At 45.9% G+C, this 220,776-nt stretch overlaps 62 protein-coding genes and 1 non-coding gene across 63 annotated transcripts; 28 read left to right on the forward strand and 35 right to left on the reverse strand.

The window, feature by feature from the left end:
* Nucleotides 1-1,265: 1,265 nt before the first annotated feature.
* Nucleotides 1,266-1,639, forward strand: KY384_001160 (uncharacterized protein; the record flags this gene model as incomplete). The annotated part of the gene is made up of 2 exons (XM_044809692.1): nucleotides 1,266-1,278; nucleotides 1,365-1,639. 2 exons carry the CDS (start codon nucleotides 1,266-1,268, stop codon nucleotides 1,637-1,639), a joined length of 288 nt encoding a protein of 95 aa, XP_044673599.1.
* A 1,770-nt stretch (nucleotides 1,640-3,409) lies between these two features.
* Nucleotides 3,410-5,074, forward strand: KY384_001161 (uncharacterized protein; the record flags this gene model as incomplete). Its single annotated transcript, XM_044809693.1, has 1 exon — nucleotides 3,410-5,074. One exon carries the CDS (start codon nucleotides 3,410-3,412, stop codon nucleotides 5,072-5,074), a length of 1,665 nt encoding a protein of 554 aa, XP_044673600.1.
* Nucleotides 5,075-5,185: 111 nt separating this feature from the next.
* Nucleotides 5,186-6,809, reverse strand: FAH12 (Oleate hydroxylase fah12; the record flags this gene model as incomplete). Its single annotated transcript, XM_044809694.1, has 3 exons — nucleotides 5,186-5,601; nucleotides 5,658-6,500; nucleotides 6,767-6,809. 3 exons carry the CDS (start codon nucleotides 6,807-6,809, stop codon nucleotides 5,186-5,188), a joined length of 1,302 nt encoding a protein of 433 aa, XP_044673601.1.
* Nucleotides 6,810-7,082: 273 nt separating this feature from the next.
* KY384_001163 (uncharacterized protein) lies at nucleotides 7,083-8,309 on the reverse strand (the record flags this gene model as incomplete). Its single annotated transcript, XM_044809695.1, has 1 exon — nucleotides 7,083-8,309. One exon carries the CDS (start codon nucleotides 8,307-8,309, stop codon nucleotides 7,083-7,085), a length of 1,227 nt encoding a protein of 408 aa, XP_044673602.1.
* A 212-nt stretch (nucleotides 8,310-8,521) lies between these two features.
* Nucleotides 8,522-11,040, forward strand: KY384_001164 (uncharacterized protein; the record flags this gene model as incomplete). The annotated part of the gene is made up of 2 exons (XM_044809696.1): nucleotides 8,522-9,404; nucleotides 9,449-11,040. The coding sequence occupies 2 exons, from the start codon at nucleotides 8,522-8,524 to the stop codon at nucleotides 11,038-11,040; spliced, it is 2,475 nt and encodes an 824-aa protein (XP_044673603.1).
* Nucleotides 11,041-12,101: 1,061 nt separating this feature from the next.
* Nucleotides 12,102-12,997, forward strand: KY384_001165 (uncharacterized protein; the record flags this gene model as incomplete). The annotated part of the gene is made up of 2 exons (XM_044809697.1): nucleotides 12,102-12,247; nucleotides 12,709-12,997. 2 exons carry the CDS (start codon nucleotides 12,102-12,104, stop codon nucleotides 12,995-12,997), a joined length of 435 nt encoding a protein of 144 aa, XP_044673604.1.
* A 3,584-nt stretch (nucleotides 12,998-16,581) lies between these two features.
* On the forward strand, nucleotides 16,582-18,958 carry KY384_001166 (uncharacterized protein; the record flags this gene model as incomplete). Its single annotated transcript, XM_044809698.1, has 2 exons — nucleotides 16,582-17,949; nucleotides 18,035-18,958. 2 exons carry the CDS (start codon nucleotides 16,582-16,584, stop codon nucleotides 18,956-18,958), a joined length of 2,292 nt encoding a protein of 763 aa, XP_044673605.1.
* A 5,463-nt stretch (nucleotides 18,959-24,421) lies between these two features.
* KY384_001167 (uncharacterized protein) lies at nucleotides 24,422-24,883 on the reverse strand (the record flags this gene model as incomplete). The annotated part of the gene is made up of 1 exon (XM_044809699.1): nucleotides 24,422-24,883. One exon carries the CDS (start codon nucleotides 24,881-24,883, stop codon nucleotides 24,422-24,424), a length of 462 nt encoding a protein of 153 aa, XP_044673606.1.
* Nucleotides 24,884-25,318: 435 nt separating this feature from the next.
* KY384_001168 (uncharacterized protein) lies at nucleotides 25,319-31,846 on the reverse strand (the record flags this gene model as incomplete). Its single annotated transcript, XM_044809700.1, has 8 exons — nucleotides 25,319-25,585; nucleotides 25,678-25,932; nucleotides 26,131-26,577; nucleotides 26,633-28,191; nucleotides 28,250-29,785; nucleotides 30,068-30,470; nucleotides 30,645-31,734; nucleotides 31,842-31,846. The coding sequence occupies 8 exons, from the start codon at nucleotides 31,844-31,846 to the stop codon at nucleotides 25,319-25,321; spliced, it is 5,562 nt and encodes a 1,853-aa protein (XP_044673607.1).
* Nucleotides 31,847-34,782: 2,936 nt separating this feature from the next.
* On the reverse strand, nucleotides 34,783-35,571 carry KY384_001169 (uncharacterized protein; the record flags this gene model as incomplete). Its single annotated transcript, XM_044809701.1, has 2 exons — nucleotides 34,783-35,316; nucleotides 35,371-35,571. The coding sequence occupies 2 exons, from the start codon at nucleotides 35,569-35,571 to the stop codon at nucleotides 34,783-34,785; spliced, it is 735 nt and encodes a 244-aa protein (XP_044673608.1).
* Nucleotides 35,572-35,766: 195 nt separating this feature from the next.
* KY384_001170 (uncharacterized protein) lies at nucleotides 35,767-37,628 on the forward strand (the record flags this gene model as incomplete). Its single annotated transcript, XM_044809702.1, has 3 exons — nucleotides 35,767-35,865; nucleotides 35,933-36,868; nucleotides 36,921-37,628. The coding sequence occupies 3 exons, from the start codon at nucleotides 35,767-35,769 to the stop codon at nucleotides 37,626-37,628; spliced, it is 1,743 nt and encodes a 580-aa protein (XP_044673609.1).
* Nucleotides 37,629-38,233: 605 nt separating this feature from the next.
* Nucleotides 38,234-39,010, forward strand: KY384_001171 (uncharacterized protein; the record flags this gene model as incomplete). The annotated part of the gene is made up of 2 exons (XM_044809703.1): nucleotides 38,234-38,257; nucleotides 38,306-39,010. 2 exons carry the CDS (start codon nucleotides 38,234-38,236, stop codon nucleotides 39,008-39,010), a joined length of 729 nt encoding a protein of 242 aa, XP_044673610.1.
* Nucleotides 39,011-39,019: 9 nt separating this feature from the next.
* KY384_001172 (uncharacterized protein) lies at nucleotides 39,020-39,601 on the reverse strand (the record flags this gene model as incomplete). The annotated part of the gene is made up of 1 exon (XM_044809704.1): nucleotides 39,020-39,601. One exon carries the CDS (start codon nucleotides 39,599-39,601, stop codon nucleotides 39,020-39,022), a length of 582 nt encoding a protein of 193 aa, XP_044673611.1.
* A 507-nt stretch (nucleotides 39,602-40,108) lies between these two features.
* KY384_001173 (uncharacterized protein) lies at nucleotides 40,109-41,590 on the forward strand (the record flags this gene model as incomplete). Its single annotated transcript, XM_044809705.1, has 7 exons — nucleotides 40,109-40,248; nucleotides 40,302-40,311; nucleotides 40,367-40,524; nucleotides 40,578-40,624; nucleotides 40,675-40,770; nucleotides 40,820-41,096; nucleotides 41,161-41,590. 7 exons carry the CDS (start codon nucleotides 40,109-40,111, stop codon nucleotides 41,588-41,590), a joined length of 1,158 nt encoding a protein of 385 aa, XP_044673612.1.
* Nucleotides 41,591-44,140: 2,550 nt separating this feature from the next.
* On the forward strand, nucleotides 44,141-45,264 carry KY384_001174 (uncharacterized protein; the record flags this gene model as incomplete). Its single annotated transcript, XM_044809706.1, has 3 exons — nucleotides 44,141-44,387; nucleotides 44,466-44,684; nucleotides 44,732-45,264. The coding sequence occupies 3 exons, from the start codon at nucleotides 44,141-44,143 to the stop codon at nucleotides 45,262-45,264; spliced, it is 999 nt and encodes a 332-aa protein (XP_044673613.1).
* Nucleotides 45,265-46,241: 977 nt separating this feature from the next.
* KY384_001175 (uncharacterized protein) lies at nucleotides 46,242-46,621 on the reverse strand (the record flags this gene model as incomplete). Its single annotated transcript, XM_044809707.1, has 2 exons — nucleotides 46,242-46,451; nucleotides 46,553-46,621. 2 exons carry the CDS (start codon nucleotides 46,619-46,621, stop codon nucleotides 46,242-46,244), a joined length of 279 nt encoding a protein of 92 aa, XP_044673614.1.
* A 40-nt stretch (nucleotides 46,622-46,661) lies between these two features.
* Nucleotides 46,662-48,300, reverse strand: KY384_001176 (uncharacterized protein; the record flags this gene model as incomplete). The annotated part of the gene is made up of 2 exons (XM_044809708.1): nucleotides 46,662-47,809; nucleotides 48,120-48,300. The coding sequence occupies 2 exons, from the start codon at nucleotides 48,298-48,300 to the stop codon at nucleotides 46,662-46,664; spliced, it is 1,329 nt and encodes a 442-aa protein (XP_044673615.1).
* A 1,757-nt stretch (nucleotides 48,301-50,057) lies between these two features.
* On the forward strand, nucleotides 50,058-53,209 carry KY384_001177 (uncharacterized protein; the record flags this gene model as incomplete). Its single annotated transcript, XM_044809709.1, has 7 exons — nucleotides 50,058-50,648; nucleotides 50,701-51,050; nucleotides 51,106-51,275; nucleotides 51,341-52,029; nucleotides 52,074-52,621; nucleotides 52,694-52,858; nucleotides 53,056-53,209. The coding sequence occupies 7 exons, from the start codon at nucleotides 50,058-50,060 to the stop codon at nucleotides 53,207-53,209; spliced, it is 2,667 nt and encodes an 888-aa protein (XP_044673616.1).
* A 464-nt stretch (nucleotides 53,210-53,673) lies between these two features.
* KY384_001178 (uncharacterized protein) lies at nucleotides 53,674-55,065 on the reverse strand (the record flags this gene model as incomplete). The annotated part of the gene is made up of 1 exon (XM_044809710.1): nucleotides 53,674-55,065. The coding sequence occupies one exon, from the start codon at nucleotides 55,063-55,065 to the stop codon at nucleotides 53,674-53,676; it is 1,392 nt and encodes a 463-aa protein (XP_044673617.1).
* Nucleotides 55,066-56,308: 1,243 nt separating this feature from the next.
* On the forward strand, nucleotides 56,309-58,642 carry KY384_001179 (uncharacterized protein; the record flags this gene model as incomplete). The annotated part of the gene is made up of 1 exon (XM_044809711.1): nucleotides 56,309-58,642. One exon carries the CDS (start codon nucleotides 56,309-56,311, stop codon nucleotides 58,640-58,642), a length of 2,334 nt encoding a protein of 777 aa, XP_044673618.1.
* A 2,799-nt stretch (nucleotides 58,643-61,441) lies between these two features.
* Nucleotides 61,442-62,565, reverse strand: KY384_001180 (uncharacterized protein; the record flags this gene model as incomplete). The annotated part of the gene is made up of 2 exons (XM_044809712.1): nucleotides 61,442-62,206; nucleotides 62,317-62,565. 2 exons carry the CDS (start codon nucleotides 62,563-62,565, stop codon nucleotides 61,442-61,444), a joined length of 1,014 nt encoding a protein of 337 aa, XP_044673619.1.
* A 2,817-nt stretch (nucleotides 62,566-65,382) lies between these two features.
* Nucleotides 65,383-67,066, reverse strand: KY384_001181 (uncharacterized protein; the record flags this gene model as incomplete). Its single annotated transcript, XM_044809713.1, has 5 exons — nucleotides 65,383-65,979; nucleotides 66,042-66,530; nucleotides 66,580-66,816; nucleotides 66,869-66,925; nucleotides 66,980-67,066. The coding sequence occupies 5 exons, from the start codon at nucleotides 67,064-67,066 to the stop codon at nucleotides 65,383-65,385; spliced, it is 1,467 nt and encodes a 488-aa protein (XP_044673620.1).
* A 4,203-nt stretch (nucleotides 67,067-71,269) lies between these two features.
* On the reverse strand, nucleotides 71,270-73,763 carry KY384_001182 (uncharacterized protein; the record flags this gene model as incomplete). The annotated part of the gene is made up of 5 exons (XM_044809714.1): nucleotides 71,270-71,943; nucleotides 72,843-73,093; nucleotides 73,156-73,338; nucleotides 73,397-73,688; nucleotides 73,751-73,763. The coding sequence occupies 5 exons, from the start codon at nucleotides 73,761-73,763 to the stop codon at nucleotides 71,270-71,272; spliced, it is 1,413 nt and encodes a 470-aa protein (XP_044673621.1).
* Nucleotides 73,764-74,490: 727 nt separating this feature from the next.
* Nucleotides 74,491-75,454, forward strand: KY384_001183 (uncharacterized protein; the record flags this gene model as incomplete). Its single annotated transcript, XM_044809715.1, has 2 exons — nucleotides 74,491-74,556; nucleotides 74,609-75,454. The coding sequence occupies 2 exons, from the start codon at nucleotides 74,491-74,493 to the stop codon at nucleotides 75,452-75,454; spliced, it is 912 nt and encodes a 303-aa protein (XP_044673622.1).
* A 287-nt stretch (nucleotides 75,455-75,741) lies between these two features.
* Nucleotides 75,742-77,090, forward strand: KY384_001184 (uncharacterized protein; the record flags this gene model as incomplete). The annotated part of the gene is made up of 2 exons (XM_044809716.1): nucleotides 75,742-75,948; nucleotides 76,014-77,090. 2 exons carry the CDS (start codon nucleotides 75,742-75,744, stop codon nucleotides 77,088-77,090), a joined length of 1,284 nt encoding a protein of 427 aa, XP_044673623.1.
* Nucleotides 77,091-77,716: 626 nt separating this feature from the next.
* KY384_001185 (uncharacterized protein) lies at nucleotides 77,717-78,921 on the forward strand (the record flags this gene model as incomplete). The annotated part of the gene is made up of 2 exons (XM_044809717.1): nucleotides 77,717-78,058; nucleotides 78,109-78,921. The coding sequence occupies 2 exons, from the start codon at nucleotides 77,717-77,719 to the stop codon at nucleotides 78,919-78,921; spliced, it is 1,155 nt and encodes a 384-aa protein (XP_044673624.1).
* Nucleotides 78,922-80,531: 1,610 nt separating this feature from the next.
* KY384_001186 (uncharacterized protein) lies at nucleotides 80,532-84,296 on the forward strand (the record flags this gene model as incomplete). The annotated part of the gene is made up of 3 exons (XM_044809718.1): nucleotides 80,532-80,900; nucleotides 80,977-81,483; nucleotides 82,206-84,296. The coding sequence occupies 3 exons, from the start codon at nucleotides 80,532-80,534 to the stop codon at nucleotides 84,294-84,296; spliced, it is 2,967 nt and encodes a 988-aa protein (XP_044673625.1).
* Nucleotides 84,297-85,354: 1,058 nt separating this feature from the next.
* KY384_001187 (uncharacterized protein) lies at nucleotides 85,355-88,264 on the forward strand (the record flags this gene model as incomplete). Its single annotated transcript, XM_044809719.1, has 2 exons — nucleotides 85,355-86,599; nucleotides 87,254-88,264. 2 exons carry the CDS (start codon nucleotides 85,355-85,357, stop codon nucleotides 88,262-88,264), a joined length of 2,256 nt encoding a protein of 751 aa, XP_044673626.1.
* Nucleotides 88,265-88,776: 512 nt separating this feature from the next.
* KY384_001188 (uncharacterized protein) lies at nucleotides 88,777-90,257 on the reverse strand (the record flags this gene model as incomplete). Its single annotated transcript, XM_044809720.1, has 2 exons — nucleotides 88,777-89,935; nucleotides 89,989-90,257. The coding sequence occupies 2 exons, from the start codon at nucleotides 90,255-90,257 to the stop codon at nucleotides 88,777-88,779; spliced, it is 1,428 nt and encodes a 475-aa protein (XP_044673627.1).
* Nucleotides 90,258-90,502: 245 nt separating this feature from the next.
* On the reverse strand, nucleotides 90,503-90,895 carry KY384_001189 (uncharacterized protein; the record flags this gene model as incomplete). The annotated part of the gene is made up of 1 exon (XM_044809721.1): nucleotides 90,503-90,895. One exon carries the CDS (start codon nucleotides 90,893-90,895, stop codon nucleotides 90,503-90,505), a length of 393 nt encoding a protein of 130 aa, XP_044673628.1.
* A 3,382-nt stretch (nucleotides 90,896-94,277) lies between these two features.
* KY384_001190 (uncharacterized protein) lies at nucleotides 94,278-95,461 on the reverse strand (the record flags this gene model as incomplete). Its single annotated transcript, XM_044809722.1, has 2 exons — nucleotides 94,278-95,036; nucleotides 95,093-95,461. 2 exons carry the CDS (start codon nucleotides 95,459-95,461, stop codon nucleotides 94,278-94,280), a joined length of 1,128 nt encoding a protein of 375 aa, XP_044673629.1.
* Nucleotides 95,462-95,805: 344 nt separating this feature from the next.
* Nucleotides 95,806-96,807, reverse strand: KY384_001191 (uncharacterized protein; the record flags this gene model as incomplete). The annotated part of the gene is made up of 1 exon (XM_044809723.1): nucleotides 95,806-96,807. One exon carries the CDS (start codon nucleotides 96,805-96,807, stop codon nucleotides 95,806-95,808), a length of 1,002 nt encoding a protein of 333 aa, XP_044673630.1.
* Nucleotides 96,808-98,017: 1,210 nt separating this feature from the next.
* On the forward strand, nucleotides 98,018-99,196 carry KY384_001192 (uncharacterized protein; the record flags this gene model as incomplete). Its single annotated transcript, XM_044809724.1, has 1 exon — nucleotides 98,018-99,196. The coding sequence occupies one exon, from the start codon at nucleotides 98,018-98,020 to the stop codon at nucleotides 99,194-99,196; it is 1,179 nt and encodes a 392-aa protein (XP_044673631.1).
* Nucleotides 99,197-100,337: 1,141 nt separating this feature from the next.
* On the reverse strand, nucleotides 100,338-101,931 carry KY384_001193 (uncharacterized protein; the record flags this gene model as incomplete). Its single annotated transcript, XM_044809725.1, has 4 exons — nucleotides 100,338-100,652; nucleotides 100,714-101,438; nucleotides 101,488-101,497; nucleotides 101,545-101,931. 4 exons carry the CDS (start codon nucleotides 101,929-101,931, stop codon nucleotides 100,338-100,340), a joined length of 1,437 nt encoding a protein of 478 aa, XP_044673632.1.
* Nucleotides 101,932-103,473: 1,542 nt separating this feature from the next.
* On the reverse strand, nucleotides 103,474-105,483 carry KY384_001194 (uncharacterized protein; the record flags this gene model as incomplete). Its single annotated transcript, XM_044809726.1, has 2 exons — nucleotides 103,474-104,244; nucleotides 104,695-105,483. The coding sequence occupies 2 exons, from the start codon at nucleotides 105,481-105,483 to the stop codon at nucleotides 103,474-103,476; spliced, it is 1,560 nt and encodes a 519-aa protein (XP_044673633.1).
* Nucleotides 105,484-106,162: 679 nt separating this feature from the next.
* Nucleotides 106,163-108,805, forward strand: KY384_001195 (uncharacterized protein; the record flags this gene model as incomplete). The annotated part of the gene is made up of 1 exon (XM_044809727.1): nucleotides 106,163-108,805. The coding sequence occupies one exon, from the start codon at nucleotides 106,163-106,165 to the stop codon at nucleotides 108,803-108,805; it is 2,643 nt and encodes an 880-aa protein (XP_044673634.1).
* Nucleotides 108,806-112,733: 3,928 nt separating this feature from the next.
* On the reverse strand, nucleotides 112,734-113,724 carry KY384_001196 (uncharacterized protein; the record flags this gene model as incomplete). The annotated part of the gene is made up of 2 exons (XM_044809728.1): nucleotides 112,734-113,302; nucleotides 113,361-113,724. 2 exons carry the CDS (start codon nucleotides 113,722-113,724, stop codon nucleotides 112,734-112,736), a joined length of 933 nt encoding a protein of 310 aa, XP_044673635.1.
* Nucleotides 113,725-115,287: 1,563 nt separating this feature from the next.
* On the forward strand, nucleotides 115,288-117,043 carry KY384_001197 (uncharacterized protein; the record flags this gene model as incomplete). The annotated part of the gene is made up of 4 exons (XM_044809729.1): nucleotides 115,288-115,704; nucleotides 115,764-116,299; nucleotides 116,356-116,878; nucleotides 117,011-117,043. 4 exons carry the CDS (start codon nucleotides 115,288-115,290, stop codon nucleotides 117,041-117,043), a joined length of 1,509 nt encoding a protein of 502 aa, XP_044673636.1.
* A 5,246-nt stretch (nucleotides 117,044-122,289) lies between these two features.
* Nucleotides 122,290-126,813, reverse strand: KY384_001198 (uncharacterized protein; the record flags this gene model as incomplete). Its single annotated transcript, XM_044809730.1, has 3 exons — nucleotides 122,290-122,500; nucleotides 122,624-126,312; nucleotides 126,364-126,813. The coding sequence occupies 3 exons, from the start codon at nucleotides 126,811-126,813 to the stop codon at nucleotides 122,290-122,292; spliced, it is 4,350 nt and encodes a 1,449-aa protein (XP_044673637.1).
* A 733-nt stretch (nucleotides 126,814-127,546) lies between these two features.
* On the reverse strand, nucleotides 127,547-130,834 carry KY384_001199 (uncharacterized protein; the record flags this gene model as incomplete). Its single annotated transcript, XM_044809731.1, has 1 exon — nucleotides 127,547-130,834. The coding sequence occupies one exon, from the start codon at nucleotides 130,832-130,834 to the stop codon at nucleotides 127,547-127,549; it is 3,288 nt and encodes a 1,095-aa protein (XP_044673638.1).
* Nucleotides 130,835-130,926: 92 nt separating this feature from the next.
* On the reverse strand, nucleotides 130,927-132,540 carry KY384_001200 (uncharacterized protein; the record flags this gene model as incomplete). Its single annotated transcript, XM_044809732.1, has 4 exons — nucleotides 130,927-131,425; nucleotides 131,473-131,755; nucleotides 131,805-132,204; nucleotides 132,292-132,540. 4 exons carry the CDS (start codon nucleotides 132,538-132,540, stop codon nucleotides 130,927-130,929), a joined length of 1,431 nt encoding a protein of 476 aa, XP_044673639.1.
* Nucleotides 132,541-133,764: 1,224 nt separating this feature from the next.
* Nucleotides 133,765-136,569, reverse strand: KY384_001201 (uncharacterized protein; the record flags this gene model as incomplete). Its single annotated transcript, XM_044809733.1, has 3 exons — nucleotides 133,765-135,063; nucleotides 135,121-136,341; nucleotides 136,531-136,569. The coding sequence occupies 3 exons, from the start codon at nucleotides 136,567-136,569 to the stop codon at nucleotides 133,765-133,767; spliced, it is 2,559 nt and encodes an 852-aa protein (XP_044673640.1).
* Nucleotides 136,570-137,035: 466 nt separating this feature from the next.
* KY384_001202 (uncharacterized protein) lies at nucleotides 137,036-139,057 on the reverse strand (the record flags this gene model as incomplete). The annotated part of the gene is made up of 7 exons (XM_044809734.1): nucleotides 137,036-137,287; nucleotides 137,343-137,516; nucleotides 137,571-137,894; nucleotides 137,946-138,235; nucleotides 138,282-138,499; nucleotides 138,553-138,578; nucleotides 138,641-139,057. 7 exons carry the CDS (start codon nucleotides 139,055-139,057, stop codon nucleotides 137,036-137,038), a joined length of 1,701 nt encoding a protein of 566 aa, XP_044673641.1.
* Nucleotides 139,058-140,205: 1,148 nt separating this feature from the next.
* Nucleotides 140,206-142,948, reverse strand: KY384_001203 (uncharacterized protein; the record flags this gene model as incomplete). Its single annotated transcript, XM_044809735.1, has 2 exons — nucleotides 140,206-141,637; nucleotides 141,687-142,948. 2 exons carry the CDS (start codon nucleotides 142,946-142,948, stop codon nucleotides 140,206-140,208), a joined length of 2,694 nt encoding a protein of 897 aa, XP_044673642.1.
* Nucleotides 142,949-143,144: 196 nt separating this feature from the next.
* On the reverse strand, nucleotides 143,145-143,705 carry KY384_001204 (uncharacterized protein; the record flags this gene model as incomplete). Its single annotated transcript, XM_044809736.1, has 1 exon — nucleotides 143,145-143,705. One exon carries the CDS (start codon nucleotides 143,703-143,705, stop codon nucleotides 143,145-143,147), a length of 561 nt encoding a protein of 186 aa, XP_044673643.1.
* A 1,422-nt stretch (nucleotides 143,706-145,127) lies between these two features.
* KY384_001205 (uncharacterized protein) lies at nucleotides 145,128-146,608 on the reverse strand (the record flags this gene model as incomplete). The annotated part of the gene is made up of 3 exons (XM_044809737.1): nucleotides 145,128-145,283; nucleotides 145,349-146,261; nucleotides 146,400-146,608. The coding sequence occupies 3 exons, from the start codon at nucleotides 146,606-146,608 to the stop codon at nucleotides 145,128-145,130; spliced, it is 1,278 nt and encodes a 425-aa protein (XP_044673644.1).
* Nucleotides 146,609-146,757: 149 nt separating this feature from the next.
* Nucleotides 146,758-146,842, reverse strand: KY384_001206. Its single transcript has one exon. It is a non-coding gene; the product is annotated as a tRNA-Gln (tRNA).
* A 400-nt stretch (nucleotides 146,843-147,242) lies between these two features.
* On the reverse strand, nucleotides 147,243-150,253 carry KY384_001207 (uncharacterized protein; the record flags this gene model as incomplete). Its single annotated transcript, XM_044809738.1, has 6 exons — nucleotides 147,243-147,475; nucleotides 147,530-148,354; nucleotides 148,398-148,745; nucleotides 148,790-149,762; nucleotides 149,809-150,119; nucleotides 150,178-150,253. The coding sequence occupies 6 exons, from the start codon at nucleotides 150,251-150,253 to the stop codon at nucleotides 147,243-147,245; spliced, it is 2,766 nt and encodes a 921-aa protein (XP_044673645.1).
* Nucleotides 150,254-150,843: 590 nt separating this feature from the next.
* KY384_001208 (uncharacterized protein) lies at nucleotides 150,844-151,503 on the reverse strand (the record flags this gene model as incomplete). The annotated part of the gene is made up of 2 exons (XM_044809739.1): nucleotides 150,844-151,321; nucleotides 151,376-151,503. The coding sequence occupies 2 exons, from the start codon at nucleotides 151,501-151,503 to the stop codon at nucleotides 150,844-150,846; spliced, it is 606 nt and encodes a 201-aa protein (XP_044673646.1).
* Nucleotides 151,504-153,317: 1,814 nt separating this feature from the next.
* KY384_001209 (uncharacterized protein) lies at nucleotides 153,318-154,226 on the forward strand (the record flags this gene model as incomplete). The annotated part of the gene is made up of 4 exons (XM_044809740.1): nucleotides 153,318-153,370; nucleotides 153,415-153,597; nucleotides 153,652-154,010; nucleotides 154,063-154,226. The coding sequence occupies 4 exons, from the start codon at nucleotides 153,318-153,320 to the stop codon at nucleotides 154,224-154,226; spliced, it is 759 nt and encodes a 252-aa protein (XP_044673647.1).
* Nucleotides 154,227-155,380: 1,154 nt separating this feature from the next.
* On the forward strand, nucleotides 155,381-156,486 carry KY384_001210 (uncharacterized protein; the record flags this gene model as incomplete). Its single annotated transcript, XM_044809741.1, has 3 exons — nucleotides 155,381-155,491; nucleotides 155,562-155,866; nucleotides 155,919-156,486. 3 exons carry the CDS (start codon nucleotides 155,381-155,383, stop codon nucleotides 156,484-156,486), a joined length of 984 nt encoding a protein of 327 aa, XP_044673648.1.
* Nucleotides 156,487-157,408: 922 nt separating this feature from the next.
* KY384_001211 (uncharacterized protein) lies at nucleotides 157,409-159,079 on the forward strand (the record flags this gene model as incomplete). The annotated part of the gene is made up of 1 exon (XM_044809742.1): nucleotides 157,409-159,079. The coding sequence occupies one exon, from the start codon at nucleotides 157,409-157,411 to the stop codon at nucleotides 159,077-159,079; it is 1,671 nt and encodes a 556-aa protein (XP_044673649.1).
* Nucleotides 159,080-162,079: 3,000 nt separating this feature from the next.
* On the reverse strand, nucleotides 162,080-164,754 carry KY384_001212 (uncharacterized protein; the record flags this gene model as incomplete). The annotated part of the gene is made up of 5 exons (XM_044809743.1): nucleotides 162,080-162,553; nucleotides 162,603-162,970; nucleotides 163,030-164,205; nucleotides 164,259-164,525; nucleotides 164,583-164,754. 5 exons carry the CDS (start codon nucleotides 164,752-164,754, stop codon nucleotides 162,080-162,082), a joined length of 2,457 nt encoding a protein of 818 aa, XP_044673650.1.
* Nucleotides 164,755-165,466: 712 nt separating this feature from the next.
* KY384_001213 (uncharacterized protein) lies at nucleotides 165,467-166,154 on the reverse strand (the record flags this gene model as incomplete). Its single annotated transcript, XM_044809744.1, has 3 exons — nucleotides 165,467-165,638; nucleotides 165,703-165,810; nucleotides 165,877-166,154. 3 exons carry the CDS (start codon nucleotides 166,152-166,154, stop codon nucleotides 165,467-165,469), a joined length of 558 nt encoding a protein of 185 aa, XP_044673651.1.
* Nucleotides 166,155-166,825: 671 nt separating this feature from the next.
* KY384_001214 (uncharacterized protein) lies at nucleotides 166,826-169,429 on the reverse strand (the record flags this gene model as incomplete). The annotated part of the gene is made up of 2 exons (XM_044809745.1): nucleotides 166,826-167,192; nucleotides 167,244-169,429. The coding sequence occupies 2 exons, from the start codon at nucleotides 169,427-169,429 to the stop codon at nucleotides 166,826-166,828; spliced, it is 2,553 nt and encodes an 850-aa protein (XP_044673652.1).
* Nucleotides 169,430-170,299: 870 nt separating this feature from the next.
* KY384_001215 (uncharacterized protein) lies at nucleotides 170,300-172,879 on the forward strand (the record flags this gene model as incomplete). The annotated part of the gene is made up of 4 exons (XM_044809746.1): nucleotides 170,300-170,981; nucleotides 171,031-171,116; nucleotides 171,175-171,320; nucleotides 172,384-172,879. The coding sequence occupies 4 exons, from the start codon at nucleotides 170,300-170,302 to the stop codon at nucleotides 172,877-172,879; spliced, it is 1,410 nt and encodes a 469-aa protein (XP_044673653.1).
* Nucleotides 172,880-172,944: 65 nt separating this feature from the next.
* On the reverse strand, nucleotides 172,945-174,225 carry KY384_001216 (uncharacterized protein; the record flags this gene model as incomplete). Its single annotated transcript, XM_044809747.1, has 1 exon — nucleotides 172,945-174,225. The coding sequence occupies one exon, from the start codon at nucleotides 174,223-174,225 to the stop codon at nucleotides 172,945-172,947; it is 1,281 nt and encodes a 426-aa protein (XP_044673654.1).
* Nucleotides 174,226-175,116: 891 nt separating this feature from the next.
* On the forward strand, nucleotides 175,117-176,493 carry KY384_001217 (uncharacterized protein; the record flags this gene model as incomplete). Its single annotated transcript, XM_044809748.1, has 2 exons — nucleotides 175,117-175,983; nucleotides 176,404-176,493. 2 exons carry the CDS (start codon nucleotides 175,117-175,119, stop codon nucleotides 176,491-176,493), a joined length of 957 nt encoding a protein of 318 aa, XP_044673655.1.
* Nucleotides 176,494-177,295: 802 nt separating this feature from the next.
* HHP1 (casein kinase I) lies at nucleotides 177,296-178,672 on the forward strand (the record flags this gene model as incomplete). The annotated part of the gene is made up of 4 exons (XM_044809749.1): nucleotides 177,296-177,307; nucleotides 177,560-177,632; nucleotides 177,682-178,170; nucleotides 178,224-178,672. The coding sequence occupies 4 exons, from the start codon at nucleotides 177,296-177,298 to the stop codon at nucleotides 178,670-178,672; spliced, it is 1,023 nt and encodes a 340-aa protein (XP_044673656.1).
* Nucleotides 178,673-181,690: 3,018 nt separating this feature from the next.
* Nucleotides 181,691-184,616, forward strand: KY384_001219 (uncharacterized protein; the record flags this gene model as incomplete). Its single annotated transcript, XM_044809750.1, has 2 exons — nucleotides 181,691-183,469; nucleotides 183,723-184,616. 2 exons carry the CDS (start codon nucleotides 181,691-181,693, stop codon nucleotides 184,614-184,616), a joined length of 2,673 nt encoding a protein of 890 aa, XP_044673657.1.
* A 902-nt stretch (nucleotides 184,617-185,518) lies between these two features.
* On the forward strand, nucleotides 185,519-187,241 carry KY384_001220 (uncharacterized protein; the record flags this gene model as incomplete). The annotated part of the gene is made up of 2 exons (XM_044809751.1): nucleotides 185,519-185,775; nucleotides 185,822-187,241. 2 exons carry the CDS (start codon nucleotides 185,519-185,521, stop codon nucleotides 187,239-187,241), a joined length of 1,677 nt encoding a protein of 558 aa, XP_044673658.1.
* A 5,034-nt stretch (nucleotides 187,242-192,275) lies between these two features.
* Nucleotides 192,276-193,112, forward strand: KY384_001221 (uncharacterized protein; the record flags this gene model as incomplete). Its single annotated transcript, XM_044809752.1, has 1 exon — nucleotides 192,276-193,112. The coding sequence occupies one exon, from the start codon at nucleotides 192,276-192,278 to the stop codon at nucleotides 193,110-193,112; it is 837 nt and encodes a 278-aa protein (XP_044673659.1).
* A 455-nt stretch (nucleotides 193,113-193,567) lies between these two features.
* KY384_001222 (uncharacterized protein) lies at nucleotides 193,568-194,755 on the reverse strand (the record flags this gene model as incomplete). Its single annotated transcript, XM_044809753.1, has 1 exon — nucleotides 193,568-194,755. One exon carries the CDS (start codon nucleotides 194,753-194,755, stop codon nucleotides 193,568-193,570), a length of 1,188 nt encoding a protein of 395 aa, XP_044673660.1.
* Nucleotides 194,756-220,776: the final 26,021 nt, after the last annotated feature.

Raw genomic sequence — 220,776 nt, forward strand, 5'->3', positions numbered from 1 at the left:
CTATGACTAAGACACCATGAGGGACCACCATGATAGAGGCAATAGACAGGGGCGCTCAAAGTAAAAACACTATGATGGAGCAAAAATTAACGTAGTGGTGGACCATGATGGTGCACCATGATAGTGCTTCATTTTTGGTCTGAGAATCCCTACTACTATAATGATTTGGAATGTTGTACGATGTCGATTAGCTAATATGCTTCTGTCTGCATGGCCCTATGAGGGTCAGAGACGCTTAAGGGTTGATAAGGTAATGTGAGAAGAGATGCGTGGGTTACTGTGCTATCATGGTGTCTCTAGAAACTGATCATTAACGAGTCGAGGCACAGTGTACTCGGAGGCGAGTGAACAAAGGAGTGACAACGTCACGTGCCTTCTACGCTAAAACCCAAGGAGATACGACATCAAACGGCTCCCTTCTCGGCCTTACAGGCCCGACCTAAACCGAATGCTGAAGTATAATAGAAAAGCTAGTAAGAACGCCAACTTTGCATTCTAGATCTTCGGGCGTGACCTATTGTACTGATTTGGAATATATTCCGATGTCGATCAGCTAATATGCTTTTGTCTGCATGGCCCGACCTGAACCGAATGCTGAAGTATAATAAAAAGGCTAATGACAACGCTAAATTTGCATTCCGGCCCTTCGGCGGTGACCTATACGCATAAGATCGCTAATTAGAACTAAAAGTATAGCAAGAGAACAAGTAGATATCTATGTTGAGGCTTAATGGGGATTTTTCCACGCACATTATTAGTGCTATGAGACTCGCAGGGAAAACACATAAATAGGGGACCATGGGCACAGGACGAATACTTCAAAGTACAGAACGGACAGCAGAACTCTTCTACATTCCAGTCTCCCAAATCTTGGAAATTACCACTCCTTCCTCCTCTTCACTTTTTAGACACCATGAAGATCACGATACTCATCCTAAGCAGCCTTTGTCTACTGGTTCAGTCAGACAACATCGATTGCCTCACAAGAATTGGAGATACCACGAATTGTCGGGCAACTATTCACGCCGATGAACTTGGCTTTTGTCCGGGCGGATATCAAAGCGACACCCAGGAGGTAAATGGACAACCACCAGGCACATTTTGCACTCGACTTTGCACCGCTGAAGAAAATTCTGACTGCAACCAAGCCAATTGTCAAGACTATACGAGCGCGTGTCGAGAGGGAACACCCATATCTTGCACCTTAGCAGTTCAACACTGTGACGGTGTTGTATCGGATCACGTGTGCAGCCTCGCTCCCAAGTATGGAAAATGCCTGTACACCAACAAATGTCAAGACAAATCTGAGACCACCTGTTGTCCATCCAATGAGAAGATGGAAACCTTTGCTATTCTAATCATAGGTGTCTTAGGAGTCCAAGGCCAAAAACCAGAGGCTCTATACTTTAGTCTCTGTGGCGTTGATAATATCGTATCTATTGATGCCTTGAGGACGGAATATGCTGCCCATGGTACAACAATTAAAAAAAGTAATGTACCTATCTGTCCTAAGGCCACAGAGTACAGAGCCATAAACGAGACACTCTCGGCCCCTCGCGATCTGGATGCTATAGTTGCTCAAAATGAGGCCATCTGCAAATCCAACGGAGGAGTATTCAATACAGAGATCGAGAAGTGAGATGAGACTTGGAAACACACCGACAAAGGATGATATCTTCCAAATATTAGATAATGTCATGATTGAACCAACATTCAATCTGGATATTACGTGATATGGTCATGTGATAAGGCAGGATGAACGGAATTGCCGGAACAAAGCAATCGTATTGGAACATTGACTCGAGATGTCGTGATATGGATCATAGGATGATGGAACACTAGCTTGTGTACTTGAGGAGTTTTTCTTGCTCCTTTTCTTTCTTTCCTCCTTAGTTCGTTGTCCTATTCTGTAACTACCTATATTGAATCCTCCGGTACACGGTTTATCATTAATAACCCTAATTAAATTATCAATTGAAGCTATACCGATCGCTAAGAGATGATGACTAAGGAAGAAGTAACATTGGTAATGACGGACTAGCAGAAGTTCTGTCCCCGCTGTCGGACAGCACTTCCTTAGTCATCAATGGAGAGACGGAAGCCCTAAAATTAGACCTTCCCTGACCGCAGACCATCAAAGAGTAAAACATTTGCTATGCCGCGAATAGAATGCCCTCTTCGAGTTATAAAGCAATTTTCCTTTGAAGAGGGAAGAGGGAAGAGCGAACGAGAAATGAATGACACGTCGTATCTTTATAGATACGGTAACCATTGACTGCGCCATAATCCGCAGATACTTGAAACAAGGATGTGGCATGTATGGCAGCAGAGTCGCCTCATTATATCCTTCATGGTTATAGTTTTTGCATATCGGCGGAGTAACGTTAGATCTTTGCAAACCAAGCTTCGACATCGTGCAATATACAATGTCTTTACGCGAAATGGAAGGCATTAATGAATTTAAAACGTAGGATTGCATATATAAACGCCGTTGTCTGTGCCAAACCACAAATGGTGCTTGAAAGTGCCTTTATTGGGGCTACGATGTCTGATGAAGCGAGAAGTAAGTGGGTAAGAGAAGGGTTCTCGGCATATATCAGCCTTGTACTCCTGACTGCATATAAAGCCCGGCGGTTACCTGAGACTTACCCCTGTACTCTGGGAACTCGGAAACATCCATGTGTTGTATCTAGATAGCCTAGACCTGAACAACTTAATGGGGGTGTGATGTAATGAATCCTGATACATTCGCTTCTTAGCCATGCCCACAGCCTCATGAAGTCACTTGTATGAATTGCTATCGTGCACTGAGCCCCCAACTCTTCTGGACTAGGTCGGTAAATAAATAGAGGCACGTTTCAAAACTCCGAGATCTATTTGTCTGGGCTCAACTAAAGGTTTTACTCAGACATTCATGCACGTAACGTGGAGAGGACAAGGATGCACCGTTTTGACTGAATATTGACCTTGCCAAGACATCAAAGCAAGAAGTCGTCCGACACGTGTGAGCCTTGCAGGATCTCAGGTACTCATAGTGAGCTCTGCTGCTGCCCAATTATTATACTTATCCCACTCACCTTTGGCGCTCGGTGGGGCCTAGGCGAGTTCTTGGTGAATGGCTAGTCTGGGGGTACAATTTCGATGTCTTGTGCCGCCAAGACTAGGTTGGCCGGAGAAACGGGATCTTCCGCGCAGCATTTCTCCTTTGCCATCGACAACCTTATCCATAACTCAACGTCTGCTAGGTATTGGATATACTTCATATCGCCACAATGTATTCCCTTCAAGTCCGGATTTCATTCACTTCAGCGCTTTACACCTCGCCAGCGCTGGTCTACGACTTCAAGGTCCCTTGACCGTATCGTGCTGATCGCCTAGACTTTGACAGGGCCAGATCTTGATATCAATAATGGCGCCTCCTCTACTCACGGCACAAGATTGCGAAGGAGCGGTACATCTCATTGTTGGATCAAACCCTTTGGCAAGTGCCAGATGCGGTAAAAGCATCGAAGCTGGCGCCAAGCCGAAGATTGTTGCTCCCACAAATTCAGAGGTCCATTACGTCCTAGCAAAATTGATCGAGGATGGTCAGGTCCAATGGATCAAGAAGAGCTTTGAGGATGGAGATCTTACATCCCAGGGCAGAGAAGAGGTGGACTATGTGGTTGATGCTGTTTTGGTGACATCAAGCAGCAACACCGCACGGAATACGCATATATCCCAACTGTGTAGGAGGAAGCGCATCCCGGTCAATGTGATTGATGCACCCAATCTTTGCACGTTTACCCTCCTCTCGACACACTCAGATGGACCGCTACAAATTGGCATTACAACGTCTGGAAAAGGATGTAAGCTTGCTTCACGTATTCGCCGAGAAGTAGCGGCTTTGTTACCGCCCAGGCTCGGTGAGGCTGTGGAACGGCTCGGAGTGATGAGGAGGAGGATATGGGAGGAAGATCACAAGACGTATCAATATGGAGGCATCGCACAAGAAGCGGAAGATGATGACGCACCATCTCAGAGGCCAGCGTTCAATCGTCTGGTCTCAGAAGACGATGTGGGAGCGGCGAAGACAAGAAGATTGCGGTGGCTTTCACAAATCTGTGAATATTGGCCGCTTAGACGCTTAGCCTCCATTACAGATGATGACATAGAGGCCGTCCTACAATCCTACTCTTCCTCGACTCAGCAATTGCAGCAGCCCTTCGACGGCGCAAGCCTAAACAATGGCATCCGCGCAAAACCTCAAATCATACTTGCGGGATCTGGACCTGGCTCGCCTGCACTACTCACCATGGCGACCCATCGGTCGATTCAAAATGCCTCATTGATCCTAGCCGACAAGCTTGTACCGGCACCCGTGCTCGACCTAATACCTCGGCGAACACCTGTCCATATCGCCCGTAAATTCCCCGGCAACGCGGACGCCGCCCAAGAAGAGTTCCTGCAATTAGGACTAGAAGCCTTAAAGAAGGGCCATACCGTACTCCGCCTCAAACAAGGCGATCCCTATGTCTATGGGCGGGGCGCAGAGGAATTTGCATTCTTCAGATCGCACGGCTTTACCCCTGTCGTGCTTCCTGGAATCACGAGCTCTCTCTCAGCACCATTGTTCGCAGCGATACCTCCAACACATCGAAGTGTTGCCGATCAAGTCTTGATATGTACTGGTACAGGCAGAAAAGGCGCTGCGCCAGAACCCCCACCTTACATCCCAACGCAGACTGTGGTATTCCTGATGGCCTTACACAGACTGACCTCGCTTATTGATGCCTTGACGGGAGCTGTGTCGACTTCTGATCCGAGCGAAAAGACAAGAGAGCCGAAACATTGGCCTCAAGAAGTACCATGTGCGGTGATTGAGAGAGCATCTTGCCCCGATCAACGAGTCATCAGGAGCACCTTGCAACATGTGTGTGCTGCAATCGAGGAAGAGGGAAGTCGGCCACCGGGTCTTCTAGTCGTTGGTTGGAGCTGCCAGGTACTTATGGACTTGAATGGGAAGGGGCGATGGATCACCGAAGAAGGTTTTGCTGGCCTTGACGATATTGGAGGTCATCCAGACCTTGTTTAGCAAATCACAAATCAAGTCCTTCGTTAAGGGCAGGGTCTTAAGGGCTATCGCCAAATGGATCAAGTATTGGACCGTCTAACATTTCACGTGGACATATCATCGCTCTCTGTCTTAATTTACCTTCTTCTCTATCTTCAATGGTTTGACGCCCAGCCCATTCCGATTTCGATAGAAATAAATATCTTTCCCCAGCTTCTCGGCGCCCTCGCTCGGCTCGACCCACTGACACCACCTCACGCTAAGCCACAAGCTCTTCAAAAATCCCACCGATCCTTCCTGAGTATTTGACCGGTAATGCTCCCCCATGACAGGCTTGATGGCCTCCGTCGCCTCGTCAGCGTGATAAAACGGAATTGTCGAGACGTAGTGGTGGAGAACGTGGGTTTCGATGATGCCGTGGAAAAGGGAGCGGCCGATGAAGCCAAACTCGCGATCGATGGTTGCGGCGGCACCGCGAGTGAAATTCCAAGTTTGCGCGCCGTAGTGGGCCAGCGTGGGATCGGTGTGTTGGAGATAAGTAATGGCGACTACTCAACGCATATTAGTTGCAGAGTCCAAAGGCAAAGGGGTGTGGTGGACTGACCAAGCCAGTGGTTCACCCACAGATACGGCAGGAAGTAGTGCAGGGCAACATTTCCCCAGCCATAACACTGCGCCATCTCGTACAGGAAAATTGCCGTCAGGCCCAGCCCGAGATCGCTGAGCGCGATATACTTCGCATCTTTGGCATCGTACAACGGACTCGAGGGACTGAAATGATTCACGCCGCCTCCAAGCCCATTCCGTTTCCCCTTGCCTCTTCCCTCCGTCTGTCGCGAGTGGAAATTATGGCCGGTGTTGTTCTGCAGAAGATACAGCGGCCACCCGATCAGCTGGCGAGCGAATAGCACCAAGGCAGTAACGATCGGCGCCTCCTCCGTCAACTCGTGCAGTTCGTGGACTCCCCTCCTGATCCGAGACGCATAGATCTCGCGTGTTTTCGGCAGGAAGACCATGTCGCGCTCCATGTGCCCCGTGGATTTATGGTGTTTCCCGTGCGAGATCTTCCAGGAGAAGTAGGGGACCAGCAGGGCGGAGTGCAGGATCCAGCCCGTGGTGTCGTTCAGCGTTTTGGAGGGGGAGAAGGATTGGTGGCCGCATTCGTGGGCGAGGACCCACAGGCCGGTGCCGAAGAGACCTTGGATGAAGCCGTAGAGTGCCCAGAGGAAGAAACGTATGGAGATGGAGGGAATGTGGACTGGGGTGTTGTAGGTTGTGAAGAGGTAGAAGGTTGTGGCTAGGAGGGCGATGTCGCGCAAGATGTAGGCGAAACCGCGGAGAGGGGAGCGCTCGAAGCAGTGGGAGGGGATTGCATCGCGGATTTGTTTGATGGTGAAATCTGGGATCTTGAATTCTGTACCGTAGGTGTTGAGGAGCTGGCCGTAGTCTGATGAGGGGGAGCAGATGGCTCAATTCTGGTTGTGTTGCTCATGATGGTGATTTGACTGCGGAGAAGAGAAAGAGAATAAGTCAATTTAGATTTTATGATTCTTTAAAGAAAAAGATGGTTGTGATGTGGTACACCACGCTAGCGAAGCGAGGTAGAAATTTCCACATTTTTTGTTGGGGATCTTCAGCCTTGGCTATCGATATTGGCGTCAGTTTAATGATCGATAAGACTTATGCAAGGGGCCCGTCGGCGATCTGTCTCACCGCTTGCAGCTCTAGCAGCTTTAGTAGATCTTAGTGGCTCCATTTTGAGCAGACTAGGCTTGTTGCAGTTTTGGGGCTAAGTTCAAGCCTATCAAAGAGTAATTGTGAGGCTCAAAGAATGATTGTGGTGGAATCTACTCTAGCCAGTCTTGTTTTCAGCCAGTAACATATCTAACAGTCAGTAAACTCATATATATAGATATCAAGTCGAACGAACCCCATAGAATAGGGGCTACATGATGTTATCGACCGTTGCAGACAAACAAAGTAATTGAGGCAAGCGGACTGGCTATGCGATGCCAATGATTTTGTTTTGCTACGTGAACAGATCTGTGGCTTTACTGTCAGGCCCAGCCAGTACGGTCTGCTGTTGAGTAGCCCTCTTCTTCAGCACATTCTCAATAAATGCCTCTCCCGCCTTGTACGAGCTCCTTACCAAAGGTCCACTCGCACAATACAAGAATCCCATCTCCAGCGCCCTGATCCTCCACAATTCAAACACCTCCGGCGTCACATACTCCGTCACAGGCATATGCCTCTTCGTAGGCTGCATGTACTGCCCAAACGTAACCACATCAACATCCACCTTCCTCAACTCCCTCAACATCTCCCAAAGCTGGTCCTCCGTCTCCCCCAACCCGAGCATCACACTCGTCTTTGTGATAACCCCCGGCTTACTAACCTTCGCATGCCTCAACACCTCCAGACTCTGCCGAAACTTCGCCCGCCGATCCCTCGCCATCGGCGTCAACGCCTCCACAGTCTCCACATTGTGCGCATACACATCCAATCCACTCTTCGCCACCATCTCCACCATAGCCAGATCTCCCGCATAATCCCCCGTCAGCGCCTCCACCAGCATTCCCGGCGCTTTCGCCTTAATCTTCCGCACCGTCTCGGCGAAATGCGCTGCCCCGCCATCCGCGAGATCGTCCCGGTCTACGGACGTGAGAACCACGTAGCCCAGCCCCCACCGCTTCAAAGCCTCCGCCGTGTGTTCCGGCTCATGCGGATCCAGCGGCGGAGGCGCTTTGGCCGTTTTCACGCTGCAGAATCTGCAGCCCCGCGTACACGTGTCGCCCATCAGCATGATAGTGGCCGTGGCGGCAGACTTGTCCGATCCGCCCCAGCATTCTGAAATATTCGGACACCGGGCTTCTTCACAGACAGTGTGAAGATTCAGCCCCCGCAGATCTTTCTTGATTTGTTTGTAGTTCGAGTTGTTGGGGATGGAGGTCTGCAGCCAGGAGGGCAGTCGGGTTATTTCTTTTTGTTTCCCGCCGGGCTTGCCGACTGTGGCTTTGCGAATTTGCGTGCCGCCTTGGAGGTTGGGGTGTGTGCCGGAGACGAAGTCGAAGAGCGAGGGGCCGGCGTTGAGGCGGTCGGTGAATTTGGTTTCGCGCCGGGGTGGAGGGGTCGAAGAAGGGGATGGCTCGGTGGGTTCTGAGACGGCGGTGGCGAGGGTGCGGTGGAAGGGAAGGATTGTCGGAGATGAAGAGATGGAGGCGTTCGAGTATCGTAGTCTAGGGATTTTAGGCGCCATGTCTGAGGCTGTATATATAGCGAAATATGACTGATATGAACAATAAGAGAAGAAATACTCTGAGCCAACGGGAATTTTGATGATGACCCAATGATGCAAGATTAGATAAGAAAGATCACGCCAGGCTAGCTACGGGTATCTGAAAGCTTAAATATGGGCTTGCATCTAGATGGCAAATCTGTAGAGAAGCCATTGTTCTTGTTGATATTGTGATGATTCGCTCCAAGGCAGCTGGGAGACTCTGTGCCTCTTGTTCAAATCAGCTGCTACATCTGTACACCTACGGACTCACAGCACCTCCCGTTATTGCTCGTCATGGACCACGTCGCTGGGCAAAACAGGCTCTGCCACAACTACCATACCAAGGATCGCGACGATTCACGCAGCGAACGCAGATTCGCGACGCTGCTGATGTCGCCAATTCCAGTGTACAGCAAAACGCCGTTAAAGAGGCGAAAACACCGGAAGAGATAGAGGCTATAGCGCGTCAAGCTCGCCAGATGTTTGGAGAGACCCTTCCAAAAAATTTCTTGTCAACACAAGAATACAATTTATATGAACGTTTATATGGTCCACCTGTGGCCGCAACTAGCTATGCAGAGTTAAAGGCTCTGTCACCGGATATGGATGAAGACGCTGAGACATTAGATGAGTCGGTCCAAAGTGTGTCCCAGATACAGCTGGCCGACGGTAATTGGGAGGACATTGTCTCTAGCGAAGAAAGCAGACTGAGAGAAGAAGAAGAAGAAGAAGAAGAAGATCTTGAGGAGGATGATTTGAAGATCGAAACCGAAGATGCTACGGAAGTTGTAGAGGAAAATCATGACGAAATTGATGGTACGCATCCGGAAGAGGAACAAAAATCTTCAATTGTTCAAGCACAAGAGGAATTCAATGCTCGGGTTGAAACTGCACGAGCGAATGCCGCAATAGAATTCGAAGAGCAGGAAGCCCAAGTAGTGGCAGAAGAGCAGGAGGCCGAGTCAGAGGAAGAAGTGCTAGATCATGAGGCTCCTCTGGAAGATTCAGCAGACGAGCCGCTTAGATTGGTGAAACAGAAGTCTTTCGAGGAAGAGCAATATGATGAGGTAGAAGGTTATCCTGGGGGGGCGACTCTGCACGGACTCATCCTGTAACAGCTGCGGGTCGGTCTGGCACATCGCCTAGCACAATTCAACTTCCTGTAGACACTCTCGTCAACCCAACGTCAGATATACTTGCAAGCGCCTCAAACAAGCATCTTTCAGAAGTTGCACACAAAGTTTTTGGAGGTGCTGGATTTCCGAACTCCACTGTTACAATGAAGAGACCAAACCTCAAACAAGAGCCAATTGGACTAGAAGCCAATCAGCACTTCATGAGTGAGATGGAGGGCAATGCCTTCCTGACAGCCATCATGCCAGGTGCTTATGCGTCAATTTTGAGCATCTTGGTTGAGGTAAGGAAGCGACTTGGCAGTGAGTGGCTCCAAAATCTCATGCGTAGACCAGAAGGTCCGCGTGTGCTGGATGCTGGTGCAGGTGGCGCAGGCGTGCTCGCCTGGCGTGAGGTTCTCAGAGCCGAATGGGAAAGTGGCTATCCTGAGGGTACCTCAAAAGAAGAACACCCGCCACATGGCAAATCGACCGTCGTGACTGGATCTGACGTTCTACGGCATAAAGCGAGTAGGTTGCTTGACAACACCACATTCATACCTCGTCTACCAGATTATGATCCATCACAGCATCATCCATCTTTAGAATCGAATAACCCGCAACCCAGAAAGCAATATGATGTCATCATAGCGCCATACACACTATGGACCTTACGTGAGGATTACATGCGCAAATACCAAATTCAAAACTTCTGGTCACTCTTGGATCCCAAAGGAGGCGTTTTGATTCTTCTGGAGAAGGGGGTAGCCAGAGGATTTGAGTTGATTGCAGGTGCTCGAGAAAACTTACTAAGGTACCACATATCATCTCCTGAATCTGCAGAAATCGATGATTCTGTTCAAGCTACCTCTGAAAATCAATTTGGCCCAAGAGACAAAGGCATGATCATTGCTCCATGCACTAACCACGTCAAGTGCCCAATGTTTATCACAGCGGGACGTAGAGGTCGAAAAGACTTTTGTCACTTCTCACAGCGATTCATCAGACCCCCATACCTTCAAACACTGTTTGGCGGCGGAAGTGCAAATCATGAAGATGTCAATTTCAGCTATATCGCTCTTCAACGAGGGGTAGACCAGCGTCAAGATCTTGAATTCGAGCAAGGCGGAAAGGCAGCGGAAGCGGCTTTCAAAGGCTATGGATTTGAAGATGATGAGCAAGAGGATGTTGATGAATCTTCCGACAAAGCCATTGAGCCTCTGACATTTCCGAGAAGTATTCGACCTCCACTAAAGCGACACGGGCATGTCATCATTGATGTCTGCACTCCCGCGGGTAAGATTGAGCGATGGACGGTTCCAAGATCATTCAGCAAGCAGGCATACAGAGATGCTCGAAAGTCGAAATGGGGTGATCTCTGGGGACTCGGCGCAAAATCTAGGGTGCTGGCCAACATTCGAGTTGGACGAGACGAAACAAGAACACCAGATGAAATGTTTCCCGAATCAGGCGATAGGAAGGGCGAGAAGAGTAGGAAGCCTAGTGCAGATTCGCCACCGAAGGCTCGCTCACGACCAAATATAAGGACGAAGAAGCCTTCGAAAATGAAGCATAAGAAGTTGGTGGTTGAGGAGTGAGCTTGGAGGAACAGATCTTGCCCATTATTAATGAAGCTGGCACCATGACCTTGAATGGTGAAAGTCATTCAACCGGAGTCTCACTAGTACACATCACATGTACGTCGCCGACCTTCAGAGCGCAGCTGTTCATGGACAGAGCAAGCAACTCCTCACGAACGAGATGGCACAGCCGACCAGCGTTCTCACCGACCAGGATTTCTCCGAGCTCAATGTCCTGCTGGTGGGCCCGATGGGTTGATGATAACCATCATTCAGAAGGGCTTTCTCATTTTAGCGAAAAGGGTTTGACCAACTGATCGCATTCAGGACGTTGAACTATACCATGGAGACAGCCGTCTGTACAAAGACTCTTCACTCCGTTGTCGTCCCCACGTCTTTGAGGAGCAGGAATTCCTATTTTACACAGATAGAGTGCCCATCTCTCTGTATATATCACTTAAGGCTAATGCTAATGGCTTTACTCTAAAAATATATAATTCCTCATCTCTTCATGCTAAGTAGACGTCGCATCTCCCTCTGATCTCTTCCGACGCATACCAAAGGCCGAAGGTGTTGTGGATGACGACAATGACAAGCCACGACCAGCTTGACAAAGGTCCTTGTCTATGTTCTTGTTACTGTGAGATACGCTTTTGTTCCTGGGATCAAGCCATTGTCTTCACGAGTATCAATGAATTTCCTCCTTCATCATCATTGTTGCTTGACGACAGGGTTATTGTTCAAAAAAAGCCGTTTGTTCTTTGAGGTCCTGTGTCACCGCCTTTGCTCCCTGTTCATAAAAAGCTCGAAGCCGCCGACTCATTTCTGTTCTGCATCAATTCTCATCTCGTCCTCATCATACCAACTCATCATCAACTCTTACCACACTCACATCGCAAGCTTCAGATTCGATCTCCAATTTCCAAGACATCAATCACAAATTACAATGGATCGTCTTATGAAGCTTAATGGTGTGTCGAAGAAGCTGGCATCTGGAACTCATACAAGCTCGAGCCGACATGAATCGAAGCCTTCAAGCAGTAGCCATCATGGCTCACATCACGGCTTGAGCTCACACCATGGCTCGAGCTCACACCACGGGTCTAGCTCCCACCACGGGTCTAGCTCCCATCATGGGTCTAGCTCCCATCATGGGCCTAGCTCCCATCACGGTTCAAGCTCCCACCATGGTTCGTCACATACATCTCGCCCTCGATCGCACACGGTCGGCACCACGTCGCACCACGACTCCCATCATTTAACGAGCTCGCACAAATCAGGAACTTCGTCTTCTTCCGGTCGCTCGCGTGAGCTTGTGGCCATCAATGAGAGCCCGTCGGAGAAGGAGATGAGGGAGAAGAAGTCGCATTCTTCTTCACATCATGGCTCCTCTCACCACGGATCATCGCGATCCCGCGCGAGTTCAGTGGACAGCTATGCGAGCCAAGAATCAGGAGTCACATCGAGAATGAGCGGCATGTCCCTCTCGCGTAACGGCAGTACAAGCCACCGAAGTGGTGCTAGCAGCCACCATAGTGGTAGCAGCAGTCATCGAAGCGGAACTAGCAGCAGCCGTAGCGGCGCTGTGACAAAGTATGATAACAGCACCAGCCGTAGCGGAGCCGTGACTAAGTATGACGCCGGTAGCAGCCGGACCGGAGCGCTGACGAAGTACGGTGGAAGCAGCCTACGCAATGTAGAGAGCGCCGGCGACTCGAAGCGTCCGGTAATCGTGAACAATTACATTGTCAAGAACACGAATATCAACGTTGACTTTGGCCATTCTCCGGGTGTTCCAAAGTCAGTGGAGATCGACACCGGGGATGGCTACCTGGATCAAATGTACAAAGGCCCAGCTAGCATGGACCCTTTCGACAATAGGCTGGGCGATTGCCACATTTGTAGCTGGTCTGCCGATACGATGGTTGGTGGGCTACCTATGTGCAGGACTTGCAAGAAAAATAGCCAGTGGTGAGGTAGCCATGATTGATTGATGGCGTACGAGTGGAAAATGAGAGAATTGGTCAACAAAAAAAGAAAAGAGGGAAAGGCTTGTTTGGCATTCGGTTGTACAGGCAGGCGTTTTTCTAGGATGGGGAGTTGGAGTTCATAGGCAGCAGACCTCCTTTTGCTGATTGTGCTATGGAAGCATGCTTGATTTTCCTTGAATATTATAATAACACAAAACGGTCATCTACCTCTACATCCTGATACTTTCCCTGACAGTGCCTTGCATCTTGCTTATCTCAAGGCTTTTTACTCTTTTCGATTTGTGCTTATGCTTCGAAACGAACTTTGGTCTCTTTTGACGTAAATGTTCCTGATGTCATGACATTCAGAAAAGCTATCCTTTTCTCATACTTACTCGCATTTGCCAGGCTGGCATATGAAGGAGTTGAAATCTTACATAGCAGATCGAGTTAGAAAAGAGAGAGGCAATCATGCGCGTGGAATGATAGAGGCATTTAAAGTGGCAATATAGATGTATGAATGAAGGAACATCTATCACAAAAGCCGTGCAGGCAAGCACAACGATAGAAAAATCTTGCCCACGAATTCTTGCCAACTTCCCATCCTCCTCCACCTACAAGCCCAATAACATCCGAGTACAGCACATCCAAAGCCGTCAGCCTAACCATCCATCACCTATTCCTCATCGTAACAATCTCAGTCAGAAGACTAGACGCAAATGCACTTATCCGTGTTGCAAGCGCCATTAGTGCAAGTATTGATGATATGCCAAGTGGGTCCGTCGCCTTTGCATTCAATCTATCCCCAGCCCAAACCCAAAAAGAGTCAGCCTATCTATTGCATCCAAAACGAACGACATCTTGATAGCTGAAGGATCTATGGAGGTACTTACGACCCTGCTCAAATCTGCAGAGCAGCTGGTGGCCATTTTGTTTTCAGGAGCACAGCCGGATCCGACCTTGTGGATGCCGCCGATGCAGTGGAGGGCGCGGTTTTCGAGTTCGGGGATCGCGTTGGGTATGGCGCTCACTGTCATTGTAAGGCCGGCGATGGCGGTGAAGAGGCGTTGGAGTTGCATGATTGGGCTGAGGTGAGCTTTGTGGATAATAGCTTAATTTGAGAGTCTTGGTGTGAAATAGAATGCTAGAGCTGCGATATTCAGGATCTAAGGGCTTGGTGAGATGGAAAAAGATTGATGTCTGCTGAGAATCATTTTGCCCGTTTTTATATCAGATGCGAGAGCTGATTTGGAACTTTGCGAGATTACTGTTGCAGTGGGTCGAATACATTGCACTCTCCGCTCTCGCAAGAATGATGAAAACGTTGCAGTGGCAGCACAAAGGACGATATCCACAGGACGTACGCTGACGCGTAAACATGACCGAGAAAGATCGCTGATGGTCGGTGGAGGTCACTAAAACGAATGCAAGGCGGCCATTGTTTCTTTGTTTTAACGGCTGTCATGTCATGGCTAAGCTTCCCATCATGGTCAAGCTTTTCGAACCTTGGTCCTCGCAAGACCACAGGCGCGACTTTCGGAATGTATGATCTTGCGAGCTCGATCCGATTGGTTGGGTGTTTCCACTGCGGAGCGAATTGAGGCCCACTTGGAATATCATCCTAGGTCATAGAGGATTCGCTGAATGCCTATACGTCGGTTTCTAGGATCACCAATGCAGTATGGTGGAAGTGGCTTCCAATCATCCCAAATATTTACCCACGTGGTTTAGCAGCACTTGCATTGGGCCCTGCATTGGAATTTCTCCTCTAATTTAGCTAATCCTCTTCAGCTCAAGTGGCCAGTCATTTGCAGTATCAAGCATCGGACCCAAGCATCAGGACGGCCTTGGACCTTGCCATCCGCGCGTCAACAATTTTGCGAGATGTGGGTCCATTTTCTCGGCGATATCTCTGCCCTCATTTTAGCAATCCGAGATGCTGCTCTTACTCCTTCATCGTATTTTCTTTCGCAATAGATGTTCATAATCCATTGTCTCCATACCTGACCAGTCATGGTAGCTTGGGTGGGTCACTTCGCTCGTGTAGATTGGGCATTCTACGACAGACGTCAGGTGACAGAATCTACTTCTCTGCAGAAAGGCTCTCCCGTTCGCTCGTGCTAGATGCTTGCGGTTCGGGGAGACTGACAACGCTTGGGGGATGGTGGTAAGACTAAATCAACTTACGAGAGGCGCTTACACTGGGTTTTCCCCACTTCGATGTTTAGGTGCTGTCATTCCACGAGAACCGCTGGCGCTGGTGAAACATATGGCGTGGATAATCGTGCTGTCTTTCTGAGACTCGGTGTGATGTGTTAGCCTCAAAGGTGCTACATGCGAGGGGAACATACCTTTGCTGTCCCAGTATCGCATATCTTTGGTTTTGTTGGTCAGCATACATTCTAGCTCAAAGTCCGCGCCTCTGGAGGAGACACTGGTAATGATGCTCCTGCACAGACTTCGCGATTCTGTACGAAGCCTTGACCCTAGACGCTCATGAGGTGAATCTCGCGAGATTATCTACACCACAGGCCTTGCCTTCTAGATTATTTTGCGAGCACTTCTCTACTCTGATAGGGCAATTGAAAAGTGTGGTGGCCAGTCGGCTGGACGCGTCACAGGGTATACGATTTTGGGCGAAATATTCGAGTAAAAGCCGAAAACCGTCCACAATTCATCCAGTGGTGTGGTCACATGCCTGACGCCTTCATTCTGATACGAAGGGTCAGAAAAACTTCTTTTCAAGGATGACGGCTTCGGTAGCTTCGGAACTGGCATTTGCTGACTACACCCTGATTCCCACTGATGCTAATATTGGAGGGTACTTCAAACAAATTCGGCCAGGGAAATCTTTCCGTCGAAGGGTACACATGAGGTTCTCGACATTTTATCCTATACTGTCTACGCGCTAAGTAAACTCCCTCCAAAGGCAATGAGAGTAGTTCGTTGGAATGTTTGAAGTGGCTGCGCGGGCGATCCAACGATAGCTTTACCACGCCTGGAAGACTTAGATTCGTGGCAAAGGCGTCTACGCCCATCCAAATGGTGGATCGACTCGAAGCACTTTGTGAGGGTAGACACCAGTACCACATAACGTGCACATAACATTGATTGTTTGAGAGAGGGTGATATCCCGGAGAGCAAAGTGAAGGAGAGCAGCACAGCTTTCATCACGTAGCCATAAATCTCAGACCCCGTGTGCCCTAGGGCAGTTAGCTCTCATCTGAAATAGGGGACTGTCTCGGGCCGCGATCTGCCGTGCCGTTTGACTCAGGGCAAGATTTCATCCCATCGCCGTATTGTTTGCCGTTCTGCCATTGCCCCTCCATCTTTAGATTGTAAGATGAGGATCAAGCCTTACTGGTGTACAGTACTTTATTCACCGACTTACTATGTATAGAAGAACTTGAGCCAACCAACTAGCTACGAAGCAATCAGCCCCCAATATCGTTTCGAGCGATGGATCGGCGCGAGCTCCTTCGTGGCTGGATTCAGCCTTGTGAAGCTGACCAGCAGAGATTAGACCTCGTCTCCCCCTTGGCTGTCCTATGCTCACGTTGCACGTTCAACCAGTCTACAGGAACGTGCAATGTTCCAGAACTCCACGCATCTACCAGCCCTCCAACAGCAAACATACCAACCCCTCAGTTCGCATTCTGCAGATCATGAGCTGAATTACCTCGATCGATCTCAGTCGCCTTCCCACTCAAGCTACTCTGCTTGGGACACCTACGACGCCGCTAGTATCCGCTCGCAAGCATCTCTCCTCTCAAGACATGACGCCGACGTTCCCTTCAATTCCAACGTTCAGAGGGCCAGGAAGCCCAGGCTCCCCGGCCTCAAGGCGTTTCGCTTCACTGGGTGGCGCGTAGGAGTCACATGGTGTGCCAGCATCACGACATTAGTCCTGCTCATCAATACCGTGTGGACCATTGCCGCATCTGCAAAATATGGAATCAAAAAAGGTCTGGGTACAATGCAACAGGGCAGCTGTGACGAGGCCAAAAATTTGAGTCTTTGGCTTCATTTTGGGATCAACGCGTTAAGCACAACCCTTCTCGCAGCGAGCAATTATTGCATGCAGTGTCTTGCGTCTCCAACACGCGACGAGGTAGATGCGGCTCATAGGAGAAGGAAGTGGCTTGATATTGGCGTCCCGAGCGTGCGCAATCTCTTCTACATCGCTCGAAGGCGTAGGGTATTGTGGTTGCTACTAGCGATTTCTGGTGTCCCACTTCATTTATTATACAACAGCGCAGTCTTCTCATCGCTGACTGCACAGGATTACCGAGTCTGGGCTGCCTCCCAGGAGGTGATAGACGCACCCAATCTTGAGGAAATTCTCCAGAATTCAAAGAACCCTTTCGGAAAGGTTGCTTATGGTACGCTAGAAGGAGCAAAATCATGGGGAAAAATGGACATCGTCGTGTGCACAAGCACTTACGCAAAACAGTTTGTCACAAGTCATGGTGACTTGGTCCTGATAACGCCAGATGTGAATATCACGGAGGCTGCCGCTCCAATTGTTGGGGAGGGTACTGAGACCTTCTCCACGGGAGGGACTGGATATGACTGGATGTGTCGAGGCTGGTGTTCGAGTAGTAACGAACCAATACAGGCTGCCAAACGCGGGTCGCTGGAGATTCCTTATCTTTATGATGGGGGTTCTTCTTTGTCTATCAAGAGCTGCCTAAGCAAACCAGCCGAAGAGCACTGTTCGGTACAATTCAGCGTGGTGATAATGTCTATCGTCATCGTCGCAAATGCTGTGAAAGCTTTCTGCATGTTTCTAATTCTACAACAACAACGGAAGGCTCCTCTAGTGACCATTGGTGACGCCGTGCAATCTTTCCTCAGAACCAACGATCCTGAAACTATCAACAAATGCCTTGCAGAGAGGAAAGATTTTCGGAGTTCGAATTGGCATGCCATGATCGAGCCCCGGTCCTTTCAAAACGTACGCCACTTCTGGTTCGCTGGTGCGAGTATAACTCGATGGCTGTCATGCAATATTCTGTAAGTCACAAGAAATGTCTACACAGCTCAAATATAATTATTTCGACCCATTTCATCCAATCACTCTCACAATTGTTGCAGGCTTTGCTCACACCTCGCTAACTTTTCTTAGCTGTATAATAACGTTGGTAGTAACCGGTTTCTTGTTGTCCATGGGCATGTCAAATCTCAACGATCGTTCTTTATCACATATTGCGCATCTAGGGTTCGGTGCTATCACTTCGGAGTCTTTGGCCTCATTTATAAACTCTAGGAGGATGTCACGTGAGACTGCGCTCTTTGTGAACATCATCATTGCCAACGCCCCACAGCCTCTTCTCTCCTTCCTCTTCCTGACCTACAACAGTCTCTACACCTGCATGTTAATGGTTGAGGAATGGTATGACTACGCGCATGAAGGCAAGCAACTACGAGTGACCGATCCCACGGGGCAGCAGCGATCGACTTACAGGCTTCAATTACCATACAAGTACGGCATACCCCTCGTAGTGCTGTCAGGAATACTGCACTGGCTAGTCTCGCAGACCATCTTCCTGGTTGATGTTGAAATGTATCGAGGCAACGAAATTGAAGCAGATAATCGTGTTATCACAATTGGATATAGTTGTATAGCCATCATCACGACCATCATCCTTGGATCATTCACAATTCTTGCCGGAATTCTCATGGGGTTCAGGAAATACAGAGGAGGCATGCCTCTGGCTGGGAGTTGTAGCGCGGCCATCAGTGCTGCTTGTCACCAACCCAGCTCGGACGCTGATGCTGCCGGGAAGACCTTATTGTGGGGCGTTCCAGAGGATGCCGCGAAGGACATGGCCAGTAACGGTAGCATGACGAACACAGGCGTGGGGCACTGCTGCTTTACGAGTCTCCCTGCGTTGCCGCCAGTTGAGGGTCAACTATACGCAGGCAAGACATTACAGGGAACGGCGCACAGTAAAAATGACTGACGAGGTTACTTCCTTCTCGACGCTTTTGACGCATAGGAAGTTGACAAACAATTTAGTGCCTGATGCCTGATGCGTTGCGCCCTCTTCTGGCTATTGCATCACGATGTAGTCTTCAGCGCGTCGGAAACGGACAAGAAAAGATGACCATCAAGACAACTGGGCGAAGGATCCTTTGAATTTGGCTAATTGTACATGGCCCGATCAACGTGGTCGATGATTGTTCAATGAAATATGACCAATCGATCGGTTCCCCCATTGGCTTCAGAGATCTGAGAAAGTATCATTTCATCATGTGACCTGGTTGTGCTGGTCTGACAGGAGCTGAACTGAAAGAGCAATGCTGAACGTCTCCGTTTTCGCTAACGACACCCCACATGACGGGCCGTGTCGTAATGTCGTCCTCTTCACCCAAAATATGGCATGCGGCGCTCAAAACGGCACTGCAATGGCCTGCTAAAGGCATTCCAGGACGATATTGCCGGCATCCTGTGAAAGTTATTGAGCAGAGCATGACACAACTAAGGATGAAGACGAGGAAGATACTCATGCAAGAGAATTCGCAGCCTATGGCCGTTTGGTTTTGCTGTTCTTTGCCATTTTGGTCATAAGCGATGATTTGGGCGAGAAATATGGATTGTGAGATGAGCCAATGCATCAAACCTGAGAAGATCATGAGCGATATGCTGTATAAATAAGGAAGTGAGAGAAAGTAGGTAGGTCTTTGCCCTTTTGTTGGTGCGGAGACTCGCAGTGGTTTGCGCTCGTAAGCAAAATCATTCCACTCTTTTTCCATGAGCATACAAGTGAATATACTGTTGTAGTTGAGATGTAAGATGCTAACTAGTAATTGAGGTAAGTTGGCGATTATTGAGAAAAGAAGAGGATCCGGTCGTGTTTTCGATATCTGTCCGGTAAAGGCAATCAGAGCAAGAGGGTCGATACGTCCAAGACCGAGGTTCCAGAGTGAAGTCATTGAGAATGAAATGAAATGATTTCGTAAGGTATGGAGACCAGAAGACAGTGATATCATAATCAATAAAAGGCTGCACACTGCCATGACGTAGAAGACGACCCATCTCCTGTGGCTGGCCGCTCGGAACCAATAAGTTGCATGAAGTTGATACGCGAGTGGGTCAATTGGACTGTCTCTCACTTCATGTGGCATCCAATAGTGTCTGAGAACGTCTGCCTTGTTCATCAAACAGAATTGGTAGGTGTGTGGATCAGGGCGGAGTAGATAAGATTGAAGCAGATCGCTTGGTCAGTTAACAAGAATGTCTCTATCCTGGGAGTGATATTACGTACCCTTGCGTACACAGCCTGTCTTCTCCCAGCTTCAGCGCCGCATAAAGCATACAGCAGAGCTTTACAGTGTTACAGAGGATGACCGTAATCCCAACCGTCGAACTGAATTGCAACCTGCACCGTTGCTCGACGATTTCGCTTAAACAATATCCGATACTGAATCCTTGGATCACCCACTGATTTGCATCAGCTTGATCTGGGCCATAAATGCCTTTTTCATATATCCAGTAATATGGAGATTCCATAGTGGATATATGCGATGCGACCAGATTCATCCCCACCTTTCCCATGAAGAATATGCTACTTCCCTCCCTCAAAGGTCTCGGAACAGAGTTTGATGAGGCCGCGACGGCTAGCAAGTTCCTGAAGCCCGTGACAGTTTTAGTCGAGTATCTTTTGATACACTCCTCATTTGTTAGATTTTGAAACGAAGTCTGGGGGCTTTGTAGATGCGCAATCTCTTCCAAAGAGTGCGTCAAATCCTCAGTTTTATTATCATACTTAAAGGCAGTGGCGTCCTGACCATCCAAGACATAATGCTTCATCTTCGACTCCCATCCTGCACCATCTCGAAAAGTTTCGTTCACAACGAGGACATCATAGTCATTATTATCAATTGCCTGAAATATGGCCGCGTTGTACCTTGGGCTCTTGTCAGCTGGGTCGTTCAAGCACAGAGTAACTCGACGCCTACAGCAGAGCCAGTGGTACCGAACTGAGCCCTAGAAGGAGCCAAAGCAGGGCTCGTCGTCGATCTATACCCCCAAGATTTCTTGCCGTTGGAACGCCTATATCTAGCCACCGGCCTTTCGCATGTGCTTTGTCTAGCTCTGAACGTGTCGGCGAACTTAGACACTGCATGGTGTAATTTGAAGCACCCAAAAGGACAATGCTAAAGAGATTGATGACCGCGTGTAGACCTGTGTCCGCGGTCGATATTCGTGAACATTTACCTTCCAACAGAATGCTCACGCCCGATTGCTTGGCAGCAGGAAAAGCAGTGCTCCCCCAAATTGTTAAAATGAGGTTGATGATCAGGATCAAGCTGGTGACAGTCAACCAAAGGTATATACTGCTTTGCCAGGTCGTACGGAGGCGGCGTGCCTTCAGTCTAAGAGACGAACCCATGTTCACAGGCTGCCAAAGTAAGGAGTCGTCTCTTGGTCTCTTAGAAGCACTTTCGTGAAGATAGCTGATGTGTCCCTAGTTCTATACAATTGTGAAGGTTGGATGAAGATTCAAGAACGCTCTCGCTCTATAACATGCAAATGCTTGAGCACAGCCCAAACAGCATAGCCTTCTTTCCAGGGACTTGCCTCGGCATTACTGAAGGTAGCACCAGATAAAATGGTTGCACAGCGCGCCCCACATTTAGAAGGATTCAGCCTGCTCCTTGCTTTCTTACCAAGTCGAGAAATGCGAAGCAGATCAGTAGCATAGGCTTTGACTGCATTTGCTCGGACATATAGTGGGAATGCGCCTTTCTTGTTTGCAACAATTAGGGCACGCAGCTCCACTCATGTACCTGACGTTGGCTCAGACTTTGTTCGCTAACGATGTGAAGATTCTTGTCTTTACTGAACACCATGGGCGCATGAGTCACCTAAAAGGCTGGACACTACTTCGACTGTGGCATAGCCATGTTACGTAGCTATGTCACCGGCATGCGTCACCGGAATCCATCAGCAAATCTACAAAGCGCCCCCACTGAGTTTACTCTCACGCATGTTTCGGCTTCCTGAAGCCGAAACGAGCTCTGTAGCATAGGGAAATGGTAGGCTCGCATAACGTATGCTGCAGCATCTACGCGATTTGTGCGTTCAAAGGTCTGGAAAGGAGGTCTACAGCCGAACATTCTTTGCATCTTCCCACAAAAGGTGCCCGGCACTGACGGCAATAACATCAAAGCACGACATACCGCCATGGCTACCAATTGCTCGGCGGGCTGGCATCTATTCCTCTTCCAGAAATTGTACCGATGCCAATTGAGACCGCAGACCATCTAAGCTTGCACATCTTCAAAATCGGTCCAGCATACAACTTCATCATTGATCTATACACGTATCCCGGCGCTTGGATCAATACCTTCGTAGCTGCGGAACTCGTCTGGCTGCAGTACAGGAAGTCCGAGGACTGGACTAGTCCACGGCATACATTCTTACCCATCACGGTGCTCTACTTCCTAGCGAACGCATTTTTGGCTCTAGTGCCTTTCATACCTCCAACGGGAAAGAACGACCCAGATGGCTATCCGTTCTACGTGTTCCCTATTGTGGGAGTGGGTGTCCTGCTATTTAGAGGAGTTTATTAGATCCTCTGGACAAAAGTTTAGCCGAAGATAGGTGGGTATAGGATTGTTTCGGAGCGTTTTTTCTCTGAAATGGAGGGGCACGAGAGGGTGAGATATAATAAGGTCAGTGCCAGAGATGCGAAAGATATTTAATAATCAAACTTTTCTAAAATCGGAGCCGCTTATTCAAAGTCTCGAAAGTTCCTGGCAAAAGACGAACCTGGGCAGCAAGAATGTATTTCGTGCTGAGCAATGAATGACTGGACGAATTTGCACGGGGTCAGGACTGCTGGATAATTGTTCCACACTAAGCCAGCACTGCGAAGATCGCTTGTGTTAATTTATTGGTGCTTGACAGAAGATAGGTCGCGCCAGTTTCACGTATGTTTGGGCTTTAGCGACTCCCCAAGGCTTTCTGATCGCATTCTGGGTTCCGACGCGCCTCGCTTGCTCTGAGCCGCGTTTCCACGTACGCATCATAATCTTTCCTATAAGAACGTGCGACATCGTAGGGCGAATCCAAACCCCGTTGGCGCTAACCCAGAAGAAGTCACGTCTCGATGTGCGATATTGCCGGTTTGGTGGGTATTGCAAGGCTGAATCATGGCCTCTAGAGCCTCACACTGTCTTGAATATCCTGATTCAACACGAATACAAGACAGAGAAAGCGTACAAACAAGCAACATGAAAAGATCGCCTCCTCGTCGTTCCCATTCCTCAGCATATTTCAGAACTATCCACTACTTTACTTTTTCAGACTCATTCAAGCCATGCACACTGTTCCCCTACATCACACTTTCTCCGGGTTCCTCTTCCCCCTCTCACTTACATTGCTCTCATTCACCAAACCAACCCTCTCCGACGCTGTCTCCATATCCTCCGGTGCCCAACCCAGCCTCAGCCCCTCCATAACCGTCCACCTCCCGGACTCAGCACTCCTCCTGGCCATCACCCCCGACGAGTCAAAGCCACTTATCAACACCACCGCATTCCACAATTCGATGGAATATTGGCTAAGGAATGTAAAGGGGTGGGCAGTATGTATTCCCCATCTCCCTCCCTCTCCTCCCGCCCCATTCCACCATAACCCAGCCCAGCTTGCCCTTACCCCTTACCCCCTCGGCTCCCCTCCCCTGTCTCACACCCACCCACCATCTTCCCACGCTAACACCTTCCTTCCACAGAGCGCCAACGCAACATACACCCTCCCCACCTCAGGCCAGATAAACGTAGCGGGCGGCGCATGCTGCGACACCTCCCCATCACTGGAAAGCTGCTTCAATGTCCCTGGCCCCGGCTGCGTCGAGGTCAAGATGTATAATACGCATCCTGAGATACAGCCGTTCACGACGGGGGGAATCGTGGATGTGGTTGAGGCGCTGGCGGGGTGGTATGGGTGGAGTGAGGGAGGGGCTGGGGGAAGTGGTGGGGGGAGTGGTGGGAGTGGGAATGCGACAAGTGGAGATGGGAGTGGAAATGGGACAAGCGTAGATGGAGGTGGGAATGCGACAACTGTAGATAGTGTTGGAATGAGTTGGGCAGCTGGGAGAGTGGTTTACCCGGCGAGTTGGCTCTTGGTGAATACTTTAAAGGGGAACGCTGTTTTTGGTGAGGGAGGGGTGGCGATGGGTGGGGGATAGATAGGGTGGAGGGGAAGGGGGATGGGTAGAGTAGGGGGGAGGCGAAAGCTTTTGGATGAGACGTTTGAGCAATAGGTGATATTCGGGTACGATTAGCGAGATAGATGGCAACATGGAAGAGAGGATAGGGAACGTGCTGGGTCTTGAAGCTTGTATTTGGGATGAGCCGACTATGTTCGCTCTTTCTCCAAATATCCAATGTGTTATGTATACATTATCGACTCAGCCTCACTGATTGGTATGAAGAACGCCACCTAGACTCATGACTGTACTCATCGAATCAGGCTTTAGCTCCTCCCAATAGTCCTGATCCAACCCGCGGCAATACCCCGATTCACTGACACCACAATACTTCACCCCGTTATTATTCGCATGTGGAACTTTCGCCTCCACAACCGAGTTATCATGACATCCATCCGCAGCCCCAACATCACAAATTGTATACGCGGTATTCAGCAAGACGCAAATCTCACCATCACCTTCCTCTCCTTGACAGCCGTACTCCTCGCCGCTGGTCTTTTCATCTGTAATGCTAGCAATCATGCCGGCGATGCTACCGGCCTGGGGGACGCTGGCCTCGATGCCAAGTGCATGCTGATACAAGTTAGCGATGATACAGACGCCATTGTTGCAGTCGTTCTTCTCTGTTACTTGGGGCTGATGATGTGTGGTTTCCCTTGCGGTCGACATTTTTGCCGAGGGGGTTATCAAATTTTCGTTTTACCCCGAAATCTAGCAAGCACCTTGTCTCAGTCGGGAGCAAAGGCAATTACCTCCGTCTCGATACGCACCCTAGACTCCTTGAAGGTATCGGGCATCAGGCTCTTCATATTTATCGCCAACGATAATGAAGGCGGGCGTAAGTAACTTCATCCAAGGCGAGGGTAATCTTTGCATTTCTCTTGCCCTAAGTCGGCTGACTTATCTGTTCACTCTTTTGAGTCAGTCCGATAGCTCAGCAATGCCTGAGGAGGTGCCAAAGTCCTCGCGAATTTACCCTCGCAAGAGGTTATTTGGGGGTTCAAACGAACCCGCAGTGACACGGCGATGAGACTGTCGTTTATTTCGGGTCAATCGCCGAGGGCTCGAAGGTGGATTACGGCTGAATTAGAGACTTTCTGTTGTCTAGGGCTTGCTTTTGAAAGTCAGGCCAAGCGATGCAAGCTCTCCGTGGTATGCAACGACCCAAGCTGCGCCCAATACAAAGAGTGTCAGGGGCAAGCCAGTGGCCCAAAACAACCCTTGGCTAGAATTTATGTTGCGCATGTCGACTGTGTTCATGCCGAAAAAGCTCGTCACGAAGGAGAGAGGCAGGAAAATGATGGTGACAGTAGTGAAGACTAAAATGGCTTTGTTATTGGATTCGGCCTTAAGCGAGATAGATTGAGCGGCCTGAAAGCCAGGTCAGTCACATAATCTGAGGCCGTGGTTGGAGTACAAATGAGGCTGATGAGTCTCGAAACATGTGTAGCATTTTCACGTACCCTGTGTCTCGCAAGCTCAGCTTGGCGAGATAGTTCCTTGAAATCTTCACCTTGCATCCTCAGCTGCGTGAGCATGCGGTCGAGAACAACATCTACCAGCTCCGAAGTGCCTTCATAGCTTTGGAGAGCGTATTTGAAATCACTTAGCGTTGCAGTCTGCTGGCTTAGAATACTCTTGATTGCGTCAAGTTCTTCGGTCAGTAGCTCTATATCTGTGTATACACTGACACTTGCTGAGTGACGGACGAGTGATTGCTATAAAATGAAATTAGTCTGCCTTAGTTGTGATGGGAGTAAAGAAAGGATTTTTGGCTCTCAGTACATTGATTTAGTAGACAAAGATACAATGAAGAAAGACGGGCAGCAGCCTCGCTAGATAGGTTGGAGTAAAGTTCCGAGGAATACTTTGGAGGCATACGCGCGGAAGAAGGCACTAGGAAGCAGAGCACTTACAATTTTTGTCGTGTACTCGCTGTAAAGCTCCGTTATATGCAATTTATCTTTCGTGAGGGATCTCTCCATCAAGTTACGCATCATGGTGCTCAGCAATGCCGTAGAGTCGATCGCTTCGTATCCAGCACGCTCACGATAGTCGTCTGTATGTACCATAAGAATGAGTTGATTCCTACCTTCCAGTAGGCATTGTCCGCACTCTGCCAAAGACTTCTCGAACATTTGGCAGTGCATGATATTTTCCGGTCTACCTCTTGACTTCAGTCTAGCCTGGGCTGTTACAAAGACCATGACTAGATGTCGGAAGGCAGTTGGAAGGGCTCTTGGCATCTGGTAATGTACTTTATGCTGACGATCAACAGTCCGGACCCCGAGCAGCATGCTCTGGATGAGCTTGAGGAAACTCCAAAGACGGGCTTCTAGGTCATTGAGATCGTTTGCTGCCTCCTGCAAAGTGTCAGATATCATAAAGAGATCTTATTGGACTGAAGGGCAACCTTACTGCGATGATCAGGACTTTCCATACAGCTCCCCAATACTTCTTCAGGATTTCAACTTCATATCCTTGAGGGACAAAAGCCCGCAACAACCTGGTAGCAAGTACGAAAATGCCCTCTTTCTGACGTAGCAGCTTAAATTCTGCCGCGTCGTCAAACGACTTGGGTTGTTCCTTGCCCTCGCTCTCGTCAGCCGTTTCTTTTACAAGGCCTGCAAGTTCAGTAACATTGCCTTCATCTTTCTCAGCTACGGCTTTATAGACCGATGACTCTTCCCCGAGTTTGGAATTTTGAAGACGCTCATGGCATTCATCAAGAACGATTCTGAGGGTCTTTTCGTTCTTGCTCCACTGGCCGGACCTTCGTCCGGTTGAAGGACGGTCTTGGGAGTCACGATAAATCAGAGAGTATGGATCGAACTCATTTTCATCAGACAAGTCTGCATCATCTTGAGACACTGCGTCAAGGGATGATTGACCAGTGGGCCATAAGAAAATCGCGTTTCCCGGATCTTTCTGGGCATTAGAGGTCTCGGCAAAGTCTGATAATACGCTCCCAATTCGGGTAAAGGGGCTCCCAGTAGGCGAATACTCGGACCGCCGTTCGTGAGATTCTAGGTTCCCCTCCTGGGAAGGGGTTTCACTATGGACTGAGTCTTTTGCTCGAGATTCGCCGGGACCAATGGTGTCAAAGTTGTGTCTGCGCTTGTACTTGGGAGATTTCTTGCTCAAGTGAGTGGGCTGAGCTTCCTTGGATTTCTTGTGCCTCGGGCCTAGTTCCTCATCGTCCGATGCATCTTCAACAGTGGCTTGCAAATCCGATTTGATATTTAACACAGACTCTTGGAAGCTGCTTGTTGCTGAGCTGCGTTGAACGTCGTCAGGTAGAGTATTGACAGACTCGATGATGCGATCCGACTCATTCATACTGAGTTGCCGAGGTTGTCCGGCAGCGCCTACTTTATTAGTCAGGATTTCAAGGGAGGGGTCACCTGACAGAAGCCGGTCGTCACTCTCATTTTGAACTTCTCGTTCGCTCGTTGGAAGGCCGCCATTGCCTACAATCTCTGTATCCTTTATGCTTGGGTCAGTCTCTGTCTTCCAGCTGTCGTCAAGATACCGTAGAACGTTCCATTTGCGAAAATCAGATTCTTCAGAATTAACTTCCCATGTGTCAAGGTGAGAATTGATATCCCATGTATCAGGCTCAGAATCTGTTTTCCAGCTGTCGTCGAGGTACTGAAACACATCGAAACTTTGTTCATCTGTCCCAGTGTTTTGATTGTCTTTTACAGTAAGCAGAGACTCAGATGTGCTCCTCAAAGCTGACTGGTCTTCCTTAATGAGATCAACAGACAATGAAGGTTGATGTACTAAAGCACCCGTCGGCTGTTCGCTCAGTATAGTCCCAGAAACCGAAGACATGGGACTGTCAACCTTGACAGGACGATTCATAACGGCATCATTTGTGTCTTTTGATATTGTATTAGACGTTTCAGGTAGCGCGATGGTTTTCACTCGGTCTGGAGTTGTAATCGCTTGTGGCTCTTGAATATTCGGAATAACTATGTCGATATCTGGTCAACATTGCCCGAAAATGCCTTGAAACTGGGGTCTACTGACTTATTTCGAGCTCCTTGTATAGTTCCTCTGCTTTTCTCTGGAACTCGATGGGAAATCGGTCTGGATGCCAACGGATACGTTCATGTCTCAACGTGTTTGGTTGGTAGCCTAGAATTTCATACACTTCTCTGAGGTTGCATACACAAGCTTTAAGGGCCCGGCCTTTTTTGTACTTGTCATGTAAGCGGCAGGGCCAGTCCGGCGGCTCCGGAAACTCGACCATCTCACGGCGACTGGCTAAGACTTGATCACAAATCCTTTTCCATTTTTGACATCTTGCCTTGTTGCTTTCTGAAGAAGTATGCTTTGATTGTGAGTTGCGATGATCTAGAAATGTACTTGATATTTGACTTCGATTATTAGCTTTTGCATCGGATTCTCTGTGAGACTCGTTTCGATTAGGCAAAGAGGCGGATACAGACTTTCGCGAGGGTATGTAAGCTAAATCCGTCATTTTTGGCGTCGGTAGCTGATATCTTCGGAAAGGATAATGACCGCTTGCTGGGACAATGCTAGAATATGGCGGCGACAAACTTTGACCAAATCCAGGGCTTAAGTACGCAGAACCTGGAGCAAAGGCTTGCGCCTCATATTGCCATGGATACAGAGGAGGAGGTGAGTATTGAGGCATTTGGTACTGCGCTGATGGCTGATACATTCGCATGGCTAGTTGCTGGGTCTGCTGTGTTTGAACATGGGAATATGCATCCGGCGGCCGTCGAATAGGAGGCATTTCTTGTGTTCGAACATCGGGGTTTTTATTGGGCGATCGTAGGATGGGTGGCATTCGCTGTGCTGGATCAGAAGAATGATCACTAAGCTGCCGTTGAGTATTTGGCCGCGCATTCTCCGATTCCCCTTGTCCAGCTAAGGCAAATGATACGGACTTAGGCTCTCTCTGCAATTTTTGTTTGCCTTTTGAACTAGAGCTCTGCAGAGGAGCGACCGGTTGTTGCGCTTGAATTTCTTCATTTTCGGCATTTTTTTTGAGAGCTGATACTGAAGGGCGTCCATATAAGCTCGGAGTGCTAATTTGAGGCTCCTGACCCACAATTCCATTTGGAGGAAGTTGCTGAGGCACTTCTTGGAGTCGATTCTCAAAGGGTTGATGCTGTAGCAAGGGGCCTACCGAATATGGGTGTAAGGAAGCTGGTCGGAATGGTGACGGTTCATGCGCCCGGAAAACGACAGGTGGATAGTTTGTATGTGGCGACTTCATCGCGCTAGGTACCACAGAGATAGTCATCAGCGACTCGCTGTCTTCTGTCAAATCCTCATCTTCCGACATCGAACCTGTTGAACGAATCGAAGGCGCAAATGGGGCACTCATCCTTGGCTTCTCTTGCAGAGCCAGACAAAGAGACTGACTCTTCTTGCTGCGCAGCATATCTGGCCAAGATTCCTCATACGCAATTTCGCCATCAGATCTGTCTACAAGCTTGTACAGTGCCCCGTTATTCAACAGCTGTTCCTTGATGAGGATGGCACTCCAAGGGGAGGAACGAATTGTGGTCCAGTAACTTGTTCCACAAGGTTCTGGTCGAATTATGTTAGCCTTAGACTTCAGTCATAAGACAATAAAGGAAGTCTTACAAACCAGGTTCGGCACTTGCGAACCGGTATGAAATATTGATGGCCCGATAAGCTTTGGTATTCAATCGAGAATGCCTCATCATCCAGTTTCACTTTTGATAGGAAAGCTGTTCGAATAGACTCTCCACGAAGAGTCGAAGCCTGACATGGTCCACAAGTCACCAACAGATCTGTTTTGAGGTCAATCACACGAAACGTTGTAGACTTGGGAGGTCAGGTGCATACTTTGATTTATGATCAGTGCCCAGATCTGTGGTAAGTGAATGCCATTCAAGCTGCTTTTGCTCTTCAACTTCTTCAGTACTTGATCTTCATCGCGCTGCGAGGTAGACTCCAGACGCGATTGTGTCTGCAGCAGAGATCGAACGCGATGAGCATGGTGATCATGAAACCCATCATCAGGCTTCAGCAAGTCGTCAGAGTCGAAGAAAGGAAAGCAAATGAAAGTGACGGTGCCGATTAACGGTTCGACTGCATGGGAGGGATCTTCACCGTCATAGATCAGTGTCATTGGCTCAAGAAATCTACCATGTATGTAACGCTGTTCATATCGCCTCACTCGGTTAAGGAGACGACTCGCAAGGGCGATTTCGGTACTCTTCAGACCAGGTATCTTGATCACTTGATCCTGTCAACATGTAAGCGCTGATACTCAATTCCGTGTAAGTTGTTACAATGACTACCTTAAATTGACGGAAAGTGGGGGCTGCAGATCTCATGTGTCTAGAAGGATATGGTCAGTCCTGCTGGAAATAAGGGAAGCTCGTGAAGGGCCCTACATCCAACGCATATGATTAGAGACGTTTGCTTCTTCTTCTCTCGGAGCATCGTCCTTGAGGGTAAGCGTAACATCTTCTTGGCCGTCATCATTCGGGGTCCAGCGAGTTTGGACAATCTCAAAAAGATCTTGATGCAAATGCACTCTTGAATTGTAATTGGTCGATCTTGAGGGTGAATAGCCTAGATCGCCAATTCCCTTCTCCTCATCGATCAAAGGTAAGCTTTGCAATCGCAATAATACCTTGAAGCGAACGCGCTTTCCACTGCCGTAAGAGCGGCCCAGCTCTCCCGTACCCTGTCGAGGTAGTATCTTATTGTGCGGGTGAACTTGATCTCCGTCAAGCTGCTCGGGAAGTTCTTCGTCGTCAAATTGATCATCTAGAACGTTTCTGCCAGAGCGACTATCGATTGCGGTCGAATTTGAACGAAGCCGATGTGGTTGGGAATGACCAGAAAAATGAGGGGAAGGATTTGTGGCCAAGGTATTCCTTCTCTGGCCAGGAGGATGAATTAGGGAATAGGTATCAGGGTAATGGTTAGGGAATGGTATGTTTGAATTTGGTAAAGAATACACGAATTGATGTTGTGGCGGATAGATAGGAGGGGCATAATAAGGGTCATGCATCAAATTATTAGGATAATACTGATTTGGCGGTGGCAGTGGTGGGTAATATGGCGCGTAATGTGGCGAATATCCAGCTTGGGGCGGTGATCCATATCCTCCATAAGGTCTCAAGTCCTCGAAGGAATCTATACTTTCATTTCCAGGCTCTCCACGATGACTTGGTGCTCGGCTCGCAGAGTCATCAGGATGCACAGTCGTGGGAGGGATCTCGCCGTCGCTAAGGATCTCCCAGGAATTTCCTGAAGTTTGGCTATTTTGTGAAGACGCAGAAGGTTCCTCAACCTCCCCTACTTCTCCTTCATCCTCTGATGCACTCTCAACGTGTACTCGTGTATAATTCGGAAGGTTGCCGTTCTCCTCTACATCCTCATTTATTGATGCACTATGAAGGCTTGTTGCCCCTTCATTCGAAACATTTTCATCCTCGCTCTCCGCTTTCTCAATACGTATATTTGAAGCAGTCGGTGATTGCGAATCATCCGAATTACTATCGATAACAATATTAAATCTGACTAATTAGTACTGAGCTTTGTTGTTGTACTACCCACCTCTTTAGGAAATGTGAGAATATGGGGGCCGATGCTGGTGACTTACGGCATTCTCCCGGCCAGTCCCCTCAAGACCGATTACCAGACTCAACCCTTCATTCAATGACTTCATATATATTGAGCCGAGAAATTATCAATGCCCCGTAATAAGAATTTATGGTTGAGGCAGTTAAGGTTTACAGGGAAACCAATATTATGACAAGCATGAAAATGCAGGTAAATAAGCTCCTTGTTCAACGCCACTCTCTGTAGGGAGAGGTTTGACCGTATGTAATAATGAACCGAGCTCTTGATCGCTGCAGTCTTTTGCCATCAGCCTTGCTTACTCACCATTCATGCAGCTAATACATTGGCGTAACGATAAGCCGCAAGATATTGACCAATCAAAGCACCCCTCAAGATCCATCTCAGAGGGCAGGGCTAGACAGAGCAGGACTATAGCAGGGCCGTGCAAGTATGGCCATGCTCTAACCCCATTCAAAGTAGCAATTGCACAAAGCGAGACAACAGCAACTTTACACTCAATAGATCAATTAAGTCCTAATTACAACTCCTTATCGCTCACGCCATCGCTCACGACTGCTTTGCATTGCACGTCACATGGATTCATATCTCAATAACAAGAATCGAATCTTCAGTTCAAGCGAGTGACAGACAGCAGCAAGTGCCCCTAGCACGCTCAACGGCTAAATGAATTATCAAAAGAAGTATTCCTCCAAGCTTTCCTTTCCCCTGATGATAATAAAAGACAAGACAATTCGGGATATCACAGTCGAATCGAATTGACAAAATGCAAATGAAGGCGGCCGGTCTGCGCCTCGCTGAAAATACGGAGTGGTATGTACCGTCCAACGGTTTAGCTCTTTCTCTGTGTGTCTTTCGTAGAGCCCGGACCACAGGGGTCATCAACACATACCCCAAATTCCTGCGACCACTGCCACCACCCCAGCCATCGACAGGTTCACGATTCTTCCTTCCGCGCTAGATGTAGGCCCTGGGAAACTTGTAGGGGGGCTGACTGGTGCGCCGGTTGCCAACGTGCCGGTTTCCGTGGCGGTGCCTGTCTCTGTTGGGAATGGCGCCGAAGAACTGGGAATGACGACTTGCGTAGCGATCGAGGCCGAAGCGACACCAGAGCTGTAGATAATCGACTTCGTGGTAGGGTACGGTGCGCTGGATGAGGATGGAGATGTTGCGATAAGGGACGAGGAGGAAGGTGAGGCTTCAACGGAAGTGTGAACAGATTTGATCACCGAGGTCTCGATTGAGGTCGAAGAGGATATTGTGTGGAAGATTGTTGTGGTGGAGACCTGGTCGGTTATTGTTGTAGTGATTGTGCGTGTGGCCAGGATGGTGGAAGGGGAGAGGGCGAGGAGGAGGAGAAGGGAGAATGGCGTGCGCATTTTGCGGGTGGTGAATGTTATCGATGATGAGAAGGGTGAGTGGGTCTATAGAATCTTTGACTATGGTAGGTGGCGGTTTGCGCAAGCCTTGTTGTGGGTGCGAAAGCAATTTTGATCAGTGTCGGATAGGGAATGCTTCCTCGACACGAATATGACACTCCTAGCAGTTCCCTATTGAATGTACAGTCTTTTCCCGTAGATCATCCGAATGATGGAATGTCAGGCGTCGCTATTTCTGCCCTTTGCTCCTGCGACAATCTTTTCTTTGAGCTAAATTTGGAAGCTGGATGAATGAATGTGTTGTTCGACTGATAAGCCAAGTGAGGACTTCAAAGTTTTTAAGTGTTGAATGAATGAGCGTTACAGTGACTTCGTAATGATCGTGAGCGCAATGAATGAATGGACGACCGCAAGATGCGAGTCAAGACGTTGGGTATATGTGAGATGAAGGAGGAGGCAGGAGGCGCAAGGATGACAAAGGGCAGCGACTTCTCATACATAAATGAAACTAATGCGCAGGCAATCTTGCAGGGGCCGGGGTCGAGAGTATGGCCCTACCCTACGACTCTTGGAGTGACTTCTGCGCAATTATCGTTGTCACGCACCAACGGGCGACGGTGCCATACAGCAATTTCTCGCGGTGACCCGTCGGACTCGCACCGACTTTCCAGTTGGTGGGATTGATCCTGGTTGCCGCAGTGAAATTATCTGCAATTTCCTGTGCCGCCCACTCAGGGTAGAAGAGGGAGGTCCGGACAGGGATATGATTGGCCTCTCGACTCAGTCTGAAGCGAAGCTGCAACGGATTTCGTGCGCGGTCCCTGACTAGCAGATGCTCTAATCCTTAGTTCTTCTTCGCCGCTTCGATTCTCGTGCGCCTTACCTGGAAGGGTAAAAAGATTCTTTGTCGAGCGAATCAAACAGCGCGCTGCGAAGGCTATTTGATTTTAGCGAAATTGCACCTGCATGCTGCGTGACTGCGTGGTGTGGATCTGGGGAAAGTGGATATCGATCGGTATTCCCATACAAAGGTGACGTTGAGTATCGTGAGATCCATCTCTTCCACCAGAACACCACAACATTGTTAAAGACCATGTTGGCGAGCTGTAGGGGTGAGGCTCTCGGATCTGTTCCAGACGCCTGCTGCGGAACACAGTGGTGTTCGATATTCTGGGGGTCAGCGGTTAAAGTTATGAAACCGCATCGGATCTCTAACGACCATGCGAAAGGCTTGCAGCTTTTCGGATGTTTAGAAATCGAAAATCTTAGCCTTTGGTGGAGCAAGTACAGCTTGAGAGTTCGCACTTCCTTGACTTTCCTCATGCGGGCCCTATTGTCAGCGACCTCGTCCGGATGGTGATACGCGAGCATGGGCATCCACACGAGACTGCTGAACCAACAGCTATGCACTCATGCACGTACTTCTGGATCCAGCAGTGACCTGCTTTATCACTCTTTTCTTTTCGCAGGAACGACAGACTGGGCCATGATCATAGCTTCTTCAGAAGAGGCCTGGGGAGCAAGTTTCGGAGGAGTATTGACGATGTTGCGATATCATCAATGACGGTCCGACCAGTCGTCATTTCATACTGATTTCAGGAGCTTCTTCACAAGTTTCCTCTGATCATCAATTCCCAGACCCTTCTCGTCCATTTGCCGAAGAGCATTTCCCACGATTAAAGTCTCTTTGACGGTGCTGCTCTTTATCCAGACTTTCCCGTTCCTTCCAATGGCGACTTCGAAGGCGACTCTTTCAGCTAACTCGTCCAGCAAGACTATTCCTCCTTGTTGTTCTTGCTTTGCTACCAGAAGCCTCTTGGCTAAGCCTAAGCTTACGCTGAACACCATGCCATCTTTGAGCTCCCCTAAGCCTTCACTCTTGCCAGTGGCAGGATTGTAGCATACGAGGTCAGGATCAATGAATTTCGACGCAGAGTTAACTCGCGCATAGATCAGACTGCCATGAACTAAATGAGGGCGAGTCTTCTTAGTAGCTCCTTCAAACGCCAGTTGAGGCAGTTGGGCGAATGTGGTGTGGGGCGTGATTGCACACTGGTAGATCTCGGCAGCAGAGCTGTGGACTGTCGCAATAATCAAGTCTCCAGATTGTGGAATGTACTATTATTTCTAATTAGTAAAACCGCATGATAATTTGAGAGGGAAACACGCTACCCTTCCGCCATCGTTGTTCACCCAAACGGCATTCTTTCGAGTATCAATACCAAGGTTGCCAGCTACTGTGGAGGTCACTCTATCTGGCGGGATGTGCTGTAGACCAGCGCCAATTTTTAGAGCATGCTTCTTCTTCGAGGGAATGGGGAGAATATCTCGGGGTATGTCCTCGCCAGGAAACACTACTTGTTGGAGAGCCATCAGTAGGCATGGAATGCTATGTGGAAGGAATGATCTTGAAATTGATAATGGGACCCTTTTCTCGGATCTACCCGGAGCTAAAGGGAAAAGTTGTGCATTTTGAATCTCGAGGTCAGGCTCCGTTGTGCGATCTATTCATCCATACATGATGAGTAACAATATACCCTAGAAAGTCCAGTTGCAGAGCTCTAGATCATGTCGTCCGCCGATATAGCCGTCGAAGAACTGCCCGAAATCATAGCCATTGGCATTTCCTTCGGCAATTCTTACAGCTCCATCGCGTATACCTCAGGTGTAAGTACTTTTCAATCACAAGGACTTGACGGTGCTCTACTTATGCCCATATCTGACAATGTAATAGGAGGGTAAAGCTGAAGTCATAGCAAATGAGGAAGGAGACCGGAACATTCCCTCTGTATTATCGTACACGGAGGGGGAGGAATACCACGGCACCCAAGCAAAGAATCAACTTGTTCGCAACAGCAAAAACACGGTCGCTTACTTCAGAGATTACCTCGGACGAGACTTTTCAGACATAGATCCCACCGCATGTCATGCTTCTGCCCGGCCTCAGAAGCAGGATTCCGCTGTCGCATTTTCCATTCGAGATACCCAATCTGAAGACACCAGTACTGTCGCTGTATCCGAAATAACAACTCGTCATATCCGAAGACTCGCTTCATCTGCCTCTGACTTCTTGGGGAAGAAGGTCGATGCGGCTGTAATCGCCATACCTACCGATTGGAAGGACAATCAAAAAGAGGCCTTGACGAAGGCATCGCAAGATGCAGGGTTGAAGGTTTTACAGATAATACAAGAGCCTACAGCTGCGGTGCTGGCTTACGATGCCAGATCAGAGGCGGAGATTAAAGATAGGAATATTGTTGTTGCAGATTTCGGAGGCACAAGATCCGACATTGCTGTCATTGCTTCTAGAGGAGGAATTTACAGTATATTAGCGACGAGACATGACTATGAGACAGCCGGTGCTCAGCTTGACCAAGTTCTGATTGACCACTTTGCAAAGGAGTTTATAAAAAAGAACAAGACGGACCCACGAGAAAACGACCGAAGTTTGGCAAAATTGAAGCTAGAAGCTGAGGCAGTCAAGAAGGCGCTTAGTTTAAGTGGCAATGCTACCTTGAGTATCGAAAGTCTCGCCGATGGTGTAGATTATACGTCCACCATAAATAGAACACGATATGAATTATTAGCGGGCAAGATCTTTACAAGCCTAGGGAATCTGATCAAGGATACTGTACGAGCTGCAGAGCTTGACGTGTTGGATATCGATGAGGTTTGATCATTTGCCTATTCTCTTTATGACAGCAGAACCTAACAGGCTCCAGATCATCTTATCTGGTGGAACTTCTCACACTCCACGAATATCAACCCTCCTTCAATCGATATTTTCGCAAGCTACAAGAATAATATCGCCATCAACACTCCCTACTGCCATGGATCCATCCTCTCTCAACGCAAGAGGTGCCGCCATTCAAGCTTCGCTGATAGCCGAATTTGACCCCGAAGACATTGAGCAGTCGACTCACCCCGCACTGACGGTGACACCTCATCTCCTCAATGCCATCGGCATCATGGCTGTCAGTGAAGATCCCCAAAAGGGCGTTTTCACACAATTAGTAGCAAAGGATACCGCTGTACCTTGCCGGAGAGCCACCATCATCAATGCACCGAAAGCCGGGGGTGACGTACTCATCAAAATCTGTGAAGCTGTACGGGACATCAAGATTACGAAAACCGACTCAAAACCTAAAACGAACGGCATATCCAAGGCAGACAAAAGCGACGAGGATGATTCTGATCTAGACAGTGACGAAGAAGATGAGCCTGAAGAAGTAAGAGAGAAGATTTGGAAAGTGGAGAGCACATTGGCCGAAGCGTCGGTCAAGGAAGTAAAACCAAAAGGGAAAGTAGAAGTGACGGTGAACATTTCTGCGGACATGACGGTACAGGTTACAGCGAGAGAAGTAGGTGGGAAAGGCGGTGTCAGAGGTACGATAGGGAAGTCGAAAGAGGCGGAAAATGGCAGTGCGTGATAGATCAGCATGAGTAAATATGGCAAGACATTTTTAGGATTATGAGGCTAGGAATATAAACCATTTTGCCTAAGGAAAGCATGGACCCGGTGTACCAGCGATATAGATTTCAAAAAAAGTCATTTGATACTTACATCGTATCCGATTGCTGGCTATAGCATCCCGTCGCGAATGAGACGCTAGATCGGCCCGCTCTCCACTCTCCGCTCCGCCCCGCCGCACCGTCTCCACCCAAATGACGTCCTAAGCCTCCGCCACTAGAATTTCCAGTTTCCTTCATTACCCAGCCCATCCTATCTTTATATCCACAAACATGCCCACCACACCCAACCCCAACTCCACCCCCTCAAATATGAAATCTCCCCTCCGCATCCTCTTTCTCCACGGGTACACCCAAACGCCGACGCTCTTCCGCGCCAAAACACGCGCGCTGGAAAAACACCTGTCGAAGCATCTCCCGAATTACGCGCTCCAGCTTTGTTATCCCGCTGGGCCGTGGAGGTTGGATGCTGTAGGTCCTTCCCCTTCCCTTCTTACTTCTCTGATCTTTCTTTCATTGGTGTATTTTTTTTGGTGTGAGCGGGGACGGAGAAAAGGGGAGAAGAATGGGGAAAAAGGGGGCGAAAGGGGTCTAAGTGGGATTGGGTTGGGAGTGCTGACTCAAGATGGGGCTATAGGCAGATATTCCCGGCTCCCGCGCCGATGAACTAGAAGCTGCGGGCGAGGAAGACGCGAGGGCGTGGTGGAGGCGGAAAGACCATCCTGTTAAAGGTGGGAAGGAAGGAGAGGTGGAGATAGTGTATGAGGGGCTAGAAGAGGGTATGGCAGCGATCGCGGAGGCTATCAGAACAGAAGGGCCATTTAATGGAGTGATAGGCTTCTCACAGGGCGCGTGTGCGGCGGGAATGGTGGCGAGTTTGCTTGAAGGAAGGGAGAGGAGGGAGGCGTTTGAGGAGCGGGAGAGGGCTGGAAGGGGCGGGGTGAGGTTTCCGCCGTCTTTCTTGGAAGGGGATAGGGTGGGAGAGGGGAAAGGAGAGGGGTTTGTGCAAGGGCCGTTGAAGTTCGCGGTGGCTTATTGTGGATTCAAAGCTCCAGGGGAACGGTATCAGGCGTTCTACGAGCCGAAGATTAAGACGCCGGTGTTGCATGTGCTAGGAGCTGTGGATGTGGTGGTGGAGGAGGAACGGAGTAGAGGGTTAGTGGGGGCTTGTGAGGGAGGGGAAGGAAGGGTGGTCACGCATCCAGGGGGGCATTTCGTCCCAAGTCAGAAGGCTTGGCTGGATGCTGTTGCGGGGTTTGTGGCAGAGTGTATGGAGGGGAAGAGTGGGAAGGATGGAGAAGGCAAAGACGAGAAGGTGGAGGATATGGATGTGCCATTTTGAAAACTGGACTTATCGAATGCCGTTTGTCAGAGGTTCTCTGCCTCGGGAATTCGCGGGGCTGGGAGGGGAAGAGAGACTCCAGTCTTTGACCCCGCCTTTCCAGTCTGCTATTCGACCTTCCCTGACGCCTACGAGAACTACGCGTACTTCTTCGCCTTCGATGAAGCAACTTGTTCCACCGTCACTGGGAGCGTGTGGCGTTGAGCCGAACAGACCCTGTTCTTCCCTTGCTTGGTCGCCGAAATTATTGTTCTCGAGGTGTTTCTCTTTGCACCATCTTTCCTCCTCGGTACCTGGCTGAACAAGTATTGCCTCGCCGTTGATGGTAGCACTGATACTGCTCAGCTCACTGGTGTTGATGTTGAGCAACATGGTGGCAAGACTTGAGCGTGTGGCTTGAGGTGGTGGGGAGCCTTCTCTTGTGGGATCGGGAGTGCGGGTTGGTGGTCGATGCGATATCCAGTCGTGGACTAGGAGACTCACGCGGGGGTTGTTGATAAGGTTGAGGGTTTTCTTGGAGGAGGGATTGGTGGTCATTATAATGACCGGACTTGGGTGGAATGGTGTCGAGGAGAGGTAGGTATAGTTCATGAGAGAGACGTGAGGGAAAAAAGCATCGCAAGTGGCAAGATGGAGCTATCCAAGATCAGCCTTGAAGACCCACAGGTCATTCAGAGCGCTCATACAAATCTAGCGTTCTTCAAACATGTTTCTACCTCTGGAGGTAATGTAGATGAGATCTGTGGATGAGTGGCTGTAGCCGAAGCCTCCCAATTGAGAGGTTGCTGTGACCTGTCTTCCATCTGTGGAGGTTATAACATTGAAGATGATGATAGCTCGTGTCACAGCATTTGAAGCTGGAGTGGTAGTAGTAGTATGACCTCTCTGTTATCAAAATGGTAGATTTAAGCTTAATTGACGGAGGGAGCTCCCTAGTTCTAGCCTCCACGTGCGTCATTCTGGGTCCACCGTTTGCAGATCTTCTAGACCCCTTTAGCGCGCCCCAAATCTTGAAATTGCAATTAACGTCGCGACATTTGCTCACTTTCCGCTGGTCTTGTCTACACCAAGCTTGATTCCTCAACCGAATACGCCGCTATGGTCTACATCAGAGCAAAGAAGTTGCCAGGCCTTAAGGAGTACAAATATGCTGGAGTCGACAAGTCCTTAACGTCGCGCTATATTTTGAAGCCCTTCTACAACAATGTTGCGATCAAGTGTTTTCCAATGTCCATGGCGTAAGTGACGAATACTCCCTGTGCCCATTGAGAGCTTGCTGACGGGATTCAAGGCCAAATGCGGTACGTAAACCAATATATCCTCCAAAGCACCTCACTGATCAGACTGCTTCAATAGATCACCCTTTCTGGCTTTAGCTTCGTGATTATCAACTTCCTTACACTACTATGGTACAACCCTACGCTCGATCAGGATATGCCTCCCTGGGTCTACGCGTCGTGGGCAGTTGGGCTATTCCTATACCAGACGTTCGACGCAGTAGATGGCACGCAAGCGTACGTCAATTGCAAGAGGAGAGGTTGATTGACCATGTTGATCATAAGAACAGGCGGAGAACGCATCAGAGCGGTCCTCTCGGAGAGCTCTTTGATCACGGTAAGCTTCCTTGTTGCTGAAGGATTATGAGGACTGAATATTGGTATCAGGTGTCGATGCTTGCAATACCGTCCTCGAAGTTCTTCTCTTCGCCGGAGCCTTGAACGTCGGACAGAGCTGGTACACAGTGTTGACCCTCTTTGGATGTATGAGCCTCAGGTCGAGAGTGTTCTGGTCAAACGCTGATCAGCATAGCGACATTCACATTTTACATCCAAACATGGGACGAGTACTACACCCAAGAACTCGTATTGGGAGTCGTATCCGGTCCGGTCGAGGGCATACTTACCCTCTGCATAGTCTACGCAACTACAGCTTTTATAGGAAGGGGGAGCTTCTGGCAAGAGTCTGCACTAAGCAGTTTGGGCGTCGAAAAGCACGCTGCACTTCCGGACATCATCTACAACTTATCTTGGATTGAATGGTGGATATTCTACGGAGGTCTAGTGTTGGTAGGCAACACTCTTTCAAGGTATGATCCTTGGGGGGCGAAGGCCGTCTTGATGTTGTGCCATCACTGATTGTCGATACATTAGTATCAAGCATGTCCTCGACGTCCGCCGTGAGCAGAAGAAGTCGCTAGACGCACCACTATACGGTCTCATTCCGTATCTGACAGCTTGGTTCTTCGTTCCTATCTATCTCTACCTCCAACCAATCATACTCGAGCATCACTTGATACCTTTCGTCTTCTACGTTGGTCTCATCAACGCCTATTCCGTCGGCCAGATCATCATCAAACATCTCACGAAGGACACTAAATTCCCAATGTACAATGTTCTCACGATGCCTCTAGGTCTAGCTGTGGTAGATTCACTCGGGCCAGCACTGGGCCTTTGGCCAAGCGCCTTGGGTGGCGGGACCTATCAGATCGCCTTTCTCTTCTGCTGTGTAGGACTCGGTGTGGGTGTATACGGGAGCTTTGTGGTACGTCGTACACGCACTTCGTTGAGCCGTGCCTACTGACATCTTTTAGTATGACATCATCACCACCATCTGTGACTATCTTGACATCTATTGTTTGACGATCAAACATCCATACAACCCAAATGAAGAACAGAAGAAAGTCAAATGAGCGGGTGAACCAATCTCAAGTCTTGACATAGACTTGCTTATAAAGTATTTGCTTCAAGCGCTCAATCAGTCTTGCTCACAAATCCCTCGGAAGACCGTACATAGTTTTTGATTTGGGCATCAGCTACCTTATGTTTGGACCGGAGACGTCTAGTGACTGCTCCTATAACTCGAATTCTCCTGGTCGACTCGCACTAGCATAAATACAGACTCGGACACGTCGAATGATGAATCCAGCGGGCTCTTTATGCGCAGTCTCATTCGACTCAAAGACTATTACTCTCCTCGGCGAGTGGGACTTTCTCCTTGTCATTAAGGTGGCTATCAAATATACATCATGTTCTACCAGAAGGACTACTTGATTACAAGAGAGGCTTTTCTTCCAGTAATGATTTCATTGTTCAAAACGTTCCTCGATTATACAAATCGTCAGCTTTTCTGAGCTCATCCAGAGCAATTCTTGCCCATCAATCATTCAGTCCTTGGTTTTCTAGGGGTTTTCGTTGTATTTTGAAAAAATAAAATTCCGATGATTATCTGCATTTCCCTCCGTCCAACCCTCCATCGCTATCTGTCAACCTTACTCGCCAAACTTCCCTCTCCATATCTCCAGGTTATGGATACGATAGTCTTGTGTCATAATCAGCGAGTGCTTGGGAGGAGGCACGTCGTCAGTGTAGCGGCCTTATGCTTCTGCATCGGAGCTTTTCTCAACTGTCTAGGTGGCAACGTCATCTTGAAGGCGGTAATACGCGTTAATGCCCTCGCCACGCTTTTCAACCGCGTCACCGCGAGGATACGCGTTGGTGGCCTCGCCACGCTTGTCAACCGCGTCATCGCGAGGATACGCGTTGGTGGCCTCGCTACGCTTGGCAACGGCATCATCAAGTCGGCCATATGCGTGGATTACTTCGTCACGCTTTAGGAGAGTGCCAACGTCTAGATGAATGTAAGTCAGTAGCTTCGCGGATCGTGATCAATTATGCACAATAAAAAAGGTGGAACACTGACTGCCGGTCCAGGGTAGCGCTGTAGCGAATGTACTGAGCGCTACTGTGGTACTTAGGACTCTGGTAAAATGCATGGTGAGGTGAGAAGGAGTCGATTTGTTGCTACTTGATAGAAGCTGGCTGGCTTTTACTTGAATTATCGATGGAACCCCAAGCAAACAGTCTATCTATATCCCGACGATATCGCTACTGTAGTGATGCAATTTCATTTCTTCATGCTTATTCGACCGGATGTCACTCGATTGCCTGAAAACTCTCATGCAGGGCAAGTAGACCGTCTGTGCCACATTCTCAATGTACCGAGCCGTGGCCTTATTTATGATTTGAGATGGTACGTAAAGATGCCCATGTTGGAAGCACGACAACTACTGACCGTGCAGTACTGGGACTATTACTATCGGCCCAAATTCGGCGATGCAGAATACGCCAACTACCTACATGTCCGTCACAAGCGACACTGCCTTCGGACGCTCATTATAACGCTGATTTTGACATCGTCACGCATTACTGGCGCGACGGTACCATTCCGCCTATGGCAGATTTCGACAATCCTCGGAAATGCCGCAACTTTGAGGGGCTGCTTCATTGGAGTGAAGCAAATGCGGTTGAAGACGACATGGAGAAGGGGCGCACAATCGAACGGCCAACAGTTGCAAACATCTTGTCTCGGCCAACGCCCAATCTCTATGTGTCAGAACAGCAATGAATGGGTTTATGAAATTCAAATTGATACAATCGCTTGGGCCTTTTCCAAATGTCATGTCAAATCTGTCATGTCAGATGTTATTCCCCTTACTAGCTGCATAATGCACGTTTGTTCCGAATATATGCGACCTTCCGGGTTAATTTTCTAGGACGAAAAGCTTTCGCATGGGCCTTGACCTGTAATGGGGAAGACTCTATATAATCCGGTTAGCCCATGGCAATAATTGATGCTCACATATCTCGATCCAACGTAAAGATGTCTGCATGATTAAGCACATTGCAGATCGATTGGTAAGTACTGGCTTCTTATCTGATGCTTGACGAAAGCTCCGCCTAATGGAAAGCATTGAGAGAAAGAAGGCAGCAAGCACGAGAATATCAAGCATTAAACCCAAGCTCTTATTGCAGGAAAGGCGTGACTAGGTCAGAGGGCCAATGCGGAATCTTATGCATATGTATCTGCAGACTTCCGGGGTTGGTCTGGAATAACGTGACTACCACCTCCGTGCACATGTGAGGTCTTCATGCGATTTCTCAAGCAAGTGGTTACTTCTAGCGCTTGATCTGACGATTAGGCACAGATGAAGACTACATCTTCCTCTGGAGTCTCTACTCCTTGGTCTGCGACCCAATTGGCACTCGTGCAGTCTTCTATCATTGGCAGGAAATGTCTCACTAGACCACACATCTGTTATATCAATACCGCATTATTGTCCACAGAAGCGTAATGAAGACAGATTGTGCTTCAGAGGTCTACGAACCTTTGATGGGCAACCATGTCAACATGTTTCCAGATGCAACTAGTCAGGTCCAAGAGCCAACCGCAAAGAATTGTGGAGCACCTCAGAAATGGTGGATGTCACTCTCACTCGGTCTCAATCTCAGCCTTTTCGCGTTCGCTCTAGTCCTGCTCGCGACGGACAAGGCCCACAGTCACACCACAAATTGGTATCTGCAGCAGCTCTCGTTCTACTGTACGTCACCTTCTACCAAATCCAAAATGAATGAAGTTCTCTTCTACGTTACAAGGAGGAGCTAATGGAAACCCAAAGCTCCAGTGTTTGAACGTCTCAACTTCGGCACAGTCGACAAAACAGTAGATGGATCTCTATTCAACGAGCACAGCCTACTCCTCCGCCGGGCGCCGTCTGCGGAAGTTGATGCTGCTTGGGAAGCGCTTGCAGACATCGGCATCGTCACCATCACCACCAACGAGGTCCTTCGCTTAGGCAAGAACCCAAACAATACAGTGAAAGCGCCACCTGAATGGGGTACGTCCGCCCGTTTCGTTTCACTTCCAGAACTAACAGCCGCACAGGATACGGTACCGACGCGCACCTCGCCCAGCTAGACGGCCAGCACGCCCTCCACTGCCTCAACGCAGTCCGCAAATACGCCTATCGCGAGCACTATTACCCTGGCTTCTACATTCCCGATCCCAATTCCAACCTTAGCCTCAACTCTAGACCCAACCAAAACAAGCCCCAAACCACGTATCCCGGCCAAAAGGAGTTTCCAGCCATCCATCAAGCGCACCTCTCCCACTGCCTACACCTCCTCCTCCAAACCCTGACTTGCAACCCCAGCACGGATATGATAACGCACAATTGGGTGCGCACGCAGGAGTATCCGTTCCCGGACTTTGGGATCAGGAAGAAGTGTAGGGATCATGAGGGGATACTGAAGTGGCAGGGAAGGAATAAGTTGAGTGAGGAGCAGTGGGTGGAGATGGCGAAACGGGGGCCGGGCGAGGGTGTGGGAGAGCAAGTGGTGGATATGGAAGGCATGTTAGGGGCGTGGGTTGAGGAGCAGAAGAAGGGGGAGGGAGGGAAGGGGCAGGCGCATGGGTAATTGGGATCTTGTGGGTGAGGGTTTGTTGGGAAGAGATTGCTATTCTTTGATATGAAACCTGTGTCGATGCGTATTCTACTCAAGAGTTGCAAAGCGGCATTGGGAATCGTGAAGCTCATTTGCTTCTTCTGGCTTTTAATCGTGGAAGACATTTCATTGATTATTGCCGGCATCAAACCTGCTAAATGTACGCACGCACTTACTAATTTAAGCCGAAACATTTGCCATTACTCCGAAGATATGTGCCCAATGCGATGTATCTGAGTCGTTTCTACCACAAACCATGACTTGTTGACATCTCCATATTTGCAGCCATTTCTAGCTCTAGGGAATAGCCTTTCGAAGTAGACGATGGTATTCAAGCTTCTTGTGAGCTACCTTTTTATGTAATGCAATTTTTATTGAATGGATCTTGCTGCAATCACCTCTCAAAGAGCTTCCTAGTCTGCTTATCGCGGTTTTTAGTTCGTGAATGTCCAACATCGCGCTTACTTAGGAAGCTTGACTTATGCTCATGTGTCCCATGATCTGGCAAGTTCTAATTTTCGTTCAGAAGCACTGGACCATGCTTGTGACTGAGTCCCCCCGAAGTTCCTCTGGAAGCACGTCGAGAATTTTTGTTGATGTAGCGCTGGCAGGAGATAAGATATTCTTGATATGTGGAGATTCGTGCCAACAGCTTGGTATATTTTCGAGGTTAAGCATTGGTCAGTATCCCGGTACCAAGACCCGTCAGAGTGTGCGCGATGTGTTGGAATGTTCCATCCCTAAAATCACTCTCCGTCGATTTGTAACCAGGTCGTCATGATGGTATCATGACGACCACCAAAGCAAATTTTACCTATGATTCCTTTGGGCAGGATGTTGCAACCATTCTGCGATATCTGTCCGGCCTCGTGGAGAACATCGTCGCTTAGCAATGATGCGCAGGCGCTCATGGTTTGGAAGACATTAGACATCCACATCGACATAGTACGTCATGCCATTTTCGAAGCTATGAACTTTCCTTCTTCCATTTGTGCTCGACGAATCTCAAATTGGTAGAGACATGCCCATACTAGCAGGGTCAATACCGTCAGTGGGACGCTCAGCGTAAAGTAGAATTGGAGTGGGTTCAGGTTGTTGTATGGACTACCAGCACTAGAACCGGATTCGTGATCTTGAAATACGTCTGTGCTCATGAGGGTCTGGTAATTTATCATGTGTCAGTTGATTAATGTCAGCGATACCAATTACTTACTGAGATGAAAGTTCCAGGTAGAAAGAAAAGAGTCACAAGAGTTATCACTTTCATTGAAACGGTTTCTGTCCTCGTCTTACGAGCGATGTGATTCATTTCGTCAGCCATCCGTTCCATGTTGAGTGTTGAGAAACTGGATTGTTTAGCCAGAAGTTTGTTACTTTGCGTATTCTGGTGGTCCAAGATGCCAGACAGCTATGTTGATCAGCTTTGTGACAGAGATACGACGCGAGAAACAGACCAGAGTTTTGCATTCCACAATATAGCCGGCAAGTGTATTCAGTCTCAGAATATGTGTCTCAAGATCGTATTGAACTTCCTGCAGCGTAGACTTGAAATGGGCAAAATCATCTCTAGAGTTGGAAAGTATCGATTCTGGAAAATATGGGGATTGCAGCGTGTTCCGATAGAAATCTACTAGTGACGACATCATCTTGATGTTCAGCTGCAAGACCAGAACCGACTCATTGGTCCTTTCATGTAGGGTATGCAGTATCTGTAAGTCGCTGACAGATATAAATTGTTGGCCACGCGTTTCAAACTCCACCTTTCTCGTCTTAGCGCTGATCGATGGAGGACGTGGTTGACGTAGACCGGATTTCATGTGGCTCATCGGCTGCGACTTCGAGTTTTTCTCCCCATGACCGGTTGAAGAAGATGACGAAGTATCAAAGACGTTGAGAAAAGTGCGAGAAAAGAGTGACATGATCGATTTTGAGCTTCTACCGGTATCTGTTCGCGCATATCTGGGAACAGAATCGCCTGCATTTTCTTCTACAATTGTTGGGGAACCGGATATATCGATCTCGTTCGTTATAGCCCGACACGAGACCTCGTGAAAACGAGCTTCGACGAAAGTGATGTAAATGTCCCAGTTCTCCGCAGCCCAATTTGCAATGATAGAATGAGTTGCCAGAGTAGATGCAAAGGATCTGTCCGTTGACTGAAATGAAGAAAGCTCCGATGGACTCTGATATTTAGTTGCGGTCCGAATGCGATCCTGTATTAAAGCATTGCCCTTGATCACGATCCAGGTACATCTGACCTTCTCTAGATCGAAAGAATGGTTGATAACGCAATCGCGAACTGACCAAGGCCAACCTCCTTGGGAAGAAGTCTCCATCGACTTCAAATTGTAACACAGTTGTAGATCACGGCCTGACCAGCCAATACTCGGGATCTTAAGACCGTAGGCAGAGAAGTCTTCTTTACAAGAAGCAAGTCTGGTACGTTGCTTGAAGGCGCAAAAGTGAAAATGCTGGGCCCGCGTTTGTCTTCCAAATATCAAGAGAAAGTCGATGAACTCTGGCATCACCTGAAGATATGTGAAACATAGCATAAGCATGGAATAGGTAACATTGAGTCTGTCCCTTGAATTCGGTGCGGATACGAAACTACCGAGTTGCGATGGTCAGCTGCTGGTGATCAAACAAGTGAGATTAGCCGCAGCTCACAGGTATCTACAACAAGGATCGTGGGATTCGGCCAGATCATCTATTGCTAGATGTTGCCTTAACTCGATGGTATCATATATTGGAAAGTTCCAGAAACCTGTCATGATCCAGATGTTAGCGTTGGTAGGTAGTCAGTCACTGGCCCGAAGATGCACACAAACCTTTTCCCCCTTCACTAAATTCGAGAAACTCAAGGAACCCTTTATCTGCTTTGAATAGACGATTTGCATCGTCTCTGAGTCTCCTATGTCTGAGATCGACTGTATACTTTGGTTGCCCAGCCAAAGACATATTCAAGGGATACTTATCGGCATCCTTGCATTGGGCTTGAAGGGCATCCATGTTGCGGAAAACCGGCAGCAAACTAGCGGAGAACGTTATCAGACCGCACAAGGTTTTAAAGATGTGCAAAGAGGACAATTCTGAGGCGAAGTATAGCTATTATATCTAGAAGCAGGCTCTAAGCATGGACCGAGCGGCAGTCCTGACCCCGCTACCGCAAGGCTGCGGTGGGCCGGAAAACAGAATTATTTGGAAGACCCAGGGTTTGCCTTACTCTGTCGTCAAAGTAATGAACTCCTACTAAGGACCCCTCTAAATACATAGCGTTCTCTCGGAGTCTTCTGGTCTCCACACAGGAGCATAGCCTCAGTGCCTTCCAAAGCAATCTAAGCATGAGGCAACGCCACCTCCCATACCTATCAGGCGGTGTTGTGAGCCTTTGGCAAGCGCCTATTCTCAAGCTCCTGTTGCTCCTCCTGCAGCGCCACGTCAGCAGCTGACCTCGATACTTTGCGCAGTAAAGGACGGTACACACCGTGGTCAGTTTTCGGGGTACGAATATTCTGTAGTATTCGCCGGAGTGCTACGCCCGGATGAGCACCACAATCAATGGCTCGGCGCCCCAGATGAGGGTCCAATTTCGGTGCTAGGCAGCCTACCTTTACTCTGAAATCCCCCACGCAGAATATGCTTGTCAGGTAATCGGCAATAATCTGTTCATTCAATCGATAATGGTACACCCTGTCATACACCCATGCCGAATTGTTGGGGGCTTGCTGCGGCATGGTGATTCCGGCTTGGTAAGGGTTGCAGGACTCTGACGGAAGCTCAATGTCAGAGCCTTTGAAATCGGCGGGAAGTGATCTAATTCCCACTACAGAGAGAGTGCCGATGCTGACACCTTTTCACGATGGACAGTGTTTGCGAATGATGGCAAGGCTTAATTTGTGACGCAGCATTAAGTATTCAGGAGCTGAGAAGCATTTGAGCCTCAAGCATGTATCATTGGCTAGGATTGATGGCAGGTGATCACCGTGAACTCTCTGGAAACGCAGCGTCATTGCATGTGAAACTGCGTTGCATATCACCTCTGCATTTATCATTCGTAGACTTTCTGCTTCATGCAAGAGAATCCATAGGTGATGGTTAGGTGAGGGTCATTGAGCTGCGGGGCACCGGCATTGATGCACGCAGACCTCAAGCTGATAAGCACAAGTAGCAAGCTAGATTCGCCAATCTTTTAGTTTATTGGCAAAGCAGAATGATTCGACTGATTAGCGTTGCCCCGCAAGGGTGTGGAGGGGTGAATTTTCAATCGGGTTGCACATCAGAGATCTTACACCATGTCTCTGTCGTCATATCAAGATTGGCTATGGAGGGACCAACTTCAGCGCCCCACTCGAATTAATCTCGTGTCAAACTTGCGAAGAAGATGTTGCTACTCACAGAGAGTGACTTACTTCGAGGCTCAGCCTGGATGAGGCCATAACATAAATGTTACTTGATCGCTATGTGAGCGGACTCTTCGCTGTCAGGCTGGGACTAATGGCTCACCGAGCCACCACTAGGCGTCGGCATTGAAGAATGAGGTCGATGCTCGCTAGTGATCATTTAGTCTTTGCAAACAAGGCTATGGAAAGCGTGCCGCTACCGGTAGAGTTGACCTTGTAATCTCAATTCTGCATTGCCGCTTGACTACTCAATGCATCGCCGGCGCCCTTATGGCGCGGTCGGAACTGCTGTACTACACACAGCCTCGTGGCTTACCGCTCCAATAAATACTTGCATACAGCTTTGTATTTCCAGTACGAGTGGTAATGGTTACGAGCCAGCGTGATGAAAGTGTTTCAATCCAGGCCTTCTTGAAGTGGCAGGAAGACCAAGGCCTATGGTGTCATGGTACAAAACAGCCAAAGCAGAAGATGCAGTCACCCAGATACATGCTCAAGTCAACACTACAGGATTATCTACAACGCGATGGCAGAGTCGAAATTTTACTTCAGGAACTTTTCCGACATGATGACCCACATGATAACCCGCCTGATGCCGACATCATCCGGAAACATTACCTCCGGCCCTTCGTCATCCTTTTGCGTCTCCATCAAGGGAGTATGATCAAGCTCTTTACAAAATATGAGAACTTGCAGGATCACAAATTGCCAATTTTATCTAAGCCTCCTAATTTCCCAATTTCCGCTGAGATTGATCTTTGGGAAGCCTTCAAAAAAAATCAGTGGCTTTTCTGCCCCGTTAGGCTCCAATACGGCATGAGTAGAGATGTATTACCGGAAGAGATTTTGCCGTTCCAATTCGAGGAACTTCTCGGTCGAGGAGGGGAATCCTCCGTCTACAAGGTCAAAATCCACCCGGAATGCCACAGTCTTCTACCCACTCCAAAGGCTCGAACGGTAGGATACTTGTCGCATTATCGCTGTCGAGCTTGAAATGACCTCTCCTTAGATTGCTAATGCACAAATATCACACGATTTTGTGGTGAAAACATATCGTGGCCAGGATGCAAAGACCTTTTATGACGCAGAGACGAGGGCTTTTTACAAGCTCAGGGTAGATAATCGTCCTCCGCCAAACATTATCACTTATTACGGTAGCTTTATCCAGAACAATACTTACAATATCATTCTGGAGTATGCGAACAAGGGAACTCTGGAAGAAGTCATGGAGCACAACAATGCTCCAAGGTCCGGCGGGGATGTCATTCGTTTCTGGGAGCAAATTTTTCAGTTGTTCAAAGGTCTTGGACAAATTCACGGAGTCGAGAAAGAAGGTCAGGGTCACCATCAAATGCTAGGGTAATGATTAATCCTCTCTTTCCTCTATAGCTTTTTCGTCTTACAGGAGATATAGATGGCACCAGGACATTAAACCTGCTAATATACTTGTCAAGAGACCTCATGATACGTTGACCCACAGTTATGAGTTTTTCGTGGCAGATATGGGTCTCAGTCATTTCAAACCTTCGACTGGTCGACAAAAGGACGCTTCGGACAAGGATGGTGGTGGTACATATACTTATGGTTCGTATGAATGTCTACTTGTTGTTCTTTACCTAGGTAACATGCTCTGAACTGATTACGGAAAGGCGCTCCCGAGCTCTTTCACAAGAATGATGATGAGATAACCGTTCGGGTCGGTCGACACGTGGATCTTTGGTCCCTTGGCTGTATCTTTAGTGAGATTGGTGTATGGATCGACGGCGGCTGGCCTGGGGTTCAAGAGTACCGCCGCTTGCGGGAGATCGAAGTAACCAAGAAAGTGGGGCCTGGCGAAGGAGAATTATTCCATGATGGGTCCAAGGTTCTCAGCCTTGTCACTAAGACTAATCGTGCTGTCGTTGGCCGTAGAGACGATTTCGTTACACGACAAGCTCTTCGGGATCTAGTAGAGCCTATTCTCATGGCAAAAGCCGATGAACAAGAGAATGCTGGACAATATTTTACTCGAAGCACACAGATTATCCGCAGAGCCAAGGTAGACATGCTGGAATACACCGAGATGGAAAGAGCAAAAGAGACCCAGGGTGACAACACAGCACCAGAGTCACAATTTCTGACCGATATTACTCATGTCAAGGTACAAGAGCCCATGGGGTCTAACAGACCCCCTACAGTCATTCTGAATGATCCTGACAAGACCATTGGAGATCCCGCGCTGCCTCCACCTCACTTGTCTTGTAACCAGGCACTTGAAATCATTGGACGCAAGCGATGGCCGAGAAAAGTTGCATTCCCCAACAAAGATCTTCTTCAAGACCTAAAGACTATGGACCACGTAAGTCAAAGAGTCACGATATGTTGTAAATCTAACCTTCATAGGTCTTCCTCATAGACACCTCAGACGCTATGGGAAACTACAGCTTTGAGGTGAAGGGCGTCTTTAAAGTGCTGGCCGCTATAGTAAAGAACTTGAGCCCAGAAGGTGTAGATATCTTCTTCACGACTGCAGGGGATCCTATCAGGGGCTGGAAGCATTCGTACCAGCTGTCATCGTCTCTAAAAAAGGTCAAATTTAGCGGCACCTCGGATATGGCAGCTAGGCTGGGCGACTTGCTGGACGAATACAAGGAAGAGCTTAATTTTCCTAAGGCGACTCGTCGAAGCATGTTCCATAGGCCAAAATCAACTGATCTCCATCGGAGACGAAATATCTACGTTTTGACGGACGGCATTTGGCAACCAGGATGCGCTAAGGACGTCCTTCCCGCCATTCAATCTATGACAAAGAGATTGCAAGCGCATGGCAATGCTGCTAAAAATCGTATGGGTATTCAATTCATACAATTTGGAAATGACGATAGGGCGAGAAACTTTTTGAAGTCCTTGAAGTCTCCACCGCCCCCAGACGACGACCCTAGTCTCAGAGTGTAAGTACTAGCGAAACAGAACATTGTCGCCCGTGGCAAACCATACCCAATACAGATTCTGACTAAACATAGGGACATGGTAGATACCACATCCTCACAGGGTAACGTTTGGAAAATGCTGCTTGGCGCCACTAAACGGTGGTTTGACCATGACGAGGGTCATCAACGAAAGGAAGTCAACCAAACACAGACAGGCCCTACTCATGGCTTACCGCAGGCATATTTCACACAAGATATGTCAGCTTCAATAAGCTGATGTCACTAATTCATACTAAGCATCTGACTGATCCATTTTAACTACCATCCTTCTCGGAATCCCACTCCGCCACTTTGCTTGCGCAATATTGGATAAGCTAGAGACCGGCTGTTCCAATTTCTACCTATGACCATGTATACGAACGAATAAATCTGTATTGACCTTAACACCGACTCAGTGTCGATACTCTCGGAAGCAAACGAGTTTGTCGCATTCGATTAGACGAATTGAGCGACTTGAACGTCGGGCCAAACCAAGACAACGCTCGCGAACATCACTTTAGTTGCTACAAAATATTCTCCTTAGACTCCAATGCATGGGTTACTAACTAGAAAGGGAGTTCAATTCAACACGACCGGTGAGGCGACGACTAAAGGCATTGACTAGGACGATAGCCATAGGATAGGAAGAGTGCGGTTTTAAAGGCAGACGCAAGTTGGTGCAGCATATCGCATTTCAAAGCAATGCATTGCACTGGCGACATTCTGCACAGACTGGAATAGAACAATGACATATAGACTAGACCGGGCAGGTTTGCATGACTCATGGCTGTTTTCAAGAAGGCAAAGTGGACTGTTACAAAATATGTTCATCTAGTGGAGTAAATATGGAAGAATGTTCTTTGACAAAGAGGATTCCCATAAATGGCACTTGAAAACAAAATTCATATGTCACATCACTTCGAACGATACGCAGCTTATGTGAATTATCGCATACAGTTGGGCAGCTTTGTCCGATCACGCTTCCAATTGCCTTGAGCCAACTTGATCATGTCCTTGACCTCACCTTTCTTCACTCAAGTCATCTGGAACGGTTGTGGGCTCGAGGGAACGAGCGTCGCTACACTGACATGTGGCCAGGTCAAGATGTTTCCAGGCAGACCAAAGTTCAGGTTTACGGTCTGTGAGTATTGAATCTGGATTGAGGGAATCGTGATTGTTATGTCTTTCGGCACACCACCGCGTGGTGTCGTGATCAGGAATTCAGGAGTAGGTGCATCGGGACTCTTCGACATATCAGGAAACAAGCGTTGTGTGCTTTGGACAGAGGATTTTGTGATGTGGACCTGGTATTGCACCCTTTCGATCCAAAATGTAGACGTCATAAAGGCTGCATGGGCGACCGGATCAGAAGGGGCATTGTTATCTCCGAGATTTTGTTTGCCCATCAGGAACGAGATATTCGAAATTCCACCGCCGTTGATAGTGGCTGTTGGTAATCCAGTGGAGACTTCAATGGTGATGGTTTCTGTAATCACCTGGTTTTTAATGGCCTTCAGAAGGACCTGGTGCGGGTTCTTGATAATTTCACTTGTAATCGTATTTTCTCGGACGAAATTTTTGAGATCCTGAGGAATCCTGAAAGTGTTCGGGTTGGCAGCATCCATGCTTGGAAAAGCTCCGTTGAGCCTATTATTAGGGTTCCCGAGCTTGAACGGTGTGGTGTCAATCATCTGGATATTTGGGGGACGAGCGTCCCCCCCTATTACAGACTTGGAGGTCGTGGCACGGGGTGGAACCAGACCCTGTGCGTTGATTGTAGTGCCATGGGGTATGCACGCCATGCGTGTTACGCTATCTGCGGGTTTCTCGTGGACTTTTGACTTCGGAACGTTGAGCCATACGCCAGGTTCAAAGTGAATGCTTGTAGCAATAGGATTGTCGCCTTTTCCAGTGGTAGGGAATGTAACGTCTTGAACAGTCTGCAAATACGGCAATCCAGCAAGATTGATGTCTGGTTGGTTTAAAAACCCGCGATTTGGTATTTTGCCTATATTTTCTCCGAAAGTCAATTGCTCTCTTGTGAGATTCAACTCTAGAATGTTGTCATTAGGTCCCACAGGTGTCTTAGCAGACGCGTTTGACGTAGTAGGGAACGTAGCATCGTCATTGGCCCGTGGACGCCATATCAAATTGAACCCGTTGCCCGCATAAGTACCGTGGAATTGTTCCAGCGGGAACGAAGGCAAGAATGAGTCTTTAGGTTTTTCTAGCTGTTTCTCCAATTGTGGGGGCAGTGCTGCTACTTGCTGCTTTGGTGCCGGTGGAGCATCTTCGCGGTGGTGTGTGCCTTGGATCTTTTCGTCCACAGTATCCCATTTAAATCCTCTGAGGTCGAGCATGGGGGCGGGTGCTGAAATATTCAGAGGAGCGATCACGTTCCCTTCCGGGGTGATTTGGCTGGCCATGATCGAGAACTTGCGATGGGCTGAATTGACAGGGCTGAAAAATGGATTTGAAGTAGAGCTGTAGAAATGTGTTTTGAATGATTTTTTTTTTTTTGCAAGTGTCGAGGAAAGTCGCAACCTTTATTGCCGGACCATGGCCATTGACCACCTACTTTCGAGGCATATCGGGGCCAAGATCAGTCTGGGCCCGGCCAGAGCAAATGCATAAGGCTCTGGTGAAGATACCAGATAGTGATGGCAGTCAGCCACCAAATGCAAGAGCTTTTAGCTGCTGTACCATACCGATGAAGTGCATGTACATGGAGTTGAAGAGGGTGATAGTGCGGGGCAAGATAATCTCATCCTTCAGATGAGAAGGTCCGCCTTGTACGGGCAAGCCACGGTTGTCGGAAGAGGTGACAAGTCTGCAGGTGGGTTGGTATGGCGTTTGAAGGGAATTGTCGAGAATGTGATGAGGCCCACGTAGCTGCAGGTGGCTGGAAATGAATTGACGAGGACCAAAGCTAGAGTGGGCGAAAAGTCTGGACCACTTTGGAATACAGAAGTGGCGCTCTCAGTCTCAGCTGGAAGAAGTGTTGATCCATATGTTTAGTGGCTCGGCATTTCAATACTTTCACATTATTGGATGCCACCATCCCTCCTCTTTTTATCTTAATCACATGGCGCCTCTCAGAGTCTCAATGAGCCCAATGATCAGCCCATTGACACCACGTTTCCTGTATGAGTGAAGCTGTCAACTACCGCCACCGCGTCTGTGCGTTTGAGCTGCTAACTAAAAATGTGGCCATTTCGACCATTTGGGACAAGGACTTCAGGCCTCTCGGCGACAGATCAAGTCTACTGCAGTACACGTCAATTCCCACTGCAGTAGGTTCCTGTCGCATGCGGAATGTTCACTTCGTCACTTCCATCGACCTATGGCTGTTGGCTTGTGATGAGAGACTCGTTTGGTGGCTGGCTGAGAAAAAGAATCTAGAACTAACAGGTAAGCGAGTTTGTCGAAAGGCGGTAGATACGATCACAGGATATGGAGTCGACAGAGCTGCACATCTGCAAAGAAACGCGCCGAGAAGCCTGAAAGGAGTAGGTTGAAATGGGGGGTGACAAATGTGACTGAAAACTATCGCTACCTCCACCATTGTCATTAGGAGACATTATCATTCTTTCTGATCTGGCTTTCTTTCTCTCCACCTTGATCGAAAGAGCTCAAATCAAAGTACCATTACAAGAGGCCCAAGCGAAGATGGCAAGAGAAGAAAAAGGGCGTTGGACAAATGTGTTCAGCCCAGAATTCGATTGCGTGCTCGTTCATGCTAGCCTGCTGCCTGATGGCACGATCCTCTATTGGGGCCGGCGTCAACACCCCAAGGCCAAAAACTCAAAGGACCTCGACGAACACTTTACCACAGCCTTCGTCTGGACTCCTCCCTCTTGGGTTGCTCCCCCTTGGAATCCTTCTACGCAGAAATTCGGCGAGAGCAAGTCCACCCCAATTAGCGGTAAGAGCACGCCCGCCAAGGTGGGTCGTGCCTGGGATCTATCGACAAACACCCTCAAGCCCGTTCCGAATCCGCCGAATGGTCCGCTCAACAGGCTTGGCAATGGCACAGTCAATCTATTCTGCGGTGGCCACTGTTTTCTACCGGACGGCAACCTGCTCGTTGTTGGCGGGCATATCAAAGACAACGAGGGTCTCCGCCAGACTTCTGTTTACAACTACAAAACCAAAGAATTCTGGTCCATGACGGAGATGAATAATGGCCGATGGTACCCTTCGGCTCTGCCCCTTCCCGATGGCCGCGTGCTCGTTCTCTCCGGCAGCTACAAGGATGGAGATAAGGACCCCATAAACAATAGCGTTCCACAGATCTGGTCTCCCAATGACCCCAATGCGTGGAAAGAGGTCGCAGCACCAATTCCCGACCAATTTGTGTTCCCTTTGTATCCGCGAGTGCATCTTGATCCGAACGGTCGTCGAGTCCTCATGGCCGGCCCGCTGGAGCAGTCATGGTTTCTTGAGCTCAAGGACAAGAATAACAAGGAAATCGTGACTCAAGTCAAGACTGACAACAACAAAAGTGTCTCAATCTATGGGAGATGGAAATCTGCAGAAATAAAGCGTAAGGCTGGGGCAAGAGACTATTGCCCGTCGGTCATGTACGACAGCGGTAAGATTCTGTACATTGGTGGAGGGGACGGTAACGGGGGTCCCACTACGCAGGCCGAGTACATCGATTTGAAAGCCGAACCGCCAGAATGGAAGATGACGAATATGAATACGCAGCGTAGGCAATTCAACGCCACGGTGTTGCCTGATGGCACTGTGTTTGTGACCGGAGGCACTCGTGCTAGCGGATTCAACAATTTAGATACAAACAATCCCGTGCATGAAGCTGAGCTCTGGAATCCTGTCAATCAAAAATGGACCACAATGGCATCGGAAAACTCCAATCGCTGCTACCACGCCATCGCACTACTGCTGCCCGATGGCCGGGTCCTTTCAGCTGGGGGTGGTGAATATGGCGATGCTGACAAGCTCGACAATCAAAACCTTACGGACGGGCAATTCTTTGAGCCACCTTATCTGTTCAAGGGACCCCGACCAACCATTCAGAGTGCGCCGAAGGAGATCAATTGCGGCGCCAACTTGACATTCCCAGTCACTGTCGGTACTGACGACTCGATCGACAGAGTGAGCTTGGTACGGCTTGGTTCCGTGACACATTGTCGCAACATGAACCAGTCACTTATGTTCTTGGGACCCATCAAGCAGACGGGCACGAAGATTACAGTACCAGCTCCTGCCGACGAAAATCATGCACCGCCGGGTCATTATATGCTCTTTGTGTTGAATCAGCTGGGAGTACCGTCCGAGGCCCCGATTGTCCGCGTTGTACCAGCACCAACATCAGCCAACGCGTTTACAGCATCCATGCGTGTAGCAGATATTTCGCAGCCCACAATCGCAGCAAAACAGGTTCAACCCACCCTTTTGGCGCACAATGAAAGGATTATTAACGAGCAGGCCCGACCTCCCGTTGTGGTAGGCCTTACGCCTGTTTGTCCCTACGGCCTCGGAGGCTGCTGGGGTGTGGCTCATGATGCACTGCAGCGACTGAGTGGTATCGAGACTGTCCGCCCGGTACCGGACCACACTGACTCCCTCGCTTTCGTCTACCTGCAACAAGAAGACATCCTCCCTGACATTGACGAATGGCGGGACGAACTTGAGAAGGCCACGAACAAGGGATACCATATGCGTGGTATCGAGGTAACAGTCACCGGTGTGTGTAGCAAGACACAGCATGGCGCCAACGAGCAGCTGACGCTGGCCGCCACATCGACTCGACCAACATTAATCCTCGCGCCGTTCCAGGCAAGCAGCCAACTAAAATTCGACATGGCAGCGCAGAGTCCGAGACCAATTGACGACGCAGAAGCTGGGGCATACAAGCGGCTCTCGGCGACACTGGCAGATCATCCAGTAGGACTGGCAGTGCAGGTGACCGGGACGCTCCAGAAACAAGGCGCCAATGAGTATTCTCTCAACGTCAGAGAATTTGAGGTAAACGCTTGACAACAAGATGCCAATAGCTTATGACAGGTATGAACAATGAAGCTTTCCTTAACTTGAAAACGTTTTAGGTCAAGTTCCAGAGCTTTTCACCCCCGACATAGTGTGAATACATTCGTTTTACATCCTTGCTGTAGATGACATGTGACCTGGTAATGACCGAGGGTCGGTCAGTCTGAGCGTGGCCACGCCAAAGAGAACTTAAGCGCGGGGATTTAGGGCCATATGCCCCAATGAAATTGCAACAGGCGGGCTATCGTAGGCCACTACCCTCCGCTTTGCCCCTACAAATTTGGCGCGGTCACGTTCAGATTGACTGACCCTCGGTCGTGAGAAATTTCTGACCCCGAGATTTAGCGTGTGCAGTTTACCATTAAAGTCTTGGCATGATCTCGGCTGGTGCGGCATATGCCGGCGTTACCAAAATTAATGGCATTGAGGTAGAATTCATTACACTTGCACTCTGTACTAGTCATGACCCTAGCTGCAACGCCTCTGGCGGGTCGTCTCGGCCTCTCCTTCAGGCCATGCGCAGACTGCTTGGCTTAACTTGGATGCTAATCCACACCTATATGTTTTGCTGGCAGCAAACTGCGCCCCCACTCGTCAGGCTGAATCTGGACTCGAGCTCCTACCACACTCGAACGCAATGTCTACCAATAGCCACAGCTTCACTGCGTTGCAATACCTCGACCCTCCATAGTCATTGCGGATGGCGGAAGCGATTGCGACAGTGGGACTAGTTGCCTCTATTGTTCCCCTCCTCGATTCGACTGTGAAGATCGTCTCTCGCATTAATGAATTTGTAGACAAAGCCTTGGAGCAAGCTGTGAGCAACGTCAACAACGACATCCATGTGCTTGGGTTGTATCAGACGATCGACATCGGCGCTGTCTGCGTCTACCCTTGTTCAATTAGTTCGGGCCAGCATCTGTCACATCTAAGTGACCGATTGCTTAGTTGAGCCAAGTGATCATCTCATTGATCAATCAGTCAGCTTGTTGAAGTGCACAGCTATTTGGCCATTTAGCTATCTTGTTCGTCAAATCAACGCTGTGTTTGGCGGAGTAAGGGTATGGTTGGGGAAAGAGCGATGAGTTGATTGTCGATTCTCATCCGCACGCGGGAATTTGTCATACATAATGTGAATTTATTGTCACCAGCTCACATCCGAAGACTTATCATTGTGAATTTTGGCTCTTCATCACATTGTGGTGATGGCAATCACGGCTTTGATTCCGCTTTGTTGTGGTGTCAAAAGTTCTGATGATCGAGAGCTTCTTCTTCTTCTTCAGCCGTTTTTCAAGTCGATCACGTTCATCGTAGTTGACTGGAAAGCAAGCTCATCAGCCGCTATCAATAGTCGTGTCTGTGGAACCATTTCGAGCTACTCATATCTGGGTGGTCTCACCAACTCCTGATTTCGAGACGTCTGATCACAGACGTTTCTTTTCCTTTGCATTCTGCTTTTCGACCTCTCCGTCCCTTCTTTCGATCTTTCAATAAGACATAAAATAGGTACGTGGATTATGTAGACCTGAAGTCAAATTAGCTGACGAACTCAAAACTTTCCCTACACAATGACGTCTTCCGCACCGATGATCAAGCAGTCAAGCACCACCGTCCGCAGCGACCCTCGCGTCATCGAGGCTACTAAGTCAGTTGTCTGGTCTCGCGAAGACGGTTTCGAGGATTGAGACAAGTTATCGGCGGTGAAGAGAGGCGTTGCTGCGATCGAACGCGTCTCTTTCGAAGGTGGAAACGTCATGCTTAGGCGAAAAGGCCGAGGCGCGTGGTGTGAGGTCGTGTGGGGAAAGTATGATTGAAATCGCTTATGCATGTCCATGTATTTCAAAAAGATCTGATAACCATTTCTAGGGGACGACTTGCATGGAAGACGGCAGAAGTCAGGGGAGTACAAGGCTATTTCTCCCTTTTCTTCAGTGTCGTGAAAGATCCAAATATCACGTTTGGAACCGAAACGAATCAGAACGAAGCCATCGCTGAGGCTAGGGAGTTTTAAAAGGCAGTTTCTAAATATCAGAGGTAAAAGCGCGACTTGGACTCGTTGAGTGCTTGGATACAAACGCTAAAGATTTGAAGATTTTTCGAGGAAATAGGCTGCCACATCGTGAAGAAGGTTGCAGCGTGTCTTTAGCATTTCAGAAGTAAGCCTGTCACACCTCGCATTTCATCATTGTATTCTAAAATCGGTAGGCCTTGAGAACGCAGACGGAAGAGAAGGTCTTAAGCTCTAAGCTCCTTAGGTTACTAGTGTCTGCAGGCTTCATATGACACGTCGAATCAAGCTACGGGCGTCATACAAACGCACAATTAAAGCCTTGCGTTCTTCCTGATATGGCCAAGGAAACCAAATTGATAAGACCACTCACTCTGCGACAGGTATGGACAGTCCACGGGCTTGGAAATCAAGACTGATAAAGTGTTTAATTAAAGGGCGGATGCAAAGTACTAGTCTTACATACAGAACAGCTCCGCCAGCTATCCAGCGAATATCGAAATGACTTATAAATACATGCTTCTGCTCTCATATCATACTTCGCCCAAGTCTCCATAGACTTGCCACTCATGTGGTTTCCCGAGCATTTCTAAGTGCGCTGCCTATGCCTGAAGGTCCTTTTCGTAAGTCGATAAATTCTCGAGTTGAACGTTTACGAAGGACCCTTTTCGAAAGCCAAAAACGGATTGGATGTTGCCAGGATTTGAGTAATAAACCTTGCCCGTCATGTGCGCGCTAGAGTGGGCACCAGATTCTCTTTCAAATCTTGCACTTATCCGATTTCAATGACGACGACCGCCTGGATTGTGCATGTCTCTCAGCCTCTGCACACTTTCGTCAACAAACTTGATCCATGATTCGTATTTCGAATTCGAGAATCCTGCAGCGGTGTCTACTCCTCGTTTTGCTATGTGTTCAGCAAGATCAATGCCGTCCGTGATAGCCATGTTTGCGCCTTCTCCGCCAAGGAGAGGTGCGCCATGCGCTGCGTCGCCGATGATAAATGCGCCTCTGTCGGCCAATTGCTTGGAATGATCTATCTGCGGCCTACGACTCCGCAAGAGCCAATGCAACAGACGATCATTACGCATGCTTTCAGCGTGGAAAATGGTGTTGAACGGCTGGGGTAGATTCCCTAGCGCTTCTATCTCGTCGTATAATGCTGGAGGGGTCAACTTTGCGCCGGGTGATGGTCGAAGTGGCGTATGTAATGGGTCCTTGGTTGATCCTTGGCTCCGAGTTTGGCGGGAATAGATGTAGCCAAGAATCACGTATTCGCTGGTCATATCACTGATGGTTATCTCCAGACGAGCTGCCCCATTGTGATGCACAATCATGACATTTTCCGCCATAGATTGCCCAAACACCTTGACAAACACGTCGGTAGGCACGCGGCGTCTACCACTGAAAGCAACAAAAGGATGGACATCCGCGTCCACCTTATGCATCAGTGACCGCGACACGGATGAGTTGATTCCATCGCATCCGGCAAGACATCTTGTCTTAAAGCCGAGGCCGCGCTCGAATTTGACCAGATGGGTTCGGTCCTGCTCATGTCGGATAAAACTTACCCTTTGACCCGATCGTATCGATAGACCGGATTTTAGTATAGCCTCAAGTCGACTACGGTTGCATCGAAACGTGCCAGCTTCTGTACCTTCCAGATGACCGGTTCCCCCCGTGCCCCGTCGACAGCGGTCTCCTTCCGAAAGGTAGCTTCATCCATCTTGAGAAGACCCAGGAGTGGACGATAGGTAGAGGCATGTAGCGTAATTCCGTAATTGAATCGCGGGATACCAGGTGCAAGGTCATAGATCTTGCCTGAAATGCCTTTACTTTTCAGACTCAATCCGAGGGCCAGTCCGCTGAGCCCAGCTCCGATGGTAGAGACCGCAGGGGCAATCATTTTATTTATTAAAACACGCCCAGATCAATTATGCCGAGAGTCCAGAAACAAAGAATTAGTACTGTCCAAGGTTCGTCTAAGTCCTTTGATTGGAAGGATCCAACAGCAATTTGGAAAAAACTCCACTACCTAAAGATTCCCCCTGTTTTGCAATCACTTAATAGAAGGACACCTTCTGGTTGCTCTTACTCCCGTCAGAGGTTAGTCATGAGGATGCCAAGCTAATCCGGAACTGCTTCCACAAATCTGCGCAATTATAGGTAGCAAGGAAAGCTGAGCCTGAATGCGTTGAATCGGCGGCTCAGAAAGCTCGAAAATTTTCATGTGGTCCCCGCGCCAACCATTCTAACTTTCAGGTCACGGCCCGAGACGGCCGAGGTGGCTTAGAATAAGATACCAAAGATCCAGGTATTGAAATTAACAGCTGTAATTTACAGCTATCAATCCCATCAGGCTATCAGATCTCTAATCATCCACTACATACCTTCGGCTACAGACTGCGGAACATCTTCATGCAAGCGTTTCGAGTTAAAAGCAGACTTCTCCCGCATCCCGGGGCTTTCACTGCCTGATACGAATCATGGCTAATTTTAGACGTATTGAAATATACCGTCTACCGAAACAAACAACCTCGTATCCTCAGACACTGCCCTTCTTCCCACCACCAATGACCTCTATCTTCAAGAAGTCATCACTATGATACTATGCTCGTGTCGCTCTAGATCGATTGCTCGGATCTGGTTCCCTTAATTACCTGAAACAGTCTGCAGCACCAATGATGACGTTGCCGGCCACTTCCCAGGCCTTTGCCTCGTTCGAGCATACAGGCTCCATCAGCAATCCTACATGCCTATTTGGTCGTCTACACGGGGCTATGCCTCCGCTATAAAAAGTGTCAACTTTAGACGGTTGTTCTTAATTTCGTATCGCCTCTGCCGCGCAGTGTGTGCATGGGCTTAGCTATCTTGACGCCTATTATGGTAAACCGTGAGTACAAGGTGAGTTCTTGGCTGTTCCCATATAGCCAGAGTCAGCTTTCGTGCGATGCACTATGTATTCACTCAGGAAAACCCGTTGCCTCCTCGCTGCTATTCAAGCTTGTTCGCCTTTTACTCAATGTTGATCCATCAAGTCATTCGACATGTCGTTCGTAGAAGACCCCATGAACGCAGATCCACCTCCTCAGATAGAAGAGATCCTCCAAATAATCACTCTTCCAATTCGCCGTGACAGTGGGCTCGACAGTCCCTGGACAAGAGAGTCATTCAGATTGCACTCAGCGTTCCGGACCATCTCAAAACAACCTGGCTGGATCCGCACACTCTGGGATCGAGATCTCGAGCACCTAGACAGATTCCACATTTTCATAAGTCAGTGACCTCAATCTCTTCCCACTACCACCCACGCAGCCTAAATCATCTATCACAACAGAATGGTCAACCCACTCCTCCGCCCACTCCTTCTCCATCAGCCGCAACTTCCACAAAGCCTTCTCGCCTCTGACAAACGCGCCCATCGCCTCCATCCAGCCTACGACCTTCCTCCTCCGTAGCAGCCCCTCCCACCACCAACAGTACTCCCTCTCATCGGCCCTCCACGCCTCCCACCCAACCAAAACTTACACCTTCTCTTTCCCCCAGCCTCTCCCTCCACCCTACCCTTTCCCCTCCCCACCCCAGCAACCCCACCAAACCCTCTTTCCCCCCAACCCCACCTCTCTCCCCTCAACCTTTTCACCAGCCGCCATCCGCGCCATAGCCTCCGCCCCCGCCTCGTCCGCCGACCAATTTCACCACGAGTCTTTAGATACAGCGCTAGCGACCACTCTCACCACCCTCTTCGACCCCACCAGCTTCCCATCCTCCCACACCCCTGGCATCTCGAACACAGCTACATACATCCCGCCCGATCTCTCGTCAAACGCGTCCTCCACTAACCTCGACGATTTGGGGGACGTGAGGTGTCCGCTGGTATCTGTGGCGCACGGACCGTCCATCAGCACCACCTCCCCATCTCCTTCCAGCCCACGGCTCTTTTCTATGAACCGCGACGGTGGAGGTAACGGAGAATGGGCTGGGCCTAAGGCAAGGGACGGGGGCGAAGCAAGTCACGCATACATGATCATCGTAACCTGGCGCACACTAGAGGACATGAGCGCCTCGAGGAGCGATGTCGATATGGTGCTTTCTGCCGTTCTGTCGCAGCTGCCGCAGCGCCCACCCTTACCCCCGTCCTTATCCCTGGCACAAAATTCTTATCAGATGGTCGAGGCAGGGGGACTTCCGGCGCCGTTTCCCTCCGGTGCATGGGATTCTGCGGGAGAAGATGCTGGTGGGGATGAGGACGGAGGAGGTGGAGATGAGATTGGGCTGGGGCTTGGGGGAAGGGCAGGGGGTTGGGGCGGGCGTGGAGGCGGAGGGAATGAGGTGTGAAGGGCGGGTGTGTTTGGGGTTGAAACAGTGGGGACGGACGCCGAGGAAAGTGAAGGCGGAGAAGGGACTGAAAAGGGAGGTAGGGGAGAAAGGAGGGGAGGGGATTAGAGGGGTCGGGATGGGGGCTGTGAAGGCGGTGAGGGAGCGGGGGGGAGGAAACCTAAGCTTAGGGCTGCGTGTGTCATTATGTGAGATGCTGTCCATACATCAGGATGTAGAGGGTGGAGCTTGAGGGGGTACGATTGACGACTGATGAATGATGAAACTCCTTTGCCAGGAATTATATGAACTTGAGGCAATGTCGATTGCCGGCTCTATGCAATTAGTGTACAGACCCATCTATCTAATGCCTCCTCTCTCTCTCCTCTGCCCGAAATTGACGACCTCAATGCGCTTCAACGACACTCCCCTTCGGCTGTATCCTCGCCATCATCTCCTCCTTCGTAATCAAATGATCAATCCTCTCCAACAACCCAAGCAAGCTCTTCATACTCCCACTCCACTCATTCAACACCTCATCTGCATCCCTCGTCTTCTGAAAACTGACCACCCTTGCCGGACGATCGATCTTCGCATACACCGTCTTCGCCGTCACCAACTCGCTAATATACTTCTCCGTCTCCTCTTCCCCAAGATCCAGTAACTGACAAAGCCTGTCCATCTTTATGCGCGTGTAGTATTTCGCGATCACGCGCACGTTGTGCTCGATGACGCGTTTTCGCAGGTCTTCCCATCGTGTGTGCGCTTTGGGGTCGTGGGAACTGGGAGTTGCGGAGAAGACGTCTGTGGAGCAGAGGTGCGGGCCGAATTGCTCGGCGACATTGGGCCAGCGCATGAGTTCGGGGATTGTGAAGAGCTTGAGGAGGCGGGCTTCGACGGGAACTTGGGGGTTGCGGGTGTCGGTGTTGATGCGGTGGAGGAGATCGGATTGTTCGTTGTCGTAGGGGGAGAGGAGGATGTAGTAGATTATTCTTTGGAGGGCCTGTGGATGATGTTAGATTCACGAAGGGGAGGGGAAGATGTGGCCAGGAGGACACTGCTTACAGCATGTAGTTGGTCCTGGTTTTCTTCGACAGATTCGGTATCAAGAACTTGTCGGTAGTGTTTGCATACGTCGAGATACTTATCCTCGTGCTTGGCCAGCACGATTTGCTGATCGTAGTATCGGAGCTTGAGATCAGTCACGTCCTGCTCTTTCTCTAGAGGAGGGTCATCTGCACTTCGTTTCTTCTCTTTCTCCTCTCGCTCTTTCTGCTCTTTCTCGAGCTCTTCCGGTGATTTTTTTGGCTTCCGGGCAAAGTACCGTGTGCTTATCTTTCGACTTAGTATACCAGCTTGTACCCAGTCGCCTTTTTCTATGCAAAGTGCTACTTGCTCCAAGATGAACTCTGTCTTTTCGCGCCGCTCCATCGACCCAAAGGTCTCCACTTGAAGTTCGCATAGAATATCCGCAGCTGCATTGAGATCACCCTGGGCCTTCTTCATGTCCGAGAGAATTCGAGTGACACGTGCTCTTTCGACCTCGACGAATATCTAGCCATTGTAAGCCTAATTTCCATCAAGTTTGATATGAAGATCTGACCTTGCCCTCTGTGACCGTTCGCAAGGTCTCAATGAGTGATAGCTTTTTTTCATCATCTGGAGTCTCGCTGATGAACGACATGGCGACCTGAACCATCTTCGTGGTTGCTTGCTTGAGCTGACCATGCTTCTTTGACAATAATAAGATCTGTTCGTTAAGTAGTGGCCAGTCTCCCGAGTCTTTCGATATGGTTATGATGGCGACAAGAAGTCTCGATGTGGATGCGAGGTCCGATGCCTGGGGCGAAAGGTAAATAAATGTACAGGGTGAGCGCGCGGGCATGTCTGACCTGTCTGGTCTGTTTCTCCAGCGCTGACAGCTTTTCTATTGCTGACGCAACATTGCTCTTTCATGAATAGTCAGTACTTGCTTCCAATCCTAAAGGCTTTCCATTCTATACCTTTGCAAGCTCTTCGGCTTCCGGTATTTGCTTGTCAACCTCTTTTGTGAAGTCTTTCTCTGGCTTGAATAGCTGACCGTCCGCCATCTTGAGATCTCTGGGACACAGAGCGGTATTTGAGATAATTTGAATGATTACTCTGTCGCTAAGAGAGGGTTGATGGATCAGATTTCTGGAACCAAAAATCGCGGTTACGCATGCCTTAGAGACGGAGATTCAGCTAGTCTAGTTCTAATGTCCGAGGGCTTGGCGGTACAGAATACAAGCAAGGTCCATTCTATGAGCACCAAAAGCATGAGCACATCATGTAATGGTGTTTTCATCGAAATAACCGCGGTCTCGAAGACATCCGGATCTTTTGTGGTCATGATGGTAGCGACTCGATGATGAACGACATGCAGGCAATAGCACTATTGAGCCTCATGCAAAGTGGATTGTGACCTAATCTGCCCTGCATTGTTCATCTCAAGACATCCTTCGAGTAAGACACATGTAAGCAGGCGCTTTCTCGTGCCAAAGATGTAAAATAGTGTTCGATGAATCCTAAATTCTAGACTGAGCGCTCTACAATTTCATTCCGGCCACGGTAAGGACGGTATGTCAGGCTCGTTTCGCATGTATGACAAGGCTACGATCTCCAATCGTGAGATCATCGAGGACACAACCACTGGAGGACCAGCACTCCCGACCATCATCGAGCTGAATCCTATAATTAACACCAAGGCGAGATGGGTCTGGGAAAACCGACGCAGTGCAATTTTCCTCCCAAACGGCGAGTTCATGATAGACGTCAGAATGCACAGACACTTGCATCCATTTCTTGCAGATCCTTCTCCGACGGCAAGTGACATCTATCTCGTGACTCGGGCAGCAAGCTTCGGGCCAATGCCATTTGGCTCGCTGAATCACTGGTCCTTTTACACACAAGGAGTATTCTATCACCTGTCCGCTCCAGAATTGCCGCGTGAGGCAAGTGGAAAGACTCAACATTCAAAGAAGTCCAGGAACGCTTCTTGTATGCTCAAATGCGAAGATCTCAGTGATCCCAGTACCGATGACTATATCAGAATCGAAAATCGAAAAACACGAAAGACTCTGATAGCATTTAAGGTCGGGCAAACTGATTACAGGCGTGATCAGATTCTGCCCATAGCAGAGTGGGTCGTCAGTCAGCTCTCGGAATATGGGTTGGTTACCGCCAACTGTCAGCACTTTGCAATAAGAATGGTCCAACGGACTGTAATGAGAGTTTGCGATCGCTTAGTGTTTTGTGGCACTGCTACAATGATTGCAGATTGGAATTTTGGCAGAAATCATCATCCCAATGGAAACGTCTTTGATCGGGGGGTTGTTGTTGCACCAGCTTTACCTGGTAAGTAAAGTGTGCAGACTTGCCGCTTGACTTTGTGTGTGCAGTACTGAAAGATTTGTGCGCGTAGTGAACCAAACTTGGCTGCAAGAACAGCTCAGAAAAGTTTATTGGTTATTCAAGAGTATATTTCCAGCCCTTTTACTCGACAATATACGTACTAAGGCGTGATAGTTCGAGGCTATCACAATGACCGGCAAGTGAGAGCGTATTACGAGCAGGGTCCTGATAGTTTTAGAGCCTGGCATCCTCCCGGGTATTGGAGGGAATATTGGAGGAAGTATGGCGGAGATAGCTTGAATGCTTTTGTCTGGTTTAAGGTGTGTTGCTCTTCATACAGCCACAGGTGGCAAACGTAGCCTTAGGAGCCGTCTACTAAAGGATCTAGGACGATATTAAGAATGGACGTCTCAAGGACGCTTTCCTCGGCAGGTATCAAGTCTTTCCTGATGGCACGAGAAAGCGACCTCTACAGAGAATGTCGAAAAGACGACCAATTGATGATATCGAGCTGCCTCAAGTGGGAAATCTTGCACAATCAAATCCGGCTGAAACCGTCGACATTTGAGTGCAAACTAAAGCCTGGCCCGGTCCAATCTCTTGGACTTAGCTACGTACATGAGAACTTACCGCTTCCTACGGATTGCACTTTCTTCGGACAGGCATTAATGCAAAGCCAAGCCAAGTACCTACATCAGCTTCCGAAACGTGGTGTGAAAGGAAATTAAATATGCTATTCGGAACTGGAAAGGTCACGAGGCTTCATAGACCGCCTTCTCCTTAATGCTTTGGCCAGATTGTGCAACAGCAGTGTCCAAAAGAAGAGCACGACAGCGATACACATGCCTACTATCACCATCACCACAGCAACACTAGCGTCAAAAAATGCAGTCTCAATGGCAGCATTCTGCCTTCGCGTACCCAGTATCACCTGCATAGCATTAAGAATCGTGGTCATGTATGCAAACGTCACCAGAGGCCAAGTAAAGTTGCTCCCAAAGAAGGAGTTGAAATTCGTATGCAGCAACTGATACCCACCAATCCAATGTCCGAAAATAAACCGGTATATCAGATTCAATCTGAACAGCCGTAGCTCGCCATATCGGTAGCGCTCCGATGCACAGCTTTCATCAATAGGCATTAGTCTCGCCACAAAAGCGGTCCACCGCTCCCATGTGATCGTCTCTGGAAGCAAGCCGAGCTGGAGCGCCAACCTGAAGTCACTCTCGTGTTGTATCAGCTGTTTGTATGACTGTAACAAGCCGTACGCATCAAGATAGAGTGCCGTCGATTGGCAGATGTGGCTGGAGAAGAAGTCGTAATTCAGTAAAAAACGAGGAAGCGATTTGATATATATCTGTTGATTAAACTAGACTAGATGTAGGTCTGCCTGTTCCGTGACAACAATGGACCGTTGAACCAGCTTCTGACGATGCAGAGGTCGTATATAACCTTGACGGCCGGCAAACCAGAGGAAAGAAGATATCGCGTTGAGGCGAGAAACGGAAATCTCGGTATCAAGAAAATCTGAAAGGTGGCAGGGCCGGATGTAGTAGTGACCTGGTACATGCAGGTGGTCATCGACGATTGGAGTTTGCTCGATATTAGCATTTGGGACGAGGCTGGCATTGGGAGGATAGGGTGGCGCTTGTGCATTTCGTGGGCAGCCTATGTGCGCCTTCAGCTCTGCCATCGCGTATCCAAAACGGTTAAGGAATCCTTCGTTTGAAGGATTCGAGGGACAGTTCAACAAAAAAGGGCGCTGCTACATCGTTTTTCTTCGACAGAACAATAGTGAAGCGAGCTGCGAAGCCTCACTTTGCAGCCAATAGACTTTGCGCGGCTTCATGCGGGCTCGCTGTCGTACTGTTATACTCAATTGACCAATTCTCAGGATTGACCAACTGCCTATCTCATTGAACAATTAGGGGTGACATATGTAAATTTATATAAGTGCTTTAATGCATACCAAAAGGCTGTATATTTCGGGAGGGGGAAGGGAGAAGGGGGATGGCAGGAAGTGCTTCTCAAGCCTCAAGACAAGATCAAACTGTATGGGGAGGGTAAGGTTGCCTCTGATTGGGCATGCCTTCAATTCAGGCGGGGAGGTTTTTGCCAGGCCAGCATACTCTGGCCAGTCGATACTTAAACATAAAGTTTCTGGATTAGTAGTGAGGTGATGGATGTGCTTTGCTTGTTTGATCGATTGAAGACTCGTGGAGAGTCAAGACAGCCATGTATCTCAGGATTGATGGCCTGGGCACCCTCTGCTGCACAATTCTCTGGGCTGTCTTTGCACAATCCCCTTCACTCGACCTCCTCGCTTATCATCCGGATAATCTACACACCTTCAACGAAGCAGTAAATCTCTGAGCGAGTCGCGCCTCACACTACCAACACCGTACTTCAAATCACCTAGCCCACCGGACTCCACGGCATAGCAACCATCACCTTACTCTTCATGCTCTGAATCAGCGGCACAGTCCTATGCACAGTATCCGCCCACCCCTCGACCCCCCAGCTCATCTCCCTCCGCGCTTTCCGCTCCTCCAGATCCGCAAACTGCCAGAGATGATGCACCGTGTTCAGGTCGCCGATCTGCACGAACCACGCACCCACACCCTCCATCACTTCTTTTCGAGCCTTCAGCCCCTTCCGCCAGTGCGTTTCCCATTCGAGGAGGTTACCGGGATTTAAAGTGTAGGAGCGTAATTCGAAGAGGCCGCCGAGCTGGCGGGGGGGGTGGTGGGCCAGAAAGAAAACTCTTGCATTAGGCTAGAGTTCTTGGCGGTGATGAGGGATTTGAGCTTTTTGTCGAAGGAGGGGAATTCAGGGTGGGAGGCGATGCTGTGGAGGGAGGCGTGGTAGCCTTGGTAGCGCTGATATTCCCATATGTGCACTGCGGACGTGCGTTAGTCATTTTATTCCTTACAGAAGTTACTTTCTGTACCGAATGTATCACAATCGCCCACTTCTGTTCTCCAGCTGCCTACAAGATTGACGTGGTTGTTCTCGATCCCCGCCATCTTCGGGTACCATTTCCCGACTAAGTCCACATATTCGTCCACTTTGTCTGGCTTTACGCTGTGGAACACAATGCTGTGTACATATTTTCCCCTCGCTAATACCTGACTGAAGCTCTTCTCGATATCCTGATCCATCTGCTGCCCTTCTTGGGTGCCATAAATGAGATTACTGAGGGAAGACTGCCGCTTGGAGGATTCTTGCTGATACGACGAGTCGCGTTCCTTTCCTGTTGCGTGAGTGGACAGTGAGCCCAAAGTCTCTGCATTCAATGGACTAGAATACGAAGAAGAGGAAGGGGAAGTCGCGCTGCCCCTGCCATTGCTCAGACTTTGCTGAGCGTTGGAAGCGGAGCTCGTGACAGACTGACTATCTTGTTCCTGTTTCTGCTTCGCTGCTCTCCGGGACTGCTCGCGGAATTCTGTTTGTCTTTTGTCAAATGCTGGGGCGTTGTTGGGCGTGACGTCGGCAAGGGCGGGGGTGCGCTGGTATGAAGGGGTGGTAGAGAGGGCGCGGATGGAGGAGGAGAGGGTGTTGGATGAGGGTACGAGTCGTCGAGTGAGCATCTTAGCTAAATAGTCGGCGTTTATGGGGAAAGCAGCAGAAGCAGAGCTGGCGAAGCAGCTTCACGAGGCTGCTGTATGGTGTCAGAGGTCAGTAGAACAGGGTCAGCAAGACAATGGCTTTAGGGGTCCTCCGCCAACGACAATGCGGGGATTGGCTTCAAGCTTGGGTCTGGCGGGGTCAACGGGTCTTCGAGACAGCTGTATGGTAGTGTGGGGTAAGCAAGCGCATATAGCTCATAGGCCAATTGAATAAGCCTACTGTTAGGCTGAGGCACACGATGGGGTTTGGGTCGGCTGGAGATGCAAAAGTGCCCACCAAAGCCCCAACGTTTGTCCGCTTCCGTACTCAGCCACTAGCGTATCGTATTTGTGTGTATCATCGAGCTCTTTCGTACACGCGAGTAGTGTACAACTCGGCCTTGCTTTCTTGGGCATACGCTGTAACGAGAAGCCAGGAATCCTACGCGTATTTTGCTTGAAAGACAGTGTAGAGGTAAATATCTTTCATAAACTACAGCTAGATGGATTTACCCAGATTTGATACTTAGCATTATCTCCTCCATTATCAATTACTCTCGACCCCATAACATATCAGTACGCTCAATCAGATGCTGTGTTTCGTTGCAAGGTTCAAATCAATCGTAATAAAACACGACAAAGAGTTGAAGCAGCGAGTGTGGGTATCATAGATCCTATCCCCTCCAAATTGGTTCAAGTTTTGGCCAAGACGGCAGGGCTTTTGCGAGTTAGTGCTTGAGATGGTGTTCCGCACTGATACTGATCACGCTCCATTCACCAAGGGTAATGGTCGCTCCGATTCTAGGAAAAGCCATTAGTCTCGTTGTTCCCGTCAAGTCGAGTCACGATGGATGATATCGAAGGCTTCCGTGTGAAGTCGACTTACTCTCAAAGCTGCTCCTGTCTAGAAAGCTGCCTCTGTTCTTGTTCGCCCTCTTTGAGCTCTTCTTTTTCCCGAAGCGGCTGCCTCCACTACTGGATGAGCTACCTCCAGCTGCACCGCCGGCGCAGAGGAAGAAGACAGTAGCAAGGAAGAGACATGCTGCCGCTGCCCACATAAAGCCAAAGTTGTATTTGCCCAAAGAGGCGGTTCGGTTGTTCGATCTGAAGAGATTTCGTCCCTTGACAAATGCCGTCCTATTGGAAGTCACACGATAAGCCATTCGATCTCGGTTGTTGACGGAAATGTTTGAACTTACGTCATGAGTGCTGCAGCTATCGACTGGAAGAACAAGGCGACGGACACGATTGCGCTGTCGAGGTAGCTACCGAACTTGGTGCATAATGCAAGGAGACCGAGGAACAACGCGACAACGGCGAAGAAAAGGGCGATAAGGATGAATGAGAACATGAATCGCGTCATGTAATAGTAGTAATGTGTTCTATAACCCAGCTGTCAGGAAGATGTTCTCTTGAGGGCGCGACAATTCATGTGCTCACCCAACAAACTGTGGTGGTATGCCGTCTTCCGAACCCTTGAAGTTGCCGGGTGGGTTGAACGGATAGGCAGCATGTACTTTGGGGCACGAGTTCTTCCCATTAAGGACTGAGCAGGCGTTCCATAAGGTCCATCGAGTCTGATCAGCAGCACCAGCAATGCCCGAGGTGTCGGCTTGCAAGAAGTAGTAACGATTGGTTGGGTTGTGGTCGATTGCGCCTCCCAGGAGGGTTAAGAGAAGGAGCAGGCAAGCACCAGCTATGAGAATGAGGGATAGGAAACCGAGTATCGGCCCTAGACGAGCAATGTTAGACAGCGTCTCTCTTCGCGTGGACAAGCCGGAGCTGCGGACTTACTTGCGATGATCATTTTGGCGGGTTGAGACTCTGAAGAGCTGCTCAATGGTTAATGAGTTATCAGCTTAAGCCAATGAGTGTGCGCAAACCGTCCGAGTGGCCAGGGGTGCACTTCTGAAGCGAGCGAAGGCTTAGAGGTGAAGTTGGAAGGTCGAAAGAGTAGGCGACAGCGAGGATTGTTGTTTGGGGTGGCACTTGGCGGTTGCTGTGGCTTGACGTCTTTTAGGCCGGTCGGGGAGAAAGTCTTTTCGGGGTCAGCTGCAATTCCATCGCAACTTGGACGAGAAATCGCGGCGGTCTAGGCTCTGAAAGGCGGCCCAACTGGACCTAGAGGCGAGTAAATGGTCCCCCAAAGCGACCAGTGGAGCGTCAGTGGATCATCTTTCCTTGATTTGGGGGCGTCCCAAGGGCCGATTTCTGCAATTTTAAACAGTTCCCGTGCCTATCCGAAGCGTTCATTCTGCATTAGCGGTCTGAAGCTCGACGTCATGCGAATGCTTGGCGGGAGTATCATTACTCTCATTTTCTTCACCCAATGACAGTGTGTTGAATCATGATGATGCTGAACGCGAGTGGCTGAAGCGTTCTCACACTATCCATAGCGACCAATTCTTGTACCAAAATCGCGCGGTCCTCGCAAGAACTGACAATGACGGCTCTTCTAACCGCCATGCATTCAAGCTGCAACCTTATTGAACGCTAGAAAGCTCCTACAGCGGGCCATAAGTATCTTCACAACCATGTCCGCACAGATATGGCCACCCATATCCCAAGACGAATTGAATGAGAAGGTTGAGGAGACTCTGGTGACAATTGCTCTCCCCCATCGAAATCAACCACAACTTACATCTCCTACAGACAGCGGAGCTCACCTGGCTTCTCTCCATCGTCCAAGAAACCCTTCCATCCCTCAAGGCAGGCCTACAGGAATGTCTCTCCCTTCTTTCTTTGGATAATCCGGCGTCCACCCTCCCCCTGACCTCTCATCGATCCGAGAGCGTCAAAGGCATCGTCACCCGCGTAGGGACGCGCATTACAAAGGGTGACATTGCCCTGCGGCTTCCCACGCTTCCTCCGCCTCGAGGCTCTCCTTCTTTCCCACTTCACATATCATATCCGCTTGTCTTGCCGCAGCTTGCCCACTTGCTGGCCCTTCTCAACACGACTCTCGATATAATTGACATAGCTCTTTACACCGGTGATCCCAATAATGGTCCCTTCGTCTCTTCTCAGCTGAAGCTGCTGTCCGATACCATTGATGAAGCGCGCCAGGCCTTGAAAGGTGGAGAAGATATTCCAGGTTGCCAATGGAATGCGGTAGACCCCTCTGCTTCTGAGATCCAAGAAACATTCGGCCCTGATTTACCACCAACACTTGCCCCTCATCTATCTATTTCCGACTCATCCCTTGCCCTCACCATTCGAACCCTCGTGCCTGCAGGAAGTGGTCAGGATGCTCTGTCACTTACAGGCTTATCTCTGAGGACTAGATTGGGGCTCGCGCAAAGACCCCAGGTTCATGATGAGTTGGATCAGGTGTTCGAATGGAGAGGAGAGAAGGTCAACGTGAAGGAGAAAGTCAAAGTAGAAAGTCAAGATCCTAGTCTGATGGCTGTAGGGGCCAAATTGAGTGCGCTAGGACATAGCGTGAAGAGTTGGAGGTTGAAGGTCGCAGTTGTGATGGGGGAGGACGTCGACTTGTAGTGTCTGCTACCGGTGTAGCTGTCTTCATATTCGAATGCATCACCCAGGATTCGGAACAGGACCGTTCAAGAGGATGCTCCTCATTTGCACGACCTCACGTAGGTCTGCTTCGGCTTGGCCTAAACCATGGAAGCCCGCACGTGGCTAGGCGAAGCTGCTGCACATAATAAGGCGAACACTGACTCATCTGAAAGGTGCTTAAGACTAATTGATCAAGTTGTATCTGTGAGACTTGAGTATCCATTCTCATTTCCATCTTGCAACATTCCTTCCCTTCGAAGTCAAGCATGGCAGATTCATATTATCATTTGGCACAGTTACGTACTACACGAGACACCTCAAGCTATGACCCATTACCAGCGGTCTCTTTGGAGCATATTGCGTCACAATTCGACGAGTCCAGCACCTTCACACAGAATTTGTACGCTACTGAGATGCAAATAGAAGACTCCGCGGCCATCTCATCTCCAGTGATAGGAGATGAAGCTGGCGTGGTATAGTATCCCCTGGACTTTAGTTAGACAGACAACTCGGGATGCCCGAGTCTGACGATCTCTAGTACTCACTCGAAGAGAGCGTCAGCAGTGCATACGTAGTCAGCTCTCCCTCAGACCTGGAAGCTCATTTCCGGCAAGTACGTATCGATGATGCTCCTATGTCCATCGAGGAAGAAGAAGAAGCTTCTCGAACACAAGCAACGCTGAACTTTGATTCTTCCTCATGCCGCAGTTTCTTCAACAGACCTCGCATTCAGCCCTCGGCCTATCAGCGCCCTGCAAGGCGATCTGTATCTCCTGATGGTAGGCCACAGAAGTCTACTACGTCATGGTATCTTAAACTAAATTCATCTTTTGAAACAGCAGTCCCTGCATTCGACGAGCACTCACAGTTGCCGTCCCAGACCTCGCTTGAAAATGGGACTATGCATTACGGTTCGGCAACAGCGCAGACACCGCTGCAAGACTTCCTTGAACAACGACATGCGAGGGATCTTGGCGTTGGCTTCTGGATGACTGAGGCGCTAAATGATGATTTGTTGCCTGAACTACAAGGCGATCAAAATGGAAGTGATAACGCACTCTGGCTCCAATCTGCGCTTGGATTGAACGAACATCTTGGTCACCATTTGCCAAATCTGCGAGACTTGGGGCGGACTCCGCTTTTTCAAGGCCAGCTTCAGATGGAGTATCGACATAGTCTTCCTCAGCAGTTCGACGTGGAGCGCGAAAATGACGCCTTCCCTCGAAACTCAGTGCACAAGACCGCTTCGCGTGGATGTAATGCAGATGGTCGCACTCAAATGGCTGGCAAAAGTATGAAGCCCTCACGCGGTCTTAGATTCAGATCTGTGGCTGTGAAAGATCATATCCGTCGGCACGAGTTGACAAATGTTGCTGGTGGCCGTAGGACTCGCTCCACCCTTCAGGACAGTGGCATTTCCAAGCCGACCAAGAATCGGAAAGCAAGACTCAAAAGGCCCTCCGAATTGAGACATCTGAAACCAAAAAGACCGCGAGGGCTCTATGGTGAAAGGATGGACTCTGCAGAGCTTGGAAATCAGGAGGCACATGGAAGGCACAGGGAAATGACCATGGGAAAAGGGTCTGCGGCCAGAGATCTGGGCATTGGGCTATGAAATGTGCTACCTATTATTTAGGTACACCAATTTGAGTACGAATGGTTGGACAGTCTGGAATCACCTGTGCGGCTAGCGATGGTATTGACAACCTGTAATGAAAATAAAACATCTCCCTCTGAAGCAGGGGAATGTTTCGGAATTCTTTGCCTCTTCCGATAGTAGGGATCTTACTGCCTGACCCAAATCGATCAGATATCACGAGGATCAAACTCAAAGAGCATTACAGTTTCAGGGGAAGGCCCGCTTGCCCCGAATTGGACTAGCTGTTGGAAGAATTATCTACACATCTCGAAGTTCTGGTTTCCATGCGGCCTTCCTGATCATCCTAATCCTACTTGGGTAGGTGCAACCTCCACGTGATGGCATTCTCTAAGTCACCGCTTGGGGAGTCAAAATCTGATTTTGCAAGTGAAGTATTTTGTGTTGGCCAATCTGGGGTCAAATTGTTGCGGGTGACGTTGTACGACTGAAAGTGTTCGTACTTGGTCTCTCTCTCTGTCTATGGTTTCCATTTTCATCTTCTCATACAAACTCGTACTCAAAGCCATTGATTGATTCTTCATCGCAACTGCAGGGACATAGTATTCCACTTACGCGAAAGACGTCCCTTCCCGACTATCGATATGCGGATGGAAAGTGCTAAGCAGGTCGAAACAATTTCACTGCCGCTTGTTAATCTGAAGACACTCTATGACTGTGACGAGTCAGAATGTCAGAAACTCCTTGACGCATGTCGCAATGAAGGAATTTTCTACCTCAACATCGCCAGCGCTGACCGACGGATCCGTGCAATCGTCAAAGACATTGACACGCTGAACCACGAGATCTTCAAGTTACCCATTCATGAGTTGATGCGTTACGATGTCGATAAGCTGTCCCCAGAATGGAAGCTCAACGGATATAAGCCTGTGGGTCGCAATCGAGGAGGACTTTCTGATGGAAAGGATGGCTTCGAATCCTACAATGTGAGCGTATGCCTTTACACCACGTCGGAACCGTGGTCTTACAATTTCAGATACCCAAAGATGGCATCCTGTCGCTTGACGACCTCGAGTGGAAGAGACCAGCATTAGTCGACAAATATTTATATGCCCTCCGTATTTACTGCGGCGCCATCTCAGACGCGGCATACACGATTCTCAGCACGCTTTCCAGACTTCTGGAAATCCCGATGGACGCTCCGTCGCTGCAAGATCTGCATCGTAGCTGCGAGGTCGCCACTCCGGATCCACTACGATTGCTGCGATACCACGCTCTCTCACCGTCGGAGAAACGAGTATCGCACATTGAACATACAGATCTCGGATCACTCACCTTCCTATGGTCAAAGCAAAGGGGCTTGCAAATCCAACGAGACAAGGAATGGCACTTTGTTCAGCCTCCACCTATGGGCATTGTCATAGTGAATGTTGGAGATTGCCTAAGCATGCTGACTAACGGGTACTTCAAGTCTTGCTCTCACCGTGTTGTTCCAGATCCCGGGCTCGAACATGTAGAGAGGTACAGTTTTGCATATTTAATGAGACCGGAGGGAAAGACGCCGATGAAGCCGATACGAAGCCTCTTGTTGGGCACAGAGGCTCCAGAGGATCAAACCATGATGAAGCCAAGGCAAAGCCTCTTACTGGGTACTGTAGGTCCAAAGGGTAATATTAGCATGAAGCCGGTACACTTACTGGGCACAAGACATCCAGAGGATGATAAGGGCAAAGTCATGACAAGTGAAGAGTGGCTGCAAATGAAGTTCAGTATGCTGAGGGGTGATACGTGGAATAGCGAGAAGGACTGGATTTTGACTGGTGTGAAGGAGGTGCAAACGACACGGTAGCGTGTGAAATGGCGCAACGACCCCAGCGCAGGATGAAGGGTCAACTATCATCACCAAACAGGACTTATTCAAGATTGCAAAGGCATTCGCCGTCTGCATCGCCGACTTCGCTTTTCTGAAATGTTCGAACCAAGGAGTTGGAAGCGACATTTGTCTTTCCGCGAACCTCCTCGCCTACCTATCAACCATCAAGCAAGGAGTCGTCCAAACCCCCGAATAAAAACTTACTTGGAACTTGAAAGAAGAAGCAGAGATCAATGATCTTCAAGCCGAGCATCTCCGACCCTCATCCTTACTCATCCAAATCCAGCCACTCAGCGCATGCATATTCTAAATCTAAACACATAATGACATAATACACTTTCCACCCCCATGCCTTCTTACCTTCCATGTGATTTAAACTCAACCCTAACCCAACTGTCAAGGCAAGCTATGAAGCATGCGAAATCTAATAGAAACATTGGATGCAGGACTTGGCGAGCGGCAGCCTCTTCTCCACCCAGGCTACGGGGACGGGGACGGGGAGGAGGAGGAAGAGGAAGGGTATGCAGCTAATGTGACAGCTGCATTCACATCCGAACTGCATGATGATGGCCCTGATTCCCACCAAACCGACCTTTCGTACCCGCAACTGAAGTTTTGGATTGCGTGGCTAGGTATGTGTTGTGTTGGGGGCGCTCTCTGTTTGATGAAGGGATGGAGGGATGGAGGAGAGGGCTGATCATACTGTGGATTTTTATAGGGGTTTTCCTTGCAAGTGCCGACTCGGGACTCGTGTTGGCTACGTATAGCGAAATTGCGTCGGATCTGCAGGAATTGCAGAATGGAGCTTGGTTGATTACGGGGTATACGTTGGGGTATGGTGTTGCTTTGCCTGTGGTGAGTTGGAGTTGAGATCTTTGATGCTGTTTGGGGTTGGGGCTGTGATGTGTTCTTTTTTTCGAGAAGGGATGTTTTGAGAAATTTGAAATGGAGGTTGGCTGTTCTTGTACTTTGTCTCGTGATTCGGAGCTTTCTGATGGGTCTTGAGGATGGCAATGCGGTTATAGGGTATGAACTGATAGTTCTCAGTATGGTGCCGCTTGTGACGTTTTTGGACGAAAGCCACCGCTGTTGATGTGCTATGCTCTTTTTGGCGTTGGAGCTGTGATATCGTAAGTATCTCTCCAATTCCCACCGCAATACTGGATTTCAAGATTGACTTCTCGTTGCAGAGGGGCTGGCCCCACTCTATCAACGGTCATTGTTGGCCGCGTCATACAAGGCATTGGGGGTGCGGGAACGACAGCAGTGGTCTCGATCATCATTACAGGTACGTGTTTCTTTTGGCCTCATGACTTGTTACGGCCTGCTTTACGGGCTAGCACGCTTTTGTTGACGATCATTCATGTCAAGATGTAGCGCCTATATCAAGAGTAGCGGTTCTTCGAAGTTACATCAACCTCGCTGCAATTCTGGGAAGGGGCATTGGTGGCCCTATTGGAGGCTTGTTGGTTGATACCATTGGATGGCGATGGTAAGTTTCGTTTTCATTGCAAAGCCACAGTGTCTTCTCGAACAATAGGGCACGAGTAAGAAAGGCATACTCATAAATTTCTAGGTCATTTATCATGGAAGCACCATTTATCGCCCTCTGCCTCATCGCAGCTGAGACCCAAGCACTTTCACAGCCCGGAACAATATCCAAATTAGGCCACGCTTTTAAATGGAAGCACCGCCTTGATATCCCCGGGCTCCTCACCTTCGCCGCCGCCATGACATCGTTCCTCCTCCTCGTAGACTCGCTGACCAAAGGGATAAGCGTAAAGGCTCCGATCACACTAACGCCATTGATTGTCTTCCCTTTCTCCATCATCCTACTAATACTAATCGAGACTCGCTGGTCCTCTCATCCCCTTCTCGCACCCTCCCTCTTCAAAAATAAAGGCGTCTCCCTCCAGTATCTTGTGCAAATCCTCCTGCTAGCCGCTCAATTCGCCGTAAGCCCCCTTTTCCCATTATGCCCTCCCCCCTTCTTCTTTCCTTCATATTGATAATCTCCCGCATCACTCACAGGTCCTCTCCAACATACCCAACTATTTCATCCGCACCCTTAACGTCTCTTCTACCCTCGCCTCTCTCACGATCCTCCCTGCACCCTTAGGCAACGCACTAGGCTCCTACATCGCCGGCCTCTGGATCCAGCGCTCAAAGACCTTTCTCCCGCCTCTCTACCTCACCTGCATTCTTTCCCCTCTAGCCTTCGCTATTATGTTGGTGCGTTGGTCACCATTACCTGTTCCACAGGATGAGCATGGAAAAGGTGGCGGGCTGACCGCGCACATCCCTATTTCGCTATGGGAGTGTCTGGTGCTTTTACCGGCGGCATTCAGTCTTGGCTTGACTTCCTCGGCGGGCTTCGTGGGGATCAGTACGAGTGTTGACGATGGGTTGACGGCTATGGGGATCAGTGTGTTCTACCTGAGTCAGCAGGTGGGGACCATTGTTGGGGCGGCTGGTGGGACGGGGGTCGCGAGGATGGCGTTTGAGAAGATTCTAAGGGGACGCTTGGTGAATCAAGAGGTGAGAACATCCGGTAATCTTGGAATCGGAAGGCAGAAAATGATTTGCTAACGGCTACCTGCTGGCAGTGTGTCAAGATGGCTTTGTGCGATGCACGCTGGGCGTGGAAGTACTTCACACCTGAGAGGCAGAGGGTGGTTAGCGAGAGCTATGCGCAGGGGTATTTTTTCGTGTCAAGTAAGTTCATACCCAGTCGCTCTATAGGTTTCGTCTGCTTATCGTGGCCGAATAGCATTCTCACTTGTCTGTGCCTGCCTTGCGATTCCACTGGTGCTTTTGATGCCGAAACGAAGGGTTGAGTGAGGTTGTACATAAGCCCCTTTTCCAGGTGTCCACGGCCATAGAATGACCTCGATGGGCGGCGACCTCAAGCACTAAGCAATGAAAGGCCGAGAAGAGACTTTAGTGGCCCCATCTGAACAAGACGTTGGGTGTGCATTTGACTACAAAGCCTGATCCAAATAAGAATACAACCATAAAATGTTTCATCATGACTCCTTCCTAAAATTTTCTCTAATCCAACTCGTCCTACTTGCCTGATTGGCTTCAAATTGGACTTATGAAAATTCACGAAGGAGCGCTTCAGAATCGAAACAAGACAAGTTTGGGCTTCCTTATGCAATACAGGAGGCAAAGCCAGTCCTGAGAACACTATTAATCGCTGCTGCACATTGACACGCTTTACTTTTTCTTTCACTACTCTGCTGCCAGCGAACTTCTAGATGGCTGAATTCAAAAGCGTGCAACGGCATTTCAGAGGCGTCTCAAAGCTCATCCACAATCGCCTAGCACACAAACAAGACGAGGACCCTCTCGAGAGTTTTCTCAACGGCAAGCACAAGGAGAATTTCATCGACTTCCTCGGTCTGTATGGCGATGATGGCGTCATTCTGAGGGAGTTGGTGATGCTAGTGTCGACACGGTATCTGCTGAGCTCAGAACCGACCCACATGCATCCTTGGGGGTTCAAAGATCGTCCACTTAATAAAAATGTTTTTAGGGATCATAGCTTTTTACGTGCCTTCGCGTTGTGTGTGCAGTCAGGTCAGCTCGAAGAATTAAAGAACGCTCTCTTACAGCAAAGCTCGATCGATGTCGTGGCTGCCCCTTCCGATGGATCTGGGACAGAGTACTGGCAAGTTGATTGTCAGGTCTGGAAGGCTCGATCGCGGGACCTGCAGAATTTGGATCTGACCCCTCTTCACAAAGATCTTATCGGCCTTCTCACGGTGCTACCAGAAGAGGATTCATACTGTATCAGTGAGCGTCGGGCACAATGCTACTCTTTCCATTGGGAACGGATGCGCGGCCACATTGATCTTGAACACTTCTCACCTTCTAGGAGAAAGATTTTCCCTATGCTCTTATTCAACCTTACACTCGATATGTTCCTTGAGGGAATAGAAAGACGGACTAATGAATCCAATAAGAAGCTTTACGATGCGATAGTCAAAGATGCGCCGTCACTCAACCACAAGAAATTTCTACATACCTTCATTAAACACAAATGGGCAATACTGGTCGGGTCATATGTACTGCGTGACCAGAAGCAAGCCCAGCACGAGAACTCCACAACGATCGAGGAGGTCATGAAGATGAAAAGCCTCCTACTGGGCAAGGGTACCTCGAATTGTGCCTGGGCTGCCGGAACCGTAGGTTTCATGCTGGCAGATCTAATAACGTACGTCAAAGATGCAAAAGACACCGCTGTCTTGAACAGCCTAGTTGAGGTGAGTTCGCAATGGTGTGAAATGGTGTCTTGGTCAGCCGTCCCACTCGCAAGGGCGGCGTTGTCGAGACTACTTCCGCTTCTGGAGCGCTCAGACATACTTTTGGCTATGCCTACCAAATACAATCTGGACTGTGGATTCACTTGCTCCCGTGCAGGTCACCTCTTACTCGCGGAACATTTTTTCCAAAGATCATTGCCTTATGGGCACACAGTAGAAGACCACCTTAGACCATGGAGGTTCCGCGTAGAATATATCACAGTGATGATGCGACAGGGAATGTGGAAAGAGGCAGAGAGCAGACTTAAGAGCCTGGAGGGTTTCTACCAACATGCGCAGAGCCCTGCGGTGGTCCACGATATCAGTATCCCCCTGTGGAGATGCACCGGCGAACTTGGCGAGTTCAGACTATGGACTGCCCATTTGCGGGCTGAAATGCTGCTCCTGAATGACTTATGCGACGAAGCAGCGAGGCTCCTCAAACAATGTCTTTTAGAAGTCCAAGGAATGCAAAATCACTTGGTCACGACTAGTCGTATCGCAGTCCGATCCAGGCTGATTCAGTTTAAAACTCGCATCTCAGATACGAACTTGGACTTCATGACCAGAGTTCAGCAACAATTGGACGACATTCTGACGACTCTAAATTCGGAGCGAAATGCTAGCAGTTTTGTTTGGGCTCTTAGAGAAGTGATAGCCACGGCGGAGGAGCTTGCAAGCGGTGGAGACAGGGCAATTGCGCTCAAAGCTTTTGCTTACATGTTTGAAACTGTATTCCGAGTAAAACGACCCTGTCTTGCTGATCTCGAAAGACATGTGAGGAAGAGAAAGGGGTTTTTGGAGGATTCGCTCCTTACCACGGGACTTCCTCTGGCGTCGACTGCGCAAAGAAGGTCGATTGAGGAAATACGGATGGTGGAGAACACACACGACGAATTACCAGGGAAGATGCTGGAGGAAATGTCTATTCTGGCGGGAGAAGATCGAGTGAAGGCGCCAGGAGAAAGGGCTAATTCGGCATGGGGTTTTGAGAAGGCTGAATCAAGTCAATCTCACGCCACAGAAGAGGCTGCGGAGATCTGACCTGACATCGGCAATAATGGACAGCTCGCAAGGCTGAAGATCAACCAAAGGCGACCTGCAATGGTGCTGAGCAAAGCTGTAGACCTCAGATCTTCGTGGGGATCTCTTCTATTGAATTGAGGATTCCTGCAATAGTCTGGATCGCCGAGCTATAGCGACCAGTAGAATATAATGTCCCAATTAAGTTGTCATGTCATGTTGCCTGGAGCAAGCAATGTGTAGTCACATGTGAAGTATTATGGCGCTAAACATTACTCGATATACCTAGTCAACCAATAGTAACAGAAGTCTAACTTTGAAAGCTCTATCAGGAATTCTCTGAATTGAATCTGTCAAATTCTTTAGTAATCATTGAGAGCACACTACACCGTACCCAGATTCTGAGAATGGTTTTCGTGTATTTCAAGTAGTCAAGCCTGTTGTTCAAGCAGAAGGGATAGCAAAGGAGACGAGGAGGTAGATAATTGAATCATGACATAAGCGATTTTAGTGCCCGCGAGGACGGGCAGGACAGTCTCAAAGTTACGCAGAAGAAGGACAAGCTATGCGCATTGTTAAGGGGCAAAACGGATCAACCCAGCCCTGATTTCTAGAAATTCACCAAAAGATTGGGATTTGTGAAATCGAGGTAAGAGAGCATGATCTACGATGCATGGAATAATTGATACCTGAAGCTCACTTATAAAGAGGGCCAGGGCAGCGTTTATGAATGCCAAGCTTAGCCGAGAATGGGTGCATGATTAGCGCCGCACTATGAGGTTCCGTGCTGAGAACCACCGAGAAGGCTGCGCCATTTCTACAACCTACTTCACATTACACCAGCCAGCGGAACCGCTTTCTACATCTGAGGATAGGCAGCAAGCTGAACGAAAGGCTTCATGCTTAAAGGATAGCCCATCGAGTTCCAATGATTGGTAATACAAGCGTAGAGCTCCATGGCTCATCAAATAATGTCCCGACGACGCCGTAGACTGAACAACCGCAACAATCGGCAGATTCTGGTGCTTGGTGATACAAGACTGGCTTAGTGGCCGGAAATTGCAGATTCTTCATACAATATGCCTTCACACAGGGATACAATCATAATTGGTGTCTCCGTTGGGGTTGGGTTTCTGGTGTTCTGGGCCTTAAGCGCATGCATTTTCGTTTTTCGCAGGAGGAGGATGAAGAAGAGAGAAATGGTGATCGACCAACCTATCATAATAGGCCCCGAGCGACGGACTGTAGCGCAGCTGTTGCGACCTCCGTCGCCCAATCCTTACGACAACGTGGGGCATGCCTCTCTTCCTCCAACATCTCTTGGGCTTCCTTCCTACCGAACAGATACGCCTGTCCGTTCAAGTAGAATCTTAGAAATCTACGGGTCAACCCCCACAGCCGATCAGAGGCATCAATTAGCGTCGCCGTTGCAAGCTTCTCTGTCGCCCGAGTCTTACAACATCGTCGTCCCAGATATCCCTGAGTCAGCATTTGGCAACAGGCCAAAACCCACAGATGCTAGTGAGCTGATGCTAGATCTAGAAGTCTCTGAGTCAGAAATTCGCTACATGGCAGACCCTACAAATGTCAGTGAGCTGATAGCGTTTCTTGCTTTGTATGGAAAGGAGGGGCTCGCTCTTCGTGAGCTTTTGATGCTCGCTTCGATTCGATACTCCAGAAACCTAGATGTATCTTCAATAAAGCAGTGGTCTTTCGAAATAAGTCCCGGTAAAGGAGACGAAATGTTTGACTTTCTAATGCAGAGGAATTTTCTACGGTCACTAACGCTTTGTGCACGTCGAGAGCAAGACATCATGCGACTACGCGACGCACTCGTACTAAAAAACCTCATCAAAGTGAGCTACAGGTCAGAGGCCAGGTCAAGTTCATCCCGTCATTTCGAGACAACCTGGGCTGTTGATGGCCAAATATGGATCGCTACTCAAGGAGATTCTCTTCTTCGAGAGCACGGTCGTGAATATGTGGAAATGATCTACAACAACCTCTGTCAACATTTGCTACAAACGTTCACCCTGATTCCTGGTAAGACAGACTTCTGCACTTCACAGCGGCAGATCGGAAGCTACAAGTACCATGCGAAATTTTTCAAATCTTTCATTTGGGAACGTATGAACCACGGAGAGAAATGGGGTTTTGGAAGGTCGGGGGGTTCACCGCAGATGTTCGCCTACGTCAATCTGATGCTTCAACTCATCATTCATCAAGCTTTACCGGATGAAGATCCGATGACTATAATTCTCACCTCTTTGATGAATTCCGCCTCTTTGATGAATACCACCTCTTTAATGAATACCACCTCTTTGGTGAATACCACCTCTTTGGTGAATACCACCTCTTTGATGAATACCACTTCTTTAGTGAAGGCCACCTCTTTGAGGAATACTGAGCTTCGACTGGTTGTTCTCTGCCCTATTATTCATATTCAACTCTACTGGGCTCAATTGGTGGTCTTTCTGAACAGTTGTACTTCAGCCGAAGCTAACAACGGCTCTCACGTCTATCAAAGACTTTTAAATGATTTCAAGAGACTAAGATCGGACTTGTCAGCGTCCAAGTACCTAGGCTTGCGTGACTGGTCACAAAGTCTCGTAGGGTTCATGTTACTTGATCTTATTGAAAGACTTCAATCTTTGCGAACCTCTACAACCCTGAGGATGGTTTGTGAAGTTGCAGAAGATTGGTGTGCTTTAGGCCTTCATTCAACGGAGCCAAGGAAGATGCTTGCGATCTGCAAAATCTTCACATTGCTAAACTCTTGGAACAGGCTTGCAAGTCTTCCTTGTGAGTCTCATTTGGACACTGGCTTTCATCTTTCACGCCTTGGTTTCCTGCAACTTGCGGAGCAATATATCAGATCCGGCCTTTTGTGTCGGCAGCTTTGTAATGACAGTGTGGACTTCTGGAGATACCGTGTGGAGCTTATAACAATATTAATTAATCTCGGACGCTTATCAGAGGCCAGAAATGAGCTTGCAAGTCTTGCAAAATCGCATATGAAAAGCTTCAGGGATTCCAAAGTTTCATCACTATCAATCCCACCACAAGTCCTCACGGGCGATGCTGGAGAGCGAGAATTAGCATTGATCGGCCTCCATTGCGACCTTTTTCTTTGCGAAGGAAAGGAGCGCAAGGCTGGGGTTTTGTTAGAAAGGGGGCTCTACGACATTCAGACTATGCGTGATGATTACATCAGCTCAATTCGCGTAGTTATGCGATCTCGGCTCCTAAAGATCAAAATGCAGCTGACGGACTTTTCGAGCGTGAAGAACCTCTGTCTCGATCAACTGAGAGATGCTAGTACTTCGTATACACATGCACAGGAACACTTTCAGTGGATCATCGAAGAGGCAGTCGAATGCGCGGACGCGCTCGCCGACATGGGATATTGTTCCGAATCCTCAATTATATTCTCGACGCTTTCGAAGCTAGTCGATGCCAAAAATCATCCATTACCATCTAGTCTGCTCAAATACTCCAAAGATAGGTGCAAAATGGTGTTAGATGTGCTACGCTCACATCCAGAAAGTGGCACGTACCGCGCACGGGAACACAAGACTCTAAGTGCAGATGATGAAATTGTTCCACATTATAATAGAAGTCCTCTCACAGCACAGGTGCCTGCCTCTGATGCCATAAAGTCAGAATCACGTTTGAATCCTTCGACCCACGATCTGATTCGAGATATGTTCTCAGCCGAGCTGAATGTTTCGGATCCTGGCTCAGGCAAAATTCAAAAATCTGAGACCGCTCCACCGCATCAAATAGCGCGAACGCCTGTTGCTCCGTTAGGCCAGCGGATCGCCATGCGTCAAAAGGCAGCATTGCTTAGATCATTTCGGCTCCGATCTGCCTCAAGAAAGGATGTAGAAGCCAACCTAGCCAACCTTGAGCTACCAGACGTCCCAACAAACGAGCCGAGAGCCATGAAGGACCCAAAAAAGAAAAGACGTGAAGTAGAGATGGCTTAAGCACGATCCGCTTCTCATAATGACAGGTACCCGAATTGATTCAAATCATAGCTTAGGTCACTATTCGAAGCGTCGTGCCATGACTTGGAGTCTCGCGAACGATTCTCTGGAGGCACACTCCAAGTGTGCTCCTTTCCGATTGCCCCTTCGTCAAAAGGAATAATTCGGCAGCAAACGAATTGTCTGGTAGTCCTCAAGAATCGACTACGGTAATTCTAGACATTCCTTGACTAGTGCTATAATCAGGCCATTCGATCCTCTTAAGTTTTGACATGTACGTCTGTCATATTCCTCAGCGTGATGGGAGCCTCCACTCATCTTGAAATCGAAAATGTCATTTCAGGAAATGCGTTATATCCTATTCGCCGCTCAACAAGCCTTGACTAGTATTGAACTGGCTTAAAGATTATTGGCTGCTAACATCACTCCTTGTAGTCCGCCTTCTGGCACTGGAGGACCCCTCAAGGCTATCGGGAGACCTCGGATGCCACTTTCAATGACCAGTGAGGTCACTATTCCGGCAACTCTTGGGCCACCTCATGTATTTGACGCCTGCTGACCGTGCTTAGGGCCTCTAGGAGCCCCTCGAGAGCTGTCTCGTTATCCTGCGCAAGTTTGACCATTAGGGAATAGTTCACAGACCAAGACATTGTGATATCATTGAGCAAAATGGAGTCTCCGGAATCCTCCGTCAGTAAAGACACTTGGATCAGCTGTGCAATGCAATCTGCGGCTTGTTCTAAGTCGTCTCCCAAGATTTGGATGTCAATCTCGAAATCGTGAGTCATATTGGTTAGGCAATGATTCCATAAAGTTCGACACAAGCCTTCCACATCTTCTCGGTGAAACGATGACCATTTCAATCGACTCAGCATCCATAGAAGGAACAAAGAAAGTTTGTAAGTATTACGTGAGATTTCGTCTCTTTCTGAGATGCGCTGTAGACGGGCGCGAGATACTTCAAGGGAGCCATATACCGAGAAGGGATATTGAGGCGTCTCTCGGACGAATGTCATGATACGTTTTTCAGGCCACCTATTGAGGAGTTGATTATTTGCATTCACACTTCGTGAGCCATATTGATGCGTCGCATATTGAGATGCAACGATGATCGCAGCGGGGACACAGTCAAGTCGCCGAACGATCTGTGAAACAGCGCCTTCCGTATCGGGAATCCGCGTTTGAACCTCGTCTACTTCTTCAACATTTAGACTATGCAATAATTGAATTGCTTGAAGCGGCTCCAGTGGAGATACTTTGATGTGGTTTGCTGGCCAAAAGTTGGCTCTGCGCGCAAACATCGGATTCCTTGTTGTATAAATTAGATCAACCGTGTCGGAAGATAATTCTCGATGGACCTTCTGCCGACCGGCGGCGTCTATTCCATCTAAATCGTCCAGAACCACAAGCACTCTAGATGAAGGATCGTGCTGCGACTTAATCCAGCCTGTAAGAGCTATATCGAGAGGAATTGAGTGCAGCTCGGGGAAATACAGGCGCGTTCGTTGCGGGTCCGCAATGTCATCGACGGAGCGCTGAATTTCACCTTTGAGACTGAAAGCACAGTGCAAAAGATCTCTTTGAAATGCAGCTTCATCAGTCGCTGAGAGCCACAATATGTGCTTGTAAGAAGACACTTTTCGGCAGAATTGTACAATGAGCTCGGTTTTGCTGCCCGCCAGCGTCAGTGAAAAGACCGAAATATGTCTAGGGATCGCTCTCACCCTACTCCACCAACTCCTGAGAGCGCAACATTTCGCGATATGTCGTCTTGATCATCGCGTACTAACTGGCGCTCGATCGTTTCAATCATTGTGGCTCTACCGATGAAGTTGTGGCAGCCTGGCAAAGGCACGTTGACATTTGGGTTTCGACGTCGCAAGACTACATTTGTAGGTATTGCGCCCCCATAATTGTTGGCATACGACACTCGCTGTGGCACTTCGACCTCTGCTGAGACATGGCCATTAGTTCCGTACGCCTGATTGTCCATATCTGTTTGACCAGACCGATGGAGCCCTGAAGTTTATGAGACTTACAAAGTCCATTTGCGCCGTGGGGGCAATCAACGGGGTACTCGCGAGCTTCGACTGCCAACGACTTTAGTTTTGGGCCCACTCTCTGAAAGGCACGGTCCTCCAGCCCAGAAAATTTACATATTTCGGAGTGATTGCGATCAAGATTCAAGGCCGTTTCTCTGGCGATAGACATCTTGGCGGAGTCCTTGTCAACGATATACTACATGATCTCAGCATTATCTTTGAAAGTAACCTTCGGGAAAATTACCATGCTGACGGCTTTGGGCATCACTCTTCTTCCTTTGATCTTCACTTTTGTCATCTTTGTCTCATAATAGCTGATGATCTCATAGTCGCTTGTCTGGTGGCTGAATTGGTCCAACGCAATCTCATTGAGCAGTGACTTGCCCTTGAGCTGCTGGAGAAGGGAGTTCTTTGGACTTCCACTGACACTGCCACAGATGTTTGCGGCAAAGTCAGCTAAGCCGGCCCAATTGCCACCTCGATGAGGAGTCGCGAAAAACATCAGACCATACGTAGACCGACGTATACATTCGTGTCTTGGGTTCAATTTGGATGTGATAAGAGCTTGCTTAACGAGGAGACCACCCATCGAATGTGAAACGAATATCAATGGTCTATGCCGCGTCTCATTTCCGCGGCAGCGATGCAATTCATCAAGAAGATCATTGGCATGCTCGTTCAAACTCGCGTTAGAGGAATCACCCAAGACTGCCGAATCCCAACCAAAGATCATGACCCTTTCCTCATTCGAAACAACGCTCTCGGGCCAAAAAAACACTTCATGAGTCCAGGTTTGCCTAGCATGTTCCGCCACAGGGGAGCCCAGAGGGTTCAATCCATGAACGAACACGATACTGGGGCAGTCAGAACCGGCTGATATGATCATAGCGCCCTGAAACACCAGATGTGCCTGGACTAGAGAGCAGCAACTTACTCAACCTGGGCATTCTCCGCGCCAGGATTAAGAACTTCCAACAGCGCAGTTGTCTACCACACGACGTCTATCAGCGGGATGAGGTTTTCTAGCAAATTAGTGACGGAGGGAGGGGGCAGCTTTTACCATGGTCTCTTCTCAATAGCACCAGTTTCTAACAATCTGCTTATCCAAATCTGCCTACGCAGTATTCCACAGTCTGGCGAAGGTGGTGTCACTTTTCTTTAGAAGGCTTGCAGCGCCCTTCGAGACTCAATTTCATTTGCCAGGAGCCTTTATTGGGTGTCTTTGGGGGGATTTTCGGGCTGTTGGTTCGGAGCTTGAAGAATCAGACACCACACCAGACTACAGCATTCGCAGCTATCAACCGCACGTGCAGATTGAGAGGGAAAGATTGAACGGGAATGCGAAAGCTCAAGGACATAACAGCCTGACGAAGTGATCATTCCCCCGCTTTCACGGCTGAAAAGTCTAGAACAGAGTCGCTCACTACCAATTTCAGCTCTCCTGTCATTGCGCAGATTGACATGGGCGCTGAGCAATCCCATTCGCCAGCCTTTCGAGGGCCGGTGATAAGACACCTGCCTAATATAGCCAATAGCAGAATATGTGACGAGCTGGCCCAAGCCATAATATGCAGGGGCTCTCTTAGCGGAACAAACCCATCTCGCCTGGGGCGAAGATCTGCTTGGAAGAACTTCAGCTTCACACCATTTGGATTTGGGCTCGTACAACACAGACGTCAATAATTGAAAGGTATACCATATCGGCAACTCGCTACTGAGAACATGAGCGGGCAATTATTAGGTCTGTGGCGACATCGCCTGGCCAGCCGACTTCTTTGGCTATTAAAGGTGGATTCGCGGCGCTTAAAGGCTCGGTGGACTTTCTCTGACAAGCCAAATGCCGTAGGAAAACGCTTCCTGAGTCTCAATGAGCTATCTCTTAACAGAAATGTAATAGTAGGATGTGGAGGAGCTGGATTCGAGGTTAACCCCGCTCCGAGTGTTCTTATCCCAGTATCCCTTGTGAATACGATGAAGCCGAACGGAAACGTTGTCACATCAGATCGTGGAAATGAGAGGCTTCAAATGATCTTGCCCTCGAGCATAAATGACGCTGGAAAGTCAGGTTGCTTGGCCCAAGTTTCAATATGAGATAGTCGCACCTTCCATGACTACCTCTCTGTTCTTATGAGCATTTCTTCGTGACCATGATTCAAACATTGTTAATATTCCACGTTTTTTAACCCCTATCCCGCCGAAAGCTCTCTTATTTATTCAAGAAGCGGCAATATCAAACCGGGTCTGGAGATTGAAACGTCTGCTCTACTTCCATGCTCCTCTCTAGCAACGAATTGCACGACTGCCTTCAAGCTAACCCCTCTCTACAACACCGCCAACGCCCACGTCGCAACCGCCTGGGACTGGTCCACCAATCTCACCACATACGCACTCCGTTCGATACATATATCGAAGCAGATTTTACCCACGGTCCCCTTTAAGTCCTCGGTATTGGCGACGTCAAGCTGACCACCATACTATATCTCAGCGCATTCTTCAGGCGATCCATCTTCATCTGTCTGAAAGACACCCTCCACGTCCTCCACGCGCCCCGCAACATCATCACAAGATCTTATCTGGACAGATACGTAATGCGCCAGGAAATATTGCAGGACGCATTTAGCATCAAGCTCAAGAGCTCTGGGACTCGTATTTGATTCTTCGAGATGTAGATGGGAGTAGGGGGTGTGATGCGCCTGCGCTTACAAAGACAGCTCACGACTCAATCAAGTCTCGTCGACGACAGAACACGATCTGTGCATCTCAAGTGGTCTTGGTTGGAGAGGACGTCTTGGCGGGTATTCCAGGATGAGAAGGCATTTGCATCGGAAATGCCGGATAGAATAGTCTATAATGGCGGGGTATAGATTGATATCAGCCCATATAGCCAGGTATACACTAGTCTATTGTCATTGAATCATTTCTGACAACGCTGGAGATGCCCTTTTCGCAGAATCTACATTTGCTTTCCAACCCAACCACAAAGCCCATATGCTACATACTAACCATGCCCCACGCTTCGCTCCTACCTTCTCTAGATGTCTACAACGAGCAGCCTAATCCGCTACCGCAGTCACTTATCCCCTTCATGCGCCTTAGCACGACCCTTCACCCCCTTCACCCCCTCTCGCTGCCTCATAGAAAGCCTGCAACCTCCGACCCCATATCTCCCAACGCCTATAACTAAAACCCCCAACCTCCGCTCTAGCCAGCAATTCCCTTACAATTCCCCGTACAACCCCCTTCCCCTTCCCGCTCTTCTTCCCTGAGAAAACTCACAGCATCCCCTCCCAGCCTCCCCCTACCTCTCCCCACCCCCCACACTATTGCACCACTACACCCGCCTTGCACCCCCCCCCTCCTCCACAGCATAATCCCGTCTCTCTGTCATCCATACCCATCCCTACCTATCCTCCAAGGTCATATAACCCGCTACCGCCCCCTCAAGTACAATTTTTATCCATAAATTGCAGCAGATTTAGTGGGCGAAATTTGTAATAGGCGTATCCGTTTCTCGGATTCACGGACAGGAAGGGGAATGGGAAGTGTTCAAGGACGGTGGAAAAGTAGGGAGGGAGGAGTGGGGAGGAGTGGAGATGTAGGAGGTAGGACGAGGGGATGGAAAGGCAGGGCGAGGGTTAAGACGGGGTAGGTGTTAGACGCAGAGGGGCGGACGCAGATAGGGAAGGAGAGGGGGAGGTCAGGGCATGGTTGGGGAGGGGACTTGTGGTGTGTTGGAAAGGGCGAGGGGGCAGGGAAGGCTGAGATATTAGTCTTCCTATTCTTTATGGCTGCTTCGAGATCGGCAAGTGAATGCAGGAGCCCCTCGATATCACGGTGCATTTCCATCATCTTAGTACATGATTCTCATCTGAGCAAGCATACATGGCAGCCAAGTTCTCTGCGTTATCGTGTGCCCTCCCGATGTCCCCCGCTCGGCTCCGCTACCTCTCGGATTCAGGCTTCCTATACTTTTAGTCCATCTTATCATCTTTATTGACCACTTCCCACTCGTCATCCACCGCATCCTCCTTTTTCACATCTACTTCATTCCCTCCTGGGTTTCCGGAATGAATGACGTCCCAGTCTTCATTATCGAGTCCTTTTTGTGTATCGATGTCAGCACGCCAATCCCCATTTTTCCTTTGCTCTGTCACGTCCTGGAAAAGTTGGGTGGGTGAAGTGCGGCAGGAAGCTTGCTCTGAATTGCTTTTCGCCTCTTCCGAGAACCCCATCCTTTTCATCGTCTCTTCGCTGTATTTCTTCCTTAAAGTCTCGAGGGGCTTTGCATCCGTGCTCAAGGCTTTCATTGCATCATTCACAAAGTCGCGAGGATAGGTTTCCGACTTTGGAGTCGCGGAATGGACAGCAGTGGTCTGGGGAAGGATCTGTGGTGTGGGCTGAGCGTTGAAGATGTCGTTTCGGGTCTTAGGACCTGATGTGGGGGGAGGGTAATGCGCGAGGTAACTGCGACGGCTCTGGTTGTCGACGCTCTGGTTCGAAGATGCTTTAGGCTGCAGGCTAGCTATTGGAGAGGGTTGTGCAGCGGGCGACGCTGCAGGAGGGCAAATGCCAGAGTTCTCGGCGCGGTAACGAGTAAAGTTGGGCATTGGCATTTGCTCGACGTGCTCTAGATTAGGTTTAGGGTGTACAACATGTTCCTTCGACGCACTCTGTATGGCAGAGGAGAATTTGGCCAAAGCTCTCGTCTGTTCGTCTCTGGTGTCGATGCGCTGCATGTGGTGTGAGCTACCTAACAGGAATAGGGGAGAGACGGTTGAAGGAGTACCTTGCAAGCCTCGAGTGCTTCTTCGAGCTCACGATCCGTTACTAATCCTCGTGTGGCTGGATCACGTCGTGTAGCACAAAGATTTGCATATTCCGCGAATACTGCCGCTCTGTTCAGCTTGTTGATGGATGGCATGCTGGCAGTGGAATCTGAAGACATAGGCTGTCCGATCTCAGTGTCGGAGATGGTAGACCCGCATTCTACGTCCAGAGAGCTTCGGCACGATTTATCTTCCATGTTTTGCTTTGAGCCTAGCGAAGTGGGTGGCTTCAAAGGTCCACATTTCTGACTTTTCGACTTGACAAGACTCAGCACGCTCTTGGCCTCCGCCAGCTCGGCGTGAAATGACCGGAGTCTGTCAAGAGACATTTCGCGTGCGGATATTGACAAAATAGATGTATAGAAGTTCGCCAAGAGGGAAACGAAGGCGGGGGACAACAAGATTCGACGTAGCGCTAGCGTGAGTGAATGAAGTGTTACAACACCGTATGGGATACAAAGGGCAATGAACCCTAATCATTTATTTTTTTTGAAATCCTGCAATTCATGCACTGATTGCGCACTCGGCTGCGGCGTCATTTGGTAGTCACTTTTGCGCCACTCACATACGCTTCATACACAGTCACATCAGCCCCTGCTAGATACAACAGAGAGCATCGAAAGCTGGGTATTGGGAATGGGATCTAATCAAATTGTAGCAGTCAGAGTATCTTTCAAAGACCATAGAGACCATACTGTGAAATCTCTTCGAAGTCTTTTGCAATCCACACAGTCTTGGTCAACCGTTCTTCAGCCCAATCAGCTGATCTGTCAACCTTTCTGTCTTTGGTCGCCATCCTTCGCTGGCTGATTGGGCGTAAAGCTACACCAAGCCTATGCAACGTTTGCGCTAGCTGTTCTTGGTCTCTCGTCGGAGGCTCGTCTTGAATGCAAATGCTCAGATCTGCTTCCATCAGGCATTCTAAATCTGTCATGGAATCACCCACGTAAATGGTCTTGATACGCTGAAACTTTGCCGCCGACAGACTGTTCTCCGTAAAATCACCAGCCAACTTCCTCATAACTTCCAACTTGTCGGTGGAGGTAAGTATTCGCCTTCCCGTCAGAATCTTGGAGCCTATGATCAGGCCACTACCGTCCTCAGCAATGTCATTTGCATTGACTGCAATCCTCTCAGCATCGAAAGTCGCGGCATTGCGGCTTACTTGCATGTCTGGGTCAGAGGCTCGAAGTATGTGCTCAATAAATCTCTTGGACCACGCAACAGAGATGACGTATGCCACACCGGTCGCTTGTGCAGCACCAATGAGTGATTGCCAGCCTTTTCTCAAGCTCACGTGCTTCTGACGCAGGCTTGCTTGAGCGACTTCTTCGACCATTTGGGGCGTTACACCCTTAAATAGACCTTGACCCACGACACGGTCGAGACTTGCGGCTTCTACATGCTTTAACGAATCCAGATACGCAGCCTCATGAGCAAGTGTTCGTCGTTGTTCTTTTTTGAAATTGTAGGCTTCATTATGCCTCGCAAGATCACTCTTGTAACACTGCGATATCCGAGTCAATTTCGGATGAAGAGCAGGCTGCTTATCACCAATTAATTTAGCAGTGGTCGCAATAGAAGCTATGTACTCGAGTGTGGATGCAGTAGTAAGCGTATTGTCGAAGTCAAGGAAGAGGAGAATATGTGCAGCTTCTAAGCTACTTTCGCTCATTTCAAAGAAGCGAAGAGGCTTTGACGACCTACTGATCACGAAGTGACGGCTCTATCCCCATCAAGAAATTCTTTTCCTGACGAAAGTGCCGCCAAGAAGTAGGCAAGAAAGAAGGGAAGGGTTCGTCGTTCCATCGTCGTTGACAATCCCAGATTCAAGGGAAGCCTAGCGAACCCTGGGCCTAAGTTTATTAGACCCAAAGTTTCGGGCAACGCTCTAGGCATAAGCTCCCTAACGACTTCCTCTCTCTTCAACCTCAGATCATGGGCAGATTTCGTTCACTTGACTTTGGCCTCGATACAAAAGGCGCATCGTACAACACGCTATTTAAGGCACCAAAGACGCCAAGTGGTGCCTGCATTGGCGTGTCATGACAACCATCGTTCAATTGCATATGGTAGCCTCCAATAACGTCTGTGTAAGTACTTATGAGATGATACACATCATTTTGCCAACAGCAGCACCTCCTGAGCGGACTGCTGCTTTATAAAAGCCTGCATCAATCAACTTTCATCAGCATCAGTGGATTGCTCAACTCTATTATCCTTATCACGGTCGGGTTGCCAGCAATCTCCTTAGGCGAGCCGAACAGGGATGCTGCCCCTGACAGAACTCACGCGCGGGCCCGAGGGAAGTCAAATCCATGTTCAAAGAAGGGGCCGCCCGTTGATCTGCGCATCCATGGAAGCTTTCAACAAGCAACACAGTGCTTTTCTTTCACTTGGAATAATAATGTTGCAAGAGCTTATAAGTTATCTCGAATGCGTGCGTCATTCTTGCCTGCTCTTGGCCATTCCCTAAGCCAGCAGATGAAGTACCAATATGCCTGTAGTGAGGAAAAACAACGCCACCAAATTGCAAGTCTGCAAAAAATGCCAGGTCCAGGCCGTCATGGCCCATCACCAAAAATCCGAATTGGGAACTTGGCATGCAGTCATCATGCTCTAATATCCCCATTGGGGCCAAGATCTATGGACGATCTAGGAACCCACAAACCTAATCTTCACAAGCTTCTGCACAGGCACTTTTCCTTTTTTCTCTCTTCTCTCCTGTCCCAAACTGCTCCTCTTGCTTCCTTCCTCATCCACACTTTCTGCCTTCTTTTCCATTCGAATGATTGCCCAAGCCGTCAAGCAAGCCAGTCAGGCAAACGATGCATAGCCCTTCAACCTCCAAAACCCTCACTTCTGGACCCCAAGCTCTCGACACCATGACCACCACCACCCCCTACACCAATGCCCGAATTCTCCACTACCTCCTCGCCGCCTTCGGGCTCACAGTTCTCATCCTCACCTTCGTTCCAACGCCTCTGCACGACTCGCCCTTCTCCGCCTCCCTCACCGCCCCCCTCACCACCTCCCCCGAATCAGAAACCGCTCTAAACCCTCTCACCACCACCCCTATCTTCACTAACCCTAACCGCAACCCTACCATCTCGAACTCCCAACCCCCAATCGGCTCCAACGACCTCCCCACCTGGCTAATCTGGACCAACTCCGCCGCGCCCCTCCGCCAACGCCGCGAAATCATCCGCTCAACCTGGCAACGCACCTTCGCCTCCATCCCCTTCACGCCGCTCTTCGTAATCGGCGAACCCACCGCGGAATGGCTTCCCCTATTGGCGCAAGAAAACGCCACATACGGCGACCTGATAATGATAGGCGGGCACGGCGACGGCGCCGAATTCGCAAACACGATCAAACCATTCGAAGTCCTTTTACACCTGCGCGACCAGGCCCGCGAAGGAGGAACGAACTACACATTCGTGACGAAAACAGACGATGACACATACCTGAATGTAGCCCGGCTGTGGGACAGCTACATCCTCCCGAACGCGGAGGCGGAGAGGACGATCATCAGCCGTCCCATCTGCTTCGATCGCCCGCACGAATACCCCTCCGGCCCTATGTACACGCTCACATGGGACCTGGTCGAAATCCTCGCCGACCAGTACGAAGCCACGACCGAAACCGAACGTTTCGAATTCACCGGCACCGAGCCCACGACCAAAAAGGGACAAACAGGCTACCGCCGTCGCGCGGGCGAAGATTTCCTCGTCGGCCACTTCTTGGTGGAAGCAAACGAGGAGTTCGGCTACCTGGGCCTGGATTTCGAGGAGAGCTGCGATGTCATTGAGGCGGAGGGACAGTTTAATGGGGTGACGGAGAGGAGTGTGGCTGTGCATCGGATGAAAGCCGATGAGGAGTTCCTGTGGGTGAGCGCTATGTTTGGGGAAGGGGGGTTTAAGGGCGGGAAGGTGGAGGGGGTGGATTATTTGGCGTTGTTGAGGGGACGGGCGGAAGAGGTGAAGGAGAAGGCAGAAAAAGAAGCAGAGAGGAAGAAGAAGAAGAAGGAGCAGGGGAAGAAGGGGAAGGGTCATAATTCATGACGGGTTATTAGCGCAAAGAAATTTTGGGAACCGCTGGATCGTGTGTGCCTGAGTGTCTTGATGAGGTGTTGGTGCGGGTTGACGTTGCAAAACAGCCACTCTTGAAGCTCGGTACCACTGCTGAGCTATCCCGCCACAGTAGTTGGGATTAGCAAAAACACAACAAGCCCAGATATTGTGATATGACGAGTAAGATGCACCTGCGCCGAATGAAAGGAGGCGCGACGAAGGGGACGAGAACGAGTGAAATGGTCGGCTCATATTAATCAACATGAGGATTGATACTAGAGTGGCGTCAAATGCGACCATAACGTGGTTTGAAGCATCGAGCTGGCAGAACAGACGACGGTTCTGGTTACTTCATGGCTTCGGTTGAAGCTGCCGGGCTCTTGGTGGTTGAAACAGTGGTATGCCGTCGAGGTGTGGAAGAATGATAGAGAACAACTTTCCAGACCTAATTTGTTGTAAGGACAACAAAATACTTGAAAGTGAAGGACGAGATCGAGTTGGTTCGATCTGTCAATTAGTGCTGCCACATAAGATGATACCAAATGAGTGTTCCCTACCGACCGTTACGAAGGAAATTCGTTTCAGCGTTTCACCCATCATGTTTCGTCTTTGTACTCTTCTGCCGTCTCTGATATCGAAACGAGCATAAATTGTCACTCTTTTCTGCGGTGTCAGACTTCGTTTGGCTAAGCTTGTTGCTTTCAATGCAAGGTACCTCATCTTTGCTGAGATCAGTGAGAAACCTGGACGAGTTGCCTTTCATCCATGATATCCCATCTCTGTTGAGATCAATGAGAAATCTGGATAGCTGGCTCAATAGTTCTTATCAAATGAAGCCACCACAGGAACCTGCTTCCACAGATATCGCCAAGCCTGCCTTGTGGGTGTATGGTCGTGATCCAATGAAGGTACACTTTCTATAATTTTCAAGGTCGGTGGTACTTTGACGTCAAGCGGGCCTCGTAGGCCATTCGTGGGCACACTTCCTTCGTGCAGTGTAGTGGTGATATATGTAGACGTAGAGGAAGTGTTTAGTGCGGAGTCGGCCGAAGAGCTCACGTTGATGCCTAGAAATAGCGCTTAGCCACTGCAGCCATACCATTGATTCGAGCACTGGGGTGGGAGAAGTGGCTCATGCAGATCCGGTGGGGTTCCTACCAGTGATGCGCCAACTGTACTCGCAATCGAATATCTGGCCACTTCCAGATGCTATCGAGAAAGGGGTGGAGTAATTCTGCCCTTCTACAAATTCCGAGACCGCGGTCCATTTGAGCGCCTTCAGGAATCCATCCTGAAGGATTGCGACTCTGTTTCTTAAGTCTCCAAATGTGATTTTAGGGACGAGTCCTGCCCGGTGACCGACAAGATATAGATGATGGTAGAGTATGCGAAGCAAATCAGCCTTCGTGGTGGTCATTTCTTGAGTGTCGACAAGGATAAGATTACACTGTGATCGTGGTTGGTATCGTGTTAGTGACTCTGAGTACAAATGTTTTGGGCTTACTCACTTCTGCCAAGTAGTCTGCCGACATATCCTCAATTGCTAATACTGTGCCTAACAGGACAAGAAATAAAGCCTTGAGCTTCTGTTGTGTATAAGTAGCCCGCTGGTCTGAGCGAAGAGTCTTGTCAAGCTCCTGCAGTAGATCCCTGCCTATGCAAACACCTAGATCGCGAAAACTCTGGCCCATCAAAGTAGAACCAGGAGCAACATTTTCGGCCTGGCGGTAGCTCATCCACATGGAAGATGGAGTCATTTGTGGGCCAATGCTGTACACCAAGGAGGAAGCCAGCATGAATTGCTGAAAAAGCTGACAAAGTTTGGGGTCCAATAGGTCTCTGGTCATCTCAATAAAGCCAATGTTTGCCTTTAGCGCGGATAAGTAAAAGGGTGTCGAAAATGGGTGATCTGGACTGAAGCAAGCGCCAAGCCCCGAGACAAAGACATCTATATCCCATGCGATCGAGTCTTCTGTGAAGTGTTGAGTTGTGGTAGGGGGAAGAGCACGTTGCCGGGCTTGTGAAGACAAGAGGTCGAACATTGGATTCGAGACAAGACCTGGCAGTATCAGTGGTGTGTCTGCCTTGAAGAGCATGTAGGCCAACTTTTTGCATAGATGTTGACATCCTTGAACGAAAAGGGTACGCATTCCATGCCCTTGTACAGAGGTGCCTTCCATCGACGTGCAGCCTTTGACTTGAAGCACGATTGGCATGGTAAGTCTCCTGAGCACTACCGTCTGTCAGCATAGTCTCTCGGAAAACCTAGTTCCTAGACCTACGCTCACACGTCTAGCACGGCACAAGAAGCATGCGCCCCTCTCGCGAGTAAGGTTGACCTTTTGGCGATGTTCGTCGTTGTACCTTCTCCGCCTTCGCTTAGACTTCGTATCACCTTCAAATACAGCACGTTGGCGCTTCCGCGTCGCTGCCTGAGGTAGGCCAAAATCTGCAATTAATTGTACACTGTTGCTGATTGGAGGTGCAACATCAAGATGTATCCAAGTTGAAGCTGTAGACTCAGGCTCTTGAGTCACTTGATTGTGAATAGCATTCTGCACGTCCGAGGGCTCAAATAGGCCTTCAAGCGATGTTTCCAGGTCAAAAGTGACATTTTCAAAGTCTTTGGGGTCAAATTGAATCGAGTCAAATAAGTACGGGTCAAACTGAGCAAGATCAAAAGGGCATGGGTCAAATTGATCAGCTTCGAAGAACGTGTTGTCCATACTTTGACGTCTGCATTCAAAGAAAAGGTTCTGTAAGAAAACAATCAAGCAAGAGTTTAGAAGAAGAACAGGGCATGATGGGGATTGAATGACAAGATGAATAAAGCTCGGTGTGATTGTCTAGCGTCGTCGACCTCACACCGAGTTACCGAAATAGGTTTGGCCAGACGGTGGCGTTCTTAGTGCCATGTTCTCGGCGACGACATGCACACCGATCATCGCTTCAGACGTGCCTTCTTATACTAATGGGGCGCAAGAGGTTCGATGTAGAGATTGTTATGGTATGATGAAGTGGAGGTGTCACGCCTGTGCATTGAAGGTCGAAGACGACTTGCGTCATGAGGACTGTAGCGCAGAGCTATATTTTGTCACGAGTGCGTATCTCTCAGACTGGATTTTCGCGCCCGTTCTGGGGCTTTTCTAGATGATGCATAAAACCGATTATTCCGGTGAAAAGCAGTACAATCAGTCTATAGCTACGAGGCCTATAGTTGATATGTTGAAATTTACAAGACTTATCGTTCTCATAAAGAACAAATAGCTACAAGATTAAAAGGCAATCAGGTGTGTTCTCGTGGTTGAGCACTGAAGTGAAATTAAAGGAGACTACCTCGAAAAGGCTTAGTTTTATGCATCATCTAGAAAAGCTCTGAATGTCTTCCGTTGACCGACTTTATTGCGCCTATTTAGACCCCCCTTTTCCAACATCTGGGTACAATTGCACATCGATGCGTGAGCTTGTAAATTTAAATCGAACCGCGAAATTCAACGTCCAACGATTACTCTTCCGAAGACATAGAGTCTAATCGATCGATTCGTTGTCAGTGTGATTGGCCGGCTCATCTGCCGTCTTTGCCAGTCCCTTTCCATTCTTATTCACGAAGAGCCCCTCTGAAGGGTCGATTCTCTTGTAAATACATGGATGACTATGCAGTGCAGCTGCGTGCGCGGGACAGTCCATCACCATCTCAAGTTTCTTCGCTGATATGAACGGATGCTCATTGCCTAAATTCATTTGTCTTTCGTCTTTTCGAAGCTTTTCGGAGCCGTAAATTCTGGTCCTCGCTCGATCTAGGAAATCCTCGATGTCCTTGTGTTCTCGTACTAGCAGAGTTCGCTGCTTCCTAGATTGAGGTGAGTCGTTAGCACCTTGAGAGTTTCAAAAACTATGAAACGCTCACCTGTCAGAAGCACTTCTTGATGTTAGACGGAAAAGGCTATACATCTGCTTATCAGACTGTCAATTAGACGTGAAGCTGATGCTTTCAATGAAGATATCATGTTGAAGAGCAATCATGATATTGGCAAACTAGCATGGACTGTACGACATGAACGTAACAACAACCGCAGGTGATCAACAATGAAGTCTGACCAATACCACTTCATTTGATTGTACAACATCAAACACACTGCTGACTGGTCAAATAGTCTCACAGATAAAGACAAGACAGCCAAACGGCATACACAGCCGCAAAAGAGGCTAGAAAGACTGACAAGACAAAGGATGCCTTCGGTTTGACTACAACTTACTGCAACAGCCTCTCATTCGACACTCCCCGGCGCCGGCCTCAACACCAACCTCTCCTTCATCACATACTTCTCATATTCATCCCTCGTCGACCCAACCCCCCAAAACACCACCGCAATACTATGTTTCTTCCCCGCCGGTTTCCACCCCGCCAGCCCTTCCTGCCCCGCATGTTCCACCGTGCCCCCACCCCCCTCAACCACACAATCCCAATACACATTATCCGCCTCCAGGACCAACTGCTTATAGCTCGTCTCATCCACCGGCTCTAAGCCCTGCGGTAATGCATGCAGTATTTCCCATTCCGCAAAATACCTCGATCTCATGAAGATGTAGAGGACGCATTGGTTGGAGGCGCCCGGGTAGCGTTTTGGAAGTTTCTCGCCCGGGGCGCCGGGGACGTGGATGTCGGAGAAGGCGAGGTTGCGGTAGCCGTATTGGGCCGGTTCGAGGGATTTGAAAGAGAGGAGGGCCGAGAGGCAGTCGGTTTTGTTGAGGAGGGCGGTGTTGGCGGGGTACCATTTTGGTGAGCTGGAGGAGGGGTGGCAGTAGGAGTCTATTGTGTCGGAGCCGCGGGGTATGAGGAGCGGTGGGGTGGGAGCTGCGTGGGTCTGGGCTATGCAGGTGGAGAAGAGGAGGAGGAGGAGCCATGGTGAGGATATGTGGCTGGGAAATTGCATCGTTGTGTTTGCTCTTGACGTGCCTGCACTCCAAAAGTCGTCGTCTTCATTGTTGCAGGGGAATGTCGGTAGTTCTGGAATCCCATCAAGAGAAGGGGTGGGGACCTGCGCATATAGAGTTCGTCATGTTTCACGCGCGAAAGGTATTTTAGGATTTGATAGCCCATCTGTGTTTCGAATGGGGAATGATCTTCTGATGATGAGGAATCGCAGATCCAATCATTGTTCTCCCAGCGTGTCAGAGATTAGAAGGCTCGATTGCACGAGAGTATGAAAATCCACCAGACAACAAGGATATGCCTAAGCTTGGCTCAATTGTGGGCCAAATATAAATACACTCAACATTCAACTATGAAATTACCTACTTTACAGACTCTTTGTTCATTGACAATTATAATCCTGACGATAATGGTCCGTCTTCAGCTGCCTAATAGACATTCTTTGGGAGATTTCGGCAGTAGCTTGTACGTTTGCTTTCAATTTCGTAGGTCCAGAAACCCCGCATATCCAACACTCGGTATCTCTTCAGACCTTTTAGGGATGAGGCATACTTACAACAGACGCGGACTCAAGCGTTTTCGGTGTGTAGGAGTCGGATGCTTTGTCCAGACACGACGCGAGGTGCTTCTTGAGTGCGGTGGATTCGGCTACCTTGCTGTAATCGAAGTCGACATCGCAGAGATCGAAAGTATGCTCCGCTTTCGCTCGCTCCTTTTCTTCAGTTTTAGCTTTCCACTGAGCTAGACGCCATGCCTTGGAATCTTTGATTGGGTCTGTCTGGTCCTCTTGGATATTAAATTTGACTTGTTTGCACCCGACACGTTTCGGATGGCTTTTGAAACATCTTTCGAAAGAAGCTAAGTCGCCCTCATAGTACGCGTGCCACCGACGAATGAGCTCCTTATTCCACTTCGACCTTGCATATCTGCCGTTCACAACGACATGACTCTTTTTGACTGCGAAGAAACCGCGCTTGGGAAATTCGCTCTGCGTCCTCTTTATGAAGTCCGTAGGTATGCCCATGTTGTCCCTGGAGTTGAAAATCGTCTGTTTTGACAAGACTGACATTGTTACTTCTCTTGTCTGCTGCGGGTCGGCTCGATCGACGGCGAGCATCTTGAAATCATTCTCTGAACTTGGAGCGCCGGTGGGATGATAGGATGAGTTCCTTCTGGGTTGTTCCGGCTTTGTTCGTGGTGACTGCTTCATGCAAGACTTGATCGCCTTATGTTTGTTCCTTGTGCTGCGGGGATTTGGATGTATCTCTTCGCGGTGTCCTGACCTGTACCCTTTCAGATTGCTCAAAATCCGTTCGTACATCAAGGTTGGGCCGATGTTCTCCATGACACCAATAGCCAGTAGCAGTTCAGATGGTGGCGACCGACTTATTCTCGATGGCTTTTCGGACAACGAAAACGGAATCTTTTACAAAATCGCTCGTTGTTCTGCACTCTAATGATGTTAAATAGCGATGCGGAGGACGGTGAAAAGGGTCGAGGACAGGACCATCTCTTTTAATGTGTTGATTGCCTTTATTGTTCGCGGCAAAAACATAGACCAATGAGAACAAATAAAGACACGAGCGCGTCACCTTACCGCTTCGAATACACTCGATTGACCTCATAATCCTTGTGCGACAGTACAGGAGAGTCTGCAAGGCCCAACGCATACGGAGAAAACAAGGTTAGGAGTATCAGAAGACCGGGAATGAATCACAGCCCCATCGCCTTCATCAAGTCTTGGGCCATAGGCAGCCATTGTTCATCGCAGTCGACAGCTTCACTATACCTCTGACTTGTTTCGATTCGAGTAGACCAGTCTGTGGGAGGTGTCTTGAAACTTATGGTGCGTTTCCGCAGGGGGTGATAGTGAATGATGGAGTTGCCAAATTCAGTCAACGCCTCGTGATGGCGACCCTGGTCAAAGTCATGACACTCAACACACTTCCCCGCTTCATGTCGTCCTTCTCCGCCGATTTTGAAATCTTTCACCATGGTCATAATTGTGAGACTTTGTCCTCCAAATGCCTCGATTCAAGCTACTCCCTCCGCGCGAGCCGCGAGAGGAAGATGTTTTGACTCAACGACGTAAGGCGTTTCGCAACGCCAAAATCAAATTAGAGGGAGGATCACCTTCTGTTGGACGACGCAACCCACCCAGGATTCGTAGGAAACCTGTGAAGTATGACTCTCAGATCAAGATTGAAGACGAAATATCGTGTTTACTGAAGCACGAGGAGGGGACTGAGAGGGTCGATCCACCAAGGACAATGCTCCGCTTGCGCCTGCATACAAACCCCATTCAATCAAAACCAAAGAGACTTGGACGACCAAAACTAAGCACGACAATAGCGAGTAAGACATTCAAAGCTTTCCCTGCTTCTAGATTATCTCAACCCCAAAGCATTAAACAATCTCGGTCTAGATCATTGGCCAAAAAGGGGGACACAGAAATAAGCATGTTGTCCATAACTCTCGCGCTGCGACAATTGTATGTCGCCGCGCAGCACGATGATGCCTTGTTGGTGGCCGTCGATGAAGCCCTGTCAAATTCGCAGCCTCATGAGACTTCATTTGAGACGTGTTTCAAGGAAGCCTGCGAGCTGGTCAGAAAAGACCAGCAGAGGGCTAGAGCTCAAACCCTTGAAAATTCACAAGCCCATCATAGTCTCACAGAGCCGGCAAATGATGCGTCGACAAAACCAACGACCGAGCACTTCACTTTTCCCCGTCACGCACCGCCATTCGCAGACTCATCAATGTCAACCGAAGGAAGTCCGGGCCAGAACAAATCTCCACAAGGTTCATCTTGGTTAGCAAGGGGCGAGAAAGCTTCGTTTAAAGCAACTTCCAAGAGACAAAGCAAATATATCCCACTGGCCTTCCAATCTACGCCCCCGCTTGTACCACCACAGCAGACATCTGTTCCACATCAGCCAGCCTCGATATCAAGCTCTCGGTTGCACGACTCTCCTTCTGATCATCCTCTATTGTCGACTGACCGCAATCACTTCTCTTTCATCCCCTGTCATACTCATCGTGATATCGCTAGCAGCCCCAGAAGTATTGTCTCTGATACACTTGAAAACAGTCCACCCAAAGAGATCGAGGAAATCTCACGTGAACCTTTCCTTCTCGCTGGTGGGAAAATGAAGGGTCTACGGCCATTGCGACCCAAGCCCGCCGTTCCGCAGCAAGCTGTGACGTCCACTGGATCACCTAGACCGCCTGCAATCTCACGCGAAACTTCTCGCTCAGATAGTCGACCATCTTCAGTAAATACTTCCGCTACGCGAGTGGCCATGGCGTCGACTGCAGTGACTGCATCGCCCAGACTTGTGGAGACTAACATTCCGCCTTCACCAGATCTTTCGATAGTCATGTGTCGACGGGTCCGCTTCGCTTCGCCTTACGATCCAACGTCAGCTGCACAAAATCAATGCAGCGACGCCAGAAAGAAAAGAAAGCGTCTCGAGGACGGCGACGGAACAAGGCAGATTGCAGAAGGAGGAGGCCTCAAGAGGATAGCCAAGATAGAGGAGCCGGAGACTACATTGAACAACGTCAGTGTACAGCTTCAAAGCTTCGATGAAGAAGACGACGAAGACCCACGTGCTAGTCTGCAAGAAATCCCTTGCATCGGACACACGGTCAGACAGGAAGTGAAAGAGGAGGATAACCAACCCGATATATCTTCAGGCGCCATAGAGGGCGAACAAGCAGCAGCATATAATCGACGTATGGCGATTGGACCAAGAACTCCCTCAATTAGCTCTGATGATTCTAATCAGGACTATGAATCGAGTCTAGAGTCGAGGTCACTAAGGAGCAGTCCTGCTTGGTCTCTTCCAGGTCAAGATCTAGATGAGGGACCCATCGAACCACAAGTGAGGCGTGAACAAACAACACCATCGAGCAGTCAAATTCGCTTTCACAGTAACCTTCCGAGCGAGCCGCTCGAACAGAGCTCCCTAAATGGCGATACTGAGGATTTTTTAGCTTTCCAAGGACGTGGATCACTACCCACGAGAAGGCACCAAGTGCAGCCTCAAAGTCCGCAAGCTTGTACACACCCTTGTCCCATATGTGACGACAGCGCAATTCACAAGCTGATCACAACGATGGGAGCCGAGTTCCTCGTAAATCGGGCCGATGTCGGCCTTTCGCACAAAGATGCCTTTGCTTTTTGCGACAAATTTCCCTTTCATAAAGTGAACAAGGAAATGCTAGACGACTTGGAGAAGAAGCGTGGCAGACGATGGGCCAAGACCATTGAAAAATGGACAAAGAAGATAGAGAATCTCCGGGGCGAAATTCGAAAGAATGGGATTGGAAGACCCCGAGAATGCAGACATCGGTGCTTGCGATGCGAGAGGCAGGCGATTCGTAGAGAGATAACCGGATTACAAGAAGAATTTGTGGCAATGTATGAGGATCTAGGAATCACTGTTGAGGATGCTTTGATTTTGTGGAACGGTCTTTTGTTGGGAGTAATTGGGACTAGCGAATTTCAGCCTTTGTTCAACAAGATTCTCGTCAAAGGGGGACAGCAGCTTGTGGACCACATGGACCCTATCTTCTCGAGTGCTAAGCACTTGATCAAAAGACTCCGTGCCGCTGGCGACAAGAAAGAAATCAAAGGCACATTGACGGTGGAAATCGATTAGGAGAGGCATCCGCAGCGAGGGCTGGCTATTATGCTGCCAGAGTGAGTGGCTTGTGGCGTGTCTTCGATAGTTTGCTCGCCTGTTCGAATACTTGCTCGCATATCAGCTGTATTTCTGTAAATCACTCTGCCTCACATATGTTGAAAAGGTAATGTATAATAATTACTATCAGGGTCTCATGATCATTATCAGCCTGAGTGCGTTGCTAAAAATATCAATATCACGGTGAAGGCTCGCCCATTAGTTGGCTTCATAATTGACATAGGGAAGGAACACTTGGGCGAATACTTCCACGCTCGCTGATTTGAATCCTTTCCTCAAACGGCATCTTTTGCCACAGCATGAAGGTTCCAAGTCCGCCCCCAAATCTGCAAAAGGGCATCAACACTTTGAGCAGTCGAATAGCTGAGCCCATACACCGCCACATTCTAGAATGACCAAAACACGCTCATCCATTACTCCATACTGTTCACTTTCCATCCTTTTGTTCAACCAAAAGAAAATCATTTCCTCACGAGAGCGTTGTTTCCTACTCAAACGATTTGTGCTCACTGAAAGCCAAAATGCAGTACGTTTTATTCAACAACCTGCCTTGCTTCCACGACGCCACGCGTCCCTTCCACATCACCAACTCTCAAGCCATCCACGAATCAATCCTCGAGAGCCACAATATCGCCTGGGCTTACAACGAGACGATGGTACCTCACCACCCTCATCTCCATCCCTTACATATCCCACCCCTTCCACGTTCTCCGTTCATAAGATCAGACTTCTCTAGCAAGTGTAAGAACATTTGCTGACACTCACCAGACATTTAAAATCCTCGACAACGTCTCCCCCTCGAAATCGCCCTCATGGAATCAGAAACCCACATCCTCAACTCCGTGCCCGTCCCTCCTACATCACTAACTACAAAATCAAAGCCCCAGTGGCAAAAACCCCGCCGTCGAGTCTCTTTCAACGACGACATCGACATCTCCTTTATCGACCAGGTCGATCTGAATTTTGCACGGTACTCCCCCAACCATTTGCCCAACCAACACCAATCCTTCCAAACGGACAATTACCTCAGCGACTCCACGAACTGGGCAACGTTCAGCTGCGGCCATGTCTCGCCTGTCCTGCCATACGTGATACCTGGGCATCTGATCCCAGATTTACCAGTCTACGTGCACCAGTGCTTTGAGTGCGAAGAGGAAGATATCGATGTCTGTCATGAAGCATTACTGCAGGCGCAGGCAGAGGATTGTGTGGTTTTGGGCATGAGAAGTGGTGAGCAGCTCTTTTCCTGCCCCCTCCCCCTCTCCTTCCCAACCCTCATATCTCTCCTTACGCCCCTTTTGCCCCTTTCCTTCCCTTCACCGCCCCCCGCATTTTCAAATGGAAAACCTCTAACACTATACCTCCCCCCCAAAAGGTGAAACAATCACCGTCCTCAATGCGCTCAAATCCGGCAAGTCCCACCCTTTCAACTACGAGCAACTCAAAGCTAAATATGGCGGCCCGGAAAAACTTCGAGATGGGAAGGTGGTCGGTGTGCTCACGTTCGGGAATCCGTTTAAGCGGCGCATGAGGGAGGTGAGGGGGCTGTGGATGAGGTTTAATGTTCGGTGGTGGGGGGAGGGTATGAAATTTGGGAGAGGAGGTGGCAAGGGGAAGGGTGATGAGGGGTGGGGTAAGGGTGAGGGTAAGGGTGAGAAGAGCGATGGGTGGGAGCGGGTAGGGAGGTGCGGACGGGGAGGGAAAGAGAAGTATAGGAAGGGGGAGGATGGGGAGTGGATTGTTGAGGTTGATGGGAGGGAATTTAGAGAGGTATGAAGGGGAGTGGGGTGGTAAGATCATTGTGATTTAATTGATGTGACAAGCATAAGCCAGGGGTGCTGGATGGAGATAGATATGCAGAAGTTTGCCATGTCAGTGTCACCTGCCTTGTGAGTATATGGCAACCCGATTGAGAGCTCACAGAGGTTCAAATATGCCTCTCTTCTTTTGTTGTCGTCTTGGTGCGACCTTAAGAGGTGAATGATGCTGTTGAAGTTGACACATCGGGATCTTCTAGGCGTCTTTTGGTGAGACTTTTGTGAAGGCTCGTATGATATCTCAAGATGTAGGAGTAAGAACCTAGAGGAATCCAAGCATAAGAATTACAGAATGTTCAGGTTGGCGTGAAGAAGTCATACAGCTACCATTCACTCTACGACTCATGTGGCAAATCGGGGGATATGATCGGGCTGCCCACGATCCGACTCGGCGGCAGCGACTTGTCCAGATCTAGAGATATTCGACTTTAGAAAGTGTAGATTTCTTCCAGTACCCTCGAGGTAGCCCTAGACGTGGTCAATGACACTAATTCTATCGCAGCAGCTTCGCGCTGTGCAAATGTCTTAATTCCAGCGACGTTCCTCCTAATGGGCCTCTGTAGTGATTCCAAAGAGCTGCGTCGAGCTCCGAGTTCGAAGAGCGTCGAGTATCCCAGCTCCAGAACGCGGTTTGTTGGACCAGATGGCACACTTTCGTTAAAGAGCTCTTGTCTGCTGTTATCATGGCCTAATTCCCGATATGCACCGACAAGGCTATTCTGATCGATCTCGAGCATGGAAGGTATGATTAGTCTTACAACTAACGGTGAAGGCCACAAGTCTATTTCGGTAGACGTGTTGGTGCCCGGGGTCGTGTGTGCATTCACGTTGGAACTTCATAGCACTTACCACTCCAATCATACATCTTCTTGTCCACTATATTGATAGCACGATGTACTGCATTAGCCTTGGTCCGCAAAGCGTGTCTGTTCCAGCGTTAGTACAGGCAACAACTACAACAGTCCCTTTCCAAGCTATCACGAGTCGAACGGTATCAACTCGAACGGCTCCGATAGCGAACATTCGCCCCGCCAAAGCTGTTTCCTTAGCTCAAACCGGAGCTCCTACTAACCCCATTCCCAGCATGACGATCAACTCTCACCAGGAAGGGTCTTCCATTCTTCCGGAGCACTGTGACCCCGCTAAATGTTACTTTGCTGCGACTGTCAGTATGCTCTTTGGCCCCAAGCTTCTTCCTGACGTAACGAAGACAGTCTATCTCTATTTCTACCCCTCAGATGAGTTGGTATCAGCATGTGCATGGTCTGCAGGCAACATGGAAGTGATAGCTCGACCTCCGAAGGCACTAAATCATGATTGAAGTCATTGCCGCATACTGAACACATGTAGACAGACTGACGAAGTTTTCGTCACTTTACCTGAACTTACCATTTACCATTGTGTCAGCTCCATGACCATAAGGTGGACCATCAATTCAGCTTCATACATGCCCTCAACTCAGCTGTCAACCATTGGTCCCGATGGCTCTGCTAGACGATTTGATTTTCCGGATATTACATGTTCATCCAGAGGTGGGACTGCTTCATATCAAAAATTGCGGAACCCGACTCTGGTGATGGCCTTGGGATTTTCTTACACTGGGGAAGAACAAGAACGCCATTTCTGTACTGGGACAGCTCTAATTGTCGATCCTCCACGAGCATGCGCGAGGGTCGGCTCTATCAATCATCCTCCGCCAAAGAACCGCCCTTATTAGCGATGAACTTCGAAATACACGTAATTTCAGGTACCCTGTCCTCTCTCGATCAAGAGTGTGTTGGGTGAATGATTACTGCATGAATTGCTTTTCTGGAAAATTTGTGTAAATAGAATCTTGGCTATACCTAGCATGATAGAGCAAGTCTATGTAGCCAATTAGAATGTCTGATTGGCAATGACGGATGTTCAGATCAGAGAAAAGCTTCAGACAGTGAGTGGAGGCCTATGAGCTTGATACTATACCAACGACAATTTGTATCATGATTGTGTGTGCCGGTAGGAAAGCGGGCGAGAAACAAACGTAAAACTCACATGCTGCCCCCTATACTCCTGCGCGTCCGGCTCCTCTATCATCCAGTCTCCACCGATGTCCCATAATCATCGTTCCAAAGATAACGCTTCACAGCCTCTGTATTAGGTCTCTCCTTAATCCTCGACAAATGCAAGACAGCATCCTTCAAAGAAATTTGCCAGTGGTCCCAGATTACTACAAACCCCATAAAACCCTCATGTTTAGCGTAGATGTCAGCATGTATGGCTTTCTCGCCGAAGATGCGCTGAGAAATGTGATCAATTTGATGCCAGACTGCGTATTCGAGAATTTCTCTTTCTCCTGATCTCCCGCTGTCTATCGCGTGAACAGAGTCGGGCGGCTGGTCTGGGAACAGGGGTGCCGGGACACTCTCTCCTCCACCGATGTTTTGCGTCAACTTGGTCATCTCATGCAGGTAGTAGAGCTCTTGGGATGTCATGACTTCGAGTCTTGGCGTCCATCTGGAAGTATCGAAAATCATCAACCCCCACAACGTGTAGTAACTCTGAACAAAGCGTCCGCGCTCAGTGGGAGTCATGGTAGGGGGATGTCCGCGTGCTCCTACGCCATAGCACTGTTCGAGCTCATCGGCTGATATCCCGTCGGCTTTTTTTGAGACTATCAGCGGCATGATCAAGAAGCAGCTAGCTTGTGCGAGACTCACTCTTGACTCGACTCACAATCTCTCTTTCGAACTGAACGATGGCTTTCTCAACAATCCGAGCATTCCTCATCATGCGAGCAACTCCCGTGGTAGACATTGCATCATCCACGGCCAATCCTTCTTGATCAGCATAGAAGCTACGGGCATGCTGAAGACAAGGAATGCTTTTTGATGCAAGGCAGTCGTAGATTTGAGTGACATTCGACGACCAGATATCTCGGAGATGCTTACACGTTGCTGAAAGAGCGAGGACGTCGGCCAATCTGGGCAGTCGACAGATGACTTGAATGGTGATCTCGCTCGGTAAGGATATCAGAGTAGGCCTCGCACCGATGGGAGTGTTGGAGTCAGACGTAGAGGCCATATCTGCGGATCTTGGTTAAGAATGAGAAATAATCTTGAGACTGCAATCACTGCTATCGGCACTGCAAGTGCAGGCTTGATGGATCGAGTCCAGTAGAAAGAGAGTGAAAGATGACCTGATTGAGATGTACGACAGTGTTGCTTCGAGGTATGACGTAACTTGCAGGATAGTGAGGGACCCCTCGGACAGATGCCTATGCAGCCGCTCAAAGTGCTTGTTCCTTGTAGGTACCGGAGTCTGCGTTTGAAAGATGAGGGTGTGAAGTGTCAGGATAGAATGACTGCGCCGGTTTCGTATTTAATCATCCGCAAATTATCGTTAAGGTTGCGTCACGCCCCTCGCCACGCACCTTACCTTTGCGAACCATCATACAAGTCAGGGCAATCATATCGTCGGACCCCTCCGCAGATGAAACCCCATATCCCATAGGTGATGACATGGAGAGATACTAATGATAGCGCTTGATTACAGGTGGGGGCAGGACATTATTTGTTGGTTCGAATCAGGAATGAAAGCCACTCACGGCCATACATCGCAAGAGATGTCTTTTGACGCATTCTCCATAATGTTGGAATGATAGTATACTGTCGATGCTTCTACAGTCTGTGCGGCGCAGCGCAAAGAGGGGTGGATAACATCTACAGAAGCAACCGCCTACAGGACCTCAATTCCACGGCTGAACTACGTTCAAGGTAGCGGATACGCTCTTGCACAGCCATATGGTAGGACGTAATCTCCGAAGCTTTCCTTTGCTCGATCATACCGTTGAGACTGCACAAGTCTCAGACCTTCAAGCCACAAGCGATTCCCACACTGCCGTCGTGAATAGTAACTTGTCTGAATACAATATTCGGCGAGGCTCCGGATAATAAAACCCTACAGCCTTCATGGAGATTGCATTACTGATCTAGAAGTCACAGCATCTACTCGGTGAGTCTTTCCATAGGCCGTCTCTGGCCGTTTAAGGACGAAGGATGAAAATGAGACAATCTCGCATAAACCGCGATGAACTATATCAATTTCTTGAGGCTGTGAGTCGTCCATAGCAGCTTTTCATGGACACGCAAAGGCTAACAACATAGCCTCGCTAATGCATATGAGACCGTCAATTACTCAGAGAAGGTCCTAGCCAACCGGATACTCCGCTCACACTCCACGATAAAGGTCCAATCAAGTGTACCAAGTTTGATATCCGTGTTCCCCTTTGGCTTTATTTACAGCTTTCAAAACTGTCACCTGGTTTTGCGAACGTGCAGCGGGCCCCCGTTGAGGCAACGCGCGTCGCTGTACTCCTGTGGCAAAGCAATGAACAACAAGAAGCGCCTCAAATCATGAGCAGCAGTAACAACATGAGACTCGTTCTTTGGTCTCTGTGGTGCAAAGAAGCAATCTCTGTGATGGAGGGCACCAATGCGAGGAGATTGTGGTGAAGAGTCGCGCACAGCCCCGTTCTCTCGTATATATCAAGAGGTGGTAAAGTCGCCTTCTGCAGCATTCCGAAGAGACAATCCTGCCATAAAGTAACGAGGCTGGTTCCAAATTAGTCCATATATGCACATCGAAATGCTTTTTGTCCATTTTGCCCTACCGTTCTTCCTTCTTCTGCCATTTATCACGGCCTTGCCATCAAATATCAACCCGCGTGCAGATTCTGCCGATGCCGACTCCTGCGAGATTGACGAGGCATCCACCTTGGATGGCCCAACTTCCGATAAAACAGCTGGTCTAGGAATCGAATTTGAATCCCTGGGAGTAGAACTACGTTCAGAATGTGACTCATCCAAAACAAATCAAGCAAAGGGAAAGGGTATAGGAAGCCAGGGCAAAGATCCACGTCAAGGAGACAAATGGAAACTTACAGCAGACACGACAGCAGAGATCGCTGGGCGACTAACTGCTGAATATATCCTAGATGGCACCAAGGTCAAGATTGGAGACGATACGGCCACCGCAGCAGCTGCTGCAGTCTCAGGTGACCTAGTAAGGAAATCCAATTCCATCACCAGCTTTATACATGGACTGATAGCCTTCTGAAATAGAAAGACTGGAACCCATACGCAGACATGGACAACAATAAGTGGGACATCGAAGAAAACGAGTGCAATCCTTGGCAAGTGTCAAAACCCTCAAGCAGTGGCAATCAGAACAACCTGATTTGGTTGGTTCAGGCCACTGCACCCCTCCCTTTTGAAGCCATCAGTGATCTCAAGGCCGAAGCACTTGGCACCACTACGTCTCCTTTGCTACCACAAACTGGCCCCGGCAGGAGGAGGGGTGTAGTCTCCGTGACCAAAGACTTCTTTCAATCCTCACCCAACGGCATTTCTAGCGATGACGTGAAGGCGGACGTCCTCGGGTTCTTCGGCGTTGTGCTTTCATACGCAAAAGGTGCCACGGACATCAGTGACAATCCGACATATGGTACTTCAAGCCCAAAAAGTATCACCTCCATCATGCCTCGAACAGAGTTCATTACCCAGTATGCCCAGGTGTCGTCGTCACTCCCAGGGTCAGGCACCCTTTATGAGCTGGTCAAGGTCCTCGCCTGTTATAAAAATCAGGGAGATGACGTTGAGTAAGGTCATCCATGAACAGTCTTTGATGCATGTATATGACTGACATACTACCCAGCATTGACTCAAAATTCTGCGACGGCACTCCATCAAACCCCCAGCCAAACAAAGAACTAGACAAATACGGCTGGTGTCTCAAGAACGACGACACGAACGACAAAAAATGTTTGAAAGTCGAAGACTGGATCACCAGCATCACAGGCGACACTCGACCAGACAAGCTGACCGATCTCGACAAACTCATCGACGGCCAGATCGGCGGCCTCGATAATGCGCTGGAGAAAGTCATCGGCACAACTCGCGCAGTCCCCCTCTTCGAGTTCCGAAATCTCGACGGCATCTCCGCCCCCGACTTCTCATCCAACGTCGACAGTATCGAGAAAGCCATCAAAACCTTCCACGAAAAGTACAAGTCCGCCCCGTCCCGGAAGTTCAAGCGACAAGCAGCGAGCGACTGCGCCACCGATGTGGGCACAGCTACCGCGACGGACACGGCAACGGGTACCCATACCACGGCGAAACCGACCACGGCCAAAACGACGACTGCGAAAACGACCGCTGCGAAAGCATCGCCGTCACCGGTGTGCAAAGCGGCATTTTACGGGACAGACACCTCGTGCGGGGGCAAGTGTAATGGCCCGGATGCTAATTGCTCGTGTGCTCCGGCGGGGTATTACCTGACAACAGAAGCGTGCACGTGCACATGTGGATAGTTTGAAGAAGTCAGTCATGTAGACGTGAAGTAGGCGTTGAGGGTTTATTTGGGTTATTGTGCTAAGGAATCCCAACGAATTGCGGCAGCCTTTTCGTTTCGCCTGATTTGGAGCTGGTTTGGCTGGGTAGTTACTGTGTACATACCGTACGATATTTTTCTGGTTTGCGGTGAAGTTTCAGGTAACGATTATGGAGTTGTAGAATACAGTCGAAGGTCGGTCGATAGGGATATCGCAATGCTGGATTGAGTGGTAAAGCCACTTCTAGCACTGGTGGACTTTAGGGAATGTCCCGGTAGCTGGGCTTCCAAGGCTACACCTTACCCCCATTTCGCCCCTATAAACTCGGCGTTGCCAATTTCTGATAGACCAACGTGTGAGGGATATGGACCTCATCTTCTGCCACTTTTGTATCGATAGCGGCGATCGCTAGAATAACGCTTTTGTCAGAAATGAGTACATTTCCAAGTCCTTGAAGGTGGACCTCATCTGGCGATGTCTCAGTGCTGTCCATTTACAGAGTTGGTTCCACTCTCACGAGAGAATCCGTATTCCAGCTCCTCGCGCACTCGACCCAATCCGCATGATTATGTGAAACTTCGAAGTGGGAGTGGCATTTTGCAAATGGGCAACAAGAAGACCATCGACACTGCAAATCGGCTGTAGGACCGTCTACTTCTGCGGCTGAGCACGTCAAGTCTCGAGCTCCTCTCTTCGCCATTGTGGTGCCATGCGCGGAAAGTCTGCAAACTGCATTCTCCGCTCCGCTTGATTGGCGAGCTCAGGGATCACTTGAGGCATGGCTTCAAGCTCTGTAGACTGCTCGTCATATTGAGAAGTCTCTCCGGCCAATTCGGTCAACTGCCAAGTTCGGTGTCGTGAATCTGCGTTAGCGAGCATATAGACTGCTGAGAGAAATTCACCACCCTTCTTTGCAGAAGTAAACCGGTCCCACCAGAGTGTAAGCTTCCTTTTGAGGAATTTACGTCCAACTACAGAATCTCCGAGACAAGCTCCAGGGTCGTTAGATCATGGTCTTAGCTGGAAAATGGACAGAAAACTGACTAACTATTATATGAGCATTGGTCTCGATATTGACTGACAGCACCAGCAACATCCTAGACTGAAATATGACACTAAAGGTACGACACAGCGTAATGAGCTGCATGCTATGACTCATGTGAGCAATACAATCCTAAGACCATGGAGAGCTCAGCTTACAATGCACCTGAACTCATTGCCATAATGAACGTCTTGCGGGAAGCAGGGAGATTGATTTTGCTGATCGCGCGATATTTGATCCTCGTCATGTTGAACGTGATCAAATGCCGGGCAATACTGATGGATAGCAAAATCGCCTGTTCTTGCCAGCTCATTAGAGGGCCGCCAGTGCTGCCGGGCTTCTGATCGGGTGGGCCCGGAAGAATCGTAAGACTCATAATCTAGATGTCTCTTTGAGTGACTGGTGCATCAGTGGAGGAAGTGATGACTCTACCGTGCTAGAACACCAGATGAATGCGACGAGTAGGTGACACCCATCCAGCCCTAGATCTCGCCATTTCAACGCAAAGGTACGAACAATCAAAGAAAAATTGGAGTATGTGTGTAGGGTGGTCGCGGTAGCCCATAGGCCAATGATGGCTCGAAAACGGGCTTTGTTACTGTTCTTGGCCCAAAGACAGTCATCCGAATAAGTAGAAATTGCAGCTGCGACTCTAGATCAATATTTGACTTCCAACCGAAATATGGAATTTAGAATACTAACATAGTGTATAGTAACACATCGTAGAGACAACCAACTTCAACAAATTACTCCACGACATCATATTAAACGAAGTCCAGACTCACAAACGTGACAAGCATTAGAATATCGTCCCACCAAATTCCCACGGCGCCGATCTTGCGGCCGAAGAAACGCAGGCCCACTAGACTGGCTGCCAGTATATGAATAATTAGACATAGCACCAAAAGCGCTAGAAGATTTTGACCACAATGCTTCTCCATGATTTTGAAGTAGCTGCCAACTTGTCAAGATTGAACAGATGGGTGAGATGTGCTCCGCCGCACCGTAAAGTGGCTATGTCATGCGTCTGCAGCCAAAGGGCTGCAGGCGCAACGAATCAGTATTTCCCGTGAGCTGAGATCTGCAGCGTCCAATTCGAATATGGACAAGTCTCTCTTTCGTAACATTGCGTATAGATTGACAAGGCAGCATTCGGCCCTATCATACTTTCGCTGTCCCTTGGAGTGGTCATGATTGGAGCGGGCGAGACTAGGAGACTGCCAATTTACTATGTTTAGAGAGTCTATACTCTCTTCCTACAGTATGAGGTCGGAGTGTTCCCGAGTCAATCTGTACAGAAGAACACTTAATCAACGTTATGCATACAGCTTCATTTCCTGCAGCAAGACCCCCTGAAGATTCATGATGCCGCTAAGCCTAGGCTCCCGCCTTGAGCCCCGAAGTCAACCCTAAACTTTGATCTTCAGCCCTACCGTATTTCAAAATCTTCTCCGCAGAGACTCTCACGAGCGTAGTACTCCAGACCTATCATCAAGTACACCTACTTCCTCAACAGTATCAATTCTTGGGCCAAATTCTAGCCCTCTACGTTTTCCCCTCCCAGCCCCGGTCCCGAGTCCCTAGTCACCTCCACAACCCCCAATTCAACGACAATCATGTTCATATTCCCCTCATCCAACTCCTCGACACCTAAATACACAAACCTCTCCACCTTTCCTGACGATGTCGAAGAGCGCCCCTCCCCTGATACACGAAATAGTCCCATGACCTTGCATCACCGGCCTGGATTCCTCCCCAAAGCCCTCCTTTTCAGTGTTGCTCTGAACGCGATTTTGATCATTAGTCTGGCTGGGGTGTGGCTGAGAGCTATACGGTACGTACGCTTTCGTTCTCCTGATGGGAGGGCGGGGGGGATGGGAAAGCAGCTGACACTGGCGACTGATAGGGCGCAGAAAATCTGTGATTTGCAGAACACAGGAACAACAGGATGAGAGGATGAGGACTGTGGGAAAGAGTGCGGACAAAATGACACCACGTTCAGCAATGGACCCATAGGCTATGAAATACCTGGCTCAATACATGACACCACATCTCTTCATAGAATTATGACTTCAAGAAGGCGCGCCCACGGGAACTAGGGGCCATTCTGATGGCAGCTGGAGACGTAGGGGAGGAGAGGGAGTAGAACAAGAAGGGCAGGGCAATGAATCAGGAAAAATCAGGCAACAACTCAATCGATTTCACCCCAGGAACAGGACCGTCTTGGTTTAGCGCCCAAAGTCAAACACGTCTCCACCCACAGATCCACAAAATCTACCTCGCAATATAAAAGCCGGCTCTGCTCCACTACGCGGCTTCGACTTAAAGCATCACACATCTCACAGCCTTACATCTACCTAACATGGTGCTCGTAAGGTGGAGGCCAGCGTATATCAAGCTAAGCCTAAGCGTTTGTCCCGCCTCCCTACGACGGCAAAACGCAGCCTATCTCCAGCCAAGCCCAAGCGTTCGTGCCACCACCCTGTGACGACGAGAGAGCTGAGCGCTCATCTCCCAACGCCAGCGATAATACAACAATCCCTCACCGCCAAGCCAGGGACTTCAATGGAGATTCTCACTGAAGGCCTAATTCAATGTTGTTGTGATCAAATCATTTTTGTTATTCTTGACCGTTCGTGACTCACATCTAATCTATCCGCTGCTGTTCAGGCTGACATGAGTGAAGGTCTAATGACAAGGTACTGGGAGGGTGCAACTCGCGAAGACAAGGATGAAGTTGGCACGGAAATGAAAGGTTCTGGAGAAGGTGATCCGTTAACAGGTAAAGATCAGTCATGATATAATCAAAAGAACTGTGGCCAAAGAAAGAGAAGGAGCATATATTTGGACACTTCAAAAAAGACTAGACCTCCCTGTCCCTCCTACTCCACTGCCTCCATTCATCGCCCCCGTCTACCTCAACACCGAACTCACCTTCCCTACGGCTCCCCACAAGCCTATATCTGTTTTCCCATCGCTTTCCCTTCCCTTTAAGATCACAAACGAGCGACATTCCAACAGAACAGTATCCCAAGAGAACAGTATCCCAAGAGAATAGTATCCCAAGAGAACAGTATCCCAAGAGAACAGTATCCCAAGAAAATAACATCCTAGTAGAGCCACAACTCCTTCACACCCCCTTCCTTCCTGTCCCCTCTCTTACTCTTCCTCTATCCCCTTCCTTTCCCCCTCCCTTCCATCCCTCTCTCTTCCTATCCCTCCTCCCCTCATCCCCCAACCACCTCACTTTCACTTAATACAACAACATCCCACCATCCCACCATTCCCCTCCCCTCTTTCATCCCGCCCCTCCAAATATATCTCCCATAAAGTGAACACAACCATCCATACCGCTCGCCTCCTCATCTCCCACCTCCGCACCTCCCACCTCCTCAGCATCCAACGATGGCGATGGCGATGGCGATGGCGATTGGCACAAGCGACTGCCCACGCTAGCAACACAGATTCGAAACGTAAGGGAACGGTTGGGGGAAGGTAGGAAGGTGGGAAAGACCTGTCTACTAGCGAACGCCGAGCTGATAGAAAGATAGAGCTAGTAAGGGGATGAGAAGGAGCTGGTAATAACACAAGTGGGTGTGTTATGGGAGCAGCGAAGTCGATTCCTCCTCTCCCTCTTGCTCTTTCTCTTATAAGGGCAGGGGGCGGGGCAAGGATATTTCCACTGATCAAATTAAATCAACTAAGTAGCTAGCTAGCTAAGACCAGCCATCGATCACCATCTTCGACATCTCTCATTACCATCATCCTAATCCATCCCCCGTTCCATGCCACCGAGAAGATTCACCACCCACCAACCCAGCCGAAAAGAATCTCACGCACGCGACTGTGCAGACGTGCCGATGCAAAAGTGACAGACGTACGCGAACGCGTAAATGATGTATGTGTAGGGGGAAGAAAAATGTATGTGGGGTATCACATCGCCGACGAACGGAACGGAACGAAACGCCCTCGCTGATGCCGAGCCATGCCATGCCATGCCGTGTCTGCCACTGTGCCTGCGCGCACTCCGTAGGTATGCATGCGTACCGAAAAGCCATGATTTCGAAGACGAAGAAAGAAAGAAAGCATCACCATCACCGCCATGGTTACCCTTGCCATTACCCCATCCCCAAGCTCTCTCTCGTGTGGGGTGCAGAGACATCAATCCCGCCCTCAACTCCACCATCACCATCGATTGAAACAACCCAGGTCAAGCTCAAATAGCCACCTTCCCCTCCCCACAAGTATAGATATTGATCCAGGTCGAGCCGACGCAGCCGGCAGAGAGCAGCATCTGGTGCGGGTGAAAAGCGGTGGTAGTGATAGGCGAGGATCGCGCTGCGCTGAGGAAGGGGGAGTATGGGTGGAGGGTATTGAGAAGGCCGCCGTTCATGTTGAAGAGGGTTAGGGCGTGGTGGTCGGAGCCACTATATGGTGTATTAGTATCAGTGATTCAAATGACACCAAACAATGATAGAAAACAGGAAAGAAACGTAACGTCGGATGGAGGGAGGGATGAGGGAATGGGCCGGTGGGGACGGTGAACTCACGTAGCAAAAACAGGCGCATGCTCATGCACGCTCAGCGTCCTCAGCACCCCTGGCGCCCTCACAGTCTGAATACTCTTCTCCATCCTGACATCCCACAACTTGACCTCTCCATTCCGACTCCCCGACACCAGCTCCCTCTGCCCTCCACGCTGCATATGCACATTAGTAATCCACTGTTTCTGCTCCCTCCAGACCTTAACCTGCGCAAGCGCGGGTTTCAAGCGCTGATCGAACACGCGGACCGCGCCGTCCCCATAGCCCGCAGCGAAGACCTCACCGACGACTTGATCGGAGGTGAGGGACGTGATGCAGGAGCCCGAGCGCGCGGGGATGTCTTTGATGCAGAGCTCTGTCTGGGCGTTCCAGACTCGGATGACTTTGGCGTCTCCAGCGACGAGGAGCTTGCCTTGACTTTGCTGCCATTCAAATACGAGACCCGCGTTACGTGTGCTGGGCACCATTTCGTTAAGGGCGCGGTAGGCGGTCACGAGTTCAGGGTCTCGGTCGTAGTTGCGGAAGATCTTGACTACGCCGTCTGAAGAGCCCACTATGAGGAGGGCCTGGTCATCCTCGTTGATGAAGCGCGCTTCGTTGATCTTGGAGCCCTTGGGGTTGCCGACTGAGAAGCGAGAAAGCCGCGTTCTATCTCGCCAATTCCAGATACAGATACTATCTCTATCATCGGCAACAACCAGGTGGTCTTCGAATTGATGAAAAGCCATTTTGGAAGGTTGAGAGCCGTTATTGAAGAAGCCTGCATCTTTGTCCCATGGATTCGTGCTCGCAAAGCTTTTCAGAGGCTGGGTCTTGGCTAGGATCTTGTCATTGCGTTCACGTCGCCACAGACGTTGATTGTAGTCATCGCTTCCTGGCTCATCAGGCTCATAGGGCTTCATCTGTGGCTCAAGGAAGTATTCAAGCGAATAGTCTAAGAAATCGCTTCGAAGCGGAAGCTCGACCACTTCCCTGCCTTGTCGTTCTTGAAATTGTTTTGGTCTAGGTGTTTTAGCTTTGATGTACTTGCCTGAAGTATGAGGGCTGTCACGTTGGTCCGGGGGAGTACTCCACTCTGTAGGTATACCTGCGCGCCCTGGTCCTGATAAACGTTTCTGCTGAACAGGGATTGGCACGTTGCCATTCGTAGCTGCAAGATTGTCCATTGACGGGCCACCAGCAACTAATTTTGCCAGCGCGGCCGCGACGCTCGCCGTCCGCTTGAAGCCCAAAGAAATATACCCTTCAGGCTTTAGCTCTGCTTGTCCTCTTGGAGCAGGCGATGATTCTGGTCGAGCAGAAGGTGCCGCCGAAGGTGCTCGCGAACCGGGCAGGGGCCTTTGTGAAGTCAGGTCGAGGATTTTATCAATCGACTCCTGAGTATGTGAACCCAGCGGTGAATCGAGTAGAGCATTGTGGATATAGTCAACGATCATGCCAGCTGTCTGTGCTACATCTGGATGTGGATCTACCGATAGAGTGATGAGCTGGTACCACATGGCACCTTGCAAAGTATCCTCCGAGACCTTACTGTCGGAGCTGTGATGAGATCCTGCGGCAAGGGTTCCATTCACCTTGGGCTGTCGGTCGTTCTCCACTCCAGCACTTACTTCGAGCAAATGCTCAAGCTCCTCTGTCAGTGTCTCAAATGCCGCGACCATGAACTTGTTTCGATACCTCCTCACAAAAGCAGAGTAAAAGACTAAGAGCTCTCTCCTGACAGTAATATTCGCGTCTGTAGTCATGATCATGAGCGTTGACGCCACCATCTTCTCGTTCTGGGCAACAGCCTCTGTAAGATCTGGGATACCCAGGAAATTCGTTAGAGCATGTATAGCAGCAGCCCGCACGTCAGGGACTGGGTCGACAATCAAAGCACACAGCCGGTGATGAGCCAGACTTCGAATTCCCACCCATTTTGCCTCGGGATAGTTCTTCCATAACTCACTAATGCAAAGACAGGCCCACTGGCGAAGAAGAGTACTACCAGCATCCCCGTCACCAGCTTGCAGGAAATTCAAACAGCAATCCATCAGACTTGGCCTTGATGATAGACATACTTGTTGCGCCTGTCCAAAGCCTCGACAGAACATCGTCATGACGAAAGCGCACATCGCGCGGTGTGAGGCATGATGAAATTCACCGTGTCCAAGAGGCAACACAGAGCCAGAGACTAGAACACTGATGAAGTAACTGAAATTGTTATCCCTCAAGAGCTCACTATGAACATAAAAAGAGTCCTTGGCTGCAACAGCCATGATACGAGTCCAGATGAATATCATGATCGGCTTCAGCTCGACAGCAGGTGACTGGAGGAGCTTGACCACATATGGAAAGATACCAATAGTAAGGGCGTAATTAACTGCCCAAGGTCCTTGATCGACAAATTTGCTCAGTAGCATCAAAGCTCTGAAGCGATGGACCTGGCTGAGTAGTACTTGAAGCACGATGGGAAGCTGCGTCGGTGGATCTTTTCTTGGAGCGCCTTGCTCAAGATAGTGTTCGAAGGCTTGCAGCTGCTCGGAGAAGAAATTCGATTGCTGATATTCGTATGGCTGCGCGCCTTCTTGTCTACTTGCTATTAGATCAGGTAGCTGGGATACCACCAATTCCACGGCGAGATCCCACGCTTCCCATAGGGGATGGTCATGTGTTGGTGGTATTTTGGGGTGAGTGGTAGGGTGGCAGCCATATGCGGTCATGATCCTCTCTGCTACTATGAAGTTCCGAAATAGAGCGGCTACCATCAAGTCTTGACGGAAAAGCTTGCGGAAGAGGTCAGTGGGTAGACAATTCCACGCAATGGTGTCCGTAATTGCAGTCAAAATCCAATTGAGCTCTCCCATGGGTGACCTTCGTTCTTGAGCCTTGCCAGGCACCTGCTTCAAATCCTCGGCTGTGATGTTGCGGTGAATGGGATTCTGAAGGGTATGAAAGAGCAATGAGATCTCAATCGGCGTTGACAGACAGCAGGTGAATAGATCTGCAGGAAGTTCAGGATCAGTAGGCAATGTTTCTGATTTTCCACAGGCCGCCAGATGGAGATTGCCGCCGTAATTCTGGATTGCTACATCTGGTCTGGTCATACGCAACTCTTGATTTTCATCCTCGTGTTTCTGGACATATCTTTCGTAATTGCCGATGACGTTGCCTGCATGGGAACAGTCATATATGCACAATGACGGACCACCGAGCCAACTTTGCAGATCATAAAGTGCGACAGGTATGTATTGGGTGTAGTCACGATTGAAGACCCATATCTCGCCAGACGGTGTTGGCAAAGGTACACCATGTCCGTTGTAGTGAAACAGGACTCTTTCCTCCTTCGCGTTGCGCCGTGCAGCCGTAGTAAACCTCTTGGTCTCATCTAGTGAAGGGTCAAGATGCTGTCTGTACCGAGTTTTGATGCTAAGATTCTCGTATTGTCCTTGTAGAGCTTTCCCTATCTGTTCAAGAATCTTGGGGTTTTGCTGGGTTGATTTTGTAGGATCAATCCAGCATTCCATGGTAGCAGAAGGGTTTGGTCTGATGACGTCGGGAGGATCAACACCTAGATTCAAACATAGTACGAGAGAGCCTTGCACTGTCTTCGTCTTGTCTTTCTGGTTCCAATCTTTGGGTGGGGGTGTATGCATGCTGACTGTTGGTCTACCATCGGTCTCATGCCCTTTATTGGTGTAATACGTGAAGTATGACTGAAGCACACAACAGCATGATCAGCCTAGGGTCCCTCAAAAAGCAAGCACATTGTAAGGATAGGCTACCTTGTTGAGGATCGTGAAGACCTCCTTCGAATAGTACTGTTGACCCCAGCCATGCCGTACTTCCCACTCTTGGCCAGGCTCATCTTCACGACTCTCTCTTGGTCCCCGTGTTATAAGGTCGATCTCCGTCTTGGACCTGGGGAGCTTTTTCGCGCGGTCTTTCTGCGCCCCATTTGCTTGTGTCGACAACACCTCGCTCTCAGTACCTGAAGCTCTTCTTGCGATATCACCGCCAGTGCTCTCGGAGCGATGACCATTGCCTATGTAGAGATGCCTACTAGCTCCAGAAGTGCTAGCTTTGCCGCTCGTTGTACTTTTGCTCGATCGTGTAGACTCGGGAGAGGTGGAAATCGGGGTTGATGTATTGCTGTCGGGATGGCGGCCGTTGTTTCCATTTGGTATGGCTGGCTCAGGAATGCCAGGCGGAGCCATTGTGAGGAGTGCCATCCTACCTAAAGACGAGTCAGAAGGTGCGAAAAGCAAAGATAGAGTGGCAATGGTGCCGCTTACAGCCTTCACTTCACTTCACCGCTTGTGACATCCTATTTGGTCACCGATGTTGCCACTGTGTTGGCGTCAGAAGGGAGATGAGTATTTTCATGAAAACGCTGATGTCAACACTGAAGTGCATAATGAGCAGCTGACCGAGCTCTTTAGGTTCATCACCGGTGGTCGGTGATGACGGGCTGAGCTTCGTGCCTCATGGCGTCTGCCCCGCGATGGATCCAAATCAGGCAAAGCTCCCATTTAAATCAGCTGGTAAACATCGAAGGATACAACTATGTAGACCTCACCGAAACCATTGTGGACATACAAAGGATCCTCAGAGGATGAATGAACGGTATGAAAATGTCATTGCTTCCAAATATCTATTTTACATTACTGCATGTTACGCTGCTCTGTAGTACGGCAGCAATGCAGAAAGCTTGACTGATATACACAAACCCCCACCCCACCCCAGCACTCCCACCATCGCACTCCCACCCACTCAAAACATACCCTGTCACAGACGGCTCACGAGCTCGCTCCTTCTCGCAGATAACGAACGAGAAAAGCTCTCGGTATCCAAAGGCCCCAAACACCTGTCCAGCAGTACACATAGTAAGGGAAAATGCTTGGACGATCGCGACGTCCGTTGTTAAATCAGCCCAACTCAGGCGCCTTTTCATATCACATAACTCCTCTGCGGTCTCCTCTCGTCCTCACTCTCTTCACTGGTATCGCTCAGCCCTCCTAGACCGCCAGGCATCTTTTCACTCGGGCGAATGACTCCGCTGTCTCGATCTTTTTCAGTACCCCGTTCACTACCTTCTTCGTTTGCGTGCTTGCTGCCGCCTTTAGCTGCCTCTTCAGCATCTAGTCGCTTTCTCCAACTAGCAAGAGAGTCACTCATGTTGCCTGGGCCAGTTGCAGAGGTGGGAGCTGAGTCAAATTGGTTGGACAATCGGTACGTTCGGTGAGTGTCAGCCCATTGTGACCGAAGAGTCTCAAGCTCTGAAGCCAGGGAGTCCAGCGCGACAGAATTCCGATTATTCTCATCATTCGATTCTGGCACAGCGGGGAAGGCGGGCTCAATTTCTGTGCTTTTGGTGTGAGAATGGCCGTGGCCGTGACCGTGGTTTCCCCCGTAATTGAGGGGTGCAGGGTTGGCAGACGATGCGTTACTGATCGCGCTGATATTCCGGGAGTGACCGTTGGCACGATCCCCGTGCATGTTCTGTGACTGTCGGCGATAATTGCCAACGGTGTTGCCGACCTGATCAAGGAGAAGCGAGACCTTTTGCTCCGCGTCCAATGCACGCTTCTCGAGCGCGTCGTTCTGTGACCGGAGCTGTTCAAGGTCATGCCGTGCTTGTCGAGCTTGGCTCAGTTGCTGTTGTGTCTGCTCTACAGTATCACGGTGAACATCGCGTTCTTGTATGGTCGTATCGAGATCTCTCTGCACTTGACCTAATTGATCTTCAAGCTGACCGACTGTGTGATGCATGTCATCCAGCTCGCGGCGTAGCAACTCTTCGGAACCCAGTGAAGATTTTGAGCGTTGAGCTGTGTCCAAGTCAACCTGTAGGTGTTCATTTTGCTTCTTGTACTTTGTAAGCTCATCCTTCATGCGTTTCAGCATCTTTTCGGTGCCCTTGACATAATGCACTGCTGATTGATAGTCACTTTCGAGAAGCTCAAGTTTTTCACTATACATCCTCTCGCTTTCAGCTTGGGCTTGCTTTGTTTCTTCCTGAGATCGACTGCTAGCTTCGAGCTGCTGCTCAAGTTCCTTAAGCCGGCTATTGTCAGGCGCATCGAAGCGTGATCCTGGGCTGTCAAGGTTACGCGACCTGTTCATTTCGGCTAGGCCTCGCTCGTCCAGGAGCTCTTTCAGTGCATTGTGCTTGACATTGAGGGCGCTTGCATCGCGTTGGTGAGACTCAAGCTGCTGGGAGACAGTGCTATGCTTCGCTTGCAGCGCTTGCGTATCCTTGACCGCTTCTTGCAATTGCTTGCGGACCACCAAGCTTTCTCGGCTGGATTGCTCCTGGAATGCCTCTAAGCCAGCAATGCGCTCCTCGGCCTTCCGAAGCTTGTCCGCAGCATTGTCCGCATCTCCTTGGTGTTTTCGGACCAGAGCATGAGCGCTCTCCACTTGTTCCTTCAAAAGTGGAACTCGTTCATCCTCAGTGGGGTTGATATCCCTGTTTGTTCCACGAGCATGAAGCTTATCAAGGCCTGCCAGAACAGCCTGCCTGTGCGTCCTCGCTTCAGCTGCATGCGTGTTCACCATTTCGTCCGCATCACGTAATTTCCGTGTAGTCTCATCGAGTTCTGCCGTCCTCTCCTCATGCTCTCCGCGGAGCTGCATCAACTTCCTATCCACAAGCTCACGTTGTTGTCTTTCTTCGTCAAGTTTCCTTTCCAAAAGGGAGGCTTTGTCGGATGAGGAAGTCACAGCTTCTCGCAATGAGGCAAGCGAAATGCTATGCTGGTTAGTGTTTTCAAGCGCGTCATCGAGTTGTCTTGATAAGTTCTCTTTATCCACCCTCAAAATCTGAAGCTGCGAGTGCGCTTCAGCCTTTGCGGCAGCCTCTTCTCTAGCGGTCTTGCCTGTATGATGAAGTTCGTTACGTAGCGTCTCGAGTTCACCGGGGTTTCGTGAGCCTTCGAATTCAGCGGCCCGTTTTTGGGCAGCTTCGGAGGTACTCTCCGCCAACTCCCTAGCACGTCTTTCGTTATGAGCATCATTAGTAATAGCAGCAATCTTAGCACGAAGCTCTTCCTGCGTCGCTAGGGCAATTGCCAACTTTCGGGCAATGTCGTGTGAACGTTCTTCGTCACCAAGGTCTCTTGTCTCTGATTGAGGAGTTCCCGCGTGGCTACCGCCGTGTGCAGCCAATTTAGTTTTGGCATAGACAGCCTCTCTGATAGCGTTGTCTCGCTGTGTCTCGATCTCAGCCACCTGTTGAGCCGCAATGTTCTCTCGCTCCACGACGGTCTGTTGCACTTCGGCAAGCTGGGCGCGCATTACAACCAGTGCCTCTATCAATGGTTTGTCATCATCACCGAATGATTGCGCAGCTTTCTCGTCCAGAGTTGGGCTTTGAGACGAATGAGGCTGATAGCCCGCTTTCCGGGCCAGCGCCATCTCAGAAGCGTACCAAGCATTGCGGCTCTTAGCAGCTTCGAGTTCTTGATGGAGCTTCTGCTGCTGATTTTCGAGACCATTATATTCGCCTCGAAGGCCTTGATGCTCTTTCTGCAGGCCTTCGTGTTCATTTCGCAGCCCATCGTGCTGGTTTTGTAGCCCTTCATGCTGATTCTGTAGCCCTTCATGCTGATTCTGTAGCCCTTCATGCTGGTTTTGCAAGCCCTCGTGTTGGGTTTGCAAACCTTGATGTTGACTCTGCAGCTGCTGAAAATGATGTAGAGGAGCCGTCGGTTCACTTCGTTGGGAGCTGATATCATTCGAGACACCTGTTGGATTGGAAAATGAACGCTGCTGATGCTGGACTAAATCTTCTGGCGCCGAGCCTTGCGTCCCCTGTCTTGACCTCGATCTTCCTTGAAGATCGTACTTCTGTTGGTCTATGTCGTCTCCAGGTGGACTTTGAAGCCTTGGACCTTGTTGGGGCGTACGTCGGCCGTTCACGACAGGACTCATGGCACGAGCATTGGGATCTTGGCGCGGAGCTGGAGCTCCTACGACCATGGCCTCATTCTGGTCAAAGGACTGCCCACCATATCCGCGTGATGCATCTCTGGTTGGTGTACGCGCTCTTGGGCCTTGACCAATTGGTGCTGCACCATTGGTTCGTGGAGGAGGCGCCTGCTGCTGTGGAGGAGGGCCCGAGGGTGGCTGACCTACGGGGCCAACAGATGCTCGAGGAAGCCTGGAAGCACCAGGCGGAGAAGGGCCATTGGCCATATGAGGCTCTTGACCTCGAGGGCTAGGTCCCTGCCCCATAGCTGGTGACTGCCCGCGGGTCGGACCTACAGCACCTTCTTGTGATCCACTGATTTTTCTGCCGAGAAAGTCTGGGCCATTATGAAGAGGACTTATGCCTTGTTGCTGCATACCTGCCTGTTGGACTCCACGTTCCTGGCTTGGTCTTCGGTTGCCTGCGACTCTTTCCCCCCAGGTGCTTGCTGTGCCTGTTGATCATTCGGATATCGAATCTTTGCCGTATCAAGAATATATATGAGACTTAGCTCTTCTGGATTTCGAGGGGCCGTACTCGGTTCTCCAGCTAGAACGACGATCTGTTTACCGAAAGCGGTCATGCTATGCCCAGATCGAGGAGAAGGTGAAGGTCCCATGTTTTGAAATGTATACCATCGTCGTGAGGTAATCCTGAAAGCTGCTAGATCCCCTAGATCGGTGCCCTCTTGTGTCCTGCCTCCAAAGATGTACATCACGTCGCCTACAAGCGCAGCCGAATGTCCTTCTCGTGCGACCGGAATGTAGCCAATGCAGTCCAGCTGACTCCAGCCGACCGTTTTCGGATCATAGCACCAGACATCGCTGAACCAAGTTGTGCCATTCGTGCCTCCAAATCTGAGCAGCAAATTAGTCTCGTTCCCAAACCCCGACGCGAAACTTACAGGAATAGCTTGTCACCCCACATAATCATTGAATGATTTGTTCTGGCTGGGGGTATGACGCCTTCAGGAGGCCCACCTTCTCCACTAGACGGGATCATAAGCTCCCATTTGCTGTTCGATTGTTGCAATGCATTGAGATCGAATGCCACTAAGTCATTGAAGAAATAGCCTTCTACTTGACCACCAAACACGTAGATTTTTGATCCGATGATGTTCAAAGTATGCCCATATCGGCCGGTGGGCTTAAACCCAGCAGGCATTGATCGCGACCAGTGACGGGTTGCTACAAGACTTAGTGGCCGAATGCGCGTAGAGGAATCCGCTCGACTTACAGGTGTTGAGTAGATATAAAGTATCGTCAAGTTTATCTCGCTCATCCATTTTTGTGTCTCCGCCAAAAACGATAAAGGCATTTCCAACGAGTAAACTTGCGTGCCCCACTCGAGGTCCAGGTCCCTCAAATGTGGTCCCTACCGGATAACAGGCCAGGTTCGATCCACCAGACTCTACCATCCACAAGTCTCCTTTGACGGTGGATCCATGAATCAAGCCACCCATCATGTATATTTCCCCTTCTTTCGAGGAGACTGAATTGACTGCGGCGCCATATCGGGGGAAAGGATTCGGCTGTGAGGATGTGAAGGTCAGACGCCTCTGGGACCACGGATAAAGCGCAGCTGGATTGACACCTGGAGGAGGTCCGGTTGGGCCTTGGGGTCGGGGAGGGGCATGCTGTTACGCAGTCAGTACCAAATTGAGCTGAAGCAGTGAATCTGGCCGTCTGGTGGGAATATTCTTTTCAGGTCTGCGACAACGTACCTGAGGTTCATGTTCCATGCCAGGTCTCTGGTCATGACCTGGCTCTGGGGTTGGGGTGCTGTTGCCCTCCGTAATCTTCGCACCCGCCCCTGGCACTGGGCTAGAGACCCCGCTGAGTCCTCTCGCCCTGGCACCATTGATGGTGGGTGGTATAGATGTGCCCGACGCTGCTGATGGCGCTCCATCTCTGGTGGGAGGCGCCCCTCGATCCTTCTCTCCCTTGTTTTTTTTGCCAAAGAGGAAGGACATGGTTGCGCTCGTGGCCTTTCAGCTCTTGCCTGCCCTTCAAGTCCAAGGACTACGGTTCAGATGGTGTGCTTCGATGCAGTTTCTTGAAAGATGTCATGTATAGATACAATGGGTACCCTGCCCGTTCGGATGAGTGCAGTTTATGGTTGGAGAATTATTGCGGCGGATTAGGGTCGCAGATCCTTAGATGCGCAGCACCGATGCTCCATGGACGTGCGAGTCGCAGAAAATGAATAGAAAGCGAGCGACGGAGACTGCGATAGGAGAGAGCTTGAACACAAAGGGGGGAACAGTGGGCGCAAATGCTCCTGGATGTTCGAGTAGGGGTCGGATTGTGGTGGATGAAATTTCCAGGGAACTTGAACGGCGGGTCTCGGCCTCTGATTGGCTGCAAGTCTTCTTTTGCGCCTTTCCAGCCTCCCCCCGCGAAATAGAACGACTACTGCAATCCAAGACCCTTGATTTCTCCTTTTGATCATTGAATGTCTATGCTACGTACTACAGCACGTCATGATCGCCGAGGATCTACCTCTACTGCAGCACCTACAGCAGGATATAGCAATGGCCTCGTAATAATAAATCTTGGAGCCAAGCACAACCATACAATCAGGGTGGGCTCGAGAGGGGCACTGCCCCTTGTTTCAAGTTCTCTTGGCATCAATTGCCACTAGCAGAGTCGCCGTAACAGGAGCTTTTTTATATTCACTCTTTCTTAATATCACTGTCACTTCAGAGGGGAAATGCTTCTATCTGTCAAGACCAACACATTATCATCATGTGATTCGTCTATACCCGAGTCAGTCATATGTCCCTTCCCAAACGCAATTCCAACATAAATATCCAGATGCGAGTTGCTTTCCTGTGATCGTTGAGAAGTTGTCGACGGTCATATTGAGAAGAATGGCGCGACGTTGAGATCGCAGTCAGTGCTACTTTAGAGGACCTATATGTTCGTTGTCTATGCTCATCGTTGATTTGACAAACCCTGTTGTGTGTAGCGCCACCAGAGTCAGATGTCTCTCGCGGAGGATCACGTATGTATGACCATCTTTTCGAATTTGGTTCTGCAAAGCGATTCGATCCCTTGAAATCAACCTTGCCGTTTGAACCAAAGGCATTGAAATTTATTGATGATCAATGGCCGTATATAGCAACAAGCTCTCGATTAGAGCATTCTCCCATGCGGCTAGGTCCTTTCAATGCAGGCTTTCTCGAATCCTCTTGTTAGTTCTTTGAGCTGGGACCTGATCTCGGGCTGTGTGGTAAAAGCGTGCCCCGGGAGCCTGAACCCCCACCCCTTCGGACGGAGGGTCTGGAGGTAGCTGTGCCAATTCCGGCACGCACCGGGGTGGGTGCGTATTCATCCGAGTTGCTGCTCTGTCGACTTTGTATACGAGTGCCTGGTTGCGCGTAGGCTTCCGTAGGCGAGGACGTCAGGTGCTCCGCACCACTCACGAGTGTCGTGTGCTTCAAAGGCCTTGGGCTCGTGTCGAGCGGCATGTCCAGCGATAGTCGATCGGAGCCGTCGCTTTCGTTGGAGAAGGATACAATCGGGTTAGCAAAATCTGCACCTGTGAGGTCAGAAATGTTGAGACTTTGCTCTAACTCGAGCTTCTTCCTGTTATAGATGTCATCAATACGGTGATATACATCTCTTGCAGTCAATCGCCTTTCTCGATTAAGATTGAGCATTGCAAGAATAACGTTTGGGAGTTCTTTGAAGGGTTGCTGTGGCTCATTGGCAATAGCCACTTTGAGTTTCTCGATCCAATCTTTGACCGCCGGACGCAGCTCTACCTTCCCGTCTCTCATCTCCCAGTAGCCATTGTCCGTCAGTAGTTGGTCCGGGACACGCTTCTTGATTCGCTTCTCTTCAAACTCTTTGAGCGAATTGAAGCCGAGGACAGCCCAAACCAAGAGCTCCAAAAACACACAGCCAAGGGACCAGACATCATGCGGTCGAGAAGTAGAGCCTTCCTCCTCCAGTTCCGGTGGCTCGTATGTGGGTGTTCCCGCTACTGTGCGCGTCGGATGGCTACGTGAGCGGATAATATGAATCTTGCTAGACCCGAAGTCAGCAATCTGAAGTACCAGATCTTCATTCACCTCAAAACAGAGGATGTTTTGACCCTTCAAATCGTGGTGCCAGCCAGCTTTTCTTTCTTGCCCGTGTAGTGGACCTGGACTAAGATTCGGGTCACCGGCAAGCGGGTTGTTGAATGTCAAATCATGGATCCGACGAAGGGCTCCGGCGAGACCAAGGATTTGTTTCAGCAGCCAAATCTTCTCATCTTTGGTGCTGCGGAACGTATGAATGCTCATATACTCTTGCAGGTTGCATTTTGCAAGCGGAAACAGCATGTAATACTTCTCCCCTTGTGTCCAAGACACGATGTGAGTTGTGAGGTGAGGTTCCGCAAATTTTCGCAATGATTGCAGCATATCGGACTCCTTTGCAAAATTGACATCGAGGCCTTTTGGTTTGGGCTTGAATTCTTTGAGGGCAAACTCGGCATAAGGATCCTGTGCCCAAGTCAAATCGAGCCGGAAAGGACGATCAAGAATTCACATTAGACTTACATCTGACAGATTGTGATGAGAAGGCTCCAGGCGAACTCGATACACGAAACCATGCGCACCTTCCCCAATCAAAGCTCGACCCTTTGCTGACTTCCGTGCTTGGATAAAATTTTCCATTTCTGGCTCGGAAGCAAGGGATGTCTGTCGGTCGCTTGGAGTAGCCCTCTCGGCATCTACCGGTATGAGTGGTATTGTGATGTACGATGGTATGTCATTATACTCTCTTGGCTCGTTGAAACTTGCAGTTTGAAATATCCCATGATAACGTGCCAAGGGTTTTCGACGTTTAGAGTGGGACTTGCAGCAAGTTTCGACAAGCTGAGGTAAGTTGTGATCATGGTAGCCTTTGTCGACAAGCTTTTCAAGACACTTGGTGCTCACATCTGTGTAGATACACATAGCTAGGAATCTCCTCGCATTCTTCTTTACGATTTTATCCGCTAATGATTCGATCTCTTGTGACGACAACCTTGGTTCCCAACAAGGATCATGGCCTATGATTCCTTTGATCATCCGATTTGATGTGTAGGCCTGTAGATCGGCTTCAGAAATGTAGTCTCGATCATCGATATTCTTCTTGATCATTTCATCGAGTTCCCATTTCTTGGTCTTCAGGAATGGGTCTTCGTCAGCTAGGAGTTGAAGATCTTGGTACTCTCTATAAATGTTAATGGTTAATTTCTGCTGCCCGTCACTTTCGAGGTCCTTCAACAGGTTGCTATTGTTTAACACGTTACTCCAATGGCCACTGCATGTTAGCCGAAACCGTGCCATAGACGTCCCGTCTGGTTTCGCAACGGTGCAATAACCAGAGCGAAGAATTGTCGTCTTGGCTTCATCTGGCCCATCTTGTGCCTTTTCTGCTAGTCTCATTGCTCTCTTCTCAATCTCTTGGTAGCTACTCGCATCATTTGGGTGGAACTCGTTGGATTCCTGCAATTCGCTGGAGTGTCTACAGTGTACGTGCATGGTGTAGAGAATGCTGTTCGGGAATAGTAATCCAGCTTGTGGGTTTCTTATTTGGCTATCTGGACTGTGTTGCCCAATATGCTTCACCAGGACTTCATGCGCACCCAAATCTCGAGTCTCATTTATGCCATCGTGACTCTCAGACAGCTGCGAATGCTGCGACGACGATGAAGCCTCTTGCACGATGATTTTCGGGCCAGGCGCTAGGCCACGGCGTGCGACTGCCGCAGGTCTGCTTTCGGTTTTTGCGCGCTGCAATTGAGAAAAAGGAACATCGCTTGCTGGGGATGTCTCTGTGTCTGGCGAGGTGTGGGCCTTTCTCTCTTCACGAAGATCAGCATGTATCCATTATTATGATCTGGTATGTTACTTGAATTCATCATCTTGTCGCTAGGTAAGGTCGCCACTATTTGTTCAGATTTGGCGTGTATCAAGAGCGACGGTTGTCGGACAAGCGTTACTCTTATGCTGCTCAAGCATTTAAGCAGATATTCTACAGGGTGTAGAATTAGCTACAATATCCAGTAGAAAGGCGAAATGGCTCCTGAATCTAAAGCCACTGGGGTGAGCGGGCTTTGGTTTGTATAGATTGACGGTCGGGAAAGGACATTATATGTGTTTTCGACGCTGAGAATACTCGCATCAGCCGTTTATTCATGGTAGTTGACTCAATTGACCGACATACACAGCCCAACATCGAGATAGAGCAACCTGGTGATGTGATTGGTCAATGTTAAACGAGGCAACTTAGTGAAGTTGCCTTGTTTTTCACCGAGCGTTAGTGCCCTACCTATAGCCCGCTCGGTCAGGGCTGAGACGACACAAACGACCTAGAATTGCGACAATCATGACCTGAGCGTTTTCGTGCTCTCATACCGATCTTAGCGTCTGTCGTCACTCGTTTTCGCTGCCTACTCAGCCTCTCTTCCGCTTCACCGAGGGGGGCTCAAGTAATCTTGGTCTCAAGCGTATCAAGCTTCGGCTGGGGTGTCCAAATTTTACTAAGGGGTGTGATTCGCTGATTTGTCCACTTCATACTCGATCTTCCTTGTAGCTTGATCCATGCCCACCAGATGAAGAGAGTCACAAGGGTCAGAGGTACGGATATTGCTGCGAAAAGCCATGCGTTAGATGTCAGCACAACAGTGTTGACGTCCTTACGGGAATTTGTTGTAACAAATTCGCTTGAGAAGAAGTTCTGAATGGTAAGCTCGTTAGCCTAAGGAGGATCACTGAGAAAAGGAAAGGCTCACAGAGACGACCGTCGCGGGAAGAAAAATCAGCGTAATGACTGTAAGTACTTTTACAGCCGCAGCATCTTGCGTACTCTTTTCGACTAGACGGCGCATAGCTATATTTTCGCTCGTTGCTTCTGCAGCAAGCATTTTCAGCGAGGACCCATTGCCGAGATCAAGAATGCTAGATAACTAGCAATTGTCAGCCTCGTCTACCAACATTTCAAAGCGAGATCGCTCGCTTACAAGGCTGATCATCCCCTTGACTTTCTCGTATAAGTTCTGGATCTTTCTTCGGTGTATATTGACTGTTGCACGTCTTTCTTGAAAGGCCTGGGCTACTATTTGGTTGTCAAACCCGTCTATAACCTGGCCAGTAAGTTCAGCATTCAGGTGGCGATACTGATCAAACTTGTTCGATAGGGCGTCAATGGTTTCAAATAGTGAGTCTAAAGCTAGAATAATATCGAGGACCTCGTCTTCGAGGTCTTTTAAGGATTGACGATCGTCAATGTCTACTAAGCTAAGTGGCTGTCTTTCATCGGTCGAGGCGACGAGTATCTTGTCTGACTGCAGTCCAAGATTAGCCTAAAGCTTTGCTCGAACGAACCCACTGTTTACCTGCTGGTTGATCCTCTCTGTCAAGTTTATCATGAAAGGCCGCCAGCCTACGAGTGCGGTATCAAGAAGCATGGCATGGGCTCCAAACGAGGTAGTCGCGTCGCAACGCTGAAATGCCTCGGCGAATTGGTCCAAGCAAGTCTCTACTTGTTCTGATGCCGCAACACAACACCAAGTAGATGTCTGCACCTGCGCATCATATCGATGGTAGACAGCTGTCTGCCGCAATGACCAGGGTTTGTCGTCTCTCCGCTTATTGAGATCTACATATCTGATCGCATAGGCACATTCTGTGCTAATCAGACTTGGACCACAGGATTCAAGGCGAATACATACCGAATCCACTATTAGTTGGGGCTACATCTGTTGTGCGAGGCGGGAACAATGTTCGAAATTTAAGAGGAGGGTGGGCCACTTCAGTCTCCGTCTCCTTGAAGCCGAAAGAGAGAGCGAATTCCCTGAACCTTGGCAAGATCTGGAAAGCTGAGAGTAGGGCCTCGAAAAGATCTTTATGAATACGCAAGCGACCGAAAGAATGATACTGCCTGACGAAACTACATTCCGCCGTCATTGGCCTGAGTCTTCACCGGACGACGGTAAAACTCACCATAAACGTGTACGCGTATTGGTCTCCTATTGATATCTCAGAATCATCGGAATTTTGACAGTAATGGCGAAATCCATGAAGGACTTACAGAGGAGACTCTCCTGAGCTCGTCGGGACTCCTGATCCTCCTCGACATGACTACCGACCCTTCAGCCTCCTCTGAAAGAGGACACCGAATAACCTGGTTGTCATCTTCGAGAGTCGAATCATACGCCGGGGGTGGATGTATTGAATTATCCGATGCGGACTCTTCGATTGGTGTTTCAGCACCCGGCCTTGGGTACTCATGATATCGTCCGTACTTTTCAGCGCTGAGTCGAGTCTTGTGAATTTGATGAGACTCTAAAAGATGCAGATCAATCCAAGATTTGGAACTGTCTGATTCAAACAGTCTCTCAGAATCTTGGGAGTACCATTGTTCCTCTGCGGCACACTGCTCATAACCTAGGATCTGTTGGAGGGTCTCCAAAGCTGGTGTCGCTGATCTGCCCATGCCAACATACATCCTACAGATCTAGCTCGCAGGTCATACTTGAGGTCGCTGGCATGTGTTATGGTATGGGCATTTAAAGAAAACCTTGGAGGCTGGCTTATGCCCGAATGTTTGGGCCCAGCGTCGATTGGCGCCATGAGACTTTACAATCCTACGTCACCAATGTTTATTGGATCGAGTAAGGACAATCTTGCCCCGCCACGAGGCGTTGCATGATGCCGCGAAAAACCCTCGCAACTAGAGCAATTATTGCTTGGGAGGCGATTTGCATTTGGAGGGTGCATCAAAGCGCCCTACGGCGCCTTATTATATCCACGCTAATGTTCTGACTGGCGGCTAGTGAGGCACGAACAACGCATGTCTTTTCGTCTCGTTAATATTCGGCAAGATCGGGGCGTAAGGTAATTTGCATCCTATGAAGCCCGTGGAGGCAATTTATGGGGTATAAAGAGCTTCGCCCCTTTTTGAACGCCACCAGCGTTACCACGAGCCGACGTTTTCGAAGAATGATACAGCAAATTATCTCAGACCGATATCTCGACCCTAAAAAGCTTGAGAGGGTTCTTGCCAAAGAATTTCGCTCGGAGTCATACTCAGTCACTGTGCGTGGAGCCCCATTACCCCGTACCCTCAGCGGAACTAGGCTGACTTCCTGCTATATACAACAGTATAAGAACAATCGATGGATCCTCAATTTGCCTCGTCGATTGACTTCTGTATAACTCCGCAGCCCTAGCAGGGCGATGCTTCGCCCGCTTCAACGACATACATCTGACATCGTACAGGCTGAACTCGAGGCGGTCACTCGATGACGCGGTCAATTTCTAGCGTGAGAAGACTTTACCGTGTCAGAGTTTTGTAAGAAGTGGCAAACCATGCAAGGAAGGATTTGCAGTGGACCTTTTGACATCTTGATGACATGCGGTGAGGGTGATAGCTGCTCTCCTGCCGGCTGCACCCGAAGGCTGGGTGTCCGTTACTTTGGCTAGACTCTCAACTATTCACAATGTTTGTCCCCGACCCGTCACTCTCATGTGAATCCTCAAGAGGAAGACTTCTATAATCGCTTTCATCTGGATTTCTCAAAAAGGTTGAAGGCTTTCTGAGATAGCAAAGACTGCAGTTGATTGTACAATCGATCTTTAATCCAAAAAAACCCTTTAAAACGAGAATTTCTCACGATTCTCGGGGTCTTTTGAAAGGTCACTGCGGCGATCAGCGACCTTGCCGGAGCTAGCTTTTCCCCTTTCTAGAAGCTTTTCATAGATTTCCCGTTGGCCTTGATCCATTGTGACATCATGGTCTACCAATGCTCGTACAATATCGATATTGTCATTATCAAGCGCCGTTTGAAGAGCAGATTTCCCATTGTAGTCGGAGGCACCTCCCCCGTCTTTGTCAAATTGCGTGAGTATAATCTCAATTTGACCTGCCTGTTCCGCACGTAGGAGTACCCTACCACCGCTTTGAGAATAGTGTGATTGGACGTTGGGAAGGGCACCTGCATCCAAGAGCATTTTTACGATAACCAGGTTATCGTTGACAGCGGCTTTGTACAGCGCCGTCTCTGCAGATGAGTTGCCCTTGTTGCAGTCAACTTGCGATCTGAGCAGCAATCGCACTGTCTTCTCGTTGTTCGATGCTGTTGCAAGGATGATCGGGGTATCGCCATACTTTGTCTCGAACAGGCTACCATCAGCCCGAGCGTCGAGCAGCATTTCCACAATACTATCGAGCTCGTTTCTTACCGCCCACCATAATGCCGTCTCTCCACGACTGTTCCGAGCGTTCACGTCAATGCTTTCCTGCAGAATATGAACGGCCAGAGCATCAAGGCCCCAGCGGGACGCAACGTGAAGGCCAGTCTGCCGCCTCCGGGTTTCTTCGTACCATCTCTCCCAGTCGGCACCATATCTTCTTGGCTGAGACGGGTCTCTGTACCAGAATTTAGCCTGGAAAGCCTGCTCGGCGGAAAAAAGATTTAGCTCCAGGTTCGTGAAGCGCATTATCTGGCTCAGTAAAGTGTTGCAAGGAGAAAGTTTTGCATGCACACCCCAATTTTGCGCTGCATACATAAGAAATGGATATGTTCGAATCCTCGTGTCGAATAATGTCAATCTATTGCATTGATCATCGAAGTCTTTGAAGCTAAGAAAAGTCAAGCATGTCTCCGCAATCGATTTTTCGGCATCGGGGAAGATTTCAGCTTTGTGTTCTTGCAGATATTCTTGGACCGAGTAATGAACCAGTCTGATCGATGAACTCTCCTCGTCGATGGTAACCAATCCCAGACAGCACTCTACAATATGCCTGACGGAGGCATAGTTCTCAGTGTCTAGCGATGTGTCCTCATCGTCGATTGCCAATGCTTGCTGCAACTCATCAACACGGAGCGGTCTCTTCGCATGTGATATCCACATCAATGTATCGAGGCCAAGCTGAGAACGGCCTCTTGATTGCCGCTGAAGTCGTTTCAAGGTCTCTCCAAAAGTGGCGTCCAGGCTCTTAGGCATCTTTCTGAGAGCCTTGCGCATGCCTTTTCTTGTTGTCTCATCTAGTATAGTTTGAATTTGCAAAGCTGGAAGCAGAAACCTATGGTCTTGTTCAGACCACCGCATAACAGTAGGAGTGAGAGACTTACATGCCATTAGCGCCTTCGGAAATGACTGAGAAAATCTCTGCCTGAAGACGTCTTTCCATAATGTCCTCGGCAGCAGCATTGTTACTGATGCGATCTTGCAGATACCTTCTAATGTCTGTTTGTTGTGCGCTTATCGAGATTTGAGGCCCTTGACCGAAACTTTTCCGAATATCATCAGCGAAGGGCCTGCTAGTGATGAAAAGCTTCGCGGATCGTTTCTCCAGTAAAGCAAGAATCTTGAGCAAAGAAGGTCGATATCTCGCGGCGTCACACTCATCTAGTGCGTCGATAACAATGAAAACTTGACGGAAAGATTTACAGACTTCAAGGATGACCTCTTCCAACTCATCCACATCTGGTATCCTCTGTCCCCTATCACAGTCATTAAACAATTGTGTGAGACATATGGGAAGGCTTTCAAGATGATGCGCTAGCTGCTTGGTGAGGCTCGCAATGATGTTTGCGGTCGTATGGTTGTCAATATCTCGGTAGTCACAGTAGAAGAAGGCGAGGCCTACGTCAAGTCCTTTGTTGCGCCTAAGTCTATCAATTACGAGAGACGAGATGATCGTCTTTCCTGCTCCTGGAATGCCTGGACACCAAAGTGTGCTCGTTTCAGCTGCGTCACTGAACCATCTTTTATAGTGCTCGTGATCAAATACCCATTCTCCAGTCCCTTTCAGACGCCTCTCGGACACGTCGCTGTGCTTTTTGTGTGGCTGAAGTTGCGACAACCAATTAAGGATTTTGGTTCTAGTCTCCGCAGCTGCCTGATTGATATCCCTATGTCGAAGGTCTTTCATTTGTACAGTCAGTTCAGTGATTTTGGTGTCTAGCCGGTTGGACAGCTCCACGTGGTCCAACTCCAAAGCGAGAACAAACATGGTTTTCTGACGCTCGATTGTTGCCAGCATATCCTTCACCTCTTCCCTCCTGAACGGCCAAGCAATAGCTTTACCAGCTCTTCGCAATCCAGTGGCGGGCTTCAACTTCGAAATTAGTCTTTCTACAAGTGCTCCAAACTCCTTGAGTGGACCTTGGGGTTTGGCGAGAGATTTGGCAGTTGCAAGCCAGGAGCTTTCCGAGTCACTCTCAAGCAGATTTTTCAGACTATCCAAAATTCCAGCTGTCATGCTCAGCTCTACAAGCAACTTTGAGCATTCATGGGAAGAATCCTTGACTTCTCCGATGAATTTGATGGCATAGCTGGTAGCTTGCACTACAGTAATTATGCTGGCAGCAAGGCTGAAGGGGTCTGCCATTATGAACTAATACTCTTGCAAGCTCAATCTATGTTAGCCTCCACTCAGGTGTTCGTGCCCTTTACACGCAGAATTGGCAGCCTCCATGGCCATGGTTGGTGCTTGACCCAAATCGCGCACCTCAAGTGATGATTTCTCCAGACTCCCACAGACGATACCCGGCGCGAATCCCAATTCAAATGTCCATGACGCTGGGTCATACCGGAAATGTCAAGTACGCAGACGTATCGCGGGGCTCACGATGAGCGTCCCCGAGGTAAGGTTTCCATTCACCCTTTTCTCGACGGTACCCCTTCTTATACATGATGTCGTTGAATCGTGATTGAGATATGGGCTTTTTTGTACCATCATCGTAACATGCAGAGCCTTCAACATTTAGTTGTTTGATGATGTCGGAAGTAGGCATTTTGCGTCGCTCTGGCGATCCTATTACCCAATCAAAGATTTTATCCACCTCTTCTTCTGAGAAAAACAGTCGTCGACCAGGCCGTGGTTTTGGCTCGAAGATTTCTGGATGCTCCTGGTAGATTGCAGGACCCCATTCGATTCCTTCTTCCTTCGCTCGCTCTCTTACTCTCTTATTGATCCTTGAAAATGCTGTCTGGTCCATTCCAACAAGTTTTCCACTTTTTTCTTGCGTAATTCCTTCCGCATGCAAAGCCAAAGCAGCCGCAACAGCAGTCGGTTTATACTGACGGCGAGGTGTTTTGAAGGTCTGAGGTTTCTTGGGCTTCTTCCATGTACGTTTAGGTGTCATCCTGTAGTCTCAGCTTAGATCGACGTTGTGTAGCTGTTGTAAACCATGTAAAATTATATTGACTGGAGGGGAGATGATCCGGAATTAACGGTTTTAACAACCCTATGAATCTAAAACGGGAGTAAACAATTCCATGATGAACAGAAGTGACCAATACCCTTGCGCCTACCTACACATAATGGCAGGATTCAACCGTATGAAGAAGGCCCTGTCGTCGCACATCCAAGCTCACCAAAGATGCCGCCTGGATACCAACTATGTCACTCACCTAGCAATTCTGCCAATTCCATTTGATAATATACGTCAAGATTTGCGCACCAACAATTGACCCGCCTTATTTTCAAACGATGATCTATCTGCTTCCTAGGCAGATAATCACCCTCAGGAGATACTCTACAGCGCTCATGGTATGAACCTGAAGAGCCCAAAAAGAGATGCGTCCGTACAACAGAGGCAGGAGACAAGAAAGCACCACAATCGCTATAGAGAGAGCGGCATCGCTACAGATGGGCAAGAAGCTTCTAAAATTGAATATGAGGATCCATGAATAGAAATGGAGAAGGAGACAAGACGATGAGCATACAGGTAGAGAGCCAACACAGCAAAAGGAGCAAACTGGAAATTGAGATTGCAAAATCTGAAGAAGGAAGCCCCAATGAAGTCGCGCCCACCATCAGCACAGGCAAAATATTAGGCTTGCGGCACCTTAGACTTCTCATTAGGACTGAACCCCCCATTCCCCCCAGGCCTATCATGAAGACCAATTCACCCTTACTAGCATTACCAGCCAAAGATCACAAACCCCAACCAAGAATCCTTGCCCCAGGTCCCAGCTTCCACAGAGCAATCAAAAGAGAACTTCGATCTGTCCCGAGGTGGGACCTTGCTGAACCCCACCCCGTCTTTCTGAGAGCTTGTAGGGTGGTCAACACACCACCGCCGTGCACTCCTACGGCACTCCTACTGCACCTCACCTGGCGTGCACACTACAGGGCTCGTCAAGCCGCAGAATGTGTTGGGCGGGCCGCTACATGTTGAGAATGGTGCGGGTCCTAGTCCTGATGGGTAGACATCCATGGTGCGGCTGGTGCTGGCCACGATTATTGCGAAGGAGGCAAATGTGCCGATTCCACTGCTGAGACGGGAATGTAGTTGGTAGTGCTTTGAACGGCATGACGAGGGGGAGTTAGGGGGTGGGGCGTTGCTGCTGGCGAGGAGGAAGAGGGGGCGGATGGTCAGTGAAAGACGGGGACTGGCGTTGAGGGTGGAGAGGGTACAAGGTGGCAGGAACATACCCGATGAAGGGCACGAATGACTTTATGTTCGAAATGTAAACGCAGCAGGGTGTTCGGCATTTGAAAGCCAAGAGTATGTGAGCTTTATGCCGTCTGCTTCTGTACGCATTTATACAGCAATGTAAGGTCACGTAAAGTCAACCTCATCCCACACCACCCTCTCCCCACTTAAATCCCTCTGCCCGAATTTGTCGGCTACGATCATGATCAGCATGTCTAGCATCGCTATCATCTCTGCCTTCGGTGTTTCCTCATTTTCGCCCTCGCTTTTCTCATTGGAAATCTGGTCGGGTGCGAGGCCGTTGGTGACTAGTGCGGAATGGGGTAGAGGTGAAGAGGGGGTGCGACGTCGTCCATAGAGGTGGCTGGTGCTTCGTCCTTGGTTGTAGAGGATGAGGGTGGAGGGGGAGAGCTGAAATTTAAGGAGGCGAGCAGGCGGGATTGCGCTGCTTGTAGCACTTCATCTCCTCCTCCTGCCTCCTCGTCATTCCGCATCACCTCCTCGACGACATCTTCCATTTCATCATCATCATCATCATCATCACCATCCTCCTCTTCTCCCTCTTCTATGCCATCCCCCTCCTCATCCTCCGCCACCAACACCCTCCTCACCCCCCAAGCCGCCCGTTTCCCCACCTCCCTCACAACCCCCACCTCCTCACTCCCCATCTCGCCCAACTCTCTACACCGCGCCAACAGCCCCCAACCCCATACGCCTAGATTTCTCGCTTGTACTTTCTTCCTCAGATTCCCCGGCCTTAAGAGAGTCGCAAGGATCTGGAGAGAGAAGATTGTTGTTTTGTGGGGTAGATGCGAGAGGGTGAGGGGAGTTGGGGGGGATTTGAGGAGGTGGTGCCTGTGGAGAGAGGTTTGGTGTGAGGTGCTCAGGCGAAGGGCTGTGGGGTCTGTTGTGGCATTAGTTTTGAAGCTGGCGGTGCTGGCAGACGGAGGAGGGGAGGCGAGGGCGTGGTGGAGAGAATTAAAGCGGGCGAGGAGGGCGGTAGCGTAGGCGACTTGGGGATGGATGTCTGCATCTTCGTCCTCCGTACGGTCTGCTATTTTGTGTGTAGGGCCATTGGCAAGCGCGAGCCTTGCTTGAGGATTCGGACGTGCAGTGTATGCGCCATCGCTATAGTAGCCTTGGGCGTAATCGGCATAGAGCAGGGTGTCTTCATCCTCTTCGCGGATTTCTCCATCCTCTTCACCAGCGATTTGTGGTTTTGGAGCTACGAAGAGGGTCGGGAGGGCGTCAGCTTCGGATCTGTGAGGCCGTACGTGTCAGCTATTGTTTTTGTTCAGGGATCAAGGGACCGCAGAGACTATTGGGAGGAGGTTGCAAGCTGCAAGGGTAGAAGACTCAGCCAGTGTGCTTGAGATGAGGTTGGGTAGATAGGCTTACCTGACCATGCGGAGGTATGACATTGCATTTGTTCCGTCGTCATCGTCGTCATCGTGGGCCACCTCGATAGAGGCCGTGATGGTATCTAAGCCCGGCAGTGCTGCACGCTGGCCGTACGCAAGATCGATCTTCGATTGGGAAGAGGGTCCATTATCGTTCTGATGGTCGGAAGAGGAAGGTTCTTGCGTTCTCTTGCGTTTCTTGGTCATGGTTGCCGTCTTGATTATTGAAGATGAAATGACGCATAACAACCCTGGCCTCTAGCGTGCCTTGAGCTTCATCGAATCGCAATGAGTGAAGCAATGTTATTAAGACCCAATTCAAGAGCCTATGAGACAAAATGAGCCCAAAAACAAACAGGTCTTGCCCGGATTCGAACCGGGGTCACCGGAAGATTTGTACTGTGCGTCAAAATCCGGCGTGATCACCACTACACTACAAACTATCGGTTGGTTAGACGTGGGAAGGAAATCCGAAGTTGGAGGAACTTACACCAAGTGTTGATGTCAACACTTGGCTTCGGCTCTTATTTGAATTTATATATAGTAGTAAAATTCGCCGGTGGCCCCTTCCTCTTCTCCATTTCTTCGAGCATATTCTTTGGGACAGGTCCTAGAATGATGTGGCATGTGCGAAGGATATTGCTGTAACTTGAACCAGGGAAAAGCACGGTACGACCATCAGGTGCGATTGTCTGTCTCATAATTTTGTCTACCATAACAGACGCCTGATGGCCAAGAGTTGGATTAGAAGCCTCGCCAACCGACTCAATCATACTCTTCATTCATATTTGCGAACCTGAGCAGCTCTTCGTAGTAGCGCTAAAACAAACGCAGGTCCTATCTATGAAACGCTTCCAACAAGCAATGCAGCAACGCCATCCTCTTCGCTCCTCACGGTGATCTTCGTCGTAACTCCACTCTTAGCTGAGTAAGCCATCTTGATCTGCGCAGCCACTTTCCCACCATTCAGTGTTTTGCCATACAATTTGAGCATGTGGGTGCTCGTCGATATCGGCACATCTGTCCCATCCAGTGGTTGCAGTGACAGCGCCTTCGTAAGTTGTTCTGTAGCATCTAGAAGAATATTATAAGTCCGTAGGGTCAGGAAATAAAGAGAGCTGTAAATACCTGCAATGCTCTTCAAACTGCTTAATTGCAACGTCTCAGACGCCTCGTCTCCATTCGCGCCCGTTTGTTCCCAAGCATGATCAAAGCTGCCCGCAAAGGCAGGCGTTACGTAGTCACTGCCTGTAAGCTCTAAATCTTCCACTTGATACTCATCCTCATACCCGGTCTCATCGGGCTCGCCGCTCGACGGATCTATCTCCTTCGAGGTAAATCTGAGAATATTAGTAAAGGAGCTTATTGGATAAGTCACATCTGAATTCTTCTTGAAGCTGACGAAGACAGTGCCTGGTTGCTCCGCCTCGAGCTTCGCTACAGGTATAGAGAATTCTTCTTCAAGAGCCTCCTCCTCGTCGGATGGAGTGGCATTGACAGAGACATCTTCTAGAAGGGTATCCGTCATGGTGTTCTTGATCTCGTATTGTAGCACAACGTGATCTTTGAAAATATGCTTGATCACGCTGACAACATATTCAGTTTCGGATTCTGTAAGTTCGACAGGTTGCGACGATCGTAGGAGCGCGCCATGCGCTCTGAGCTCTGGTATTTGCAGAAGCGCCTCTGAGTGCTTTTGTGCAGCAGCCAGTAGAGATTCCGTCTTGTCGGCAGTCCCGTTGACCTGAGGGCCTTTCTTAGGACCGGTGCTTGGTGCCTTGAGAGTCGGTGTGGCTGAGGTCAACTTCTTCGTTCGCTCTTCAGCCAAGGCCTGTTCATGGCTAACAACTGGTATAGTAGAGATATCGAAAGCAGTCGCAAAAGTCTTCTTATCATTAGCCGTGACATACATGACCAGTTGATGTTCAAATGTTGCCAGCGAATACATCGAGTCTACACATGTTAGATAAATCATGAAAGGCTTGGAAGATAATACCATTTTTGACGAAGCGATTGGCCATGTCATCCTCTTCACTCATGAGTCGCAGATTCAGAGCAGCTCGGTCTCGAACTTCATCGTCTGTATCATCAAGACATCTTGTTAGTAAGACTGTGACGCTCTGCTTGACGTCAGGATCCTTTTGCCCAACGCCAAATTTAGCCAAGGCAGTAACGGCAGCAGCTCTGACGAGCGCATTTTCCAAGACGACACGGTTATAAATGTACCGAATGTACTTCGTCGGATGGGGTGTCTTTGGACCCTCAACACCTATCAAATGTAAGATTCGTATGGCAAGCTTCGTAAATTCGCAATCCTCAATGAATTCGCAGAGGTGTGCCAGAGCTGAGTTCGTCAGCGTGAGCAGCCAGCAAGCATAGAAAGCTTACCATCTTCCTTACTACCTGGGACAAATTTGATCAGGTCAAACATGCTTTCTACAACCGCTTTTTTAAAGTCATAGCCACCTTCATCCCGGAGTATGTTGCTCAGGAAAGCGAGCATAGCAGCTTGTTTATCGGGAAACTTGAGACATAGAGTACGTATAGCTTCTACAATGGTGATTTTGAACTCGTCCGTGATGTCCCCCATGAAGCCCGTTATTTGCTTCATCAGCCGATCCACGCTTCCTTCGTTTCCAGTCTTCAGCAACGTTGTTATAGCGAATGTAGCGATCGATCTATTAGAGTGTGAAATGAGGGTTTCGATGTCAGGATTGCAGGATTGGACGGCATTCGGTTTGAAAGAGGCAACGTTGTGGAGGATTCGTATGGCAGCAAATTTGGTGACAGCTCGAGGTGAAGTTAGGAATAGTTGGAGTGTATGGATAGCTTGGGTCATTTCTGAGTCCACCACATCGGGAAGATTGCAAATGGCCTTTGCAGCTTCGAAATTTACCATCTCAGCTTTATGTCTTAGCCAACCGTCGAGTAGCTGCAGCATTGGTTTTCGGAGGCCTGCATCGTCCTCAATAAGCTTTGCAGCTATCCTTACGAGCATTATAATGCCGGCTGGGCTTTTGACAACACCTGGTGCACCAAACTGCTGTACCATTTTCACCATTGCCATCCGATCGTGGGATCTCATTTGATAGAGAAGACCAATCGCGTGATACTGGTTCATATAATGAGTGCTGGGCTGGAGGGTATGGGATGAGGCCGAAGTGGAGAAGCCGAGAGAGAAGCCGCCGGAAGACTTTGAAGACGAAGCTGCCTCTTGTGTTTCGCTCTGCCATCTTCGAACAATGTCTTTTGCTATGGGTAGTAGGTGGTACGAGGACACAAGAGCAGCGGATGATACTGAGGGATTCTTGTCAACTATAGCGGTCTTGATTGGTCTCTCTATCGCCTGTACTGTGGTAGCCTGTAAGATGTGAGCTAAGTTCTTGAATGTTTGCCTCTATACGTACATCTATGATTCTGCATAAAGCTCGTATCGCATTAGCTTTGTAGAGTTTGTCCGCGGCTGCTCCTGTGTCCTTCATTATACTTTGGGTCATCATAATGACATCTGATGCTGAACTTGCAAGCTCTTTGAAGACGAGGTACATCATCTGCCGTAGGGATTCATCCTTATTTTGGAAGAGCTTTGAGATACCGAAGAAGAGGTCTGTGGCTTCGTTCTGGGGGAATGACTCCCCAGTGAAGAGAAGGAGCGCAATTTTGGTGAGGAGGATGCGACATTTCCGAGGCGATATAGGGGAGTAGTTGAACAATCGTGCTAGCCATTCACCTCAGCTAGACTCTCAGTGGGTGCGGTTGCTAAGGGTTAGGTTTACCTTCCTGGAAGACCGCAGTGCGATCCACCTTGAGGATAGGCCCATCGGCGTCCTCATCTTTCTTGCCGTAGCTCATCGTGCTTTCTACCGCGTCACGACGTCAGGACGCTATGCCCTCAGGCCCCACGCCAAAATGTTGTCTCTTGAGATGCGGAGGGCCGTTGTTCAGGAATAGGCTTCATATCATGCCGTATTGGTCGCACTCGACAGTGTGGCACAGGAATCTGGACAAATCAAGCGGGGTCCGAGTGTGAGATACATACAATGGCTTCGTACAGCTTTGCCAAAGCAAAAGCTAAAGCTATCGTGTTCCTAGCGAACTTCGTGGGCGAAAGCGGTCAGCCCTACGGGGTTTGCCAAGCCTTAGACTCGCCCACAAAAAGTTCACAAACCCCTGAAATCCCTCCTCCACGATCTCCTCAAATCTTTGGGCGTTTCTTGTGCTTCTGCCGAACCCAAGTCTGCACGAGACTTCCAGAGGTCTCAATTGAAAGAAGTTGTCGATTTCTCAGATATCTTCATATCATCGACACAATGTATACGAAATCCTGCCAGGGTGATTCCGTCTTCGATATAAAGACAACGCGGATTTCGAGAAGTTTATTACTTTTAGATATTTGACAGGCGATAGTTGGAACCTTCCCTTCTTCTAATCCTCACTCTAATCTACTCTCCTCGCCCATTGCCCCCTTCGACCCCTTCCTCGGGCCTCTCAAGCTGTAAAAACACACTATCACACCATCCCAAGTGCGTCTTCACAGTGTTCTCTTCGGTCCCAACTTCCACGAATCCAAACTTTTTACACGTCGCTATACTAGCATCGTTCCGGGGATCCACGTCTACCTGCATCATCGTAATGCCTTGCTCCCACACAAGTGGTATCAGGGCCCCCAACGCTTCTTTCATGTATCCTTTACCCCAATAGTCGCGATTGATCATGAAGCCAAGTTCCGGCTTGGGATGCGAAGCGGGAGACCAGACCCCTGCTTTGCCGATTACAGGCCCTTCATTTTCCAATTGTCCTGAATATGGCGTAGTAGGCCGGAGAACAATGACGAAGTCGATGATGCCGTTGTTGGGAGAATTGATCATGATCATGAGATATTCTTTTGTCTGAGAAAGCTCAGTGTGTGGGGGATTGGACCTTTTATGACTCCGTCAGACTGACAATTCTCGTGACAAGAGACGATCGCCTTACCAATAGCGCATAACGTCGTCGTTGCTGAAGATTGCATGGAAGTCGTCAAGGTCGCTTTGGCGAGCTGCGCGTAACAATAATCGGTCCGTGGTTATTATGTCATTGGAATTCGAGGCAGTGGAAGGCATCGTGAGGGAGATTTCGTAGGAATCGCAGAAATTTCAATGACACTATTCGAAAAATTGTAGTATTGAAGGCGCAAGCAATTATCCTGTTTGAAGGAATATTCGGAGATGGAGAAGCCAGCTGCTAGAACACGAATGCAGAGGCGCATGCAGTAACAGCCCTGAAAGCTGATGAAGGCAAAAGAAATGTTTCGAAACCTGGGGAACATTGCTTAAGAGATATATGAAAGATCTCTAAAATATCGCAGATTTATCAACAAGTACAGGCAACCCACACAATCCATGTACACTTACCTGGAAAGGACAGCCACTTCCGCCTCTTTCTGCACTGCGCCACCCCTAGTGAAATGGCTAGCACAAGATGCTGATTCTGTGCTGCATATCATCTCACACCGACCATACTCCAGCGTTATTGATGGTCTTGTTGACCGAAATATGTACAATACGGACGTGATCTTTCCGAGTCGCTCCCCCTGGATTCAGCGGAGGCGTTGAAAAGCACGAAGGTCAGGTCTCGATTTCTCTGTTGTGACTAAAACCACCAGTTTCAATGACCAAGTTTAAGTCTATCTTCGGCTTAAGTTTCCAGATACCAAACATCGCCGGCAAACCGAGCCAGATGTTGCATAGAGTCACGGCGAAACAAGGACTGTGGGCTGTGTATTTCTGTATGCATTGTACTTATCGGCAAGTATAGAATTTGTTGAAGGAGCGGTCAGAAGCTCCTTGGGGGAAAGACGAGGAATGAGCGAAATCATGTACGAAACAGCGGTCTATCGCGAGCAACACAAGAGTCTCGTCGATAGACTTCCGATCGAAGCCACACATCGACATTCACCTACACAACCGTTGTCTTGAGAGCAAGTCCTTCGAGTTGGAGCAAGCGTGTTGAGGCAAGGTTCCAGAGCGGACCATAGAGAGGGTACTCAAGAAGCCAGACTCGCGAGGCCACCGTCGGTGCCGTCGGAAGGACTGCGACAGAGTGACATTATTTTGGCCGCAAGGACGTTGTGCTCCAGTAGTGGACCCTTGGAAGGCAGAAAATCAAACCAGTTCCTCGTTCCAGTTCATGTGCGCATGTCTGGTATTGCTTTAATGCACTCAGCTTCCCTAGTAAAGCAATATCTGTAGGAGACAGGGCACTTCTCAACTTCGGAAGCCGAACCCTTGAATGGTGCGCCTGCAATAACTTTAAGGCCTTCGGTAGGGAGGGGTGGCATATACTTATGCCATCGAGTACTTTTAATGCTGCCATACAGATCAACGCAAGGCCTATTCTCAGTGTCCCCGCTAAGTCATTTGATATGTGGAGCCAGCAGTACACACCCCCATCACGGGTTCAGAAAAATGAATCAACTTGTCAACCTTCCGTGAAGTCTAGTGGAGATTTTCACGAGCTGCATGAAGCGGTGAAAGACGTCGTTTTCTTATCGAAGTTGTAGTGAGTGGTGTCGCACTAAGACTTCCTAGTTGCCCAACATACAGTCGGGCCGGGAAATGTGGCCGAAAACGGCCCGTTGTAGCTATACGCAAATACAACGTTGGGTCTTGATCTCACTGATAGCTCTCAAAATAACGTAGACTTGAAAAGGTGCGTTGTGTGGTGGAGCTGCAAGATATCTCTCCGATAGGATGCATCAGGGATACCGAAATAGAGTTTGAGCTACGGGCTCTCGGCCGAGTTGCCTGATCTGTCGATCTTCACATTTTTAGGAAATCTCCCCCAGCACCCCAGCTTCCAGGCATCCAATTTTAGGCAACCCTTACTAAAAGGCCTTTAATGTATCTCCTTTACGTCCGTATACTCCTCTATCACTATGGACATGCCAGTGAATGTCCCAGTGGACAACCCTAATGCCGACACCGAATGGTCAGTCGATAGCGCCCTCTTCTCCATGAGACTAATTTCTACAGGAACGACATTCTCCGCGAGCGTGGGATTATACCACCAAGACCCTCCTCGCCTACCCCTATCATTCAAGAAGCTTTGCGCGAGGCACGGGAAAAGGCACATGAAAACAGACTAGAGAACAAGGACCTCGATGAATTGGACGAGCTCGAAGATGAAGAAGATGAATCGTTCCTAGATCACTATCGGTGGGTCTCATCTCAACGCAAACATCTCGGAATGAACTTTGACTGAGCCGCCAGCCAACAGCGGCTAGCAGAACTTTCAAGCATATCAAGACATAGCGTCTTCAATCAGGTCTACCATCTCCAGAAGCCTGACTACACCAAAGACGTCACTGAGGCCTCGAGCAATGTGGTCGTGTTGGTACACCTCACATCATCACTGGGTACGAATACAGAGTCTCGGATCTTGACCGAATTATGGAGGGAGACAGCAAAAAAATATGGAGAGGTCAAATTCTGTGAGATGAAAGCGAACATGTGTATTGAGGGCTATCCAGAACGGAATACACCTACGATTCTTGTCTATAAAGATGGGGATATCAAAAGGCAGATAGTTACCCTAAAAGAATTTAAGGGCAAAAGTACCTCATTGAAAGGTAACATTCCATGCTGCGGACAGAATTCTTCCTATGAGCTCACGCAACACAGACCTGGAGGCCTTGTTAGTAGACGTTGGCGCTATCAAGTCTACCGACTCTCGAATCATCCGCCCTAACGAGGTCGAACAGGATACTGAGGATCGACCTGTCCGATCTGGTAAAGTCTTCAGCACGGACGCTGGTGGCACTGCCCATGATGATGACTGGGACTGAGCCAAAGCGGGAGCAACCTACACCATGTACTCTGCTTTGCTAGTAGTCAAGCCTGCCCTGTTGAGGTACTTTATTACTCAGTGGCAAATAGTCCGTGAACACGCACCTATGAAAATCGACGCCTGCGGAAAGTCACAGCTCGAATGCCCTCTAAGCTGTTATCAGTCAATAGCGATATCAGCACATGATCACGGCCCGCTTTCCGCCACAAGCAGAGGGCAAGAAGAGCACCAAGGGATCATCAACTTGCACCCGAGAGATGAGTCGAGTAAGCACGCAGCAGACGTTTGAGGCACAATTTGGGGAACTTCCATACTTTCACCGCTCTCGAAAAGGCTTGTTCCACGGCCGGTAAGCTAAGTCGAGGACGTTGGAGCACCAATCAGCGAGCTCTGATGGGCGGACCAGACATGCGTAATGCACGTGTAGCAGGGGAGGATTGGTAAGGTCGCATTTAGGCTACATGAATTACGGCTCGGAGGCTGTTCGAGAACTTCTCGCTCTTTGTAGTGTCCCAACCTCGGGTTTGCTGCTAAATCATTCGCTCAGCCGCCATGCATTTTGTATCAGTGAATCACACTTCCATTATCCGTGAGGATTCGGCGTGCATGAGGTGTGAGTGGCCGCAATATGTAGCTCATGGCCCCCGAAACCCAAGTACCTGTCAGCACCAGCATTAGGATCGACCTGTTTCTTGTTTCACAGCCAGGCACAGCACGAGACGACGACGATCAGATACACAGATACCCAGATTCACGAGTCAGTAGGTGGATCTTAGACTTCATTAAACGACCTTTTAGGCCCCCCTATCTGCAAGGCTTCCAGTAGTGCTGTACCACTGCACCTCTGTCCCACGCCGCGGCTGAAGCTGCAGCACTGGGGTGAACGTTCACACCGTTCACACGTTTAAACGGAACCCTAAGCTCGCGGCTTAACGGTCACTGGTCAGGGCAAAAGTTTGAACCCCGCGGTGCCGCGACAGGGATTAAGGAACAGACAAGCTCCAACTCACGTACCCTTCGAGCTGCTCCCCCTCCGTAAATACGTGAAAGGGTTCGCTTTGTAAGCTTTTATATACATCTTGTATCTTCGAACACAGTCTTTACAAGTCTTGACAATCGTTGTACATCTTCTTCTTTTCAAGAGCAAAAGCCATGGATTATTCATACTTCGCTCCGCCAACGCAACCATATCAATTCTTTAGCCTGCCGGACAAGGCAGCCTCTTCGTACACACCACAGACTGAAGTCCACCAAGATCCTCTCGTAAGTATTACGTGGGCATTGAACAGCTCGCCTGGCGCCCTCATCAGACCACCACTAATACTGCTGGTAGGACGCCTTCAATGATCCCTCCACTTTCCAATTCTTCGACCAAAATGCAACGTTCGACCCAACGCCTCAATTTGCTCCACCGCCACCGCCTCCGGCCCCATCTCATTCCCCACCCAACCCCTCCATACCAAGAATTGCATCAATACCAAACATGATGAGGTACGACAGTTCAGGATCAATGCCCAACGAAACGAATACAGAGGTCGACTTCGGCGAACAGCAAGGTGGCAGAGCAGGGAGTAGTGATGACGAGAAGGACAATCTCACACCCGCTCAGAGCAGGAGGAAGGCACAGAATAGAGCAGCGTAAGGCGTCCGTGCCATCCCTCAGATGAGTCAAGTACTAAGACGGCCACAGCCAGAGAGCTTTTCGAGAACGAAAAGAGAAGCATGTCAAAGAACTAGAGCTGAAGCTCAAATCAATAGAGTCTCAATATTCGGACAAAGAGATGGACTACGAGCGTTTGAAACGAGAGAACGACCGCCTCAAGACCCAGATGGAGATCTTGCGGGCAACAAGTACACTCAAGAGGTTGCCAGGCCAGCACCAACAGCAACAATCACAGCGACAACGTCAGCCGAGCGAGGACTCGGCAGACTCTGATGCTCTAGAGGCTGGCCCGATGGTCTATTCGCCCAGGACGTTCAACGCTGCCTTTGCAAACAAAGGATCAAATATTGATATCCCCATGTCACATCGGATCGAGGTGTCTTCAACAGGCGAGCGTTTACTTGCTACCGGCGCTGCGTGGGATCTGATACACAATCACCCATTATGCAGACAGGGTAAGGTGGATTTGGGCCAAGTAGTCGATCGATTACGAGGTATTGCCATATGTGACGGCACAGGCCCTTCGTTCCCAGAAAGCGGCGTCATAAAGGTTATAGAAGAAAGCATGGGTGTCCCAGGAGACGAGCTCATTTGAAGCAGCAATATTAGTTACGGCCTTGTTGCTGGCCAGAAACATTTCAAGCAAGGTGTTTTCACGGGCGGCTATGATATTCATGGGATAACGATTTGATTTTTGGTCGTGACATTTGTATGACAATAATTCATGAAGAGAAATTGATCGTTCATCACAGGAGCATAAATGTTGCGGTGATCGTCTCTGCTATAGGCGACGTTATTCCGTAGTCCGGAGAATGACATCACGTAGGCCATATGGAGCTCATCCCAAATTGAGTGGTCACTGCATGAAAGTAGGCAGTACCAGTCAGACTGGCTTATGCATTTCAAAAGATATGTCGCGACAGTAAAGGTATACTTCCTCTCTCACTTGAGTAATGACTCCCCCATCTCATCACCTCCCCTCCATACCAATCGTTTCCCTACCAACCTAGTCCCCGCAATGATATGCAATGCCCACCCATCCACGCCGTGTTGCATATTCGCAAAGGCCCCTTATTGCCCTTTCCCCACCATCCCGCTACTCCAGACAAGAAGACGAGATTTGGCACAGCCCAAGGTTAAACCTTCGATCTCAAGGAAGAATTGACACCACAGTCAAATCCTTGACATGTCAAAAGGCAGATTGTACGCCTTTCTCGCCCTGAACACGGCATTCGTCCTGTCTCTATCATGGTTTCACGGCGTATGACCGCATGAATTTATGTGATACTTCGCCTTTGCTAGCAGTCATGTTGCGGCTTTAAAAAAACTCTAGAGTTAATACATTGCGATGCTTCAAACTCACGATGTATACGCACATGCTTGAAGCAGAAAGAATGTCAGAGATACGTCATTGACTAGCGTACAAATTCAGCCAATCACAATAGATTCACGACCTTCAATTCCACACCCACTATTCTCTGACTCACAAGGCCTTCTCTGTGTGTGCATCCTCCAAAATGTCTGCTCCGAGCGATGAAGGGCTTCCCTCAAGACCTAAAGAGGAAGCTGGAGAAGAGAAAGGGCCAAGCAAAAGTGCCTTGAAGAAAGCACAGAAGGATCGGGAAAAGGCAGAGAAATTGGCAAAGCGACTGGCATTGGAGGAAGAACAAAGAATGAAAGCTGAAGCCAGTGACACTGCGAAACACCTCTACGGGCCTCTTTCCGGACAATCAGCACGACCTGTAAAGAAATTCTGCAAAAGCCTGCAAGACCTCGAGTCAGTCGCTGAGGATGAAGAGGTTACGGTACAAGCAAGAATATACAATGCAAGAGCGCAGGGGGCAAAGCTCGCTTTCCTCGTATTACGGGAGCAAGAACATACGATTCAAGTGGTTGTAGCCGAAGGAGGAGCTCATGGAATCTCTCGGCAGATGATCAAATATTGTGCTGGGGTGAACACTGAATCATTTGTACGTGTCACTGGGCTGGTGAAGGCCCCAAAAGACCCAGTGCACTCGACGTCCTTGTCCAATCAGGAACTACACCTTGAGAGTCTATATGTTGTCTCACCAGCAGAGGAGCAATTGCCATTACAGGTCAAAGACTGCATAAAGCCACCATCGACCAGGGAGGAGGGCGAGGGCGAGGCAGACACCAATGACCCAAACGCAACTCTCAAGACACGCCTCGATAACAAAATTCTTGCTACCCGCGCACCTGCCACGAATGCGATCTTTCAACTTCAATCAGAAATCTGCACAATATACAGTCAATACATGCTCAGCCATGGCTTTACGATGATCCAACCCTCCTATCTCGCCGGAGCCGCCACAGAAGGTGGTTCAGGTGTCTTTGAGGTCACATATTTCGAGCGGAAAGCCTACCTCACGCAATCCCCTCAGTTCTTTAAACAGATGGCCATCGCAGGCGACATCGGGCCTGTCTTCAGTATCGGGCCTGTTTTCCGCGCCGAGAATTCAAATACCAAGCGTCACCTCACGGAATTCACTGGCCTCGACTATGAAATGCCGATTCAAGAGCACTACCACGAAGTCCTCTCTTTCGGTGAAGATCTCATGCTACACCTAATTCGTCAACTCCTCTCTCGACCAAAATCCAAGCACCTCACATCCATCATCCGTGATGCCGGCTATCCTGACGCAGGCAACTTTCAGGTACCTCCAGAAGGGACGAAAGCGACGCGCATTACCTTCCAAGAAGCGAAGACCCTTCTCAAGGACTCGGGCTTTGACATCGGCACTGACCCTCACGCGGACATCGACACTGCACAAGAAAAGGCTTTAGGCGACCTTATCAAGCAAAAGTACAACACCGACTTTTTCACCATCGACCAATACCCGCTCAGCCTCCGCCCTTTCTATACACACCCGTCCCCCTCCAATCCTGAGCTCTCAAATTCTTACGACTTCTTCATGCGCGGACAGGAGATTATGAGTGGCGCACAACGTATTCACGAGTTGCCGATGTTGAAAGAAATGATGAAAGCAAAGGGGGTGAACCCAGTTGATCCAGGGTTCAAAGATTACGAAGAGGCATTCCGCTACGGCTGTCCAATGCATGGTGGAGGCGGCTTAGGACTAAACCGGATCCTTCAATTCTTCCTGGGACTTAATAACATCAGAGAGGCTACACTCTTCCCAAGAGACCCTGTCAGATTGGGACCATGAGATGTGATATTCGCAGAGTAGGGCCAAAATCAACGAAATGAATCATGAGCGACGCGGCGATACGCGGCACGATGATACCCATGCACCTACAGACGAGTAAGGGCTTCAGAGTAGATGCTCTCCATATAAGGCCAATATCGATTTCTCTCAAACTTCTTCGAGCTGCGGTCCATTTTCAGATGTGAGATTCCTTTGCCGCAGGTACGCCCTCTCTATGCGATTTAGTTGTTCCCCAGCGCGTCTAGAAAACAAAAGGATAACGCTTTTATTCTCAAATGGGGCGAGAAATCAAATTCCATCCCAACGACGATTTTCTACGATCAAAACACTGTCATCCCAGGCCTGGCACATAGAGTCCAGCAGCCGCAAAGCTCATTCAATGTTAAAAGCTCCACATCCAGCCTTGGCCTGCGCAAATCCCCAATGCTTAGCTGCTTTCGTCGCTTTATGCGCTTGCCGAACCGTCCTTCTGCGACATTCATACTGATCTTCGATTTGCAGTTTGACCGAGGATTTGGAGGTTTCGAACAGTCGTCAAACAAGCTTGTCTGCTTCCAGTATCTCCGCTGTCTTCGGGAAGGCCCAAGCTTGATCTTTTCTTGCATCTTTGACCTGCTGGAGGGCAGCCTCGGCGTGCGAAGAATCACACGACGATATCGATTATAGTGAAGACTACCAGCCACAGCAGCGATCAAGACGTGATGATTCTCAAGAGTGCGAATTCCAGTCATCACTAGCAAAATACTGCGCACGGATCTAGGTCGCCGCCGATGATGCATATCAATGCCCAGTATCGCTTCCGCCGCGAAGATTCGCGTCCCGTGTTCTAATTGAAGCCTATTTCCACGCATGACAAGCAGGGTAACAGTCAGTCCCGATATAGCAATAGACAAGAATTTTACGCGACAGCTACATCATACCAGAGCTCTCGAACAGGCTCCGAAACAGACAGGACGGCCCACGATTACTCAATCAACCTTCACCACCGGGACGCATCCTGCCTATATCAAGGTGCTTTTCTCCTCCAACGACGTCTTTGAGCACAAATACTCAGAGACATCCATACGAGCTCAACCAACCAACGTCCCACCACCATCCGCCGTCTCCCCAATCAACGCACCCTCTACTAAGGCTCCTCTACAAAATCTCCTCTACAACCTAACCTCTTCTATCCTACAACACCATGAAGTTCTTCTCACCATCCCAACTCCTCTTCTTCACCTTCTCCCACCTCCCCTTCTCTCCGCTCCTCACAACCGCCGCTCCCAACCCGAACGCCCTACCCAACGCCCTCCCCGACGCACCACTCACCCCCTTCCCTCCCCCCTCCCCGAAACCCCCTCACCGACCCCCCCGGCACGAAAGCACACCCAATACCTCCTCTCGCAGGAGGATACCCCGCGAATCCGTCATGTGTGCCGCAGACCTGGGGATGCCCGGTGCAGTCTGGTGTTGAGTGTCCTGGTTGTGAGTACCTCCCTCTTCTCTTCCCATTTCCCCTTCCCCACCCATTCTTCTTTTTTCTCTTTCTCCTTTTTTTGGCTAGGTGGGAGGAAGGGAAGGGAAAGGAAGAATGCTAATTCTGGTATGTGCTACAGGTGCCCCCGATGGGATTGCAACGAATGATGAGGTACCCCAGGTGGGATCGGGGGTTTATGAGTGGCAGTGTCATGTTCCGTGCCCGAAGTGAGAAGAAGAAATTCGAGGATTCGTATTTTTGATGATGAATTTGTTGGGTCAAAGGCTGAAGTCTTGTCTGTTGTGGGAAGTAGGGGTTTAGGGCAATGCTGGGGAGGGGAGAGGGGGGATTGGTGTAGCATTCTGGTCAGCTAAATTACCAAAAGCTTCTCCTACAGTCCAACTGCAACGCATCTCTCATTTCTGCCAAAATCGTCCATATCTATAATATGAATCATCTATCTACTCATTCAAGCACCACACATGTAAAACCCCTTCTCTACAACCACATCCATAATCATGAGTTCCAACCCTTCATCTCACTCCCTCCCCCTTTTGAGGATGGCTTCCCAAATCTGACACCCACCCCCATCCCATCACAATCATGCTCACGAGTGTGCAAAACGAAGACGCCTGCCCTCATTAAAAGCCATCAAAAGAAGATGTGACCTTTAAGAGTTGACGAGAGCAGAGCAGAGCAGAGCTCAAGGGGTACGTTTTATAGCTAGGGAGGAAAGCACAAGTGGGCGGGATGGGCGGGGTGGGTCATATATTCAATAACCTAGCGAGGACAAAGGAGGGCAATAGAAGACTGAGAGCTGGAGAGGCGAGGAGGGAATGGGACTTCTAGCTCGCGGAAGGGGATATAAGAAGCCATTATGCAAGCCCGTTTCCGCCCTCGGTTGAATGATGGGAAGTTCAGGGGGTATGGATGGGGTTCAAGCTGTTTAAACCGCGGAAAGGGAGGAGGGAAGGGATAGGTGGTGTGGCAGGGCAGGGCAGGCGTAATCTTCGTCGGTGTGTCTGTAAAGTGTTTGAGAAGGTGACCGCGCTGTAGATGGGTACCTCTCTACTAAATCATGCAGGCTTGAGTTCTATTGTATCGGAAAGTAAAACAATCCACGCGACAAGGAAAGGCAACGCACAAGCCCTATAACAGTAATTCATATGCATTTTGTACGTGCTATCTGCCAGCAGTAGCTCTCATTCCTCTCTCATCAGCTATGTCTAACTTTAATGTATGTTTTTTAGGCCTGAGCTCTCTTAGCTGATGCCAATATCCATGACCTAAGTAGCGACCACAAGAAAATGCATGCAAAACCTTCTCAGACAGACAGACACAACATGACCACCTTAGGCTGCCAAATCAGTATTTCTTCTTCTGTTCTCTTGACCATGATGCATATCAACCAAAGCTCGGAAAAAGCTGTCGGGTATATCCAGAAGATATGGTGCACGTCTTTTTCTTGACTTTTGTTGAGACTGGCTAAAGATGTGAGGATGCACGATGCCCTATATGCTCTGATGTATGTAGTCCTTTATCTAAGCCCAGTCGACTTCCGCCATGATGATCTCATACTCGCTCTTGACCGCTGCAGGATTCTCTCCAGTAGGTGCAGTCCAGCTGAGGAGCATCTTCGAACCTCCATTGGTGATATCGTCGGAACCGTAATAGCCAACGTGAACAGCGCCACCATATACGTATTTGCCGCTTAGACTTTTTGGTGCTTTGTAAAGCTCCTGCTCTTCAGACCAATCAAACTTGAGAATGTTTTCGACATAATCAGAGTCGGACTTGGCACCAGGTGCAAAAGGTGGCAATATTCCATTGTCGGCCTTGAGATAGCGGAAGTAGAAAATGTTGTCGGCATACTTAGTCATGTAGACGATGATAAATGTGAGATGACGAGGAGAGTAGAATAAGTCGATGTCCATGAAGGCGCCTTCGATGAAAAAGTTCTTGGAGGACGTTGTCGGCATGTCCTTTGTCCATTCCTTGCCATTCCAGAACGTGTACTATATACAGGTCAGCCGTGATTATGTAGTAACGTCAAGGCAGACTTACTGAGTCTCGATCGGCAAGATCAGCAGGAGACGTTCTACCAAGAAGGATGCCACCTTCATTATTACCAAAGACGTAGACGGAGCCGTCTTTACCGCCAATTCCAGAAGTACCCCATGATCGGATGCCGCCTGCGCAACCCCACCCAACCTCGTCTTGGTCCCAGATTTTTGCGACCGGTCGTTCAGCTACTGGGCCGGCCTTGTTGTCGGCGGTGATCGTCAAGAGCGTAGCTCCGGTGTAAGTGAACTTAGCGTCTTTGGTGTTAAGGTCGACCTCGTCATAGACAATTGGAGCGAAAAGAACTCCAGTCGTCGCATCTAGTCCTATTACAGACGACTCGGGCCACACAGCATAGCGCTGTCCTTTACCTTGCATCTTTTGGTTATAAGACTGCTCGCCTTCCGTAAGGGAGCGAATCCTCGCATACGACCAACGTCATCACTCCATTCTCCTATTCCGTCTTGAAGGTTGAGTGCATTCCTATCGAGGCCATTCATACCCTTATCAACGGCAACGGAACTTGAGACGAAGCCTAGAAATTTGCCCTCGGTCGAGCCGGTTGTCGTTGTGTAGCTTCCAGTGTCGCAAAAGATGAAAAGATGCTGGCCATTAACGTAGCCACCCTGTCCACCATCACGCGAGATGTGCGGAGGCCCATCCAGAGTAGCGAGCAATGAATGTGTCGAAGAATTGATGCTGAGGACGCCTGTCTGTAATGATAGATCATATCCTGTGGTCAAGTCACCATTGACACCAACGGTGAGGAGGCTGCTCTTGAGGTCAGGGCTTTTCGGTGCTGTATAGTCAATGTATTGCTTTGTAGGTGTATTTACACTGGGTCCAAGGAAGTGAGACTCCGAAACCTTTGGCTCGATAATGTTATCTCCGGCAGCATAGGTTATACCAGGCTGAGAGCCTTCCGGTGGGCTGGAAGTAGCAGGGTCGGCTGCAGATGAAGTTTGCTTGTCATCGTCCGCCGAGGAGGACCGTATGTCGCCAGGAGACTTGGCTGAAGATGAGGTCGGCTTTGGAGCTACAGAAGTGCTTGAGTCTGCAGCTACGATCGACGAGGACAAAGAGCCCTCAACGTCACTGAGTCGTATAGCACCGTAAATGTCTAGCGTGGATTTGGTCGGGTTCGAAACGGAAGACTTCAAATAGCAATTGTCTGCATCGTCACCACGGCTTGGAACGTAGAGGGCGGCGATGCAGAGGACGTGATGGTTGATAAAATTGTACGCGTCACATTTCTGTACACATCCCTCATAACTCTCGACTTTCTGGAAGGGGTAGTCATTGCCTTCGAAGTCAATATTGCATACAATCTGGTATGGAATACTTGCTTCAGACTCGTATTGCGTGTCGTTGGCGGCTGGACAAAGGCTGCTGGTACCTGCCTTTGCAGCACTGATTGTTGAAGTTGGTCCAGTATTCCCTCCAAGCTCAAAATTCTGGTAGCCTTGGTCCTGTCTTGGTTTGAGTGCTTGTATAGAATTCTTCGGTGAGCGTAGCTCAAGATGACGCATGGCCGGTGGTTCTGGACTCGGCTCGAGTGTGTTCTCTTCTTCTTGGACCGGTTCGTTCTGCGAGCTGTTGGCACTGTCTGAGACAATAATGAGTTGAGAGCCGTCAGTTTTTCGAGTTAATGATACTCACCAAGAAAATCAGCAGGGTTGTCAACCTGATTCTCAATCAATCTCTCGATATTCATCGGATGCTCTTCTAGGGTAGACTCGGTAAGAGGTCGAGGAGCTCGTCGGCGCGTCGGAATTGCGTTCACTTCAGCATAATTGGCAGGGAGCGCAAGGGTTTTGACGATTGTCGGCGTAATTGTTTTAGTTATGTGCACGAATGTCGTCGCCCTAGGCCGACTGCATGATTGGTCGGTACAACTGACCACTCTTGTCGCTGTCTCCGGAGAAGCTAGAGGAACGTTTGAGTGAGCTCGGCTAGTTCGGTATCACAGAGAGGCTATCTTACCATCGATCCAGTCGGTGCCATTGCTGGTAGAGCTACTACTACTACTCACTTTTCGCTTGTGTAAGACGCGTCCAAGGAGATCTCGGTGGTGGGCGTGAGCTGCGGAGACTGATGAAATGATTCCGCAGGCAAGGAGTGATAGGACGGCTACGCCGTCCATGGAGATCTTCATGTCTGGTTCGATTTCTGGTAGCCGGGTCAGCATTCGCTGATTCGAGCTGTCGCTCTCTCGGGCAAAGCGACTCTTCACGTACAAATGTGAGAACAGAGATGGGCAAAATTTGTTGAGGAAATGATGAAAGAAAGTGAAGAAATGAACGGTAGAGAGCGACTGGGTGAAAACGTTCGGGCTGGTACAAAAGAATGTGATGCAGTTGGAGCTGACGAGTCTAGACACAGTGAATTGCTCAAAAGAGGAGGAGCGATGTTGTTGATGGTGGTGGGAAATTAGGTCTAGGCCCTCATCACCGACAGCGAGCGGTGATGACACTGCAAGTACGCGCGCGCAAGCACCAGCACGATAATCGAACCCGAGTATAGGGACTGCACCTGAAGAGATGACACCTGCAGTAGTTCTGCGCCTTTATCTTCCGAGAGCTGTACGACCCACAAGAATAATATGGGGAAAGCTGTTGTCGTGATCCCACAGCTCATGGGACCGGCCTCATTGGTCACAGTTGCTACCCCTTTCTTCACCTTCAGGTCAAAACGCATTGAACGCAAGCTGTTCGGAGGCCGGAGAGTAGGCGCTTCAAGGGCGATTGCAAGCTATTAAACTTGAGTCGTCGGGAGCAGATGTAGATATTCCTTGCCAGTAATCGCGCTCAACACAAACAGACTTAAGAGACGCTTCGCTTACCCTTGATTTTGTATTACCTCCTCCATCACTGAGCTTTCTTATCCCTACTTCTCAATCCCCTTCCGCTTCCACCCTCCTGCTGCGCATGCCCCTTTTCCATATCAGCAGCCCAAAGCGCCGCTCCAACTGTATTCGTGAACGCAAAGATGATATTGACCACCGGTACCATCTCCAACAGCACACTCGCAATGCCCAAGCTATGCACAATTAGCACATACCCTCTTCCCACAAAATCTCCCAACCATAAAGACCACTACATACCTCGTATAGGCCCCCCTCCTACTCTTGACATGCTCCTCCTTCTCCCTAGCCCCCCATCCCTTCAACTGAAAATACCTCCCCAACCCGGCTGGTCCCTCTCCCTTCCCCCTAAGCACCACCCACATCACGGTCCCCACAACCGGAATCAGATTCAGCGGCAAAAACATCACATACCTGACCAACGCAGTAGGCGTCCACCCGGCAAAGGGACGCTTCGCTAGCTTCCCAAGCTTCCAAAACACATCGCCCTTCCCCTTCTTCACCTCCCTGCCCTGTGCCACGAGATTCTCCTGCCCGCGCGCCATGAGCGTGGCGTCGAACGTATCAACGAGGGCGTCGCCAAGGAACCAGGATTTCGCGGCGATGGAGGTCAGAGTGGCGGCTTCAGTGCAGCAGGCCAGGAAGGCGGAGAAGGGCGCGAGCGGGCCGGATGTGAATGCTAAGAGGGCCATTTGCGGGAGGTAGGTGAAGAGGAAGAGGGGGATGGTTATAGAGGCTGCGAGTGAGAGGAGGGGGACGGCATTTGACCAGAGAGGCTGCCAGAGGGAGCGGTGCGTTGCGAAGAAGAAGATGCCCTGGGCGAGGGATTAATGGTCTGATGGTGGTTGGGGGAGGAAGGGGATCTCACGCGTAGAGGGTAGAGATACGCGCCTGAGCGGGCTGCGTCTTTTGTGATGGATTGGATCCTGTTTGTTTCGTCTACCGCGATGGACTTGACTTTGTCTGCCATGATTGCTTCACTGGTTCTATGTAAGGGCTGGTTTGGTGAGGTTGATGGGTCGTGGGTAGGAGCGGAGGAAACAAGGATGTTGCTAGGGCCTGGCTACAACATACGTCATTCTGAACTCAAAGCGAATATCAAATGGAGCGAAGAGATTTTCTACGGCTGGCATGCAGCTGCATGGATTTCGACATATATATATGGGGTAATTGGAGATAAGCGTGTGGTGGATATCAATGAATGTACATATTCAATACTAGTCCGTAGACTTTCGTGATAGGAGTACAACAGGCAGCACCGCAATGCTCTTTGTTTTGAACCCAAATGTTACAGTGACAAGAACCTCCAACGACCCCGCTCCATGCTAGAAATGCAATCGTATTCAGCAAAGCCTTGCTGATCTTATCGATCTCGGTGATCATGATTCTTACGCCCGGCGGCCTCACCACTGAATGCACCCAGGCTGACTGACGTCAATGCCGCCCATCCTGACCTTGATGAGGATTCTGGTTCCTCATCGTTGACTAGTGTGGCTGCAAGATCTTCGCCCTGCTCTAGATCAGTGTCGCAAGGGATGGGAATGGCAGCCGTTGGCGATTCGTTAACAGTCTCTGCTGCTTGAGTCTGGATCTCGCCTTCGTTGTTTGAACTCTGATGCCCACGACTAGCGGGCGATCTCGAAGAGCTCGAGGACGGTTGAGCCATTGACCTCACTACATCGCCCTTGCAGATTGGGCATGTCCTTCGGCGGGTGGTGAGCCACGGGGTTCTATATCCACATTAGCAGCTTAGGTTGAGTTGCTAAGACACTTGCACTTACATGCACTCGGCGTGAAATTCATGCCCGCACGGCAAACTCATCACACGGCTGTGCCCCTCGACATACTCTTCAAGGCAGACTACACATTCAGCTTGTTTTGAACGATACTGTTTTCGCTTCTTTGTAGGCGTATGTAATTTCTCATGTTGCGTAATGGAAGCTTTGGCTGTCGCTTTCTCCAAAGACGCCGATACTGCGTCTCCAACTGCCGTTGTAGTAGCTGATCGAGGCCTTGTCCGGCTTGTGACAGCGCGTGGGCTGCTTTGAAGCAGCGGAGACGTTGGTGATGAGGTCTCAGGGGTAGCATAGCGTGTAGAAGATGCTGTTGACGATGTGGACATGGTTTGATAGGTTCTAATAGGTAGCCGATCGACAACCGACTTGGGCGCTCGCCACCTTCTACGGCGAATACGAGAGCGTAAGAGAAGCAGGGCATACACGACCGTCAACGTGACCAGCGGACTGACCACAAGGACTAGGAGGGTGTCGAAGAATGGGCTCGTAGACATTGTTGTAGGAGTGATTGTAACCCAGAGGCCTTCATGCTCCTCTGTCGGCTCACTCTGACTCTGTTTGTTTGAGTTGGAGTTTGCTCCCCCAGAAGCTGATCCACTGGAGTCTTCGTCGTTTTTCGCTGACTTCCCTGGACTATCCCCTGGCTTTCCATACTCTCCACTACCTGGAGTAATGCTTCCGCCAGACAAAGCAGCATTGACTTGCTCCGATATGGCATCCTTCCCAGTTTTATGCAAAAGCGCCTGGGTGGACAAAGGAGTTGGTGTGGTGGATGTACTGATGCTCTTTGTACTAGAGGCCTTTGGCTTGACAAGGTCAGGATCTCGCCAGTCCTGAACTCCGATCACAAAATCGTCGTTGGGCTTCTGATGAGAGGACTTTTTCTTCTCCTGTTTTACAGAGCTACTCTTGGCACTTGATGATGTGGTACTGCTCGCCTTGGCGCCCTTCGCCTTTTCATTCTTGTGCTTGTCACCATGCCAATCAATTCGACCGCTGCTAGGAGGTCTGCGACTGTCCGAATGCAGTCCTGCGTCTTTCAAATTTTGGCGAAAACCGAAGAAGGTTTTAAATGAGGCGAAGAAGCCTGGCTTGGGCACCTCTTTGACTTGGTGCGCTTTTGTAGTTGAAATCTTGCGCATTTTCGGAGCCTTTCTTACCAAGGTTGACTTTGGACGGCTATCAGAGGTGAAGGTCGGCTTGCTTTCATCGCCAATGTCCGCTGCGTCTGAACTAGGATCTTTGCTTGCAGACAATGCACTAACGTCATCAGTTGCGGTATCGCCATCGTCGTCCAACGGCGGTATGAGGGATGAAAGTAGGTGCGCTGTGGTATGCGACGTGAAAACCGAGGGGATGCTAATGTTTGAAGTGTCGCCGCGTGCATACATTGTTACCAAAGCACCACCACGAGTGTGGTCTCCGACAATGAGCGCGGTGGCTCCTCTTCTTTGCGCCCATTTCACCTTTTCGAGGAAGCCGCAGCCACCACGGCTTAGAAGTGCGACCTTGCCGTGAATCTCTGCTCCCTCCTGCAATGATTGTATATCAGCGTGACCTTTACTGTCTTCGTTACGATGAGCAGGCTCGCCACGTTTGACGGGTTTCGATACAGGTGAGCTCGGGAGCGGGTGATGCAAGTGATCGTCAGTGCCGTCTTCGCCAGATGGTAAAACTTCGCCACCGTCGGTCTTTTGAGCACCCGAGTTACCAGCATGGACTCCGGTGCCACTCTTTGGCGCTTCCGCCTGGTTCTCATCCTGTCTGCTTGTAGTTACGGTCGCAAACTTTTCATCCCATCCAGGCACATCACTGCAACCGAGCTCCCCCTCAGCACCAGCTCCTGCGCCACTCCTTCCTAAATCATCTTCCCCGAATCCGCTTCCGATCCATAGTGGACCGCTCAAGCCATCAGACTGTAAAGATGGTCCGAAATCTGCAGGTCGCGAGAGAAAGAACGTCGAATTATCGTCTGTGAGAGATATGATGGCGGATGGAGGGAAGAGACTTGAAGGTGTGTGAAAGGAGAATAATGCACCGAGGCCAGTTCTAGGTTCATCTTCTGAGGCGTATTTACTTCTTGGATGAGTACGTAGGAGTGAGATGAAGGTAAGTAGGGTGGGAAGGCCAATGGCCACCGTGAGGAAGAATACCAGCCGCGGAGGTGGCATGGTTGTGTGATTTCTGAGGTTGGTGGTTGTGGTTGTAGGGAATTGAACGAGTCACCTGATTATGGCTTTAGATAGTCGCCGCATCATGAGCGAGGACCCATAGACGACTCCCCTTACGGCGTTCTTGACGTGGTCATGGGTCTGGTGGGAGGTGCAATTTCATGCCAAGGCAGTGCTTGGTAGGGCCGAACGACGCTTACCTTCTTTGGGAGACTTACGTACCTCAATTATGGGTAGGACTGTCCTTCATCTAAGAAGCATTGGCCATCTCCTGTTATTTTGCGCTATGCTACTTTCATCAAAGAATCTTCCATTACAAGCGGTTCCATTAGCATGTTGCATCCAGAGTCCCTTTCTTGGGTCTCATGTGAGATCTCTCTCGCTTGCTTTAACCCGATCTCGAATGGTCCAGAGCCGCCAGACTGTTGGCATGCATTAGATTGCATGTGGCTAATTCCAGACCCTCGCCTACCTGTCATACGCTTATTCCAGAAAGCACGGTCATCAACTCTCTTGAAGCGAGTCCAGTTAAATCTGTCCTCACATGTAATGCACTATGGCTTGTCAAGCGTCAGCTGAAATGTTGCATTGCCTGTCAGAACGCAGAATCTTTTGGAAGGCGAGCTACTCCGGAGCGGAGAAGGGTCCACTCCCTAGTTCGTGACTTCCTTACGTGAAGGAATATATAGCTGTTTGACGAGAGCCCAATGACAACCAATTCCTGCAGTCCTTTTTGCTCATCTCTTTGTCTTTGGATGCTCAAAGTCTTGTTTCCCCTATTAATTCTCCTATCATATTATTCTTCCAATCCAACAGCATTCCTTGGAGCACAGGCAACGCCATAAAGTCCATCGGGACACCGTTTCAACCATGGCGGCCAGTCACGACTTTGCAGCTCCCGCTGTCGACCGCGCCCTCACAATGAACATCGACCAACCCGTAGCCGGCGGCTTCGTTCTCCCTGGCACGAGGCAAAAGCGTCGCCAAAACAGCGCCTCGGACGAAGAGCGCCTCAAATTCATCTCTAAGCTTCCCCCTGGGTACCGAGGCCACCTCGTCGCCGTCCTCGGTGAATTCGTTGGCACGTTCCTCTTCCTCTTCTTCGCCCTCTCTGGTACGCAAGTGGCAAATACTTGGAAGGACCCTGGCGACCCAGCGCGGTTGATGTACGTCTCGCTTTGCTTCGGCTTCTCTTTAGCTGTGAATGCTTGGGTGTTCTTTCGCATTTCGGGTGGACTGTTCAATCCCGCTGTCACTTTCGGAATGTGCATTGTTGGCGCTTTGACCTACGTGAGAGGTGCGCTAGTCACCGTCGCCCAAATACTTGGGGCAATTGCATCGGCAGGGGTTGTGGGCGCGCTATTTCCAGGCCCATTACAAGTGGACACACAGCTTGGTGGGGGAACGAGTATCTCACAAGGCTTATTCATCGAAATGTTCTTGACGGCTATGTTGGTATTTGCGATTTTCATGCTGGCAGCCGAGAAGAATCAGGCGACCTTCATTGCACCCGTGGGCATTGGGCTGGCATTGTTTATTGCCGAATTGACGGGTGATTGGGACCTGCCGCTATTATTCACTGTGCTTACTGACGTTTGTAGGTGTCTTTTTCACCGGTGGTTCTCTCAACCCAGCAAGATCTTTTGGACCGGCTGTTGTCAATAGATCATTCGATGGATATCATTGGGTAAGCGTCTCACCTTATACTAGTGTGCATACATGGAGCTGAGCACTAATTGAACTAGATCTATTGGGTTGGTCCATTTCTCGGCGCACTCCTTGCAGCTGCCTTCTATAAATTTATCAAGATGCTCGAGTACGAGACTGCGAATCCGAGTCCAGATCTTGAGCGGCAGAGAATGATAGACTCGGAAGACGAAACAAATGGCAAGTAGCAGCTTTGGCCAGTCCATCTTATGATAATGACTAGTAAAGGGCTTTAATTCTCCTCATCTCAGTGTTGGATGTTCTTTGATTGCCCTGGTGTAAGCTGATGCAGATACCGCTAATCTAATCCGCTCTCAAGTACTATTGTTGATACCTACTAATCCTAACCGCCTGACTTCTTGCGAACGTTGTCGTCAACCGGTGAACTTCTGTGTTTAGCAATCGCGGAACTGCAACGCAAATGAAGGGAGCGGAGTCGACCAGCCTCGTGGCATCGTGATTGAGTCCCTACGTCCGGTTTCTTTAATTGTCCACCTTCGAGCAGACGTTCGTAAATGAACCCTCCGTCCGTCTAGTTCTCAACTATAATGCCAAGCAAATTGGAAGAGTCAAGTCTTCACACCGCAGGGCAACTGCACTTCATCTTGCCGTACTTACTCGCCACGTTGACGCTTTGGCAAGTAGTCTTTTGGAGACGACAAACTTGTTTAGTAGTCCTCAAAAAGCCTGTCTTTGTACCAAAGCAGTGTGACTGTCGTGAATATTTCCATTAGCGTCACCCGCCGTTGTTTGTTCCTGGTCGGTAAATGCGAGAGGCCATTAATGTTGCGAAAACAGATGTTCCAAATATTATCATTAAATGAGCACCTCAACTGATGCTTCATCTCAGACTAGATGCATCAAATTGAGGCCTCGCGGGTTTCCCTCTTGCTTTCTTATTTTGGACTCAGACAGATTAAGCGTTGACGCACATCGAAGCCTACGCGTACGAAGCGCTTGGGACGAGGATCGGGTCTGAGGCTATTAATAATGGATCGTCGCGGCCGCAATGGCGACGAGCAAGAATATCAAACCTTCCTAATGATATAATCCCAGGGTAGCAAGTCTCTGTGATAAAGTGGAAGTACTAGCGCTGCTTTTGCTATCATTGCCGTACGCATTGATTGATAGAAATTTTAGCTCTTCCGGTACATTATGAGGCAGTTGATACTTTCAAACTGTATTCTTTTACTTTTGCTTTGTGAAATCATCTCATCACTGCCCCAAAATACTCAGTGCGTTCGTAGCCAAGATGTTCTTGACCTTCCTGCTGTCTCTGTGAATGTGACTGGCTATCGTGATTCTATGAATGGACCAGAAGATGGTGGTCTGAACAATGTCACTCTGAGCCAGGCACAAGACAAAGATCTGCAAGCCAAATTTGACATTGAAGTTGAAGGAACCAACACCGTACTGAAAGTCAACACCGCAGGAAGGACGACTGTTGATCAAGTGAAGAGGCTGCTACACCAGTGTTATGTCGAGATTTGTGCAAAGCCACACAGAGCGGAAAGCTTTGGATACTATAAATGCAGCGGTGGTGGACTAGAGATGGTTCTTGGGAAAGTATGGAGCAGGGAACCGACATGGCAGCATTTTCTCGACGCGGTTGATGGGCTGTACATTTATTGTGTGATGCAGAAACATCCTTGGACAATGAGTTTGCAAGTTTTGAGCGCGGGAATAAAGGTGGCGAGTGGCGGTGTAACCGACGCTCCGCATGGAGGACAAGATTTGGAGTGATGATGATTGGTGAAGGATAATGGAGACCTTGCTGCTCATCTTTTGCTTTGTGTTTGTGAAAGGCTTTAAGAGCAAAATATGAAGACGCCAGCTTCTTCAGGGCGCACAAAAGTCTGCCCCATTTCGCCATGTTCGTCTAAGTCCGCGTCCTCACTAGCAAGCGCCTCAAGCAAATCATTCAAGTCTTGCTTGTCTTCAGTCATATCTTCTAAGTCTGTGATGCTATTAGAAGTATTCGACCAACCGAGCTTCGAGTCTATGCGCAACTTCCGAAGAGCGGGGAAAATTCCACTATCAATTGCTTTGTACACCTCGTTCGGCTTGAGATTATAGTAGTGAGCGGTAGGAGGTGGGTTATTGGGACCTAGTACCGTGATGGTATGTAATCTTGGCCACGGAGAGCCCATTGTGCCCTCAGCAATAGGTCTGAAATCGCTGTCAGATCTTAGAGCGAATCCATGGACATAAGGCAGCAGTAGAGGAGCCTCGATGGACAGCGACGCTAAGTGATCGAAGGGTGGTAAGACGGCGGTAAAGGAGCTGTGATGATCGAAGAGACCTGTCCCCAGTTGAAGATGTTCTAGGCTCGTATGCGTCTTGAGTCGGTTCAAATACTGACGTACTATTTCTGTTGAGAATCGAGAGCAATGCGATAGGCTCAGACTTGTGAGTGTGGTAGGGGCACGGACAAGATACATTAGAGTAACACTATCAATGCCTCCATGGATACTCAATGCGCGAAGCGCAGGCGGATATCGATAGAAAACCTCTGCCGATAAGTCAATTGCATCCCTTTCGAGCTCGCGAAGGGCGATCTGTGAGCCACGATCGATGTCATGATCTGCCTGGAACGCTCGAGGCAAATGAAGAACATGCAGATGCTTTAGCCTGCAAAGTGAATTGAATAGGGAGCGATATGGTATTGCTTCTGAAACGAAAGACAGATCTAGAGTTTCAAGCTTCTCGCAGTGTGAAAGACTGGCAAGCGAGTTGATGCCAAATGTTGCTTGAGGTGCAATAAAAGCCACCAAGTGATATTTCATTCGTCCCAGAAGCCTCGCGGTCAAGCTTTTACGCCCATTGTGGACAAGCTTGCTCATATCTAGGACACGTACAAGCTCTGCAAGGCCATTGTGTCGTATTCGTGGATTGACAGAAGGACATACTGCCGCGACGAAAGAGTCGAAACCTTTCCCGGTGATAGAGGGTGAGCGGTAAAGGAATGGCACAGCTGCTTCGTACCACGCCCGACTTGTTAGTGTGCAGGCGTGTAGAGTATGTTGAGAAAGCAAGGCGAAAATCTGAGTGAGCACTTCGGTCGGCAATGCAGGTGTCAATGGCTCCATGCTGCTATTTGCTGAGGGTTTACCTGTTCTCCAATACGCAAAAAAGTTATGAGCAAATATCCATGTTCCAATTCCGGAGTCATGAGAATCGGTAGAACGTGGCCCCGCCAAACTGAAGTGTTGGTCCTGCGGCTTCATATAGGGGGCCGGCCCCGGGAACGTCCCCATTACGGGAGTCAGGGCTGACTAAGACAGTCGATAAGATAAGCCGTAGCATCGGGCTGTCTTGTACCTTTGAGCTTGTATGAGTTGCTCCTGAGCAACCAGACGATCTTGTGACTCGATAGTCTCAATGCTTAGGGTGACAACCAATCGTAGCTTCGTGAGCTATTACTTAGGCCTTCGTGCTACTCGAACGCTTATTCGAGCTAATACACGCATCGGAAGCCGCAGGCAATTTCAAACAGCACCAAATGATATCCTCAAATCTATCGCTTTTGCTTTCGAGTAAGTAAATGCTACAGCAAAGAAGTAAGGACGCTGATCATATGTAGCATCGATGGTGTCCTCCTTCGCAGCTCGAAGCCATTATCCGAGGCTCACAAGACCCTTTCTTTCCTCCAGGAGAAACGAATCCCTTTCATTCTCCTCACGAATGGCGGTGGTAGAACAGAACATGATCGGGCTCGACAGCTATCTGAGCTGCTCAATGTACCAATTGATTATCATCAAGTTGTCCAGAGTCACACGCCTTTCAAAGGGTTGTATGGACTAAAAAATAAACGTGTGCTTGTTGTAGGTGGTGACAGAGACAAGTGCCGCCGCATCGCCCATCAGTAAGAGACACACTTCTCTTCGGATGGTTGAAGATCAGTACTGATACACACTTATGTAAGATACGGTTTTCAACACGTGTATACACCTGGAGACTTGCTTGTCGCCTACCCCGATATGTGGCCATTCGCAGATCCTGATCGCTATCGATCGTATACTAGACCACTGGAAGAGATCGGAAAAGGACACCTGCTTTCACCCAGAAACCTTACTGAAGCTCAAAACCGCGCGGAACTTATAAAAATAGATGGGATACTGGTCTTCAACGATCCAAGAGACTGGGCCCTCGATATCCAGATTATTCTGGACTTGCTCCTTTCCGAGGAGGGCTACCTTGGGTCAATTTCACCTAAGAATGGCGATGATTCGCTTGACAACAGAGGTTATCACCAACACGAGCAACCGAAAATTTGGTTTTCTAATCCTGACCTATCCTGGGCAGCGGCCTATCACATTCCAAGACTGGGTCAAGGAAGTTTCAAGCGCGCTCTTTTCGGGCTGTGGACTTCTATCAGTCAAAAAGACGCGCATAAAGTAAAGATTCTACACAAACAATATGGCAAGCCGAGCGATAGAATGTTTCAGTATGGGGAGAACATGCTCTTGTGGTATCGAGCGCAACTCCTACATGCTCCTTCCATCAACCCAGTAGAGGCGAAGCAATCTACCCATAACAAGACGGCCGGACTCGTGGAAGGAGTATTGGGTCAACCCTTGAAACATATTTACATGGTTGGGGACAACCCCGAGTCAGACGTCTTGGGCGCAAACTCCATAAGGTCTAAAAATGGGGTAGGTTGGCATTCTGTTTTGGTTCGCACAGGTGTTTATGAGTCTGGCACGCCAGCTCACACGCCAAACGCCATCGTCGACAACGTATGGGATGCCGTGCAATGGAGTATAGAGGATGTCAAGACGGCTACATCCAGAAATGCTGGATCTGAGGGCGCACTTGGCGAGAAGATAGCAGCGCCAGAGTCAAGGGTCTGAGCTTTAAGAGCGTCTACAGGGATGCACGCCTCAGAATGTCCCTTATGAGAGACCGCTTTCTACCCTGGCGTTGCTCCCTGTCTCCCATGATATAGGGTTCACGTGGCCATTGTCAGACCGACTGGCCTTGTACCATGACGTTCGGTCGTTGTACAACTCTATCTGTCGTCTCGATCATGGTGTGAGGATTATGTAGAGCACCTCGAGCGGCTTATGCAGGCGTACCCAGAGTGCAGCCGACGGCACCTAAGCTTATCCGCTTCTAGCGACCTTTGTGATCTGCAGGTGACGGTCAAGCTCAGGGTGAGGAGGGGCGAGCATCAGCAAAGAGTATGCAGTCTAGCACTCAATGGAAGGAAGCTCATCGAGACTGACGTGGACGAGCCAAATGCTGGAACAAGAGGCCACTGCAAGCTGAGCAGCATCCGCCACGGTGGCAGTGAGCTTGCCGCACACGCACTGGCCTTCCCGGCTAGGGGCGAATGGACGATCGGGATTGATTGAAGGACAATGGAAAGGAGTGATCTCGGCCTAATTGACAGACCCTATACACCACCTTCAATAATAATGTGAGATCTGTAAAGGCTTTCTAAGTGCAATGCATTGATTCTATTTTTGATCCCTTAGTGCCTGAAGTGAGGAGCTGGAGCTGGTCCCCCCGCAGGCGCTCCCAAAGCGGCCTAGCGCTAGGCTTCTGATTGCTCGCTCGCGGTTGACTCTGCCTTTCACTTTGAACCTTCTTTCACCGACTGGCACCTAAAACCTCCTCCTTCAAAGGAAGTCAAATCCTCCTTCTTTCTTCTCACTACCCTCATTGTCAAGCAGGAGGACTTCTTCCTCCAGAACGGGGACCGAGTCTCCCCTGCTTTGTTGTTGGGTCATCTGCCAAGAGGAGGACAACGCGTGATCTGCCGGTCGGCTTTCTACACACAAGGCTACTGTAGCTGCTGTCTCTTGACCACCCACCCACGCCAACTCAACAACCCACTCAAATCCACTAGGTACGTGACTTCCACGTCGTACGACGCTACACTTCAAGCTCTTGCACGTTTGTTTGGAACGCAGATGCTGCGTGGGCAGTGTTGTTTCAATTTTGATTGCAGTCACGGCGCATTAATTCCCTCACCGCTTCAACACTCCAAATAACAAACAACCCAACACTGACACGGAAATCTAGGAATCGCTTCAGCAATTTGACCTCCCTATTTTACCTCGTGATCCACCCGTCTCAATTAAAAAGCAATTTGAAGATCAAGTGACTGCACAAAGAAGGTGGACTGGCCAAGGCAGTCTTGCAACAGCCAATATGACGACCATGGTACGTGGGATATATTCTTTGCTTCAGTCTTTGCCTCCTGTTCAGCTCGAGCCTTGTCACAACTCTCCCATTTCGATGGCCTTGGTATACACACTGCATGAGGTAGCTTCAGCGGGCATGGCAGCTCTGGGCGGACGAATGGGTCATACAAATTTCGAAGAAACCCCAAAGGCACATTATGGCCACATCGATTCATTTTGAATTGTTCAAGGGTCAAATAGTGAGACTATGCTGACCGTTCATTTTGAATAGGATCTCCGCGTGGGGAACAAATATCGTATCGGACGCAAAATTGGCAGCGGCAGCTTTGGTGATATCTATCTTGGTAATGATGTCCCACCTGTCTCCAGGAAGCCTTCACTGACACATTCAAGGTACCAACATCATATCGGGAGAAGAGATTGCAATCAAGCTTGAGAGTGTCAAAGCCAAGCATCCACAGCTCGAATACGAAGCTCGTGTGTACAAATCATTGGCTGGAGGCGTCGGAATCCCTTTCGTCCGCTGGTTTGGGACCGAATGCGACTACAACGCTATGGTTCTTGATCTACTGGGACCCAGTCTGGAGGATTTGTTCAACTTTTGCAACCGCAAATTCTCATTGAAGACCGTGCTGCTTCTTGCAGACCAGCTCATCTCTCGCATTGAGTATATTCATGCAAAATCATTCATCCACCGTGACATCAAGCCAGACAATTTCCTCATGGGCATCGGAAAGCGTGGAAACCAGGTCAATGTCATCGATTTTGGTCTGGCTAAGAAATATCGTGACCCCAAGACGCATTTCCATATCCCTTACCGTGAGAACAAAAACTTGACGGGAACTGCCCGCTATGCCAGTATCAACACTCATCTTGGAGTTGGTACGTATCTTGTCCTGCTTGTGATAATATGACACGGCTGACCAAAATCACAGAGCAGTCTCGCCGTGACGATATGGAATCTCTTGGCTATGTGATGCTGTACTTCTGCCGCGGGTCTCTACCATGGCAAGGATTGAAGGCTGCTACCAAGAAGCAGAAATATGACCGCATCATGGAGAAAAAGATGACAACACCGACAGAGGTGCTATGCCGTGGATTTCCTAACGAATTTGCCATCTACTTGAACTATACGCGCTCTCTCCGCTTCGATGACAAGCCGGACTACTCTTACCTGCGCAAGATCTTCCGTGACCTGTTCGTCCGTGAGGGATTCCAGTACGACTACGTGTTCGATTGGACTGTCTACAAATACCAAAAGAACGCCCAGGCTGTTCAAGCCACTACCCAGCAGGCCGTGGTAGAGGAAGAGGAGAAGCCGGCAAGGCGTCACGCTCAAGGTAGGGCCAACCGCCCTGAAACCGGAAACGTCCGTCAGAATTAAAAGGCAATTAGGTGGTATCTCAAGCCAGCGTCGTAAAGTCGTCGAACGTGGACCTGGAGGAGTCGAAACTCCTGACACTAATCGTGCTATGGGTGGAAGTGACCGGATGTGAGTTTGCCAAAAAGAAAAAGACCTGGTTCCTGGGTAGGAACTCCTCTACTGCCATTGGTGTCTGATCGTTGTATCGCGCTGGGCGTGGAGGTATTCATATTGAGACATCGAATCTAACTAATGCTATAGTCTTCGACGTTAGGCGCTCTCAGAATTCACATGGTGTCGCGAATGGTGGGACTTCCAACACTCGCGCATATCGTGTGAAGAGATGATTGTATCTTTATCAGATGGGATGGATGATCCGGCGGTCTCGTGCTAACTTTTGACGGCGGACTTTGCTTTCGATCAACAATCCCACTCAACACACTCTCTGGTCAAAGGCTATATCACCCATCACTCGAATATATGGATACGCCTCAGTGACTGAATTACCCCTGCTCTCGGTACTCGTGCTTTGCTTACTGGATTATCATGGCTCGACCTTCAACCAGGAGGATCTTCACTTATGTTTCAATCACGACAAGATATATTGAAGCGTACGAAAAAGGATCCCTGGATGGTACGAACGGCGCGCTATTGTCTTGCTGGGCGATCTTCCACGCCAATACCTCTGATCTTGCTAAGCACAGACAAACCAAGGCTTTCGATATGGGTCGGGAAGACCGGTATCGACATACATCTCGATGGTAGACATCTCAACATTACACTAATCATCCTCATCCAACCACACACGCACCTGGTATGCTATTACACTTTTCAACGGACGGAAATCTCGCAGATGAGGCTCTCATCACATGTACAGAGGCGCATGGCAAGGACTACGGAAGATGGAGAAGTGGGACAAAATTACTCGAACGAGAGGCAATTGGCAAATACGTGGGCTACTTGACATCTCATATCGATCGAGACCTGGCCTTCGTCTCCCGAGCGTGGCATATGGAATAAGCGCCGAGTCTGTGGAGGTCAGAATGTACGCATGTGGCTTGCTTTGTAGTTCTCCTAGCTTTAAGTAATATTCTGCTCATGAATTTATTCTATGCATCTCATTATGCGATTCCTGGCTGATGCACTGTCAGACGATTGCTCTACGATAAACACGCTTTCCAGATCGAGAAACTTACATGCCGAAGTCATCATGCAGCGAAAACCATGCCTTGCAGCTGGGCTTTTCACCCGGCGCAAAGGCCTGAGCTGCATGGCGATTATTGCTGCCTGACACTTCCACTTTCTTCCTTACATCCAACGCTTGCCCCCTTGATTCTTCTTCTTCTATCAGAGCTTGTACAGACAAAAGCTGCTTGAGATTCGGGAGCTGTAGCAAGCCGCTGCTTACATACTATTGCCGCCGTCAAAGGATTGACGTGCGCGCTCAAACTCCGACTTTGGCACTAAACCGATGGATAACAAACGCTCATGTGTTCGAATCTCATGAGAAAAGTGGAGGAGTCCTTCCCAAACGCAGAGAGGAATCGCAATATTTGCGTCAGCTCGCTGTGGTTTTTGATGATAATGCCAAGTTTACATCATAAGGTACTAACCTCCGTCCTGAGCTTCAGAGAAGTGCCTGAAATCGAACGCCCGAAATGGAGGTGGCGGCTTTAGCAATTGCGCAACAGTCTATTAGCTTCAACATTCAGAAGACTTTAAACCACATCGATAACATTCTAGGTACACCAGCCGAGCTCCGTAGGCTGTACAGAGAGATCTCTGATTTGCAATTCATTCTACGACAAATACAATTTGTCTCTGACGGAGGTTTGACTTGCTCAGGACCTCAAGGTATTCACTAGCTCTTTGAATTTAAGAAAGATTCTTAACCATACCTGTAGCTGAAGATGATTTCATGACCACGAGCCTCAAGCCAAGCCTTGTTCGACTAGAGCGAACGCTGAACGAAGTGCGTACCATGTTAACGTTCTCGGACAAGATTGACAGAACGGGTCGTAAGTTCTATGCAGTGTCATGGAAAGTCTCCAAGAATAGACTTGAAGATTTGAGGCATGATGTGCGTGGGGAAAGACTCAGAATGCTTGAAGATTTGATTGCACTCCTAAGGACGGTCTCATCAAGCCAAGTTCTGACCTCGTGAGACTTTCGATTATTGACACTAAAAGGAGAAGATCACTGACAAGCCACAGACCGACTTCCCAGATAACACCTTCGCTTGATCATGAGGGCATGCTTCGACAGGTACAGACTGCTCGTGAAGGTGCAGAAGATGAAAGGGTTCAAGGCCTTCTTACCTCACAGCGAGCGTTAGAGAGGATACAGGCTAAGAGTCTGACTCATAGACCAAGATCTGATAATGCTAAAGGTTCAAGCCAGAGAAGATGTATCTGGACTTGCGATTGTCATTGTCATCGAGGATACTTTGCTGCTTCACCTGGCTTCCTGCAAAATGTTCTAGGATCCTTCATGGCCAAGACTACCAGAACACCATTTACGGCATGCACACGAGTAGACTGTCAAGTCTTCGGGCATGTTGAATGGAGCTTATCGTACGTTTCACCATTCTGGCTCTTGGCCAAAGCATTTCGACTTGAAGTCTCCACTACGAGGCTCGCCGGTCGGTCCTGGCACTTGCAGATTCCTCGCATCGTCCCCAAAGACTCAAAAAGCTTTCAATATTGCCTTGAAGGTAATCTCAATGAATTACGGCAGCTTTTCAGCACCGGTGAAGTGGGTCCTTTGGTTGCAGATCGGGATCTGAATACTTTGTTACATGTAAGTGCTGGTCCACTTCAAACTGGAAGATGTTGTTCATAAACTGTTAAGATCGCCGTCAGACAGGATCGTGTCGAGATCTGTGAGTTTCTTATTGGCGAAGGAAGCAACGTCAACTCTGTGAATATTCACAACAGGCATGTGGAGAAATTCGCTTGACTCTAATTTCGCTAAGCAGTACGTAGGTCCGCCGCAGCTCTGGCGTGGGACCGGATAATCTCAGGTATTGCTGATCCTGCTATGAAGCGTCTTTTCTTTGATGATGGGGAGGTTATCCTAGAACGACAATTCACACCCTTGCACTGCGCAATTTTAGGCATTGCTGATCAAGACGTTGAACAAATCCTAACAACAACACGCCATATTATCGACTCATTGGATCGCAATGGAAGAACGCCATTGTATTGGGCCGTTCGAAGAGCAGATTTTCCAAGTCTGAAGTTGCTGCTCGAATATGGAGCCAATCCTAACACAGGTGTCAGCTCAATTGGATGGTCCTGCAGCAATCTTTATTCGACACCCGAGTGTTTGAGATACCTTCTAGATCATGGAACGGATCCTAGTGACCGAGATTTGGATGGTCATACTGCTCTCCAAGCTTGCGGAACTTATGGCAAAAGCGTTGAATTTATCAGACCTCTCATGAAGTCCGGGGCTCAGATTGACGCCATTTATGAAGGTGAAATCGCCCTATTTGATGGCATGACTGCTCTGGGCTTTGCCTGCTATTATGCTCACCCTGAAACCGTTAAAATACTTCTAGATCATGGAGCAGATGTATTGCACCAAGACGCCCGCGGTCAGACTCCCTTACACATAGCTCTCAACAGGACAATTGACAGCACAGCCGATGCGCGTATTCCACAAACGCTGAATATACTCCTTGAATATGGTGGCAATCAAGAGGGCCTTGATCACAACGGATTGAGCCCTGCCAATATAGCCATGCAAAATCAAGATGTCCAAAGCCTCGCGATACTCATGAACAATGGTAGTCACATTGTGTTTCCAGAAGATCGCGAGCTTCCGAACAACGGGTACTGCATATTTCGTCTGCCCCTGGAGAATGGCTGGGACAGCGTGACAATTTTCCTTCTACAGCGCCAGGACGTCTCCATATATGATCGAGACCCTCGTACAAACCAGTCAGTGCTACATCTCTTAGCGCAATACGCCAGCCAGCGGATTTTAGTAATGTTCGAGGAGAAGACAGATCTCGGCAATTTTGACGCTGACGCAACTGACGACGCAGGTCTTACGCCTTCTACTTATTTTGCTAATCGAGCGTCGAATACTGAAAATCTGAGCCACTCATTTTATGGCTTACTTCGCCGGATACGTGAGGTGGCGAAAGCGAAAGCCATGGCCAAAATAGAATGTAGAAGCGTCACGTTGTTTAACGCCAGGAAGAGAATTGCCGACTCGCACATTAATGAAGTCAAGATTCCAGCAGTAGATGCAGACATTCGTGCAGCGATTCATTGGGAAGAAACGGACGATGATGATGGTAGCACTAAGTCTTTTTGGTCGAATTCTTCAGAAGCACAACAAACCGACTTGACTGATTCTATCGAGTCGTTGGGTGTAGACGAAGATTCTGAGCAACAGCTGACTATTGCTGCTTGGCGAAGGCAACGAAGTGAATCATTTTCTAAAAGGGGACATATGAGAGAAGATTCCTTGTATGATTCTGGGTATGAGTCTGCTGCGTCAGACGACGACTTCGCCATGGACAAGAGAGCCTCGAACAAAAGATCATTCACTCGTTCGGCCACCAAAGAAAGCCTGAACTCAGTGTATTATCATATTCAGCGGTCTCAATTTGATTACTCGGCTTTCTTTTATGACTCCGAGTTTCCCATGTATCTCGCTGGCGACAAACAAGGGCCGCAAAACAATCAGATTTTCGCACCGGTTTCGGATTCGAAACTTTTAGGTCCTTCAACCACCAAGCAAGACTTTGAGCGTGCTTTCTGGATTGTACTCATCATTGGGATCATTGGAATAATACAGCCATTGGTGGCCAGAGGAGCACCCATACTCCCCAAGATTACCCCACAAATATCATTTTCCGGTCATATCGCAGCATCGGTGCTCATCATCGCGTTCTGCATCATCTTCTCTGTCCCCTGGTCTTCCAACTTCTACGCTTTCAAGAAATCCTGCTTACGACGTTTACGCCCTCGGATACCGGACAATTGTGAAAGAATTACCTGGACATGTGTTAGTGACTCCGTCCATAGCCGTCATCGAACTTACTAAAAGACTCCAGGAATGCGGCAAAGAATTATTTGGAGACTTTATGATAGATAAGCCAGTCGCGCTTGCTGAGCTGACTGCGGCCTTAACAGGAAACTCGTCAAACGGAAACTTGACTATTGAGGCTCCTGCGACTCCCAATCAAGCTCATATCGCATCTTTTCAGTCTTCGCAAGAGACTGAAAGCTCGAATTCGTCTTCAGCTGATCCTAGAAGCAGCCTTATGGCCAGAAGCTCGTCCACTTCTCTGGCCAGGGCACTAGTGCCCAAGTATTTTGAATTATGTGTCAACACCGGCGAATTTGCAAAAACCCTCGGCGAAATCGATATTACCAGGACGACAGACGACCTGTCCTTTTTCAAACTTATCTACAACCGATATCGCGAGGTGCGAGGCTACCGATTCAAGCAGCATTATCTATTGAAGCCAGTCGCGATGCAATTTGTTCACTTCAGCCTCGAAAATCGCCACCGTGTAGGCATTTGCCAAAAGGACAGCATCCCCTCAAAAGAACATGTTGAGCGCAAAGAATATCACTACGATCCTTGCCCTCCAAAGTACAGTCCACTTATGGATAGTGATACTTTCATACATTTGATGACCTGCCCTCGCGAATGCTCGAAGGCTGTCTGGCTTCATCGGCTACCAAAGAAACTGTTCTCTTCCATTACGAGGTCGAGTGATGACTTGCCTACGGCCTGGGGAGTGCACATCATCGAAGGGCCGGACAATGTCAAAATCATTTTTACGATAATTTGCGTGTTGAGTGTATGCATGGCACTCGTGATCGCATACGGTGTCAAGACGAAGGACGTCTCTGGCGCTTCGGGTATCGGCGGCGTCTTGGTGACGACGATCACCTTGTTATGGATGGCTATGAAGATTCAACAGTGGAAGGCCGAATAGGCAAGTAAATGACAGATCCTCTCGCAATATATGTCCATTCGCATCACAGATCAAATCTGTGCCAAGATGACTCAGACCGCTTGAGAGAAGTCCTTTGCAGGCTGTGCCCGTCCACGCGCACAAGTAAGCACCCGCCTCGCTCTACGCCGCTTCCATACATCAACATACGTGACTTAAAGGAGAATGACTGGCTATATGGTTACTGTGGATCATTGTCAATTACACAGGCCGCCGTATGACTGGCCATTGACTATCTCTGCCGGATTAAGGGTGAGTGGCATATATCTAAAGCCAAATCTTGGAAGCTTTTATGATCTGTATTCAACATGCCGTCGTTCGTCAGTCTACTTCTTCCGCTAACGATACTTGGCTCATGGACATGCATGTTAGCCTCGTTTAGTAAGTTGAATGTCTCCTAAAGAGAATTGATCTAAGCAGAGACAGGCCGAGCAGGGCCTACCAATGGGTCTCTGTGTCTACACAATCGCTCCGATTGCCACAAGTCTGGCTCAAACAACACCGCCATAGTAAACGCTACCTTTCCATTCGAAATACCCTATGGCACTGCCCAATCATGTGACATATTTGGACCTACTTGCCAGCCTGGCTCCATAACTCTGAGCTCAACGGGAAATGATCGTCGACCAACGCTGACTACCGTGCCCTGCTCGTCATACCTCAGCTTGCAGAAGTCTTTCATCAATGGTATACAGCCAGATAGCGCAACGACTACCATTCCGGGCTGGGATACCATATTTGGGCGGAGTCCAGAGTGCTGGTCCTTTGGAAACTCTATCCATAAACTTTTGAATTCATCGAGCTATACGTGGACTTACAGCCAGTGTGAGAATAAAGAGTTTGTTTACACTCCGGATCCCTTAGACTCGACTCGAGGGCTATCAATGCCAGCAGCATTTCCACCGCGCGTTGTACGTGGTAGGGAAGACATCAAGTATCTACCTTGCTGTGGTGGATGCGCTCTCAAGGCTGCTGATATACGACTGTACTATTTCAAGGATCAAAAAGCCATAGATGATTGCAGTGCACGTGGAGGTCAGCTCCCAACATCTCTTGAGGGGCTCAACCTTACAGCCTCTGCAACGCAAGCCATAACCCTACCACCACACGTCAGCGTTGCAGTTGTCAAAGGCCACACTCTGTAAGTGATTTTCTAAGCTCGGGAGTGCTTCCACTGATGCGTCAAGAACATCACCATCCTTCTATCTAGAGTTTCTAGGTACGGTTAGAGTTGTCGATTGGTGTGGTCAGATTGGCGCAGCCAGCACTAGTCCCTTCATTGCCGTCGCTCCACAACATCTCTCTACCGTATATATTGGAAATTATACGATGGGCCAAGAGGTATCTTTCGAGAAAGCTGGTATGTTCCGCGACGGCGGAGGAACCACCAGCCGACGTCTTGATATCGCGGACATCGAGTGTCCAACATTCGGAGTAGGCAGGTCGACCGCCGCAGATGGGAAAATGCACTACATAATAGGCCATCCCTGGTTGCCAATGATCCTCCGACCAGTCGAAGTTTTGTCCTTCGATCTAGTGTCGAGCGCCTCGTGTCAGTGGATACCTGACGGGTGGTGGAACGCCCAAGCCGCTGCGCTTTTCGACCCTCCTCGCTCTCTTGAGCCGGGAGAGGGTCTTGTTCCTGATCCAACGCAACCGACTGTGGCTGACACTACTCCTGTGGATCCCCCAAGCGGCGACCCACCTGCTCAGCCCGCACAGCCTGTGACAACTGAACTGCCTGTACAGACTGGAGGACCTGGTGGACTATCGATAGGTAATCCAGGTCAGTCGCCTGACCCGAAAGGTGTTTCGGAAGCCGATCCAAAAGATGGGCAACAGGACCCGGCCGGAAGCATACAAGATCCTCAGAAGTCAACTAACATTGACGATCCGAATGATAATAACCATGGAGACCCCAGTGGGGAGGAACACAGTTCACACACCGGGCCAGGAGCACATAAAAGACCAGATGATGCCGCAAGTAGTAATGGTAATCCTGAAGTTGGGCCAGAGACTCATGGAGACGAGACAATTGAGACTGCAAACCTCGAGCCTGTCCTCACCGCTGGTGATCAGACCTTCACAGCCAATCCAACTAGATTCTCAATCGCAGGTACAACTATTCGACCAGGCGATCCTCCAGTCACAATATCAGGGACGGAGATAGCTTTAGACCCTTCTGGGGTGCTCGTTGTTGGCAGTCAGACTTTCTCGCTAAGTCCAACATCCCCAACAGTTTCTGGCCACCCTGTAGTCGTTGCTGGACGGACCATCACGCCTGACGCGAGAGGCTTTACGCTACATGGCTTGACTGTGCTACCCAGCGGAAGCGCTGTCGTTGTGGATGGCACAAGCGTTGGTTTGGTGAGTAATGGCGTCGTAGATGTTGGGGGTAGTGTGACCACGCTTCCTAACCCTTATGAGTATGGCTTGAGCTCGACTGGTGTCTTTTCGAGCTCAGCTGGAGGTGCAGCTGAGTCGAGCGGTGGTGTCCCGGCGAAGTATGATACATTCGAAGGGAAGGCGATTGCTTTGGGAACGAATCCCGTGAGGCTGATTGCTATGGTAGGAGCTTGGGTACTCTTCATATTTACAGGTAGCTAAGTCGACGATGTAAGATATTTAAAGTAATTGGTTATGCTTGCCGTTGTGTATTTATCTGCTAATAATAGCCACACTGTCCACGCTTATTACAGGATGAATTTTTTCGCGTCGCGATATGATGATATCTGGCGCGTTTAACATACAGCCGACGCATTCACTTGCATGAAGCTAGTCAAGGAACACACGACCAAAACATTGTGAGGAGACATCTCCGACCCTTTCAAGTCTTGTCAGAACGTAACCGCAACGCTGGACTCTTTGCTTACATGTCAAATAACCTACCACAACCCCCTTCGTCAAACCCTTCAAGAAACACAAATATCAAGCACCAGCCGCAATCACCCTTCTCCTCTCCACAGACACCCCACTCAAGACCTCACCACCATCTAAGGATGTCCCATCAACCACATCCCCGCCACCCCCACCCTCCTCAAGCGTCCCATACCACAACCACGCACGTCCTAGCACCCCTCCCGTCCCTCCCATCCTGCCCACCTCCACCTCAACACTCTTATACCCTTTATCAGGATCACTAAACCGAGGGCCCATAACATCCCTCAGTACGCGTCCCAGGGAATCTAAATCCCCCCACTCCAACCCCCCTTCCCCTCCTCCCCCTCCCCCACCACCTCCTCCTCCTCCACCTCCTCCTCCTCCTCCACCACCACCCTCCAGCACAACTCTAATCCACCACCCCCTCCCCCCAACAACCTCGCTCTTCGCTTGCCACGCGAAACCCCTCCCTCCCCCACCTCCTCCCCCTCCCCCTCCCCCTCCATCAACGAGCGCGTGCGTCCCGTATTTCTGCACCTTCGCGCGCGTCATCCTCGTCCAGAAGGAGAGGAAGATGAAGAGCCCGCCTAGGGGGTTCCAGGTTGGGAAGTGCGCGGAGGGAGGGGAAGGGGGGAGGGGACGACGACGGAGAGGGTGAATGTCGTGTCTGTGCTAGCGGCGGTGGTTTCGTAGGGGGGAAGGCTGAGAGGTCGTTTGGTGGGGTGGAGGGGGAGGAGGGTGTGGAAAGGGAAGGGGAGGAGGAGGAGGAGGATGGGGGGAGCGGGAGCGGGCGGAGGCGATGATGGCCGCGGGGACTTCTTGTGGTTGAGGCTGCGGTCGGGGGTGAGGGGTACGGGCCAAGAGGGGGATTGGGGGGATGGCGGTGTCGACGGGGTGAGGGTGAGGGTGAGGGTTGGGGAGGCGATTAGATAGTAGAAGGACGCTTGCGAGGGAGGGATATAGGTGTTGTTGAAGGAGGAAATAGACGAGCAAGCGTGAGAGACGATGAATCAAGGGAGCCATATCGTGTGCTCTGGTTCAGTGGTTTCCGTCATTTTCGAGACCACCGTGATGTCTTTATGGATGAATGAAAGACTGACTGTGTAGGCCTCGGCACCGTAACGAAAGTCTGATCATGTGGATAGCAATGTCTAACCATAAGACGCGCTCCGCCACACAGTTGACATCCAGCGCATAGAGCATTCCTAGTGGATCTGGAACCATTATTATCTGGTCCGAGGTGTTTTTTCGTATGCGCAAAAGGTTATGGCTGGATGGGAGGCACTGGGGAAGGGTCGCTTGACAGAAGCTTGATGCACTGTCGTCCGGATGTTTTTCCTAATGGAGATCTGGGGGACGAGGCTTGTCTTGTGAGGGACGTGCGGAACTAATTGTCTCAAAGTGTGCGTATGGGAGGAAGCTTGACGATATGCATGGTCGTTAAGTGTCTCACTGCAAGCGCGCTTGGGCGTGGAGACCGGAACTTCGCTTTAGGCGGTTTGGTCTCACTGTTGTAGTGGAGATTTCTGCTGCGATACTTTCTCCAAGGTGTCATGGCTGGTGGGAGGTCACTTTGGGACTCTGAACAAGGACTCGCTCTCATGACGTGTTTGCGCATGGCTTCATGAAGATGTGACACCAGCCTCTGGATGGCCCTTCGATTGTGTCTTGCTATCGACGACATTGTGAATTCGTTAATGGCGTTCAATCAGCCTTCGTGGTATTGATGCACCATACTCCTTCCCTTTTCACCTTCCAAAAAGAGCAAGATGTATATCCAGAACGAAAAATAGACGAAGGCGTTCGATGGGTCAACAACAGTCTTGAACGCCGTCTAGGGGCTTGGAGCGGAGTTTTCGGCTTCATCAAGTTATCAAGCGTACTTTTTGGTGAAGACGAGGAGGGCTGTGTTTTGTGAGAAGCAGTCGATCATCAGTTTAGATTAGCATCGAAGTTGTTCAGTCAGGAACAGGATCAAGTAAAAAATCCGCTGTAGCTTCGCCACCCTGCTGCTCCTTCTCAGCAGCAATTCTTTTCTGATTGAGGCTACAACTGTATATTCTGGAGTTGAATTTAGAGAATATCTTTCAGAAGAAACGATGATGACACCTTATTCAATATTGTAATGTGAGAGACTGGGCCTTCTTAGCGATGTTGTATCTACCATTTTGTCTCTGTCAAATGTCGAAATCCCAGGCTCTCCCGTACCGTCTCTTCAAGGGGGTCTTTGCGTACGTTGGATTCGGCGTAGTCCTTCGAAAAGAGCTCAGTGCCAAGTGAGTCCGGAGCTCAAATTATTCCTGACGTTGGAAATTTTCATTCGGTGAGCAAGGGTTTCATGATATGGTATCCAGCAGGCTCCTGAATTGAGGTGAACTGTCCAACTCATAGCGAGCTAGGCTTGCATTAGGCAATTGTTCAAGAGGCCCTAGAAAGTACGGCACCAGGTCAGATATCCACGGGATGTCAGAATTTAGATAAGGGAGGGCGGTGAGCTGACTGAGCCGGAGAGGTAACAGCATTTCCATAGATACGCAGCCAAGGTGTACGCCTAGCATTGGCAATCATAATGACTGACGATGAAATCAGCTTCTGATGCATATTTATGATGGCATCTGATTACCTTTACCATGAACCCTCATCGTTGGCATGGGTTTCAGAGCAGACATTGTAATGGTCAAGTCTTCGTCTTCGGTTGGGCTAGGTCTTGATAAATTGACCTTCTCAGCAGGTCCTCACCATGTGCATGAGCTTCGAGATGGTATGACTTATTTCATGAGAAAGGCACTTTCAAACAAAAGTGTACATTCTGATACTGGGTCAACTCAAATAGAGCACTGACCGTGGTTTGGTGAGCTATCATTCTTTGCTCTTCTCCCGCCTACCCAAGCTTGAGCCAACACATCTTTACCGTAGCGTCTTTCAAGAATGCTTCTGCTTAAAACTATTCAGAATTAGCTCAGAAGACGATGTCCAGACCCGCACCCCACGCTTCACCTCGATCCGAAGAAGTCCGCGAGGAAGGCGCCGGAGTCGGACCGTTTCGTCTTGTGCCATAAGCCACAACAGTAGGCTTCAGCTGAAAACTACGCGGCCCTGTCAAGCTGGCGTTCTTTAGCACAATATCTTCATGCAATGTTGGTCTCGTTATTGTTGACTGGTCATGTCCAGAAGGAGGCGCTCGGTGTGAGCTCTGATTCGCTTGTCAATTGGCGTGAATAAGATGACAAGGAGCTCGTTGCGGGATTATAGACAAATCGTGAGGTGTCATCCCGCAGCTGAAGGCGGGGTGCAGCTGCACCCTGCAGCTGCATGTAGGGGACTTACCGAGCAGTGAGAGCCAATAGTGGACACGACCGAGAGTCGGTTACCCCCCAAATCAAACGTCTTTTCTTCATTCGAAGAGTAGGAGGGGGACGATTCAGGCGTCGATGACATGTGGTTGATGACTTTGAGTTCTGTCTGTCAAGAAATCTAGGTTCCGCAGTCCGTCACTAGCGAGCCTTCTTCTCCGTTCATCGGCATCCATTCTAGATCACTCATGATCAGCTCTCGAGGCTCTGTCAATAAGCGTGACATACTACACGAGCGTATGACCATTCTCCGTCTCACTCTGGCCGATTATCGGACCTTTCAGTGGTTGGGATATCATGCAGGCATCCAATGCAAGCCACATGTCCTCTGTTCTACCTCAGTAAGCGACATACGAGTCTCAGGTTGCCTTTCTTTGAACGTGACGATCATTCGATTTTCTACTGGTCATGTCAACACACGGTGCAGAACTTCGATGCAAGCCATATGCTCTATGTTCCACCAGTAAGCGAATTCGACCTCTTGTCGTTCACACGTATGGTCGGTATCCAGTGAATCCTCGTGGGTGGTTAACTTTCGACCAGATTAAGCGAAGGCATTGATCTTGAATTGAGCAAGGTTTCGCGAGTACCATATTGGTGGTCACATATCTGAAGATGGAAGACGGTATGATGCTGATCAAGCAACTAAGGGAAGTTTGAAAGTCTGCCTAGCTTCTAGCTTTCGCGATGTAACAACCGTTTGGAAAAAAAGGGACGCTGCTATGTCACTACGACCAGATCGCTTAGTGTTCGCTGCTCTATTGATGCTCACCTGATGCGATTCTCCCAGAAACAGGCCTCAGGCCTCGATCTCGCACGTCAAAAGCGAAACACATGATCCCCGGGTTCTCGTATATCTTGAAGCATATGCAACGGAAAAGACGCGGACTCTCCTCGGTCGTACTTGGAGAGCCACCAAAACGCCTCTTTTGATGGCACAGAACGTCTGTCGCTGTCAAAGATGCTTTGCGCCAATACTAAGTTTGTGATCGCATACAGAAGGACATCCTGGTTTCGACTCGGTGTGAATGACTATAAAGAGAAGTCGCCTGATCATTCAAAGATATCCATTCCATCCTCTAGCAGTCTCAGAGACAAGAAAGAAATCAACTAAACTCAAGTTCATTGCCCTTTGAAGGGAAGAAGCTATCATTTGTAGGTGGTCGTATACGTCATCATGAATCGTTTTTATCTTAGCATCTTGGCTCTCATATCGACTGCGCTCGCTCTTCAAGTCCCCATCGGTCTTGAAGAGAGTCATACCACCCATGTATGCTCGGAATCTCATGCGAACATCCAAGCATCAACTTCGACGAACAATGATGCCGACTTTAATCCTGCTCAATGTGAAGGACTAACATGTAAGTAGTTTGATCTTTCGAGCCTTCTTGACACACTACTACGTCTCATGGCAAGGTTGCTGACGCAGAATACAGATGTTGATCCGAAGAACGGCATGACATCCTGCTGTCCAGCAGACACATTCTGGAGGACCGACGTAGATTACCCCAACGAGGGTCAATGCTGCCCAAGAGGCACAGGCTACTCATTCGACTTCTCCATCCAGAAGGGAAAATGCTGTGGCCCTGGCCAACTCTTCATTGGTTCCGCTTGCCGCTCGGCTCCCATGTCTGTGAAACCTTTAGACACAAGTCAGGGACCATGCCCTTCTTGCGGCAACGGCCCCGTCTGCTCCTACTACGGTAACCTCGGCCTCCGCTACAATCACTGCTACTTGATGAAGGACAGCGGCGGAAACGAGATCCGTCAGAACGGCGGTTTCTACGTCAACCAGGATCTCGTGGTCAACGGCGAAAGAAGCATCCCCTTCCGCATCTGCGCCAATTCAACCAACTGCAGCGTCAACAAGGACAACTACGTTCCTGAAGGAGGATTTTGGTTTCAGCTAGACGAGCAAGGCCCCAGCGGCAACCCAAATGGTCAACCAGGCTGGGTTGTCTTCTCGACCGACTGGCTGAGCGTTGCGACAGTTGTCCCGCCTGCTCCGGGCCTGCCTGGTCCAACTCCAACTAATTTCACAGGCGTAGGTACCTGCACGTTTGGCGAATGTGCTATCTGCATCAAATTTGGAGCACCGGGTGGATACCTTGGGTATCTGGGGTTGGCGAGCCTCGGAGGAGGAGCAGGCACCGGGCCTATTGCTGTTGCGAACAATAGAAGCTGTCGAGCCTGGCATTATGAGGAGACTAATTGTATCGGACCGTCCATTGTGGCTCCTAATTGAGCCACGCAGGTCCACTGGCTTAGACAGAAGCCCGTGTGATGAACCCATGCTTCATGGATCGGAAACCTCTCGTCAAAGACATCAACTCGTGGAATGTTGATCACGTTGCAATCGCATCAGCCCGCACCATCATCTGCCTATCGTTTGTTTAGAGGTAAAAAACTGTATGAACTCGAGTCGACTTTTCAAGCGGGTAAGATCATAATGTCAGTTGCTTGCCTTTTCTGAGAAGCCCCCAAATAAAAGCGAAGGAACCAGGGGCTCATCATCATTTTCATCGAGTATTGTTTTCAATATCTTGTGCACGAATGGTAACATGGCACCGAGATCATTTCCAGCACTGATTTGTTCAACAGGAGCTTTCCTTACCAACTTTTCCTTCAGATATGATAGTCGTACAAAAGTCAATTAAATAGCGGACAATGATGCATTTGAATTCACACATTACGTGCCTTTCAGTCCTCCCATCGTCGTTTGCGCCCAATCCACTTGATCACATACACAAGTGCAAGAAGCACCGGCACCTCAATCAACGGCCCAACAGTCGCTGCAAGCGCTTGATCGCTGTCCGCTCCAAACGTAGCAACAGCGACCGCGATCGCCAACTCAAAGTTATTGCTCGCAGCCGTGAAGCTCTGTGTAGCAGCCAGCTTGTATCCAAACCCAAGCTTGTGAGTAATAAGCAGGGTGAAAAAGAAGACGATACCGAAATACACAATCAACGGCGCTGCAACACGGACCACTGAAACGATCTGATGCACTACCTGGTGGCCCTGCGAGGCGAAGAGGACTAGGATGGTGAATAGCAGACCAATCAAGGACCATGGACTCAGCCATTTAAGGAAGATATCGTCATACCATTTCTGGCCTACCAAATATCGAAGCGAGATCCGCGTGATGATTGCTGCTCCGAGCGGTATCCCGAGGAAGACGGCCACGCTTGTTGCCACGGTGGAGTACGATACACTGACATCCGCGACTGAGCGGCCAATGACGCCGATGAAGAGTATGGCAAGCGGCGCATACAAAATCATCTGCAAAACGGAATTGATAGCCACGAGAATGGCGCAGTACTGACCATCCCCTCCCGCAAGTCCCGTCCAAATCAACACCATTGCAATACACCTCGCCAACCCGACCAGAATCAACCCCTCCCTCAGCCCCGCCTTATCCGGCAGAAACGCCCAAGCCAACCCCAACATCAAGAATGGCGCGACGATCCAGTTCACGAACACGCTGAAGAGGATCTGTGTCCAAATCTCACGCTGGCGAAAAGAAAGGTGGAGCGTTTCGTAGCGCACTTTGCAGAGGATGGGATACATCATTATGAGGAGGCCGATGGCGATGGGGATGGAGACGCCGACGAATTTGCCTTTTTGGAGAGAGGGACCGGTGGAGGGGACGAAGTTGCCGAGGAGGATGCCGGTGAGCATGGCGAGGAAGATCCAGAGGGCCAGGAAGCGGTCGAGGAGGCCGAGGCTTTGGAATGCTGATGTCTTGTTGTGTGGTCTGGAGGTGTCATTGTCTGCTTGTTTTTCGATGTCGAGTGAGTGTGGCTGCGAGTTTTGGGGAGCTGGTAGAGCAGCTGGAATGGTGTCTGGGGTATCGTCGTGGGGGGCTGTCGCTATTTTCGAATGAAGCATGCTGGAAATTCTCATTGCCCTGATTTGGCCTTAAGGCGACAGATTCTCTATCGGTAAGTTCAAAGGGGGACGCGACCGTTGACAGCTCTGGAATCATTGTGCAACCTGCTTCTGAATGGCCCTTTATATCTCCCTAGGTGGAGACTTTGGTGACATTCTCGGCGCTGCTGATTGGTGGAAATGTGCCAAGTCGTTAGAGCGTGGCGGTTGACCAATCACGTCGCGGTAGTGACATCCCATTCTTGTGGCGATTATGATTGAATGGGTCCCAGGAATGTTCGGGCGGGCACAGATATCGACAGACATATTTTGCGTTGCGGCAATCGCGTAGCTGGCTCGTGTACGATGTCGCTTGTACAGGTGACGCGTCCGCGGAGAGTCGTTTTTGAGAGGGCCTTGAGGAGAGCCTGCTGCTGGGCGAGGCTTTTAGAAATTGGAGAATGAGTACCGAGAAATGTGGTATTCAACTTAGGGTATTTCAGTACGTGGAAGCCAAGGTGTTTAGGGGCAGCGATCCTGTATCTCGACGAGAGTGGAACTTGCATCTTGGCGGCCTTCTGCTTTCACTGTCTACGAGATTTAGCCCATTTCCTACTTAAAATCATCAGTATCTTTGTGTGTTCTTATAGCAATGAGATAGCGTGCAGTGTTCATTCTGGCTCCAATGATAATGGGACGATCTCGCAGAGACTGTGTGGCTGAGCATGTCTAAGACGGTGGTGCTGTACTTACTTCATACGTTAAGTAAAAGACCAGGGGACTGGTCAATGTCGAATGACGAGATCATATAAATACATCCGACGACTAAGTGTCTTTGGCGTGATGGAGTGCCCTCGCTCGAATGTAGGATCTAGCTAGACTAGGGGTTAGTAGGCCAAGAGCTTATTTCGCCTAATTTCTTAGGCTTTTATATAGTATTTTAGTAGCCCCTACTCTATTATTCTTATAATTATTTCTATTAATTAAGGGGCTTTTAGAATAATACTTTTAAGTATAGCTAGTTTTTACATTAATATAGTATTATAATACTTTATTTTCAGTTCTACTGCTTAAAGCTTTTCTCTTTTACTATACTATTTTCTTAGAAAAAAAAAACAAATATTTAAAGCTTATAAAATAGTAGATAACCTTATTGCTGCCAATACTAGGGTTAAAAAATCTATAAGTAATAAAAGTTTATAGTTATAATTATTTTCTTTTTAGCTTATAGCTTTATATATTATTATTTTAAAGCTTTTGCCAATAAAATAAAATTAATAAATAATTTAAAGCTTAATTTTTTAAAGCTAACTATAGTTAGCTTTTTTTTTTTAATTATTTTTCAAATACTTCTTATCTATAATTATAATTTATTAATAATATTAAAAGTAAAAAACTTTTAAATAATAATAAAAATCTTTTTAAAAAACTTGCTATAGCTTTTAACTATTATATACCCTTTTTATTAAAACTACTTTATATTCTTTCCTCTTCTTAAATATACTTTTTTTTATATATTTTCTTTACCTAGGTTATAGGGTAAAGGATTTCTATAAATACTTTCTTATATAGTAAGAGCTATATATAAACTTTATCAATATATTAGATAGTAAGTAGTCTTTCTTTTAATATAGTTTTAGAGGCTAAATCTTTAGACTTAATCTTAAATATATTAAAAAGATTTAGAAAAGTATTTTCTAAGTTAAAAATCTTATTAAACTTATTAATAGCCTAATTATATAACTTATAAGAGATTTAACTTCTAAAAAATTTAATATTATATATAATATTATATATAGCTTTTTAGTTTATAAAGAGATTTTAATTTATTTTACTTTTTAAGATAAATATATAGCTTTTTATAAAAAGTTGTTAGATTATAAATACAATTTTTAGTTTCTTTTATTATATTATATAAAAAAATCTATTAAAGTTTTTAATAAGTATTATATTAATAAAATAATAATAATATAATAAAATAATTTAAAATATTTAATAGAAGCTAGAATTAATAAGTAATTTTTAAAAGCTAAAGTTATAACTTTTTTAGCTACTTTATTAATAATTTTAATAAAGCTAAAAAATAAGTAAATCTATTATAACTAAATTAATAAAAGTTTCTATAAATTACCTTATTATTAATAATATATTTATAGAATATATAGAAATAAATATAAAACTATTAAATATAATAATTATAAAAGTAAAAATTATTAAAATTTAAATAAGATTTTAATCCTTTTCTAGGATAAGGTTTTATATTTATAATAATTATTTATAATTCTATTCTTATTAAGTAATATTTTAAAAAAATTATTATACTTTATAGCTAACTTTACTAACCCTTTTTTAAATAGAATATTATTGCTATTATATAATAAATAAGTATACTAGCTATAGAATTATCTAAATAAATATTATATATAATAAATCTTATAAATTATAAAAATAAAAGCCTTAACTAGCTATTATTAAATATATTTTACTTTTCTATAGTAATAGATTTAGAAACCTTTATAAAAATATAGAAAAATAGAATACTTATTACTAGCTTCTAAACATTAGTAAAAAGTTTTAAGCTATATCCTACGCGAAAAGTGTAGGTAGCTAGCTAAAAGCGCAAATAGTATATATCTGCTTTTATACGCAAACTGCGCGCTATTTGCGCATTTATATATTATTATACTATATTGCATATACACTGTAATTAAGTATAAATTAACTTATTAATTTATTATATATAATATATATAATAGAAGTAAAGTATATAATATTAAGTATATATACTTTATTACTTTTTATAGAATTTAGCATTAAATATATATATTATATTAAAAGCTTTTTTTAATTTAAATATACTATAAATATAAATTATTTTACTTATATTAATTATATTAATAACCTTAGATATATTATTTAGATATTTATTAAAAAACGTTCTAAAAATAAGACTTTTACTAATTATTAGTATTATTTGTTTTTACTTACTTAACCTAGAGATATTATAGATAAAATTATATTATAAGATTCTTATAAAATGCTTGCAAGATTATATTGCTTTATCTATTTATCTAGTTCTCTACTTATAGGTTTAAAAACTATTACTATTACCTTTTTCTGCTTTACTACTTTTTTAAACTCTTTATATAATTATAATTTGTCTAAAAGCATTTCTATATTTATTGTATTTAGCTATTAAAGTTTTGCTCTTTTTATTATATTAATCTTTTCTTGCTATAGTTTCTAGTTTATATCTAAAGAAACTATTTTCTTTAATCTATAATAATATTTATTTCTAGGTATTATAAGCTAGTATATTAATATATTAAGCTTATCTAGCAAATTTTAAGTAATTCTAAAGTTTTTAGCTAGTATTTAGACTTTTAATATATATTATTTTATTAATAAGTAATAGTAGATTTATTTATAAAACTTATTATATAGCTAAAATACTCTACTATCAAGTTAGCTATATACTAATTGCTAGCAGTTGCCGCTTTAGGCAGGAAAAGTACTTCTAGTAAATCTAGATTAATAAAAATATTTATTTATAAAGTATTTAAATATACTTTTAAAGCAATTATTTATTTATTTATAAAACTTTTATAAAACTTTAGCGACTTTTTCCGCTTATTACTTATAACTTTAGATAAATATATTAGTAGACTTCTATATATGCTTTTAATATAGATATATTTCTTTTCCTAATAATATTATTATTAATACGTTATTTATTATACCTTAAAATAAGCGCTTATTTTTATAACTTATAGCTAAGTTCTTTTAGTTCTAATAGCTTAAGACTTTATTAAAATTATTATAATACCTGTTCTAGCAATTATTTCTTTTACTCTATTCTACTTTTTTATTAATAGTATTTAATTTATTAATTTTAGATAAAAGTAGGGCTATAAGCTGCTTTACTGTTTTCTCTTCCTATTAAAGTTAGCACTATATCTAAAAAAACTTAATATAAGAGTTTTAAATTATCTATATTAGTATTTATAATATTTTCGTTTATTTAAATATTATTCTTACTATTATATATACTTTTATATTTCAACTTTCGCTTATAAAAGCTCTCTATACTATACTTTAATAAAATAAGTTCTATTATTAAATAAATAAGTATAATAAACTAACTTAGTAATAAACGAAATATCTTTTTTATTTACTTATTTTAACTAATTGCCCCCTTCTAGCTAAAGCTAGTAATAACAATAGCTTTAATTAATAATTTTAATAAAAATGCCTAAGGAAGCTTAGACTTTTTATATAAATTACCCTAATAGTTATATATCTATAAATAGTTCTTTAAATTGCTATTAACTTTTAATTTAATATCTATTCCTACAAAAGAATAATAGTATTCTATTATTAACTTATATAGATTTGCTATTATTTAATAATATGCTTACCTAATTAAATTAAAAATCTATAATTATTTAGTATAGAAAGTTTATATAGTTTGTTTTTTTACTTTTCTAGCCTCCTATATTATTAAGACCGCTATAATAGCATAGCTAAGTTTCTTTAGATAGGTAGAATAAATAACTTTTAGCTAAATATTCTATATAACTTAGTTAAGTTCTAAGTATTCCCTCTAATCTGCTTATAGTAAATAGGCAGTCTAATAGGTACTGCTTATTACAATAGCTTTAATTATTTAGTAGGTTTTCTCTAAAATATACTTATATTCTAGTATTAATTTAAGTATACTTTTTTTGCTTAGCGCATTTTAAGTTTTAGTATTGCCCTAGATATATTTATTACTATTAGTATTTATATAATAAAAGCTACTTTTTTATAAAATTAAAAAAAGGGAATTAGAAGAGGGAAAATTAAAGGAAGTAAGATTAGAAGACAATTAGTATAAAGTTAAGTTATTGCTATTTAGCCTATAGGATAGCTTTAGTTAAATCTAACTAATTAGTATTATAATAGAAAAAAAAATTAAAAAGTATATATATAATATATAAATTTTTATCTTTTATAAGTTAATTTTTAAGTTCAACTTCTATCTTTTTTTAAATAGTTTAAAGTTATTAAATTTTCTATTATTAAATTAACTTTTTATATAGCTTAAGTTAAAGTAATTATCCTACTTTTATTAAAAATATATAAAGCTTTTAGGCCTTTAAAAAGGGCTTAGATAATACTTTATTATAATAGTTAAAGCCTATTATTCTAGCGAAGATAATACTAGTTATTTAAATAAGTAATAATAAGCTAACTAAAAATATAAGTCTTATAGCTTAGTAAGTAATTTTAACCTTTAATAATATTTAAAAAAATTAAAAAAAAAAGAGGGAAAAGCTAATATTTATATGTTAAAGGTTATATTATATATTATTTAAAGCTAAAGATTGCTAAGCCTAAATTTAGGCCTATATAAGATCTTATAAGATCTTAGTATAACTAGAAGGAATCTCGCGAAATATTAATATAGCTAGAGGGAATCTTATAAAATATTAATATAGCTAGAAAGAATTTTATAAGATTTTAATATAGCTAGAAAAAACTTTATAAGATAGCCTAAGATCTAAAAATAGGACTAAATTATATTATATTAATAATTCTATTATTAGCAATATTATAACTTTATTAGCATATTATTAAATAATTATATTAGCTTTAATAGTTATATAAAAATCGCAAGTTTATTATATTATTTACTTTAGTTGTTATACCTATTCTTAAGCTATTTTATTTGCAAGTTCGGTTTTATTAGTTAAAAGGTCTAGATTATAAAGCTTATTAAATTAATCCTAATTAATATAATTATTAAAAAAAGCAATATTAGGCTAGTTGCTTAGTATAATATAAGTGCTTTAAATAACGTTCTAAAGCTTAATAAATTAATAATCGCTAAAGTAAATAGGTTATTAAGCCTAAGATAAAAATACTAGCTTTACTTCTAATATACTATAAACTAAATATATAATTTTTTTGTTTTTAAAATTATAATATTTAATAAGAACTCTAGTATATTATTAGAAGTTTTTTTCGCTATTTTGTTAATTAATATTATATACTGTTACAATTGCTTAGTATAAACTAACAGTATATTTAACTTTATAGTTATTTATATTCTAAAAAGCTTTATATATTTATAAGTAAGTATTAGAGAACTAAAAGAAATTTTTATATTTTTTATTTAAGTTTAACTAATTATTAGAATACTAGATAAGTTCTTTAAAAAAAGCATTTATATTGCTTAGTTCTTTGCTTTTCTAAATCTAATACTTAAGTAATTAATATATTACAACTAGTATTCTATTTATTTATAAGTTGTCCTAGTTTTATAATTGCTATTCTTTTATTATAGTACTATTATTAATATTTATATTATATTTTTTCTAATTTTCCTAGATAAATATAGTAAAGCAATTATAAAAATCCTAATTTTTAAGTACCTAGTTACCCTAAAAGTTACTAGCGAGCTGCTATAAGCTATTAAGATTATATTAAGATAAATTCCTTAAAAGTTTATAAATAAAATCTAAAATTTAATTTATAGCTTAAATTAATCTAGTTAACTAAGTAATATAAGCCTCTATTTTATTTTAAGCTATATAATGCTTTTAAGTATTTTTTAAATTAATAACCTTTTTTATTGCTATAATATTAATATTATATAAATTATAATTAAATATTTATATTTCCTAACTAATATTCTTATTAGTTTACTAGAATTAATTTTTTAGCTAATTTTTATATACTTTTTCGCTATAATTTATTATAAAGTTAGCAGCACTACTAAACTTTTATATTAATAATATATAATATATAAAAGTATATATTTTTAGGAAATTAAAAGCAGCTACTAATCGCTATTTAAAAGTAGATATTTATCCTTTTTTATCCTATTTATTATGCTTATAAAAGTTGTTTAATTCTTTACTATTAATGCTTTTATATTTTATACTTAAAATATTATTAAAACTATTATTTCTTATAAGCTTTTTTAGCTTTTGCACTGCTAGTTAGTATTTTAGAAATATAACTTTAGTTTTATTAAATTAGGAAAGTATATATTCTATATACTCTAATATATTTTTATTATAATAGATATAAAATATAATTAATATAAAATTGAAAATAAACTAGGTATAAACTAATATATTTAGATATCTAGAAAATAATAATAGTATTATTATAGCTATTAGTTATCGAACAATTGCTTTGCTTTCTATACTAGCCTACTGCTTTACTTCGCTAAACTATTTAAAAAATTTTAAATTAGCTATTTAAAGAACTATAGTAAAGTATTAATCTAGCTTTATAGCAGTAGGAAACTTATCTAGTATTATAGTTTAGAAACTATTATTTTTAAGCTATTTTCTTTTGTTTTTTACTTTTAGTAAAGTTTCTTTAATTATATTAATAATCTAAGAAATAAAGCTTAGTATAATACCTTTATATAATTAATATAAAATATTAGGCATTATAGCTTTATAAATATTTATATATAGGTACTTCTATATAAAATTTATAAGATTATAGATATATTACTTTAGTTTAATTATATAAATACTTATCTTCTTACTTTCCTATTTTATAAGCTAAAATTAAATAAACTTATAAGTTCTAAGCTTAGCTTTCTCTATTAAATTACCTTTTTTACTAAGTGCTATATAATAGATTAGATAATTTTTTTTAATACTTATTAATAGTATTTGCTCTAGGTAGTTAGCTATTATAGATATAATAATTAGAAAATAAAGCTATATTTAACTATTAGCATATTAAATAGTTATACTAGTATCTATAAAGGCTTTAAAAGCTAATAGTTTATTAGCTTACTTATTTAGTTATAGCTAATAAATAATAATAAAAGCTAAATATATATTTAAAAATATATTATATAAATAAATAGTAAATATAAAATTAAAAGTAAAGTTGCAAATAGTTTATATATTTAATAGTTAAAAGTATTGTAAATAGGATAAAAGCAAGTTATTTAAAGGATTTTTAAGTCTTTATATCTAGATTATTAATTATAATATAAATAAGCTAATATATTAAATTTCTATAATAATTAATTATTACTATTTTATTAATAGCAAGTAGGATAAATATAATAGTTTTGCCTTTAAGTATACTATAGCATTATATATTCTACTACTAATCCCTAGTATAAATTTTATTATAGATATATTTACTATTTTTATTCTACATATAGACTAAAGTATAAACTAGATTATTATAAAATAGCTTATACTTTAATAGAAATCTAATAACTTATAAAATATTATAATATTAGCAGATATATTTGCAATTTTTTATATTATTAATATATAAAAAAACTATAATAGACCTTATATAGAAGTTATTATCTAGAATACTTTATAGTATTTAATATATTATATTTTTTAATTAATTAGCATTTTTATAAATTAAGTATTTTTTCTAATTTACCTATAAAATAAAATTCTTTAATATAGTATCTTAAGTACTTTTACTAGTCTTAAAGTTAAACTATATTTTAGCCTACTTTTAAATAAAAGTATATATAAATAGGAAATATAGGTTATACTATTTTAGCAATAATAATACTTTTATTTTTTATTTTTAATTATATATCTATTATTTTAGTAAAAGAGTATTTATAGCTACTATAAGCAACCTTGCAGCTATATATATTATTTAAATATAATCTTATATAATTAGCAAAGCAGTTATAAATAGAATATTACTTAAAAGCAGCTTCTAACTTTTTACTATAAAAGCTAACATAAATTTATTTAAATTATTAAGAATATTAGACTTTAGTTACTAAATAAAACTATATATAATTAAACTTTATATTATTTTATTGTTGCCCTAAGTACTTATAATCCTTAGGTATAAAATCTAGATAGAACTTTAATAGTTATCTATTTAATTTTCCTACTTTATATTTATTATTCTTATTCTAGTCTAGCTAGTATAGCTTATTTTTATATTTTCTAATACTTTTATAGCTAATATAGAGTTTATTACAAAATATATTTATTTAATAGCTTTAATAAGTATTCCTATAATATATTTAGCTTAAAGTATTTTTAAATACTTTAGTATAGATTAAATATAACTAAATAAAACTTATAATAATAGTATAATAATCTTTAATTGCAATAAGAATAAAGTAAGAAATATATATTTTATAAAAATTATATAAAATCTTATAAGGTCCTATAAGGTCCTATAAAAGGAAAAGCTAAGCTAGGAGATAAAACTTCTAGAATTAATATAATTATTAGTTAGTTTTAAATTACTTTTATTAAACTTAGGACTAAATAATATTTAACTAATTTTAATAATAATAAAAGTATATTATATCTATTTATATTGCAAGCTTTAATTATTATTATTATTCTTTATAATCTATTTAAGCCTAGTATATATTCTTTATTATAATATTAATATAATCTTTTTATATAGAAAAATATATTGCTTTCTTTATTTTATATATATAATTCTAATATTGCTTATTCTGCTTAAAAACTAAAAACTATACTTTATCTTATTTAGGTTAATACCTATACTGCTATTGCTAAGCAATATATTTTTTATTATAAGTAAAACTTATTTCTAATAAATTAAATAAAAGATAGATATTTTTTTTATTTTTCAAATTTATTTATAAACAATATTCTTAATAGGATATTTGTTTATAAAGGCCAATACTAATTACTTTTTTAAAGCTTTTTAATTAAGCTTTTAAAGCTTTTTTTTCTTTATTTCTTTTTCGTATATAAAAAGTAAAGCTAATAAAAAAATTTTACTCTAATAGACTTTTTTAAAGCAATAATTAAAAACTAATAAAGTAGTATTTATATTTAGCAGGAAAGAAAAAATCCTACTATATTAAGATTATATTAAAGGGAAGCTTTTAGCTTAAGATATTTTTTTAAAAAGATAATTAATTATTAAATATATTATTAATTATAAGGAAACTATATTACCTTAACTTAAATCCTTTTCTTAAAAGTATAAAGATATTTGCTTAAAAAGCGCTAAAAGCTAGATTATTAAATATATAGTCTATATTAAAGTTATTTTATAAAAATATATTATAAAATATTTAGGCTAATATACTCTATAGTCTAAGTTATATTTAATTAAAATATAAACTTAAAAAGTATATATAGAAAGTAAAGCAAATTATATAAAGTATATAGATAAGATAGTATAACTATATCTCTATAGAAAATAATAATAATAATATAATACTAGTAGAGGCTAACTATATTAATATTTTCTTTTTATTATAGATTTATTTAGATAGCTTAAGTATATTTATTATTAAAACAAATAACTTATTTTAATATAATATAGCTTAAGACTCTAATATCTTTATAAAAGCAGAATATATATTAAAGTTTAGTATAGTAAGTATAGATACTTAGGCTAAACGTTATATAACTAGCAAAAAATATATTTCTGCTAAAATACTAGCAGTTTAAAAATCTTAAAGTATAAAAAATACTAAAATACTAGAATTCTATAAGCAAAGTATATATTGTTATAATTTCTTATTAGAAAAAATATATACTATTATAATTTCCTATTAGAAGTATAAGCGTAAGTTATAATTCAAATAATTTTGCTATTATTTTAATCTTATAGAACTATTTATCCCCTAGATTAGGTTTAATAAAAATAAAGTTTTATATAGTTATTTAAATAAACTTTTTTAGAATAGAAATTATTAATATTTTTTATATTTTAAAAAAACTAATAGTAAAGCTCTAGAATAATAGAAATAACTTAATATAGCTTAATTATAAGAGTTGCTACTAACTTATATATATATTAAAGAATTATATTTTTTTAACTTTTATATATAGATAATTATTATATAACTAGGTATTAATAATAATTAAAATATAGCTTATTATATTTATTAAAGCTTATTCTTTTAATTTAAAGTATTTGCAGCTAACTTAATAGTTATTATTATAAACTAAATTTTTTTCTAAATAAAAGTAACTTTATAATAGTATTATTTTATATATATAATTAAAGTTTAAACTAACAATAACTAAAAAACCTATTAACTTTATTATTTTTAGCTTTAAGTCTTTTATATTAATAGTAAAGACTAGTTATATACTAAAAAAGCATTTATAAAGCTATAATAGATAGTATATTATTTATAATACTAACGAACTTTAAATTATTAATTATTTATTAATATAATAAAAAATACTAAACCCTATAACTTAGTACTAGGTAGCGCTAGGCAAGTATTATAAAAGTTATTAAAGCAAAGTTATAAGATTTTATAAAATATATATTATTTTATAAGATCTAAAAAACAATAATATTTATATACTAAGCTATTAAGCTTATAATCTCTAATTATATCTAAGTACTTTAAAGAATAGCTTAGCTAAGTAAAATCCTAATAGTACTTCTTTTTTTTACTAAAATATTACTATATACTTATTAAAAATAGCTTATAATATTTCTAAGTTTTTATATTTAAAAGGAAACTTTTTACTTAGTAGTGCTAGGGTAATTATAGCTTATTAAGTATAGCAATTAAGTATAAATAATCCTCTTAAGCTATATAGCTTATTAAGTTAGCTTCCGCTTAAAATTTAGATTTAAATCTATAAATATATTATAATAAATAGGTTTGCTATCTATAATAAGATTAATATCTTATAAATTTTATATAATATTCTATTATTATATAGACTTGCATTTCTAAAGATTTTAAAAGCTAATAAAGCTTTTTATACTAAAATAATAGAATTAGCTGCTAAAAGTAGATAGATTATAATATAAATAGTATTTTAGCGTTAGTACTAATATAAAGATAATTATTTAGCAGCTTATAAAGCCTAGGGATATAATATTAGACTTTATATTTTTATAAATCCTATAACTTAGTATAAAACTTATAAAAATAATTTCTATAATACTAGAAACTAAATTTTTCGAAATAAGCTAGACTAGATAGCTTTTCTACTAAAAGCTATTAAACTTTTTAAATATTTATAGAACTTAGAAATTATTATTATAATTATATTATATTAGATTATGAATAACTTATTTATAATTATATAAAAGCTATTGCTAAAGCTATTTTTAAAGCAGCTAAAGACATTAAAGACTATAACTATTATAATAGTATATTTTATACTATAGCAAAAAAACAAAATATTAAAAGAACTTTAGCTTTAATAGCAGATTGCTACTTTAAAAACCTTTTAAAAAGTAGTACCTAAAATTAGGTATATTTTTAAAACTTTATTAAAAGATTATAATAAGTTTAAAGTAAAAATAAATATTGAAATTATTCCTATTAATAAAGCTATCTTTTACTTTTAGCTAATAGCTATATAAAGTAATAAAAAGCTTTAGTATTTCTAAACAATTTATATAATAGATAAGAATTATAAAAGACTTTCCTATAAAACTTTATAAAAAATATAATATACTTTTTAAAGGCTTAAAGTAATCCTACTAAAGATTTTGCAAGTACTTTATAAGTTTTAAAAACTATTTTTTTATATATTGCAAAGTACTTTACAATAAACTTTGCGAAAGATCTTATAAAATATTATATTTACTTTATATTAGCTTATAAAATATTTTGCAAGATTTTATACTAGTTTAAATATATATAAAACAATATAGAATTATAAATTAAAACTAAAGTAGCAGCTATACTAAGCTATTAAAATAGATATTAGAGGAAGAATACAAGTTAAAGTATATATAAATATTATACTTAAAACAATTAAATTATATATTTAAAATAAGTAGAAAAAAGATTAATTAGAAAATATAATAAATAATAATAACCTTTTATAATAGCCTAGCAACTTTAAATATATTTTAAGTATTATATTAATTTTTTTTAATATTATAAGAATAACTTTAATATATATTTTTATTTTTATATATATATTTTATTAATATTCTATCTAAGTATTAGATAAACCTAATATTTTTCTTATTAATAGAGGTAGCTTTAAGCTAGAATGCTAAATATTCTTTAAGATTATTAATTTAATAAATTCCTTTTAGATATTGCTAGATTTTATATAGGCTTTAATTAATATTTAAGCAAATAAAAATATTAGCTATAATAGCTATAATATTAATATTTATTCTTTTAAAGTTGCTTTTTAAAACCTAGGTTACTTTTAACTTATAATTTTTTCTATAGCTAATTTAGAAATCGAAAAGAATATTAGCTTTTAGGGTAGTATTACTTATATAAAGACTAAAAGACAATATAAAGCTTTTAATATACTAAAATACAGTAATATTAATATTTATAGATCTAAATATAGAAGAGTATTAATAATAGAAAAGCTGCTATACTTTATAAAGTTTTAATATAGCTTCTATAAAATATAATATAATAAAGAATTATAAAAAAAGATAATATAAGGATAGCAGTATAAGTTATTAGAATATTAGGGTATTTTTAATAAAAGTATTAAATTAATTATTTAAAAAATTTTATTTATAAATATAATATTTTACTTTCTAACTAAAGCTGCTTTATACCTTTATTAGTCTATATAAAATTAAATTATTGCTTTTAAATTATATTAGCTATTTTCAAAATAGCTATTAAAACTTGCAGCTATTTAGCTAAGCTAAATACTAATCGAATAAAGACTTTTACTTTAGCTGCTTAATAGTTACTTTTTTTTGCTTTTTTATTAGATATTTCTTTCTGCTTTTCTAGTTAACTTTAGAAGGTTTTTTGCTATATTATATATAAATCTTTAATAGCCCTAATATAGAAGTTTAAAATAGAAACTTAAATTTATTTATAAGATAAAAGTAGAAGGATTTTAGACTAAATATTAAAAAAGGTTTTAAACCTATATAATCTACGCTGCTTGTAAGCTTTAGCTATTTTTATATTTAATATAGAATTATTAAAATTAATATATTTTAAGATTTTAAAAAACTTTTAGTACTTAGTTTCTAAGTCTTTAAGTTTTTTAAACTATAGCGAATAAAGTATATAATTTTTATAAATTTATTATAGGTATTATATAATAATTATAAATTTTAATATATTATAAGGTAACCTTTTTAAATAGGTTCTATTTATAGGGATAGTCTAAGCAGCGCAGCTAAAAAAGTACTTTTATATTTTATTAAGCTTTTTAAAAATATATAAATCTATATTTAAATTTAATTATAATTTATTGAAAATATATAATAGTAAGTATAATAAGAAAATATATTTATTTGCTTATAATAGCTTCTAAGTATATTTTTTAATAATTAAGTTTAGTATAGTCCTACCTATTTTTTAGTATAATTAATCTTCTTAATATAAAGCTTATAGGCTAGTAGTTTATAATAGCTATAAAAATAGAAAATAATAAGTTTAGGTTTCTAGGGAAATTATAAGTACTTATATTTATAGCTTTAATTATTTAGCTAATTATTTATTATATAGTAGTCTTTAGTATATAGCTTTTTAAAATCTTAATAATTAAAACTTAGCTTTAATAGTATTTATATACTAATATTAAATATAGTTTATATAGCGAAAGTAGTAAGTATAGTAATACTACTAGTAAAATATTAAAAGATAGATATAATTTAGTAAAGCTTTTATACTTATAAGCGTTAGCTAAGTATTAAATAGAAATAATTACTAGGCTATAGTCTATATATATTATATAATTTATAAACTACTTTAAATATAAGCTTTTAAAAAATAATAATTGAAAAAGCACTATATATACTTCTAAGTGTATCTATAAGTATATATTGCTATAATAAATTATTATTTAAAATATTCTATTTATTTTTAATCTCTTATAATATAGATTTAAAAACTAGATACAATATAATAATAGCTAGATATATAATAGTTTATATAGGCAGATTAGTTAGTTAAGCTATTAAAAGTAAATTAGATATATTATTTATACTTTTCTAAATTTTATATTATCGCTATATAAGTACTTTCTATAATTTTTTTAAGCTTTAAAAATAATAAAAGTAGTATATAGTTAATATCGAAAGAATAGTAAATATAATCTTAATATAAAGATAAGATTATTTAGTTTAGATTTTAAGCTATCTATTAAGGACTATTTAATAAATTAGCTAAACTTAATAGTTTTTTTTAAAGTCTAATATTAATATATTTAGTTATTAAATAGACTAGTAAATTTAAGGTTAAAGTTAGCAATACTTAAGAAAAAGTTTAAAAATACTAATAGATTTTTTATTTTATTTTTATTTATATTTTCTTTATTTAGTTAATTAGACTTTATACTACTTTTAAACTATATAGAAGTAGCTAAAGCAGTCTTTAGCTTTATAGCTTTATATTTAGGATTTAATTTAATATCTAAATCTTGCTTAATTTCTTTTATATAGTTTTTATTATTACTTACTAGCTTATACTTTCTTTTTTTAGTATTATAATATAAATTATATATATTATTATTATTATTAAATATTTTTTTATTATATAAACTATATTAAGCTTAGAATTATAATAAAAAAGGGTAAAACCCAACATTAAGGTTAAAATTGGAGTTACTATTATTTAACTGGTTATTAAATATATTTATAATTTAAATACTTTTCTTTTCTAAAGGTAGTTAAGGACTAAAAAGCAAAGAGAAGCAAGGGCAAATAAGTCTATCTATAAAATTATTAGCAATATATCTTTTAAATAAATATATTAAAGATTATAAGCTTATTAAAGTATCTATATAATAGCGTTTTATTTTTTATAGCTTTAGGATTATTTAAAGTACTTTAATATCTAAGTATAATACTAAGAATACTAAAGCTTTAATAGTCTAATAATACCTTTTTGCAAGATAATAAAGTCCTATAAAATCTTAATTCTAAGTTTATAAAATTTTTAATATATATTTTATAACTGCTAACAATACTAATAAAGTATAAGATCTTGCTAGCTCTTTAAAGCCTAAAAGTAGGATAGCTATTAAAAGTTACTTAAAAATAAAATAAAGTAAAGTATTTAGAGCTAAAATTAGCTAAATAGAATAGAGCTTTATTAAATTACTTACTTTAAGACTATAGTTTATAATAGATTTTAAATAGTATAGTATTTAAGCTTAGCAATTTTAATATAATAGTAGCAGTATAAATATCTTTATCTTATATAATACTAAAGTATTAACTTAAATCTTTTAAGTAATTAAATTCTAATCTATTAGATTTAAGCTTAAAAGTTAATTTTAAAAAAGCAAATATAATAAACTATACTATTAAAAAAAATAATCTAGAAAATAAAGACTATTAAGATTATAAGTTGCGAATTTTTTTTAAAATATTGTTTCTTTTTATTTAATTATTACTTGCAATAGTAATACCTATAATAATAAAAAATATAAATCCTTTATAAAAGCTAAATAGTTTAAAAAGTAATAAAGTAAACAAAATTAATATTAATAATAATAATAGACTTAGTAAACTTAAATTTAATATAAAAAAAAGGGGGAAAGTTGCTATGTTTTTTTATAATACTTTTTAATAGTTTATTGCTTTTATACTTTTAGCAAAAACTATAGAAAAAGTATTTTAATAATTCTAGGAAATCTTTAATATATAAATAGCTGCTATAAAAAGGTATAAGTTCTACTATAACTTTTAAATATATATTTTAAAGCTTTTTTTTTTAATATAAATAATAAGTCCTATAGTATTATAAGTTATCTTTGTTAGCTTATATATTTCTAATTATAAGTAGTATTATATAATTATACTACTTCCTAAAAACGCTTTAATATAAATCTATATCTAATTTATAGAAAAGATAATTAAAGAATTAATATCTATTTTCTAAGGCTAAATACCTTATATACATATCTATAATAACTATAATATAGCTATATAAATATATATATAATTTAAAAGATATATATAGGAACTTTAGCTAATTCGCTTAAAAGAAGCTTTATTTACACTATATATTCTATTATATAGAATAGATAAAAATTTTATTTATAATTTATTTGTTATTTATAGATAAAAAAAAGCGCTTCTTATATTAGGCTTAATATAATCTTAGTACTAGGGCTAAAGCTAACAAAGCTTTAGTATAAAAGCTTATAAAATATTTTATAAAATTTTATAAGAGAAATTAATTACTTTCTAAAGTTTTATAAAGATCCTATAAAAAATATTATAGGTACTTTGCAAGATTTAAAATCTTTTTTTTTATATATTACGAAGTACTTTGCAATAGACTTTGCAAAAGATTTTACTAAGTACTATATTTGCTTTATATTAGCTTATAAAATATTTTATAAAATTTTATATAAATTTAGATATATATAAAATAATATAGAATTATAAAGTAAAGCTAAAAAGGCAGCTATACTAAGCTATTAAAATAGATATTAGAAAAAGAATATAAGTTAAAGTATATAAAAGTATTATACTTAAAATAATTAAATTATAGTCCTAAAAATGGGGCAAATAGGGATTAAATAAAAGTTATAATAAGTTATAGTATTCTATTATAAAAGTATAATAGTTTTATATCTACTTTAGCTATTTAATTCTACTTTTTTAACTTAGCAAAAAACTAAAAAGTAAATTCCTTTTTCTATATATGTATATAATTTTTTTTTTAATATTAAATAGAAACCTAATATCTAGCTTGTTAGTGTAGGTAGCTTTTAGCTAGTAGGTATAATAGTCTTTTATTATACTAATCTAGTAAATTCTTTTAAGGGCTTAGTCTATTTTTAAGGGCTATAATTTATATTAAAATAAATAAAAATATTAGTTATATATACTATTATATTTTTATTTATTTCTTTAAAAGACCTAAAAAGTACTTAAAGTATATCTACTAGTAAAAGTTTATTATAGCTAGCTTAAAATAATTCTAAGATATTAACTTTTTAATAAGCATTACTAGCATAGAAAGCGACTATAATATTATGTTTTTTAAGAAACTATAATATAAAGATATTAGTATTTATAGGTTTAATTATAAAAAGGAATTAAAGATAGGAAAGCATATTATACTTTATAAAATACTGCTAAAACTTTAGGAAAGTAGGATATAATAATAACTTATAATAAATAATATTATAAAAATATTTACTTAATAAGCTTAAATTTAAAAGCATTATTAGTAAGAATATAATAGTATTTATTTAAGAAAGTACCTTTACGAATATAGTAGGTTTTAGAATTAAAATATTGCTTTATACTTTAATTAGTTTATTTAATATTTAACTTTTTTTACTAAATTATAAAAACTATTTCTAGTAATATTATTACTATTTATAATTATTAAATAAAGCTAAAAGCTATTTTAGTAAAGACTTTCGCTTCAACCGCTTTAGTTTTTTTCTTTTTAGCTTATTTTTAAAGCTTTTTACTTTGCTTTTTTAGTTAATAGCTTAGAGTCTTTTCCTATATATATTATATATTTCTAATAGCTTTAAAGTAGATTTTTAGGATAGAGACTTATAATCTATAGCTATATATTAGAGGTAAATTTATATATTTTACTCCGTTTTATAGTAACTTATTATAGCGATATATAAAGACAAGTAGCAGGCATTTTTTCTATATTTTAAAGAAATTTTAAAGCTTATAAACAAACTTATTCTTTTAAGGTATAGCAGTTAAAAGGTTTATTTTCAGATCTTTAAAGTTAATAGCCTTTAATTATATTATTAACCTTTTATGTATAGCTTCTATTGCTTTAATTATATTAAGTTGCATATTATAAAGGTAATAATTAGGGTTATTCTACTCTAAGCGCTAAACTACTATAAAAGGGGTATATAGATTTTAAAGCGATTTCTCTAAGTAAATACTACTTATAGGAATAGTCTAAGTATAGCGGTCTAAGAACATTTGTTGTATTATATTAATATATTTAAATAATCTTTTATTTTTACTTATATTTAAATAGCTTTTATTTAAGATATAAAGAGGTAAAAAGAATAAAAAGAAAGTTTTAAAGTTAGTTATAGTTTTTAAAATTTATTCCTTACTTTATAATAGGTATATAGATTATTAGCTATATTTTATTAAAAGCAAGGTTGCTATTTTAGACTTAAAAGATTGCTAATTTATAATAATAATAAAAGCTAATAATATAGGATTAGGGTTTTTAAAAAAATTTCCTATTGCAAAATAGCTTTAATTATATAGTTCTATAGTTATAATATAGTAGCTTATCGTTTTTATTTTTACAAAAGCATTAGTACTAAGCGTTAGTTTTGCCTAAGTTTTATATTTAGATATAATAAATAATTAATAATTTATTTTTAGTTAGTTTTGTAGCTTTACTAGCGATTTTTTAGAAAGCTTATAAAACAATTTATAGTTTTTATACTAACTAGTATTTGCTAAGTATAGAACTATAATTAGTACTAGGCTTTAGTCTATATAGATATTATAAATACTAAATAACTTTATATTAAAGTATTTAATAAAATAGTTATTTAATAGGCATTTAGCATTATATAAAGCGCTAGTAGGTATATATTATTATTCTATTATTTTATTTAAATCTGCTTATTCTTAGTATATCTTATTTTAAATAAATAGCAAGAATAATTGCAGTATAATAATAGTAAGCCTAATAATAATTTAAATAAGTAGATTAGTTAGTTAAGCTATTAAAAATAAAATAAACATATTACTTATACTTTGTTAAACCCTATATTATTACTATATAAGTACTTTTTATAATTTTCCTAAGCTTTAAAAATAATAAAAGCAATATATAGTTAATATTAAAAGATTAATAAGTATAATCCTAGTATAAAGATAAAATCGTTTAGTTTAGATTATAAAATATTAACTAAAAATTATTTAATAAATTAGCCTAATACTTTACTTTCTTCTAGAGTATAATGCTTATAAGCTTAGTTATTAGATAAGCTAGAAAATCTAAGGTTTAAGTTAGTAATACTTGAGAAAAAGTTTAAATATATTAATATATTTTTTATTTTTTCCTTATCTATATCTCTATAATCTACTAGACTAAACTTGCTTCTACTTTTAAATTAAATAGTAATAGTTAAAGCAGTTTCTAATTTTAAAGCTTTCTTTTTAGGATTTAGGCTAATATTTAATTCTTTTTTATTTTTATTTTAATACTTTTTATTGCTTACTGCTTTTTATTTTCTTTTCTTAGGATTTCTTATAATACTATAATCTAAGCTATATTAAATATTATTGTTATTAACTACTTTTCTATTATATAAGTTATATCTTATCTAGTTAAATAATAAAGAAGGTAAAGTCTTTATATTAGGGTTGTAATTAGAGTTACTATTACTTAATTTATTATTATATTTGCTTTTAATTTAAATATATTTCCTTTTATTTAATTATATAAAATTAGAAGGCAGAAAGGGAGGGCAGTAGGTAAGTTTATTTATAAGATTATTAATAATATATTCCCTTAAATAAATATATTGAAAGTTGTAAGCTTATTAAAGCGCAGGTTATATAGCGTTTTCTTCTCTATACTTTTAAAATTATTAAAAATATCTTTAGAACTAAGCTTAATACTAAGTTTACTAAAGTTAAAAAGGTATAATAGTATTTACTTGCAAGATAATAAAATCTTATAAAATCTTACTTATAAGCTTATAAGATCTTTATTATCTATAATCTATATTTTATTAACGCTTAATAATATAGATAATAAATAAGATTTTATTAACTTTTTATAGCTTTAAAGTAAAGAGTCTATAGAAAAAAACTTAAAAATACTATAAGATAGATCTTCTAGAATTATAGTTAGTAGAATAGAAGTAAGCTTTACTAAAATTACTTACTAATAAACTTAATTATATAATAAATTCTTAATAGTACTATAATAAGCTATAATGCCTATACTGCAACAGCTATAGTATAGATATTTTTATTTTCGGCTATAGCGAAGTATTAACTTAAATCTTTTAAGTAGTTAAACTCTAATATTTTAAATTTAATATTAAAGCTTAGTTTAGATATAGTATATTTAGAAAGTAATTTTAAAAAAAACAATAATTCTATAAGTAAAGAAGCTTTAATTAGCGGGTTTTAAATTCTTAAAAGCATACTACTTCTCTTAATATACAAAGTACTTGCGCTATTAAGACTATATATAGCAAAGAGTAAGAGTAGTTTATTAAGGCTACTAAATAATAGTAGAGGCAATAATACTAATAAAATCAATATTCCTAGCCGCAATAAGCTAAAAGAGGACAAATCTAGTATTAATAATATAGGTAGGTTGCTTTGTTTCTTCGATATTCCTTTAAATACTTTATTACTTTTATAATTTCAACAAAATCTATATAATAGATATTTAAGCTAACCTATAATACTTTATACCTCTAAATAGCTGCTAAGAATAGGTGTAATTTATATAATAACTTTAGAATAAATATTTTAAAGCTCTCTTCCTTTAGTATTAGATATAAGTCCTATAGTATTGCAAATAGTCTTAGTTAGCTTTTATAACTTAAGTTATAGCTACTTCTATGCCTTGCTACTGCCTTTTAAAGACTCTTTAATATAATTCTAAATCTAGCTTATAGAATAATAAATTATATAATTAAAACTTGCTTTCTAAAGCTAGGGGCCTTGCGCACCTACTTATAATAATTATAATAAAGCTATACTAATAGATATATAATATAAAGATTATAGATACTAATATTAGGAATATTAAAGGAAAGATAGTAGGCATATAAGATAGTAGGTATATAAAATACAAAATAGCTAGTTTGCAGGGTAGCTAGCCTATAGCACTTAAATAGGACTAGTCTTGCGAAATCCTACTATATAATAGGGCTCTTTAGCTTAGGCGGAAAGTATAGTATATAAGCTTTATAACGTAGATTTTAATAATAATAATAATAATTTTCAACCTTTATTATACTATTAATTATTTCTTATAATTATATAGCGCTATACTATATATTAGAAATAAATAATAATTAATATAGTAGTTTGCATATTAAAGTGCGAACTGCGCACTAATGTACTATAGTTTATATAAAAAGTGCAGTTCGCACCTACGCTTACTGCTAGCTATAAGATCTTTTGCTAATAAAAATAGCTATAACTTTAACTTTATCTTATATTTCTTTACTTTTAAGCCTAGTCCTAAAAAATAATAAGAGATTTAAATATATTTATAATTTATTATATTTAAAAAGCAATTCTATTAATAACTTTATTAATATAGATAATAAAACTTTTAAATATACTAAATTTAATACTATTATTAATATAATATTTAAAATAGGCCCTAGAACAACACTAAAAAAAAGGATCTTTTAAATACTTTCTAATATATACTAATAGCAATAAATAAGTAATAGCTTTTAAGTTTCTATTAGAAGGATATATATTAAGCTAATTACTACCTCTTTTTTAGCTTAAAAATAATGTTTTTTATTTTTAACTTCTTTACTAAAAACTTATATTATATTATTTTTTATAAATTTTATTATTTTATAATTCTCTATTATTTAAATAACTTTTTAATAATTTTACTAGAAAATATTAATATAAAATAATATAATAATAACTTTAATATTATTTATAAAAAGTTTAATTTAATTATTAATATAAAAAAAGATATTACTAACTTTTTAATAGAATTCCTAGGAATTAAAATTAATACTATAGAGATATATATTTAATTCTTAAAGGATAAACTCTAAAGAGCTTTAATAAGAGTATTTTATATTTTTAATAAGAAATTAATATTATATAAGGATTTTAACTTTTTTATTAGACTTTTAACTTTTATTATAAAAGTTATATAGCTTAAATACTTTTTCTTAAGATATATATATAATATTTTTATAAAAAGGAAAATATAATATAAAATTAAAAAGGATATTTATTTAAACTTAAAATAGTAGAATACTTTATTATTCTATTATAATAATTATTATTTTAAATATATTTTAAAATTCTAATAAAAGTTTTCCCTTTAGTTAAATATTATTTTTATAAAGGGGTTTAAATACTTTCTATAAAAAGACTAGCAATAGCTATTATTAGTAAAATAACTTTATTTATTACTATTTTTAATATTAATTTAAAAACCAACTAGCTAGTAGGAAAAACAAATATTTTAGCTAATAATCTCTTTTATTTCTATTTTAAAAAAATTATTAATAATTATTTTTAATTAATAGGCTTTATAAAATTATAGTTATATTAATATTTAAGCTTTTTTACTAATAATCCTAACCCCTAATTTTATTAAAGCTTATTAAGGTTTTTAATTATAGCTTAGTAAAGAATATATATACTATATATATAAGTACCTATAATAGCTATTTTAAGTTTTATATATTTAAAGACCTAAAGCTTATTATACTAGTAATTAAGGAAAATCTATATAAATAATTTATTAATTATTTCTATTTTTAGATTTAGCTAAAAACAATAAAAGTATATTTTATAAGAGTAAGGTTAAAGTATATAAAATAGGGATTTAGTAATAATTACCTTAATTATAGATTTTTTAGCTAACTAGTTAAATATATTATTAATAAAATTTATAAAACCTATTATAAATATAATATTAAGGAATACTAACTTATTACTAAAGATATATTAATTAAAATTATTTAAACTTTAAATATAGTTAAATTTAATAAAGCCTTATTATATACTACTTTCTACTTAGTATTTATAGGCTTTTTATATTTAAGTAAAATTATATATAATATTAAAGACTTAAGATTTAACTTCTTTTACTAGTATTTAATAAAGTTATTAGTTATTTTATATAAAAACTATTTTATATTAAAATTACTAAACTTAAAAAGTAACTTATATTAAAAAGATATTATTTTATATATTTTAGCTATTATTAAGCCTATTTATATAAAAGATTATTATTAATAAGCTATACTTTATATTATAGAATTATAGCTTATAAAGCTACTACTTAAAACATTTATTTAAAAGAAAGACAATAATTTAAGCTAAAAGAAATAGTTTATTAAACTATAATATTTAGCTTTTAAGCTATTAGAAGTTAAAAGCTTATCTTTATTATATTAATTCTTTATTAAATAACTTATTAGCTATTTCTAAACGCTTATTATTACTTTATATAGCTATTATTAAAAAGCTATATTTTTTAGCTTTATTTCTTTAAAATAGTTACTTAACTACTAAGTCTAAAAATAGGTTTAGCTAGCTTAAAAGTAGCTATATAACTTTATTAATAAGAGAATTAGTTTTTAACTAGTATAAATACTTAATAATAAAGGTTTTAAACTTTTAAACTTTAGGCTAGTATAGCTAATATTAGATTTATAATTTATTATATTATTATATTTAAGCTTATTAAACTATTAAAAGATTTAACTAAATTAAAAGTTAATAAGCTAAAAACTTATTTTACTTAATTTTTTAAGCTTTTATATAGTATTTTAATAGTTTTTATTTTACTATTTATATAATTATTTCTATTAATTAGAGGGCTTTTAAAATATTTACTTATTGTCCTTATATATAAATCTATAGATATAGACTTTAAAACTATATTAGTAAAAAAATTTAATTAGCTTAAAAGTAGCTATATAGCTTTACTAGTAAGAAAGTTAATTTTTAACTAGTATAGATATTTAATAGTAAAGTTTTTAAACTTTTAAACCTTAGGCTGTCACAGCCAATATTAGATTTATAACTTATTATATTACTATGTTTAAGCTCGTTAGACCACTAATTCCGGACTGTATAATTGACCGGAGCGGAACAACCTTTTTACGAGCACAATTATGCGTGTGGGAATTGAGCTCAAAGTCTTCAACAACAAGCCTATATCTATCCCCATAGTCATACTTTGCGAATATCTTTCTCGTGCCGTATCCAGACTTTAGCCCTTTGTTGACCATGAATTCTACAGTCCAATTCACAACGCAGCCAACGGCATCGAAACAATGACATCATTTCTGTCTATGCCACCAATAAGTCATTGTAGCACGAGCTCTCCCCAAATACCTTTGTGATTTCATTGATGTTTTCGAAGAAGTCTCTCTTGCCATACTGACTGCCGAGATTACTACCTTCTCTTTTCTTTTCCTTCAATATCATTTCACATGCCACCCCCAAAGGCTTCCAGCCACTCAGATCAAGATCAGGTAGACTAGCCGACCTTTCTTTTCCCTCCCCACCAAAACTTGAGCTGACATCAATTCTTGGGTAGCGTACTCGCGTGCGAAACAATCAACGCAACTCCCGGGCCAGGCGGCAAGCCTACGTCAACGAACTCGAGCAGAAATGGGATCACTGCGTGCAAGTTGGCGCTCGAGCCAACATGGAGATGCAACAGGCTGCCAGAAAAGTCGCGGCCGAGAATGCAGTACTCAGGCATCTGCTTCACGAGCAAGGCATCAGTGATGAGGTCATCAATTCACAGCTGAAACAGCTCCAAAGGACTCAGGACTCGGCCTCAAGAGGGGATGATACGGCTTCGTCTTCCTCGATCCCACGTCCTGGATCTACCGGGGCTCTAGATTCTCAAGTATGCCATACATCTCTGGTCTGGTCTGGTCTTGTGTATATGATCCAGCAATTGGCGGTCCCAAAGTATTCATAAGTATAGTAGGATTTACTAACGGATGTTTGAAAATAGGCTCTGCATTGTTCGACGTCCCCTTGTGCGCAACGCACAACAAATCAGACCCAAGATCAAGGAAATACGGTGCAGCACCAAGAAACATTTCCTCAGCCGACTACCCCAAACGCAGGTAACGATATACTTGACATACCTAGCGCGGCTTTAATAGAGGATGTAAGCAGCCCAAGCCAAGCCTTTGATGGCTGGCTGAATGACCTATACGACGCCAATGGCATTCTCAGTGAAGACCTAGGAGTAATCATTTCCACAAGGATATACCATCGCACTACTCTGCTCACTTTGTTTAGGATGCTCTTGACTCTTTTATGGTAGACTCAAAGCTTCCTTGACACATGTTACCACGCCATAAACGAAGAAAGATAGTATAAATCAGAGAGCACTGTTTGACTCGAGGATATCGAAGGTCGCGAGCCCAATTAATGTCATGGCG

The sequence above is a fragment of the Bacidia gigantensis genome, assembly GCF_019456465.1.
Source record: "Bacidia gigantensis strain McMullin 20006 chromosome Unknown contig_125, whole genome shotgun sequence".
Classification (NCBI taxonomy): Eukaryota; Fungi; Ascomycota; class Lecanoromycetes; order Lecanorales; family Ramalinaceae; genus Bacidia; species Bacidia gigantensis.